The 288,358-nt window shown below is 43.7% G+C and overlaps 2 protein-coding genes across 8 annotated transcripts; one reads left to right on the forward strand and one right to left on the reverse strand.

The window, feature by feature from the left end:
• The first annotated feature begins 305 nt into the window (after window positions 1–305).
• LOC138658152 (uncharacterized) lies at window positions 306–39,127 on the forward strand. The gene is made up of 3 exons (XM_069745687.1): window positions 306–649; window positions 37,374–37,530; window positions 38,078–39,127. The coding sequence occupies exons 2-3, from the start codon at window positions 37,385–37,387 to the stop codon at window positions 39,057–39,059; spliced, it is 1,128 nt and encodes a 375-aa protein (XP_069601788.1). The 5' UTR covers window positions 306–649; window positions 37,374–37,384; the 3' UTR covers window positions 39,060–39,127.
• Window positions 39,128–86,629: 47,502 nt separating this feature from the next.
• On the reverse strand, window positions 86,630–215,045 carry TCF3 (transcription factor 3). Of its 7 annotated transcripts, none has more exons than XM_069740641.1 (20): window positions 214,902–215,045; window positions 191,394–191,490; window positions 166,664–166,736; window positions 142,126–142,199; window positions 141,873–141,969; window positions 140,246–140,310; window positions 134,494–134,623; window positions 133,753–133,802; window positions 127,929–128,028; window positions 125,422–125,561; window positions 124,984–125,104; window positions 117,758–117,816; window positions 108,578–108,656; window positions 106,683–106,756; window positions 106,421–106,591; window positions 104,146–104,263; window positions 103,894–103,975; window positions 103,381–103,619; window positions 97,501–97,638; window positions 86,630–87,115 (listed from the first exon to the last, which is right to left on the reverse strand). In XM_069740641.1, exons 2-19 carry the CDS (start codon window positions 191,466–191,468, stop codon window positions 97,502–97,504), a joined length of 1,884 nt encoding a protein of 627 aa, XP_069596742.1. In that variant the 5' UTR covers window positions 191,469–191,490; window positions 214,902–215,045; the 3' UTR covers window positions 86,630–87,115; window position 97,501. The 7 variants fall into 7 exon arrangements, with proteins under 7 accessions (XP_069596742.1, XP_069596739.1, XP_069596741.1 ...); XM_069740638.1 differs by having other exon boundaries at window positions 103,816–103,975; XM_069740640.1 differs by lacking the exon at window positions 103,381–103,619 and adding an exon at window positions 100,755–100,990 and having other exon boundaries at window positions 214,902–215,040.
• Window positions 215,046–288,358: the final 73,313 nt, after the last annotated feature.

The raw sequence follows: 288,358 nt of genomic DNA on the forward strand, positions 1-288,358 counted from the left end.
TGAACAGTGTCGGAGCCCTGCACAGAAACACATATTACCGCCATGGTACACGGCCACAAGCACGGTGCAGCAGCTGCACACTACGCCCAGCCGCCATCACAAGCCCTCCCTCACCAGTTCTTGGCCAGCTGCACGTAGCGCGGTCCCAGCACCTTGGCGAGCATTCTCGTCGCACTCCTCAATGTGACCCGCGGCTACCGGAAGTAACGGCAAACTCTGCGCGCACTCAGTGCGCAGCGCCGAGGACCCCAGATGAGCTGTCCGACGCGCGCCTGTCTGGGGCCTCTCTCCTGCGTCCTCAGAGATGGTCACGTGGTAGTGCTTCCCTTTCTTGATTCTGCAGTTATGACTTCTTATAATTATATCTAATCCGTATCCTATTTCTTTTTAGATACAGGCAATGAACAGACAGCCTACGGGAGGACCCAACATTGTGGAGAGCAGCTTGCGTCTTCTAGATCGGAGTTGATATTTTGTGATCCCGGTTTCAGCCGCTCAGATCTTATACTTGGAAAATGATAGAATTCGTAACATTATTATTGGATTCCCCAGACTGAACCAATAAAGAACTGCTGGAGGGAAATCCTCTGCCAGAATGAGTATTGGATCCGGTCTGTAGTGTCCATGCCGCGGTGTTGTGAGGGCTGAGGTGATATACCTGTTCTATTGGGATATGGCACGAATGCCGCAGTTATTCTTTGCACTAATTCTCCTTTTTTAATATGTGTGCTTTTTCATTAGGATTAAAGATTTCTGAATTTCTTCAAAAAATTCTCTTGTGGGAGGTTTATTCTCTTTTGGTTTTTCATATTCTTTAATGTGCCTATCAGCCCTTTAGAAAACGGCAAAACTTTCTGTCTGTCTTTCTGTCACAGATATTCATTGGTCGCGGCCTCTGTCATGGAATCCAAGTCGCTGATTGGTCGTGGCAAAACGACCACGACCATTGCCACGACCAATCAGCGACGGGCGCAGTCCAGCGGCAACATGGCCACTCCTTCCTCCCCGCAGTCAGTGCCCGCTCCATACTCCCCTCCAGTCAACGCTCACACAGGGTTAATGGCAGCGCTAATGGACCGCGTTATGCCGCGGTGTAACGCACTCCATTAACGCTGCTATTAACCCTGTGTTACCAACTTTTTTACTATTGATGCGGCCTATGCAGCATCAATAGTAAAAAGATCTAATGTTAAAAATAATAAAAAAAAATAAAAAATCATCATATACTCACCTTCCGGCGCCTTTCCCGCTCCTCACGACGCTGCGGTGACCGGTCCATGCATTGCGATCTGCGAGATGGTGACGTAGCGGTCTCGCGAGACCACTACGTCATCATCTCGCGATACCCCAATGCACTCTTGAGACCGGAGCGCGGTAAACGCTTCCTGGATCCAGGGGCCAACGGGTGGTGAGTATATAACTATTTTTTATTTTAATTCTTTTTTTTTAACAGGGATATGATGCCCACATTGCTATATACTACTTGGGCTGTGCAATATACTACACGGGGTGGGCAATGTACTACGCGAGCTGCGCGATATACTACGCGGGCTGCACGATATACTACACGGGCTGCGCGATATACTACACGGGCTGCGCGATATACTACACGGGCTGCGCGATATACTACACGGGCTGTGCGATATACTACACGGGCTGGGCAATATGCTACGCGGACTGGTCTATATACTACGCGGGCTGGGCAATATACTACACGCGCTGGGCAATATACTACACGGGCTGTGCGATATACTACACGGGCTGTGCGATATACTACACGGGCTGGGCAATATGCTACGCGGACTGGTCTATATACTACGCGGGCTGGGCAATATACTACACGCGCTGGGCAATATACTACACGGGCTGTGCGATATACTACACGGGCTGTGCGATATACTACACGGGCTGTGCGATATACTACGCGGGCTGTGCGATATACTACGCGGGCTGTGCGATATACTACGCGGGCTGGGCAATATGCTACGCGGACTGGTCAATATACTACGCGGGCTGGGCAATATGCTACGCGGACTGGTCAATATACTACGCGGGCTGGGCAATATACTACGCGGGCTGGGCAATATACTACGCGGGCTGCGCAATATACTACGCGGGCTGCGCAATATACTACGCGGGCTGCGCAATATACTACGCGGGCTGCGCAACATACTCCGTGGCTGGGCAATATACTACGCGAGCTGGGCAATGTACTACGCGGGCTGTGCAATATACTACGCGAGCTGGGCAATATACTACACGAGCTGGGCAATATACTACGCGGGCTGTGCAATATATGCAGCATCAATAGTAAAAAGATCTAATGTTAAAAATAATTAAAAAAAATAAAAAATCATTATATACTCACCTTCCGGCGCCTTTCCCGCTCCTCACGACGCTGCGGTGACCGGTCCATGCATTGCGATCTCGCAAGATGGTGACGTAGCGGTCTCGCGAGACCGCTACGTCATCATCTCGCGATACCCCAATGCACTCTTGAGACCGGAGCGCGGTAACCGCTTCCTGGATCCAGGGGCCAACGGGTGGTGAGTATATAACTATTTTTTATTTTAATTCTTTTTTTTTAACAGGGATATGATGCCCACATTGCTATATACTACTTGGGCTGTGCAATATACTACGCGGGGTGGGCAATGTACTACGCGAGCTGCGCGATATACTACACGGGCTGCGCGATATACTACACGGGCTGCGCGATATACTACACGGGCTGGGCAATATGCTACGCGGACTGGTCTATATACTACGCGGGCTGGGCAATATACTACACGCGCTGGGCAATATACTACACGGGCTGTGCGATATACTACACGGGCTGTGCGATATACTACACGGGCTGTGCGATATACTACGCGGGCTGTGCGATATACTACGTGGGCTGTGCGATATACTACGCGGGCTGGGCAATATGCTACGCGGACTGGTCAATATACTACGCGGGCTGGGCAATATACTACGCGGGCTGGGCAATATACTACGCGGGCTGCGCAATATACTACGCGGGCTGCGCAACATACTCCGTGGCTGGGCAATATACTACACGAGCTGGGCAATGTACTACGCGGGCTGTGCAATATACTACGCGAGCTGGGCAATATACAACACGAGCTGGGCAATATACTACGCGGGCTGTGCAATATATGCAGCATCAATAGTAAAAAGATCTAATGTTAAAAATAATTAAAAAAAATAAAAAATCATATACTCACCTTCCGGCGCCTTTCCCGCTCCTCACGACGCTGCGGTGATCGGTCCATGCATTGCGATCTCGCAAGATGGTGACGTAGCGGTCTCGCGAGACCGCTACGTCATCATCTCGCGATACCGCAATGCACTCTTGAGACCGGAGCGCGGTAAACGCTTCCTGGATCCAGGGGCCAACGGGTGGTGAGTATATAACTATTTTTTATTTTAATTCTTTTTTTTAACAGGGATATGATGCCCACATTGCTCTATAATACTTGGGCTGTGCAATATACTACGCGGGGTGGGAAATGTACTACGCGAGCTGCGCGATATACTACGCGGGTTGCGCGATATACTACACGGGCTGGGCAATATGCTACGCGGACTGGTCAATATACGCGGGCTGGGCAATATACTACACGGGCTGTGCGATATACTACACGGGCTGTGCGATATACTACACGGGCTGTGCGATATACTACACGGGCTGTGCGATATACTACACGGGCTGTGCGATATACTACGCGGGCTGGGCAATATGCTACGCGGACTGGTCAATATACTACGCGGCCTGGGCGATATACTATACGGGCTGTGCGATATACTACACGGGCTGTGCGATATACTACGCGGGCTGGGCAATATGCTACGCGGACTGGTCAATATACTACGCGGGCTGGGCAATATACTACGCGGGCTGGGCAATATACTACGCGGGCTGGGCAATATACTATGCGGGATGCGCAATATACTACGCGGGCTGCGCAATATACTACGCGGGCTGCGCAATATACTACGCGGGCTGCGCAACATACTCCTTGGCTGGGCAATATACTACACGAGCTGGGCAATGTACTACGCGGGCTGTGAAATATACTACGCGAGCTGGGCAATATACTACACGAGCTGGGCAATATACTACGCGGGCTGTGCAATATACTACGCGGGCTGTGCGATATACTACGCGGGCTGTGCGATATACTACGCGGGCTGTGCGATATACTACGCGGACTGGGCGATATACTACGCGGGCTGGGCAATATACTACGCGGACTGGGCGATATACTACGCGGGCTGGGCGATATACTACGCGGGCTGGGCGATATACTACACGGGCTGTGCGATATACTACACGGGCTGGGCAATATACTACGCAGACTGGGTGATATACTACGCGGGCTGGGCAATATACTACGCGGGCTGGGCAATATACTCCGTGACTGGACAATATACTACGCAGGCTGGGCAATATACTACGTGACTGGGCAATATACTACGTGGCTGGGCAATATAGTACGTGACTGGGCAATATACCATGTGGCTGGGCAAAATAGTACGTGACTGGGCAATATAGTACGTGACTGGGCAATATAGTACGTGACTGGGCAATATACTACGTGGCTGGGCAATATACTACGTGGCTGGGCAATATACTACGCGGGCTGGGCAACATACTACGCGAGCTGGGCAATATACTACGCGGGCTGGGCAATATACTACGCGAGCTGGGCAATATACTACACGGGCTGTGCGATATACTACACGGGCTGTGCGATATACTACACGGGCTGTGCGATATACTACACGGGCTGTGCGATACACTACACGGGCTGTGCGATATACTACGCGGGCTGGGCAATATGCTACGCGGACTGGTCAATATACTACGCGGCCTGGGCGATATACTATACGGGCTGTGCGATATACTACATGGGCTGTGCGATATACTACGCGGGCTGGGCAATATGCTACGCGGACTGGTCAATATACTACGCGGGCTGGGCAATATACTACGCGGGCTGGGCAATATACTACGCGGGCTGGGCAATATACTATGCGGGATGCGCAATATACTACGCGGGCTGCGCAATATACTACGCGGGCTGCGCAATATACTACGCGGGCTGCGCAACATACTCCTTGGCTGGGCAATATACTACACGAGCTGGGCAATGTACTACGCGGGCTGTGAAATATACTACGCGAGCTGGGCAATATACTACACGAGCTGGGCAATATACTACGCGGGCTGTGCAATATACTACGCGGGCTGTGCGATATACTACGCGGGCTGTGCGATATACTACGCGGACTGGGCGATATACTACGCGGGCTGGGCAATATACTACGCGGACTGGGCGATATACTACGCGGGCTGGGCGATATACTACACGGGCTGTGCGATATACTACACGGGCTGGGCAATATACTACGCGGACTTGGCGATATACTACGCGGGCTGGGCAATATACTACGCGGGCTGGGCAATATACTCCGTGACTGGACAATATACTACGTGGCTGGGCAATATACTACGCAGGCTGGGCAATATACTACGTGACTGGGCAATATACTACGTGGCTGGGCAATATAGTACGTGACTGGGCAATATACCATGTGGCTGGGCAAAATAGTACGTGACTGGGCAATATAGTACGTGACTGGGCAATATAGTACGTGACTGGGCAATATACTACGTGGCTGGGCAATATACTACGTGGCTGGGCAATATACTACGCGGGCTGGGCAACATACTACGCGAGCTGGGCAATATACTACGCGGGCTGGGCAATATACTACGCGAGCTGGGCAATATACTACGCGAGCTGGGCAATGTACTACGCGGGCTGTGCAATATACTACGCGGGCTGGGCGATATACTACACGGGCTGTGCGATATACTACGCGGGCTGTGCGATATACTACGCGGGCTGTGCGATATACTACGCTGACTGGGCAATATACTACGCGGGCTGGGCAATATACTACGCGGGCTGTGCAAAGTACTACGCGGACTGGGCAATATACTACGTGGGCTGGGCAATATACTACGCGGGCTGGGCGATATACTACGCGGGCTGTGCGATATACTACATGGGCTGTGCGATATACTACGCGGACTGGGCAATATACTACGCGGGCTGGGCAATATACTACGCGGGCTGGGCAATATACTCCGTGACTGGGCAATATACTAAGTGGCTGCGCAATATACTACGCAGGCTGGGCAATATACTACGTGGCTGGGCAATATACTATGTGGATGGGCAATATAGTAGGTGACTGGGCAATATAGTACGTGACTGGGCAATATACTATGTGGCTGGGCAATATAGTACGTGACTGGGCAATATACTATGTGGCTGGGCAATATAGTACGTGACTGGGCAATATACTATGTGGCTGGGCAATATACTATGTGGCTGGGCAATATAGTACGTGACTGGGCAATATACCATGTGGATGGGCAATATACTACGTCACTGGGCAATATACTATGTGGCTGGGCAATATACTACGTGGCTGGGCAATATACTACGTGACTGGGCAATATACTACGTGGCTGGGCAATATACTACGTGGCTGGGCAATATACTACGTGGCTGTGCAATATACTACGTGACTGTGCAATATACTATGTGGCTGGGCAATATACTACGTGGCTGGGCAATATACTATGTGGGTTGTGCGATATACTACGTGGGCTGTTGTGAATTCTGTTGTTAAGCTCCCTCCTGTGGTCATGAATGGTACTTCGGCTGGTTCTGTCCATGGACTTTCTCTGGTGGCTGTGGGTGTTTCTGAGTTTCCTTCCACAGGTGACGAGGTTAATTCGTTAGCTGCTGCTCTATTTAACTCCACTTAGATCTTTGCTCCATGCCACCTGTCAATGTTCCAGTATTGGTCTAGTTCACTCCTGGATCGTTCTTGTGACCTGTCTTCCCAGCAGAAGCTAAGTGACTGCTTGTTTTTCTCTGGTTTGCTATTTGTCTGTCCAGCTTGCTATTCTGATTGTTGTCTTGCTTGCTGGAAGCTCTGAGACGCAGAGGGAGCGCCTCCGCACCGTGAGTCGGTGCCCAGGGTCTTTTTGCGCCCTCTGCGTGGTCTTTTTGTAGGTTTTTGTGCTGACCGCAAAGCTACCTTTCCTATCCTCAGTCTGTTCAGTAAGTCGGGCCTCACTTTGCTGAATCTATTTCATCTCTGTGTTTGTATTTTCATCTTTACTCACAGTCATTATATGTGGGGGGCTGCCTTTTCCTTTGGGGAATTTCTCTGAGGCAAGGTAGGCTTTATTTTTCTATCTTCAGGGCTAGCTAGTTCCTTAGGCTGTGCCGAGTTGCATAGGGAGCGTTAGGCGCAATCCACGGCTATTTCTAGTGTGGTTGATAGGATTAGGGATTGCGGTCAGCAGAGTTCCCACGTCCCAGAGCTCGTCCTATATTATCAGTAGCTATCTGGTCATTCCGTGTGCTCTTAACCACCAGGTCCATTATTGTCCTGACCACCAGGTCATAACAGTACAGGTGGCCCAAAGTACTAATGCATCTCAATAGAGGGATAAGAGAAGTTCTGAGACCATTTTTTTTTTCTTTGCAGTGTGTTTTGTCTCTCTTTTCCCCTTTACATCTGGGTGGTTCAGAACACAGGTGTAGACATGGACATTCAAGGTCTGTTCTCTTTGATGGATAATCTCACTATAAGCGTACAAAACATTCAAGATTTTGTGGTTCAGAATCCGATGTCAGAGCCTAGGATTCCTATTCCTGATTTGTTTTTTGGTGATAGATCTAAGTTCTTGAATTTCAAAAATAATTGTAAATTGTTTCTTGCCTTGAAACCTCGCTCCTCAGGTGACCCTGTTCAACAAGTAAAGATCATTATTTCTTTGTTACATGGTGACCCTTAAGACTGGGCATTTTCCCTTGCGCCAGGAGATCCGGCATTGCGTGATGTTGATGCGTTTTTCCTGGCGCTTGGATTGCTTTATGACAAACCTAATTCAGTGGATCAGGCAGAGAAAATCTTGCTGGCTCTGTGTCAGGGTCAGGATGAAGCGGAGATATATTGTCAGAAGTTTAGAAAGTGGTCTGTGCTCACTCAGTGGAATGAATGTGCCCTGGCAGCAATCTTCAGAAAGGGTCTCTCTGAAGCCCTTAAGGATGTCATGGTGGGATTTCCCATGCCTGCTGGTCTGAATGAGTCTATGTCTTTGGCCATTCAGATCAATCGACGCTTGCGTGAGCGTAAAGCTGTGCACCATTTGGCGGTACTATCTGAGCATGGACCTGAGCCTATGCAATGTGATAGGACTTTGACCAGAGCTGAACGGCAAGAACACAGATGTCGGAATGGGCTATGTTTTTACGGTGGTGATTCCACTCATGCTATCTTCGATTGTCCTAGGCGCACTAAGCGGTTCGCTAGGTCTGACACCATTGGTACGGTACAGTCTAAATTTCTATTGTCCGTTACTCTGATTTGCTCTTTGTCATCCTATTCTGTTATGGCATTTGTGGATTCAGGCGCTGCCCTGAATTTGATGGACTTGGAGTATGCTAGGCGCTGTGTTTTTTTCTTGGAGCCCTTGCAGTATCCTATTCCATTGAGAGGAATTGATGCTACGCCTTTGGCCAAGAATAAGCCTCAGTACTGGACCCAATTGACCATGTGCATGGCTCCTGCACATCAGGAGGATATCCGCTTTCTGGTGTTGCATAATCTGCATGATGTGGTCGTTTTGGGGTTGCCATGGCTACAGGTTCATAATCCAGTATTGGACTGGAAATCTATGTCTGTGTCCAGCTGGGGTTGCCAGGGGGTACATGGTGATGTTCCATTTTTGTCTATTTCGTCTTCCACTCCTTCTGAAGTTCCAGAGTTTTTGTCGGATTATCAGGATGTATTTGATGAGCCCAAAGCCAGTGCCCTACCTCCTCATAGGGATTGCGATTGTGCAATTAATTTGATTCCTGGTAGTAAGTTTCCTAAGGGCCAATTGTTCAATTTATCTGTGCCAGAACACGCCGCTATGCGGAGTTATATAAAGGAATCCTTGGAGAAAGGCCATATTCGCCCGTCGTCATCACCGTTAGGAGCAGGGTTCTTTTTTGTGGCCAAGAAGGATGGTTCTTTGAGACCTTGTATTGATTACCGCCTTCTCAATAAAATTACAGTCAAATTTCAGTATCCTTTGCCGTTGCTGTCTGATTTATTTGCTCGTATTAAAGGGGCTAGTTGGTTCACCAAGATAGATCTTCGAGGGGCGTATAATCTTGTGCGTATTAAACAAGGCGATGAATGGAAAACAGCATTTAATATGCCCGAGGGCCATTTTGAGTACCTGGTTATGCCATTCGGGCTTTCCAATGCTCCATCAGTATTTCAGTCCTTTATGCATGACATCTTCCGAGAGTACCTGGATAAATTCCTGATTGTGTATGTGGATGATATTTTGGTCTTTTCGGATGATTGGGAGTCTCATGTGAAGCAGGTCAGAATGGTGTTCCAGGTCCTTCGTGCGAATTCCGTTTGTGAAGGGGTCAAAGTGTCTCTTTGGAGTTCAGAAGGTTTCATTTTTGGGGTTCATTTTTTCCCCTTCTACTATCGAGATGGACCCTGTTAAAGTCCAAGCCATTTACGATTGGACCCAGCCGACATCTGTGAAGAGCCTGCAAAAGTTCCTGGGCTTTGCTAATTTTTATCGGCGCTTCATCGCTAATTTTTCTAGTGTTGCTAAACCGTTGACTGATTTGACCAAGAAGGGTGCTGATGTGGTCAATTGGTCTTCTGCAGCTGTAGAGGCTTTTCAGGAGTTGAAGCGTCGTTTTTCTTCTGCCCCTGTGTTGTGCCAGCCAGATGTTTCGCTCCCGTTTCAGGTTGAGGTTGATGCTTCTGAGATTGGAGCTGGGGCTGTTTTGTTACATAGTTACATAGTTACATAGTTATTAAGGTTGAAGGAAGACTATATGTCCATCTAGTTCAACCCATAGCCTAACCTAACATGTTGATCCAGAGGAAGGCAAAAAAAACCCCATGTGCAAAGAGTAAGCTCCACATTGGGGAAAAAAATTCCTTCCCGACTCCACATACGGCAATCAGACTACTTCCCTGGATCAACGCCCTATCAAGGAATCTAGTGTATATACCCTGTAACATTATACTTTTCCAGAAAGGTATCCAGTCCCCTCTTAAATTTAAGTAATGAATCACTCATTACAACATCATACGGCAGAGAGTTCCATAGTCTCACTGCTCTTACAGTAAAGAATCCGCGTCTGTTATTATGCTTAAACCTTTTTTCCTCCAACCGCAGAGGATGCCCCCTTGTCCCTGTTTCAGGTCTATGATTAAAAAGATCATCAGAAAGGTCTTTGTACTGTCCCCTCATATATTTATACATTAAAATAAGATCACCCCTTAGTCTTCGTTTTTCCAAACTAAATAGCCCCAAGTGTAATAACCTATCTTGGTATTGCAGACCCCCCAGTCCTCTAATAACCTTGGTCGCTCTTCTCTGCACCCGCTCCAGTTCAGCTATGTCTTTCTTAAACACCGGAGACCAGAACTGTGCACAGTATTCTAAGTGTGGTCGAACTAGTGACTTGTATAGAGGTAAAATTATGTTCTCCTCATGAGCATCTATGCCTCTTTTAATGCATCCCATTATTTTATTTGCCTTTGTAGCAGCTGCCTGACACTGGCCACTGAATTTAAGTTTGTCATCCACCCATACACCCAGGTCTTTTTCATTGACGGTTTTGCCCAGAGTTTTAGAATTAAGCACATAATTATACATCTTATTACTTCTACCCAAGTGCATGACCTTACATTTATCCCCATTAAAGCTCATTTGCCATTTATCAGCCCAAGCTTCTAGTTTACATAAATCATCCTGTAATATAAAATTGTCCTCCTCTGTATTGATTACCCTGCAGAGTTTAGTGTCATCTGCAAATATTGAAATTCTACTCTGAATGCCCCCTACAAGGTCATTAATAAATATGTTAAAAAGAAGAGGGCCCAATACTGACCCCTGTGGTACCCCACTGCTAACCGCTACCCAGTCCGAGTGTGCTCCATTAATAACCACCCTTTGTTTCCTATCCCTGAGCCAGCTCTCAACCCACTTGCACATATTTTCCCCTATCCCCATTATTCTCATTTTATGTATCAACCTTTTGTGTGGCACCGTATCAAAAGCTTTTGAAAAGTCCATATACACTACATCCACTGGGTTCCCTTGGTCCAATCTGGAACTTACCTCTTCATAGAAACTGATCAAATTAGTCTGACATGAACGGTCCCTAGTAAACCCGTGCTGATACTGGGTCATGAGGTTATTCCTCTTCAGATACTCCAGTATAGCATCCCTTAGAATGCCCTCCAGTATTTTACCCACAGTAGAGGTTAAGCTTACTGGCCTATAATTTCCGAGTTCAGTTTTTGTCCCCTTTTTGAATATTGGCACCACATTTGCTATACGCCAGTCCTGTGGCACAGACCCTGTTATTATGGAGTCTTTAAAGATTAAAAATAATGGTCTATCAATGACTGTACTTAATTCCTGCAGTACTCGAGGGTGTATCCCATCCGGGCCCGGAGATTTGTCAATTTTAGTGATTTTTAGACGCCGCCGCACTTCCTGCTGGGTTAAGCAGGTGACATTTAATTGGGAATTTTTATCACTAGACATTTTGTCTGCCATGGGATTTTCTTGTGTAAATACTGATGAAAAAAAGTCATTTAGCATATTGGCTTTTTCCTCATCCTCATCCACCATCTCACCCAGACTATTTTTAAGGGGGCCAACACTATCATTTTTTAGTTTCTTACTATTTATGTAGTTAAAGAATATTTTAGGATTATTTTTACTCTCTCTGGCAATGAGTCTCTCTGTCTCAATCTTTGCTGCCTTGATTTGCTTTTTACAGAATTTATTTAATTTTCTGTATTTATTTAATGCCTCCTCACTACCTACTTCCTTTAATTCCCTAAATGCTTTCTTTTTGTCACTTATTGCGCCCCTTACAGCTCTATTTAGCCATATTGGTTTCCTCCTATTTCTAGTATGTTTATTCCCATACGGTATATACTGTGCACAGGTCCTATCCAGGATGCTAATAAACGTCTCCCATTTTCTTTGTGTATTTTTGTGTCTCAGGATATCGTCCCAGTTAATTGCACCAAGATCCTCTCTCATCCGTTGGAAATTTGCCCTCCTGAAGTTTAGTGTCCTTGTAACCCCTCTACTACACATCTTTTTAAAGGATACTTGAAAACTTATTATTTTGTGATCGCTATTTCCCAAGTGACCCCCAACCCTTATATTTGATATGCGGTCTGGCCTGTTGGTTAATATTAGGTCTAGCAGTGCCCCCCTTCTTGTTGGGTCCTGAACCAGTTGTGAAAGGTAATTGTCTCTCATAATTGTCAAAAACTGATTACCTTTGCTGGAACTGCAGGTTTCTATTCCCCAATCTATTTCAGGGTAGTTGAAGTCCCCCATAATAATGACTTCTCCTTGAGTCGCAGCTTCATCTATTTGCTTTACGAGGATATTCTCCATTGCTTCCATTATTTTTGGAGATTTATAACAAACCCCTATCAGTAATTTATTATTTTTTCCCCCTCCCCTTATCTCCACCCACAGGGATTCTACATTTTCATTAAATTCACCTATATTATCGCGCAGGATGGGTTTTAAGGATGATTTTACATATAGACACACCCCTCCCCCTCGCTTATCTGTACGGTCATTTCTGAACAGGCTGTAGCCCTGCAAGTTAACAGCCCAGTCATGGCTCTCATCCAGCCACGTTTCAGATATCCCCACCATGTCATAATTATGCTCCAACAACATTAGTTCTAATTCGTCCATTTTGTTGGCGAGGCTTCTGGCATTAGTATACATGCACTTTATGTTCCTCTCTGTTCTTCTATTTCTTAAATTATTAACTGTTCTGACCCCAACCCCCATGCCACCGCCACCCCCAACTTCCTTATTTGTGCCCAGGTCTCTGTCTGCACTATCTTCCCCTCCTATAAAATGAATACCCTCCCCCCCAATTCCTAGTTTAAACACTCCTCCAACCTTCTAGCCATTCTCTCCCCCAGCACAGCTGCACCCTCCCCATTGAGGTGCAGCCCGTCCCTAGCGTAGAGCCTGTAGCCAACTGAGAAGTCGGCCCAGTTCTGCAGGAACCCAAACCCCTCTTTCCTACACCAATTCTTGAGCCACTTATTAACCTCCCTAATCTCCCGTTGCCTCTCTGGCGTGGCACGTGGTACCGGCAGTATTTCGGAAAATACCACGTTGGAGGTCCTTGCTTTCAGCTTGCAGCCTAATTCCCTGAAATCATCTTTAAGGACCTTCCACCTACCTCTAACTTTGTCATTAGTGCCAATGTGCACCATGACCGCTGGGTCCTCACCAGCCCCTCCCAATAATCTGTCCACCCGATCAGCGATGTGTCGGACTCGAGCGCCAGGTAGGCAGCACACCGTTCGACGATCCCTGTCTTTGTGACAGATTGCCCTATCTGTTCCCCTAATAATTGAGTCCCCCACTACCAGCACCTGTCTGGCCTGCCCTGCTCTCCTATTTCCCTCCTTACTGGAGCAGTCACTCCTCCGGCTTTCAGAGGACATGCCTGGCTGCAGCAGTGCTACCCCTGTACTGGCACCCCCCTCATCTGCCAACTTAGCAAACTTATTGGGGTGTTCCAGATCAGGACTAGCCTCCCTGGCACTCTTCCCTCTACCCCGCTTCCTAACTGTCACCCAGCTTGCTACTTCACTGTCCTGCAGCTCCATCCCACCATCACCCCCCTCATCTGTCCCATTGAGCGTCTGCTCCGTGAGCAGAAGACTCCTCTCCATATTGTCTATGGATCTCAGTGTTGCCAGCTGCACATTTAGAGTCAGAATCTGGGTTTCCAAATGCACAACGTGCTCACATCTCGCACAGCAGTATGCACCCTCGATCGGCTGCTCAAGGACTGCATACATGTGGCAAGATGTGCACTGGATGGCATTAACAATCGTGGAGCACATTTCCTAATGGGGATTGCACCAGACAGAACAGTTCAATTAAAAAAAAAATAAATAAATAAATACAAAGTATTAATAAAAATCAGACAGCAATTCCTCCCCTGGAAACTCCCTGACTCCAAAGTCACTGAATCACAAGTCACACTTACCGCCGTCCACACTTACGCTCAGGACACACTCAGCTCGCTCACACTCGCTCTGCTGAAGATTTATAGATTTTTTTTTTTTTTTTTTTTTTTTGCAAAGAAGTTCTGATGGCTCGGTGATGAAGCCATATGCTTTCTTTTCTAGAAAGTTTTCGCCTGCTGAGCGCAATTATGATGTTGGTAATCGAGAATTGTTGGCCATGAAGTGGGCATTCGAGGAGTGGCGTCATTGGCTTGAAGGAGCCAAGCATCGCGTGGTGGTCTTGACAGATCACAAGAATTTGACTTATCTTGAGTCTGCCAAACGGTTGAATCCGAGACAGGCTCGATGGTCGTTATTTTTCTCCCGTTTTGATTTTGTGGTTTCGTACCTTCCGGGCTCTAAGAATGTGAAGGCTGATGCCCTGTCAAGGAGTTTTGTGCCTGACTCTCCGGGTGTTCCTGAGCCGGCGGGTATTCTCAAAGAGGGGGTAATTTTGTCTGCCATCTCCCCTGATTTGCGGCAGGTGCTGCAAAAATTTCAGGCTGATAGATCTGACCGTTGCCCAGCGGAGAAACTGTTTGTCCCTGATAGATGGACTAGTAGAGTTATCTCTGAGAGTCATTGTTCAGTGTTGGCTGGGCATCCTGGAATCTTTGGTACCAGAGATTTGGTGGCTAGATCCTTTTGGTGGCCGTCTTTGTCACGGGATGTGCGTTCTTTTGTGCAGTCCTGTGGGACTTGTGCTCGGGCTAAGCCCTGCTGTTCTCGTGCCAGTGGGTTGCTTTTGCCCTTGCCGGTCCCGAAGAGGCCCTGGACGCATATTTCTATGGATTTTATTTCGGATCTCCCCGTCTCTCAAAAGATGTCGGTCATTTGGGTGGTTTGTGATCGCTTTTCTAAGATGGTCCATTTGGTACCTTTGTCTAAATTGCCTTCCTCCTCTGATTTGGTGCCATTATTTTTCCAGCATGTGGTTCGTTTACATGGTATCCCGGAGAACATCGTTTCTGACAGAGGTTCCCAGTTTGTTTCGAGGTTTTGGCGATCTTTTTGTGCTAGGATGGGCATTGATTTGTCTTTTTCCTCGGCTTTCCATCCTCAGACAAATGGCCAAACCGAACGAACTAATCAGACTTTGGAAACATATCTGAGATGCTTTGTTTCTGCTGATCAGGATGATTGGGTGTCCTTTTTGCCGTTGGCTGAGTTCGCCCTTAATAATCGGGCGAGCTCGGCTACTTTGGTTTCACCGTTTTTCTGCAATTCTGGTTTCCATCCGCGTTTCTCTTCAGGGCAGGTTGAGTCTTCAGACTGTCCTGGTGTAGATACTGTGGTGGATAGGTTGCAGCAGATTTGGACTCATGTGGTGGGCAATTTGACATTGTCCCAGGAGAAGGCTCAACGTTTCGCTAACCGCCGGCGTTGTGTGGGTCCCCGACTTCGTGTTGGGGATTTGGTTTGGTTGTCGTCTCGTTATGTTCCTATGAAGGTTTCCTCTCCTAAGTTTAAGCCTCGTTTCATTGGTCCGTATAAGATTTCTGAGGTTATCAATCCTGTGTCATTTCGTTTGGCCCTTCCTGCTTCTTTTGCCATCCATAATGTGTTCCATAGGTCGTTATTGCGGAGATAAGTGGCGCCTGTGGTTCCATCCTTTGATCCTCCTGCCCCGGTGTTGGTTGAGGGGGAGTTGGAGTATGTGGTGGAGAAGATTTTGGATTCTCGTATTTCGAGATGGAAACTCCAGTACCTGGTCAAGTGGAAAGGTTATGGTCAGGAAGATAATTCCTGGGTTTTTGCCTCTGATGTTCATGCTGCCGATCTGGTTCGTGCCTTTCATTTGGCTCATCCTGGTCGGCCTGGGGGCTCTGGTGAGGGTTCGGTGACCCCTCCTCAAGGATGGGGTACTGTTGTGAATTCTGTTGTTAAGCTCCCTCCTGTGGTCATGAATGGTACTTCGGCTGGTTCTGTCCATGGACTTTCTCTGGTGGCTGTGGGTGTTTCTGAGTTTCCTTCCACAGGTGACGAGGTTAATTCGTTAGCTGCTGCTCTATTTAACTCCACTTAGATCTTTGCTCCATGCCACCTGTCAATGTTCCAGTATTGGTCTAGTTCACTCCTGGATCGTTCTTGTGACCTGTCTTGCCAGCAGAAGCTAAGTGACTGCTTGTTTTTCTCTGGTTTGCTATTTTTCTGTCCAGCTTGCTATTCTGATTGTTGTCTTGCTTGCTGGAAGCTCTGGGACGCAGAGGGAGCGCCTCCGCACCGTGAGTCGGTGCGGAGGGTCTTTTTGCGCCCTCTGCGTGATCTTTTTGTAGGTTTTTGTGCTGACCGCAAAGCTACCTTTCCTATCCTCAGAGGAGCATACATATTAGTCCATAGATCATGTACAAGAACACATTCAGTAATTCATGCGTGCAAAAAGACCCCTCACATAAATAATCAGAGAGATCACATGAATGTATAGTTCAAAATATAAAACAATCCTTTATTGAAACATACAATTAAAAACTTTTTCCCCCAACCATATAATAGGTCATAAAATCAGAAATACCTCCGATCTACAAAATAGCAGGTCTCATGCTCTCATGTGAACAAACTACCTATAAAAGCCTATTGTTGGTCAACCTAAGTAATAAATGACCTAAACAATGGCACAATAGTTATGATAGCTGTTGAACATCTGTATGGAACAATAATGCATAAAGAGTGCAATACATATATATATAGCGCACTACAATTGCAAACAATTACACAGTGAGAAATGTATATAAGTGAATATCATTTATACATCTATATTGGTACTCAAACTGCGTAATGACAATCCATGCAAGTAACAGGCACTACAAATGTACCAAACAATGCGTCACTATTAAAGCTGCGTAATGCTCATTTTGCACAATGTGCTAATTAAATACCAAAACGCAGGGAGGAACATTGTGCCTACACTAATACTAAGCCGATAATGCAAATTATGTCAGGTGTTGAATTACCGCCGCCACTGCCCAATAGGCATTTGTGCAATAAGGCGCTGTATGTATGCTAAGTATTAAGCCGCTACTCTGATGCGATATGTTTGCATCTAAATTAATAATGTGGTGACAAAAACTACCACTGTGTCACCCCATGGTGATAAATCAATTGTACCACACAGAGAAAGCTGGAAGTATATTTACCATATGTCACGGAGCACGGGATCTGCCAGCCCGACGCGCGTTTCGATAGAATATCTTCTTCTAAGGGCGTGTGTGTAGGTAGGAAGTGGGATGTATTTAACCTAGTGCCGACCAATCAGATGTTAAACGGATGCTCATAGGGGTTGGAACAAATCTGACGGCATTATCCCCACGTGGGGTTGTAACCTAGATACCAGGACGCTTTACTCGCCGAACTCCGGGGACACAGTATATCAGTGCACAGGAGTGAATCTATGTAAAAACGTGAAGCAGTGGATAATTCTAATCATAAAATGTTTATAATATACTACTGTTGTGAAAACTTAGAGTCTATACTGACCCACTAAGCTTCACAAATATATAAATAATTAAAGCTGGTATAGGCGGCGCATGCGCACTCGAGATCCTCACGCCGCAGGGATCCACCCACCGACGGCAGCGAACATCCCAGCGCCCTGACCCAGCATATCCAGGTGAGAGTACCGAGACGTCCCGGGCCGCCAGGGGGAGGGTCCGGCGGGGACCACAAAGCGCATGCGCACTACCAGTATCTAAATGGTGTGCTATGTGAATATACAATTCTACATAATGTTATTAAAAAAATCACAAAATTACAATAAATAAATACAGTGAAAAAATATATAACATTATATTAATAATAAAGTCGCTGAGGTTACAAGGTTTCTGTGTCCTGGCAGATACTCTATCAGCAGATCTTACAATTCCGCCACTGCAAATATATTTCTTCTTGACAAATTCACGTGGCAGTCCGGCAAGTCATGTAATGCAATGCCGATTCCAGTTCATTATATGATGTATAAACGCAGCCATAAATGATCGGTCCAAGGCAAATGATATAGCTGAAGTACACTGATGATGACAAACAACAAGACATTAATTAAAAAACGATTTAAAAACAACCCAATTACCCATAAAACTATGTCAGATAAAGAGAAAGGAAAGAAAAAATGAAAAAATGAAAGCGGGCAGACAAGACAAAGCCGCAAGTTCATAGGAAAGCACTAAATCCCAAACTTTCATTTAGACCCTGAGGGGTCATAGTACCCAACCTATATATCCAGCGGCTCTCAGTTTGTGCCAATACTCTGCCCAACTCACCACCTCGAACACCCATGGAGATCATATCAATACCCTTCACCACCAAACCTCTTGAACTAGAGTTATGGCATTTCTTGAAGTGGCGAGGTAACGTTTTTAAACTGATCTCATCATCACTGGTTTTAGCTCTTTCAATATCTCTACAATGTTCGCGAATGCGGATCTTGAGTTCACGAGTAGTGAGACCAATGTAGATCTTCCCACATGGGCACGTGGCGTGATAAATCACACCTTTGGATGAACAATTGATGTTTTTCCTGATATCAAACTGTTTTGAACCGTCGAAATTGGTGAAAATTTTTGTTTTAATTGTGTTGGCACAAGCCTTGCAGAAGCCACATGGATAGAATCCAGCATTCAGGCCTAACTCTGATTTTTTGTGGGTATTCAGTCCACAAGGGTTATAAAAACTATGCACCAGAGTATCAGATAAGTTCCTAGATCTTCTAGCTGTTACCAAAGGCTTAGTGGGCAAGATCTTTCTCAATATTGGGTCAGTCAATAGCACTTGCCAATGTTTGTCCACGATTTCTCTAAACTGGCCCCATTTGTTATGGTATGTGGTGATCAGCCTAGCATGTCCTTGGTCATTGTCTCTTATTTTATTTGATGCCCCATATAAAAGCTCTTGCCTGGAGCTGCCGACTGCCCTGTTGTAACCTCTTTTTATGCTCCTCTTGCTATAACCCCTATCTTGAAACCGTTCAGCCAATATTTTGGCCTGAACTTGAAAGTCACTTGGATCAGAGCAAATCCTTTTGGCTCGAACAAACTGGCCAATTGGAATGCCCCTTATCGTGGAAAGGGGGTGAGACGAAGTGGCATGCAAGAAGGAGTTAGTCGCCGTCGGTTTTCTGTAGAGGTTAGTTTGAAGCTGACCACTAGGATCTACGCTGATGGAAAGGTCAAGAAATTCAACCACTCTACCAGCATGGAATGTGAGCTTGATGTTCAATTTATTATCATTAAGTTGAGCCATAAAAGTAGTCAGATCATTCATTGAACCCTCCCATATAAACCAGATGTCATCGATAAACCTCATCCAGCCTGAAACCAGGCTGGACAAAGGTATCGGTGAACATACAAAGATCTCTCGCTCCCACGCTCCAAGGAAAAGATTGGCGTACGAGGGGGCACAACTGGCCCCCATCGCCGTACCTTGGAGCTGGAGGTACGTAACATTTTTAAATATAAAGATGTTGTGTGTAAGGGCATAGCTCAACAACAGCATCAATAGCTCTACTACATCACGATCCAAGTTGCTAAAGGTTAAAAATAACCTAGTAGCTTGAAGCCCGTCTTCATGTCGAATAGATGTATATAAGGCTTCGACATCGGCGGTCACCATTACCGCCGAGTCGCTAAGATGAATGTTCTCAATACGACGCAGGGCAGCATTTGTGTCTTGGATGTACGAAGGTAATGTGCTAACTAAGGGCTTAAGATAGTAATCGATTACCCTCGTAACAATTTCACATAAGCCTCCACAGCCGGAAATAATGGGTCTCCCGGGTGGGTCCATAGGATCTTTGTGGATCTTCGGGATCAAATACAAAGTTGGTAGTCTCGGGTGCATGTCTTTAATAATGTCCACAAATTTTTTTGGAATAATGCCCTGAATAAAGGCATCATCCAAAATTTTAATCAATTCATTATGGAACGAAGAAGTTTGGGATTTAGTGCTTTCCTATGAACTTGCGGCTTTGTCTTGTCTGCCCGCTTTCATTTTTTCATTTTTTCTTTCCTTTCTCTTTATCTGACATAGTTTTATGGGTAATTGGGTTGTTTTTAAATAGTTTTTTAATTAATGTCTTGTTGTTTGTCATCATCAGTGTACTTCAGCTATATCATTTGCCTTGGACCGATCATTTATGGCTGCGTTTATACATCATATAATGAACTGGAATCGGCATTGCATTACATGACTTGCCGGACTGCCACGTGAATTTGTCAAGAAGAAATATATTTGCAGTGGCGGAATTGTAAGATCTGCTGATAGAGTATCTGCCAGGACACAGAAACCTTGTAACCTCAGCGACTTTATTATTAATATAATGTTATATATTTTTTCACTGTATTTATTTATTGTAATTTTGTGATTTTTTTAATAACATTATGTAGAATTGTATATTCACATAGCACACCATTTAGATACTGGTAGTGCGCATGCGCTTTGTGGTCCCCGCCGGACCCTCCCCCTGGCGGCCCGGGACGTCTCGGTACTCTCACCTGGATATGCTGGGTCAGGGCGCTGGGATGTTCGCTGCCGTCGGTGGGTGGATCCCTGCGGCGTGAGGATCTCGAGTGCGCATGCGCCGCCTATACCAGCTTTAATTATTTATATATTTGTGAAGCTTAGTGGGTCAGTATAGACTCTAAGTTTTCACAACAGTAGTATATTATAAACATTTTATGATTAGAATTATCCACTGCTTCACGTTTTTACATAGATTCACTCCTGTGCACTGATATACTGTGTCCCCGGAGTTCGGCGAGTAAAGCGTCCTGGTATCTAGGTTACAACCCCACGTGGGGATAATGCCGTCAGATTTGTTCCAACCCCTATGAGCATCCGTTTAACATCTGATTGGTCGGCACTAGGTTAAATACATCCCACTTCCTACCTACACACACGCCCTTAGAAGAAGATATTCTATCGAAACGCGCGTCGGGCTGGCAGATCCCGTGCTCCGTGACATATGGTAAATATACTTCCAGCTTTCTCTGTGTGGTACAATTGATTTATCACCATGGGGTGACACAGTGGTAGTTTTTGTCACCACATTATTAATTTAGATGCAAACATATCGCATCAGAGTAGCGGCTTAATACTTAGCATACATACAGCGCCTTATTGCACAAATGCCTATTGGGCAGTGGCGGCGGTAATTCAACACCTGACATAATTTGCATTATCGGCTTAGTATTAGTGTAGGCACAATGTTCCTCCCTGCGTTTTGGTATTTAATTAGCACATTGTGCAAAATGAGCATTACGCAGCTTTAATAGTGACGCATTGTTTGGTACATTTGTAGTGCCTGTTACTTGCATGGATTGTCATTACGCAGTTTGAGTACCAATATAGATGTATAAATGATATTCACTTATATACATTTCTCACTGTGTAATTGTTTGCAATTGTAGTGCGCTATATATATATGTATTGCACTCTTTATGCATTATTGTTCCATACAGATGTTCAACAGCTATCATAACTATTGTGCCATTGTTTAGGTCATTTATTACTTAGGTTGACCAACAATAGGCTTTTATAGGTAGTTTGTTCACATGAGAGCATGAGACCTGCTATTTTGTAGATCGGAGGTATTTCTGATTTTATGACCTATTATATGGTTGGGGGAAAAAGTTTTTAATTGTATGTTTCAATAAAGGATTGTTTTATATTTTGAACTATACATTCATGTGATCTCTCTGATTATTTATGTGAGGGGTCTTTTTGCACGCCTTTCCTATCCTCAGTCTGTTCAGTAAGTCAGGCCTCACTTTGCTAAATCTATTTCATCTCTGTGTTTGTATTTTCATCTTTACTCACAGTCATTATATGTGGGGGGCTGCCTTTTCCTTTGGGGAATTTCTCTGAGGCAAGGTAGGCTTTATTTTTCTATCTTCAGGGCTAGCTAGTTCCTTAGGCTGTTGTTGTGAATTCTGTGGCTGAATTCAATTCTGTGGTCACAAGTGGTATTGCAGTCTCTGGATTTCCTCCCTCAGGTGTTTTGGTGAGCTCGTTGGCTGCCTTGCTATTTAGCTCCACCTGAGTCTGTCTTCCTTGCTCCTTGTCAATGTTCCAGTGTTGGATCTGAGCTACTGCATCTTTCCTTGGGCCTGCTGCTCTGCTAGATAAGTGCTTCTAGTTTGTTTTCTGTTTTTTCTGTCCAGCTTGCTATTAACTTTTGCTGGAAGCTCTGAGAAGCAAAGGGGTGCACCGCCGTGCTGTTAGTTCGGCACGGTGGGTCTTTTTGCCCCTTTGCGTGGTTTTCGTTTTAGGGTTTTTTGTAGACTGCATAGTTCTCTTTGCTATCCTCGCTCTGTCTAGAATATCGGGCCTCACTTTGCTGAATCTATTTCATTCCTACGTTTGTCTTTTCATCTTGCTAACAGTCATTATATGTGGGGGGCTGCCTATTCCTTTGGGGGATTTCTCTGAGGTAAGTCAGGCTTGTATTTCTATCTTCAGGCTAGTCAGCTCCTCAGGCAGTGCCGAGTTGCATAGGTAGTGATAGGCGCAATCCACTGCTGCTTATAGTTGTGTGAGGATAGATCAGGTACTGCAGTCTACAGAGATTCCACGTCTCAGAGCTCGTCCTATTGTTTTTGGTTATTGCCAGATCTCTGTATGTGCGCTGATTACTGCACGCTGTGTTGCCTGATTGCCAGCCATAACAGTACAAGGAGCCACACCAATGATTCCCAATAGAGGGAAAAAAGAAATCCTGACAGCATTTTTTTTTCTTAGCTCTGTCTTCAGTCTTTTTTTTCCCCTAGACATTAGAGTGCTTCAGGACACAGCTGTGGACATGGATATTCAGGCTCTGTGCTCCTCAATGGATAATCTCGTTATAAATGTACAAAAGATTCAAGATACTATTGATCAGAAATCGATGCTAGAACCAAGAATTCCGATTCCTGATTTGTTTTTTGGTGACAGAACTAAATTCCTGAGCTTCAGAAATAATTGTAAGCTATTTTTGGCCTTGAAACCTCATTCTTCTGGTAATCCTATTCAACAGGTTTTGATTATTATTTCTTTTTTGCGCGGCGACCCACAGGACTGGGCGTTTTCTCTTGCACCAGGAGATTCTGCATTGAGTAATGTTGATGCGTTTTTCCTGGCGCTCGGATTGCTGTACGATGAGCCTAATTCAGTGGATCAGGCTGAGAAAAATCTGCTGGCTTTATGCCAGGGTCAGGATGATGTAGAAGTATATTGTCAGAAATTTAGGAAGTGGTCAGTACTCACTCTGTGGAATGAATCTGCACTAGCGGCTTTGTTCAGAAAGGGTCTCTCTGAAGCTCTTAAGGATGTAATGGTGGGATTTCCTATGCCTGCTGGTTTGAATGAGTCTATGTCCTTGGCCATTCAGATCGGTCGTCGCTTGCGCGAGCGTAAATCTGTGCACCATCTGGCGGTATTGTCTGAGAGTAAACCTGAGCCTATGCAGTGCGACAGGACTATGACTAAAGTAGAACGGCAAGAACACAGACGTCTGAACAGACTGTGTTTCTATTGTGGTGATTCTACTCATGCTATTTCTAATTGTCCTAAACGCACTAGGCGGTTCGATAGCTCTGCCGTTATTGGTACTGTACAGTCCAAATTCCTTTTGTCCATTACCTTAATGTGCTCTTTGTCGTCGTATTCTGTCATGGCGTTTGTGGATTCAGGCGCTGCCCTGAATCTGATGGATTTGGATTATGCTAGGCGTTGTGGATTTTTCTTGGAGCCTTTGCGGTGTCCTATTCCGTTGAGAGGAATTGATGCTACACCTTTGGCCAAGAATAAGCCTCAGTACTGGGCCCACCTGACCATGTGCATGGCTCCTGCACATCAGGAAGTTATTCGCTTTCTGGTACTGCATAATTTGCATGATGTGGTCGTGTTGGGGTTGCCATGGCTACAAACCCATAATCCAGTATTGGATTGGAACTCTATGTCGGTAACCAGCTGGGGTTGTCAGGGAGTACATGGTGATGTTCCATTTTTGTCGATTTCGTCATCCATTCCTTCTGACATCCCAGAGTTCTTGTCGGACTTTCAGGATGTATTTGAAGAGTCCGAGTCTGATGCCCTACCTCCGCATAGGAATTGTGATTGTGCTATCGATTTGATTCCTGGTAGTAAATTCCCTAAGGGTCGTTTATTTAATTTGTCCGTACCTGAACACACCGCTATGCGCAGTTATGTGAAGGAGTCCCTGGAGAAGGGACATATTCGCCCATCGTCGTCACCATTGGGAGCAGGGTTCTTTTTTGTAGCCAAGAAGGATGGTTCGCTAAGACCGTGTATTGATTACCGCCTTCTTAATAAGATCACTGTTAAGTTTCAGTATCCCTTGCCATTGATTTCTGACTTGTTTGCTCGGATTAAGGGGGCTAGTTGGTTTACTAAGATTGATCTTCGTGGTGCGTATAATCTGGTGAGAATCAGGCAGGGAGATGAATGGAAAACGGCATTTAATACGCCCGAGGGTCATTTTGAGTATCTGGTGATGCCGTTCGGACTTGCCAATGCTCCATCTGTTTTTCAGTCTTTTATGCATGACATTTTCCATGAGTATCTGGATAAATTCTTGATTGTTTACTTGGATGACATTTTTATCTTCTCAGATGATTGGGAGTCTCATGTGAAGCAAGTCAGAATGGTTTTCCAGGTACTGCGTGCTAATTCCTTGTTCGTGAAGGGATCAAAGTGTCTCTTCGGTGTGCAGAAAGTTTCATTTTTGGGGTTCATCTTTTCCCCTTCTACTATCGAGATGGATCCGGTTAAGGTTCAGGCCATCCAGGATTGGACTCAGCCGACATCTCTAAAAAGTCTGCAGAAATTCCTGGGCTTTGCTAATTTTTATCGTCGCTTCATCTGTAATTTTTCTAGCATTGCCAGACCATTGACCGATTTGACCAAGAAGGGTGCTGATTTGGTTAATTGGTCTTCTGCTGCCGTGGAAGCTTTTCAGGAGTTGAAGCGTCGTTTTTGCTGTGCCCCTGTGTTGTGTCAACCTGATGTTTCTCTTCCGTTCCAGGTCGAGGTTGATGCTTCTGAGATTGGTGCAGGGGCGGTTTTGTCACAGAGAGGTTCTGGTTGCTCAGTGTTCAAACCATGTGCTTTCTTTTCCAGGAAATTTTCTGCTGCTGAGCGTAATTATGATGTGGGCAACCGAGAGTTGCTGGCCATGAAGTGGGCATTCGAGGAGTGGCGTCATTGGCTTGAGGGTGCTAAGCATCGCGTGGTGGTTTTGACTGATCATAAGAACCTTACTTATCTTGAGTCTGCCAAGCGCTTGAATCCTAGACAGTCCCGTTGGTCGTTATTTTTTGCTCGTTTTGATTTTGTGATTTCATACCTTCCGGGCTCTAAAAATGTGAAGGCGGATGCTCTGTCTAGGAGTTTTGTGCCCGACTCTCCGGGGTTATCTGAGCCGGCGAGTATCCTCAAGGAAGGAGTCATTGTGTCTGCCATCTCCCCTGATTTGCGGAGAGTGTTGCAGAAATTTCAGGCTAATAAACCTGATCGTTGTCCGGCCGAGAAACTGTTCGTCCCTGATAGGTGGACTAGTAAAGTTATCTCTGAACTTCATTGTTCGGTGCTGGCCGGTCATCCAGGAATCTTTGGTACCAGGGAGTTGGTTGCTAGATCCTTCTGGTGGCCATCTCTGTCGCGGGATGTGCGTGCTTTTGTGCAGTCCTGTGGAATTTGTGCTAGGGCTAAGCCCTGCTGTTCACGTGCCAGTGGGTTGCTTTTGCCCTTGCCGGTCCCGAAGAGGCCTTGGACACATATTTCGATGGATTTCATTTCTGACCTTCCCGTTTCTCAAAAAATGTCGGTCATTTGGGTGGTCTGTGATCGCTTTTCTAAAATGGTCCATCTGGTGCCCTTGGTTAAATTGCCTTCCTCCTCTGATTTGGTGCCTTTGTTCTTCCAGCATGTGGTTCGTTTACATGGCATTCCTGAGAATATTGTTTCTGACAGAGGTTCCCAGTTTGTCTCGAGGTTCTGGCGAGCCTTTTGTGGTAGGATGGGCATTGACCTATCTTTCTCCTCGGCCTTCCATCCTCAGACTAATGGCCAGACCGAACGAACCAATCAGACCTTGGAAACATATCTGAGATGTTTTGTTTCCGCTGACCAGGATGATTGGGTGTCATTTTTGCCGTTGGCTGAGTTCGCCCTTAATAATCGGGCCAGCTCGGCTACCTTGGTCTCTCCATTTTTCTGCAATTCTGGGTTCCATCCTCGTTTCTCTTCAGGACAGGTTGAGTCTTCGGACTGTCCTGGTGTGGATTCTGTGGTGGACAGGTTGCAGCAGATCTGGACTCAGGTAGTGGACAATTTGACCTTGTCCCAGGAGAAGGCTCAGCTTTTCGCTAATCGCAGACGCCGTGTGGGACCCCGACTTCGTGTTGGGGATCTGGTTTGGTTATCTTCTCGTCATATTCCTATGAAGGTTTCCTCTCCTAAATTTAAACCTCGTTTTATTGGTCCGTATAGGATTTCTGAGATTCTCAATCCGGTGTCTTTTCGTCTGATCCTCCCAGACTCCTTTTCCATACATAATGTATTCCATAGGTCGTTGTTGAGGAGATACGTGGCACCTATGGTTCCATCTGTGGAGCCTCCTGCCCCTGTTTTGGTGGAGGGGGAATTGGAGTATATTGTGGAGAAGATTTTGGATTCTCGTGTCTCTAGACGGAAACTCCAGTATCTGGTCAAATGGAAGGGTTATGCTCAGGAAGATAATTCCTGGGTTTTTGCCTCTGATGTCCATGCCCCAGATCTTGTTCGTGCCTTTCATGTGGCTCATCCTGGTCGGCCTGGGGGTTCTGGTGAGGGTTCGGTGACCCCTCCTCAAGGGGGGGGTACTGTTGTGAATTCTGTGGCTGAATTCACTTCTGTGGTCACAAGTGGTATTGCAGTCTCTGGGTTTCCTCCCTCAGGTGTTTTGGTGAGCTCGTTGGCTGCCTTGCTATTTAGCTCCACCTGAGTCTGTCTTCCTTGCTCCTTGTCAATGTTCCAGTGTTGGATCTGAGCTACTGCATCTTTCCTTGGGCCTGCTGCTCTGCTAGATAAGTGCTTCTAGTTTGTTTTCTGTTTTTTCTGTCCAGCTTGCTATTAACTTTTGCTGGAAGCTCTGAGAAGCAAAGGGGTGCACCGCCGTGCTGTTAGTTCGGCACGGTGGGTCTTTTTGCCCCTTTGCGTGGTTTTCGTTTTAGGGTTTTTTGTAGACTGCATAGTTCTCTTTGCTATCCTCGCTCTGTCTAGAATATCGGGCCTCACTTTGCTGAATCTATTTCATTCCTACGTTTGTCTTTTCATCTTGCTAACAGTCATTATATGTGGGGGGCTGCCTATTCCTTTGGGGGATTTCTCTGAGGTAAGTCAGGCTTGTATTTCTATCTTCAGGCTAGTCAGCTCCTCAGGCAGTGCCGAGTTGCATAGGTAGTGATAGGCGCAATCCACTGCTGCTTATAGTTGTGTGAGGATAGATCAGGTACTGCAGTCTACAGAGATTCCACGTCTCAGAGCTCGTCCTATTGTTTTTGGTTATTGTCAGATCTCTGTATGTGCGCTGATTACTGCACGCTGTGTTGCCTGATTGCCAGCCATAACAGGCTGTGCCGAGTTGCATAGGGAGCGTTAGGCGCAATCCACGGCTATTTCTAGTGTGGTTGATAGGATTAGGGATTGCGGTCAGCAGAGTTCCCACGTCCCAGAGCTCGTCCTATATTTTCAGTAGCTATCTGGTCATTCCGTGTGCTCTTAACCACCAGGTCCATTATTGTCCTGACCACCAGGTCATAACAGCGGGCTGTGCGATATGCTACACGGGCTGTGCGATATGCTACGCGGGCTGGGCGATATGCTACGCGGACTGGTCAATATACTACGCGGGCTGGGCAATATACTACGCGGGCTGGGCAATATACTACGCGGGCTGGGCAATATACTACGCGGGCTGCGCAATATACTACGCGGGCTGCGCAATATACTACGCGGGCTGCGCAACATACTACGCGGGCTGGGCAATATCCTACGCGGGCTGGGCAATATAATACGCGGGCTGGGCAATATACTACGCGGGCTGTGCAATATACTACGCGGACTGGGCGATATACTACGTGGGCTGGGCGATATACTACACGGGCTGTGCAATATACTACACGGACTGGGCAATATACTACGCGGGCTGGGCAATATACTCCGTGACTGGGCAATATACTACACAGGCTGGGCAATATACTACGTGGCTGGGCAATATACTATGTGGATGGGCAATATAGTAGGTGACTGGGCAATATAGTACGTGACTGGGCAATATACTATGTGGCTGGGCAATATAGTATGTGGCTGGGCAATATAGTACGTGACTGGGCAATATACTACGTGGCTGGGCAAAATAGTACGTGACTGGGCAATATACTATGTGGATGGGCAATATAGTACGTGACTGGGCAATATACCATGTGGCTGGGCAAAATAGTACGTGACTGGGCAATATAGTACGTGACTGGGCAATATAGTATGTGACTGGACAATATACTACGTGGCTGGGCAATATACTACGTGGCTGGGCAATATACTACGTGACTGTGCAATATACTATGTGGCTGGGTAATATACTACATGGCTGGGCAATATACTACGTGGGCTGTGCAATATACTACGTGGCTGTGCAATATACTACGTGGCTGGGCAATATACTACGTGGCTGGGCATTATACTACGTGGCTGGGCAATATACTATGTGGCTGGGCAATATACTACGTGACTGGGCAATATACTGCGTGGCTGGTCAATATACTACGTGGGCTGTGCAATATACTATGTGGCTGTGCAATATACTACGTGGCTGGGCAATATACTATGTTGCTGGGCAATATACTACGTGACTGGGCAATATACTACGTGGCTGGGCAATATACTACGTGGGCTGTGCAATATACTACGTGACTGGGCAATATACTACGTGGCTGGGCAATATCAATATACTACGTGACTGGGCAATGTACTACGTGGCTGGGCAATATGCTACGTGGCTTGGCAATATACCACGTGGGCTGTGCAATATACTACGTAGCTGTGCAATATACTACGTGACTGGGCAATATACTACGTGGCTGGGCAATTTACCACGTGGGCTGTGCAATATACTACGTGGCTGGTCAATATACTACGTGGGCTGTGCAATATACTATGTGGCTGGGCAATATACTACGTGACTGGGCAATATACTACGTGGCTGGGCAATATACTACGTGGGCTGTGCAATATACTACGTGGACATGCATATTCTAGAATACCCGATGCGTTCGAATCGGGCCACCATCTAGTACCTAATAAGTGTATAAGTGCAACTTAGATTGAATTAGCAGAAAAATGTGTATTATCTTTGTATGGAGCCAAGTGAAGTGCAAAAGTGGTTACAAGCAGGGCCGGACTGGTAAATTGGCAATTCTGGCAAATGCCAGAAAGGCCGGTCTGGTCACGGGCCGCCATGTCTGCTACGTTGTTAGCAGAATCCGTGTTCTCAAGACACCCATACTGTTAAGAGTTAAGACGAAGCATAAAGTCTCTGACTCTGTTACTTACCCCAGCAGGCCACAGGTATCATTAGAAATATTGGTTTTGTAGTAAATCTTCCTTTCCTCCATCCAGGGTAATATTAGTAATATATCCCATCTGGTGCTTGGGGATGGGGACAACATGGGCCTGTGTGATTTCAAATGCCAGGCCCAGTCCGTAGTTGGTTGCAACTCAAATAAACATAACAGTTGTGTGAAAGTCTTAGCCTCCTTCCTGATTTCCTATTCTTTTGCATGCTTGTTACACTTAAAAGTTTCAGATCACCAAACAAATGTAAATATTAGATAAAGATAACCCAAATGAACACAAAATGCAATTTTAAAATGAAGGTCTTTATTATTAAGGGCAAAAGAAATCCAAACCTACAGGGCCCCTGTGAAAAAGTGATTGCCCCTCTTATCCCCTTAACGACCGCCGATACCCCTTTCAACGGCAGCCGATACCCCTTTCAACGGCAGCCATTAGCCCCTTAATCCCATATGACGTACTATCCCGTCAAGGTGCCCTGGGACTTAATTCCCAGTGACGGGATAGTACGTCATATGCGATCGGCCGCGCTCACGTGGGTAGCGCGGCCGATCGCGGCTGGGTGTCAGCTGCCTATCGCAGCTGACATCCGGCACTATGTTCCAGGAGCAGTCACGGACCACTCCCGGCACATTAACCTCCGGCACACCGCGATCAAACATGCTTCCCTGCGATGTGATCGCGTTGCTGCGAGGGTCTCCTACCTTCCTCCCTGCAGCAAGGCCCGGACTCAGTGCAGGCGCTTGTTAAGCCTGCAGCCCTGTAAGTCAGATCGCTGATCTGACAGAGTGCTGTGCAAACTGTCAGATCAGCGATCTGTGATGTCCCCCCCGGGACAAAGTAAAAAAAAAAAGTTCCACATGTGTAAAAAAAAATAGAAAAAAAAAATCCTAAATAAAGAAAAAAAAAATTATTCCCATAAATACATTTCTTTATCTAAATAATAAAAAAAAAACAATAATAATAATAATAATAATAATCTTTATTTTTATATAGCGCTAACATATTCCGCAGCGCTTTACAGTTTTGCACACATTATCACCACTGTCCCCGATGGGGCTCACAATCTAGAATCCCTATCAGTATGTCTTTGATAAAAGTACAAATATTTAGTATCGCCGCGTCCGTAACGATCCCACCTATAAAACTGTCCCACTAGTTAACCCCTTCAGTAAACACCGTAAGAAAAAAAAAAAGAGGCATAAAACGCTTTATTATCATACCGCCAAACAAAAAGTGGAATAACACGCGATCAAAAAGACGGATATAAATAACCATGGTACCGCTGAAAACGTCATCTTGTCCCGCAAAAAACGAGCCGCCATACAGCATCATCAGCAAAAAAATAAAAAAGTTATAGTCCTGAGAATAAGGCCGGCTTCACACTAGCGAGTTTTACGGACGTAAGAGAGGTGCAGAAAATACGGATTGCATATGGTACAATGCTTCTCTATGCCCCTGCTCCTATCAGCCGTATTTTACTGATCCGTATTATACGGGCTTCTACGGCCGTAGAAACTCGCAGCATGCTGCGTTTGTCACCGTATTGCGCAAAAAAATCGCCAATGAAAGTCTATGGGGGCGAGAAAAATATGGATTACACACGGACCAACAATGTGACTTGCGTGAAATATGCCAGACATCTCCAGACATCGCCAGGTGCAAGGAATTGAGCCAAGCCCTCAATCATGAATCTCAGACATGCTAATTAGCTCAAAAAGCCACACAGACATCCCGGAAGTCTGGTGCTGTGCTGTGCTTTCACTTTACGGCCGGCAGTCAGTGAGTGCGGGAAGCAGACGGCAAGGGACAGACACCGGAATGTAAGTATGTAGTGTTTGTTTTTTTTTACGCTAGTAACCAGGGTAAACATAGGGTTACTAAGCGCGGCCCTGCGCTTAGTAACCCGATGTTTACCCTGGTTACCCGGGGACCTCGGCATCGTTGGTCGCTGGAGAGCTGTCTGTGTGACAGCTCTCCAGCGACCACACAACGACTTGCCAACGATCACGGCCAGGTCGTATCGCTGGTCGTGATCGTTGGTAAATCGTATAGTGTAACGGTACCCTTATATGCAAAAGTGTTTATGTACATAGGTAATCTTGATCTTGCCCTGCTAAATATTTTCTTGGCCTCATACCCCGTCCAGAGGGGTGTTGACCCTTGTCTTATTTTCACATAATTTAGCACATTAGGCTCATTATTGCACAAGGCATTTTCCTTTCCTATCCCAAATCTTACCTAATGTATGTTTGCAAGAACAGGGTTCTCTCCCCTCTCTACCAGTCTGTTACTGTAAAGTTATTAACCCCTTCCCGACCTTTGACGCCACGTAGGCGTCATGAAAGTCGGTGCCATTCCGACCCATGACGCCTATGCGGCGTCATGGAAAGATCGCGTCCCTGCAGATCGGGTGAAAGGGTTAACTCCCATTTCACCCGATCTGCAGGGACAGGGGGAGTGGTAGTTTAGCCCAGGGGGGGTGGCTTCACCCCCTCGTGGCTACGATCGCTCTGATTGGCTGTTGAAAGTGAAACTGCCAATCAGAGCGATTTGTAATATTTCACCCATTATAACGGGTGAAATATTACAATCCAGCCATGGCCGATGCTGAAATACCATCGGCCATGGCTGGAAATACTAGTGTGCCCCCACCCCACCCCTCCGATCGCCCCCCCAGCCCTCCGATCTGGCCGGTACACTGCTCCGGCTCCCCTCCGTCCAGTGCTCCGCTCCCCCCCGTGCTCTTGTCCGCTCCCCCCGTGCTCCAATCACCCCCCCGTGCTCCAATCACCCCCCCTGCACTCCGATCCACCCCCCCCGGTGCTCCGTTCCACCCCCCCGTGCTCCATTCCAGCCCCCCCGTGCTCCGTTCCACGCCCCCCGTGCTCCGTTCCACCCCTCCCGCACTCCGATTCCCCCCCCGTGCTCCGATCCCCCCCCCCCGTGGTCCTCCCCCCACCCCATCATACTTACCGATCCAGCCGGGGTCCCGTCCGTCTTCTCCCTGGGCGCCGCCATCTTCCAAAATGGCGGGCGCATGCGCAGTGCGCCCGCCGAATCTGCCGGCCGGCAGATTCGTTCCAAAGTGCATTTTGATCACTGAGATATAATCTATCTCAGTGATCAAAATAAAAAAAATAAAGAAATTTTTTTTTTTCCACTAATGTTAGAATAGGGTTAGGGTTAGGGTTAGGGGTAGGGTTAGGGGTAGGGTTAGGGCTAGGGTTAGGGTTAGGGTTAGGGCTAGGGGTAGGGGTAGGGGTAGGGTTAGGGCTAGGGTTAGGGTTAGGGCTAGGGGTAGGGTTAGGGTTAGGGGTAGGGTTAGGGCTAGGGTTAGGGTTTCGGTATGTGCACACGTATTCTGGTCCTCTGCGGATTTTTCCGCTGCGGATTTGATAAATCCGCAGTGCTAAACCGCTGCGGATTTATGGCGGATTTACCGCGGTTTTTCTGCGCATTTCACTGCGGTTTTACAACTGCGATTTTCTATTTGAGCAGTTGTAAAACCGCTGCGGAATCCGCACAAAGAAGTGACATGCTGCGGAATGCAAACCGCTGCGTTTCCGTGCAGTTTTTCCGCAGCATGGGCACAGCGATTTTTGTTTCCCGTAGGTTTACATTGAACTGTAAACTCATGGGAAACTGCTGCGGATCCGCAGCGTTTTCCGCAGCGTGTGCACATACCTTTAGAATTAGGCTATGTGCACACGGTGCGGATTTGGCTGCGGATTCGCAGCAGTGTTCCATCAGGTTTACAGTACCATGTAAACATATGGAAACCAAATCCGCTGTGCCCATGGTGCAGAAAATACCACGCGGAAACGCTGCGTTGTATTTTCCGCAGCATGTCAATTCTTTGTGCGGATTCCGCAGCGTTTTACACCTGTTCCTCAATAGGAATCCGCAGGTGAAATCCGCACAAAAAACACTGGAAATCCGCGGAAAATCCGCAGGTAAAACACAGTGCCTTTTACCCGCGGATTTTTCAAAAATGGTGCGAAAATATCTCACACGAATCCGCAACGTGGGCACATAGCCTTAGGGTTAGGGTTGGAATTAGGGTTGTGGTTATGGTTAGGGGTGTGTTGGGGTTAGGGTTGTGGTTAGGGGTGTGTTGCGGTTAGGGTTGTGTTTAGGGTTATGGCTACAGTTGGGATTAGGGTTAGGGGTGTGTTGGGGTTAGTGTTGGAGGTAGAATTGAGGGGTTACCACTGTTTAGGCACATCAGGGGTCTCCAAACGCAACATGGCGCCACCATTGATTCCAGCCAATCTCGTATTCAAAAAGTCAAATGGTGCTCCCTCACTTCCGAGCCCTGACGTGTGCCCAAACAGTGGTTTACCCCCACATATGGGGTACCAGCATACTCAGGACAAACTGCGCAACAATTACTGGGGTCCAATTTCTCCTGTTACCCTTGTGAATCAAAAAAAATGCTTGCTAAAACATAATTTTTGAGGAAAGAAAAATGATTTTTTTATTTTCACGGCTCTGCGTTGTAAACGTCTGTGAAGCACTTGGGGGTTCAAAGTGCTCACCACATATCTAGATAAGTTCCTTGGGGGGTCTAATTTCTAAAATGGGGTCACTTGTGGGGGTTTCTACTGTTTAGGCACATCAGGGGCTCTGCAAACGCAACGTGACGCCCGCAGAGCATTCCATCAAAGTCTGCATTTCAAAACGTCACAAAGCCCCGGCATGTGCCCAAACAGTGGTTTACCCCCACATATGGGGTATCAGCGTACTCAGGAGAAACTGGACAACAACTTTTGGGGTCCAGTTTCTTCTGTAACCCTTGGGAAAATAAAAAATTCTGGGCTAAATAATTATTTTTGAGGAAAGAAAACGTATTTATTATTTTCACGGCTCTGCATTATAAACTTCTATGAAGCACTTGGGGGTTCAAAGTGCTCACCACACATCTAGATAAGTTCCTTTGGGGGTCTAGTTTCCAAAATGGGGTCACTTGTGGGGGGTTTCTACTGTTAAGCCACATCAGGGGCTCTGCAAACGCAACGTGACGCCCACAGAGCATTCCATCAAAGTCTGCATTTCAAAACGTCACTACTTCACTTCCGAGCCCCGGCATGTGCCCAAACAGTGATTTACCCCCACATATGGGGTATCAGCGTACTCAGGAGAAACTGGACAACAACTTTTGGGGTCAAATTTCTCCTGTTACCCTTGGGAAAATAAAAAATTGCAGGCTAAAAGATCATTTTTGAGAAAATAATTTATTTTTTTTTCATGGCTCTGCGTTATAAACTTCTGTGAAGCACTTGGGGGTTCAAAGTCCTCACCACACATCTAGATTAGTTCCTTTGGGGGTCTAGTTTCCAAAATGGTGTCATTTCTGGGGGATCTCCAATGTTTAGGCACACAGGGGCTCTCCAAACGTGACATGGTGTCCGCTAATGATTGGAGCTAATTTTCCATTTAAAAAGCCAAATGGCGTGCCATCCCTTCCGAGCCCTGCCGTGCGCCCAAACAGTGGTTTACCCCCACATATTGGGTATCTGCGTACTCAGGACAAACAGAACAACAATATTTGGGGTCCAATTTCTCCTATTATCCTTGGCAAAATAGGAAATTCCAGGCTAAAAAATCACTTTTGAGGAAAGAAAAATTATTTTTTATTTTCATGGCTCTGCGTTATAAACTTCTGTGAAGCACCTGGGGGTTTAAAGTGCTCAATATGCATCTAGATAAGTTCCTTGGGGGGTCTAGTTTCCAAAATGGGGTCACTTGTGGGGGAGCTCCAATGTTTAGGCACACAGGGGCTCTCCAAACGCGACATGGTGTCCGCTAACAATTGGAGCTAATTTTCCATTCAAAAAGTCAAATGGCGCGCCTTCCCTTCCGAGCCCTGCCGAGTGCCCAAACAGTGGTTTACCCCCACATATGAGGTATCGACGTACTCGGGAGAAATTGCCCAACAAATTTTATGATCCATTTTACCCTACTGCCCATGTGAAAATGAAAAAATTGAGGCGAAAAGAATTTTTTTGTGAAAAAAAAGTACTTTTTCATTTTTACAGATCAATTTGTGAAGCACCTGAGGGTTTAAAGTGCTCACTAGGCATCTAAATAAGTTCCTTGGGGGGTCTAGTTTCCAAAATCGGGTCACTTGTGGGGGAGCGCCAATGTTTAGGCACACAGGAGCTCTCCAAACGCGACATGGTGTCCGCTAACGATGGAAATAATTTTTCATTCAAAAAGTCAAATGGCGCTCCTTCCCTTCCGAGCCTTACCATGTGCCCAAACAGTGGTTTACCCCCACATGTGAGGTATTGGTGTACTCAGGAGAAATTGCCCAACACATTTTAGGATCCATTTTATCCTGTTGCCCATGTGAAAATGAAAAAATTGAGGCTAAAAGAATTCTTTTGTGAAAAAAAAGTACTTTTTCATTTTTACGGATTAATTTGTGAAGCACCTGGGGGTTCAAAGTGCTCACTATGCATCTAGATAAGTTCCTTGGGGCGTCTAGTTTCCAAAATGGGGTCACTTGTGGGGGAGCTCCAATTTTTAGGCACACGGGGGCTCTCCAAACGTGACATGGTGTCCGCTAAAGAGTGGAGCCAATTTTTGATTCAAAAAGTCAAATGGCGCTCCTTCCCTTCCAAGCCCTGCCGTGCGCCCAAACAGTGGTTTACCCCCACATATGAGGTATCAGCGTACTCAGGACAAATTGGACAACAACTTTCGTGGTTCAGTTTCTCCTTTTACCATTGGGAAAATAAAAAAATTGTTGCTAAAAGATAATTTTTGTGACTAAAAAGTTAAATGTTCATTTTTTCCTTCCATGTTGCTTCTGCTGCTGTGAAGCACCTGAAGGGTTAATAAACTTCTTGAATGTGGTTTTGAGTATCTTGAGGGGTGCAGTTTTTAGAATGGTGTCACTTTTGGGTATTTTCAGCCATATAGACCCCTCAAACTGACTTCAAATGTGAGGTGGTCCCTAAAAAAAATGGTTTTGTAAATTTCGTTGTAAAAATGACAAATCGCTGGTCAAATTTTAACCCTTATAACTTCCTAACAAAAAAAAATTTTGTTTCCAAAATTGTGCTGATGTAAAGTAAACATGTGGGAAATGTTATTTATTAACTATTTTGTGTCACATATCTCTCTGGTTTAACAGAATAAAAATTCAAAATGTGAAAATTGCGAAATTTTCAAAATTTTCGCCAAATTTCCGTTTTTATCACAAATAAACGCAGAATTTATTGACCTAAATTTACCACTAACATGAAGCCCAATATGTCACGAAAAAACAATCTCAGAACCGCTAGGATCCGTTGAAGCGTTCCTGAGTTATTACCTCATAAAGGGACACTGGTCAGAATTGCAAAAAACGGCAAGGTCTTTAAGGTCAAAATAGGCTGGGTCATGAAGGGGTTAACTGTGGCCGATATATAGACCTCTGCATGTAACCCCTTTATCATCTGCAGCACCATGTAAATAATGGTGCTAGAAACAAATTTGAAAAGAAAAAAAAAATCACTGACAACTGGAATAAGCTATGTTCAGAATGATATTGAACAATATTTCTGACCATGTAATTGCAGTGGATGATGTTATGACACGATGGCGCAGCATCCGGGACCAATACCGGTGGGAAAGACAGCAGCGGGCAAGAAGTGGGTCAGCAGCCCCACTGAAGAAGCGCAAATATATCTACTATGATCATCTTTCCTTTTTGGATGTCAGTATGGATCTTAGGCAGTAAGTAAAAACCTCTCAACACATTTTTAATGAAACTAAATCTTAGTCAGTTTTGTGGTTTAGGGTTATAACATTGCGAATTACATGTAAGGATGTGTCAATATAGTGCAAACAATAATGTAAACAAGAATAAATTCCAAAAGGGTCCTGGAAGAGAGAGGACCCTGCCTGCAAAGCATCCCAAGCTACAACAAGGGATGGGTGAGAATGTAGTATGCGAGTTTAGAGATGTTCATGCAGTGTTTTGTTGGATGGGTTGTTCCTGCAGGTTATCTGATTGTTTGAAGAGGTGGGTCTCCATGGTTTTTGTCTAGCTTGAAATGGTATGCCACATTATGATGTGTTGTGATAGTGTTTGGTACATTTGTGGGTATCTACAAGACAAATCTTGTATATTCTTGTGTGAATATGAGATAAGAGGGGAGTAGAGAAGGAGATGTTGTGCTGATCTGAGGTTGTGTGTGTTTTTTTGGGGGGGAATATTGCTCACAGATGTGTAATTAAACAATGGCCACAAAAAAATTACCTTTTATTGTTTTATTAACAGAACACAGTCTAACCTCACAGAGAGGGAAACCGGGTCGGAATCTGAGGCTCTCATAGATCCTGTAAGTGTGGATGAAGAGGTGGCAGGCCCATCTTTGGATTATTCAGCATCCATCCTTGAGGACCCATCAGCATCATCATCACTGCAGGCAGCAGCAAGTGAGGAAGATGCAGCACCACCACCCTCAGCAGCACATGATGCCGAAAGACTTGATGAACATGGCCAGAGCAGCAGCCCTACAGGCCCACTGGTCTCATCCCCACAGGCAGCTGGGCCTTTACGGAGATTCCGCCGAAGGAGAGAGCTGGAAGCCAGAAGAACTGATGTTGATACTGGGGTCCTCAATTATTTGGCCAGGGCAGCCACGGATGATGGAGAGGAGGCCTTTTCCCGTAGCCTTGCCCGTTACCTTAGACCCCTTCCCCGTGAGGTGAGGCTGTGTGTGAGAGGGTGTATGCAAATCCTGATTGATTTAAGCACCCCTCCAAATAACCCCTATAAGGTGTTTGAATATCTTGAGCGAAGGCAGCTTGGCCAAACCAACCTCTTGCGCCTTCAATTCCCTGAACAGGAGCAGAATCAATCAGGATTTGCAGCACCTACTCCACGTATGCCTCCACCTCAACTCCTCCCACCCCAAAATCTACAAAGGCCATCAGACTACCAAATGGCAGGCTACAACCCCCAATCCCAATATGGCCACTTTTCCAGACCCAGTGATGTTGGCTGGTCCCAACCTGGGTTTGGACAACATGGCCATTTTGGGTTGGGGTATGATGCAAGCCAATATGTACGACAGCATGATGCACAGAGACAATTGGCTTATGGTCACCACACAACTGGCCAATATGGACAAGGCCAGTATTCTGGCCCACAAGCCACTGCATCCTCACAGGATGAAGTCCCATCGGCACAACAAAGGCCCCCTGACCAGGACCCAGAGCTGTCAACATCTCCCCCACCAACTTACAGGGATTTGTAATGTTTTTTTTTTTTTGGCTGCATTATGTTTTGTTTTGTGAGCTGCCTACCATGTTCGTTTTGTGTTTGGCCACCATTTCCACTTTGTCGTGGTTCCTTGTTTGAAAGACCTAAAAAAAAAGGTTTACAAAAACCATATGCCAAAAATATGGTTTAAAGATACCAAAAAAAGGCTTGGTATGTTAGTAAAAAGTTATCACAAAAGCCAATTGATGTTTGTGGATTAATCATTTTTGCATCACACACATATTCAGAAAACATAAACATATGGTCATTAAGGAAACAAAACACACACACAGTACTGTTTCAGTGGATGAAAATAGTATATTTCTCAAAGATATCTTTAAAATAATGAAATCACAACTGAGAAACAGCATAATCTTGCCAGGGAGTAGAACCCTGAGGAGAAACAAAAAAATTGGTCAATACATCCCTAACTTTTAGGCCAGAAAGGGGACGGCGCGGAGGAGGGCCATGTGGTGTTGGCCTAATTACACTACGCAACATGTGTAAATCATTACCATCTGAGAAGCAATCATGTATGCAGGTATAGTTGTGCAAAATTACTGATGCTTTGATTACTTCATTTACTGTAGCCTCACTGAGCTGTATGGCAGTCTGTAGGACACGCCATTTGGTCACCAGAATACCAAAGGCGCACTCCACCAGTCTGCGCGCCCTAGAAAGGCACAAATTAAAGATCCTCCGACGGTGGTCCAGGTTGCGCCGGCGATAAGGCCTCATGACGTGTCTGGTGAGTTGGAACGCCTCATCTCCAAAAAAAAAAGGCAGTGCTTCTGCAGTGGAGCCTGGGAGTTGTTGTGGTGGTGGGAGGTCTAACTGGTTGTCACATAGCCGCCGACCCATTATAGATGAATTGAAGACCCTAGAGTCTCCAGTTCGCCCATAGGCCCCAATGTCTACAATTATAAACCTGTAGTTACTGTCAACTACAGCTAACAGAACTGCAGAGAAAAACTGCTTATAGTTGTAGAATTGGGAGCCAGAGTTCGGCGGCTTACGTACCCACCGCTCCAAAGCAGTTTGGGAAGTCACAATTGACCTGGAACCCACGGGCTATATTGAGCCAATCAGCCTGTTTTGGCTCAGGCATCACAAGGTCCTTGAGTCTATCCCATATTTGGCGACACGTTAACCGCACAATGCCAGAAATTGTGGACCGGCCAATCAAAAATTCCAGGTGGAGTCCCGCAAAGGACAATCCAGTGGACAGGAATCTGAAAGTGAAAAAAAAAAAAAAAAAGGTATGTTTCAAAAGTGAACACAAAACATGAATAAGCACAATCATATTTGCATTTGTCTGATACTAGATTAACGCTGGCAAGGGAAAAATGTCCTTAAGGGGCTGAACTATAACAGTTACGTCACTTTGTCACATCTGCTTGGGACATAATGTACACATATTCCGGCAAAAAGCAGATTAAACAAAAAAAAAAAAAAAAAAGATCATCAACATACAGTATTTGAGGATGTAGAATACATACCGTAACGTGAGGAGAAGACGCTCCTCAGCGGAGATGGCTTTGCGCATCCTTGTGTCCTGAAATGTGATTCCTGGGCGTAATATCTCCAACAATCTGTCAAATGTTTGGATTGTCATGCGACAGTAGAGATAAAACTTTTCTGGATGTTCCCGCAGAGCTGTATAGAGCCTATGAAAATGGCCTTTAGTGAGGTGTTTAGTCAAAAGAGGATGCACCCACATTCTTCTGCTCCTCCTTCGCGGATCCACAGTCACAGGGTATGGGTGCCCAAACCGACGAGACAATAGCCAGTTAAACAAAACCCGCTGCGTTGGGGTGAACTGCAGGTGGTCAGACATAGTACAAATGTTACCACAACACTACAACAGATGTCAAACCAAAAAATGACCATATGGGAGTGAGCCACCTGTTGTAGAGGCCTTAAATAGGGTTGATGAGGGTAATTTAAATCAATTTCAGCTTCCAAAACCGTTAAATGTCCATTTTGTCAGGTTGCGTGAAAAATACGCATTACGGTGGGCATACGGATTACATACGCAACATTACATGCGCAAAATACGCGACCACACCTTGCATACGGAGTACTTATGGATCACCGTATTTCTAATTTTGAGGCGTATTACGGCCGTAAAATACGGACCGTATTTTTCAACGCTGAGTGTGAGGCCGGCCTAAAGCGATGCCAAAATAATTATTTTTTCTATAAAAGTTTTTATCGTATAAAAGCGCCAAAACATAAACAAATGATATAAATGAGGTATCGCTGTAATCGTACTGACCCGAAGAATAAAACTACTTTATCAATTTTACCAAACGCGGAACGGTATAAACGCCTCCCCCCAAAGAAATTCATGAATAGCTGGTTTTTGGTCATTCTGCCTCACAAAAATCGGAATAAAAAGCGATCAAAAACTGTCACGCATCACAAAATGTTACCAATAAAATCGTCAACTCGTCCCACAAAAAACAAGACCTCACATGACTCTGTGGAACAAAATATGGAAAAATTATAGGTCTCAAAATGTGGAGACGCAAAAACTTTTTTGCTATAAAAAGCGTCTTTTAGTGTGTGACAGCTGCCAATTATAAAAATCTGCTATAAAAAAACGCTATAAAAGTAAATCAAACCCCCCTTCATCAACTCCTTAGTTAGGGAAAAATAATAAAATTAAAAAAATGTATTTATTTCCATTTTCCCGTTAGGGCTAGGGTTAGGGCTAGGGTTTGGGCTAGGGATAGGGTTTGGGCTAGGGTTAGGGTTGGAGCTAAAGTCAGGGTTAGGGTTGGGGCTAAAGTTAGGGTTAGGGTTGGGGCTAAAGTTAGGGTTAGGGTTGGGGCTAAAGTTAGGGTTAGGGTTGGAGCTAAAGTTAGGGTTTGGATTACATTTACGGTTGGGATTAGGGTTTGCATTAGAGTTAGGGGTGTGTCAGGGTTAGGGGTGTGGTTAGGGTTACTGTTGGGATTCGGGTTAGGGGTGTGTTTGGATTAGGGTTTCAGTTAGAATTGGGGGTTTCCATTGTTTAGGCACATCAGGGGCTCTCCAAACGCAACATGGCGTCCGATCTCAATTCCAGCCAATTCTGCGTTGAAAAAGTAAAACAGTGCTACTTCCCTTCCTACTCTCCCGTGCACCCAAAAAATATTTGGGGGGCTAAAAATCATTTTTGTGGGAAAAAAAAAGATTTTTTATTTTCACGGCTCTGCGTTGTAAACTGTAGTGAAACACTTGGGGGTTCAAAGTTCTTACAACACATCTAGATAAGTTCCTTTGGAGGTCTAGTTTCCAATATGAGGTCATTTGTGGGGGGTTTCTACTGTTTGGGTACATCAGGGGCTCTGCAAATGCAACGTGATGCCTGCAGACCAATCCATCTAAGTCTGCATTCCAAATGGCGCTCCTTCCCTTCTGAGCTCTACCATGCGCCCAAACAGTGGTTCCCCCCCCACATATGGGGTATCAGTGTACTCAGGACATATTGGACAACAACTTTTGGGGTCCAATTTATCCTGTTACCCTTGTGAAAATACAAAACTGGGCTAAAAATCATTTTTGTGAAAAAAAAAAGAATTTTTATTTTCACGGCTCTGCGTTATAAACTGTAGTGAAACACTTGGGGGTTCAAAGCTCTCAAAACACATCTAGATAAGTTCCTTAGGGGGTCTACTTTCCAAAATGGTGTCACTTGTTGGGGTTTTAATGTTTAGGCACATCAGGGGCTCTCCAAACGCGACATGGTGTACCATCTCAATTCCGGTCAATTTTGCATTGAAAAGTCAAACGGCGCTCCTTCCCTTCCGAGCTCTGCCATGCGCCCAAACAGTCGTTCACCCCTACATATCGGGTATCAGCGTACTCAGGACAAATTGGACTAAAACTTTTGGGGTCCAATTTCTTCTCTTACCCTTGGGAAAACAAACAATTGGGGGCAAAAAGATCATTTTTGTGAAAAAATATGATTATTTATTTTTACGGCTCTTCATTATAAACTTCTTTGAAGCATTTGTTGGGTCAAAGTGCTCACCACACATCTAGATAAGTTCCTTAAGGGGTCTACTTTCCAAAATGGTGTCACTTGTGGGGGTTTCAATGTTTAGGCACATCAGGGGCTCTCCAAACGCAACATGGCGTCCCATCTTAATTCCAGTCAACTTTGCATTGAAAAGTCAAATGGTGCTCCTTCCCTTCTGAGCTCTGCCATGCACCCAAACAGTGGTTTACACCCACATATGGGGTATCAGCGTATTCAGGACAAATTGCACAACAACTTTTGGGGTCCAATTTGTTCTCTTACCCTTGGGAAAATAAAAAATTTGGGGCAAAAAGATCATTTTTGTGAAAAAATATGATTTTTTATTTTTACGGCTCTGCATTATAAACTTCTGTGAAGCACTTGGGTGAAAGTGCTCACCACACATCTAGATAAGTTCCTTAGGGAGTCTACTTTCCAAAATGGTGTCACTTGTGGGGGGTTTCAATGTTTAGGCACATCAGGGGCTCTCCAAACGCGACATGGCGTCCCATCTCAATTCCAGTCAATTTTGCATTGAAAAGTCAAATGGTGCTCCTTCCCTTCCGAGCTCTGCCATGCGCCCAAACAGTGGTTTACCCCCACATATGGGATATCAGCGTACTCAGGACAAATTGTACAACAACTTTTGGGGTTCATTTTCTCCTGTTACCCTTGGTAAAATAAAACAAATTGGAGCTGAAGTAAATTTTTTTGTGAAAAAAAGTTAAATGTTCATTTTTATTTAAACATTCCAAAAATTTCTGTAAAACACCTGAAGGGTTAATAAACTTCTTGAATGTGGTTTTGAGCACCTTGAGGGGTGCAGTTTTTAGAATGGTGTCATACTTGGTTATTTTCTATCATATAGACCCCTCAAAATGACTTCAAATGTGATGTGGTCCCTAATAAATATTGGTGTTGTAAAAATGAGAAATTGCTGGTCAAGTTTTAACCCTTATAACTCTCTAACAAAAAAAAAATTTGGTTCCAAAGTTGTGCTGATGTAAAGTAGACATGTGGGAAATGTTACTTATTAATTATTTTGTGTGACATATCTCTGTGATTTAAGGGCATAAAAATTCAAAGTTGGAAAAGTGCAAAATTTTGAAAATTTTCGCCAAATTTCCTTTTTTTCACAAATAAACGCACGTTATATCGAATAAATTTTACCACTATCATGAAGTACAATATATCTTGAGAAAACAATGTCAGAATCGCCAAGATCCGTTGAAGCGTTCCAGAGTTATAACCTCATAAAGGGACAGTGGACAGAATTGTAAAAATTGACCCAGTCATTAACGTGCAAACCACCCTCGGGCCTTAAGGGGTTAAGGATACTTATTTCTCAATGCCACTTTTTAACGGCGTTGAGTAATAAGAGAGTAGATTCCCGCAAGTGTTAGCTGTACATAACAGCTGACACCCTGCAGTATCAGACCCGACTGGTTTTACAACCGATCGGGGCCTTTTAACCCCTTAAATACCACTGTCAATCACGACAGCGGTATTTAAGTTGATACAAGGGGGTCACAAGACCCACTTAGTAACCATCGGAACCCCGCAATGAGAATCACTGGTCCCAATGGTTACCATGGTACTCTGAGGTCATGTGATGACCTCAGGGTAATAAGCTGGGTCTCACAGGCTGAGTCAGTGAGACACTGACTTCTCTCATGCACTGCTGTACATGAGTACAGCAGTGTATGTGACAAGTGATCAAAATCAAAAATTATACATGTCCCACAGTAAAAAAGTGAAAAAAAGTAAATAAAATATGTAAAAAACTAAAACAGCACAAAAATGCACACACAAAACGTAGCGTTTCTGATAAAAGAATAATAAACAAAAAATTACACATAATTGGTATCTTTGCGTCCGTAACAACCTGCTCTATAAAACTGGCATGTTATTTATTCCGTTTGGTGAACGCCGTAAAACAAATATTTAAAAAAACGCTAAAAATGTCGCATTGTCATCATACTGACTCACAAAAAAGTAAAAGAGCGGTCAAAAAGTCATATTTGCAAAATATACAAATTAAAACGCCAAACTGTCCCGCAAAAAGAATGCACTAAACATGGTTCATTGGGCAAAAAAATAAAAAAGTTACAGCTCTCAGAATAGTATGATGCATAAACAAATTCATTGTGCTAAAATATTTTTAGTGTGTAAAAATAGCAAACCATAAAATAATATAGAAATCTGGTATCGCTGTAATCACACCGGCCCAATAAAAAAATTGTTTTATTACTTTTACCACACGGCGATCGGCGCAAAAAAAGAATAAAAACAATAACTGAATTACTGGTTTTTGTTCATTCTCTGACTGAAAAGTTAGAATAAAAAGCGATCAAAAATGTTATGTACCCCAAACTGGTACCAAAAACATCTGCAACTCTTCCCACAAAAAATAAGCCCTCATACAGCTTTGTTTGCCAAAAAATAAAAAAGTTACAGCTCTAAAAATAAACCTACTTTTTATAAAAAAAAGCATTTTAGTTGTGTAATAGCAGCAAAACCTAAAAAAATGACCATATATTCTGGAGTATAAGTCAAGTTTTTGAGCACATTTTTTATGCTGAAAAAGTCTCCCTCTGCTTATAGTCGAGTGAGGGTTCCACAAAATGGTGGGGGTGCGGCAGCGGCGGAACAGCGGTTCACAAGAGGCAGGAGCCGGCTGCTACAGCTAAAACCCATACCTGCTGCTAAAGAGAAATAAATATTCACTGCGCTGGTAGTGAGTATTCATTGCTTTTTAACAGCGTGCACAGTATTCGCACCTGCCACTTTCCTGCAGCAGCCGGGCAGTCACATGTGCCCGCTACTTAAGGGAAATGAATATTCACTTCTCTTCACTCCAATGGACATGGAGGGCAATGAATATTCATTACCTTAAGTAGCGGGCACGCACACGTGATCTCATGGCCGCTGCAGGAAGCCGGTGGCTGCTGCTACTGTGCCCACTATTAAATAGCAATGAATACTAACTGCTCTCCACTCACATAGGCCCAGCGTGGAGAGCAGTGAGTTTTCCGCCAGCTGTCCTCAGCTTGTAAGCAGTGCATGATGTAACTGCCATGCCCCGCTCACAAGCATAAATGAGCTGCTGACATCGGAACAAGATGCTGCGAGTTTGCGCAGGGAAGGTATGTAGAATGTTTTTTTTAATCTTATTCTGATGAGGGCTATGAATACCAGGATAGGGATGAAGAGCCATGCCTACCTGGATAGGGATGAGAAGCCATGCATACCAGGATAGGGATGAGGAGGCCATGCCTACCAGGATAGGGATGAGGAGCCATGCATACAAGAATGGGGATGAAGGAGACATGCCTACCAGGATAGGGATGAGAAGCTATGCATACAAGGATGGGGAAGAGGAGACAATGCATACCAGCATAGGGATGAGGAGCCATGCATATGGGGATGGGGAGACCATGCATACCAGGTGTAGTGCAACGGTAGCACACTTACGCAGTGAGGAGGCAGTGACCCACAAAGTCCAAACACAAAACTCCTTTAATGTGTTTCTTCACAGCATTAAATGTCCCAATTCACGCAAGTGCATATAATCTCAGTGCATAGTATTAGTGTCTATTTCACCGCCCTACACACTAAGCGGCATACTTCCGTTAACAGTCACTGAACACGCTGGCCTTCCCTTTTACCTGTAGCCGTGGGCGATTGCACCACCGTGTCAATGTCTCTTACAGCTGTCCACAGACCTTCTTATCCTCCTGTTTGCAGTCGTTACACACGCCAGTCCTCCTTCGGGCACAGGACGGTTTACCTCCGGTTCACCTCCGGGCACAAGACAGTCCACCTCCGAGATGCTGTGTATGTGGTGGGTGCAAAGCCTATTGGCTCCGCTCTGTCCTGTATCTCTTTACACAGACAAAGCGCTGCAGGGCCTCTGCTCTGCACTCTCACCTACACCAAAACTGAAACTGGCCGACACAGCCAAACCCTTTACTGCAGGGCTTTTAACAAAGAAACCTGTGGCCTTCAGTCACATGGAAAACTCGGGCCTGGAATGAAACAGACTGCACGACTACCATCCTGCAGTCGGTTTCACAACATCCGAGAGCAGGTTTCCCCTACATCTGTCTTGAACACTAGCATGTCCAAGACTAACACTTACTTTTATTATTTCTAGTCTGCATTGCAGCCACCGCTACGCTTATGACTGCTATGCAATCCTATGGCCTTCATACACCTCCGTGCACAACCTGGGGAGATCACACAGTGACCCCTACCTGTGACATCGGTCACTGCTTCACCATCGCAATCACAGCTACACCTGCGACTGCAATGCCCCCTCATGGCCTCACTATGCCTCCGTGTGCATCCTGGGTTAGAACAAACAGCCACCTTTACCTGTGACACCAGTCACTGCCTCACACAGGATAGGTATGAGGAGCCATGCATACCAGGATGGGGATGATGAGGTCATGCCTTCCAGTATGAGAATGAGGGGACAATGTATACCAGGTTTATACTTGAATCAATACGTTTTCCCAGTTTTTTGTGGTACAATTAGTACCTTGGCTTATATTTGGGTCGGCTTATACTCGAGTATATACGGTATATAAATCTGGTTTCACTGTAATCGCACCGACCCGAAGAATAAATCCACCTCATCACTAGTGATGAGCGAATTTGTTCAAAAAATAATTGCCAAACATAAAATTGTCATGAATAGGGCACATTATGATTCAAGCAAACGTTTATAAAATAGGGAAAAATCGGAAGCATTCAGTAAAAAGTGCAGAAAAATCTTTGCATTGCCATTAAAGTATTTTGAGCACTTTGGCTACGATAATTGTGGTGTAGGATGAGTGTGGGGCATGTGTTTAATAAGGGTAGGGGCTTGGCATAGCTCAGAGGAGCGGCATGCTTGTAAACTTTTATTTTTCTAATTTTATGGCCGGCTTCACACTTGCGAGTTTTACAGACGTAAGAGCGCAGAAACTACGTCCGTAAAACTCGCAAAAAATACGGCACAATTACTCTCTATGCCCCTGCTCCTATCTGCCGTATTAAACTGATCAGTATTATACGGCTTTCTACGGCCGTAGAAAATCGCAGCATGCTGCGTTTGTCACCGTATTGCGCAAATAAAACGCCAATGAAAGTCTATGGAAGCCCCAAAAATACGGATTACACACGGACCAGCAGTGTGACTTGCGAGGAATACGCAGCGGTGTTAGAGAGAAAAGCCGGCAATTCAGTGCGGTGTACAGTAAAATCACACTGACAGCTGACATTAGAATAGGTAGAATAAATATGTACACATAGAATAGGTATATATATATATGTAAGTGAGACACATATATGTATATATATTCTTACTTCATACAGCCGCGATATAGCAAAAAGCCGGTAATTCAATTACCTAAGTAAAAAGGGCAGCACACTGCAGCGCCAAAACATGCAAACTTGAAAACACGAAATTTGAACTGCATTACTGCACTAGAAACATGAAAAATGAGAGCTTTTAGCGCATAAAAATGGCCATATTTATGTGTACCTCGTAGCCACTTTACGGCATCTCTCTTATACGAGGTCCTACGCTTGACCTACCTCACCGAGAATAAACGTCTCCATCTGAATGGGTACATGTGAAACCTCTTCTTGGACTCAAATTCTCTCTTTCTGTGGAGGGGTATTGGACCTACTATAATTAAAACACCTGTGGCTAGGAGGCGGGGAGTGCACGATCAGAAGGCTAAAGAATACATTTCAAAAACCTGACCTGCACATCCAAACATAGACTGAGTGTGAACAGGTGCTGAACCCAGAGTCGCCAACTCGTATATAGTTAAGTAAAAAGGGCAGCACACTGCAGCGCCAAAACATGCAAACTTGAAAACACGAAATTTGAACTGCATTACTGCACTAGAAACATGAAAAATGAGAGCTTTTAGCGCATAAAAATGGCCATATTTATGTGTACCTCGTAGCCACTTTACGGCATCTCTCTTATACGAGGTCCTACGCTTGACCTACCTCACCGAGAATAAACGTCTCCATCTGAATGGGTACATGTGAAACCTCTTCTTGGACTCAAATTCTCTCTTTCTGTGGAGGGGTATTGGACCTACTATAATTAAAACACCTGTGGCTAGGAGGCGGGGAGTGCACGGAGTGCCCTCTGCTGGCTGTTCATAGATCGTGGGAACTTACCTAGAAAGCTCCCAGGCTTTCTAGGAAAGTTCCCACGATCTATGAACAGCCAGCAGAGGGCGCCTCACCGCAAATGAAGCTAAATATAGCTCATTGATCTATATTTAGACTCATTCCCCGGGGTTTTGCAGCGAGGAGTAGCATTGCATTAGCAAAGCTCCTTGCTGCAAAATGTTTTAACCCCTTCAGAAGGATTTACATCGTTGGACGTTACAGATCTGCGGAGGGTAAGTATATTGTTGGTTTATTATGTTTTTTCTTTCACAGAACGAGGGTCTTCAGTGACTGGATTGGGCGTAGAATAAAATACTCCAACAACCATTGTTTTTATTTCATTAAAATAATTTTAAATAATGTTTGTGTTTTATTTAACCCTTTACTACAATTGGATTAATAATGGATAGGTGTCATAATTGACGCCTCTCCATTATTAATTAGGCTTAATGTCACCTTACAATAGCAAGGTGGCATTAACCCTTCATTACCCCATATCCCACCGCTACACGGGAATGGGAAGAGAGTGGCCAAGTGCCAGAATAGGCGCATCTTCCAGATGTGCCTTTTCTGGGGTGGCTGGGGGCAGATGTTTGTAGCCAGGGGGGGGCCAATAACCATGGACCCTCTCCAGGCTATTAATATCTGCCCTCAGTCACTGGCTTTACTACTCTGGCGGAGAAAATTGCGCGGGAGCCCACGCCAATTTTTTCCGCCATTTAACCCTTTATTTTAAGAGCTAGAACGGCCAAATTTTGCAGATACACTCTACTGACATTAGTAGTGTGAAATCTGCAAAAAAAATGGAGAGAAGACATGGTTTACTGTATGTAAACCATGTCTCAAATCATGTCGGGTTTTAGGAAGGAGAAAGAAAAAGCCGGTAATTGAATTACCGGCTTTCAAGCTGTATAGCGCTGGAAAAAATATTAATATATATACATATATGTGTCTAATGACATATATATATATATATATATATATATATATATATATATATATATATAGACAGTATATATATATATTTTTTTCTTTTTGGGACACATGGATCATTTCTATAGCGGTATCTTGGTTTTTTAAGCCTGCGAGAAAACCACGCAGTACGGATGCCATTCGGATTACATACGGAGGATGCCATGCGCAAAAAACGCTGACACACCCTGCCTACGGAGGAGCTACGGACCACTATTTTCGGGACATTTCAGCGTATTACGGCCGTAATATACGGACCGTATTTTCATACGCTGAGTGTGAAGCCGGCCTATGTGTGCACATTGCGGCTAGCCAATCAGGGTGCAGGAAACATCCATAATGTCCTGAAACAACAGCTTGTGTCATCGGCTGTTGAAATCACATGTCCCTCTCCATATAAAAAGAAGACATCTTGTTTTAACGCCATTTGTAAAAAAAAAAAAAAAACAGCTGAGAGGCTGCTCCTGACGCTGGGACTGTTTGCTGATAGATTTTAGCTTGTTAGCTAGGCGTTTGTTTCTTAGTCAGATAGTTTAAATATCTACTGTCCTGTGTGGCTGTGAAATTGACTTTCCAGCAGATTTTTTTGTGCCATTACTGAGGTCAACAGATAAAGACAACAGGGCACATTTCATAGAAGTGTGTTGTGCACTGCTTCTATTGTGCTGCATGCATGAGTAGACCTTTCTAAATCTTATTTTTTCACTTGCTAAATGTGATACAGCAAGGCATAAGTCACCTTGTCATTTAGTGATGTGGTGACATTGTTCTGAGTTGTGCTGTTGGCCAGGAAAAAAATATTTTTTTGGCAGTTGCTACCATGATTCAGCAAACCATGTCTCACCTTGTCATTTAGTGGTGGTGAATTTCAACTGTCTGCATAGCTCATGCAGAATACAAAAAAATTATGTTGCTAAACGTGATACAGTCCGCCTTATACTACATTGTAATTTTGTGGCGGTGACATTAAGCTGTCTGCAGAGCTCATTCACATTAAAAAAATATATTTTTTTCTGTTGCTAAACGTGATACAGCCTGCCATATCCCACGTTGTAATTTTGTGGTGGTGAAATTAAGCTCTCTGCAGAACTAATGCACATTAACATTTTTCTTTTTCACTGTTGCTAAATGTGATACAGCCCTCTATATTCCACTTTGTAATTTTGTGGCTGTAAAATTGTTCTGTCTGTAGAGCTGTTGCACAGTAAAAAAAATTGTTTGTGCAGTTGCTAATGTTATTCAGCATACCATATATTACCTTGTCATTTAGTGTCGGTGAAATTAAGCTGTCTGCAGAGCTCATGGACATTAAAAAAGATTAATTCTGTTGCTAAACCTGATATAGCCTGCCATATCCCACTTTAGAATTTTGTGACGGGGAAATTGTTCTCTGTGTGGAGCTCTTGCACAGTAAAAAATTATTTTTGGGGCTGTTGCTAACATGACTCAGCGCGCCATATCTCACCTTGTCATTTAGTGGCTGTGAAATTAAGCTGTCTGCGGAGCTCATGCAAATTAAAAAACAATTCTGTTACTAAACCTGATATAGCCTGCCATATCCCACTTTAGAATTTTGTGGCTGGGAAATTGTTCTGAGTGCAGAGCTGTTGCACAGTAAAATTAAGCTGTCTGCAGAGTTCATGCAGATTGAAAAAAACTATTTTTTTCTGTTACAAACGTGAAGCAGCAGGCTAGATCTGAATTTGAAATTGTTTTCAGCATATATTCGATTGTATACAGGACTCATCCACAGTTAAAAAATACTTTCTTCTGTTAGTAACGTTATACAGCAGGCTAGAAGTCAGTTTGAAAGTTTTGGGTGCTGATATTATTCTCTGTACAGGGGTACACATGATCAATTCAATATTGGTTTTCTTAGGCTGGTTTCACATTTGCGTTTTTTGCAGCTGCGTTTTAGCGCAAAAAAGCATGTGGTTTTTTCCTATATTTAACATTAAAAACGCATGCTTTTTTTGTATGTGTTTTGCCGCGTTTGATGACACATGCGTTGTTTCTATGCTTGCGTTTTGTTGCGGAAATGCAACATGTAGTAATTTCTAGAGGCTTTTTTTGCGGCAAAAAAACGTATTGCTGTCTATGTAAACGCATGCGTTTTTAAGCACATGCGTTTGGTTGCGTTTCTTAACGCATGCGTTTCCATAGAGAAAAACAAGTCTACACACTGATAAGCCACCCCCCACCATCAAGGTGATAAAGGGATCCAAACCCTAACCCTAAACCTAACCCTAGGGATCCAAACCCTAACCCTAGGGATCCAAACCCTAACCCTAACCCTAGGGATCCAAACCCTAACCCTAGGGATCCAAACCCTAACCTTAACCCTAACCCTAGGGATCCAAACCCTATCCCTAGCCCTAGGGATCCAAACCCTAACCCTAGCCATTTCTATTTATAGTAGGTTTTCTAATTGATTTTTATGATTGGCAGCTGTCACACACTAAAGACGCTTTTTATTCTCCAAAATATTTTTTGCGTTACCACATTTTGAGAGCTACAATTTTTCCATATTTTGGTCCACAGAGTCATGTCACACGCCCTCTGTAGTCCCATTGGCGGTGTCTGGATCTTGATTTTTCTCTTGTGAAATTTCTCATCATGCGTACCAAAAACGCAAATGCAGGAAAAACGCATGTAAACGCGTAAAAATGTCGCTTTTTTTAACCGCATGCAAAAACGCATGCGTCTAAAAAACGCAGCGTTTGCATGCGTTTACATGCGTTTTTTTCACCACCTGCATTTGCGTCTTAAACGCGTTTTTAAACGCAAATGTGAAACTAGCCTTACTATCGTTTTATCAAAAGCAGGCTACATTTCATCTTTTCATTCTTTGGTGCAGATATTGTTCTCCATACAGGGGTACAGATGATAAAATATAAATTTGTTCTTTTACTACCGTGCTCCAAAAATTTGGCCACATCTGAGGTTGTCATTCTTTTGTGATCAGATTCTGCGGTATCCAAGACACATCCACAGTAACAAATCTAATTTTTCCTGTTACTACCGTGCTACATAAAGCAGGCCACTTGTTATGTTTTAATTATTTTGGGCTGGAATATATTTATTATGCTTTGCTTATATAGCACTATCTTATTCTGTAGCGCGCTGTATACATTATCAGCACTGTCCCCAATGGGGTTCACAACCTAAATTCCTTATCAGTATTGTCTTTGTAGTGTGGGAGGAAACTAGAGTACCAGGAGTAAATGGAGCGCCCCCAGACACAGGGCCACAGGTTCTCAGTACCGGTCCTTTCTGTCTCAGTTCTAGGGTTGTCACGGTGGCTGGACCCGGTCCGTGACCCTGCTAAGGGGCATCCAGTAAAAGGAGTGATGTAGTTTGTCAAGGGTTCGTGACGCCACCTGTGGTATTCGGTCAGGGTGACCGACGCTGCTGAGGGGTCCGCTGGGGTGATGGAATGGCAGCTAGATGGTATACCTTCCCACAGGCGAAGTGTGTCCCCAGGGCTTCCCAGTAATGTAGGTGGCGATGGTGTGAGGCGCAGGTAATAACGAGGACACAAGGTTGCAGTCTCTTTACCTTTTACTTAAGACTTCGGGATCCTCAATCCAGAGCACAGTTAACAGGGCTGTCTGAGACCAGCCGGTCCGAAGGCACATCCAGAGTTCCCTTTGCAGGTGGAAATCAGTGCCTACCACTAGCGCCTGTGTGTTGTAGTTCTTCCCTGCTGAACATTAGGGATAGCCCCCACAACTTCTGTTCTCGTTCTTTCTCTTTCTCTCTCTCTCTTCGTCCCCCAAGTTATCTGGATAGGATGCACCCGTTTGACGGGAAGGCTCGGAGCTATTCTGGGACCCTAGAGACGCCCCTCTCCACGCTTGCCACCTATGTCTGCTTAGGTGATGTATGGTAGACAGCCAACCTATAATTAACTGTCCTGTGGTATTTGAAGTAAGGCATAGAGTCAGTTACTTCCTCGGTGTTCCGGTCACCGGCTATGCGCCTCAGTAGGAAGTTGCCGTTCTCGAGGCACGACTCCTACTGGATTGGTGGATTATTTAGTCTAGAAAAAAGACGACTGAGGGGCGATCTAATAACCATGTATAAGTATATAAGGGGACAATACAAATATCTCGCTGAGGATCTGTTTATACCAAGGAAGGTGACGGGCACAAGGGGGCATTCTTTGCGTCTGGAGGAGAGAAGGTTTTTCCACCAACATAGAAGAGGATTCTTTACTGTTAGGGCAGTGAGAATCTGGAATTGCTTGCCTGAGGAGGTGGTGATGGCGAACTCAGTCGAGGGGTTCAAGAGAGGCCTGGATGTCTTCCTGGAGCAGAACAATATTGTATCATACAATTAGGTTCTGTAGAAGGACGTAGATCTGGGGATTTATTATGATGGAATATAGGCTGAACTGGATGGACAAATGTCTTTTTTCGGCCTTACTAACTATGTTACTATGTTACTGGCTCTCCTTTGTGCTTGATCTCGTTTCTCACTTTCCACAATATCCTTCTCTTCTTGTCCTTTCTTAGGATATTGCCGCAAGGTAGTGCAGGTGCGGTTCCATTGCTTTCTATTCGTTCTGCTAGGCCCCTGTCAGGAACCCAACCCTGACAGGTCCTCCCTGGAGCTCTCCCAGGCTGCGTTCTGTTCTAACTTCCTATCCAACCCCTAGTTTTACCAGTGTGAGGAGTGGCCTAATACATAGGGCCTTTTGCTCCCCCTAGTGGCCGGAGTGTGAAGTGTAATGTGTGCTGTGATACCTGTTCAGATGAACTCCTTTAGTGCAATCAGACACAACATCACTCCCCTTAGCGGCAGAGCGACATTACTGCAACGACCAGGACTCTGGGGCGCTGCATAAACACATGCAAACACGGGAGAACCCAGGACTCCAGCACTAAAAGTCTGCAGTGCTGAGCACTGAGCCACCATGCTGCACTATTGTTGTATTGTGCTGGTATTCTGCTCCAGCCAAGAGTCAACATTTTACAATATGAATTCTTTCTGCTAATAGCGTGGTCCTTAAACCATGACACATTGCATTGGGCAAGGCTGTGAGCAGTATTTCTTGCTCAGAGATTGATCAGTAACAGGTGGATCAGTGTAAACCTGGTGCTCTAAGAGCTGTACCAAATTCAGGCAACACAAATAAAGGAGACCCAACTTGGAGATCAAATATTTCCACAAATTTTAGGAAGGTTATGCAAAAAAGTGGCATTAATTTATATATATATATTTTTTAATCACTTAGTTAGCGCCAATAATTCCACATCACTTTACAGACATTTACAAACATTAGTTGCACTGTCCCCATTGGGACTCACAATCTAAATTTCCTATCAGTATGTCTTTGGAGTGTGGGAAGAAAAGTGAGTACTGGGAGGAAATCCTCGCAAACACGGGGAGAACATACAAACTCTTTGGTGGCATTGGAACCCAGGATTCCAGCATTGACAACTCAACTTTCCCGGGGTTGGAAACATATCACTGCGATTCACACTGTGCCTCACTTCTGTCTTGAGGAAAACCACTGTCTAGATTGTGTTCAAGCATGTTTTGATACTGCAGCATGGGCGTGTCCTAATTAGTTCTCCAACCCAAGCTGTTTAGTAGTTTAGTTCTCTAACCCCTGTCGTCTATTAATTTAGTTCTCCTTATTCTGGTGTGTATTTGCTTCATTCTCCAACCCTAGCTGTTTAGTAGTTTAAGTTCTCCAACCCCTGTCGTCTAGTAGTTTAGTTCTCCATCTTATAGTGGTTTAGTTCTCCATCTCCAAGTGCTCTGCAAGCCTTGGGGATTCCAAGACTTGTGGAGCAGCCCCTTCCCCAACTGCCCCCACCAGAGTCACCCAGTGCCCAGTCAGCGAGATGTAATGCCCTGTCCATGCTTGCTTGTGCAGGTGTCAGTGTTGAAATGCACCCTGGCAGACATAGAATTTTTCAGAGAACGGGTGATTTGTCTGCGAAATGTTGGTGTAGCGCAGGCACATCTTTCTTAGAGAAGTAATGGTGACTGGTCAACTGGTACTGGGGGACTGCGACAGCCATCAGCTTTCAGAAACCGTCTGTATCCACAAGGCAGAAAGGTAGCATTTCCCTGGCCAACAGATTAGAGATGGTGGAATTCAAGCTCTTAGCTTTGGCATGTGAAGGAGGAAACATTCTTTTACATGACAACAACTGCAGAACCAAGTGTTGGCTGCTGTAGTGTCAGGCCGATTACGGCGATAAGGGCAGGACGGCGTACTGGGACCCGCACCTGTCCCTGCCACTGTAATGGGCCCTGGCTTTCCCTTATCTCAGGGGTACCTATGATGGTTAGGAGGCCTGAGCCGCCAGCGTATCCCTGTCTCCTGTGCAGGCCCTATCAGTGGCCCCCTCTCCCTCCCCAGGGAGGAGGGCTGCACCAGTGTATAAATACAACAATAAACAGGGTATACAGACAAGGTAACAAAAAGTCTCAAACTCACCAAATGCTCACACAGCCACAGAGGAAACACAGAGAAGGGAAGAGAAGGAAAAAACTAGGACGGAAAACAGGTTTAACATGCAACCAGAACAGCAGACACCAATCTCTGTAAATAAACCTCCAAGCTCCTATCACGCTCCTTTAACCTGCAAGCTAGGCAGCAGAACTGATCACTGACAATAGTTGTAGTCAAGGCTGGGTCTATATAGAGAAGGAGATTACAAATCCACTTCAGCTGAGAGACCTAGCTCACAGCAACTCAGCAACAAGGTTAACTTCTGCACTGCTGGCCCAAAGCAGCTAGGTCAGAATACAGAAGAGCTTCTGTTCACTGTGTGTGAACGAAACCCAGAACGCTGCGGTTCTCTGGAACCGCTCTGTCGCGGTAGCCCTGTGACAGTATCCCCCCTTCTATGAGGGACCTTCGGAACCTCAGGACCAGGTTTCTCAGGATGAGCTGTATGAAATGCCCGAACCAACCTAACTGCATGGACATCGGCAGCAGGTACCCACGTCCTCTCCTCAGGGCCATACCCTCTCCAGTGTACCAGATATTGTAGGGACCAACGAACTAAACGAGAATCCATAACCCTGGAAATCTGGAACTCGAGATTTCCATCAACAAGGACCGGAGATGGAGGTGAAGAGGACGGATTGGATGATGCCACAACCTTCTTGAGTAAGGAGCAATGAAAAACATTATGAATCTTAAATGACTGAGGCAAAGCCAGCCGAAAAGCAACTGAATTCACGACGGCCACAATCCTATAAGGGCCAATGAACCTAGGGCCCAATTTCCACAAGGGAACTCTCAGCTTAATATTTTTCGAAGACAACCAAACCCAATCACCCACACACAGGTCCGGAACTTCCACACGTCTCCGATCAGCCGCATTCTTATACCTGGAACCCATCCTCTTTAATTTATCAAGAACCCCTTGCCAAACGGACGTGATGGACGAAGAAAACCTCTCCTCTTCAGGCACCCCTGAGAAATCCTTCCTATTACAAGAACTGAATTGAGGATGAAAACCATATGCCCCGAAAAACGGGGACTTACCAGTGGACTCATGAGTACGATTGTTTATAGCAAACTCTGCCAACGGTAAGTATTTAACCCAGTCCTCCTGATTTTCTGAAATGAAACACCTGAGATAAGTTTCAAGATTTTGATTTACACGTTCTATTTGACCATTAGATTGAGGATGAAAAGCTGAAGAAAATGACAAATGAATCACCAACTGGCTGCAAAAAGCCCTCCAAAACTTAGAAATAAACTGCACCCCATTGTCTGATACAATATCTGAAGGAACACCATGCAATCTCACAACCTCCTTGATAAAGATCTGTGCCAGAGTCTTGGCATTAGGTAACGCGGGAAGAGCAATAAAATGTGACATTTTTCTAAATCTGTCAACTACGACTAAAATAACTGTATTACCCTCAGAAACCGGTAAGTCAGTGATGAAGTCTATTGACAAATGGGTCCAAGGTCTATTGGGAATCTCCAGAGGTTGGAGAGACCCAGACGGGCGAGTACGAGGCGTCTTGGAACGCGCACACACCCTGCAGGCAGCGACATATTCCTGTACATCATGATTTACCCAGACCACCAAAAATGCCGAGTCAGAAGGTCCGAGGTAACCTTACTTCCAGGGTGTCCGGCCAGAACCGAATCATGATGTTCATTGATGACCCTAAGATGAAGATTAACAGGAACGTACAGTTTACCTAAAGGACAGGCTGCTGGGGCGTCCCCCTGCTCCTCTACCACCTCTCTCTCAAGATCTGAATTAATTGCGGCGACAATTACACCCTTCTGCAGTATAGGACCCGGCTCACAGTTATCCCCACCCCCTGGAAAACAACGGGATAACGCATCGGCCTTGACATTCTTGCTTCCCGGCCTTTACGTAATGTAGAAATTGAACCTGGCGAAGAACAGAGACCACCTAGCTTGCCTAGGTGTGAGACGCTTCGCAGATTCTAAATACAAGAAAACAGATTTTTGTGATCTGTGATCACCATGACTGGGTGGAGTGCTCCCTCCAAAAAATGGCACCATTCTTCAAATGCCCATTTAATTGCCAACAGCTTCCTGTTACCAATATCATAATTCCTCTCAGTAGGAGATAATTTTTTAGAGAAAAATGCACATGGACGCCACTTACTCGGAGAAATCCCCTGTGACAATACAGCTCCCACCCCCACCTCAGAGGCATCCACCTCTACCACAAATGGCTGCGTGATGTCAGGCTGTATTAGTATGGATGCAGTGGAAAACACTTCTTCAAAGTCTCAAAAGCCTGGCAGGCTGCACTGGACCAGGCAGAGAAGTCTGTGCCTCTCTTGGTCATATCTGTTAAAGGTTTGGCTACTACTGAAAAGTCTTTAATAAATTTGCAATAGTAGTTTGCAAAACTTAAAAACCTCTGTAAGGCCTTAAGGTCCTCAGGACACTCCCACTCCAGGATCGCCTTGACCTTAGCCGGATCCATACGAAATCCTGTGGAGGATAAGAAATAACCCAAGAACGGAATCTCTTTGACCGCGAACATACATTTCTCAAGTTTGGCAAATAGTTTATTGTCCCTGAGTACCTGAAGGACCTGCCTTACATGAACGTGATGGGACTCGAGTTCAGGGGAAAAAATTAAGATGTCATCGAGATATACCACCACAACCCTACCTATCAGATGACTATATCATTGACAAAGCGTTGGAACACCGCAGGAGCACCACACAACCCAAAAGGCATGACCAGGTTCTCGTAATGTCCCTCTGAAGTATTAAACGCCATTTTCCATTCATCCCCCTCCTTCATCCGAATGAGATTATATGCACCCCTGAGGTCTAATTTGGAGAACCACTTAGCCCCCACAATTTGATTAAAGAGGTCCGGAATAAGAGGGAGCGGGAAAGAATCCCGGACCGTAATTTGATTCAATTCATGGAAGTCTAAGCATGGGTGTAAACCCCTGTCCTTCTTCTTTACAAAGAAGAACCCAGCAGCAATACGTGATGACGAGGTTCTGATATGACCCTTGGCCAGACTCTCCGTGATATAGTCCTTCATGGCCTGTCTCTCTGGGGCAGAGATGTTGTATAGCCTACTCTTAGGCATTTTAGCATCAGGAATGAGACGTATGGCGAAATCATAAGGGCGGTGTGGAGGTAGCTCCTGACTCCCCTCCTCAGAGAATACATCCTCAAAATCTGAGATGAACTCTGGCAGAACCTGAGAACTCAACCCGACCAACCGAGTGCCCAGGCAATGTTCCTGACAAAACTCACTCCACCTAGTAATCTCCTGAGTCTGCCAGTCTAACACCGGGTTGTGTAACGTGAGCCATGGTAAACCGAGTACTACAGGCGATGGCAATCCCCCCAACACATAACAATCTATTGACTCGGAGTGCAACGCCCCTATTTGTAGGCTCACCCCACGGGCGATCTGAGTGAAAGTTCCCTGGCTCAAAGGTGCAGAATCAATAGCAATTATAGGTATGGGTCTGGACAACTCTTGAGTCTTAAGCCCGTGTGCCTGAACAAACCCAGCATCAATTAAATTAAACCCTGCCTCACAGTCCAGAAAGGCAGAGACATTGAGCCTACTATCACCAAGACGAATCTCAGCTGGTAAGAAAAATTGTGGCTTACCTATGGAGGAAACAAGTACACCCGAGTTGCCAACCTCCCCGCAACCCGGGCTCAATAGTTTTCCGACAGTTGTCTTCTAGATGGACACACATTCGCAAAATGACCCTTTCTGCCACTAAAAGAACATGCACCTCCCTTACGCCGTACCACCGCAGCCCCCTTAGAACGAGAAGCGCCAGCCAACTGCATAGGCTCTCCTAGAGACTCTGATTCTGGTGAGTCTAAATCTGAATTACCCTTGAATAGCGGCGATTCATTAAGTCTCTGGCGTAGGTGGCGGTCCACACGGATCGCAAGAGACATAGCTGCTTCCAGTGTGGCTGGTGTCTCCTGTAGGGCGAAAACATTGTTTATCTGATCAGATAGTCCCTGATAAAATTGATTGCGGAGTGCAGGGTCATTCCACTTTGCGTCAGTAGGCCATCTCCGAAACTCAGAGCAGTACTCCTCTACTGACAGGTCTCCCTGTGTAAGATGGCGTATTGTGGACTCAGCGAGGGAGACGTGGTCAGGATCATCATACACTTGACCTAGGGCTCGAAAAAACTCCTCCACAGTCCATAACGGAAAAGCGTCAGTGGGAAGTGAAAATGCCCAGGTCTGGGGATCACCCTGTAAAAGTGATACTATAATTCCAACCCTATGCTCCTCTGAACCTGAAGTGTGAGGACGCAACCTAAAGTATAATTTACAGGCTTCCCTGAATGTAACAAACTTGTCGCGCCCCCCAGAGAACCTGTCCGGTAATGCAATCTTAGGCTCTAGAGAAGCTTGTGGTGGTGTAGCAACCCCTGCAGTGGCCACTGGAGTGCACTGTACAACCTCCGAGCGGAGGTCAGCCACCTCTAGACTGAGCTGCTGTAATTGTCCAGCTAAAGCAGCAATGGAGACCATGTTGGACCAAGAAAATTTTATAGGTCAGTGATACTGTCACGCCGATTACGGTGATAAGGGCAGGACAGTGTACTGGGACCCACACCTGTCCCTGCCACTATAATGGGCCCTGGCTTTCCCTTCTCAGGGGTACCTATGATGGTTAGGAGGCCTGAGCCGCCAGCGTATCCCTGTCTCCTGTGCAGGCCCTATCAGTGGCCCCCACAGCCACAGAGGAAACACAGAGAAGGGATGAGAAGGAAAAAACTAGGAAGGAAAACAGGTTTAACATGCAACCAAAACAGCAGACACCAATCTCTGTAAATAAACCTCCAAGCTCCTATCACGCTCCTTTAACCTCCAAGCCAGGCAGCAGAACTGATCACTGACAATAGCTGTAGTCAAGGCTGGGTCTATATAGAGGAGGAGATTACAAATCCACTTCAGCTGAGAGACCTAGCTCACAGCAACTCAGCAACAAGGTTAACTTCTGCACTGCTGGCACAAAGCAGCTAGGTCAGAATACAGGAGAAGAGCTTCTGTTCACTGTGTGAAAAACTCGTAGTGAGCGTACGGCTTATCCACCTCTGGATAACAATGCATGGACTATGTGTATATACAATACCGCTGTATGATCATTGTTAACTCCACAATAATCCCACAATCCTCGCTGCCACCAACAATCGTGTTTTCAAAAAATAAATAAATACAGGCCCATTGGACGTCATTCTTCTTTGAAGAATCACACCATCAAGGTATTCCATCCTCTCTCCCTCCAAATAGTGATCATATACCATCCCCCAGGATCACCCACCCACTTCTTTGACCACTTTTCTGCCTTGCTGCCACACTTTATATCCTCACAATTGCAAACCCTTGTCCTGGGAGACTTCAACTGCCCCACCTCCCCAACTGAATTCAAGCTTCTATCTCTAGCCACTTCTTGGGGCCTCTCACAACTTTCAACCTCTGAGGCACACAAAGATGGTAACATCCCTGATCTGATCTTTGTCCGGTTCAGTTCAATGTACTACCTAGATAACTCACCTCTTACCCTTTGTCCCCCATGAAATTATGAGTAAAAGCACAAATTTGACACTTTTAGGCACTCCCTAAAAACACATCTGCTTAGGGCAGCCTATCACGTTCCCTAATCAAAGTCCTTTTTACAGTGGGGAAAAAAAGTATTTAGTCAGCCACCAATTGTGCAGGTTCTCCCACTTAAATAGATGAGAGAGGCCTGTAATTGACATCATAGGTAGACCACAACTATGAAAGTCAAAATGATAAAACAAATCCTTAAAATCACCTTGTCTGATTTGGCAAGAATTATTTTGCAAATCATGGTGGAAAATAAGTATTTAGTAACATAACAGTTAGTAAGGCCGAAAAAAGACATTTGTCCATCCAGTTCAGCCTATATTCCATCATAATAAATCCCCAGATCTACGTCCTTCTACAGAACCTAATAATTGTATGATACAATATTGTTCTGCTCCAGGAAGACATCCAGGCCTCTCTTGAACCCCTCGACTGAGTTCGCTATCACCACCTCCTCCTCAGGCAAGCAATTCCAGATTCTCACTGCCCTAACAGTAAAGAATCCTCTTCTATGTTGGTGGAAAAACCTTCTCTCCTCCAGACGCAAAGAATGCCCCCTTGTGCCCGTCACCTTCCTTGGTATAAACAGATCCTCAGCGAGATATTTGTATTGTAACCTTATATACTTATACATGGTTATTAGATCGCCCCTCAGTCGTCTTTTTTCTAGACTAAATAATCCTAATTTCGCTAATCTATCTGGGTATTGTAGTTCTCCCATCCCCTTTATTAATTTTGTTGCCCTCCTTTGTACTCTCTCTAGTTCCATTATATCCTTCCTGAGCACCGGTGCCCAAAACTGGACACAGTACTCCATGTGCGGTCTAACTAGGGATTTGTACAGAGGCAGTATAATGCTCTCATCATGTGTATCCAGCCCTCTTTTAATGCACCCCATGATCCTGTTTGCCTTGGCAGCTGCTGCCTGGCACTGGCTGCTCCAGGTAAGTTTATCTTTAACTAGGATCCCCAAGTCCTTCTCCCTGTCAGATTTACCTAGTGGTTTCCCATTCAGTGTGTAATGGTGATATGGATTCCTTCTTCCCATGTGTATAACCTTACATTTATCATTGTTAAACTTCATCTGCCACCTTTCAGCCCAAGTTTCCAACAAAAGTTCATCTCAATATTTTGATATAGAGCCTTTGTTGGCAATGACAGAGGTCAAACGTTTTTTGTAAGTCTTCACAAGGTTGGCACACACTGTTGGTGGTATGTTGGCCCATTCCTCCATGCAGATCTCCCCTAGAGCAGTGATGTTTTGGGCCTGTCGCTGGGCAACACGGACATTCAACTTCCTCCAAAGGTTTTCTATGGGGTTGAGATCTGGAGACTGGCTAGGCCACTCCAGGACCTTCATATGCTTCTTACGAAGCCACTCCTTCGTTGCCCCGGCAGTGTGCTTGGATCATTATCATGCTGAAAGACCCATCCACATTTCATCTTCAGTGCCCTTGCTGATGGAAGGTTTGCAGTCAAAATCTCACAACACATGGCCCCATTCATTCTTTCTTGTACACGGATCAGTCGTCCTCGTCCCTTTAAAGAGAAACAGCCCCAAAGCATGATGCTGCCACCCCCATGCTTCACAGTAGGTATGGTGTTCTATGGATGCAACTCAGCATTCTGTCTCATCCAAACACGACGAATTTTGTTTCTATCAAACAGTTCTACTTGGTTTCATCAGACCATATGACATTCTCCCAATACTCTTCTGGATAATCCATATGCTCTCTGGCAAACTTCAGACGAGCCCGGACATGTACTGGCTTATTCTGGGGGACACATCTGGCACTGTAGGATCTGAGTCGCTGGCGGTGTAGTGTGCTACTGATGGTAGTCTTTGTTACGGTGGTCCCAGCTCTATGCAGGTCATTCACTAGGTCAACCCGTATGGTTTTGGGATTTTTGCTCACTGTTCTTGTGATCATTTTGAGATATTTTGTGGAGCCCCAGATCGAGGGAGATTATCAGTGGTCTTGTATGTCTTCCATTTTCTTATTATTGCTCTCACAGTTGATTTCATCACACCAAGCTGCTTACATACTGCGGATTCAGTCTTCCCAACCAGGTGCAGGGTTAAAATTTTGTTTCTGGTGTCCTTCGACAGCTATTTGGTCTTCCCCACAGTGGAGTTTGGAGTGTGAGTGTTTGAGGTTGTGGACAGGTGTCTTTTATACTGATAAGTTCAAACAGGTGCCATTACTACAAGTAATAAGTGGAGGACAGAGGAGTCCCTTAAAGAAGAAGTTACAGGTCTGCGACAGCCAGAAATCTTGCATTTTTAGGTGACCAATTAATTATTTTCCACCATAATTTGCCAAATAAATCTTGCCAAATCAGACAAGATGACATTCTGGATTTGTTTTCTCATTTTAAATCATAGTTGTGGTCTACTTATGATGTCAATTACAGGCCTCTCTCATCTTTTTAAAGGGAACCTGTCACCCCGTTTTTTCAGATTGAGATAAAAATACTGTTAAATAGGGCCTGCGGTGTGCGTTACAATAGTGTATGTAGTGTACCCTGATTCCCCACCTATGCTGCGAAATACATTACCAAAGTCGCCGTTTTTGCCTGTCAATCAGGCTGGTCAGGTCAGGTGGGCGTGGTGACATCGCTGTTTCTTCCCCAGCTTTCCGTTGGTGGCATAGTGGTGTGCGCATGTCCAAGTTCCGAATCCACTGGGCGCAGGTGAAGCAAAAGCGCGCGATCTGCGCTATCACCCTTGTCATCGGTGGGGGCGGCCATCTTCCTGAGGCCGCGCGTGCGCAGATGGAGTGCTCTGCTGCACGGGGCTTCAGGAAAATGGCCGCGGGATGCCGCGCGTGCACAGATGGAGATCGCGGCGGCCATTTTCCTGAAGCCGAGATGCAAACTCGGCTTTGGGAAAATGGCCGACGCGATCTCCATCTGCACACGCGCTGCATCCCGCGGCCCCCGTGCAGCATCCGCCGGGCGGCCGGAAATGACGGCATCGCTGACCCCCGTCACATGATCGGAGGTCGGCGATGCTTCTCCATTGTAACCATAGTGGTCCTTGAGACCTCTATGGTTACTGATCGCCGGTAGCTGTGAGCGCCACCCTGTGGTCGGCGCTCACAGCACACCTGATTTTCTGCTACATAGCAGCGAACAGCAGATCGCTGCTATGTAGCAGAGGCGATCGTGCTGTGCCTGCTTCTAGCCTCCCATGGAGGCTATTGAAGCATGGCAAAAGTTAAAAAAAAAAGTTAAAAAAATGTGAAAAAAATAAAAAAAAATAAATGTTTAAATCACCCCCCTTTCGCCCCAATCAAAATAAATCAATAAAAAAAAAAATCAAATCTACACATATTTGGTATCACCGCGTTCAGAATCGCCCGATCTATCAATTAAAAAAAAGCATTAACCTGATCGCTAAACGGCGTAGCGAGAAAAAAAATCGAAACCCCAGAATTACGTTTCTTTGGTCGCAGCGACATTGCATTAAAATGCAATAACGGGCGATCAAAAGAACGTATCTGCACCAAAATGCTATCATTAAAAACATCATCTCGTCATGCAAAAAATAAGCCCTCAACCGACCCCAGATCATGAAAAATGGAGACGCTACGAGTATCGGAAAATGGCGCAATTTTTTTTTTTTTTTAGCAAAGTTTGGATTTTTTTTTCACCATTTAGGTAAAACATAACCTAGTCATATTAGGTGTCTATGAACTCGTACTGACCTGGAGAATCATAATGTCAGGTCAGTTTTTAGTGAACCCAGCAAAAAAGCCAAACAAAAAACAAGTGTGGGACTGCACTTTTTTTGCAATTTCACCGCACTTGGAATTTTATTCCCGTTTTCTAGTACATGACATGCTAAAACCAATGATGTTGTTCAAAAGTACAACTCGTCTCGCAAAAAATAAGCCCTCACATAGCCAAATTGACAGAAAAATAAAAAAGTTATGGCTCTGGGAAGGAGGGGAGTGAAAAACGAACACGGAAAAATGAAAAATCCCAAGGTCATGAAGGGGATAAATAAAGGTTATTATTATTAGTAGCTTGAAGATGGGAAACCATCTTTTATGTGAGCACAACTGCACAAACAAGGGCTGGCTGCTGTGCTGACAGAGGGTGGAGTAGGGTGAACACAACAAGCTGCTGACTTGTGAGGGAGGTGCAGGAGAGATGTTACTATGGATTGAGAAAAATGGGGTGTGCATGGTACCTAAGATCAGTCAAAAACAGCAGGCATGCCCAATTCTGTATCAGCTGACAAGCTCTCACTCACCCCGACTGTCACGGGTAAACAAGTGGAGGTTCTGCGTCCGGAGACCTGTGTGATAACATTTGCCACGGTGAGGGAAGAGTTAGAAGATGCAGTTGATGGAGTGGATGGTGGTTGTCGAGGCCCGCTAATCTGCATTTTAAACTGAAAGACCAACACAATACCACACGGATCAAAGTGCAGAATAATTATACAGAGGCATGGGATAAATAATATATTGCTTTATTAATGTGATGCCTATAATTACACAAGAATCAAAATAAAGAAAAAATTCATTTTAAAAAAAGTCTTTTTAAAAAAAAAAAAAAAAATGAACAAAATACGCGCGGTAACAGGATATATAAAGCTGTGTGTATTTTTACAGCAATAACGCCACCACAATACCAGGATTCTTTTAAAATTAGGCTGTACAAAAATAAGTGAAAAAGAAAACCACAATTTTTACCAATAAAAACATAAAAAAAAACAATAACCATATACAATTATGGCCTATATGGCAAATAAAGTGACCAAGTGCAAAATAATAAATAACCTGGTGCAAAAAATAATTTATGACACTATCTCACACATATGGTGCAATTGCGCAAGTATATCACTGCCAAATAAAAGAGTGTTACCAAACATACAGGGGCCAGTAAATGAGTGGCCCTATATGTCTCACATAAGACAATATGTGAAAAGAACAAAATAGGGGAAGCTGCCGTGGGATCTAATAAGGTGCTAGTTTCTACCAAGAGAATAAAGTGCACAAGTGCTTTAACCCATAGTTGGAGGCAGCGTGGCGTCCATAATGAGTGTAACAAAACCGTGCAGTAGTACAGCCAAAAAATAAAATTATATATACCTGAGGGGGTTAAATCCTGTATGTGCGCTCACCCGACGCGCGTTTCGGAACGTGTATTTTCCTTCGTCAGGGGTGGCTAAGATATGTAATTGGGGGCTTTTTATAGCGTCCTAATCCGAGCGCTGCGGCCTGGGTATATCCGGTGCGTGCGCAGTCAGGAGGTCCGTAAGTTCCGGTCCCCGCGTCACATGACCGGCCGCATGGGGACGGAGTACCCAGCGTAACCACGGTAACATGGACGCGGGGAGCCGGAACCTCGGGACACAGATCACGCACGCGCACAGCCAGGGGCGCATTGTGGGAGAGACAGCCAAACAACTAAATCTGGGCATGGTGTAAAGTCCCAAAAGACAACTTGCGACTGTGGGCTTAAAATGGGTAATGAAAGAAAGTATAAGTGCATCTATAATTTATAATATGCACTCCATCTAAATAATCAAGATTTGCTTTTAAAGGAATATATATATATATATATATATATATATATATATATATATATATATGGGGACCACTAGTATGGATATGGATCATAATAGGAAAATATAATATTAATATTAACAATATTCAAGGGGAAAAAATATATAATAGAAATAATAAGGAAAATATACTGTGTGTATATATATATATATATATATATATATATATATATATATATATATATAAATATATATATAAAAGGGGGAATATGAAAATAAATAAAAATAAGAATAAGAAAGGAAAAAGACAATCAAAAAATTCAAAATAATATAATAATGAAAAAATAAGAAGAGTAAACTACAAAAAAATAAAAAGAAATAAAATAAAATAACTGTGGGAAAATTATATAACGGACAAAGAATAACAGTCTCAAAGGTTAGGCCAATCCTATAGTAGGCCACACATGTAAAGAAATTTTTTTTTTATAATAAATATACATTCTCTCTTTCAAAAAATGATAAATTATTTTTCTCCTTGTGTTTGATTCATAGATATAAGTTGTCTCTTCAAATGTCGTCAATCCAGGGTTCCCTTGCAGCCGACTGACCAGCAATCTGCGACCAGGCCCATACCATATGCTTGTTAAGTAAGCTAGAATTAATAAAATAGAGATTAGGCCTTATTATAGACAATATATAATATATAAAATTACATACAATTAGCCAAATATGAACAATGTAAAAATAAAGAATAGTTAAAATTTAAAAAAAAATAATATTTTTTGTTAAAAAAACAATAAAAAATATATTTTATATATCATTAAAAAAGATTTTTTTTATATATTATTAAAAGATCCTTTAAAAAACTAAAAAATGGTTGTTACAAAAAAGGTACGAAACTCAAGTTTTCATTTAACCCCTTACCGGCATCGGACGTACTATACCGTCCGATGCCGACTCCCCTGCTTTGATGCAGGGCTCCGCGGTGAGCCCGCATCAAAGCCGGGACATGTCAGCTGAAACAGCTGACATGTGCCCGTAATAGGCGCGGGCAGAATCGCGATCTGCCCGCACCTATTAACTAGTTAAATGCCGCTGTCAAACGCAGACAGCGGCATTTAACTACCGCTTCCGGCCGGGCGGCCGGAAATGACGTCATCGCCGACCCCCGTCACATGATCGGGGGTCGGCGATGCTTGTGAATGGTAACCATAGAGGTCCTTGAGACCTCTATGGTTACTGATTGCCCGTCGCTGTGAGCGCCACCCTGTGGTCGGCGCTCACAGCACACGTGCAATTCTGCTACATAGCAGCGATCAGCAGATCGCTGCTATGTAGCAGAGCCGATCGTGCTATGCTTGCTTCTAGCCTCTCATGGAGGCTATTGAAGCATGGCAAAAGTTAAAAAAAAAAGTTTAAAAAAATGTGAAAAAAATAAAAAAAACATAAAAGTTTAAATCACCCCCCTTTCGCCCCAATCAAAATAAATCAATAAAAAAAAATCAAATCTACGCAAATTTGGTATCGCCGCGCTCAGAATCGCCCGATCTATCAATTAAAAAAAAGTATTAACCTGATCGCTAAACAGCGTAGCGGGAAAAAAATTCGAAACGCGAGAATTATGTTTTTTTGGTCGCCGCGACATTGCATTAAAATGCAATAACGGGCGATCAAAAGAACGTATCTGCACCGAAATGCTATCATTAAAAACTTCATCTCGGCACGCAAAAAATAAGCCCTCAACCGACCCCAGATGATGAAAATTGGAGACGCTACGAGTATCGGAAAATGGCGCAACTTTTTCTTTTTTTTTTTTAGCAAAGTTTGGAATTTTTTTTCACCACTTAGATAAAAAATAACCTAGTCATGTTTGGTGTCTATGAACTCGTAATGACCTGGAGAATCATAATGGCAGGTCATTTTTAGCATTTAGTGAACCTAGCAAAAAAGCCAAACAAAAAACCAATGTGGGATTGCACTTTTTTTTTGCAATTTCACCGCACTTGGAATTTTTTTCCCGTTTTCTAGTACACGACATGCTAAAACCAATGATGTCGTTCAAAAGTACAACTCGTCCCGCAAAAAATAAGCCCTCACATGGCCAAATTGACGGAAAAATAAAAAAGTTATGGCTCTGGGAAGGAGGGGAGCGAAAAACGAACACGGAAAAACGAAAAATCCCCTGGTCATGAAGGGGTTAATCCTTTTGGTGACACGGTATTGAGAGTCCAGATCCCCTTAGTTTCTTTCTTGGCCAATGCTATACTCACTTTGCCACCCCTCTCGTTAGCTTTTATCATGTCTATGCCGGTTATCTTAAGCAGCGATGCATCACATCCATGATGTAGTTTAAAATGTTTTGGAATTGTCTTTAACAAAGCTGCGTCATTTACTTCCTCAGCAGCCAAAATGCCTAGAATATGTTCCCTGGCACGAACCTTCAGTTGTCTCGTTGTCATGCCTATGTACACAAGGGAACAAGGACATGTAGCGTGATAAATCACCGCTCTAGATGCACATGTTATGGTCTGCTTAATTTTGTATGTAGTTGTACCGTCATGATTACAGAATGAGTCAGTTCTTTTAACATGAGGGCAAGCCACGCATTGGCCACCTGGTTTACACCCTAGGGCTGCTCTAGTATTCATTAAGAATGAGGGGACCATCGGGACATAAGTATAGTGGCTCTTAACTAGTTGATCTTTCAGATTTCTGGATCTACGATAAGTGATGTTAGGTTTTTCCCCAATGTATTGCGACAGAATAGGGTCAGCCTTCAAAATGGCCCATGACTTGGTCAAATATGACTTCATCAACTCAGTCTGTCCATGGTATTGGGTGATATATCTGGTCACCCGGCTGGTTTTGGGTGGCTTCCTTTCATATAGGGCCTGGTGTCTTGTTATATGTTTGGCCCGATTATAGCCTTTCTTGATTGAGCGTCTGCTATACCCACGTTCTAAAAACCTCTCCTTTAGATCCGATGCTTGTTTCTCAAAATCCACCTCGTTCGTACATATTATTCGTAGGCATAAAAATTGGCCTATAGGAATAGATCTAATCATTGACGGAGGGTGTGACGAGGAGATCTATTCCTATAGGCCAATTTTTACGCCTACGAAGAATATGTACGAACGAGGTGGATTTTGAGAAACAAGCATCGGATCTAAAGGAGAGGTTTTTAGAACGTGGGTATAGCAGACGCTCAATCAAGAAAGGCTATAATCGGGCCAAACATATAACAAGACACCAGGCCCTATATGAAAGGAAGCCACCCAAAACCAGCCGGGTGACCAGATATATCACCAAATACCATGAACAGACTGAGTTGATGAAGTCATATTTGACCAAGTCATGGGCCATTTTGAAGGCTGACCCTATTCTGTCGCAATACATTGGGGAAAAACCTAACATCACTTATCGTAGATCCAGAAATCTGAAAGATCAACTTGTTAAGAGCCACTATACTTATGTCCCGATGGTCCCCTCATTCTTAATGAATACTAGAGCAGCCCTAGGGTGTAAACCATGTGGCCAATGCGTGGCTTGCCCTAATGTTAAAAGAACTGACTCATTCTGTAATCATGACGGTACAACTACACACAAAATTAAGCAGACCATAACATGTGCATCTAGAGCGGTGATTTATCACGCTACATGTCCTTGTTCCCTTGTGAACATAGGCATGACAACGAGACAACTGAAGGTTTGTGCCAGGGAACATATTTTAGGCATTTTGGCTGCTAAGGAAGTAAATGACGCATCTTTGTTAAAGACAATTCCAAAACATTTTAAACTACATCATGGATGTGATGCATCGCTGCTTAAGATAACCGGCATAGACATGATAAAAGCTAACGAGAGGGGTGGCAAAGTGAGTATAGCATTGGCCAAGAAAGAAACTAAGGGGATCTGGACTCTCAATACCGTGTCACCAAAAGGATTAAATGAAAACTTGAGTTTCGTACCTTTTTTGTAACAACCATTTTTTAGTTTTTTAAAGGATCTTTTAATAATATATAAAAAAATCTTTTTTAATGATATATAAAATATATTTTTTATTGTTTTTTAACAAAAATTTTTTTTTTTTAAATTTTAACTATTCTTTATTTTTACATTGTTCATATTTGGCTAATTGTATGTAATTTTATATATTATATATTGTCTATAATAAGGCCTAATCTCTATTTTATTAATTCTAGTTTACTTACCATATGCTTGTTATGGGCCTGGTCGCAGATTGCTGGTCAGTCGGCTGCAAGGGAACCCTGGATTGACGACATTTGAAGAGACAACTTATATCTATGAATCAAACACAAGGAGAAAAATAATTTATCATTTTTTGAAAGAGAGAATGTATATTTATTATAAAAAACTTTTTTCTTTACATGTGTGGCCTACTATAGGATTGGCCTAACCTTTGAGACTGTTATTCTTTGTCCGTTATATAATTTTCCCACAGTTATTTTATTTCATTTATTATTTTTTTTTTTGTAGTTTACTTTTCTTATTTTTTCATTATTATGTTATTTTGAATTTTTTGATTATGTCTTTTTCCTTTCTTATTCTTATTTTTATTTATTTTCATATTCCCCCTTTTTTATTGATATATATATATATATATATTCCTTATTATTTCTATTATATATTTTTTCCCCTTGAATATTGTTAATATTAATATTATATTTTCCTATTATGATCCATATCCATACTAGTGGTCCCTATGACTATATATAGTCAGGAGGTCCGTGAGTTCCGGTCCCCGCGTCACATGACCGGCCGCATGGGGACGGAGTACCCAGCGTAACCACGGTAACATGGACGCGGGGAGCCGGAACCTCGGGACACAGATCACGCACGTGCACAGCCACAGCCAGGGGCGCATTGTGGGAGAGACAGCCAAACAACTAAATCTGGGCATGGTGTAAAGTCCCAAAAGACAACTTGCGACTGTGGGCTTAAAACGGGTAATGAAAGAAAGTATAAGTGCATCTATAATTTATAATATGCACTCCATCTAAATAATCAAGATTTGCTTTTAAAGTAATATATATATATATATATACATATATATATATATACTGTATTTTCTGGCGTATAAGACTACTTTTTAACCCTTGAAAATCTTCTCAAAAGTCGGGTATCGTCTTATACGCCAGGTGTCGTCTTATAGGGCAGGTGCAGAGTAATCTGCGGTTGCCGCATATTGTGGGGGGGAGCGACCCCAATGACGAGGTGAGGGGGCGCCTCACCGGGAAGGTGTAAGTGAAGCAGAGGCAGAGAAGGAGATAATAGGATACAAGGGTGAGCCAGATGAGTGAAAGAGGAGTGTTTTTCTAGGCACAGCACCACACTCTCTCTTTTTTGCATACCCCTGGCATCCCAGACGCTGACAGTTTTCTTCACTTACACCTTCCTGGTGAGCCACTCCCTCACCTCGTCATCGGGACCACTCCCCCACACTATATACTTTGACCGCAGATTGCTCCGCACCCACCCTATAAGACGACACCCAGCATATAAGACAACCCCCGACTTTTGAGAAGATTTTATATTTTAACTGGAAAAGTTGGGGGTCGTCTTATACGCCCAGACGTCTTATACGCCGGAAAATACGGTATATATATATTACTTCAAAAGCAAATCTTGATTATTTAGGTGGAGTGCATATTATAAATTATAGATGCACTTATACTTTCTTTCATTACCCGTTTTAAGCCCAGTCGCAAGTTGTCTTTTGGGACTTTACACCATGCCCAGATTTAGTTGTTTGGCTGTCTCTCCCACAATGCGCCCCTGGCTGTGGCTGTGCGCGATCTGTGTCCCGAGGTTCCGGCTCCCCGCGTCCATGTTACCGTGGTTACGCTGGGTACTCCGTCCCCATGCGGCCGGTCATGTGATGCGGGGACCGGAACTCACGGACCTCCTGACTACGCACGCGCCGGATATACCCGGGCCGCAGCGCTCGGATTAGGACGCTATAAAAAGCCCCCAATTACATATCTTAGCCACCCCTGACGAAGGAAAACACACGTTCCGAAACGCGCGTCGGGTGAGCGCACATACAGGATTTAACCCCCTCAGGTATATATTTTATTTTTTGGCTGTACTACTGCACGGTTTTGTTACACTCATTATGGACGCCACGCTGCCTCCAACTATGGGTTAAAGCACTTGTGCACTTTATTCTCTTGGTAGAAACTAGCATCTTATTAGATCCCACGGCAGCTTCCCCTATTTTGTTCTTTTCACATATTGTCTTATGTGAGACATATAGGGCCACTCATTTACTGGCCCCTGTATGTTTGGTAACACTCTTTTATTTGGCAGTGATATACTTGCGCAATTGCACCGTATGTGTGAGATAGTGTCATAAATTATTTTTTGCACCAGGTTATTATTTATTATTTTGCACTTGGTCACTTTGTTTGCCATATAGGCCATAATTGTATATGGTTATTGTTTTTTGATGTTTTTATTGGTAAAAATTGTGGTTTTCTTTTTCACGTATTTTTGTACAGCCTAATTTTAAAAGAATCCTTGTATTGTGGTGGCGTTATTGCTGTAAAAATACACACAGCTTTATATATCCTGTTACCGCGCGTATTTTGTTCATTTAAAAAAAAAAAAAAAAAGACTTTTTAAAAATGAATTTTTTCTTTATTTTGATTCTTGTGTAATTATAGGCATCCCATTAATAAAGCCATATATTATTTATCCCATGCCTCTGTATAATTCTTCTGCACTTTGATCCGTGTGGTATTGTGTTGGTCTTTCAGCTTCTCCCTCACAGTGGGTTTCACTGTAGCTTTGCACAGCGCACCCTGGTGGTTCTTTATATTTTATACATATTATTGTCTTTTAGACGGAGATGTTTGATTTCTAAATTACGGGTGCACTGTGACATATATACTTAATCTGCATTTTAGCACAGTGAGATTCCCAGATTGACACATGTTGATCGCATATGTGCCAGTTCATGCATGTAGTAGTCAAATTATTGCATTTTTTTTTCACTCTACTCTGTTGTTTTTAACAAAGTTTGCGGATAGCATGATGTTTTTTATTTTTGACATTCTGAAGAAAAGACCCAAGCTAGGCAGCTGCAGACCTGCGAATGCTGCTGTCCACTGACAGAGTTGGGGCTGAGGATGCATTGCTTGTTGTGGTTGCATAACTCTGTGTCTGCGGGAAGCCGCAACCTACCCTCCTCGCCCACCTCCTCTGCTGAACTGCTCAGCTGCATGCCGATGGGTTTACACCAAGTGGGATCTACTACCTCATTGTCATCCTCTCTGTCCTCCCACTCCTCACCCTGAAAGTCACCCTCCTTCTGCCATGACAGCAGAGTACAGTCCGTGGGCACCTCAATATCTGAGTCTCTTCAGGATCACCTCCACCCCCCCATGGGGTTAATGTCTATAGATGAGGGTTTTAATTCTGTTTGAACCCTACTTCATCCGCCCCCCCGGATCAAAGTGAAAAAAATTGGGCATCGGTGCAAATTATTTCCTCGTTTTGACTCTGTGAATCTCTCAAGTACACTTCCGATGGGCATGTCATAGTTTGTGTGAACAGATCTGCAGACTCAGCCATCTGTGGTTCCCTACAGTCAGTTAGATGGTTGGAGAGCTGTGACATGGGGAAAACAAGGGTAATTGGGGTGCCACCTCTGAGGACTGTATTGTGCGTGATGGTAAGGCAGAGGAAGAGGAGGAGAGGCCACTTCATGCATCGCTTGTGATCTTCTGGAGCACATGTTCTTTCTGGCCCTCATCTACAAAGCATACCGCTGTATGCCTGCCAAAGAAAGGGAGTGGAGTAGTCGTCCAGTAACAGATGTTGTAAAAATGCTGTGCAATTGCTCACTGCAGCAAAACTCTCACGTCTCATATCATACCTGTCTCACAAAATAAAATGCCCAGAAAGGCTCCAGGCCGGCGCGGAAGTCCAGGGGGAGGGGGGGGGTCGGATCTATGGGGCTATAAGCAGAAAGGGGGGCCTTTGAGGGGTCCCCCTGAGGCAGTATAGAGCTGGTGCTGCCGCAGAGACAGGGGCGCAGGGAGCCCTGTCTGTGCCATGCCTGCCTGCACTCCCCCCGGCCCCGACAGGAGCCCGCAACTGGGCTGGGGTCCCTGGATGCAGGCGCAGTGTGCTGGCCCATTGCTGGGAGCTGCAGAATGCTGCCTGTACAGGCCCTACCTGAGGAGTCTCAACCTAATGCCCCCAGAGGGGGAATAGGGAGGGTGCTGTTGTCACCTTCAGGGGGCTTTATCCTCGCCTCGACCTCAACCCAGAAACCAAAAAGAATTGGGGAAGGAGGGGGGTCTCGACTTCGAACCAGCACCCAAGGGACTGGGGAAGGAGCGACATGGGGAATAGCCATCTCTACTTCAACCGGGCACCCCATAATAGGGGGCCGAGGAAGGAGCCATGCCGGGAGTCTCACAGGAGACCCACTTTTCTTCATCTGTAATCCGTCGGAAAAAAACGGAGTAAAAAAATCTTAGGTGTGCGTCCTATGCGACACTAAGCAAAAACTGGAGAAGGCTGACGCCGTCCAGGGGTGTATACTGCAGAGGAGGAGCCACGGTTAATCTTTTTCAGATTATGCATAATGTCGCCTCCTAGTGGACAGCAGCACAACACCCATGGTCTTGTGTCCCCCAATGAGGCGACAGAGTAATTAATGAAGACATGTTTATTTTAGAATATAGAAGTTAAAAAAATGTTCATCTAAAGGTTCAGTAATAGGTACTGGAATTAGAAGGCTAAAAAATACACATCCACCCGAAGAAGCAGGGCAAAACGAGTGCATCGGGGCTGGGGGCTGAAGCTTCGGCATTTCCTCACACAGCAGCTGATCGAAGGTATACAAATTACCTAACATTCCATTTTCTTTGACCTTCTTTGCCAAGACTTATCCTGGTTGCAGGCCTACATGTGCAAAATAAAAAGTGCCAAAGTATTTTTTAGCCTCTAACAAGGAAGTCCTCTGACACAAACTTAAATATTTGGGATTATTTGAATCTTCTATGTATTGTTGATAAAAGCTCGAGCACATTAAATTTTTGGAGATATATGGCCGTCTACTGGCTACCGTATATACTCAAGTATAAGCCGACCCCCCTAATTTTGCCAGAAAAAACTGGGAAAACTTATTGACCAGAGTATAAGCCTAGGGTGGAAAATGCAGCAGCTACCGCTTAATGCCAAAAATAAAAATAGATACCAATAAAAGTAAAATTAATTGAGACATCAGTAGGTTAAGTGTTTTTGAATATCCATATTGAATCAGGAGCCCCATATAATGCTCCATACAGTTCATGATGGCCCCATAAGATGCTCTATATAAAAATATGCCACATATAATGCTCCATACAGTTCATTATTGCCCCATAGATGCTCCATATAAAGCTGTGCCCCATATACAATGCTCTGCACCGTTCATTATTGCCCCATAGCTGTGCCATATAGTGCCCTGCACCGTTCATTATTGCCCCATAGCTGTGCCATATAGTGCTCTGCACCGTTCATTCTTGCCCCATAGCTGTGCCATATAGTGCTCTGCACCGTTCATTATTGCCCCATAGCTGTGCCATATAGTGCTCTGCACCGTTCATTTTTGTCCGATAGCTGTGCCATATAGTGCTCTGCACCGTTCATTTTTGTCCCATAGCTATGCCATATAGTGCTCTGCACCGTTCATTATTGCCCCATAGCTGTGCCATATAGTGCTCTGCACCGTTCACTATTGCCCCATAGTGCTCTGCACCGTTCATTATTGCCCCATAGCTGTGCCATATAGTGCTCTGCACCGTTCATTATTGCCGTATTGATGTACCATAGAAAGCTGTGCCATTGCTGCTGCATTAAAAAAAAAAAAAATGCCATACTCACCTCTCTTGCTTGCAGCTCCCAGCGTCTCGTCCCGGCGTCTCTCCGCACTGACTGATCAGGCAGAGGGCGGCGCGCACACTATATGCGTCATCGCACCCTCTGACCTGAACAGTCAGAGCGGAGCGAAGAGACGCTGGGAAGATGGAGCGACGCCCGGTGTGTGGATCGGGGATAGGTAAATATGACATACTTACCTGCACCCGGCGTCCCCTCCTTCCCCCGGACAGCTGGGCTCCGGGTGCCGCAGCCTCTTCCTCTATCAGCGGTCACCATTACCGCTGTTTAGAGAAATGAATATGTGGCTCCACCCCTATCGGAGTGGAGTCCATATTCATTTTTCTTATGAGCGGTCCCACGTGACCGCTGAACAGGGGAAGAGCTGCAGCACCCGAAGACCGTGGGACGGCAGGGGGAGCGCCAGGATCGCCGGGACTAGGTAAGTATGCCTCAGGGCCCTCTCCCCCTCACCCGCCGACCGTGACTCGAGTATAAGCCGAGAGGGGCTCGGCTTATGCTCAAGTATATACGGTAATTATAATTATATCTGTTGATACAAAATGATTGCTTTGCAATATGCAAATTGGCTCTTCAGAGAGAAAGAGGACTTAAACTCTATAGCGACACCTGTTGGAAGTAGCGATCCTACAAGTCACAATCAACCCTTTAACAAGTCTTGCAATATGACTTAGAATAAAAGCCAAATCAGTATCAATTCGCAGACACGGTGCTTCGGGCTGTTGGCCCTCGTCAGTGCGAAGCATGAGAACTGATTTGGCTAGGTGAGAGGCTCTGGACTGGGGTCTAAGGGGTAACTTAAAAATGGTCTTGAATTGCTCAAATGTCAAAACATACCTCTGCCATTTTATTTAACTCCTCTGGCAGTTAAATTGGGTATCTGGCAATCATGTGACAACATTCATATTCAGAAATTATATAAAACAGCCACCCAAACATGCGTACATTTAGGCTATGTGCACACGTTCAGGATTTCTCGCAGAAAATTCCTGAGAAAAACCGGACATTTTCTGCAAGAAATCCGCAAAAAACCGCATGTGTTTTTGACGCGTTTTTTTCTGGACACTTCCCAATGCATTTTGTAGTGGGAAATCCGCAAAAACCCAGCAAAATTAATGAACATGCTGCGTTTTTTACCGCGATGCGTTTTTTTCGCGGAAAAAAACGCATCATGTGCACAAAACATGCGGAATTCATTCTAAATGATGGGATGCTTATTGTATGCGTTTTTTTGCGGTTTTATAGCGTTTTTATCGGGAAAAACCGCGAAAAAAACGCAACGTGTGCACACAGCCTTACATGGACAAAAAAAAAAACTGATAAACTCAATGGTCACTGAAATAACTTGAAATTGAAAAAAGTAATCTCAATTTTAAATTTACTGAATATCAAGTAATGAAAAGCAGACACTGCTTTTGAATTGCAGTTCAACAGGAAAAACAAACTAATGAAAATGGTCTTTTGCTGCACAACCTTTTGAGGAAATACCTGCAAACAAGTAATTTCTGTAACTCTCAGGGTATGTGCACACGTCAGGATTTCTTGCAGAAATTTTCCTGACAAAAACCAGACATTTCTGCCAGAAATCCGCATGCGTTTTTTTCGCGTTCGTGCGTTTTTTCCCAAATGCATAGAATAGCGGGAAAAACTCAAGAAATCCGCAAAATTAATGAACATGCTGCTTTTTTTTTTAACGCGATGCGTTTTTTTCGAGGAAAAAAACGCATCCTGTGCACAAAACATGCAAAATGCATTCAAAATGAAAGGATGCATAATGTATGCGTTTTAATGAGTTTTTATAGCGTTTTACCGCGAAAAAAAAGCGACAAAACCTGAACGTGTGCACATAGCCTTAATGAGACTTCTGAACCTGTCCACAGGTATCTTGAAATAGAATAGGGGTAGCCAACAGCAGAAAGTATCTATGAAATCGCATCTGGGAAGGTTATAATCAAAATATCACAAGGAAAATATATATAATAATCATTCCCAGTAGAACATATTCTGCCCAAGTATCGGATCAAGACGGTTATCAAAAAACATATACTGAAAAAGGGGGGAGGAAATAAATCCAAAAAAGATAACCTTTTGTCTTTATAATAACATTGCTTTATTTAAAGTGCAAGGCAAGAAGACAGTGATGACAACAGAGTCATCCAATAGTACATAAAAACAACTGGTACATACGGGACACTAGGAGCTCTGCCTGCTGACCCATGATAAGAAAATTACAATAATTGGCATATAGGGTCAGGGTTATAAGACTAATAGGGGGCATAGCCCATGTCACAATAGACCAATGTGCAAAAGCGCTGTCATACAAAAAATGCGATATTTAACATGTCATTTAACATAGCGTAATAATAGCAGGCTACACAGCAATGGAAAAAGTAGTTAATACATCACCCCAAAGTTGGTACTTAGCAGGTACAGCGTCCCAGTGTCTGCCCCAACGCGCGTTTCGGAACACCTTCATCAGGGGGCGCATAAAGAACTGTCAGAAATGTGCTGTATAAAAAGGCCAGAAACCGGAAGTAAACCTAAGCCGTAACCCGGATGTAGACGCGCGTCTCCTAGCAGCCGCCGGCACAACAGAGGAGGACAGCGTCATCCAGGCTATGCAGATCGATGCACGTGGGGCCCCACGAGATCCACCCACAATAAGCACCGGGTCGCCGTCCACCAAAGGAAGAGCCTGGCAGGCGCATGCGCTATAGCACACTCGAGAATGAGAGCGCCATAAGAGGTATGGGCAGGGGCAGGAAGCGGAACATAGCGATCTATGCTGGCAGCTAGAGCGCATACAGTCAAAGACCGATAACATCATGTGAGGAATATATATATCTTAATTAATATACATAAAAGGGATATGAAAGCGTACTATATGTAAAAACAGCCATAAAACTCACATCAGTGCGCGCACCAATAGTGCTACAGTGTGTCAAAAGCATGCAATTGTCTCATTAGAAATGAACATATATCAATAAATAAATAACAGTAATAACAATATAATATGTCCATATACTAGCTTAATGCAGAAATTCACATCCCCGGATGTCTTCCACAGGTATCTTGGCCCACTCTGTGGGCAAATTGTTCCAGCTGTCTCAGATCTGAAGGCTGCATTCTCCAGGCTTCATGTTCCAGCTCCTTTCACAGATGACCAAAAAGATTTAGATCAGGGCTTATAGATGGTAATTTCAGAATTGTCTGATGATTTTCTCTCAGCCATTCTTGGATGTTTTTAGCTGTGTGTTTTGAGTCATTATCCTGTTGAAGGACACATGACCTGTGCCCTCAGACCATGATTTTTGAAACTGCTGCAAATTTTGGTCCAGAATAACTTAAGTTTGCAGAATTCATTGTACCTTGCAGATTTCAGACACCCTGCGCTAGGTGCAGTAGAACATCCCCAATGTTCACAATCACAGTATGTATAAAGTTCTTTTCTAAAGGTACCGTCACACATAACGATATCGTTAACGATATCGTTGCTTTTTGTGACGGAGCAACGATATCGTTAAGGAAATCGTTATGCGTGACAGCGACCAACGATCAGGCCCCTGCTGGGAGATCGTTGGTCGCTGGGGAAAGTCCAGAACTTTATTTCATCGCTGGATCTCCCGCAGACATCGCTGAATCGGCGTGCGTGACGCCGATCCAGCGATGTCTTCACTGGTAACCAGGGTAAACATCGGGTTACTAAGCGCAGGGCCGCGCTTAGTAACCCGATGTTTACCCTGGTTACCAGTGTAAACGTAAAAAAACAAACACTACATACTTACCTTCCATGTCTGTCCCCGGCGCTTTGCTTCCCTGCACTGGCTGTGAGCGCCGGCCAGCTGGAAAGCACAGCGGTGACGTCACCGCTCTGCTTTCCGGCTGCCCGGAGCTGACAGTGCAGAGGAAAGCAGAGCGCCGGAGGACAGACACGGAAGGTAAGTATGTAGTGTTTTTTTTTTTTTACGTTTACGCTGGTAACCAGGGTAAACATCAGGTTACTAAGCGCGGCCCTGCGCTTAGTAACCCGATGTTTACCCTGGTTACCAGGGGACTTCGGATCGTTGGTCGCTGGAGAGCTGTCTGTGTGACAGCTCTCCAGCGACCAAACAGCGACGCTGCAGCGATCGACATCGTTGTCGGTATCGCTGCAGCGTCGCTTAGTGTGACGGTACCCTTAGTATGATTCATTTTTGCATCTGTAAACAGAGCGGATGTGACCAAAGCTCCAATTTTGTCTCATCTGTCAAAAGGACATAGGACATGCTCTACATGTTCTCAGAAACTTTGTGGCTTGTCAATGTGCATGTTGGCAAATTCCAGACTCACTTTTTTATGATTTGCTTTTAACAGTGGATTTTCTCCCGTCTTCACTAGAGTTGAGCGAACCTGATCGGGTTCCCTCTTATTCGGCAAGCTATAGCGAATAAGCTGCAGAGGGAATCCGGTTTCCTAGAGAGCCCAACCAATAGACTCTCCATGCATGTGATGTGGTGCAATCCACAAAGCCAGGTTCCCTCTGCAGCTTACTCGACAATCGCTATAGCTTGAGAGAACCCGAACAAATTCGCTCAACTTTAGTCTTGACCTCCACTTTGGCCAAGCCCACGACGGATGGTGGGATCTGACACTTATGTACCTGGACCATGGAGTTCACCTCTAATCTCTTTGGAAGTTGTTCTGGGCTCTGGTTACAATTTGTATTCTCTGTCTCATCCAATTTATCATCACTTTTCCCCTTGCGGGCAGGGAAGCTAGCTACAGTTCCATAGACATCAAACTTAAGAATAATATGTGCAACTGTAGCAACAGAATAATAAAGCTATTTGGAAATGGTTTTATAATCTTTTCATTTAACATGTTTGTTTAAAACTTTCTTTCTAATCACCTAAGACAACCATCTCCTTAGCTTTCTTTTGTCCATGTTCAGTGTGGTAAACACTGATACCAAAAAGCACAGCGATTACTTTTCGCCCTTTACAATAGGCAGACTAACTGATTACATGTTTGGAGACATCTATGTTGCCAATTAGGGTATACACCTTACTATATTTTACTTCTTTCATAGCAATGCTGAGCTCAGACAGATGCTATATTCAATGCAGATGGTGCGTACATTGGCGGGCGGCTCATGTACCCAAAATTCACATTGAAAATCGCTCTTGTTCACTAGTTAATAGATTCGTCGGTCTTCAAAAAGATTGAACAGATGATCATACCGAAAGAAACAAAAAAACAAACAAAAAGCAAACACCAAAACCTTCTTTTTCAAAATGTTACTTTTATTACAAACTTTTTCATGTATTCTTTTTTATTTTTTTTTTATTTTTTATCATTCATCAGTATACCACATCTGAAAGACTGGGATTCAAGAAGTTATACAGTTATAAAAAGCTTACATATATTGCTACAACACTGGTATATTTACAGGACAGTTTACCAAATCCATAAAAAAAAAAAAAAAAAAGTAAAAAAAAAATCCAGCCAGCTGATTTGACACTTGTAAAAAAAAAAAAAAAAAAAAATTCTGAGGCACTCAAGAAACAATTTCATGTTTGAATTACGTCTTGAATGAAACATTCTCAAAATACATTACTTTCTGGCTTTATCTGGGTTTAATAAGGCGATGACATTTCTAGCCTTTGTTATTATCGATATGTGGGAAATAAATATCACATTCTGGGTTCTTAACTAGAGATACTCCGTGACAGAGAGAAGATTCAATTGTTCATTCAAAGCAAAAACAGTAACAACGAGATGATTGAGGGGGATGTTGAGAAGGAAAAAAAAAAATTAAACCAGTCACTAATGACCCAAAATACATTTTTAAGACATTTAGTTAATAAGCAATTTACTAACAATACTCGGACTACAATAAACCAGCCACATGCAATAGCTGATCTAGGCTCTGCATGTTAGCCCACAAGAATCTATGGAAAAGAAGAAGCCAATAAATAAGAAAATGGTGAAAACAACCACAGTATTAAGCCATGTGTCTGCCCTGGACACCACAATGACTGGGGAAATCCAATTATTTTAACAAGTGTTCTGGACTCTTGATGTACAAAGCATAGATTGCATGGCAGGACTATGACTGGCTTTGCAATATAAATGATGGTTGTCACAAACTAATCAAATTCCTCAGCCCATCTACATGGAATGCTGATGCCCAGCAAAGTATTCTAGAAAGAACTCTCTCCAGATACAGGTAATGAATAAGACTATTGGAGATGTTCTTAAAATATTAAGTCAAGACCAATTTCTATTTTTTTTTTTTTTTAAACCTTGTCCAGCCATGCAAACTATATCTATAACAAGCAGCTTTCCATCCCTTAATGGTACATTGCAAACATTTGTAGAATTGTTACGTAATTATTTTCTACAAGTAGGATTACAAGTAGTAATTACACAGTGGTGTCACATTGGCCGTGATTTAATAAGTGTTCAATGCATTAACGGTGAAAGCAATGGTTTTTTTTTTTTTTTGCACTTTTAAAACGGGAATGTATTTAATGTTATTTTTATTCATTAGAAGTTCGTCAGTAGAAGAGAATAGGGGAGATTTATGAGAACTGCAATGAACAACCAATCACGATACAGAGCTTAAAGAGAACCTGACACATGCAGCCTGATCCACATGCAGCATGCATCACTGGCTACATCATCTCAGTCAGGTACGTTTGACGCAGCGTTTCAGAGTCAAACATACCTGGCGGAGATCATACAGCCAGTACCTTATACATGCTGCCTGATACACATCAGCTGTCAGGTTCTTTAAAAAATGGAAGCTGTGCTGTGATTTTTGACATGGGAGAAGACAACTTTTTTTTCCCCCATTAGCCTGTCCCAAAGTGTCTCTCTTTTTGTAGTCATTTTTAAAAATCATTTCTAGGCTTGGCCATAACAGAGGTACCCACCACTTTCTCATATTGTGTATAGATAGTGTGGTAAGCCATTTTTTAACGATGGGAAGTACACATTTTGTCCCACATACCAGGTGCCTACCCCTATGCACAGCTTGCTTTGGAAGACATCCCCTTTGACCTTGCCCTCTGATGGACCAGGGAAGACACAGATGGGTGGACAGGTCCGTCAGTGGGAGGTATGACTCCGCAGACTTCCTAAGTACACTGTGCGTAAGGTAGTTGGCCCTGAATGGTCCAGTATGCAGAAAATTAGTGATCCAGACAAGAGGGACGGTGACAGTAGGTGCAAAAACAGAGCACACTTGACTTTGTGGTCTGAAATGTTTACTTTGGAATGGAGGGTTATGCTATAATCAGAAACGTTTTAATAGATTTTATCAAGCAAGATGCATACTGGGCCATGTTTGAGAGAATACTAAGCAGCTGTTATACACCCCTGCAATTTTCCGAGGTGATAACGGTGCCTACAGACTACACGACATATCAGAATATGAGACTTGGGAAATACTAGCCTAGTCTACCTTCTTACTCTAGTCTCAAGATTGGAGTTTCATATGGTTAATCAGATTAAAGCAAAAAAACAAAAACCATAATAATCCAAAAATATGGTTACAATTCAAAGTGGATACAAAATATACAATTTTTGATGATCCATCCCTTTTAAATTCAAAGTGGTTAGAAATTAGGTGATTGAGGTGAAAGACTTAAAGGGGTTGTCTGGTAAAAACAAGTTACCATGGGTGATAACTTGTTGATTGGTGGGGGTCTGACCTCAAAGATCCGCAATGATCAGTAGAATGGGGAACATTGTTAGAATGGAAAGGTAGCGCACATGCTCAACCGCCACTTCATTCATTCCCCCATGGGGCTGCAGAACATTGCACTTGAGTTTTTTCTGAAGCGCCATAAAAAACAAATTGAGCAGACGTTGGGAAAAGGGGATAAAATGTCCTTGTCAGATAAAAAAAAGAAAAGTTCCCTGATCTGTCAATTGGCATGGGTCCTGGAGGTGTGGCAACCCCAGATTAGCAAATTATCACCCAGCCTGTGAATAGGCGATAAGGAGGTTGTCCAGTGGAAACAGGATAAGTGTTAAATGACATTTGTTAGCAGGTGTGCTAATTCAGCTACAAAACCAAGACAAACTTAAAAAAAACAAAAAAAAAACAGAACGACAAAGATAAAACCAAGTGGACTGGAAACATTCGGTAGATCCTGCATGTCAGAGAAAATGCTTGGAAAGTGAAAGCTGTATGAAAAATTTTCATTCAATCCAGAGAGGTGCATCTTGAAGATCTAATCTAATAATTAGGGAAGCATGTGAATTACACAAGGTCAACATGGAAGTTGTTGGTGTTGTGGATTAGACCACCGTTACAAGTTTCTCTTGAAATTAAGCCAATAGAATTTAGAGAATGTCACCTCACACATTTTTGATTTCTCGGACTTAAAATTTTCAGAACCCAAAGTCTTAAAAACCTGGGAGCAAGCAAAAAAAAAAAAAAAAAAAAAAAATTACTAAGTTACCTGTACTTTTCAAGTCCTACCCTGAGCTGCACAAGATGCCTGCTTTTCACAGGAATCTTACCTTTTGATTTATCAAACATATGATATTTATTTGTACAGAGAAACTTTTATTCGTAGCACCACAGGTGTTACCAATTTCAGCTCCTAAAATTATTATTACAGCTAGCAAAATTTTGTGAATAGGGAGACTTAAATCCGATGGAAAAATAGACCCTAGGAAAGGTAGACAGCACAGTGGTTGAGGTATTATAAGGGAGTCAAGATAAGGATAGACCACTGTAGCTCTTATCTAGATTTTTTTGTAAAAAAAAAATTTTGTTCGAATTTTATTAAAAAAAAATCCATTTCTAAAAACAAACCTGAAAAAATATTTTCTATTTGTTCTAACTTAAAAAAAAAAGAAAAAAAAGAAACAAATAACTCACATGCCTATCTTATTTTTTTTGTTGTTTTTTTTTTTTATTTTATTTTTTTATTCCAACAAAACTTCTCTTGTTTTTTTTTTCTAAGAAGTGTAGGCACAAGGTCGGGAAAATACTCATTACTCCCAGCAGAGCGGGGCGGATAACTTCTGGGAAAACTTTCTACAACTTTCACCGCTTAAATAAGTTCTCTTTCTCAGTTAAGGCAAATTCCTGATGACTTCTCTGCTTTCTTTGAGCACAAGTTCAAAGTTGAGACGTCAATCCAAGTCAGTTTATTTTTTTCATTATCTCTTTCCACTGTAAAACTCAGTCATTAGAGTCCATTTCTCAGGAAAATATAGTCAAGGCCACAAAGAATTCCATGTCTCGAAGTTTGTTTTTTATCTCAAAACAAAAATTGTAAAACCTTTTTAAAAATTAGAATTATATTTATATATATATAAAAATAACCCAACGTATGATGTAAAAAATCCAGCAAACATGATGAAACTGTTGAGAGAAAAAAAAAATTAAAATAAACAGCATAAATAATTGTTATTCATCTTCATATATCTTATCTTTATAAAGACGTGAGAATAATCATTGTGGTGACATAGATAAGCAAAGTTGACCTAACCTGGAGAAATTGGGTTTGGGAACTACATAAGAGTAACAGAAGACAAAGTGTGTAAAAATAAAAAAGTTATTTAAGCTTGATTGCATGCAGAAAGTCATAAGAAGTAACCGTAGTTTTAATTTTTACTTCGTAATTCAATAGTACACATGAAAATAAGCAACTTTGCAATACATATCAGAGAAATCTGCTTCTTTCTCTGCCAGAATTGATCAGACATTATCAGAATTCTCAATTCCGAGGTAAAATCTGTATTCAGTGAAGACACTTTCCCATTACTGAGACAGGAGATGATGGCGGCTACTGATGAGATTGTATGCAGACAGGAGGAGCTAGAGACAGAGCTCCATCCTTCTCCTATGTACGTAGAATATTTTCAGTAGCTGCCATCTTTTATATCAATAAAAATTAAAGTTGCGCTTTAAATGCACCTCTTATGACCCCGATTTATCAAAGCCTTTACGGCAGAATTATGGCATAAAAAGCTGCAAACTTTTGGCACAAGGTGGAGTTTCACTCTGTTTCTCCCAGCTGCGCCTAAGTGTACAGATAAAAACAAAGCAATATTACAGGGATCAAAAAAGAAGAAAAACGTACCATGCAACGAACTATTAAAAATATGGCTTTATTCAAGGAAATGCCAATGATTATATAATCATAAAGAATAAAAACAGAAAAAACCACATCCGCGTAGCAACAGGATTACAAAGCTGTACAAGCAACAGAGCCCCCAAAATATCAGGATAAAAATAAATAGACTGTACACCACACAAAATTTACATGAGAAAATTAGAAAAAGGCAGGAATAAAATTTTTTTTTTATAAAATATATTTTAAAAATTGTAAAATATATCAAAAAGGAAATTTTTTTTATATATGTGCAAAAACTTAATTATAATATAATATAATATGTGCAAAATACAGAAAAATGGTGAAAATCTAAAAAATAAAAAATTAATTACTTGGCTGCAAAATCTCATATACTGTGATGTATGTATAAAGATTGTTGCACAAAAAAATAAAAAACAAAAATGTGAAACAAAGAAACGGGGGTAGATAGAAACGGGGGTAATAGAACCCACTAATAGATCCCCCAAAACTATACTAAGGTGCATAAATAAGTAAAGTGCTATAGTGCCACCACACCACCCAAATCAACTTAGATCTATTCCTGCTGATTCCACCATACAAGCACCCTAATGGCGCCTCTACGGATATGCACAATATAAGGTGCAGCTGTACAATCGCAATTATAAGTTCCTCAACCTGGGGGGGCTCTCTCCTGTGCCAGCGCGTGCCCGACGCGCGTTTCGGTCTTTAACCTTCGTTTAACGTTTAACGAAGGTTAAAGACCGAAACGCGTGTCGGGCACGCGCTGGCACAGGAGAGAGCCCCCCCAGGTAGAGGAACTTATAATTGCGATTGTACAGCTGCACCTTATATTGTGCATATCCGTAGAGGCGCCATTAGGGTGCTTGTATGGTGGAATCAGCAGGAATAGATCTAAGTTGATTTGGGTGGTGTGGTGGCACTATAGCACTTTACTTATTTATGCACCTTAGTATAGTTTTGGGGGATCTATTAGTGGGTTCTATTACCCCCGTTTCTATCTACCCCCGTTTCTTTGTTTCACATTTTTGTTTTTTTATTTTTTTGTGCAACAATTTTTATACATACATCACAGTATATGAGATTTTGCAGCCAAGTAATTAATTTATCTTTTATTTTTTATATTTTCACCATTTTGCTGTATTTTGCACATAATATTATATTATAATTAAATTTTTGCACATATATAAAAAAAATTTCCTTTTTGATATATTTTACAATTTTTAAAATATATTTTATAAAAATTTTTTTTTTATTCCTGCCTTTTTCTAATTTTCTCATGTAAATTTTGTGTGGTGTACAGTCTATTTATTTTTATCCTGATATTTTGGGGGCTCTGTTGCTTGTACAGCTTTGTAATCCTGTTGCTACGCGGATGTGGTTTTTTCTGTTTTTATTCCTTATGATTATATAATCATTGGCATTTCCTTGAATAAAGTCATATTTTTAATAGTTCGTTGCATGGTACGTTTTTCTTCTTTTTTGATCCCTGTAATATTGCTTTGTTTTTACCTTTTTGAGCAGTGGTTTCCATTGCAATTGGGCACAGTGCACCCTGGTGGTTGATTTTATATATTCTTATATATATCACTTTTTTAGGGGTGATATCATATTGGTGAATTTGATACATACCAAGTGTGGGTATACTGTGTTATTTATCTAAGTGTACAGAGCAGAGGTATGGCAGGGTCGAGATGCCAAAGATAATTCATAATGAGCTGTAGCACGCCTTACTCTAGAAATCTTAGTCTGTGACAGGAGTAAGATCAGTAATGAGGCACACGTCATTCATCAGTGAAACAGGAGCGACAGTGGCCCCTCAACAAAACCAGCCAGAAAATTCAAAAATCCTTGGTGTTTATGAATTGCGGCTTATATCTCCAGCACACTGTATATTTGAAATTGCAATATAGTCAACGTGTCGAAATGGAACAATTTTGCCCGGCCCATTTTTGGGGTTGTGTGTGAAAGAAATTATGTCCAATTTGCCATTTTTTCCTCTTTTTGTGTTCCAATTCACTCAAAGGAAATAAATATGTGTATAACATAACATGCGTAATTGCAATAATTTTCTGGGAGAAATATTTCATTTTCATATATAGTTACATAAGGATTTGGGAAAGCAAAGTATCTACAAAACAGAGATTTTTGTGTACTCACCGTAAAATCCTTTTCTCCGAGCCAATCAATGGGGGACACAGGACCATGGGTGTTATGCTGCTACCAGGACACTAAGTAATACAGAAAGAATGGCTCCTCCCCTGCAGTGTACACCCTCCTGCTGGCTCCAAGTGAACCAGTTCGGTAACAAAGCAGTAGGAGCTTAACATTTAACCAGGATGAACTATGTCAAAACCAAGCCAACACAGAAAACCAAAGCCGTTAGGCTAACAGCGTGGGTGCTGTGTCCCCCAATGATTGGCTCGGAGAAAAGGATTTTACGGTGAGTACACAAAAATCCCTGTTTTTCCTACACCTCATTTGGGGACAGGACCATGGGACATCCTAAAGCAGTCCCTGGGTGGGGAACAATCATCTGTAATTGCTCCTTGTACCCACAAGTTACAGATGCGACACAGCCGCCTGCAAAAATAGTCTGCCGACGTTCGCATCTTCCGAGGCCTGAGAATGAATATGGTAATGTATGCAGACTGGACCAGGTCACAGCTCTGCAAACTTGTGCCGCCGAAACTTGGTGCCGGATGGCCCAAGACGCACCCAATGACCGAGTGGAATGAGCCTTAATCCCTGCTGGGACAGGATGACCTCTTACTCGGTAGGACTCCTGAATAGCTGAACGAATCCATTTGGCTATTGTCGCCTTGGAAGCGGAAAACCCCAGCCTTGGCCTTTCTGGGAGAACAAACAGGGCATCTGACCTGCGGAAGGACGCCGCCAGCAAGATGTACCTCTTGAGAGCTCTCACTAAATCCAGTGTGTGGGGGGGAACCTTCTCGAAGCGATGTACTGGTGCCAGACAGAGTGACGGTAAGACAATCTCCTGATTGAGATGGAAGGATGACACAACCTTTGGCAATAAGGACGGGGATGTTCTCAAAACCAGCTTATCCTGATGAAAAATCATGAACGGAACTTGACAAGACAAAGCGGCCAGCACTGAGACTCGTATAATGGACTTGACCGCAACCAGGAAGGCAACCTGCACATGAAAGGAAGGACAGGGAAACCTCCTATAAAGGTTCGAAAGGAGCTTCTTGCAAGACTCTGAGGACCAGATTAAGGTCCCATGGTTCCAACAGCATCTTATAGGGCGGCACCTTTTGGGAGACTCCCTGAATGAACGTCTTCACTTGCAATATGTTGGCAATCATGCTTTGGAAAAGAACGGACAGGGCTGAAATCTGCCCCTTGAGAGAACTAAGGGCGAAACCCAAGTCCAAACCAGTTTGTAAAAATTCGAGGATGGAAGGAATGGAAAAGTCAAGAGGAGAACATCCCCGATCGTTGCACCAGGAAAAGAAGGTTTTCCAAGTGCGATGAAAAATACACAGACATATGCTTTCTAGCGCTGATCATGGTAGAGATGACTTCCAGAGAGAAACCTGCCTGGGTTAGAACCCAGGACTCAACGGCCATGCCGTCAAACACAGGGAAACGGAGTTATGGTGGTAAATGGGGCCCTGTGATAGCAGGTATATGCGATCCGGTAATCTCCAGGGAATGTCGGCGACTAGTTGAACTAGTTCCGCGTACCACGCCTGGCGCGGCCAATCTGTTGCAATCAGGATTACTGGTACTCCCTCTGCTCTGATCTTCTTGATGACTCTCGGCAGTAAGGAGAGCAGGGGAAATATGTACGGAAGCCGAAAATGATGCCACGGGAGTACGACTGCATCTGCCCCGATGGCTGTTGGATCGTGGGACCGAGCTATGAAGTCAGGAACTTTGGAATTTAGCCGTGAGGCCATCAGATCCACGTCCGGAGTTCCCCAACGACAGCAGATCTGGTGGAAGATCTCCAGATGGAGAGACCACTCCCCAGAGTCGAGGCTTTGATGACTGAGGAAATCTGCTTCCCAACTGTCCACTACCGGGACGTGAACTGCAGAAATCATTGAGCGGTTTTCCTTGGCCCAACGGAGAATGTAGCCTACCTCGCTCATGGCTGCCATGCTGTGGGTTCCCCCCTGTCGGTTGATGTATGCCGCTGCAGTGGCATTGTCGGACTGAATCCTGATGGGACGACCCGCCAGGAAGGGATGGGACTGGAAAAGGGCTAACCAAGTGACCAGCGGCCCTGAGCAGTGATGTAGAAACACCGCTCCTCAGCCTAGAAGACTGGCATCTGTTGTCACAACTAGCCAATGTACTGGAAGAAAAGACTTCCCTTGATTCAGGGAGGACTTCAATGTCCACCACCTGAGAGACGGTGACTCGCTGGGGAAGAAAGAACTGACGGTCGAGGGAGGACTGGTTCCTGGCCCAAACAGCCAGGAGGGCATGCTGTAAGGGACGGAGGTGTAATTGGGCAAATGGAACCGCCTCCATAGCTGCTACCATCCTGCCGAGGACTCTCATACTGAAGCGCAGAGAGAGAGTGTGAGGTTGAGAGAGCTTCTTTTTCGGGGGAAAAAGCACCAACCCCTGGGACGAGTCCAGCATATTTCCTAGAAAAGAAATTCGCTGAGCCGGTACTGGGGAAGATTTTTTGAAGTTTATCTTCCAACTCAGGCGAGAAAGAGAATCCATTGTGATCTTAATGGCCTCCTTGCAGGCGCGGAAAAAGGGGCCTTTGATGAGGATATCGTCTAGGTACGGTAGCACCACCACGCCTCAGGTGTGCAGGATGGCCACGGCAGACACCATGACCTTGGTGAATACCCTGGGAGCGGTGGCGAGGCCGAAGGGAAAAGCAACGAATTGGAAGAGTTCCTGAACTGCGAAGCGAAGGAACCTCTGGTGAGGGGAAAATTGGAATGTGGAGGTACGCGTCCTGGATGTCTATAGACGCCAGGAACTCGCCTTTTTCCATGGAGGTGATGACAGAACGAAGCGATTCCATTCGGAACAGTCGTACCCTGACGAACTTGTTCAGCAATTTAAGGTCCAGTATGGGCCGTACCATACCGTCCTTCTTTGGAACAATGAAAAGGTTTGAAAAAAAAAAATCTTGAAACCTTTCGCTCTGAGGGACGGGATAACCCCCATTCTTTTAGAGAGCTTATGGCTTGGAAGAACTCTGATGCCTTTGCCCTGGGAGGAGAAGACAGAAAAAAAACGATTTGTTGGGAGAGAGGAGAATTCTGTCTTGTATCCGGAGGACACTAGGTCACGGACCCATTCGTCGTGAACGACAGAGCTACGCGTCGCTGAAGGAAAGCAGGCAGCCGCCTACTTTGAGGGTGTCCCCCGGATACTACAGGGAGTCTGGGGACCTCTATCCCTACATTGTGCCCGGCCGGGTCCGGAAGATGTGGATGTAAAAGGACCAATTTGAGTTGGAACAAGGGAAAAAAAAAAAAAAAAAACACGGGACCAAGCCTGCTGTTGCCGGTTCTGAAAGGGCCGAAAAGGTCTCTGTTGTGGGAGAAATTTACTGTCCCCTCCAGTGGCGTCAGAAATTAATTGATCGAGTTTTTCGCCAAAAAGGCGACTGCTCTGATATGATAAAGAAGTCAATGACTTTTTGGAAGCAGAATCCGCATGCCAGTCCCTGAGCCAAAAGGGCCTCCGAATGGTGATGGCGTTTGCTGCTGCTTGAGAAGCGCAGTCAGCGGCATCCAGAGATGCGGTCACTAGAAAATCCCCAGCTGTGGTTATTTTGAGTAGCAAGGTCTGCTACCTCGGGGGAAGATTGGTATCCAGAACAGCTGAAGACAAGACCTCAGCCCAATGGGTCATAGCCTTAGCCACCCACGTAGCGGCAAAAGATGGAAAGAGTGCGGCTGCTGAGGCTTCAAAGGCTGAACGAGCCATATTGTCGATCTGACGATCGGTGGGGTTTTTAATCGAGGCGCCCTGAAGAGGATAAAATAGATTTAGTAGCTAGGAGCGATACTGGAGGATCTACTGGAGGAGACTGTGACCAATCTTTTCTTAGATCAGGAGCAAAGGGATATTTTGACTCCATGGGCTTTTGCCCTGTGAAGCGTTTATCTGGACGGATCCTATGAGATTCAACGATTTCCTTAAATTCGGGATGATTGGCGAACACTTTGAGCCCGCTTGGTCCTCTTAAAGGACACGGCATGATCAGTTTTAGATAAAGGTTCCTCATCTAGCTGCAGGGCCTTGTTTACTGACTCAATGAGAGAGTCTAGAGTCTTCTGATCGTTTGAAATTCCTGATCTAGGAACGTGTCAGAATCGTCCTCTGAGACAGGTTCTTTACTAGCACATGGGGAGGGGGGAGCGAGAAATGGAACTCAGAACCAGATACCCGGTAATGATCTGGGGACAAGGCAGGGGTCCTTTTCCTGGAAGAGCGAGAGCTCCTTGGTAAGGTATGACCCCTAGTGTACAAGGGATTCTGATCATCGGAAGCGTTGTCTGTAAGAGTGCCCTGGTTAGAGGAAGGGTCTCGGAACGAGTCTAACGCTTTGGCCAGGGATGCCATAGACCGGGTAAGGGAGGTAGCCCTACTAGGCTCACTGGGTTCTGTATCAGTAACAGGTGGTTCCTGAACAGTCACCAGTTCACAAGCTGAGCATAACGCAGTATTGTGACCCGGGGTAGAGATACCTTACAAGAGGTACAAGCAGCAAAAAAACACACTGGGTTTTCCCAGACTTTTTGTTAGGCTTTGATTGAGACATAGTGTAGCCTTGAGGGGAGTGCTTACTAGCAGGGGAAGGGTTAAGCCATGTTTCTGCAGCTTACCCAGGTCCTGTGTCTTGATTCCCTGGGGGAGGTCAGCAATGTCCACAGAAATCGCTTCCTGAAGCTGTGATTTAAAACGCTGGAGCAGTGCTGCAGCATCAGCCTGTGTTCAAAAGATGGCTGCAGAGAGTGGGCGGCGGAAACTGCAGGAGTCAACGTTCCAGCCTGGAGAGGTAAAAGCCGGGGGCTAAATTTTAAGCTTGCAGCCTGTAGCACCGCTACCGCTGTTTGTGCGACGTGACCCATGGACCCGGGCTTTAAGGTATCTGCGGACCTCCCTTATCCCAGGGACCAGGACACCCCAGCGCCTCGGCCCTGCAGGTATACTCACGGTAGATGCGGTGGGCCCGTGCTCAATCCACTGTCACCAAAGTCAGGGAGGGGGTGGAGAGCTTCTGCCGTCTTCCATCATCCGCTATAACAGTGGTGATGCAGTGGGGGGCTGCACTGACGTCATAAACATCATGTCCGGCTATGCACCTGGCTCCAGCACGCAAAGGCACTGTCGCCCGCAAAGTGAGCTCAGGGCTGACATCCAAGGGTACAGGGGGGGGACGCTCCACGTTCTTGCCTGTTGATGGTTCGGGGGAGATCGGACTCTTTCTAGGTTCCGTCGCCCCCATTCGCTCGTTAAGGGAAAAATAGAATAAAAACGGTGGGGTCTGAAAGCAGACCCAAGTGCCTCCTACAGACACTGAGCAAGAACTGGTTCACTTGGAGCCAGCAGGAGGGTGTATACTGCAGGGGAGGAGCTATTCTTTCTGTATTACTTCGTGTCCTCCTAGTGGCAGCAGCATAACACCCATGGTCCTGTGTCCCCCAATGAGGGGTAGGAGAAAGTACTTTTATCTATGGAAATGTTTACATAAAAGGGAATTCTAAACTAGTGGCAAAGCCATATACAGCTCTGGCAAAAATTAAGAGACCGCTGCAAAATGTTCAGTTTCTCCAATTTTTCTCTTTATGGGTATATTTTTGAGTAAAATGTAAATTGTTCTTTTACTCTACTACTGACAACATGTCTCCGAAGCTCCAAGCAATAAATTTTGTATTTATTTTCTGAAAATGAGAAATGGTCAAAAAAAAACAAAAAAATGCATTGCTTGCAGAACTCAAATAATGCAAAAAAAAAAAAACCAAGTTCATAATCATTTAGAAACAACAATACTAATGTTTTAACTCCGGAAGAGTTCAGAAATCATTATTTTTTGGAATAATTATGATTTTTAATCACAGCTTTCATGCGTCTTGGCATGCTATCCACCAGTCTTTCACACTGCTTTTGGGTGACCTTATGCCACTCCTGGTACAAAATTGTAAGCAGTTATTTGTTTGATGTCTTGAGACTATCCATCTTCATCTTGATTATATTCCAGAAGTTTTTAATAGGGTTCAGGTCTGGAGTGTGGGCTGGCCATGACAGAGATTTGATGTGGTGGTCCTTCATCCACACCTTGATTGACCTAGCAGTGTGGCATCGCGCATTGTCCTGCTGGAAAAAACAGTCCTCAGAGTTGTGGAACATTGCCTGAGCAGAAGGAATCAACTGTTTTTTCCAGGACAACCTTGTATGCGGGCTTGATTCATACGTCCTTCGCAAAAAACAACCTGCCCAATTCCAGCCTTTCTGAAGCATCCCCAGATCTTCACCGATCCTCCACCAAATTTCACAGTGGTGCAAGACACTGTGGCTTGTACGCCTCTCCATGTCTCCGTCTAACTATTAGACCAGGTGCTGGGCAAAGTCCTTTATGGTCCAATCCTTATGGTCTTTGGCAAACTTCAGCCTGGCTCTCCTTTGATTCTCATTGATGAAAGGCTTTTTTTCTAGCTTTACAAGACTTGGGTCCTGCCTCTAGGAGCCTGTTATGAACTATTCTTGCAGTGCACTTCACCCCAGCTCCCATTTGCCATTCCTTTTGTAGGTCACTTGATGTCATCCTGCGGTTGCTGAGTGACAGTCAAATAGGATGACGGTCATCCTGGTCAGTGGAGAGTCGTTTTCACCCTCTGATGATCTGTAGCTTTGTTGTCCCCAATGTCTGGTGCTTGACCTTGTTGTAATGGACTGCAGTCTTAGAAATTTTAAGGATGGAGGCAACATGACGCTCATTGTGTACCTCTGCTAGTAAAGCCAGAATTGAGCCCTTTTCCTCACTCAAGACTTTTCTTTTCAACTCCTTTGGCATTGTTAAAAGTTTTTTTTTTCATTCCTATTACTTTTGGGATATTACTAGCCCTTGTTTTGCCATCCAGCTTGTCGTATTGCAAGAGGATTGTGAACACCACAGCAGTGTTTTTTATACTTCCCTTCGTTAAATAAGATTTGGTTCAGGTGATCACCTAATCAGAAGCACATTAAGTAGAATGAGGTGTACTCTGGTTGAAATTCAACTGACACTGGAATGGAAAGGCTGTCAGACATGTAGAGAAGCGGATTTTTATAAAACTGTGCAGTGGTCTCTTCATTTTTGCCAGAACTGTAGAGCATACAGTTTACTTCCAGTCATCAGTGCTCAAAGCACATACTCTGGAAAAGCATCCTTTAGAAAATAGAAAACATAAAAAGATGAACTACAAAATTGACAAGAGGCTTGGAAGTCTTCGGTACTGGAAGAAAAGATAACCTGAGTCTTTATTCACATATTCGTGTAATCTCAGTATTTTACAGTCAATTTCAGGAGTGGGACCAAGAGAACAAAACTATAAATGGAAAAATTAACTTTATATATCATAATAAGTGCCAGGGATAGAAATTAATGACAGGGTATTGTCTTTGGATAGGGTATTGAATGAAAACAGGGGTTACTCACTTTACATATGGCCCACTGGGTTATGAGAGTCCCCAAGACCAGGCAGTCCTCCAGGCAGCCCCATCTGTGGATCCACACCTGACACCTTTTCTTCCTCGCGCCTTTTCAGACAAGCAGCCTTCGGGTTTAGATTTCGCTCTATGAAGAAAAGCAATTGTTAAATGTAGTGGATTGATGTGCTAATATTTTAAGTATGGATTAGATGGTCAGCATCTTAATAGAGTTGCAATTCTTTTTACATTCAAATGGTTTTCATTCAATAAGGTATATATTAAAAAAGCAAATATACAGTTTAAAATGTGATTTATAAATGTTAACGCACTGCAGAAACATGCACTTCCAGCTATACTCAAGTTACCATGAAGTGGTTAAACTAATAAAGACAAGCATTCAGCAACAGTTACGTTTTGACTCCCCGAAAAAAAAAATAATAGAAAATGGAGTAAAAGTTGTAATAGCAAGGAAGATAATAGTTATTACAGCTTATACAAGACAATTATGTAATACTAACACCTTAAGGCGGTGGGCAGATATAGCTACTAGATATTTATACAGAAGGAAGCAAAAGATTTGAGGGAATCTGTTGGAAGGATCAACCCTCCTAATCCATCTACATGGGCAAGTGGGTCAAAGGAAGGTTAATAAAATGATACCTTGATCATCTAAAAGCCAATTTTATTCCATAGTAATCAAAGTTTTTCTTAATATGTAAATTAGCCATTAAGCTCTATGGCCGGACACTGATCTGCATGAGAATCTGCCTCCTGAGCTTATTTTAAATGAAAAGGGTAGTTACCAGAGTGATATGTAATGGCTGCTCTTCTGATCTCACTGCAGAGCTGTGTGTGTTTAGAACTAACAGTAGACAAGCAGTTCTCCTCTCATAGTGCTGTCACCTCTACTGCAGAGCTGTGCCAGATCACATTCAGCTTTTATTTGGGGGAGAAGGGAGTACAGCTGAGTTGACAGCGCTGGGAGAGCTGCAGCTGTATTTATAATTAAACAAAGCTCAGCTATGCTGTACGGTGTTACTCAATCAGGCAAAGCACTGACCTGCATGTCTATGTAGATGGCTTATGAGGCGAGATAGTTCTAGCAGATTCCCTTCACGCAAAGTGTTACGATAAGATATAGGACAGATATTAGAAGGTGAATATAAAAAAAAAAAAAAAAAAAAAAAAGAAGAGAACTTAAGGTGGAATATTTTTCTGGGATATTTGTTCTCTTTTGCTGTATTGAATACTTTGTTTATATCAACACACATTAAAATTATTCCCACAGTAGCTAATCTACAATTGCACCATCAATAATTATATCTAACTAACTGAAAGTAGGAGCAAAGCCAGAGGAGAATTTAATTATCCCTGTTCACCAAAACTCCACATGTGGTTTGATCTCTAAATAGATTACAGACTTCCTTAGAACACAGCACAAGCAAAAAAAAAAAAAAAAAATACACCGCGCTGTTCCTCGTATGGTTTGTACAGGATAATACGTATACAAACCTCATTCTTTAAAACTGGCTCATAGTAAGTGTCTTTGCTGCCCGTGCCATTGAAAGTTCAGCTTTCAATTTACCAAAGCAGCTATGGTACACTTTTTTTCAGAGGGAAATAGCGTTGAGCACAAACGTGTCCAACAAACTTAAAGGGGAATTCCAATCTTCAAGATCCATCCCAATATGTAGTAGTATAGTTTTTCTGATTCACCATCTTTTTCCTCATATGCAGGCATTGCAGGACTTTAGGTATCCATGGTTACGACCACTGATCGTGACAAGTTAGCTAGTTGCTAGTGGTTGTAACCATAGAAAATATGCAATGCTTGCACATGAGTAAAGAGTAGTGATGAGCGAACATACTCGTTTGAGATTTCCTGAGCACGCTCGGGTGATCGAGTATTTGTTAGTGTTCGAAGATTAAGTTTTCATCGCCTCAGCTGAATGATTTACAGCTACTAGCCAGGCTGAGTACATGTGGGGGTTGCCTGGTTGCTAGTAAAGAGACAGTGAATCAGAAAAACTATACTACATTTCGAATTGGAAGTATTTGCAAATAACATTACACCTAATATATACTGGGATAGGATCTTGGAGATGTGAATACCCTTTTGATTCAATTCAAAGAATTGCAATGGTGTAAGCAAGAGCCTGTTCAAAATAACACAAGAATGCATGTAATTTTGGAGCAATGCTACACTGGACAATAGGTCGACCTAACTGGTTGTGTTTAAACAGTGAAATAAGTCCTGGCATAGAGTTTTTTTTTTTTTTTTTTTTTAAAGTGTCTTATGACCGTGACATTTCATTACATAAACATTGGTGCTTGGCTGTGTCCAAAGATACCTTTGAGCAACTGTATGCACAGCTAACTGATCTCAAGCACGAGTGGTCCACCTTGTATTTAGGCTTGATACCTTTAATACGTGGTCCAATTCAAAGGCTATGTGCACACGGTGCAAATTTGCCTGCGGATTCGCAGCGGATTGGCCACTGCGGATTTGCAGCAGTTTTCCATCAGGTTACAGTACCATGTAAACCTATGAAAAACCTAATCCGCTGTGCCTATGGTGCGGGAAATATTGAGCGGAAACGCTGCGTTGTATTTTCCGCAGCATGTCAATTCTTTGTGTGGATTACGCAGCGTTTTACACCTGTTCCTCAATAGGAATCCGCAGGTGTAAAACCGCAGATGAAATCCGTACAAAAAACACACAGGAAATCCGCAGGTAAAACGCAGTGCGTTTTGCCTGCGGATTTTACAAAAATGGTGCGAAAAAATCCGCACATGAATCCGCAACGTGAGCACATAGCCCTAAATGGATTGAATTAACTGCAAACACCAAAATTTAGCAGTGCCTTGCCTACTGGGTCTCACTATTCTGCTTAACGAGAGGGAGTAGATGACGAACAGTATTATAGACACTGTAACGGCATCCGATTGGATGATTATTATGACAGCCACACAAGAACTTCCAATCTCCAATAAAAAGGATGAAAAAAGGAAATGAAAACACAGAAATGGTACAGTAAATGGAGAGAGCGTGTGCGCGTGTGCGAGAGAAGTCAAACAAATTAAAACACCACTGGAATCTATGGCACAAATGGCAAAAAAGATATGCAAGCATCCAAGATGGCGAGTAAATTTTTAAAGAGAAAGGGATTGTAACGAGAAGAAAATAAATGTAATAAGTGTTGATGCAGGAAGAATGGAAGTTTAATTTAACATGGATGCTAGGGTGGAAGTCGAGGATACCTCGCACTTGCTGCTCCAGGCCCATTATGACCTGCACGGCCTGCTGTAGGATGATGAGCTTGGTCTGGGCTTTGTCGGCTTTTAAATGCATCTGCACCATTCGGCCCAATTCCTTGAACGCCTCATTGATGTCTCGGACGCGCACTCTCTCTCGCGCGTTGTTTGACATTCTCCTCTCCCGATCTCGCACGTCCTTCTCCTCCACAGAGCTGCCCTCTTCCTTACTGCTTCCACCGCTGCTGGACCCCAGGAAAGTGAATGGTTAAATCGGGGGGAGGGTTTAACTCTGGGCCCCAATAAACCTTTCGTTACCGGAGGGTGCCAAACTGTATAATATTTATTCTACAAGGCATTGCCATTAACAAGCTGTCTACACACAGGCAAGGAAAGTAAAAAACAAAAACACAGGACCAACAAAAATGTTTTATGCTGTATTAACACATGCAGTAATCTCAAGGACAAAATTACTGCCAATTATGGAATTTGTAAGGATGTTAAAAAAACAAAACAAAAACAAATTTGGTTATATACAAAAATTAGCCTAGGCATACTGGTTTAGGATATGGACACGCTTTGGTTCAGAGCGCTCAGCCAAACAAAAATGGGGGAACAATAGCATGATGAAATCCTAAACCAATCTTGTAATTAATTACTTAATAGTACAATAGTTGGTCATTCACAATCGCTTACATTACTGGTTCAGATTTCACACCAACATTTATGACACATTCAGTGTAAGAGTGAAGCAATTCATTGCAGTCAGAACCTATGCCCAATGTGAGAAACAAAAGTAACTTTGCCTGTACATTGTCAGATGAATAATGGCTTTGCCAAAATATGACAAATTCAGGTTTCATATAGATTTTAGTTTATCCTAGGACTGGCATAGTCAATACAGTGAAGACTGAAAACTGTAGTTCAATGGTCCTATATTTTGCATTAATTTGGAGGTATTGAAAAACATTGCATGGATGTGGAAGGCCAAAACCACACGAACCTGAATGAGGTTGGCGCATTGTTAACATGCGCATTATTTTGACAAAAACCACTGGTTACCTTTAAAGCTAGGTAGCCAGATCAATGCATCAATTCAGATGTATATGCCATCAAGCGTATCAGGAGAGATGGACGATATCCTGAGCCAATTATTCAAGTAGCAAAACATTAATAAGTAGAAATTAAGACTATTTTCTGCAGTACTCAGAGGTTTCCCCTTTAGAATACTTTGTATTTCAAAGATTATTAAAAGCAAGAGGTTGACTTTACAGCAACCATAGTCCTCAGGAGAGATCACTGCGTGCGTTAAATTACAGCTTTGTATTAACACTTTGTATAAACTAATTCAACACCGTTTACCTTTAATACAATACACCATGTTTGTACAGTTCTCAGCCTTCTACCGTATAGCGCCACTATCTTTAGGCTACATATGCAACACAAGAATACACATTTCACATGGGTTACCTTCCTGTTTACCGACTTTGGCACTTCAGTTAGGATACCCCGTGTATATAGGGTGGATGTGCAATAATAAGAATCTATACACACGCACATCAGAATGTCTTCAGAAGCCCCAGTGAGCCACAGAATTTTAACAGAGCTGGTGCAGCAAGTAACAAGGGGCAGTAACTGGACTGCAGCTTTAAGGGAATCCTCTTATTATTTCAGAGGAGCATTAAGTACGAAGCCAGTGGGACAAGGAGTGTGTGTAGGTGGTGGGGAGAAGGGGGTTTGAGAACTGTCTGAAGATAGGAAGTGGTAGGTTTCGGAAAAGGAAAATGGTAGGAAAAAAAAAAAAAAAAAGATGAAGTATAGAAAACAACAATGATGTCTATGCGGTTTAGAACTGATACAAAGAGCTAAGACAAGACTAAAATTTACACTACTTTTTAATGAATTGTTGGAATAGCAGATGTATAGCATCCAAAATCCTCAACAAGAGGATTAAAAAAAAAAGTTTGGCAAGAAAAGAAGTTTTGCAGAAAAAAAAAAAGAAAAAAAAAAAGAAAAACGCACAGCCAATAATGCGCACGCTCACATACACACGTTAAAACACATGCAACTTGTGTAATGTACATAATAATCAACTCTCTTAAATAAGAAAAGTAATGAGAAACAAAACTGGGAGCAATCTGAGGCGTCTTACTAATTTTTTTTTATTAAATAAGAGCTTTCCTGATGGATTCTTGTAGGCGTTTGTGCATTTTAATAATTCCCATGTCACTGCACAAAATGACAATCTACTTGTACCCAGACATACATCACACTTCTAGGAGAGATGGCCCATCTACAATAGCCATACACTCCATGCTAGCTCCCCTCCATCTCTTATATAGGGGAAAGTGATACAGCCGTTGTGTTTCATGCAAAATTGCTGCTCTTTTACAACCCTGTCCCTAAAAATCTAAAAGAAACCAAAAGGGGAAAAAAAAAAAAAAAGCGAGGTCACATTAGCAAGCAGAGAGTGGGGCAGGAGGAGAATATACATGTACTGTTCAGAGATAACAGACTAAAGCAAAGAAGAAATTACATGTATATCTCTGGGGTGGAAGATAAAGGAGGGAGGACGTTAAAGGGAAAACAGACAGATCTGTGCCCCACCACTCTTCCATCAAGTCCCACTCACCTCGCACTTGTTGCTCCAAACTGAGGATGACAGACACAGCCTGGTGCAGAATCAGGAGTTTAGTCTGTGGCTTCTCACTGTTAAGGTGCAGCTGGCACATCCGCCCCAGCTCTTTAAACGCCTCGTTAATATCCCGCACACGAAGACGTTCTCTGGCATTATTGGCCACTCGCCTTTCCTTTTCTCGCTCAGCTTTTTGCTCAGGGGGAAGGTTATCATCCTCATCGTCTTCATCTTGACTAAAGGGAGGTATTCAGTATAATTAGATATGTAATAAAGAGTGGGGCTAAACAGGAAAATAGTCCAACAACAAACTAAGTTTAATACTAGCAAGTGAGCACGATCAAAAAGCAGAGCTGCACAGAGATACCAACTATCACTGGCACAGGTCTGATGCTCACTACCATGTTAAACCCTGTCAGAAATCATCGAGACCTGTTTATAGAACAGCGTGTCCGACTTCTTTGAGATTTCGATTCTTTCTTCTCATCATCTGACAGGTCAGCAACTGACCTATTTTCTTCATCCTCTTTATTTTCCCTTTTTATGTCTGGTGCGCTAGATGACACAACTGTCCTGCTCAGGCCTGCGAGTCCTGGAAAAGAAAGTGGACTTCCTTTAGCAGAAGACTTACAAAGGATTTTAGTAGCAGCTTTTTGAAGAGGTGATGGTCAAGACACTGAAGGCATGGAATAACATTATGAGAATGAAAAGGATATTGCATCTTTTCTCCTAGAATACATTTTTTTCTTCTTCAACTCTTACCAGTGAAGGAGTCTGTTTGCCGGGTCAAGTCTGACAGAGATCCAGCCTGTGTTGAAAGAGCTACAGGGTTGTGAAGCAAATTTGGAGCATTTGGAAGGCCATCCTCTGTTTGTGGCGTCTAGTGGAAGAAACAGGGAAATGGTTATGATGTCAACGGCTACGTATATACTATATATATTATATCTAACTATAGAATATATCTATACACATATGTATACATACAGTGCCTTGAAAAAATTGTTATACCCAGTGTTTGTTTCCACATTGCACCAGCAATTTAAATGCATTTTGTTGGGATGTTATGTGATACACCAAGACAAAGTAGCAAGCATTCAGCCCCCATAAGTTATTACTTTGTAGGACCACTTTTTTCTCCAACTACTGCTGCAAATCTTTTGCTGTATGTCTCTACCAGATTTTCACATCCAGAGGCTGAAATTTTTGACCATTCTTCTTTACATACTAGCTCGAGCTCAGGGAGATTGGATGGAGAGCATCTGTGAACAGCAATTTTCAAGTCTTGCCACAGATTCTCAATGGGATTTAGGTCTGGACTGCAACACATGAATATGCTTTGATCTACAACATTCCATTAAATCTCTGGCAGTATGTTTAGGGCCGTTATCCTATTGGAAGGCGAACCTACGCTCCGGTCTCAAGTCTTTTGCAGCCACTGAAAGGTTTTCTTCCAGGACTGCCCTATATTTCGCTTCATCCACCAACTCTGACTAGCTTCCCTGTCCCTGCTGAAGAAAAGCATCCCCACAGCAAGAAGATGCCACCACCATGTTTAATGGTGGGGATGACATTTCAAGGTGTTAGTTTTCCATCACAAACAGCACTTTGTATGTAACCCAAAAGTTCTACTTTGTCTCATCTGACATAATATAAATAAATAATTTCCGTTACACTTCACAATACTTGCTACTTTGTGTTGATATATCACATAAAATCCTAAGAAAATACATTTAAGTTTGTGGGTCCAATGTTAAAAAAATGTGGAAAATTCCCTATCGGTATGTCTTTGGAATGTGGGAGGAAACCGGAGTGCCCGGAGGAAACCCACGCAAACACAGGGAGAACATACAAACTCCTTGCAGATGGGTGTCCAAGGTGGGATTAGAACCCAGGACTCCAGCGCTGCAGTGCTATCCACTGAGCCACCGTGCTGCCCCGAGATTTCGCGAGCACGCTCGGGTGTCCTCTGAGTATTTAGTGCTCGGAGATTTAGTTTTCTTTGCCGCAACTGGATGATTTACAGCTACTAGCCTGCTTGATTACATGTGGGGATTCCCTAGCAACCCCCACATGTACTTAGCCTGGCTAATAGCTGTAAATCATTCATCTGAGGCGATGAAAACCAAATCTCCGAGCACTAAAAATTACTCGGGAGGTCACCCTAGCGTGCTCGGGAAATCTCGAGTAACGAGTATATTTGCTCATCACTAATACCGATGCTATTGCAATGCACTACATGAAGTAAGCAACATAGAAGTTTAGTATAGTTCTTCAGATTCGCTAATTGGAGGTACTTCCAAATATTATTATACCTACTACATATTGGGACAGGATCCTGAAGATTGGAATAGTCCTTTAAGGCAATACAGTAAATGTATCATTAAATGTATCATTTAAAAATGAGTCATCTATGAGGGAGTTGGGGGTCAGACTCAGGGAAATTGAGAAGCCGGAGGTTTGGCTTAGGCTACTTTCACACTAGCGTCGTACTCGGCCCATCGCAGTGTGTCGGGCCGACGTACCGAAGCTAGCAGTGAATGCGCCGCACAACGGGGGCAGCGGATGCATTTTTCCAGCGCATCCGCTGCCCCATTGTGAGGTGCGGGCAGGTGGGGGCGGAGTTCCGGCCGCGGCGGACCGTCGGCAGCAAAAAACGTTACATGTAACGTTTTTTGCAGCCGACGGTCCGCCACAACACGGCGCAACCGTCGCATGAGGTTGCGACGTGTGGCAAAGCATTGCAATGCAGGGTGCGTTTTTTCTACAAAACGACAGATAGCGACGTGCAGTGCACGACGCTAGTGTGAAAGTAGCCTTACTGACTCCAAAGCCAATACTTTTTCATGGCACTGTATTTAATGGTTAATTGCCACAAGGCTTTATACATATTGACATTTTGCACAGGTTAAAATCTCAGCATTTTTGGTCTTACACGTTATTCCTTGTGACAGGCAGGGTTCGAGTTGTTACTGCATACAGGTATTATATAGCCAACAAAAAATACACAGTTTCTATAAGTAATGTGAATTATTCTGACCATAGAATGTCTATTGGCCAAGGAGAGAATGGCAGCAGGAAAGTTAGCTCCTAGTACTCCTGCAGCTGTTCCCAAGAGTGAATGCATATCTTCATGTACGCCAGTCTGCCCCACAGCATGACTCCTTAACACGTGTATGGCTTCATCAAGCCGATCTTCCATTTTGTTCTGCTGTAGGTGGGGGCGAAAGGGTTAAAGTCAGTTTTCAATTCTTAGATTACTCAACTGCATTTTCTAAGATTGCAACAATGCAGCTACTCACTAATGTGTGTAGAGTTCCCTCATAACTTGGCGACATTGCTCCTGGGCCGGTAGCCCTAGGCCACTGTCCTGTTCCTAATGGCAGAGTAAACACAGATATGATAACATGAAAAAAGTAGACAAATTAAAATCAGATAATGTAACGTTAACACGGCGACTAGACCATGCCACATATAGTTAGCATGTAGGCAGTAGGCTCCCTAAAAGGACACAGCATTACAAATTTAAGTATACCCATCGAGCAATGTTAATGAAAACGATGGATTTATAAACAATTGCTTTTACGTGTAGCTTTAATTTACACTCTTGCATTATGTCATTAACTACTTATTAGTAAGGTGTAGTGATGAGCGAGTGTACTCGTTGCTCGGGTGATCTCCGAGTATTTGTTAGTGTTCGGAGATTAAGTTTTCATCGCAGCAGCTGAATGATTTACAGCTACTAGACAGCTTGATTACATGTTACGATTCCCTAGCAATCAGGCAACCCCCACATGTACTCAGCCTGGCTAGTAGCTGTAAATCATTCCGCTGAGGCGATGAAAACTTAATCTCTGAACACTAACATACTCGGGAGGACACCCGAGCAATGAGTACACTCACTCATCACTAGTAAGGTGTTATACAGAGCACGCTTGTGTCCTAATCAAGTATTTTCAGCGCGCAAGGAAAATATGCTTGAGTCCCACGGCTGCATGTGTCGCAGATGTTCGACAGCCACAACACATGCAGGGATTACCTATGTAGAGTAATATTCAATCACCGCACACTCTTGATAGATGCTTGTGAAAACTTTAATATACAGATGTAGATGCAGCGATAACACAATTCATGAATAAGGAATAATGCAGGGATAAGGCAGGGATATAGAAAATGGTGAGGCGACAAGAACATTAAAGGGAATCTGTCACCTACTTTTTCATATACAAGATGCGGCCGAAGCCATTATTGGCTTATCTACAGCAATCTGTAATGCAGTAGATAAGCCCCTGATTTAACCTGAAAGAAAAACAAGTTATATTATACTCACCCAGGGACGGTCCGGTCCGATGGGTGTCGTTGTCCGGCACCACACATCTTCATGCGAGGAAGTTCTCTTCCTTGCTTCCTGTCACGGCTCCTGTGCAGGCATATTTTATCTGTCCTGTTGAGGGCAGAGCAAAGTACTGCAGTGCACAGGTGCCAGGAAAGGTCCAAGAAGCTCAGCACCTGAGCACTTGACGTTGCCCTCAACAGCCCTGATAAAGTACGCCTGCGCAGGAGCAGCGACAGGAAGCAAGGAAGAGGATGTCATCGCATGAAGATGGGAGGCGCCGGATCCGGACCGCGATGCCCATCGGAACAGACCGCCCCAGGGTGAGTATAATATAACTTGTGTTTTTTTTTTTAGGTTACATCGGGGGCTGATCTACAGCATTATAGAAGGCTATAGATAAGCCCCAGATGGTGGTGGCCGCAGCTTATATACGAAAAATGAGGTGAAAGATTCCCTTTAACGTTTCGACCCTCATAGGGTCTTATTCATATAGCCGCAGTTTGCAAAATTCACTGAATGATGTAAAGGATATCTTGATTGCAAAAGGACACCTGGGTCCTAGGTAGGTCTGGCTGGATTGTAGGCTGCAATGTGATTACCTATGTGTCAGGCAATCCCTGCATGTGTTGCGGCTGCCAAACAGACACGAGACATGCAGCCGTGGGACTCGAGAATATTTTCCCGAACATGCCGAAAATACTGGATTAGGACACGAGCGTTCCCGGATAACACCTTATCCGACCACGCTCGCTCATCACTAGTAATTATCAAACACTTCTGTACACATCTAATATGTGTCAAATCAATTTTTGTTGGTGTCATGTTTGTTTACTAGGTATCGAATATACACTGTTTACATACCAGTCAATCCCTGAGGTGATCCCACAGGGGTGGACGGGCTCGAGGAAAAGTTTGCACTGGAATGATCTGGAGAATAAATCTTTAAAAAGAAACAAAAAAAAAAAACATTTTTTAATTAATATGCTCATACAGTACTCATACACCATATTATTGTGGGAATACATCCATACATTTAAGCCTATACAGAAATGAAGAGCACGATGGAGTTTCGATGACCAATATAATGCAGTATGTAGTAGGAGTCAACACCGTTTAACACTGACTGCTGGGATCTCCACTATTCCTGAGAACTGGGCTCTACAGTGCCAGACAGAATGGAGAGGTGGCTGTCCCAAAGCTCCATTCATTGTCTATCAGACTGCTGAGAGCTTCAATAATGGATAAAACCGCAAGGAGCTTGTAAAACTATTTTGCAATTTACTTGTTAACCCCTTCTTGACCTTGGGATTTTCCGTTTTTTTCCGTGTTCGTTTTTTGCTCCCCTTCTCCCCAGAGCCATAACTTTTTTATTTTTCCATCAATATGGCCATGTGAGGGCTAAGTTTTTGCGGGACGAGTTTTACTTTTGAACGGCATCTCTGGTTTTACCATGTCGTGTACTAGAAAACAGGAAATAAATTCCAAGTGCGGTGAAATTGCAAAGAAAGTGCAATGCCACACTTGTTTTTTGTTTGGCTTTTTTGCTAGGTTCACTAAATGCTAAAACTGACCTGCCATTATGATTCTCCAGGTCATTACGAGTTCATAGACACCAAACATGTCTAAGTTAGTATTTATCTAAGTGGTGAAAAAAAATCCAAACTTTGCTAAAAAAAATAAATAAAAATAAAATAAATTGCGCCATTTTCCGATACCGGTAGTGTCTCCATGTTTCGTGAGCTGGGGTCGGGTGAGGGCTTATTTTTTGCGTGCCGAGCTGACGTTTTTAGTGATACCATTTTGGTGCAGATACGTTCTTTTGATTGCCCGTTATTGCATTTTAATGCAATGTCACGGTGACCAAAAAAAACCGTAATTCGGAAGTTTCAAATTTTTTTCTCACTACGCAGTTTAGCGGTCAGGTTAATCCTTTTTTTATTGATAGATTGGGCGATTCTGAACTCGGCGATATCAAATAGGTGTAGATTTGATTTTTTTGTTTTACTTTGAATGGGGCGAAAGGGGGGTGATTTAGAGGTTTATATCTTTTTCATATTTTTTTAATTTTTTTTTTTTTTTTTTTTTTACTTTTGCCATGCTTCAATAGCCTCCATGGGAGGCTAGAAGCTGGCACAACTCGATCAGCTCTGCTAGATAGGAGCGATCATCAAATCACCCCTATGTAGCTGAATTACAGGCTAGCTTTGAGCGCCGACTACAGGGTGGCGCTCACAGCAAGCCGGCATCAGCAACCATAGAGGTCTCAAGGAGACCTCTGGTTACTACGCTGACGCATCGCTGACACCCGATCATGTGACGGGGGTCGGCGATGCGCTAATTTCCGGCCCGATGGCCGGAAGCGGTAGTTAAATGCCGCCGCCAGCGGTTGACAGCGGCATTTAACTAGTTAACAGCGACGGGTGGATCGCGATTCCACCCGTCGCTATTGCGGGCACATGTCAGTTGTTCAAAACAGCCGACATGTCACGGCTTTGATGTGGGCTCACTGCTGGAGCCCGCATCAAAGCAGGAGATCTGACCTCAGACGTACTATCCCGTCTGAGGTCAGAAAGAGGCTAAATAATAGTGATGAGCGAATATACTCGTTACTTGAGATTTCTGGCGCATGCTCGAGTGACCTCCGAGTATTTTTTAGTGCTCGGAGTTTTAGTTTTTATTGCCGCAGCTGAATGTTTTACATCTGTTAGCCAGCATATGTGGGGGTTGCCTGGTTGCTGGGGAATCCCCACATGTAATCAAGCACGCTAAGAAATGTAAATCATTCAGCTGAGGAAAACTAAATTTCCGAGCACTAAAAATACTTGGAGATCACCCGAGTGTGCTCGGGAAAGCTCGAGTGACGAGTATATTCGCTCATCACTATTAAATAAAAAAAAAATAAAAAAAAATTGTGTTCTCAAGTATGTAGGGAGTTTTAATACTACAGTGTACAGCTAATTGCCAAAGTTAACAGCCACCTTGAAATTACTGGTCCCCTAGACAATGGTGGCGTGGTTGCAAGTGGTTTGCTGTACAGCTTTTAAGTGCAGCTCTGAAGATAGCAGGATTGCTGGATCCAGCCAGTATAAATATGAAGTAACCATGCCACTGGAGTACACCGCCATCGGCATCTGGAAGGTGGGATGCAGAGGAGTGGTGCACTCCTGAAGACAGAGGACTTGCGCATCCCTGTAAAGGTTGGATTATAGTATAAGACTTTGGGTTCTTTAGTTAGTAATTAGGAAACCTTGAAGCATTTTTTCCCCAAATGTACAAATATATATATATATGGGCGGTACAGATATCCTTCCAATATTTTTTTTTTTTTTAGACCAAGGCCACTAACCGTTAAGGTTTCACCATCATCAACCATGGGGGATTCTTTACTTTACCGAGCAGTGAGACTATGGAACGCTTTGCCACGTTATTGTGATTGTTTATTTTTTTCAACAAGCTCCCCCTCTCTGAAACGCCTGTTCCATCTGCAATAAGCTGCATGCCATTCACTTCAGCTTTACCTCTCGTACCCCATCCTTCCTGGGCCTCACTGAAACATGGTTAACACCCTCCGAACACAGCCTCACCCGCTGTGCGCTGTGTTATGGTGGCCTTCATTTTACCCACACTCACCCAGGCAATAGACATGGTGGAGGAGTGGGTCTTTAGCAATTGCACCTTCAACCCAATCCCACCTTTACCTTCCCTCATCCTCTCTTCCTTTAAAGTGCATTTTGCCCGTATCTACTCTCCCTTGAGCCTCCAAATGACCGGAATATATCGACCCCAGGGGTCTGACGACTGTTTTATTGACCACATCTCCACTTGCCTTCTCCACTTTATCTCTGCTGATATTCCCACCATCATCGTGGGCTACTCAAAGATCCCCAATGACACCCACCAGCCTGCAGCCTTTAAGCTCCTGTCCCTTGCTTCATCCTTTGGTCTTACTCAGTGGTCCTCCGCATCCACCCACACAGACTAACAAACAGAGGGTACGGAAAGTATTCAGACCCCTTTAACATTTTTGACTTTCATTGCTGACATTTGGTAAATTCAAAAAGTTAATTTTTTTCTCAATATACACTCTGCACCCCATCTTGACTGAAAAAAACAAAAAACAAAAAGCAAAAAGAGAAATGTAGCAATTTTTGCAAATTTATTAAAAAAGAAAAACTGATATATCACATGGTCATAAGTATTTAGACCCTTTGCTCAGTATTGAGTAGAAGCACCCTTTTGAGCTAGTACAGCCATGGGTCTGCTTGGGAATCATGCAACAAATTTTTCACACCTGGATTTGGGGATACTCTGCCATTCTTCCTTGTAGATACTCCAGTTCCGTCAGGTTGGATAGTGAACATTGGTGGACAGCCATTTTCAGGTCACTCCAGAGATGCTCAATTGGGTTTAGGTCAGGGCTCTGGCTGGGCCAGTCAAGAATGGTCACAGCTGTTCTGGAGCCACTCCTTTGTTATTTTAGCTGTGTGCTTAGGGTCATTGTCTTGTTGGACGATGAACCTTCGGCCAAGTCTGAGGTCCAGAGGACTCTGGAAGAGGTTTTCATCCAGGATATCACTGTACTTGGCCACATTCATGCTTCCTTCAATGACAACCAGTCGTCCTGACCCTGCAGCTGAAAATCATACCCATAGCATGATGCTGCCACCACGTTTCACCATTGGGATTGTATTGGGCAGGTGATGAGCAGAGCCTGGTTTTCTCCACATATACCGCCTAGAATTATCACCAAAAAGATCTATCTTTGTCTCATCCGACCAGAGAACCTTATTTCTCAGTCTGCGAGTCCTTCATGTGCTTTTTTAGCAAACTATGGGGGCTTTCATATGTCTTAGGCTGCCGTCACACTGGCAGTATTTGGTCAGTATTTTACATCAGAATTTGTAAGCCAAAACCAGCAGTGGGTGATAAATGCAGAAGTGGTGCATATGTTTCTATTATACTTTTCCTCTATTTGTTCCACTCCTGGTTTTGGCTTACAAATACTGATGTAAAATACTGACCAAATACTGCTAGTGTGACGGCAGCCTTACACTGAGGAGAGGCTTCCGTCTTGCCACTCTGCCATAAAGGCCCGACTGGTGGAGGGCTGCAGTGATAGTTGACCCCCTGACGAAGGCAGACGCCGAAACACGCGTCTGGGTTCGGCACATCCCAGGGACGTTCATCCCATTCAGCAGGTAATACCAGGTGGCTTCTTTTTGACCTCTACTCCGATTTATTGTTTTTTTTTTGGGGGGGGGGGGGGCGGGCATTTTTTTTTTGTTTGATTGCTTGCCCGCTGGGTGCTTTATAGCTCACTGGTCACTATGACTATTATACTATATACCGGCCGGATTTAGTGCCAATAGTTTGCACCAATATTTATTATCAGCATCTCTATTCGGTCTCCTTTTTGCCACCAACTAATTAAGTTTGAACATGCACTTTATAATATTTATTTGGTAAATCTGCTTGCTATATATTTTATGGCTTATTGACACAGGTATGCACATATATGTTGTCCTTACACTGTGGTTATATATTTCATTTATTTTTAGTGCTGCCATTTATATGTCGCTGGTGTTGTGCTTTTTATGGTATTTTTTCCCACCGTTACACTATATTACGGTATATATATTTTTTAATAAATATTGTAATTTATACTGCATTTTGGACTTTGTTTCGTTTTTTTCTTCGTTTTTTCACCATTGGGATTGTACTGGGCAGGTGATGAGCAGTGCCTGGTTTTCTCCACATATGCCGCTTAGAATTATCACCAAAAAGATCTATCTTCGTCTCATCCGACCAGAGAACCTTATTTCTCAGTCTGAGTCCTTCATGTGCTTTTTTTTAGCAAACTATGGGGGCTTTCATATGTCTTAGGCTGCCGTCACACTAGCAGTATTTGGTCAGTATTTTACATCAGTATCTGTAAGCCAAAACCAGCAGTGGGTGATGCATATGTTTCTGTTATACTTTTCCTCACTCCTGGTTTTGGCTTACAAATACTGATGTAAAATACTGACCAAATACTGCTAGTGTGACGGCAACTTTACACTGAGGAGAGGCTTCTGTGGGGCCACTCTGCCATAAAGGCCCGACTGGTGGAGGGCTGCAGTGATAGTTGACTTTGTGGAACTTTCTCCCATCTCCCTACTGTATCTCTGGAGCGCAGACAATGATCTTGGTGTTCTTCTTTACATCTCTCACCAAGGTTCTTCTACCACAATTGCTCAAGTTTGGCTGGAAGGCCAGGTCTAGGAAGACTTCTGGTGGTCTTAAACTTCTTCCATTTAAAGATTATGGAAGCCACTGTGCTCTTAGGAACCTTAAGTACTGCAGAAATTATTTTATAACCTTGGCCAGATCTGTGCCTTGCCACAATTCTGTCTATGAGCTCCTTGACCAGTTCATTTGACCTCATGATTCTCATTTGGTCTGACATGCACTGTGAGGTCTTAAGGCCCCTTCACATTAAGCGACGCTGCAGCGATACCGACAACGATCCGGATCGCTGCAGCGTCGCTGTTTGGTCGCTGGAGAGCTGTCACACAGACCGCTCTCCAGCGACCAACGATGCCGGTAACCAGGGTAAACATCGGGTAACTAAGCGCAGGGCCGCGCTTAGTAACCCGATGTTTACCCTGGTTACCATGCTAAAAGTAAAAAAAAACAAAAACACTACATACTTACCTACAGCCGTCTGTCCTCCAGCGCTGCGCTCTGCTTCTCTGCTCTCCTCCTGTACTGTCTGGGAGCCGGAAAGCAGAGCGGTGACGTCACCGCTCTGCTTTCCGGCTCACAGACAGTACAGGAGGAGAGCAGAGCACAGCGCTGGAGGACAGACAGCGGTAGGTAAGTATGTAGTGTTTGTTTTTTTTTACTTTTAGCATGGTAACCAGGGTAAACATCGGGTTACTAAGCGCGGCCCTGCGCTTAGTTACCCGATGTTTACCCTGGTTACCAGTGAAGACATCGCTGGATCGGTGTCACACACGCCGATCCAGCGATGTCAGCAGGAGTCCAGCGACGAAATAAAGTTCTGGACTTTGTTCAGCGACCAACGATCTCCCAGCAGGGGCCTGATCGTTGGTCGCTGTCACACATAACGATTTCATTAACGATATCGTTGCTACGTCACAAATAGCAACGATATCGTTAACGATATCGTTATGTGTGAAGGTACATTTATATAGACAGGTGTGTGCCTTTCCAAATCAAGTCCTCTCAGTTTAAACAAACACAGCTGGACTCCAATGTAGGAGTAGTACCATCTGAATGGTCAGCATGTGATTTAAATATGAGTGTCTGAGCAAAGGGTCTGAATACTTATGACCAAGTGATTTCAGTTTTTCTTTTAATAAATATGCAAAAATGTCTACATTTCTGTTTTCTTCAGTCAAGATGGGGTGCAGAGTGTACATTAATTTGAAAAAAAATTTTTTTTTTGAATTTACCAAATGGCTGCAATGAAACAAAGTGAAAAGACCTCATCGTTACCCACCTCTACATCTAATGTCACCTCTCCCCATCATCTGACCATTATCTACTCACTTTCTCATCCCTGTCCTCATCACTTGACTCCCATGTTCAGAAACTAGCACACCCCAACAGAAACCTAACACGCCTAGACTTTCACATGCTCTCCGAATCTATTCTACCTCTGTCCTCCATATCTTCACTCCACAAGACAGACAGTGCCACCATTTTCTACAACACCACACTGGCATCAGCTTTACACCCAGTCACCCCTCTTGTGTATGGCAAAGTGTGATGAATCAATAGACAAACCTGTCACAATAAAGTCACTAAAGCTTCGGCAAGTGTCCAGGTTTGCGGAGCGGTGTTGGAAGAAAACACGAGAAATCTTCTAGAAAATTTCACCGCATTCAAAACAGCAACTTTCACATTCAAATGAGCCCTCACACCTGTTACTTCACAACCCTTGTATCTACTTTATTCCACAACCCCAAACAGTAATTCAACACTTAACTCCCTCCTCTGCCCTTCACTGCCCACTCCAACCACCCTCGTCTCTGCAGAAAACTTCATTGCAGATTTAAAAAATAAGGTGACCCAAACAAAGCAAGTCTTTACTGCCCATCTGTTATAATGCCTACGTATAACAGACCCCTCTGCCTCCCCCATAACTTTCCACCCTACCATCACTGAAGAGCTCATTCATCTCCTCTCCAAATCACACCTCATCACTTGTGCACTTGACTCCATCCCAACTCTCCCAACACCATCACCAGGCCTATCCCAGCCCCAACCCATCTTTTCAACTTCTAGCTAACCTCTGGTACCTTCCTTTCTGCTTTCAAACATGCTACTATCACACCTATCCTAAAGAAGCCATCCCTCGACGCGAGCTCCACATCCATGCTGAACTTTCTTCCTCTCATTTAACTCACTCAAACTACAATACAGCTTCAGTCCCCACCATTCCACTGAAACTGCCCTGAACAAGATTACCACTTACTGCCAAAGCTAACAGACAATTCTTTACACTCCTCCTTCTAGACCTTTCCTCTGCCTTCAACACAATTGACCACCACCACCTACTACTACTACAAATCCTCTCTTCCCTTGGCGTCAAAGGCCTCACCCTCTTGTACCTCTCACACGTCTGCAACCAGATATTTAGCATCGCCCACATTACGTCATCCCACCCTCTCTCTCATGGCTCTGTTGTGGGACCCATACTCTTCTCAATCTATAGCTTTGGCCTGGTACAACAAAGTCCCTTTGCTTCCAGTACCATCTATACGCTGATGATACTCAGAGCTACCTCTCTGGCTCAGACATTACCTCTCTGCTGTCCACCAGCCATATCATCCTCCTCCTTATCACGCTCCTAAAGCTCAATGTGGACAAAGCTGAAGTCATCATCTTTTTTCCATCCTACCCAACTCCCCTACCTCATCTATCACAATAAATGATATCACGCTTTTTAATGTAACGCAAGTCCGCTGCCTCGGAGTAACCTTGAGTCAGCCACCTCCAACTCAAAATATTTCCAGAATCTGTCCTTTCCTCAACCCTGAATTAACTAAAATGTTAGTACATGCCCTCATCTCCCGCCTCGACTACTACAATATACTCCTCTGTGCCTGCTACCCTCGCACCTTTACAGTTCATCCTTAACTCTGCTACACAACTAATCCATCTCTCGCCTCACTATTCCTCAGGTTCTCCCCTCTGCAAATACCTTCATTGGCTCCCAATTCCCCCATGTATACTGTTCAAACTAATGACAATGACCTACAAAGCAGTCCATTATCTGTCTCTTCCATATATCGCCAAAGTATTCTCCAGTTACCATCCAACATGTAATTTCTGGTCCTCTCGAGACCTTATATCATCCCCACTTATATGTTCACCACCCAATCACCTTCAAAATAACTCCCGAGCATCCCCTATATTCTGGAATTCTGTGCCCCAACACATCAGATTATCGTCCAGTTTCAGAACTTTCAAAATGAACTTGAAAACGCATCTCTTCAAGCAAGCCTACACCAACCCCTGCCAACTCACCACCCCTAGAGCTGTCTTAACCTTACCCTACTATCTTCCTCTCCGTTATCTGGTAGACCAAGTCCGCAAGGTCAGTGCCTTCTCCCCTCTGTACTAGTCTGTCACTGTTAGATTGGTCACTGAAATTTATATTTGTATTTTGTATGTAACCATAGAATCAATGGTCCTCTAAGAGTAAACAATTCTAAATAATAAGTTCAAGAAGGGCTTGATACCTTTTTCAAACAGCAAGATATTACTAGCTATGGGTACTACACTTCTGGAGGTGAGACACTAATCCATGGATTTATTTATATTTGGTGTCAAATGAATATTCCCCTAATACAGGGTCATAGGCAAATGCCTGAAAGGGCTATTGCCTTGCTCTGGATCAACACAGTAGATGAAGTGATGGCATTTTTTTTCTTTTAACAACTACATAAGTTATATCTTGGCAATGAAAAAAATTCAAGTGGCCAAATGACCGTTAAAGAATGTGTATATTACACCATTGGTTAGACTTACAGAAGCTAATGCTTTTCCTAATGCATCCCCTGAGCTCCCAGTAGCAGTGCCTCTGTTACCTAAAGGGAAAAATTGAAACAAATAAAATACAATGTATTTTATAGAACAAAAGTACACTAAGTCATGGAAACATAGAAAAACTAAAATTAATGGTTCACATTTATTTTTTAATTCTGTGCACATCTGCATTTCTTAAATCAATCATAGGAATATAGCAAAATAAAGCTTTATCTCATTTCTGTTAGTTGCTGTAGAAATATGGAACATGCCGGTAGGGTGTGTATGGAGCTGAACCAGATCCATACTCCGAGGGTGCCGGCAGTGTAGATAGCTCAGAATACTGCTTAATCCCTAAAATGGTTATTTTGGCAGGTCCTTTTGGGTGTCCAGTGGCCCCCATGGGATGCATTCATGGGGTGCTGATGGGTTGTCATGGCAGGAGGAGGAATTCTGAAGGTCTCCATGGATACATTCTTTGTGATCCTACAAGGTCTAGCGATAATAGTGCATGACTATCAAAATATAAAATGATTTAACTCATGCAGGAAAAAGTGATAAAATCAAAACGCCTGCATTTTTTCAGTCGCGAAACCTAGCCAAAAAACTACAATAAAAAGCCATTTTATAGGAAGGTCATATGTATATCAGGAAAGACATGTCAATGAACTAGAGTGGTGCAGGGAGAAGCGTGCTGGGGCCACACTGAACTAGTCCGGTTTCTCCCAATTGTCCCTCGACAGCTATTTGAAAGATTTTTCTGAAGTGCTGTAGATCAGGGGTGTCAAACTGCATTCCTCGAGGGCTGCAAACAGGTCATGTTTTCAGGATTTCCTTGTACTGCACAGGTGATAATTTAATCACCTACACAAATAATGAGTTGGTGATTAAATTATCACCTGTGCAGTACAAGGAAATCCTGAAAACATGACCTGTTTGCAGCCCTCGAGGAATGCAGTTTGACACCCCTGCTGTAGCGTAAAACATACGTGGCTGAAATCGCACAGCCAGGCTGTGATTAATGGGGCCAGTTGGGGCAGCGAGAATCTTTGACATGTTATCTTTCATGCTTCTTGTTTTTATAAACAATTTGCAATTTTACTAAAGATGAGCAAATTGATAAGAACTAAATTCCGTGAAGTGTAATACGAATTTTGGAGGCCAAATTTGGCTGAAATAGTTTGTGGGTGCAATTTGAAGAGGCCTTAGGTGCCAGAGCAAAAGAAAACCGCTAAAGTGACTGAAATTACACCCCTAAAAAAATAGTTTCGTTTATGGGTGTAGTGACAACTTTGACCTGACAGCTGTTTTCCAGAAATAATGCAGTAGACGTTGAGTAGTGAAAATGGCAAAAATGGCATTTTAGTCGGCGATACAACGCAAACAGCTTGTGCTTCTGGAGACAGACCTTGTAAACTGCGCTACAGCAATGCCATACACATGGACGTCAACTATACCTGGGCACACCGAAAGGATAAGAAATAAAAGGGAGGCCAATAAGGCTGTGGTAGCCCACATTTTACTGGATTGGCTTATGACTTTTCCAAAGCCTTCAAGCTACTAGCAATATGGAAGTCTACTATTTCTCGGTTGATAGATGACTGTCTTGAGTGAGGGTTTGTTTCCTTTTGGGAAGAGTGGACATTGTTAGTGGTACCACAGTGGCCCAGTGGTTAGCACTGTTACTTTGCACTGGGCTCCTAGGGTCAAATGCCACCAAAGGACAACATCTGCAAGGAGTTTGTATGTTCTCCCCATGTTGGCGTAGGTTTCTTCTGGGTTCTCCGGTTTCCTCCCACATTCCAAAGACATACTAATAGAGGATTCAGATTGTGAGCCCCAATGGGGACAACGATAATGTCGGTGAAGCGCAATGAAACATGATGAAGCTATATCAGCAAAGAATAATAAATAATAGTACCATTTGGGGAAAAATAAAAATTTTTGATCACTTTTTTTCTTACTGTTAGTTGGTAAACAGTGCATTTTCCCTGGTCTTGATTGTGGGGTGTGCTGGAGTCCGATGCACGCCAATTCATAAATCTGGAGTGTCTGATGAGTGGTGTGCACCTTGGCGCTCTATGCCAGAAATCTTACTCCAGTCAGGTACTAGAGTGAGATTTCTGGCATAATGAACACCATAGTGTGTCATGAATCAAACAAATTGCAGCGTCCTGCCCCCGTCCCAGCTCCACCTACTTTAACGCATCTAGTGAGTATTTATTTTTGCATCAACTAATTTGAGTAAAACTGAAGATTTTTTTTAAATGTTGTTACCGGGCAGCACAATGATTCAGTGGTTAACACTGTTGCTTTGCAGGCAGCACTGGGGTCCTACATTTAAGGCTATGTGCACACATTCAGGATTTGCCTTTTTTTCGTGTTTTTTCGACCGTCTTCTGCAGAAAAAAAGGCTAAAAAAAGCTTACATTAAGCATCCCATCATTTTAATGCATTCCGCAATTTTTGTGCACATGCTGTGTTTTTTTCTTCTGTGAAAAAAACGCATTGCGGTAAAAAACGCAGCATGTTCATTAATTTTGTGGATTTTTTGCATTTTTGCTGCTATATTATTGCATTGGGAAGCGCCGGAAAAAAATCCTCAAAAAAACAAAACAAAAAAACAAAAAAAAACACAAAACAAATAAACAGCACAAAAAACGCCGGAAAAACAAAAACAACCTGAGGATTTCCTGCAGAAAAAGTCCGGTTTTGTTCAGAAAAATTCTGTTGACATTCCTGAATGTGTGCACATAGCCTAAATCCCAAGGACATAATCTGCAAGGCGTTTGTATGTTCTCCCCATGTTTGTGTGGGTTTCCTCTGGGTTCTCCAGTTCCCTTTCACATTTTAAAACATCCTAATAGGGAGGTTAGATTGTGAGCCACAATAGGGACAGTGATGATAATGTGTGAAGTGCTGCGGAATATGATGGAGCCATATAAATACGCAAAATAAATAAACTCGAGTGAAAACATCAAAAATTGAAAAACGCTGGCGCAACTCTGAGTTGCACCTACATTTTGCAACTTTTCAAATCTTTTAACCCCTTTCTGACCTCGGACGGGATAGTACATCCTAGGTCAGATCCCCTGCTTAGATTCGGGCTCCGGCGGTGAGCCCGCATCAAAGCCGGGACATGTCAGCTGTATTGAACAGCCGACATGTGCCCGCAACAGCGAGGGGTGCAACCGCGATTCACCCGCCGCTATTAACTAGTTAAATGCCTCTGTCAAACGCTGACAGCGGCATTTAAATAGCGCTTCCGGCCATCGGGCAGGAAATGAGCGCATCGGGGGTCAGCGATGAGTCGGCATAACAACCAGAGGTCTATTAAAGACGCCCATGGTTGCTGTTGGATTGCGGTGACCGCCACCCTGTGGTTGGCGCTCGTAACAATGCAGCAATTCTACTACATAGGAGCGATCTGAGCATCGCTCCTATGTAGCAGAGGTGATTGAGTTGTGCCAGCTTCTAGCCTCCCATGGAGGCTACTGAAGCATGGAAAGAAAATGTTTTAAAAAATATGAAAAAAATAAAAGATTAAAATCAACCCCCTTTCGTCCCATTCAAAAAAAAACACAACGAAAAAACAAATATACACATACTAGATGGTGGCCCGATTCTAACGCATCGGGTATTCTAGAATATGCATGTCCACGTAGTATATTGCCCAGCCACGGATTATATTGCCCAGCCACGGAGTATATTGCCCAGCCACGGAGTATATTGCCCAGCCACGGAGTATATTGCCCAGCCACATAGTATATTGCCCAGCCACATAGTATATTGCCCAGCCACATAGTATATTGCCCAGCCACATAGTATATTGCCCAGCCACATAGTATATTGCCCAGCCACATAGTATATTGCCCAGCCACATAGTATATTGCCCAGCCACATAGTATATTGCCCAGCCACATAGTATATTGCCCAGCCACATAGTATATTGCCCAGCCACATAGTATATTGCCCAGCCACATAGAATATTGCCCAGCCACATAGAATATTGCCCAGCCACATAGAATATTGCCCAGCACAGAGCCACGTAGTATAGAGACTTAAAAAATAACAAAAACATATACTCACCTTCCGAAGGCCCGTTGAAGTCCTGCTATACTCACCATCCGCCGCCTTTCACGCTCCTCGCGACGCTCCCGGGACCGCTCCATTGCAAGCGGCAGCTTCCGGTCCCAGGGCTGGTGTGAGCAGGACCTATGATGACGTCGCGGTCACATGACCGTGATGTCACGGCAGGTCCTTGTCGCACACCAGCCCTGTCCCGGAAGCTGCCGCTTGCAATGGAGCGGTCCCGGGAGCGTGGCGAGAAGCGGGAAAGGCGGCGGAGGGAGAGTATAGCAGGTTTTTTGCTTTTTTTATTATTTTTAACAAGACATTTTTACTATTGATGCTGCATGCATCAATAGTAAATAGTTGGGGACACACAGGGTTAATAGCAGCGGTAACGGAGTGCGTTACACCGCGGGCCGTTACCGCTGTCATTAACCCTGTGTGAGCGGTGAGTGGAGGGGATTATGGAGCGTGCGCCGGGCAGTGAGTGCAGGGGAGTAGGGGAGGGACTAATCGGACTGTGGCCGTCGCTGATTGGTCGCGGTAGCCATGACAGGCAGCTGCCGAGACCAATCAGCGAATTAATAACTGTGACAGAAGGACTGACAGACAGAAGTGACCCTTAGACAATTATATAGTAGATATGGTATCGCCGTGTTCAGTATCACCATATCAAAAAAAATAAGGATTTACCTGATCGCTAAATGGCGTAGTGAGAAAAAAATCTAAACGCCAGAATAACGTTTTTTTGGTTGCCGCGACATTGCATTAAAACGCAATAACGGGTGATCAAAAAAAATGTATCTGCACCAAAAAGGTATCATTAAAAAAGTCAGCTCGGCACGCAAAAAATAAGCTCTCACCCGACCCCAGATCACGAAAAATGGACACGCTACGGGTATCAGAAAATGGCGCAATTTTTTTTTTTAGCAAAGTTTGGAATTTTTTTTTCACCATTTAGATAAAAGAGAACCTAAACATGTTTGGTGTCCATGAACTCGTAATGACCCTAGCAAAAAAGCCAAACAAAAAACAAGTGTGGGATTGCACTTTTTTGCAATTTCACCGCACTTAAGATTTTTTTTCCCGTTTTATAGTACACGGCATGCTAAAACCAATGATGTTCAAAAGTACAACGTGTCCCACAAAAAATAAGCCATCAAATGGCCATATTGATGGAAAAATAAAAAAAGTTATGGCTCTGGGAACGAGGGGAGTGAAATACGAAAACGAAAATACCCCTGGTCATGAAGGGTTAAGCCAGTATTCTAGCGTGAATGCTAGACTCACAATTTCAATTCGTTATCACTAGGCCTTTAGCACAAAAACAAGGGGAGAACAAACTCCATGCAGGGGTTGGTCTTGGTTGTAGTTGAACCCAAGAGCTCAGAGTTACAAAGCAAATATGCTACTCACAGAGTAGCCATTCCGCCCACAACAGTGGAGAGACATTAACCCCTTCATGACGCGGCCATTTTTTCGCTTCTTTCTCCCCTTTTTCCCAGAGCCACAACTTTTTTATTTTTCCATCAATATGGCCATGTGAGGGCTTGTTTTTTGCGGGACAAGTTGTATTCTTGAACTACACCACTGGTTTTACCATATGGTGTAGTCAAAATCGAGAAAAAAATTCCAATCGGGGTGAAATTGCCAAAAAATGCAATTCCACAACCGTTTTTTGGATTTTTTTTTTACCATGTTCAACACATTCTAAAACTGACTTGCTACTATGATTCTCCAGGTCATTACAAGTTCATAGATACCAAACATGTCTAGATTCTTTTTTATTTAAAATAGTGAAAAAAACCCAAAGTCTGTTTAAAAAAAAATTGCGTAATTTTCCTAGACTCGTAACATCTCCATTTTTTCAGGATTTGGAGCCAAATGAGGGCTTATTTTTTGCGTGCCAATTTTTTTTCATGCAATGTTGTGGCGACCGAAAAACATAATACTGGGGGTTTTGACTTTTTGCTACGCCGTTTACTGATCAGATTATTTTTATAGCTTGATAGATTGGGTGATTCTAAACGCGGCGATACCAAATATGTGTATATATATATTTTTTTTCCATGGTTTTATTTTGAACGTGGCGAAAGGGGGGTGATTTGAACGTTTATAAATATTTTTTTTTAACTTTCTGCATGCTTCAATAGTCTCCATGGGAGAGTAGACGCTGCAGTTGTCCGATCACCTCTGCTACGCACAGGCGATGATCAGATCGCCTGTGTGTAGCAGAAATGGTCACTTGCTATGAGCGCCGACCACTGCGCGCTGCTCATAGCAATCCGGCTATGACAACCAATGAGGTCTGCTGGAGACCTCTGGTTGGCATGCCAACCCATTAGTGACCCGCGATCACATGACAGGGCCACCGATGGGCGGGATTTCTGGCGCGAGTTAAATGCCGCTGTCATACTGACAGCAGAATTTAACAGGTTAACAGCCATGGGTGGATCGCGATGCCACCTGCGGCTGTTGTGGGCATATGTCAGCTGTTCAAAACAGCTGACATGTGCCGAGAAAGATATGGGCTCAGCGCTGTAGCCCACATCAAATGGGGAGACATGACATGTGCCGTACATGTACGGCGCATGTCGTGAAGGGGTTAAGGTAAAAAGTGATAATATTCTGCTTAATTCTCTTCAATTACCATAGGTCTCCATTTGGTAAAGATAAAAAAGGGGTTTATTATTACTAGGACAACCCCTTCGTAATCTGAATGATTGCCCTGCCCCCCCTCTTTAAAATAAAAACAGTTATACCATCCTCCCATGACGGCGCCGTTCCACTGGTATTGGCACTTGGGTTACCAGGGCTCTCATGTGGTTGTTATAACATGTGATCCCAGCGCCCAATCAATGAGCACTGTTGTCACTGTCTCCACCTTCATATTGATCATCAACAGGTAGCCAGGGCATCCTCTTGATGTTCGATTTGTCCGAAGGTGGAGACACTGACGACAGAGCCGATTAGGTGCAGGGCTCACATGTTGTAATCACATGACAGCCCCGGGAACACGAGTGCCGATACCACTGAAACGGCGCTGGCATAGAAGGAGAGTATATGTGTGTTTATTTTATTCAGCGCCAAACATTCAGATCGAGAAAGTGTTGTAGTGGACAACTCCTTTAAATAACGTATTAACAACAACAACATACCTATGATATTATCCCCACTACTGATGGGAGATGTGTGACTTGAAACTCCATACTGTGCTGAAGCAGAAGGAAAACTTGAGGAAACTGCAGGATTCACCTCACTGGAATGCATCTGGAAACCCTGAGAAACGAAGCAAAATCTGTAAAACTGAACGTATTCAAAAGGGGTCAACTTCATCTAAAACTTCATTTTGCTTTCAAAAGGATAATGGTTATTGTGCATGGCATTATATCCAACTATATAATATGCGGCACCTAGGATTACAGGTTATGGAAGTCATACACCAGTAACATGCATTATGTTAATCTCCAGCTGCAGACACATTACAGAAGCAGGAGAGAGAAGAATTACACTGAAGCTATAACCATTTTCTACGAATATACTCATTTCTTTTACATGTGGTGTAACTTATTTTATGTAACTTTACAATTAAGTACCATTCGCTCATGGGGGTGCAGGCCACTAAAGCCTGAGGGCTGGGAAAGAGAAGGTTGAGAGCCACCTAGAATGGCACTGTAACTGCCCTGTCCAATGCCACCAGAGGGAGTCCAGATATCCGATGAATTGTGAAGCCCATCTGTTAACACAAAGTAAGATCAGGGTTAGATTGTATTTATTCATTAACCCTTAAAAGCTATAAATACAGAATTCCATTGCCAATACTGAAAACCTAAACACTGCATCGTTACTAAACCATGGCCCAGTGTAGAGTTTAATGGGACTAAAACAAATGTGGGAGAAAAATTAAAATCGTATACTACAACTTCATCTCCATATTAATTGAGTAAAAGCCTTACATTTACAAACCCACAAGCAAATTTATTTTCCCTAAATACTCATTAAACCCACAAAGGGAGCTGAACGTTTTGATTGTCTGATTACTTACGAATTACACTACACCAGGGGAACAAGCAATGATCGTCGACACAGAAAGTGTGACTGCGATGCCTATTTTAGCTGGATGCGAATCCGAAGATGCACATTCAGATGAAGAGTTCCTCCGACTCCCTGCACTGCAATACATGCTGCCACGTCCCCGGAAGAAGCAACAGGCGAAACGTACGTCGGGGTGAGGAGGACGCCTAATCCATATAGACTTCTCCTTTTAATGTCTAATTGTGCTCAGGTAAAGGGCCTTACATCTTACTATTGTTCAGTGTATGGAACAAATGATCCTTAGGTTGGTTCCTATTCAATAGATCGTTGTCTAATTAAACTTTTTTTTTTTTTTTTACATTTTTTGCATGTTTATGCTTGTTTGCACAACACCCCGGTCCTATACTACTACATACCTTATAGAATATGGGATATATGGTTATTTAACCTTGTACATTTCTTATACAACTCTTTCTGGAAATAATGACATCTATAGATCCCCTATTGGACACTTTGCTGTTTATGTTTTAGTGTCTCATTTGTATTTTAATGGTTTGTAACAAGGATTAATTATTATTACTACTATATACGGTTCTCTACTTTCGGCTACTTACCTATATACAGTAAGTCCGAATTTGGTTGTACAATACATGCTGCCTGCCAAGGGCCTGCAGCTTACATCGGCGTGCCAGTCACAAGCGGCACATGGAAGGGACGTCATTTGCTGCTCATGACTGGCACGCTTAAGTCAGCTATGAGATATAAGAGAGGAAACTGCATGTTGTGGGAGCGGAGGAAGGTAAAAAAGTTTTTTTTTCTTTTTAATCTGTTGGAAAAGAGCGGCAGCATGGACATTACACCATGAAGGGTCCCAGGATGGGAGGCATTATACCAAGATGGAGGATATTATACAAGGAAAGGGCCCAATATGTGGGCCATTACAAGATGGAGGTCATAACAGGATGAGGCCCAGGATGGGGGTCATTATGTTAGAAAGGAGTCCATGATGGGGGACATTATACCAGGATGTGGGACATTGCTGCAGGAAAAGGCCAGGATGAGGGACATTGTTACAGGAAGGGGCCAGGACAGGGGACATGACAGTAAGGGGGTCATGATGGGTGACATTATATCAGGACAGAGCACATTATTACAAATAGAGGCTAGAACAGGAGACATAATAAAAGGAAGGGGCCAGGATGGGACATTCTTACATGGAGAGAATATCTAGAACGCTACAAAGGCATCTGAACAATATGGAGGTGGGGGCACAGGTCCAAATTTTGCACCAGCACACCGCACTATGGATGTAGTGCAGTGCATTATGGACATTTATATACTCCCAGGCAGTTTATTGGGTCTTCCTGGCAAATCCTTATAAGCTTACTGACATGAAAAATATGGAGGCCATTGTAAGGCCAAATCAATAGAATAGCGGTATTATTTATCATGTTTAAAAAAAAACAACAACAAAAAAAACACGGTCATATGAACCCCAAAATAAACACTAGCAGGCAACCTGCAAAAAGCAAACCCTCAATGCTCCATTGCTGCAAAGACAAAAAAAGCAGAATTACATTACCCATAAAGAGTTATTAAATGTTAATCAATAAGTGTGACATTAAAAATTACAACAAATACTGGGGGATACTGCTGTGCTTACTAAAATTTAACAGCAGAAAAGGTGTAACTTTTACTTAACTATATAATAATAATAATAATTTTATTTATATAGCGCCAACATATTCCGCAGCGCTTTACAAATTATAGAGGGGACTTGTACAGACAATAGACATTACAGCATAACAGAAATCACAGTTCAAAATAGATACCAAGAGGAACGAGGGCCCTGCTCGCAAGCTTACAAACTATGAGGAAAAGGGGAGACACGAGAGGTGCAGAGGTCCTGCAGAGGTGAAGTCACAACCGTCGTTCATATGATGCCGCCAAATCACTGCTCTTAGTGGTGACAATGCCAGGGTAGACATTTTAAAGCATCTCGGAAGGTCTTTTTAAAAGGATGAACTTCACACAACAGAAACATGACTGGGAGCATATCTGCACTTACCTGCCATGTAGAATGTACCAGGGTAAACAGAGTTTGGGGCCTTTGAAGTGTAATTTCCACGGTCTCCACTGTATTCATCGCCTGAATTAGCAGGGTATACCTGAATGCAAAGCAGAATTATCAGGAAGGACGAAAACTGTTTACTAAGTGTTACATGTCTACACCTAATGTGCCTAGGCCCATCATCCAAACACTAATAGTTACCAAATCCATTCAATGTAGGATGACTAGGTTCACATAAGTGATTAGAAATAATACTGTTGTGATAGACATATGCCACACAGTTGATATGATAACTCCTCATGACTATTAAACACTTCATATTGTAGCCCAGATGCTGAGCTCCGCGCTCATTTGTGGTGTACAACCTACAGTAAACGCTTCACTTTGGCCTCTAGGTGAACAGTGATGTGGAGAGGTGCAGTGCATGGGTCATTATTCCTTTCTATGGGAATCCTGGAAAACGCCAAGCGAGAGAGCATTGCATATCAAGAAGACCCTTCCACCCACCCTTTATACAATGTGATTTTCTGGATTTTATTTTTGATATTCTATCTCTCAAGGTTAAAATTAACCTACCCTTAAAATTATAGACTGTTCGTGCCTTTGTCAGTGGGCGAACTTACAAAATCAGCAAAGGATCAAATACTTATTTCCTTCACTGTATAAATAACACTAATTACTTTTCCATCATAGAAGTCTGAAAATGAACGTATGGGAAATCTAAGCTGAATAAAAATCATAATGCCATCATAATTCCATTATTGTGTGTGTCGCTTGGTTAGCGCACACTCCTAGTGCCATCTGCTGTATCATGGCACTAGGCCAACAATTAGGGCAGCTGGGAGCAGAGGATGTGCTTCCACAATGAAAAAAGGGCAATATAAAAGCCAGGAAGGAGAAATTATGCGAAGAACTGGTGTACAGAAAGATCGCAAATGCAGAATAAAGGCGTGATCAGCACAATCTGTATGAAAAACACAGTTCAGTGGTCAAAAAGCAGAAAGAAAAAAAAAAGCTGTTCACCAAAACAGTATACATCAGCTAGTGATATATGGAGAAGCCATCTACTGGCATTGTGGAATTCAACTCCCCCTCCCTGGAGGGATTTCCAGCTCCTGTCCCAGACTATGGGATCAAGTTTCACTGGATCCAGCTTAACCCCATGTTGTCTTGTATATTGTTTACACCTCCGGCCAGAATACTAGCAGGCATTCCGCAAAGAGATCCATCCTATGGCAGATCAAATCAATCCAGTGCTAAATAGGCAGCAGCTATCACACACTGGTGAGGTGCTTCTGCATATTCATTCAGCCAGCTGATGATTTCAAACAAAAAACAGAAAAAAAAACAAAAAAACACAAGTACAAAAAAAAAAAAAAAATCTAACCAACTAATAAAATCGCGCACAAAACGCTACGAAAATGTATCTAGAAATAAATGCAATGCGAAACGGGGGTTTATTTCCGTCTTGTACCATGGTAAAAGTATGGAATACCTAGGGGAAGTGAAAGAGTTAAGCGTTCCTCAGGAAGCTGTAAATCACACAACCCCCCTCCTCAGCCCCTGTTACTGGTGGAATGGGAGGGGGCTCTCTCCCCTCCAGGAGAGTGAAGTCATTTCCTCTGCTGTGTCTGGCTGGGAAAGTGGGGTGGGTGAATCAATAGCAGAGAGCCAAGACTGGGATCTTGACACAAACATGATTGACTGTGTGATTTCACATGTATGGGACTTAAAGCAGAGAGGGCCATATACCACATGGGGAGATGTAAGGCAAACCTGCTGCCACTAGGTATTCTGCTCCCCAGGTTAGAGTTTTCACAGCTAGGCCATGTGTTTACATGTTTTACAGAGCAGCTGGAAAAGGGGGATGAAAGACCATTGGAACTTGGATTTTATTTTTTTTTTTACAAGAAACTTTAACTACCGTATTTTCTCTCCGGGTGATTTTCAGGTTTTTTTTTTTTTGGTGTACATTTTCTTCTCACCCCCTCTTCCAAGAGCCACCATTTTTTATTCTTCCACTGACATACCCATAAGGCGGCTTGTTTAATGTGGGTTGAGTTGCAGTTTTCAACCATATGTTTTACCATGTAATGTACTGAGAAATAGGAAAAGAAAGTTCCAGGTGTAGTAGAAAGGATTGGAAAAAAATAAACAAACAAAATGCAATTTCATTAGCAATTTTTATGGTCTTGTTTTTACAGCATGCACTGTAAAAATTGAAAACAACACGGCAAACGTGATTTTCCAGGTCAGTACTATTATGGCAATAGCGAAGTTGTAAAGATTTCTTGGGCAGAAATTTGTTAAATAAAAACTTTGTGTTGCCATTTTCGGAGGCTGTAACGTTTCCATGTTTCATTGGACCTGCGTGAGGGCTTAAGGTCTTGTGGGGCAAGATAGCATGTACTGGTAGCGAGGTCTTGATCGCTTGCATTTTTGGTAGCGTTGCACAGAAACAGGAAACAAACTAAATTCTGGGATTTTTGCTCCAAGGCTTTTAATGTACAGGTTTATTTTGCTTTGAAGTGTTGATAGATCATCCTTTCATAAACGTGGCGATAACCAAATACGTTTTCTCATTTAGCCATTTTAAGCCCCTGGTGTTACAAGCAATTTGGGCTCTTATGAACTAACATTTTCTTTGTGACATTCCAAATGCTTATTTTTTCAGGATCAGTTGCATTTGCCAGAGGAATTATTTTAGGGTGCATATCGTTATTGGGAGGAATACTAACAGAAATTCTGCCACTATTCCATTTTACACCATTTACCAGGCTGGACAAAGTGTTAATATAAATATGACAAAACCAAATTTATATGGCTTTATTATATTTTACAATTTCTTTGGTGAGACAGGATTTTACTTTTCATATTCTGAGCACTAATATTTACACATTTTCACCAGCAGGGAAAAAAAATAATATATATATATATATCACTGCAATTTACTGTTAACTATAATAGACATGATATCTATTATGTGGGTTAATACAGGCACAGAAATAGCAAGCCTGTGTGCTTTATGTTTTCCTACTTTTGCACAAAAAACACTTGTTACCATGGTCTAATATTCATAACTTTATTTTTCTGTAAATGGAGGTGAGGGTTCGACTTTTGAGGAACAATCCCTAGTTCTTACTGGTACCTTTTTGGTTACAGTACATATGTTTTCATCTAAGGAAACAACATTTTTGTTACGGACATAAAAAGATAAAAAAATTTTGAAATAGCTTTTTTCTAATATCGTTTTCATGGAACTCACCATGCAGTAAAGTTGACATTAACTTTACTCCTATAGTGATGTCCAGCTTATATTCTACACAAAACTCTTTACTTATCCCACAAAGTGACTTGAGCATGAAATCCATTGGTCACATTGATACCATGTACTACCTATATAGTACAGTGCATTATGTAACCTACCGGTATTTGACGGGACAGGCAGAATTCAATAGGCTGAGGTATACGACAGACACAGAGGCAATTGTTTAGCCTATAGCTACAGCAACCCACGATCATGCTGCAGATGGGTGCCGACTGACTGACTGAGGGAGCGATCTGCCTCTGGCAAACTTACATTTTGCTGTCACTATTGACACTGGTATCTGTGGGGTTATAATGCTGATATCACAGCAAGGTCCAGTTAGAAGACATGCAGGAGCTCAATAGTGTACATCAGCTGGCTTTTGTTAGATGACACAGGCAAAATTTTTTTTCCTAATACTGGATCTAGAAAACCCTTTAAATACCGTTATGTTCATCTTGAAACCTCTATGCAAGAATATAGTCGTTCAAAAACACTAATGTCTCCTAGCTTGTAACCCCCAAAACACTAATGTCTCCTAGCTTGTAACCCCCAAAACACTAATGTCTCCTAACTTGTAACCCAAACAACATTAATTGAATCCTCCATAAATGAAGCCGGCATGAGTGCAGGTTTTGAACAAAACCCAAGTATAGATATTGATGCTGGCAAGAAAGGAAGTTGGTTGACCATAGTACCCACTTATTTCTCTTATTATGGCCAAACATATTAGATGAATGTCTGACAGCTTGTCACATTTTAGAAGAATCAAATACCGTGTGCACAGAGACAGCCAAAAGGTCCCCATACATATTAGATCGTAATCAGCTGAAAGTAATCTGTATGGGGGTCTCCTGACTCTCCAGCAACAGTCAGGGGAGAGAAGAATCTGGCCTTTGGGATTTCAGCAGCTGATCATTTTTTGTTAGGGAGATAAGTAGTTGTAGTACAATTTTGGCTCTCAGAGAATACAGCAATGCTTAATAAAGCCAAGTGTTCCAGTGTATGGTAAAATCAGAAAAACCAGCTGAGACGACCGATATCTAATGTGTATGGGGGGTGGGCGTAGGGTAGAACAGTCCTACAATGGTGTATGTTGGACTTTATTAAATTTTTCTTACCCCAAGATATGTCGAGATCAGAGGTCCACACCTACTCTAAAAATTAAGCTGACTATATACATGTAAGTTTAATTTTCAACTGTAGGAACAAGTCTCAACTTGCTCACCAATCCCTTAGCTACTGTGGTTGAGTATACAGTATATACATCCAATGTTCATAGGTTTGTTGATTGAGATGGTGATTTGGAAGTGGTAACCTCCAACTAAAGACCGATGCCTTCAAGCAACTATAACTCCGCAGAGAAATAAGCCATTAAAGGGAACCCATGATGAAAAATGGTAATTACGGCACTCCTGTGGATGGTACCCAAGTAGGATCGTATCCCATGTAAATCTTGTAGACATCTCGGCACTCGGGTAAGGGTTGTAAGCAGATAATTTTATTTTGTGCAAGCAATACAAAAGTCAAGAAACGTTTGAGTCCTACAATGACTTTCATCAGTCAGACAGATTGCAGTGTGCACAGGGTTATAGGCAGAAATGAACGCTGAGGATATGCAGCACATGATATCAAGTGTTATTAAACATAATACTTTGAGATTTTCTTTCACAATAACAGGTTAGTGATGCACATTGCTTCACTAACACCACACTGGCATTAGTTTAACAGCCAAAAACGAGGCGACAGGTTCCCTTTTACAATGTCTTTGTGTGCAAGCCATTGCTTAGACACCTCTTTCGACAAAGTCGTATTGCCAACTTGGATATTTATGTCATATCAACAGGAAATGTCATACATTTCCAATAAAAATGGGATCCAGTCCTATAATGAGGGTCCAAACATCTTGGGGGAGCCAATGCACTGAGGCAGAGAATGGAGGTTGCCAGGCTAAAGCATGGTCACTTCTATTGATTCTCCCATACAAGTCAACCATAGAACAATGCATTTATCAGTGGTGTTCTTCTCTGTACACTGCTTACATCTGCCAGATTAGATATTAGCTGATCTGTGGGGGTGCTGTCAAACACCAGCAGTGGCACAAGGATGAGCTTTAAAGGTATACTTTCTCTGAAACGTTGAAGCATTATCAGACTAAGTGCAGCCGTATAGCTTCCACTCAGAAATGCTGTGACGTATTGAAGAAAACATACTTTAAAAAGCTGGCAGAACACTATGCGACTCGGATTACTCCACAGGTAAGATCCTTGATGGCTTCTTCCTGACTTGGTCTCCCGAAGTGACAGGTCTCACCACAACTGGCCAGCCTTTTAAAGTATGTATTGCATGGCTGCAATAACGGCCCAAGGTTCAGGCAGCCTGAATCATCTCATAGGTACTCTCTATGCCCTGACAACTCCTTTGGGAGCTTATATTTACTGCCACTTGTTCTACTTCTACATCATAATTACAATACAGATTTAAAATGGATTAAATTGAACAAACAGCACTTACAGATGAAGGAAGTCCTGGGGGCACCTTTCGAACTTTTTTAGGTTGCACATCTGCATGAAAATAAAGTTATATAGTAACTAACCTATGAACGGAAAAGCATTTCCAAAAAAATTCTGGAAACCAAGTGAAAATTAATAGAATAAGGGTATGTTTTCACGTTCTGTAAAGGCAGCGCTTTGGACGCAGCAGATACCCCACTCTGCCCAAAGCCCTGCCCCCTTTTGTACGCGCGGTGATTCCGCCTGTGTTCATTGCACAAATGCGGAATCTCACCGAATCCTATACATAGGACTGTGCTATTTATCTTGCGGAGACTGACCGTCTCTGCAAGATAAATAGACATGCTGCAGTCTATAAAGACGCGCCGCATGTGCGTATACGCAGGTCTGCCACCTGCATCATTGAACGCATAGTGGAGAAGGGATTTCATAAAATCCCCTCCACTATGCTGTAACATCTGGCCGCTGCGGATTAGACGCTGCGGCTGTACGCAGCGTCCTATTCGGAGCAAATACTGAGCGTGGAAACATACCCTAAAAGTTAGATGGTTAATCTGCAGATTCTGCTGCCTTCCAGAATGGTCACAGCACAGAGGGGATAACACCGCCCCATACCCACACAGTGGAACAAATCAGCACAGATTTTAGGCCATCTATAAACATTACTACAGACAGTGCACATCTAACAGAATTGGCCAGTTACCAGGATATTACAGTTGAAAAATAAAATAAAAATATATACCAAGGTTGGCATCTCCTGGCCGCCGCCGTGAGCCGCTTGAGTATGAATAATAATGAGCAGCTCCCTTTCCTCCACTGGGCGAAAGTGCATTGGGGCTATTTATACCCAAATCACCAGGCAAAAATCCAGGCTTAAATAGAAGGGGAAACATAAAAACAAATTAAAATCATTTAAGAAAATTAATTTAAAGGGGTTGTCCAAGAGTTTTAGACCCTTAGAACAGGTCAAATATCTGCTGCTGGTGGCAGCTGGAAGTGCTCAATTGCGGCGCTAGACAGCACAACTCCCCAATTACATATTGGCCACAGCCAGGTCCGCCCACTATTCTAATCAATAAGGGATGGATGTGCAATACCGGATGTGGCCACTATACAGCTGGAATAAACCACTTATGGCTGCCACTGGTAGCTGGGACAGGTGACCGATCAGACATTGAAGACCTATCCTAAGTATAGCCATCAATATAAAATTCCTGGACAACTGCTTTAAATATCTATAAAAGTCACATACATAATTTTTACTAAAACCAAGTTGCATGATTAAAGGGAACCTGTCACCCCCAAAATCGTGGGTGAGGTAAGTCCACCGGCATCAGGGGCTTATCTACAGCATTCTGGAATGCTGTAGATAAGCCCCCCGATGTAACCTGGAAGATGAGAAAAAGACGTTAGATTATAATCACCCAGGGGCGGTCCCACTGTTGGTCCGGGTCCGGCGCCTCCCATCTTCATCAGATGACGTCCTCTTCTGGTCTTCACGCTGCGGCTCCAGCGCAGGCGTACTTTGTCTGCCCTATTGAGGGCAGAGCAAAGTACTGCAGTGCGCAGGCGCCGGGCCTCTCTGACCATTTCCGGCGCCTGCGCACTGCAGTACTTTGCTCTGCCCTCAACAGGGCAGACAAAGTACGCCTGTGCAGGAGCAGGAGCATGAAGACCAGAAGAGGACGTCATCTGACGAAGATGGGAGGCCCCGGACCAACAGCGGGACCGCCCCTGGGCGAGTATAATCTAATGTCTCTTTCTCATCTTTTAGGATACATCGGGGGCATATCTACAGCATTCCAGAATGCTGTAGATAAGCCCCTGATGCCGGTGGGCTTACCTCACATGCGATTTTGGGGGTGACAGGTTCCCTTTAAAGGGAACTTGTGCTGGCAGAAATTAATGGAAAATTTGGCGACAGTAGTCCAGGATTGGTGTGAAAGTCTGCAGTCACTTTATGTGACTGCAGACTTGTTAGTCTTCATAGCGTGCACTGTGCAGATTCACCTGTGCCGGGAGCATGAGATAGGCTAACCCCTGGCCTCATTCTGACTAGATGTGCGAGGACCCGCTCAGTACGAGTAAATTGAGAGAGGCCGGCACTTTTAGCCAGGAAGTGGCTGAAGTATGCATATAGTGTATTTGTGGACACATGACTGCCCGGTCCCGGCACCAGAGAATCTTAACAAAACATGATAAATAATGCTATTCTATTTATTTTTTTGAAAATGGCATCCAACTTGGAATTATTTTCCAGTTGTTCTGTACATTACATGGCAAAGTGAATGATAGAATACAAAACTACACCTCGTCCCACAAAAAGCAAGCCCTCATACAAAAACGATGGAATAATAAAGCTATAGCTCTTGGAATGGAGGCTTTAACAATAGTTTTGTAAAATCCCTCAAACAAGGCTGGAATTGGCAATGGTGATCTTTATTTTGAAGTAAAAAGATGGTTTCTTTAGTAGGAACCCTAAAAAGGCAAAGAATTACCGTATTTTTCGCTTTGTAAGACGCTCCGGATTATAAGACGCACCCCAAATTTTGAGGAGAAAAATAGGAAAAAAACTTTTTAATAAATTGGTGGGGCGTCTTATAATCCATGCGTCTTATTACTCACCAGGGGTTGTGGCTGCAACGGATCAGGGTCCCAGGGTCGGTGCTGGAGGCAGGAGTGGAGCATTGCTGCAGGCTGGGATGAGGGGGTCTGCAGGGGGGCTCCTGTGCTGCAGGGTGGGATGAGGGGGTCTGCAGGGGGGCTGCTGTGCTGCAGGGGGGCTCCTGTGCTGCAGGGCTGTCTCCGGGGCTGCAGGGCTGTCTCCGGGGCTGCAGGGCTGTCTCCGGGGCTGCAGGGGGCTCTGGTGACATTTTGTGAAAGACCAGAGCCCCCCGGCAGTTCGTCCATGCGTTCCTGTATGACTGACTCCGGGAAAATGGCCGCCGGAATCTCGGGAGATGAGATCTCAGCGCTGAAATCTCATCTCCCGAGATTCCGGTGGCCTTTTCCCGAAGTCAGTCATACTGGAGCTAACTCCGGGAAAATGGCCGCCGGAATCTCGGGAGATGAGATCTCAGCGCTGAAATCTCATCTCCCGAGATTCCGGCGGCCATTTTCCCGAAGTCAGTCATACAGGAACGCATGGACAAACTACCGGGGGGCTCTGGTCTTTCACAAAATGTCGCCAGAGCCCCCCGCAGCACCAGAGTTTCCAGGATCTCCTGGGACAGCAGAGGGCAGCAGCGGACAACCGCGGCAGCGGTGGCGAGCAGCAGCGGACACCCCCTCATCCCAGCCTGTAACGGTAAGCGGTATATCCGCTTTGTAAGACGCACCCCCATTTCCCCCCCAAATTTGGGGGAAATAAAGTGCGTCTTACAAAGCGGAAAATACGGTATTTTGGCCTCCACAAATTTGCAGAACAGCAGCTACTAGGTTGTCGTACGGTATGTATAGCATTTGCTTTTTCTTGGAAGCCTATATAAGCTGCTTTCACATGCATGTTTAATCTGTTTTTTTTATGGATTAAACAAATGACCGTTTATGGGTCTGTTCAGAACTTAATATCTGAGACATGTCTGATTTTGATACTAGCCCAATATCAAAATCACTTGCTCAAGTCGAAGTGTCAGTGAAAAACTTGAAAAGCACACTGATGGCATCCTAAGACTGACGAAGGGTAAACTGGATTTTTCCATTATTTTTTTTTTTTAATTTATGCCTTTATTATAAAATGAGTGATTATCTAGATACTGAAAAACTGAAGTTTAATCTTGGCGCGCCTGTGCTCGATGAGCTGCGACTCATCCCAACACTTTGGTGATATCATCCCACAGGGATGTGACTGACAAGCCTGCGTGTGCTGGTAGAGCAGAAGAGGGACAACTTGCTCTCCTCCTCCCTGCATTCCCTGTGGGCTTGCTACCAGCGAAATGTAAAGATGAGAGACAGCGTTCCCAAACTAGTCCATGTATAGGAGCACTAGGACAACCCCTTCTTAAAGTAAATGTCCAGCCCTAATAAAACAAAGCTTATACTCGCCTCCCGTGCCGGCTCCGATCCAGCGATGTCAGCACTAGCTCTCCCTGGGGCTCTAGTGCGGTGTTGCGTCAGGTGATGCCCGCCACCCAATCAGCGCTGTCGTCACTGTCCCCACCTTCGGACAAACTGAACATGAAGAGGAAGTCCAAGAGATCAGCTGCATCCATGGCTTCCTCTTCATGTTCAGTTTGTCCGAAGGCGGGGACAGTGACGACAGGGCACCAGGGACACATGTCACAACATCGCATCACAGCCCTGGGGAGAGTGAGTGCCGACATCGCGGGAATGAAGCCGGCACTGGATGTAGGTATAGGCTTTATTATTTTATCGGGGGCCGAACATTTAGTTTAAGAAGAGGTTGTCCTAGGGCAGTACGGTGGCTCGGTGGTTAGCACTGAAGCCTTGCAGCGCTGGAGTCCTGGGTTCTAATCCCACCTTTGCCAACATCTGCAAAGAGTTTGTATGTTCTCCCCGTGTTTGCGTGGGTTTCCTCCGGGTACTCCGGTTTCCTCCCACATTCCAAAGACATACTGATAGGGAATTTAGATTGTGAGCCCCATCGGGGACAGTGATAATGTGTGCAAAACTGTAAAGCGCTGCGGAATATGTTAGCGCTATATAAAAATAAAGATTATTATTAACTTCAATAGTAATTAGGAGGCTGAAGTAGCTTTTAGCACATTGTGGGGGGGTAATTCTGAAATATTTTATACAGATATTTTGAGTATTCTTTTCCAGATGCAGCAATACTGAATATACCTATTTTTATTTCATTCATTTTTAAATGGAAATAAAGAGGGTGACTTAATTGTTGTTAAATTTTTAACATTAAAAAAAAAAAAGTTGGTTTTTAAAAAGTCACCATAAGGGACTTGAACTTTACAATTGCAGTATATAGTGAAAAACATGGTCTTCTGTTGCTTCGCCTTAACAAGAGTGACAAGATAGAGTTGGGGGGTCTTCGAAATACTCCCCCTGCAATTGCAACCCATTAACCAATGGACACCCCACCATGCTTGCTTCATTTAAATGCCAGTGACAGGCAGCCGAATTTAGGTGATTAAATAGCAAGATCCAATCACTGACATTCGACGCAGGAGCTTGCTGTATAGCACAGCCAGCACCTACCCTATTTGGGATGGGAAGGGGTTAAAATAAATTGCCACCAGATGTCAAAGAAACTTCCCCCAGAAGTGCTAAAAAACAGACAAAAAAGAAATAACACACAGAAGCACATAGATTATTATTTCTTAGTGTGGTAGTAGTGTGACGGTAGACAGAGCACACATACTGCAGGGGCTGATTATTGGGGGGTGCAAAAAGCCTGACCAATTTCATATTGTCAATTGTAAGGATAGGCCACCAATGTACTGACCCCAGAAATACCCTTTAGACAATGAGAATCTAAAATTAGTACTCAGATTTTACATTTATATATTCTGCATGGTAAAAGCTTGACCAAAAGGTAGAACATAAAAAACCCTAATTTAGCAGAATCCTCCAATTTCTGCAAATCTCAAAATTCCCCATATTTCCAACTCCACTGCCACCTAAAAAGGTGGCCCCACACAAAGTTTTATTTTAGATAAACAATGAGGTTTTTATGCCATTTAAATCAAGTTTTAAACAGTAATTTTTTGTTGATTCATGCAATTTTTGCTATTAGTCTAATGGTGCAGACGGTATTATTTACCTATATGGTTTCTTGAAGTAGAAAGTATTTCAATTTTAAAGGTTGTTTAAAGCACCACTAACAGGTGCTTTTTTTTTCAGAGCAGGTGCTTTTTAAGTATAAGCCCCCTGCGCCGGTGATATACTCACCCTCTGGCATATTCCCGTTATCAGCATTGCTCCGGTCCCGCGGCGACAGCCGGAAGTCAGAAGTTCTGCTCACAAGCTTTCAATACAAGGCTATGAGGGCCAGAACAAGGCCAGAACAAGGCTCTCAGACTTGTATTGAAAAGTGACCTCTGACGCGCTTCAGCATACACTGGAGCGCGCCAGCAGCTCACTTTTCACAGGAGATGGACCAGAGAGGCAGGGAAACCGATTAAGGGGGCGAAGCCGAGCATATCTCGGGGCAGGGGGCTTACATTTAAAGCATCACTCCGGCATTGAGTGCAATTAAAAAAAAAAAATGCTGGAGTGGTGTCACACTACACTGATGACTCGAATTCTATGAAGCGGATTTACACAATAGAATGTTTCACTTTGTCAACTACAGGCACCTCCACCATTATGTTCACAAGGTAGTCAAAAGAAAAGAAAGAAAAAGATGGTGTTTGCTATGATTCTCTCAAATCTATGGAGGGGGGGTGGACGCCAGCAGGTCCATCCTGTATGAATTCACACCAAGGTGGAAAACTGAACAGCACGTTTTTTTAATTTTATTTCTTGCTGTATTTTTTCTGCTACACGTACACAAACAAAAGCATGTACATAATCAATACCTGGTTCATTCCAGGCATTCCGGGATCTCTGCCAAATGTAGTGTACGATGGTCGTTCATTTTTTCCTGAAAAACATAGCACATAATACATTCATTCTAAAAGTATGAAAATATAAGGTCATCTCACAATGACTAAAATGGCTTAGACTGTAGACAAACAAGAAACAAAAACAATAAATTGCATTTTTGAACTTGTGTAACCAGTTGCAGTTTTCTTCAAACTGTAAGAAAGATAAAAATAGGCAAAAAAAAAATAAAATAGAAAATTGTTTAGAGATTTATAACGTACAGGCGATGAATGAGCACTACGCTTATTGTGAAATGCTTTTTATTCATGCTTAAAAATAATCGTTTTTGACAGCACATCGTCCTGTGTAAACAGGTTATCGTACTGGTGATTCTTCGGTGTGCATGGAAATGTGGCCAGCCTGACTATCGAATTGCTTACATATATCGACGGTCATTTAACATCTGGGGGAAATGCAGCTTAAGTTGTAGGGGATATTTTCTTCTTTCATCCTAAGAAATGCACCTTTTCCCAGCCTCTTGGTTGTCAAAGGGCAATGTGCTTCTCATGGTCGACAGTCCGGACCAATGTAAAGACTGCATTGCTGGATCGGTTCTCAAATGCTGCTAGCAAAGGGATGGAAGCTGGCTGGGTAAAGCAATCAAGCCAACTTTAGAGCAGCACTTGCAGGCTGCATAGAAAAGAGCTTGCAAGTGTGCACCCTTGCTTAGGAAACTGTCCACCTCTGAACACCTGCAGAGGCGGTCGGCGATCTAGGCAACAAACAGTACAAAATAGACTTAAAAATCTTCCCACTCTTGTGAACTGAAATTTTTTTAATAGGGAACTTGCAAGCACTTTATTATTTTCCTAGTTTCAGAAATTGAGTTAAATTCTTCAAGTGTCCCATCAGAACAACCTTGTCACGATTACTGGTCTTCTTTATGATACAAGGTCATAAAAAAAGTAAATATTGACAGACCACAATGACAGAGGAGACGTATTCCAAGCCGGTCTTAGGCCTCTTTCACACTTACGTCTTTTTGAAGACGCTGCAATGCGTCGTTCTGTGTCCAAAAACGCATCCTGCAAAGTTGCCCGCAGGATGCGTTTTTTGCACATAGACTTGTATTACCGACAATTGGCGGACCGTCGTCACAAAAAAAAATGTTCAATGCAACGGGTCCGCCATTTTCGACCGTGCATGCGTGGCCAAAACTCCGCCCCCTCCTCCCCAGACTGCAGAATGGGCAGCGGATGCGTCCATCCGCTGCCCACGTCGTGCAGAGAATTCACAACGTCCGTCGGTACGTCAGCCCGATGCATTGCGACAGGCCCGTACCGACGGAAATGTGAAAGAGGCCTTATCCATATTTTAATGGGTGGTAAGAATCCAAATTCATGAGGTCTACACTATTGTATGTAAATGCAGCTCACTGTTCTGTGTGAGCTATAGGAGTCACCTAAAGGGAGACATTTGTATCCTTGTTATTGGGCCCCTTTCGCTCAGCCTACACCACTGCTACACAGCACTGTTACTATGTACTTCATGTTTAGGCCAACAATGGGACACTTCTGTATTTTGAAAATAAGAATAGTTGTTCGCAGTCAACAAACTTACCAGCAAGTCCTGAGGACAGGAAGGTGGTAGATGATAAACTGCCTTCATGTGATGGTAGATCCCTGTGTTCCCCATAATGACTGGCGTCGCCATAGCCCTGAGAGTACAAAACCAGCAATCAGCACAGATATCCAATTTAACTATCGGCACATGTATTTTATTGCATAGACTATGAAGCCAAGAGCATTTTATTAGTTTATACGCATCACCACCATTTATGCATGTCATGTGCAATCCAAAGATGTCTACTTACTCTGCTCTGGTCAAATGAGGATCCATTATGGTCATTTGTTGCCCAAGACCCAGAGCCAGTTCTTTCTTCTATACCTGAAAGGAAAAGACTGCAATTAAAGTACTCCTCAATGGGACACAGAAACACAAGTTTACAGTTTTTAAACTATAGCTTAGCTGGCTCCAATTTAGAGCATCTCAAGCTGGAAGAAAAGACAATATAAACGCTTGATGTGCTGTTAACCTGCAGCTAAAACCATTATTGGCCTGTCCTTAAAAAAAATAAAAAATATATACATATATCATGAGTAGCAAAAACTCAACAGCATTTTTTTTTTCTTTAAACAGCTTTCTATACAGTCATCGTCCAACCAAAAAGTCTCCTTCGCCCTGAAGCCCGTTTTCACCTTCCTGACCAGACCAATTTTTTCATTTCTGACCACTGTCACTTCATGTGGTAAAAAAATACATTTAGAATTGAGAGTCCTCAGTGGTTCATACCTTTTAATGGCTACCTGAAAAGATGGTAACAAACTGCAAGCTTTCAAAACTACTCGGGTCTCTTCATCAGGCACAGACTAAAAGATTCTGAAGAATCACATATTTATGCACAACATAGCACAGATTCTTCAGAATTTCTCTTAGTCTTTGCCTGATGAAGAGACCTGTGTAGTCTTGAAAGCTTGCAATTTGTTACCATCTTTTCAGTTAACCATTAAAAAGGTATCAACCACTGAGGACTCTCAATTCTAAATATATTTTTTTATCAACTGGCTAACACGGTATAAAGATATACGGTATATCTTTCATGTGGTAATAACTCTACAACGCTTATATGGATCCACTAATTCTGAGATTCTTATAAGGATCCCACGGATTCGGAGATTTTTTTTTTCTGAACATATAATACGGTACTTTATCATAGTGATAAATTTTGTTCAACACGACTTGCTTTTATTTGTGAAAATATTAGAAATATTCAAACTTTACATCTTTATGCCCCTAAATCAGAGTTTTGTAATATAAAACAGTTAAACAACATTTACCCCACTTCTAACTTTCTAACAAAAAAAATTTCAAAAATTGTTTGATGTAAAGTAGAAGGGTTAAAAGTTGACAGGCAATTTCTAATTTATCCAACATATTTTTTTTTCAAGGTATCACATTACATTTGAATCAACTTTGAGGAGTCTATATGACAGAAAATACCCCAAAGTGACAATTGTAAAAGCTACACCCCTGAAAGGTCTCAGAACCACATTCAAGAAGGAACCGAAGCAATGCTAAAGTAATAATCATTTCACTTTTTTTCAAAAATTTTACTATACCCAGTTTTTTTTTTTTTTTAAATGGTAACAGGTGAAAATGGACCCCAACAATTGCTGTGCAATTTCTCAAGAGTACGCCCCTGATGTGCCTAAACAGTGGAAACCCCCCACAAGTGACACCATTTTAGAAACTACACATCTCAAGGAATTTATCTAGATGCATAGTTATAGTAATGATAATAATGCTTTTGGTTTTACTAGTGTATGAATTTATAATGTGGTGTTATGCATAAGTTGTGCCAAGTACATCAGATTATAAAAGTGTGTTAGGTCAACAGAGTGAAAACAAATTTTATGAATTTGTGGATGTGTGGTACTCTTTGAAGCAATCTTTAATGGTAAGGCCAGCTTTCACAATGGTAAAGTGTGTCTTTTCAGGTTCCCCTCTTGGAGCATACGCAGCACCTTTTTTTGTGATCTTCCCTTAATTGCTGTTTGGGGAACCTTTGCTGGAAAATGTTGACCCCGGACAATACAGACACCAACCGTTTCAGAAGTACTGGGACTCTCACTTTCCTGAGTGACATTAGGACCTTGATGACTACCTCCTGAAACTGAAGAAAGGTTCCCGTAATGCCTGCAGATTGCAACAGCACAAATGCATTGCACAGTGTCATCTGCACAAACTGCATGGCCAATTTTCTGTACCATACTTTAGCCTTTTCGATTGGCAATGTATGGTTTCAGGACCTGATCTGAGAGATATACCCCCCCCCAATGTACTTATTGTAATCAAAATATACAATGTGGCTTTGGGACTTGTGTGTGGTACCTCGGGCACTGACAAGGGGGCTGTTGTCATGGAGTATGGTGGTCAACATAAGGACATCCCTCTTGTCCTTATACTTAGCAACAATATATATTGGTGGTCACATTGGGCAGCTGCTGAATAAGGGCAAAAGCAGAGCCCAATTAGCGGCTTAGGGAGGCCTCTGATTTTTTTTGCATGGTGCAGCATGCAACTATGACAGAGAGGGTCTTGAAGAGTGGCATGCTGGTGTAAAACTTGTCTATCCAGGGGAGACAACCTCATCTAGCAGTTGATGCAGCAAAGTCAATCTGAGTGACCTTCCCTTCGTAGACCCTAAGGGTATGTGCACACGTTGTGGATTTTGCTGCGGATTGGGCGCTGCGGATTCGCAGCAGTTTTCCATGAGTTTACAATACCATGTAAACCTAGGGAACACAAAATACGCAGTGCACATGCATGTCAATTCTTTGTGCAGATTCCGCAGCTGTTTACACCTGCTCCATAATAGGAATCCGCAGCTGTAAAGGTGCAGGTGGAATCCGCACAAAATCAGCAAAAAAAATGCAGTAAATCTGCGGTAATTCCGCAAAGCGGTTTACCTGCGGATTTACCAAAATCAGTCCGGAAAAATCCACAGAGTAATCAGCAGCGTGTGCACATACCCTAAATCTGTGGTCGTACGCGGAGATACTCTCCCTTATCTTGTACTGTTTAGTTCGGTACATGGCTCTCTTACTGGGCAGGTATTCTTGAAATTTGACCCTTCCTTTGAAAATAACCAGAGATGGATCTATGATGTCTCTGTATATTGCATTCATTTTCCATGGTATGCACTGACTTTCCCCAACTCTCCCTGGCTCCTGAATGTCTCTGTATATTGCATTGATTTTCCATGGTATGCACCGACTTTCCCCAGCTCTCCCTGGCTCCTGAATGTCTCTGTATATTGCATTGATTTCCATGGTATGCACTGACTTTCCCCAGCTCTCCCTGGCTCCTGAATGTCTCTGTATATTGCATTGATTTTTCTATGCTTCCCCTGGATCTGAGTGTCTTGGTGCAGCACATTTAATCCTTTTTAGTACGCTTTCTTACCTATCAGATTGTTTCCATGACCTGTTTTCATGTCTCTCATTGTGTTATCCTGGCATCTCTGAGTGGTCAGTCCAACCCCTCCCTCTCTTTATGACCTCTGCCTAAAGGTACCGTCACACTAGACGATATCGCTAGCGATCCGTGACGTTGCAGCGTCCTGGCTAGCGATATCGTCCAGTGTGACAGGCAGCAGCGATCAGGCCCCTGCTGTGATATCGCTGGTCGGGGAAGAAAGGCCAGAACTTTATTTCGTCGCTGGCTCTCCCGCTGACATCGCTGAATCGGTGTGTGTGACACCGATTCAGCGATGTCTTCGCTGGTAACCAGGGTAAACATCGGGTTACTAAGCGCAGGGCCGCGCTTAGTAACCCGATGTTTACCCTGGTTACCATCGTTAAAGTAAAAAAACAAACACTACATACTTACCTACCGCTGTCTGTCCTCGGCGCTCTGCTTCTCTGCTCTGGCTGTGAGCGCCGGGCAGCCGGAAAGCAGAGCGGTGACGTCATCGCTGTGCTTTCCGGCCGCTGTGCTCACAGCCAGAGCTGAGAAGTGGAGCGCCGAGGACAGACAGCGGTAGGTAAGTATGTAGTGGTTGTTTTTTTACTTTAACGATGGTAACCAGGGTAAACATCGGGTTACTAAGCGCGGCCCTGCACTTAGTAACCCGATGTTTACCCTGGTTACCGGCATCGTTGGTCGCTGGAGAGCTGTCTCTGTGACAGCTCTCCAGCGACCAAACAGCGACGCTGCAGCGATCCGGATCGTTGTCGGTATCGCTGCAGCGTCGCTTAGTGTGACGGTACCTTTAGGGTATGTGCCCACGCTGCGGATTTTGCTGCAGATTTTTCCACAGCGGATTTGGAAAATCCGCAGTGCAAAACCACTGCGGTTTTCACTGCGGATTTTATTGCAGTTTCTTCTGCGGATTCCACTGCGGATTTTCAACTGCAGTTTCCTATTGGTGCAGTTGTAAAACCACTGCGGAATCCGCACAAAGAATGGACATGCTGCGTAAAATAATCCGCAGCATTTTCCGCAGCATGTGCACAGCGTTTTTTTTTTCCCATAGGTTTACATGGTACTGTAAACTTAGGGAAAACTGCTGCGGATCCGCAGCGTCAAATCCGCTGCGGATCCGCAGCGTGTACACAAGCCCTAACTATGCATCTGCAGCCACCTCCTCATTCACACCCGATTGCCCTTAACTGGGAATATATTCACATGCAGGAGTCTGCTACAGACGCAGTCTGCTGCATTCATCTTTTAACTTACATCTTTTTAATTATGAATTTGAATTAGACTGAATTGGACTGGAATTGACTGGAAGGTAACAGAATACCAACCACTACAATGTTTCGGTTTCTTTTCTCTTTCACCCCCATACTAACTTTCCTTCTTACGATCTCCTGCAATCACTCCACCTAGTAAGGAACTAGTCATTTCTTCCTCCATCCTCCCCAGACATCTCACCTTCTCCTCAGAACTGTTCCTCCACATACAATCCTGTTTCTCCAGACACACACGGCCGCATCATGTCCTATCCTGCTCCCACCTTCTAATGCTCTGTCTGCTACTCCTCATTGCTGGTGATGTATCCCCAAATCCCGGCCCTCCCCAACTCATCAGCACACTCATTTCGAACCCCCTGCCGCGATCCTCCGCACGTTTTCCCAACCATGACAGCCTCATACCCATTCATCCAGCCCCCACTTCCCCGGTCCACTTACCTGGAGCACTATGGAACGCACGCTCCGTCTGCAACAAACTGCCATTTATCCATGACCTCTTCATAACCAACAAACTCTCCTTCCTCAGCCTCACTGAAACCTGACTCACCCGTTCTGACTCTGCCTCTCCAGCTGCGCTCTCCTATGGCGGATTCCACCTCTCTCACACCCCTCGCCCCAGCAACAAACGTGGTGGAGGAGTTGGCTTGCTCCTGTCCGACACCTGCTCCTTCACTCCAATCCCGCTACCACCCTCCGCTACTCTTCCCTCGTTTGAGGTGCACTCTCTCCGCATCTATTCCCCTTCCAACCTCCAGCTGGCTGTCATCTACCGCCCCCCAGAACTAGCCATCTCCACCTTTCTCGACCACTTCACCACCTGGCTACTTAATTTCCTCTCTGTTGAAATCCCCACTATCATCATGGGTGATTTCAATATCCCCATTGACACTTCCACCTCAGCTGCCTCTAAACTTTTATCACTGACTACCTCCTTTGGTCTCACTCAATGGTCCTCTGAGGCCACTCACAAAGATGGCCACATGCTGGACCTCATCTTCACTCGCCTCTGCTCCCTTACTAATCTCATTAACACACCCCTCCCCCTGTCTGACCACAACCTACTGACATTCTCTTCCCTCTCCTCTCCTAATGTGCAACCCCCACTCCACAAACTCCCTTGCAGAAATCTCAAACATCTCAACTTACAATCACTCTCGGAGTCCCTTCTCCCTCTCAGACATAGCTTCCCTTCATGACACAGATGCTGCTGCCACCTTTTATAACACGACAATAACCGCAACACTCAATTCGGCCTCCCCGCTCATGCATAGCAAAACTCGTACACTCAACAGGCAGCCCTGGCTGACCAGCCTGACCAAAGAATTGAGACGGGCTTCCAGGATCGGAGATGGAAGCAATCCCGCTCTGCCGACCACTTCACTGCATACAAGCAGTCCCTCGCCAGCTTCAAGTCTGCGCTCACTGGCGCAAAACAAGCTTACTTCTCATCTCTCATAAGCTGCCTGTCTCACAACCCTAAACAGCTTTTCAACACTTTCAATTCTGTACTCCATCCCCCAGCACCTCCACCCTCCCCCTTCATTTCTGCTGAAGACTTCGCCTCTTTCTTTAAACAGAAGATCAATATGATCAGAGAATGCTTTGGCCCACAGCGCCCACTGCCCCTCTTAGCTGCTCAACCCTCCTCCTCCAAAACTAGCTTCTCCACCATGACAGAAGATCAGCTCTCCACCCTCGTGTCAAGATCACACCTCACCACCTGCACGCTCAACCCGCTCCTGTCTCACTTCATCCCTAACCTTTCCACGGTCTTCATCCCAACCCTAACGCACCTCTTCAACCTCTCACTCACAACAGGTGTCTTCCCCTCATCCTTCAAGCATGCCAAGATCACACCCATCCTCAAAAAGCCTTCCCTCGACCCTTCCTCTGTGTCTAGCTATCGCCCGATATCTCTTCTCCCTTATGCCTCCAAATTGCTGGAGCAACACGTCCATCTTGAACTGTCCTCCCACCTCTCCTCCTGCTCCCTCTTTGATAAGTTACAATCTGGCCTCCGTTCCCATCACTCAACTGAAACTGCCAAAACTAAAGTCACCAATGACCTACTAACTGCCAGGAGCAAGCGACACTACTCTGTCCTCCTCCTGGACCTGTCTTCTGCCTTTGACACTGTGGACCACTCCTTTCTGCTACAAATCCTCTCATCTCTTGGCATCACAGTCTTGGCCCTTTCCTGGATCTCGTCATATCTGACAGACCGAACATTTAGTGTCTCCCTCCCCCACACCACCTCCTCACTTCGCCCCTTGTCAGTCAGTGTTCCTCAAGGCTCTGTTCTAGGACCCCTACTCTTCTCCATCTACACTTTCGGCCTGGGACAGCTCATAGAATCCCACGGTATGCAGTACCATCTCTACGCAGATGAAACGCAGATCTACCTATCCGGACCTGACCTCACCTCCTTACTTACCAAAATCCCGCACTGTCTGCTATTTCAGCCTTCTGTTCTGCTCGCTTTCTACAACTGAAAATGGACAAAACAGAATTCATCTTTCCCCAATCTCACTCTACCCCTCCACCAGACCTATCCATCAATGTCAATGGCTGCTCACTATCCCCAGTCCCACACGCGCGATGCCTCGGGGTGATCCTCAACTCTCCTTTCTCTTTCAAGCCACATATCCAAGCCCTTGCCTCCTCCTGCCGTCTCAAACGCAAAAATATTTCCCGCATCTGTGCTTTCCTTGACCGCGACACCGCAAAAACGCTAGTGCATGCCCTTATCTCCCGCCTCGACTACTGCAACCTCCTACTCTCTGGACTCCCCTCTACACTCTGGCACCACTCCAATCCATCCTACACTCTGCTGCCCGACTAATCTACCTGTCTCCCCGCTATTCCCCAGCCTCTCCCCTATGTCAAGCCCTTCACTGGCTTCCTATCGCCCAGAGACTCCAGATCAAAACCCTCACAATGACATACAAAGCCATCCACAATCTGTCTCCTCCATACATCTTTGACATGGTCTCCCGGTATCTACCTACACGCAACCTCCGATCCTCTCAAGACCTCCTTCTCTACTCCCCTCTCATCTCTTCTTCCCACAACCGCATCCAAGACTTCTCCCGTGCTTCCGCCATACTCGAACTCTCTACCCCAAAACATCTGATGCTTGCCTACCATAGAAACCTTCAAAAAGAACCTGAAGACTCACCTCTTCCGACAAGCCTACAGCCTGCAGTGATCCTGTCACTTTGGGGGTTGTATGCCTCAGCAAATTTTTTGGCTGAATTTACTATAGACGATCAAAGTTAGGATTATCTCCGGGAGGACACTAGAATGCTAAAATATTTGGATCGCTTCAAATCGTGTCCTTGCATTGGCCATACTGTATACCGGTGTGCTGTAAAGTATACCAGTATTGCCGAAGCTCTGTTTTTTTTTTACTATGCCCCAAAAAGTCAATTTCTGCTGCATTTCCAGGGGTCCATCTGGCATATAAGGACATGGAATTTTGGGTGAAAAATTGATGGGCATGCAAATTTGCCTGGGCCACTAAGATTTACTATTTCCTTGCTGAAAAAGAACTGGAAAAAGCCAATTTCAGTCAGACCAGTAATGTCAAATTGGATTCCTGACCTGCCCATGAAATGCGGAATAACGGGCTAATAATTTTCGGTGGGTGGAATCCATATGGGATCGATTGCTGAGGGGGTTGCCTGGGTCCTAGCGCGCTTTGCAGGGGGTCCCTTCTCACTAGATGAGGAGGAAGAAGAGAAAGAGGATTATGGGATCTTCCTCGCTGTCTGAATCCATGTCGGAGGCAAGGAAAGCGTAGGCCTCCACTGGTGAATAGCATCTTCTTTACTAATGGGCCATTTTTATTTTATTCTTCAAAACACTGGGGATGTGTGTGCAAGTGGTGCTTTTAAACATGTATTGTGTGGGGCTTGTGTAAAGGACACAAATTTATATTAAACTATTTAATATAAATTTAATAATTTATTTTAATAAAAAAAAGGAGAAAGAAAGATGATAAATGAGAAGAAAAATCAGTAGATGTGTGATATAAATAGAGATAGATAGATAGATATACACACATACAGCGATGTCCACACTAAATGGCCTACCTATAAATTTACTTGGTACTAACCACTTAATTTTGCAAAAGAAAAACGAATGTCACCAACACTGCGATGTACAATCCCCCTAATGCACTAGCTAAGATATCACCAGGCGATAACTTTATATATTTTTTGCAAGAGAAAAACGACCTCCTTACCTGAAAAGCTATTCTGTACTGACTCCCACCCCCCACAGAAAAATCAGACGTAAGGCTAGGGCTCACATTAGAGTTTGAGTCCGCAGCGTGGTGCTGCAGACTTCTTTCCATAAGCTCCGCCTACTTCCACATGCATCCAGCGTACCTATCTTTAACATTGGGTACGCAGGGACAGGTGTTGTATGCGGATGTGTCTGCGTGCGTCGTCTTCACGTGCCCGTCGAACACAAGAAAATGCAACATGTTGCGTTTGGAAGGCACATCAAAACGATGCACTTGGACGCATCCGCATACAACACATGTCCCTGAGTACCCAATATTAAAAGATTAGGTACGCTGGATGCATGCGGAAGTAGGCGGAGCTAAGGAAAGAAGTCCGCAGCACCACGCTGCAGACTCAAACGCTAATGTGAACCTGGCCTAACACTGCAAAGTCCACTACTGTAATACGCCATCTCCCTACCTAGAAAGCTACTCTGTACAAACCCCCACCCACCCCCCCCATAAAAAAATATTGGACGTCACACTGCAACGTCAGCTACTCTAGCTAAAAACAAGAGTCCTTTGTGCAGACTCCAACAGTTCTACTAATCAGAATGCTGCGGCCACAGGAAGAGCACAAATGCTCAGTGCAGGATGCAGCGCACATGAAAAAGCGCAAAAAATACTATGGGGGTATTTGGATGGGGGGGTGGCGGCTGGAACAGATTGCGGGCGGAAGTGCTGCTGTGATCACAGATCACAACACAGCACTGGATCGCAGGAGGATCGCACTGGTCACCAATAGTTTTCTCACACAGAGGGGGTATACAACTGCTCTGCAAGCCAACTCTGTGGTAAAGATGGCTTGCAGAGCGGTGATCGCCATTTTAGATTTACCCCTTTGGCGCTGATTGGTCTGTAACGATTGTTTAGCCAATCCGCGCCAAAGGGGTTAATCCGGAGAAGTGACATAGATCACCCCATCCAGTGTGACCCCGGGGCGATGTGCAGGGATGGCGTGCTGACAAATACAGCAGTTCTCTTGACTGTCACCACGCAATGAAGTGCGGTGACTGGGAATAGTAGCGTCATGTATATATCCTGCGTTTTGCAGGAACAAAGCTCCCACAGCGCTGTATATATGCGGTGCATGCTGTGAAGGGGTTAAATTAATACTAATCCAAGAGTTTATATATAATCAAGAAAGAAAAATTGTCAAGATTTTAAGCACAAAAAAAAAAGTGCTTAGTGAACTCCGTCTGAAGATCCTGCAGTTTTCTGCCTACGTTGGCCTAAGTGATGGACAGGTCTATCGTGTGTATATAGACACCTGGCAATCACCTACAGCAGAGGACTAGTCTCATCTGTTCTAACTACCGCACGTTTTTTCTCTGGTGTTTCAGAGCTAAAGTGGTGCAGCCAGCCTCTGAATTATGTTGCCCATGGTTTGTACAGCATGAATTGAGTGACAGGTTTCCTTTAAGAAGGGTGCCTTAAGCGTTACAGCCAGATTGGTCATAAGATATGGAGGTGGTGCGAGGGGGTGTGGTGTGGAGGTCAGAGTGCTAACTTTAAAGGGAAGCAGACATTTACATACTTCTTTTGGAGAAAGCTAGTCTTATATCGCAGTCTTTACAATGGCTACTACAGTGTTCACAATAAGCAAAAGTTCTCAGATTTCCTGTGCCCTGTAGCTTAGCTTTGCTGTACATACAGGCAAAAAGAAGAAAAACATCCCACTGTCATTAGAGAGTGGCCAACAGCTAACCACCGGTCTGCTATAAAGCTACAAGCTTAGATAAGGTAGCATAACACCATACAATATATACATGGTTAAGGGTGCAGTCACAGCATTAGCCAGTGTAAAAAGGTTGCCCATCAAGTGACAAGCAAAACACTGGCTCATCAGGTAAAATGCTGTTGTGGCTTGCCCATACATGATCAATGTCTGGGCAGTCGGCATTCTACTCTGCAGTGACACCACTGTACTCCTCAGAATGCAGGGACAGTTTGTTACCGTCTCTGCCTTCTCAAGTGCTGTGTACATAGTAATAGGGAGTGCCAATTGCGCTTTCTCCTCCGGAATACACACTCTTGAAAGACTGCCTATTCATTTCTTTCTTAGAATCTCTTTTCTCAGTGTTTTCATTCCACTTCAGGTTTTCCACTGAGGAAGCAAACACGTGAAACGCACCTCAGAAGTGCGGGTGTCCAGATGACCGACTTAGGCAACTACATTCCTCATGGCATTATAATCAAAATGACAACCTTGATATGATATATTCGTGCAGTTACATTTCCACCATTTTGGTGCATGTTATTCAGTATAAGAAATGTGGTAGAATTATGCACTTGCACTAAAATAGATATCGGAATACACATTTTTCTTTTATCTACTTGTAGCCACTTATTTCTACATATGAATTACAATCGCAATTTGTACTGTTGATTAGATATGGAGTCAACCATTATCTACATACTTACACACCCAACCTCTATCCCACCCACCTGTTGCGCTGATTAATTCCCTATTTTCAGGTACACAATACATGAATTATTTTTTCTTTTACGTTATTTAATAAACTACTTTGTTTCCTCTTTCTAGTGTGGCATTCGTCCTTATAAGTTAAATCAGGGGTCCCCAACCTGTGGCTCGCGATCCCATGAACTGTGGCTCGCGGCTGTCTGCCAACTTGGTGCATTAGCTCCAGATTTAGTAAACTGGTATGAAGAGCACATCTCAAAATGGTGAGCTTTGTGAGAAGGCCTGCAGAGAAGAGCAGATCTGGGTACACATCTACTGGTCTTGGGGGTTTAGAGATAATTAAGGTATGGTTTGCTGGAGACAGGATGATACTACCGGTCAGAGGAGGTGCTTGAAGCTGGATGTGACTGTGTTGGGAGTGCGTGATGGGAGAATGCTGGGTGTGGTGGGAACCCCTGGAGCTTGGTATACTGCTTCGGGGTAATTGGTGTGGAAAAGCTTTGTTTATCATTACACCTGTAATGGGGGCTTTGGTTGCCACTACTGTGAGGGAGGCAGTAGCTAGATGTGGCTCGCGAGGTCAGAAAGGTTGGGGACCACCGAGTTAAATTGTTCTCCTTTAGCACACACTATTGTTTGTTGTAAATTGGTAATCAGGTTTTGAAAAAGACCTTGTGGGGGGAAAAAAAGGAAATTAAAAAAAAAAAAAAACCGGTCCAAGCTAGTCATTGTACAATCACGAGGCTGAAAAAAAATAAAGATACAACACATTTCAAGGAAAAAAAAAAAGCTGGAAAAACGTTTGCAAAACTCTTTAAAACTGCTGGAGGAAATTAAACTTCTCAAAAAGAACCCATTACACTCACTAGAAAACTTGTCCTTGCCCATTTAAAAAAATAAAAAAATATAGAATTCATCAGTCTGCACATAGCCTAGGGCTCTGTATACAAGACAAGGGTCTGGAGAAGTGGCTGTACATCCATCATTTCCTGATGTATGGGGACCTTTAGAGTCTCACAATCACGTTTACTCTTTTTAGGTTGTATTTGTATACATGATGTGCATATACACACATATAATACAGCAAGCTTACAACATGGGCATCCCAACAAATCTTATAAAAGGATGTCCATCTCTAGACTGGGTGAATGTGGTGCGAAATATTATATACATGTATTTCCCTTAAACCATACTTGGGCAAAGTGCGGCCCGCCGCCCACATTCGGCCTTCCGACTATTCCAGTCAGGCTCGTGGACAGAGACAGCCGAGGGGCTGAAACCAGTGGCACACGGGCCGCACCGTGCCCTCCCTACCACCGGCTGTCACTGCGGTTTTCATCTGCGGTGAATGCACTGGTGGAGCATGTGAAACAGCTGACGGGATGACAATTTCATCAGGTCAGGTGTGAATTGCGGAGAATCAGTGCATTGGAGAGAGGAGCAGAGCGCCGGGGGAACGGGAGCGAGGTTAGCATGTGGTGTTTTTCTTTTTTCTCTTTTCCATGTGTATAGGATGTTTGGCTGGACATGGGGAAGCTATGGGGGGTCTCCTGCTGGACACAGGGAGGCTATGTGGGGCTCAAAACAGTATTTAAGGGGACACGGTCACCCCCTCTAGCCGTTATAAACTAAAAGAGCCACCTTGTGCAGCAGTAAAGCTGCATTCTACCAAGGTGGCTCTTAGTTTTGTTGCTGTTATTCCCAAAATAAAGGTATTTACAATTTTGCCCAAATACCTTTCTTTAGACCTGGAGGCAGGTCTGAACCCCCCTCTGAAGCGCCCAACTGCCGTCAGTCATATCTTCTGGGGCGCTGGTCGCCGCCCCCTCAGCGCTGTTTTTCTCTGAAATCCGGCGCCTGCACTGTTCTCTTCTGGCTGGGGCAGGCGCATTGAACATTGGCCGTCTGACCTCACCTGCTGGGTTGCAGACTGCCCCTGTGAGGGCAGTGCGGCCACCCAGCTACTGAATCCCAGCCCCACAGTGTGTTATGCATTATGCACAGTGTGGGGCTGGGATTCAGTAGCTGGGTGGCCGCACTGCCCGCAAGGTGGCTTTTAGTTTATAACGGCTGGAGGGGGTGACAGTGTCCCTTTAAGGGGATGCCAACATACTTAATTGGGCTCAATATTAAAGCAATACAAATACAAAATAATTAAAATATTAATATTGAGCAGAATTTATTTCAGATTAATGGTTTGGCCCTCTACAACAGTCAGTTTCTCATGTGGCCCTCAGGAAAAAAACCCGTGCCCACACCAGTCTAATACCATGCGGTCGCAATCTGTAGGGGTGGCCAACATGCCTTTAAGAGAGCATGCACAGAATGGCCAATGTGGTGCAAGAAATATTATAAATGGTTTACATTACGAAACATATTACGTATTAGTGTCACTTATGAAAACATCTTAGATGTTGGCTAAGTCTATAGAGGTGGACAATATCCCTTTAAGAATGAAATGATTGACAGGTTGCAAGTTTTCTGCATAGATTATGCAATAATAAAAAATGCTGCCATGGTCTGCCCACTGGTCTCGGTGCTTCTGCTGCAGAAATGTAACCCTCCCTTTCCTTTTATCTCCATCTCTTCCCCTGGTAAAGCCTGACATGTAGCACCTTACAGCAGCCAGATTCTTCACATCAGATGATTTGCCGGCATTTTCTGTCCTTTGTTGAGGAAAAAATAAAATTTTGTTAAATACGTATTCCAAATTATCAGCTCGCTTATACCGAACTGTACATATAACCAGCAAAATACTGAGGCTACATAATGCCCTTCAACTATCGGCCTTTTGTGCCAGCAACCCTCCCCCATTCCCCTTCTCACCCTCAAGAATTGGTTGTTTAATTGCTACCCAATTTACATAATTATGCATATTAATCTCTTCGGCTCATGCATATTCATAAAGCATCCTCGCTAAATCTTGTTTTTTAATCAATGGAAAAAAAAAAATAAAGCAAACAGGGAGGTTGGGGGTTGGAAGCGAAATGTGCATAGCAAATATGGGAGCAGGAGCGCGGCTCTGCTCAGCTTAATGAGCAGCCGTATATGCACCAAGCTAACAGAATATCCAGTAATAAAGGGACATTATCCCAATACTGCTGGACAGACAGCAGAAACTGAGGCTAATCTACCTAACAAACGGGAATTGCTTTTTTTCTTAACAGGAGGACAGTTAAAGGAAAAAAAAAAAAAAACAACACATCTAAAAATGATAAGTGACAGTCTCTTTGGGCAGATTTCAAACATCATTTATCTGTGGCTTTTTCACAACATTTTTTTTGTAAAACATGAAAAAAATCTACATACATGGCATTCGAGCGATGTTTGGATAAACAGTGTAATGAACTGCAGCATGCTCGAGATGTGGCATTTCTAGAAACATTTTTAAAAAGTAGTGTTTTTTTTTTTTTAAGAATAATATTCACTTAAAATAGCAATTTAATGTTTATACATAGTTAAACAAAAAAAACATTGTTTCCATAATCCCTCTCCCCTCAAAAACATCAAATAAAACCTGTCTGTAGCATCATAGGCTCACTGATGTCTGCAGTAGGACACCATGCCAAGCCTAGCCCTAAACACACGTGCCAGCCCCCAAAAAACGGGACTTGCAGTGAATAAAAGGCATCTTTATGGGAGCAGTTTTCAGTAGACCACTTTCTCTGCATGTCCTATAATAAACACTATGAGCAAAGTCTTATTCTGCTTCTTTGTAAGGCTACGTTCACATTTGCGGTGCGTCGGGGGCAACCGCGGCGACGCATGCGTCATGCGCCCCTATATTTAACATGGGGGCGCATGGACATGCGTTGTCTTGCGTTTTGTGACGCATGCGTCTTTTGGCGCAAGCGTCAGGGCGGAGAGGATGCAGCAAGTTGCATTTTTTTTTGCATCCAAAATCGGCCAAAAATGGACGCATGCGTCACAAAACAATGCGTTTTTGCATGCGTTTTGCATGCGTTGTGTCGCCGACGCAACACACAACAACGCAAATGTGAACGTAGCCTAAATCTGTCACTCCTGGACGACTGATCTATTACTATGGGAATACAGGTAATAGAAAGGTTAAACCAGTCTGTATGCCTCACAGCTGCGGTGTAGATATTGAGAAATTAAATTATAATGTTATTTGCTAATGATTTCTTCCAGGCTCCTGGGCGTGTGGTGCCTGGAAGAAATCCCTGCCTCCTGTCTTCACTACCATGCAGTAGCAGAGTCTTGCCGATACCTGTGCAGAAGATCAAAGCAGACACTGCCCATAGGAAGGCTGACCGTATCCGCGTAACTGCAAGCGTGCATAGCGGATGTACGGGATTATAGCGCCGAACAGCTGATGGGAGGGAGGCACCATTACAACAAGGTCAGGAGGCAGGGATTTCTTCCAGGCACCCCACGCCCCGAAACCTGGAAGAAATCATTAACATTATAAATTAATTTCTCAAGATCTGCACCGCAGCTATGAGGCATACAGACTGGTTTAACCATTCTATTACCTGTATGCCCATAATAGCTCCCTTTAAAAAGGTGAAAAAAAAAAAAAGAACCATGCTCAGAAATCTGTTAGAAATACATAAAACTTGGCTTGGCATTTTCTACAACCGCTATTTTTCAGTCAACTGAGCTTGTGAGATTATAAAGATTTTTATTGATATATTTATGGTGTAAATATGATGCTTTGATCATAAATAGTATAGTGACAGGTGAGCAAGTGGCAGAACAATTTTGAAATGGTTCTGGCATGGTTCTATAGTTTTTAAAACATAAAACAAGGCCCTTTGGACAGTTTACAATAAATTTTTTATTTTATTAGCAATATTTCCGTGGAAGTGAGGTAGTTGAAGTCCTGCCCCTGGATGAAGCTGTAATGGTGAAACAGTCACAAAGGCGGTAAAAGCACTCGGTCTTTAGAAATAAAAAATAAGAGATGTTGCCATATGTCGCCAACTAGCTCATTCCATGCCTAGAAGACTTGGTGCTGTCTTTAACAAGTACAAAATTCTAGATGTAGTTTTTGATCTGAGATGTACCGTATATACTCGCGTATAAGCCGACCCCCCTAATTTTGCCACAAAAAACTGGGAAAACTTAATGACTCGAGTATAAGCCTAGGGTGGAAAATGCAGCAGCTACTGGTAAATGTCAAAAATAAAAATAGATACCAATAAAAGTAAAATTAATTGAGACATCAGTAGGTTAAGGCTATGTGCACACGATACGGATCCGCAGCAAAATCCGCAGCGTTTCCGCAGCAGTTTCCCATGCATTTACAGTTCAATGTAAACCTATGGGAAACAAAAACGCTGTGCACATGCTGCGGAAAAAGCCGCGCGGAAACACAGCGGTTTACATTCCGCAGCATGTCACTGTCTGCGTTTTCCGCAGCGGATTTACAACTGCCCTTATGGAAAACCACAGTTGTAAATCCACAGTGAAAAACGGAGAAAAACCGCGGTAAATACACAGCGGTTTTCCACTGCTGATTTATCAAATCTGCTGGAATCCGCTGCGGAAAAATCTGAAGTGGACCCAGAATACGTGTGCACATACCCTAAGTGTTTTTGAATATCCATATTGAATCAGGAGCCCCATATAATGCTCCATACAGTTTATGATGGGCTCCATATTAAAATATGCCCCATATAATGCTGCACAAATGTTGATTATGACCCTATAAGATGCTCCCTGCCCTGTAAAATGCTCCACAAATGTAGATTATGGCCCCATAAGATGCTCCATACAGATATTTGCCCCATATAATGCTGCACATGGCCCCATACAGATATTTGCCCCATATAATGCTGCACATGGCCCCATAAGATGCTCCATACACATTTGCCCCATATAATGCTGCACATGGCCCCATAAGATGCTCCATACACATTTGCCCCCATATAATGCTGCACATGGCCACATAAGATGCTCCATACCGATTTTTGCCCCGTATAATGCTCCACAAATGTTGATTATGACCCCATAAGATGCTCCATACAGATATTTGCCCCCATATAATGCTGCACATGGCCCCATACAGATGCCCCATACAGATATTTGCCCCCATATAATGCTGCACATGACCAGATAAGATGCCCCATACAGATATTTGCCTCATATGCTGTTGCTGCGATTAAAAAAATAAAAAAATAACATACTCACCTCTCAGGCCCCCGGCACTTGCTATACTCACCTTTCTCGTTCCACCACTTGACCACCGCTGTGTCTTCCCATCCTCTGCGCCGACGTTCAGGAAGAGGGCGGCGCGCACTAATCACGTCACCGCGCCCTCTGACCTGAGCGTCACTGCGGAAGACACAGCGGCGCCGACGGTGGAACGAGGAGCAGGTGAGTATCGTGCACTGCCCCCGTGATACTTACCTGTTCCTGGCGCCGTCGCTGCACATCTGTTCCCCGGCGCCGCATTTTCTTCCTGTAGCGAGCGGTCACCGTTACCGCTCATTACAGTAATGAATATGCGGCTCCACCTCTATGGGAGGTGGAGCTGCATATTCATTACTGTAATGAGCAGTACCATGCGACCGCTTACTACAGGAAGAAGCTGCAGCGCTGGAAGAAGCAGGGACGTGCAGGGACCGCGCCAGGAGCAGGTGAGTATAATTACACTGCCCCCGCCCCCCCTCACCTGCCGACCAGTGGGTATGACTCGAGTATAAGCCGAGAGGGGGACTTTCAGCCCAAAAAAGTGGGCTGAAAATCTCGGCTTATACTCGAATATATACGGTATTCATTTTTCCATAAACAAATTTGAATAGAACTGAAGAGTTTGTAATGAAAATTACATTTTTTAACCTAAGGCTGATAATGTTCTATAAACCACAAGTGTTATCAAAATTTTCGAAGCTGTTCTTGTATTCGGTGAGATTTTGATAATCGTATTTTTCAAAGGGGGTGTACTTATTTATGCTGAGCACATTAAATATATGATGCAGTAAATAGAGAAACACAGCCTCCTATGAAGCCCATAAGCTGCTCGGCTACAAAGCAGGCCCCCGGCAGAGATGGAAAGCCATTGTTACCCTTGATCACACGAGTGGGGGGCCAAGGCCTGCAAGTAATTGCACAACCATGTGGACTGCATGACAAATGCCGCTGAGTGACAGGGGCTTGATGCATTAGTGTAACAACCAACGTGTGCTGGGTATAGTGCAGGTGTAGCTCCTTCCACCATACCGCTGCACCCAGTTTGTGCTGTGCAAGTATGGCGGATGTTGAAGAGGGAATTACGGTAAATCCGCTAACATTGTGCATCTAATGCACGTGAATTAGCTACGGTATATTATATACCGTATTCTACTTCCATAATCTGGAAAAAAAAAAAAAAGTACACAAATTTTTGCTCCCAATATGAAAAAAAAAAAAAAAAACACATTTGCAAGAATATAAAGCTTGTTCACTATTCTCATTCACAAAAAATATTCTTTTAAGCAGCTATCCCCACACCAGTCTGAAACCTGATAGCGGGGCTTGGCGATATTGCACACATGAATATCTCTATTCTTTTTCCACATTAAAAGCGAATTTCATTTGATTTTTCAGATTTTGGGATGTGTTCCTATGGGACTGTTGCCACGGAGGACTTCCCTTAAGGAACCGCTAAGCCATGCATTGCAAAGGATTATTCTCTGTACTTTGTGCATCTCATCCATAGTGCTATTACTGAAAGACACAATGGATTTTCAGTCTAAAAATCCAGAAGAAAATCAGCGCTTTTTCAAAATGGTATTGTGCGCTCCATTAGCTAAACAAGCTAGAAGCATATGCAGAAAAAAAAGAAGTCCTATGGGAACGCAATCCAAGGGGTCCTTTACACCTGTGTTTGTTTTGGGGGGTGGGGAAGGGGAGTTGTGTTGCAATCTGGTAATGTAGGAAAAAAAATAGCCAAAAATGTGAAAAAAAAAAGTCACAAAAAGCCTGTGCAGCTTATAATGTATTTAATAATTTCCTTTAGCCCACAGTCATCTATTTGCAGCATATTTTTCACAGAAAAAAAAATGCTTTTTGCAAAAACATTTGGTAACTTGTGAAAACCACTTCAACAGTACATTCAATAAATACAATTTTTCTTTTTTCAATCTTTTTTTTTTTTTTTTAAAGCAGGTCCGTTATGACAAACGCCAGAAAAAGCTATTGCAAAATGCTCGAAAGAATCTAATTTCTATGGAAAAAAAAAAAAGTTGCCGTTTACATATTCAGGCATTTTTGCAAGTGTTAAAAATGCTTCAGGCTTTTAAAACCGCAAAGCACGTGAATGGAGTGATGTCCATTCTTCAATCATTTTTCGCTAGGAAGACGCCCTATACTTTAGAATATGAGACAACAGAAAGACTTTAAGAAAAAAAAAAAAAAAAAACATGTGATGGAGAGATGCAAATGCCCTTGAGCATTTTGTAGAGTTTTCTCCAGAAAAAAAAAAAAACAAAACAAAAAACACCACGTTTTTAATTAACTGCAAAATAGACGAATAGAAAAAAGGTCAGAAAATCAAAGATTAGAAAATCTGCAGTCACAGCTAACTGTAAAAATATCGCTTCAGCCTTTAAAACCCCTTTCAGGGTATGTGCACACATTCAGGTTTTTTCGCGATAAAAACACATTACAAACTGCAGACATATGCATCCTATCATTTAGAATGCATTCTGCAATTTTTGTGCACATGATGCGTTTTTGTTCCCCCCGCAAAAAAAAAACGCATTGCGGTAAAAAAAAAGCAGCATGTTTATTAATTTTGCGGATTTTTCAAGTTTTTCCCGCTATTCTATGCATTGGGAAAAAACGCGTCAAAAACGCGGGAAAAAAACGCATGCGGATTTCTGGCAGAAATGTCCGGTTTTTGTCAGGAAATTTCTGCTAGAAAATCCTAACGTGTGCACATACCCTAGATGATGCTCATCTCAAAGTAATTACAAAAAAAAAAAAAGTATACATATTTGCTTTTTTTTTTTTTTTGAAAAGGGGGTAGAGGTTGGAAATCACCGTTACAGTAAAATACTTTGCCATACAAAATGGACATACTGATGACAATATAGATTTTTTTGTTTTTGTTTTTTTACAACATTTTCTGGATGAAATGCGGATTTTTTTTTTTTTTTAAATTTTTTTATATGCTTTGGTACACTAAACTAAATGAGTAACCAAGGTTTTATCTTACAATCAGAAGTACACAATCTGCTTCTTTCTCTGCCTGTGGCTCACTATTGGGTCATGATTTAAAGGGAGCCTGTCCACATGTTTTTACTAACCCTTCTGAGAGTAGCAGGATGTGGGAGCAGAGACCCAGATACCAGTGATGCATCACTTATTTACTGAGCTGTTTGCTGTAGTGTTTTTTTTTTTTTTTTTAAATCAAAAGTTTTACTTGCTGCAGATCTACAATACCAGTTGTCTGAATACTGTCTGTAACCCTTCCCACATCATTGATATGCAGCTTTCTGCCTACGCACAGCAGGCTCTAGAATTCAGGGATGTCAAACGCAAAACACAGAGGGACAAAATTAAAAGCTTGGACACAGTCATGAACAACGATCATGATAATAATAATAATCTTTATTTTTATATAGCGCTAACATATTCCGCAGCGCTTTACAGTTTGCACACATTATCATCACTGTCCCCGATGGGGCTCACAATCTAGATTCCCTATCAGTATGTCTTTGGAATGTGGGAGGAAACCGGAGAACATGGAGGAAACCCACGCAAACTCTTTGCAGATGGTGTCCTGGGTGGGATTAGAACCCAGGACCCCAGCGCTGCAAGGCTGCTGTGCTATCCACTGCGCCACCGTGCCGCCCTGATCAGACCATGTTCCTGCACAGTCAGACATGGCCATTACACGGTACACAGCAGGGACACATTTATAAGATTATCTCACCACAGGGACATTTTATTTAAACACATGCAATTGTGGAACTTATTATTCCAAGATCTATTGATTAAAATTAAACTTTCGTTCGCAGGAAAACCCCTTTAAAGACCTTGCAGAAAAATAGTAAACAAAAAAGAAAACATGTCCATGGTTTGATTCGGCTATATCAGTCGATGTTTGGAGGTTTTCAGCGTTCGGAGCACACTGCTGATCAACAGTCTGGACTTAAACGGGAATGTTTCAGCGCAGATCACACTCTTTAGGCTGTGTGCACACGTTCAGGATTTTTCCAAGTTTTTTTTTTTTACTTTAAAAAACGTGATAAAACCGTGAAAAACACTCTTATATTAAGCATTCTATTAGAATGCAATCTGCATTTTTTATGCACATGCTGCGTTTTTTTTCCGCAGCGGAATTGGATTCCGGAAAAAAACGCTGTATGTTCATTCTTTGTGCGGAATCGTGGGGATTCCGCACACATAGGAATGCATTGATCCGCTTACTTCCCGCATGTGGCTATGCCCACCATGCGGGAAGTAAGCGGATCATGTGCGGTTGGTACCCAGGGTGGAGGAGAGGAGACTCTCCTCCAGGCCCTGGGAACCATATAATTGTTTGAAAAAAAAAAAAAAAAAGTGAATTAAAATAAATCGCGATATTCTCACCTTCCGGCGTCCCTCGCAGCCTTCCCGCTCCTCGCGAAGCTCCTGTTCCCAGGGATGCTTTGCGGCAATGACCTGTGATGATGTAGCGGTCTCACGAGATGCTACGTCATCTGGGGTCATTGCCGCTAGGCATTATTGGGAACGGGAGTTGCCGGGAGCATCGCGAGGAGCGGGAAGGCTGTGGGGGATGCCGGAAGGTGAGAATATCACGATTTGTTTTTTTTTTTTTTCTTAATTATTTTTAACATTAGATCTTTTTACTATTGATGCTGCATAGGCAGCATCTATAGTAAAAAGTTGGTCACACTTCTCAAACACTATGCATGACAAGTGTGACCAACCTGTCAATCAGTTTTCCAAACGATGCTACAGATCGCTTGGAAAACACAAGCATTCTGCAAGCTAATTATGCTTGTAAAACGCTAGTGTTTAGCGGGAAAATGCATGCCAATTCCGCGTGTTTTTCCCGCGGCAGGGAGTTCCGGAATTGCCGCGGAAATTTCCGTGGCAATTCTGGACGTGTGCACATAGTCTTACAGTGCCATCATTGTACACAACAAATGTACTATACAGATGGCGGTGTGTATTTCACCTTTTGCAAGGATGATAAGGCCCGCCATTATTGAAACCATTTATGCGGTAGAAATATATCACAGAAATGCATCGGAAAATGCTTTTATAGCATATAGCCACATGATATGACCTAACTGTCTGAAATGCCTGGGGCCAGAGACAAAACTTACAGCAAAGTGGAGCACAAGGATCTCTTAACCTGCCATTAGCCATCACTTTTAAGCCAAAAAATTTATTAAGTGCTGGCCGTGCATTTGCACATTTTCCCCCATCTACTTCTCTATAGGAGTTACAGAAACAGCAGTGCCGGTGGGATCCCAGTGCTTCACATCATTGTGGATCCAGAGGTAGGACGGCATCAGACATTTACAGCGAACCACGTGGACAAGCCATAGAGGTATACATTCAGAGTAATCCTTTAATTTATTCTTTGCAGACAAAACTTAAGTAAAATGTTTAAAATATTTTGAAGAGTAGCAAATGCTTTATTTTGAAAAGAGGAAAAAAAAAAAATCACAATATTTAACCTGTGCAAGGCGAATCTTGGAAATAAAAGTGGCGATGGGTAAGAGGGACAGATGGCCGGACAGAATGGTAAAGTAGTAGTTCTGCCATGGTTCGTGCTGCTCATACCGATCTATTAGGATAGTATGAGAGAAAAGGCTGTAAGAATATAATGGGATTCCATAGTCATGCCCCCTTATTGGATACAGGAGACTAGACGTACATGCAATGCTCTCTCCTTTTGCATAGACAAGAACAGGCCACAACGCAGTCTGTGGACAGCCCACGCTGACACGTCGGTAGAAACTGATATACAACATTTTTAGAAAAATCATTACTGTACACATTTGCAATAAATCAGAGGTACACGTTAAATAATTCAAACTTTCAAACATAAGAAATTATATTTGAAAGAAAAACCAGGTGAGCAACGCCTTTGTCACCACCTTTATAACCTCCAAGTTGTGTGGTCAGTTGTTTTTTTTGTTTTGGGGGGGGGGGGGGGGCAGTTGTAGGGGTAAAACTGATTTTTAATAGATAAAAGATAGTTATTCATTTACCATATTTAAGCACCTAGTATTTATAAAAGTTGTCATGTAGTTACAGCGGTTCTCCACTCTTAGGGTGTGTGCACGCAATCAGTAAACACTCCGGGTTCGACACCGAGTCCTTGCGCAGCTGTTACAGCATAGTGGATGGAATTTCAATAAATCCATGTCCACTATGCATCCAGAACGCCTGTGGATCATCTGCGGAGATGGACATGCGACGCGTCTCTCCAGACCACAGCATGTCTATTTCTCTCGCGACGACGCGAGCCTCTGCAAGATAAATTTCACCCATAGAACGTCTTGGATGCGGTGAATCCGCACGGTTCAGTAATCACATACCTGTGTTGAATAGCTGGCAGCGCTTTGGATGCAGTGAACATACCCAACGTCCAAAGCCCTGCTAATTCTGGATCGAGGGCACATAGCCTTAAGGTAGGTGCACACAAGGACTTTTAAACTCAGACAAACTTAACAAGTTTAAGCAGAAGACGCTTCAGAAAACTTTGGCTTTTTTTCCCCCCCTCCGTCTTCTGTGTCATTTCCCAAGTGTTTCCCTGATTGTTTTGACCGCCTGCACTTTTGGGAGTATTTTCCCATGATTTTTGTGACTTTTTTATTGTTTTCCACTAGGTTTTACACTTCATTGAATAATAAAGAAACGGATACTGATTTTTCAAGCAAAAAGGCGGCAAAATTCTCCAGTCAAGCTTTTCCATTGACTTGTACTGTCAAGTACAGAGCATCTTCTGAGCGAGAAAACGCTTACAGAAAGGTCAGGTCACTTTTAAACACTGGGCATTTTTAGAGACTTGAAGCAATTAAAGGTCTAGCACAAGTCGTTTTTACATAGAAATGCACATGTATAATCTTTTGAGCACTTTGATATCTTTTCCACGTGGAAACTGCCTGAAAAACTTGTTTTGTGCACATATACCCCAACAGCAGTATCTTTTATAGGAATCCTTTGGAGTCTAAAGACAGACCCAACCACCTGATGTAGATGGCGCCAGCCGCTGAGCTCAGTGACTGGCTGCAGCAGTAATGTGAGCAATCAACGTGATGTCAGCGTGGCAGCCAAAAATTTATTTTACATTAAAGATTTCATTTTGAGTCCACTTTTCGAAAAGTGGAAGACTAATGCAGGCTATTCCAATACAAACACGGAAAAGCACAGTTGGCAAAGTGATTATAAAGAGTCATGTCATTACCTGATCCACCAAACTGCGTACTGGCCAGTGTTGTAGGTCTGCTCTTACCATTGGCCACAGGCAATGGGAACATCTGGAAAACAAGGAGATGGTAATTAAAAAGCAGCAATGAAAATAAACAATGTGATGTGACTAAGCATAACTATCATGTAATTATACCCAACTATCATTTAAGCATAGTCCTAACACTCTGAAAATAAAAAAACGCAAACCTGTAGAAATAGACGAAAATTGAGCTGGTTTAATACAGTAATACATTACTTCTGCCCATGGTTGCTGGCAGCTCCACACATTCAGATGTGCTTTTAATACCATTTCTCCTGGATGCCCAGCATGAGAGTAGGGCTACGTACACATTGCATTAGTAGCGTTCGTTTAATCAATAGGCATGGATCAACGGACGCCATTATGGTTTATGGAGGCCACAGTATTGAAGCAGAATCTGGTCGACAGGCAGTTATGGCATTTTAGAGTTACAGCATGAAAAGTTCATCAATCTAAAAAAGGATGCCTGCAAGACACCATACAGTGGGCATCAGCCCTCAACCTGTCTGCCATGCTAGAGCTCATGGTCGGTGGTACTGTATGCCAGCCTGGAAAGGAAACTCCGTGGGATAATGGAATCCTATGAACATCTTTAGCATGGAGCTTTCCTGGAGAACAAACTACATGTAGGACAAAAATATAACCTGACGAAAGGCCGCGTTATATGCTGCCCATCAGTTCCCTGAACACCCAGGCCAACCAAGCTAACCAGGCTTTAGGACTAGCCCACATAGGATGCCTGACCACCAGTAAAGGCCCCGTCACACTTAGCGACGCTAAAGCGATCCCGACAACGATACGACCTGTCAGGGATCGTTGCTGCGTCGCTATGTGGTCGCTGGTGAGATGTCAAACTGTGAGATCTCCCCAACGACGCAGCAGCGATGCGGCGACCTGTACAACGATGTCACATGGCAGCTATTTCATGACGATTAACAGACCTCAATGAGGGACGTCCTGTCATGAGGTCGTTGGTAAGGTGTCAAACACAGCGATGTGTGCTACCCAGCGGGACCTCAACGATCAAAAAAAGGTCCAGGCCATTCTGATACGACCAGCGATCTCACAGCAGGGGCCTGGTCGCTGCTACGTGTCACACATAGCGAGATCGCTACTGAGATCGTGTTGCGTCACAAAACTTGTGACTCAGCAGCGATCTCGCTATGTGTGACGGGGGCTTTAGTAGAGATCAAATTTGTACATTCTTGATCAGGACAGCAGATAACATTATGTGGACATCAGGGCTCACTCACGGGATAAGTGTTTAAAAAAAGGTTTCCCCACTCCTTGAAGGGACTTTCAATCAGAGCAGAATAAGATATGAACAAGGACCCCGATTGCAGCACTATGTCAACTGCTGTCATTTTGATTAAACAACTGCAGCAAATGAAAGTGATTTTGAGTTCATTGCCAAGAAGCCCATCTATCCCAGCCCACAGCATAGCTTTAAGGCTACACTGTGCATAGGCAGAAAGCTGCCAACCAATAGGTAGACAGAACTCATGTATATGGAGGACCACATAGCAGGAGATCATCCATGAGAGAACTAGCAGAGCTGTAGATGATAAAACATTGTTATATGAAAATTACAGCAACTCAGTAAATGAATCAAAGAGGAGTAGAACCCCAACCCTATGGTATGCTGCGCTCAAATGGGGCACCATAAACCTGGTGACAGAGTGCCTTTAAGAGGCTGTGAGGGCACCTAAAGAAAGGCTATCAATATTAGGTGCCTAGGCAATCAATTTACTGTTCTTCTAGGACAAAAGTGAACTAAATGACAAAGTATGACCAGGATACATTATTAGTGTGGCCAGAGAGATAAGCCACTAACCTCCTCCCCCCACCACACACTCATTCCTCGGAGAGGTCTATAAAAGGTAAACAACTAATATGAAGGGATCATGTCCGTTTTATGTCCGGTAGACTACACATGCACGCCTTTGTTATTAATGGGGAGATGCGGGAAAGCCAATGCCCAACACCTCTGCTGGGGCCTAATCCTCATGACCGTAAAAGGATCAGGCTTCTTGAAATCTGCCTTACCTCCAAAACCCCGATGGTAGGTGTTAAGGTACCTTCACACATAACGATATTGTTAACGATATCGTTGCTATTTGTGACATAGCAACGATATCGTTAATGAAATCGTTATGTGTGACAGCGACCAACGATCAGGCCCCTGCTGGGAGATCGTTGGTCGCTGAATAAAGTCCAGAACTTTATTTTGTCGCTGGACTCCCTGGAGACATCGCTGGATCGGCGTGTGTGACACCGATCCAGCGATGTCTTCACTGGTAACCAGGGTAAACATCGGGTAACTAAGCGCAGGGCCGCGCTTAGTAACCCGATGTTTACCCTGGTTACCATGCTAAAAGTAAAAAAAAAACAAACAGTACATACTTACCTACAGCTGTCTGTCCTCCAGCGCTGTGCTCTGCACTCCTCCTGTACTGTAGGGGAAAATCACAACTCTTCATATCATTGGCCAGTTGTGCAGAATCACTCGGTTCATCCGACACTCAGCTACTGTGTATGGCCACAGTATAAGAGAAGGAAAAAGCCAACCATATGTAGGAGCCAATTCTCAGCAGATCATTGACGAACTGGCTAAATATGGTGAAATCTACAAGGAACCGGATAACAGCAGTGATTTTGTTGGAGTGCTTGCCATCTCTGCACCCTCTCATTCTGGACTTCTGCTCTGTATATTGCACTCATTTCCCACAGTTCCCTCCTCGGGTCTGCTTCTGACCAGATTAACTTGATTTTCAAATTTCATCCTGCATTTTCTCCATTCATGCCATCAATCCTATAATGTCTGGTCTCTGCATGCCAGGTATTCTTACAACGGGCACTGACAATGCGCCCGCTTGCTGGTTTGTTACTTCTGATCAGAGCCGGCGACAGTGCACAGTGATCAGAATCTACTGAGCATACGTCAGAATTGACAACCAACGCAAGTTTGGTAGAGCCCTCAGGGTACGTCCCCACGTTCAGGATTTAATATTGTTTTCAAGCTGCATATTATTTATGCAGCACTAAAAACGCAGCGGCCAGATGTTACAGCACAGTGGATGGGATTTCTAGAATGCACATGTCCACTGTGCATCTATGTGCTCCTGCGGATCACCCGCAGACATGGACATGCGGAATGTCTTTCTGATCCACAGCATGTCAATTTCTCTTGCGGAGACGCTAGTCTTTGCAACAGAAATTTCCACAATAGAATGTACTGGATGTGGTATATCCGCATGGTTCAGTGATCACATGCGAATTTACCTGTGCGAATAGAACACAGCGAAAATATGCTGCATCCAAAACGCTGCTACTTCCAGGTCGTGGGCACATAGCCCTGGTACGGAACCATGCAGGCTCCATGTTTCGGCATATACCGTATTCTCCTGCTTCCACTATGAAATCAGAAGCATAGGGAGGGGGTTACAATGAAGAGCTCATGCACCACTAGATCTGTATATAAAGGGGTTCAAATACAGACATTAAACTTTTGATGCTTTTTTTTAATGCAAATTTTAAGCAGCGTTTTACAGTACCAGCAAAAGTTATGAGATTTCAGAAATCTCATGAACACATTCGTTTTATTTCCTGACAATTGGAAAACTATTGAATTTTTGAGAACTGCAGTATGTCACTTCCAGCGTTTTTTCACCCATAGAAAGCAATGGGTAAGTGCAAAAACAAACAAACAAACAAAAAAAAGCCCTGCAGATATCAGGTTTTGCAGCATTTTTAGTGAAAACAGCAGTATTTTAAATTAAATTGGTGAGGTGTGCAAATTAAACATTGGCTGACCTAGGTGTGAAATTGAACAATACCCTATTAACTCAAGGGTAAAAGTGTGAAAGTAAACAGTGTCTTACAAAGTCAATGCTCTGACAATTACTTAGAGATGGGCGGACACCTGGATGTTCAGGTCTGGCGGGTTCAGCCGAGCACTTACAAAAAAGTTATGGTTCAGGTAACAAAACATTACCCAGACCCGAACCCCATTCACTTGAATGGGGGGGACCGAACATCCAGTGTTTGCCACGTTGCAATGTGCATGACAACGCAGCAAACCCATACCGCCGGTCAGACAGCCATGATTCCCGCGCCGTCAAAAGACAGCGTGAGAATGCAGCTGTGCTCAGCGGTATAACGTTTACCTCCGGTCACTGGTGTCAGCAGATGGAACTACTGCTCCCATCAGCTGCCGCAAATAACAGTGAGAGCAGGAGCAGCGGTGATTTTACCGTCGATCAGAAGCGGTGTTTGTCGCGCTGTCATGCACATGACAGTGCGACAAACACCCGGCGATCGGGGGCCGAACCCGAACAGTAACACGGACTTCCTGGTGAAGAATGTGCCTGAATAGTAGGTGTTCGTTACGGAAGCCTAGCTTTACTATTCGGATTCTCATGTGAACCATATTGCTCAGAATAGTCACTTTTTTCAGCCAGAACAATCTTTTTCCACTAAATAATTTGATCAAATTGCCTTTTTTCCCTAAAATAGTTTTATGGTTTCACATATATGCCTTGCTTTGGTGACCCAACACCTTGCACTGTTCATGCTTCTGTGGTGGAAGCAAGGCTAAACTTTATGATCCGAAAAACGCAGGAAATGCAGAAAAAAAAATGCTGCAAAAACGCAACGTGTGAACATGGCCTTATGTGGCTTTTGTACACAGAATCTACACCGTGAGATCACCCAAAACACTGCCATATACCAAGGTTCACACACAGTCCAGCATACACTTGGAAAAATCCCTGGAATATGCGCTTCCCATATCGGTATAGGGCCGATTTGCAAAATGGAATAGCATAGATTGTCCTGTTCTAATGAAGTAGCCATTTGTTTTAGGTTTTCGTTTTACAATATTGGATGTCAACTAATGTAATGGGATGTAGGATGTTCTACTATAGTATAGTATTTCATGTGTGTACATGTGCACACACACACACACAAAAAAAAAAAAAAGTACAACACAATCGTGTTTCTGATTAAAGAAATAGGCAGCATATTTGACCTTTTTCCCCTGATGTGAGAAACGTTCATTTTAAATAAACAGGTGTAAGAAATATTGCAATGACTGCACCGATGCTGGTGGATCATCTATATCTGTGTATGGCGGCCTCCTGCTCCTAGACTCTAGGACCTAGAGGATGATAGGGCAGCTTGGATTGAAATGGCAGATTCTTTTGCTTCTGCCGGCCATAACATCCTGGCCACGCTGTCCGACAGCGGCTTTCTCCAATCTCTCCACTGAAAACACAAAGGGTAAGCCTTCATGTACACAAGGGAGTTGTAGAGTTTCCAAGCACTTTAAAAAGCATTGGCCGGGGCTGCTCACTTCTGCAACGGAGGTGACTGGCACTCATGATGATGTGCGACAGTACGGTTACGTAATAACGCAAGCATCTTGGCAACTATGTTCATATGCAGCGTCACCCCTTTAATGCTATGGATACACTAGCTCTTGGCATAGGAATGCACTGGGTAGCGGAAAAATCTCTCCGGGAAGCAATACATTCTGGGAAATTTTAGCAATTTGAAATATCCTATGGAATGAAAAAAAATTGCTAACAGGAACTTAATGCTACATGGAAGAGAAAGGAAACGGTCTTACAAAAATATTGGAAACGTTAGCCCATAAGAGTATGAAGACATTAATTCCTGCTCTGCCATTTGTATATTATGTGAAGACAATACATCAAAACAGATCGGACCATACGATGACAAGCCATTCTTAAAGTTACTGGACACAAAAACTGGCTCAATGGACAACAGTCTAGGGCAGAGGTGAACAACCTTTTTAGGTCTGACTGCCAAATGTTGGAATTGTACCACTCCTAAGGGCCTCAAAAATGTAAAGGAGTGTTCTGAAATGAGGTCTTTAACAGAATATGGCATATATAACACGGTCGGTAAGTTAGGGTTTCATTCAGGAAATTTCTCTTATTTAGCACCCTCTAATAACCCCAGAGTTAACTGGCCACAGAGGAGTCGGAGAGTGTTGGGGCAGCACAAAATGGCATTGCGACATGTGACGCCCGGGCTGCAGGTTGTGCACCCCTGGTCTAGCGAGTCTATGTGAATGGAGTTTTAAGTCATCATCAAGGAGGTCCTGTAGTTTTTCCCACATCCTGGTTGTCACCTATTTAAAGCTCCTTGTAACAGCCTGTCATTTATAGAGAAGTGAACTTCTCGCTTGCTTGTAAGGCAATTACAAATTAGATGGAATTCCTAGTGTTAATGAGCATGAGGTTCAACCAGATAACTGAAAAGGAAATGGAAGATCCTCCATGTATTTTTCAGGCTCTGTTCACACACATTTAGGGCTCTCCACTGAGCATTACGTTTGGGTTTCCTTAGGGATCTCTGAAAAACAAGAAACCCCTTAGGAGCCATTCACTATTATGAGGCTGACTGACTTGTGTCGGACACGCTCTGGCCTCTCCACAAATACATGACCTGCCATTTTTGTGCACAATTAAACCACTGTTGACACTGGGGACAGCGATTACATTGGCCTCAAAACATTTCCTTTACAAAAATGTGAAAATCCCCCCACCATTACGACGGTACTATTATTCAGCAAATAAGCCACCTCCTCCCTAATCCTAGACTTGTGTTTTACTATGCAAAGTCTCCATTAATCCCTTCACACACCCTGCCACACACGTACATCGCAATCAGGGTGTGCATGAGCTGTGCCCACTCCACACTGGGCAGATGCTGGCTGACATACATAGCGGGCATCTGCCCATAACAGTAGCGACCAGCGCTAAACATTATCGCTGCTATTAAAACGAGACCGCAATTTATACTACACACAGTCATACCATGGTATTGCAGTGTATGGTATAAGAGAAAAAAAAAGGATGTTAAAAAAAAAAGTGGGAACAAAAACGTGATCAATGTCTTAAGCATCCCTAAATGGTATCAATAAAAACTACGGGTTACAGAGAATTGCAACTTTTTTTATACCACAAATATCAGAATTTAATTTCATTATTAAAAGAAAAACTGTACAGGTTTGGCACCATCATCAATTGTACGGACCTGTAAAATTCTGCTGACAGGTCATTTTTACTGCACAATGAGAGTCATAAAAACAAAGCTTAAACAATTATGGCAGAATTGCTGTTCTTTCAATTTCACCCCACTTGGAATTATTTTTCCAGTTTGTCAGTACATAATCTAATAAAATGAATGGTATTTATGAACTACAACTTTTTTTTCTGGACAAGTCCTCATAATGCTCTACAGTAGCTTCAGAATGAAAGGGAGCGAAAAATGAAAGTGCAAACAAATAAAATTGGCTAGTCCTAAAATGGGTTACCTTCTAGAAAATACTTAAATTACTTTGAAACACTGGCATTAAAAATGGAACACTATCGTCATGTTGCAGAAGAACAGTAGTCAGCTGCAAACGTGATGCGATTGTATAATACATTTCTGTGGCGCAGCTCACGATACAGTTTGCTATTCCTCTGATGGATCTATTAGGGTATGTTTAAGTCCCACAGTGCAGCTGCCGAAGACCATGCCCAAAAGTGGGGGGAGGGCAACATATGGCAGCACCATTAAATTAAGTTCACAGAAGTGGTTGAAGGAAAAAAAAATGCATCTGATTTTCATCCAGATCAAACGGACAATACTTCATCTATGTTATCATCTTTATACAATCTATATGACAATAAACACCACCTAATAATATCCGCCACATATGACCATGAAGGAAAAATAACCAACACACCAGAGAGACTACCTTCACAAAAGGCCAGTAAAATTCAAAACTTTATTAGTAAACAGAGAAATATATAAAAAAGTATTGGCGAGTAAACACCTAAAGCACAGGGGTCAGATGAAGCATTTTGGTGCGAAACGCGCGTCGGGTGTGGTGGGTCCCCAGGAGCGCTCCATTTGGTAACTATATCTTTATATTGTTGTACTTACACTTTACTATATTGTTACTTTTTGCATATTTGCACATGGTTACTAGCACAATGGCACATGCATTGTTGTATTAGGTTTGCATTATGTTATATCACTACTAATGGAGCCTTGTTTTGGGTTGCCCACCGTTTTTCCTGTGCTTTAGGTGTTTACTCGCCAATACCTTTTTTATATATTTCTCTGTTTACTAATAAAGTTATTTGAATTTTACTGGCCTTTTGTGAAGGTAGTCTCTTTGGTGTGTTAATCTATATGACAACACATATCAGCAGTTTCTAAAATTAAAACTATTTTGGATGCTAAAGAATTGCAGAGTATCTGTAAAAATCAGATGTTATATGATCCATTTGGGATGCAATTTTTTTGTGCACCCATAGATATAGGCTATGTGCACACGTAGGAAAAGAGGTGCCGAATTTTCTGCACAAAATCCACATCTCCTGGCAGAATCCACAGCTGCGGATTTTCTGCGGTTTTTATGCGGATTTTGTGCAGTTTTTATGCGGATTTTGTGCGGATTCTCTGCGGTTTTTGCCACTGCGGATTTCTATAATGGAAGGGTGCAGAAACGCTGCAGTTCCGCACAAAAGTAGTGACATGCACTTCTTTGAAATCTGCAGCAATTCCGCACTGATTTTTCCACACCATCTGCACAGCTATTTTTTTTTAATACCAGTGAATAACATTGTACTGTACATTACAGTGCGGATCTGCAGCGTTTCTGCGCAGAAAAATCTGCTGCGGATCTGCAGAAAATCCGCATTGTGTGCACATAGCCTTAAGACGAGTAATTCATGCAGTGTTTTTCCCCCACACACCGGATGCACTGCAAAATTACAAAACCTGTAGCATAAACTTAGGCTAAGTTCACATTTGCATATATATGTGCAACAAATCATCTGCATAAGCAAACGCATGCCAAAACGCACACAAACGCAGGTTTACGCAGCGTTTATCCGCATCAGCTCATGCTGCGCGTGCATGCATTTGCGTTTATGCGCATGTGTCTGATATTTCCAGGAGAGCGTGTCTCAATCAGTTCCTGGACATGCGCAGTCCGGAATACGCAAGGACATGCGTATGCATGCGTTCCCATAGACCGAAGTGTGTTTCTTTTTTTTTTTAACGCCCTCATCCGCATGCCTGCGCATATTTGACGGATTTTTGACGCCTCCAAAAATGCAAGATGTGTTCGTCGCGCCAAGCCGCACATCGTGAAAAGATGCATGCGTACGCAAAAGAGTGCGAACGCATGCAAACGCATATCCATGCGTGCACCCTGTTAAATATATGTACAGAAGCGGATGAGACACAGATATGAAACCAGCCAAATTTAAAAGCAGCCTCACTAGTCCATTCCTACTGGATAAAGGTCATCCACCTGGCTACTGTACTATGGCAAGTGGGTATACGCTGCACAAGAACATATCCTCAGGCTTTATTCACATACCTGTACTACTGCTATTCAGTATAGGGCCAGCCTAACCGGTTGTCGGAGATTGTCAGATGTTGCCAAATTATTTCTAAAACATTATACACACACATCCCTAGGTTCAGTGACGGAATGCCATGATTGGAACGTTACATAGGACCATAGAGGACCCCCATTTGAGCTCTCTGCACACAACTTTGCCATATGGAAGAGGCGGACATTTGTTCCTGCTTTTTGTACCCACACCTCACTGTTTTTAAAACAAACAAACCAAAAAACAGTCATATTGCACCAAACTGTCCTGTGTGAACCTTGCCTCTTGTACTGTTGTGAATGCTCTGCAATACCTATTGGCAAATGAGTAGCCCAACTAACAGAAATGCAGATGGCATGGCACGCAAATGTTTATCCATCAGGCCAAGTACCCACAATAAGTTTTTGATGAAGAGCACTTTCATTGGGCAAAAAAAAAAAACCCGTGGAATTCTGCAGTTCCAGCAAAGTGGACAGGATTTATAGAAATCTCATGCCCATTGTTTTTTTTACTGACCTGTGGTGCATTTTTAAATCTGCAAAATGTTAATTTCTCTTGCAGTAAATAGGTTTTATTTACGGATTTTCAACCATTGATTTAAATTAGATGAAGAAAATGTGCAGGTAAAAAAAAAAAAAAAAAAAATGCACATGCATCTCCACAGCGGAAACACTAAAAACACATGTAATCCGCATCCGACTATCAAAGTTGTATCAAAGCCAAGTAAGGCTATGTGCACACGTTGTGGATTAGCCTTAGGAATTTCTGCTGCAGATTCTTCCCGCTCTTGCCAGAAAACGCAGGTGCGGTTTCGTCGCGTTTTTTTGATGAGTTTTTGATGCGCTTTTTTTCATGCGGATCTGTATGCGTTTTTGAAAGCTAAATAAAGATCTATTATTGACAAAAAAAAAAAAAAAAAGATTTGTGATGTCATTTCTTGTCCAACCTCCTCTTTTACATTTGTCCAACCCACACTCCATTACACAGATAGACAGATAGAATGAGGCCGGCGTCACACTAGTTTTACGGACGTATGAGAGGCGCAAAAAACAATGCATTGCACACGGACCAATGATTCTCTATGGGGCAGCTCCTATCTGCCGTATATTACGCAGCCGCATTTTACAAGCGTAGAAAATCGCAGCATGCTGCGTTTGTCAGCGTATTGCGCAAAGATTCCGCCAATGAAAGTCTTGCCAACGGATTACATACAGAACACTGTTTTGGGAACATTTCTGCGTATTTTCCTACGCCAAGAGTGACGCCGGCCTGAGATAGATAGATGATAAATAGATAGAAGGAATGAGATGGATAGATGTAGATAGATATATGGATAGTTAGGCTACTTTCACACATCAGTTTGTTTCCGTCAGGCAGGATCTGGCGAATTTTTGAAAAAACGGATCCGTTGCAAATAGTGAAAAACTGATGCAACTGATCATTATTTTTTTTTAAATGAGAGCGAACGGAAAATGTGCATGATTTGAATGGAAACATGCATGAAAAAACGGATTCGGATCCATCATTTCACATCTCAGTTTCATACATTTTTTGCCACATCAGTCGCTGTGCGTTTTTCGCCGGACAGAAAAACTGTTCCTCTGTATGCGTTTTCTGTCCGGCGGCAACAGCTTTTTTGACGGATCCGGCAAAAAACGAATGAAACATGTGGCCATCAGGCACAATACGGCGTTAATACAACTGAGAAAAAAAATGGATCCAGCAGGGGAAAAAAAAAAACATCTTTTTATTTCAAAATTCACCAGATTGTGCCTGACTGCAAAAACCTGATGTGTGAAATTAGCCAGATAGATATATAGATAGAAACATCTATGTATCTATAGATATATTCAGATAGGCTGATGCTGATTAATTAACATAAAGGAAAAAAAATGGCATGGGCTCCCGCGCAATTTTCTGCACCAGAGGGGGAAAGCAGACGGCCTGGGGCCAATATTTGTAGCCTGGGAATGGGGCAATACCCATGGCCCCTTTCCAGGCTATGAATATCAGCCCTCAGCTGTCTGCGTAGCCTTTACTGGCTATTAAAATAGGGGGACCCAAAAAAAAAAAAACGACGTGGGGGTCCCCCTATAAATTTATAGCCAGAAAGGCTACACAGACAGCTGCGGGCTGATATTCATAGCCTAAAGAGGGGCCATGGATATTGCCCCCTTACCCCCCCCCCCCCCCCGGCTACAAATACCAGTTTGGCAGCCTCCCCAGAAATGGCGCATCTGTAAGATGCGCCAATTCTGGCACTTTGCCCCTCTCTTCCCACTCCCGAGTAGTGGTGGGATATGGGGTAATAAGGGGTTAATGTCACCTTGCTATTCTAAGGTGACATTAAGCCGGGTTAATAATGGAGAGGCGTCAATAAGACGCCTCTCCATTATTAATCCTAGAGTAGTGAAAGAGTTAAAAACAAAATAAAGACAGCCAGAAACAAGTATTTTATTATTCCTAATTTAACCATACTTACCATACTTTAGTGCCTGCAAAAAACGTAAAATAAACCGTATACTCCCTGTCCGACGCAGTCCAATTAATAACGAGTGTCCCTCGACGATCTCCCCTATAGAACAGTGACATCGGGTGATGTCACTGCTTTATAGGACCGTCAGTGACACATTGACAGGAGACAATGGCTCCTGCAGTGCATCATTGAGAGGTTACTGTAGTTCACTGGTCTCACTTTATGCCACTGCTGCGTGGGAACTTTCTCACACAGCAGTGCCAAAAGTGAGACTAGGGACTATTTTTTACAGTGGCGGAGGAATACAGTGCGGAAGGATACCTCCCTCCTGTCATTGTATTCCTGGAGCCCCTAGAGAGCAGTCGCATCAGCTGATGCTGCCGTTCTCCACGGGAGATCGTCGTGGGACACTTGTGGATTTCTGAGGGTCAGGGAGTATATTGTTTGTTTGTTATTTTAATATTTTTTACAGGTGACACTGGCTTCGGGGAACAAAGTGACAAGTGATGGGGAGTAGGCTCTGTCGTAGGTTCAGTCATAGGTTGCAGGTTCAGTCATAGGTTGCAGGTTCAGTCATAGGTTGCAGGTTCAGTCATAGGTTGCAGGTTCAGTCATATCTTATATGTTGTATGTTCTGTTATATGTTCGTGTTTTTTATTTTTTTTTATATTCAACACGTTAGCTGGATGATGGGACTACTACTGTCCCATCATTGGCTAATGTGTCAATCACTGTCACTGTAGCAGGCATAGCCTGATGGGACATGTAGTCCCATCGGACGATGCCTGCACGCGCACACACCCCCAAGGACCCCCCACAGCCCGGTACAGACCCCCACAGCCCAGCACAGACCCCCCACAAACACCCGCATACAGACACGCACATCTTCCCCGCACACAGTCACCGCCCACAAACTCTTCCCCCCTCCCGATCTGCAGCGTTTCTCACAGCAAAACTGCAGATCTTTTTTTAGGTCTGCGGTTTTGCTGCGGATGTGCCGACTCAATGCAAGTCAACGGGTGCAGAAACGCTGCAGATGCGCAAAAATAAATGACATGCTCCTTCTTTTAACCCGCAGTGTTTACAGTGCAGAGATTTCCGCACCATTAGCACAGCATTTTTTTTCCCATTCATTTACATTGTACTGTAAATCACTTGCGGATCTGCAGCGTTTCTGCACGGTAAAAAACGCTGCGGATCCGCATGAAATCCGCAACGTGTCCACATAGCCTTACAGGAAGTACCCAAAACCAAGGAGCTTTATTTAAATGGGAACCAGTCACCAGTTTTGTCTTGTGTCAACTAAAACGAAGACCTTAATCAGCAGCTGTGCTGCAGTCCATCAATTGTTATATAACCCCCTGTATACCACCAAAAAATACTCAGTATGTTAACCCTGTCGATCTGGTCTGATGGGCATGGTTTCTGCGGTCTCCATCCCTCCTCCCAGCTAATGATAGTCATCCTCCTGCTGTAATTGACATGACTAAATCATATCAACGCATGCACATTTATGCTTTAGTCTCTGCTCGCAACAGGGCAGAACATAGTGCGCAGGCGCGAGATTTCGTAGGGTTATGTGGATGAAGCAGAAAGTCTCATCCACAACAATTACAGCAGGAGGACAGCTAGCAGCCAGGAGGAGGGATAGAGATGGCAGAAACCACACCGACGGGATTAACATCAAATGTTTTTTTGGGACGTTATATAACCATTGATGGACTGCAGCACAGGCGCTGATTAAGGTCAAAGCTTTAGTTGACAGGACAAAACTGGTGACAGGTTCCATTTAAAGCATGGTACCCCAAAAAGACATAAAATGCAGCATAAAACAAGTAATTAAACGCACTCAAAACATAATAAAAATTAAATAATATAATTGTTGCAGAAAAGCTGCATCATCAAGAGTGTACCAAACACTCAATCCAGGACCTCAGCCTTAAGGTACCGTCACATTAAGCGACGCTGCAGCGATATAGGCAACGATGCCGATCGCTGCAGCGTCGCTGTTTCGTCGTTGTGTGGTCGCTGGAGAGCTGTCACACAGACAGCTCTCCAGCGACCAACGATGCCGAAGTCCCCGGGTAACCAGGGTAAACATCGGGAAACCGGCTTTACGGCCGGCCGGCGCTGACACAGTGCAGGGAAGCTGAGGCCGGGGGACAGACACCGGAATGTAAGTATGTATTGTTTGTTTTTTTTTATCTTTTACGATGGTAACCAGGGTAAATATCGGGTTACTAAGCGCGGCCCTGCGCTTAGTAACCCGATGTTTACCCTGGTTACCAGTGAACACATCGCTGGATCGGCGTCACACACGCCGATTGAGCGATGTCAGTGGGTGATCCAGCGACGAATTAAAGTTCTGGCCTTCTAGCTCCGACCAGCGATGTCACAGCAGGATCCTGATCGCTGCTGCGTGTCAAACAACGATATCGCTATCCAGGACGCTGCAACGTCACGGATCGCTATCATTATTAAGTTGTTCAGTGTGAAGGTACCTTAAGGGAAGAAGTGGCACACAGTGTTCCTGCTGCATGGTGAAGAATCACTGTACAGAAAGCCTTAAATCGAGTGCATACATGGCATTGTAAAAGAAATAACTTAACACCTTTGTACTTAACGTAATGAAATTGCCATTTAAAAAAAAAAACTTAAGGCCCCTTCACATTAAGCGACGCTGCAGCGTTACCGACAACGATCCGGATCGCTGCAGCGTCGCTGTTTGGTCGCTGGAGAGCTGTCAGACAGCTCTCCAGCGACCAACGATGCCGGTAACCAGGGTAAACATCGGGTAACTAAGCGCAGGGCCGCGCTTAGTAACCCGATGTTTACCCTGGTTACCATCCTAAAAGTAAAAAAAACAAACACTACATACTTACCTACCGCTGTCTGTCCTCGGCCCTCTGCTTCTCTTGTCTGGCTGTGAGCACAGCGGCCGGAAAGCAGAGCGGTGACGTCACCGCTCTGCTTTCCGGCTGACCGACGCTCACAGCCAGACCAGAGAAGCAGAGCGCCGAGGACAGACAGCGGTAGGCAAGTATGTAGTGTTTGTTTTTTTCACTTTTAGGATGGTAACCAGGGTAAACATCGGGTTACTAAGCGCGGCCCTGCGCTTAGTTACCTGATGTTTACCCTGGTTACCAGTGAAGACATCGCTGGATCGGTGTCACACACGCCGATCCAGCGATGTCCACGGGAGTCCAGCGACGAAATAAAGTTCTGGACTTTGTTCAGCGACCAACGATCTCCCAGCAGGGGCCTGATCGTTGGTCGCTGTCACACATAACGATGTCCTTAACGATATCGTTGCTACGTCACAAAAAGCAACGATATCGTTAACAATATCGTTATGTGTGAAGGTACCTTTAAGGAGCTGCATCATCCGAAAATCATCTATTGTTTAAATAAGGTCTTTGTCAATGTAAACAGAATTTACATGTAATGTAGACGCCCCATGGCTTGTTTTATGTGGGCCACAATGTAGTTTTGAATGTTACAACATAATGTACTGAAAAGCATTACATTGTTTTTAAGTGGAATGAAATGGTGAAAAAAAATATATATGCAATTTTGTCATTGTTTTTTGTTATTAGGACATTCATTATGCTAATGCAGGTTAGTGAGGTTGTGGTAAGTAAATGCAAGTTTCGTTTCATTTATTTATTTTAATGTAAAAAAAATAAAGCAAACAAATTATTTGAATTTTGCAATAAACTAAATCTTTTGCCTTGTCTTGCCATTGACCCCCAGAATCTGCAACATTTTTATATTTCCATTAATGGAGCTCTGAGGGATTTTTTTTTGCATGTTTACCAATTTGGCGTACATTCACCATTTTCATGGGGTGTTTCGATTTTCTCTTTATGGTGTTTACAATATGTGCCAATTCACTTAATTTTTGTTACGTTGAACTTTTTTGAATGCAGCGATTCTATTTTCCCCTTTACATTTATCAAAAAGTATGGTAAGTTGATCTGATATTAGTTATCCTTCAAAGGAAAAATAAACTCCAAGCAAATGTGGTGCTAAGCACCTACGGATTTTTCGAATGCATCCACTTCCAGTGAAAAAATTTTAATAAAAATTCATTTATTTTCTCAAAATAAAAACATAAAATATTTGTAAAATATTTTTAAAATACAGTACTGTATTTTAAAAATATTTTGCAAATATATTTTAATTTTTGTCCCGTTTGTCCCATTTGTGCATTTTGCTCCGCGAATGCTGAACCTGCGCTTCCTTCATTGACTACGGCATCTGTGAGGAGCCGTGTAGTGGTCGGTCAAGTGCAGCTCAGGAGGTGGTCTTCATATAAAGGATTATTATCTACCACAGTCAAAAAGGAAGTGTGTAATCTCTGGTTTACCAACATCAGTAACTCATTTTGCTCTTATTTCAATGTCATACAAAGACTAAAAGACAAATTAAGTGAATTAAGAGTCAGCAGCAGCAAAGCCCCTGCAAAAATGGTCAAAAAGACAAGATCGCAAAGCATTGCCAGTACACCGGCACCTATAAAATGCAGCGTACGTACAGGCTATGTGCACACGTTCAGGATTTCTCGCAGAAATTTCCTGAGAAAAACACTGACATTTTCTGCAAGAAATCCGCAAGAAAACCGCATGCGTTTTTGCCGTGGTTTTTTCCGTACACTTCCCAATGCATTTTGTAGTGGAAAATCCGCAAAATTTATGAACATGCTGCGGTTTTTACCGTGATGTGTTTTTTTCGCGGAAAAAAAACGCATCGTGTGCACAAAACATGCGGAATTCATTCTAAATGATGAGATGCTTGTTGTATGCGTTTTTTTTGCGGTTTTATAGCGTTTTTATCGGGAAAAAACCACAATGTGTGCACACAGCCTTAGTATATATTCACTGCTTTATTATTTGGCATGTAATACATATCTCAATCAGTAAAACGACGCGCCTTGGCCAACCCACAGCCTTAATGAACTGTACAGTATTGCTGAAAAAGGAGGGGGTGGGGGGGGCGAGAGACTCTCCCCCCCCCCCCCCCCTTTTCTTTTTAATGAAGCGGTTAAAAAGTTACAAAAGACAACTTATGCACAGCAAGTTATCTTGACATTGCAGTGTATATGTTAATTCTTTTGTACAGTCTAGCACTTTTTTCGGGCGGGTTCCAGATGGAATCTGACTGAAAGAGACACTGTGTACATACCCTAGAAGTGAGTGCCAGGCATTTTTCTTATTGTTTACCAAGGATTTCCCTTGTCACTAGTGCGGCCACACTTAGAATACTGTGCACGGGTTTTGGTCTCCAGTGTATAAGGAGGACATAGCTGAACTAGAGCGGGTGCAGGGAAGAGCAACTGAGGCTATGGGTGATCTGCAATACCAAGACTGGTTATCACATCTGGGGTTATTCGGTTTTGGAGAAAAAGGATTGGGGGTGGGGGGGGGGGATCTTATTCCAATGTATAAATACAGTATATGAGAGGACAGTACAGAGATCTTTCTGATGATCTTTTTACACCCACGACTGCGATAGTGACAAGGGGGCATTCTCTACGTCTAGAGGAAAGAAAGTTTAATCAAAATCACAGATGCGGATTCTTTACTGTAAGAGCAGTGAGACTGATGTTCTAATGGGTGATTCACTACAAAACGTTTAATTAGGGCTTGGATGCCTTTCTACAATTTTACAGTTTATGGGCGATAGATTGTGTCATGAGGAATTGAGTCAGGGAACTAGTCTGATTTCTGTATGTGGCGACGGCAAGGAATTTTTCCCTTAATATGGAACAATTGGCATTTACCTTCCCCCTTGGATCAAGGTTAGGTTATAGCTTAAACTTAACTGGACAGATGTCTTATTTTAACGTGAAAAGCTATGAAACTCACAAATCTAATATTTCCAAAGTTCAATTATGCAAAGAAACACCAGTTCTGGAAGGCCCACTTCTGCCCAGCATTGCAATACTCATCAGACAACCAGCCCTTGTAAATACACCCATTTACTGGCACATGATTAGCACTAGAAAATAGCGGACACTGAATTACAAAGCTTTGGGCATTTCTTGAAAACAGGGAGGGTTATTTAGCTACAATCCTTGTTGTCCATCCAAACACATTACAAGAAACACATTACAAGAAGCACATTCCAGACTTTGATTTCGCCAATTTGTGGAATTTAAGCCAAATAATTATCAGGCGCAATTCGTGATAAAGCACAACGCTGCAAAAATCACACCATTAGTCCACATTCACAAATTCAGTATTTTACATCAGCATCTGTAAGCCACAACCAGGAGAGGAACAAAATCGGAGGAAAAGTAGAATAACCCCTTTACCCCCAAGGGTGGTTTGCACGTTATGGACCGGGCCAATTTTTACAATTCTGACCACTGTCCCTTTATGAGGTTATAACTCTGGAACGCTTCAACGGATTCGGATGATTCTGACACTGTTTTCTCGTGACATATTGTACTTCATGATAGTGGTAAAACTTCTTTGATAAGACTTGTGTTTATTTGTGAAAAAAATGGAAATTTGGCGAAAATTTTGAAATTTTCCAACTTTTGAATTTTTATGCCCTTAAATCACAGAGATGTCACACAAAATACTTAAAGGGCCACTGTCACCCCCCTCCAGCCGTTATAAACTAAAAGAGCCACCTTGTGCAGCAGTAATGCTGCATTCTAACAAGGTGGCTCTTTAGTTTTAGGTTCATGTATACCCCAAATAAAGCGTTTTTATGCTTAGCCACAATTCCTGTCTCTAGCCAGGGAGGCGGGTCCTCACTCCCCAGCTCTAACCGCTCCTCTGCCGTCACTCCAATCTTAATGCGCTTTCGGCGGCGCCCCCTCAGCGCTGTGTACGTTTCGAAACTGGCGCCTGCACAGTGTACTGCTGTGCATAATGCATAACACACTGTGGGGCGGGGATTCCAAAGGTGGCTGGCCGCAATGCCCGCGCAGGTGCAGTCTGCAAGCCTGGCTGGGACGTCAGACGGCCAGAGCTTACTGCGTCTGCGCAGCACAGCAGTACACTGCGCAGGCGCCGGTTTTGAAACGTACACAGCGCTGAGGGGGCGGCGCCGAAAGCGCATTAAGATTGGAGTGACGGCAGAGGAGCGGTTAGAGCTGGGGAGTGAGGACCCGCCTCCCTGGCTAGAGACAGGAATTGTGGCCAAGCATAAAAACGCTTTATTTGGGGTATACTTGAACCTAAAACTAAAGAGCCACCTTGTTAGAATGCAGCATTACTGCTGCACAAGGTGGCTCTTTTAGTTTATAACGGCTGGAGGGGGGTGACAGTGGCCCTTTAATAAGTAACATTTCCCATATGTCTACTTACATCAGCACAATTTTGGACAAATTTTTTTTTGTTAGGGAGTTATAAGGGTTAAAAATTTTTTTTTTTTAGGGACCAAATCTCTTTTCAAGTCATTTTGAGGGGTCTATACGATAGAAAATACCCAAGTGTGACACCATTCTAAAAACTGCACCCCTCACGGTGCTTAAAGCCACATTCAAGAAGTTTATTAACCCTTCAGGTATTTCATGGGAATTTTTGGAATGTTTAAATAAAAATGAACATTTAACTTTTTCACACAAAATTTACTTCAGCTCCAATTTGATTTTTTTTTTACCAAGGGTAACAGGAGAAATTGGACCCCAAAAGTTGTTGTACAATTTGTCCTGAGTACGCTGATACCCCATACGTGGAAGTAAACCACTGTTTGGGCGCATGGCAGAGCTCGGAAGGGAAGAAGCGCAGTGTGACTTTCAATGCAAAATTGACTGGAAATGAGATGGGACGCCATGTTGCGTTTGGAGAGCCCCTAATGTGCCTAAACATTGAAACCCCCCACAAGTGACACCATTTTGGAAAGTAGACCCCCTAAGGAACTTATCTAGATGTGTTGTGAGAGCTTTGAACACCCAAATGTTTCATTACAGTTTATAACGCAGAGCCGTGAAAATAAAAAAATCATTTTTTCCCACAAAAATTATTTTTTAGCCCCCAGTTTTGTATTTTCCCAAGGGTAACAGGAGAAATTGGACCCCAAAAGTTGAGGTCCAATTTGTCCTGTGTACACTGATACCCCATATGTGGGGGGAACCACTGTTTGGGTGCATGGCAGAGCTCGGAAGGGAAGGAGCATCATTTGGAATGCAGACTTAGATGGAATGGTCTGCAGGCGTCACACTGCGTTTGCAGAGCCCCTAATGTACCTAAACAGTAGAAAACCCCCCCCCCCCACAAGCGACCCCATATTGGAAACTAGACCCCCCTAAGGAACTTATCTAGATGTATCGTGAGAACTTTGAACCCCCAAGTATTTCACTACAGTTTATAATGCAGAGCCGTGAAAATAAAAAATAATTTTTACCCACAAAAAGGTTTTTTTAGCCCCCCAAATTTTTATTTTCCCAAGGGTAACGAGAAATTGGACCCCAAAAGTTGTTGTCCAATTTGTCCTGAGTACGCCGATACCCCATATGTTGGGGTAAACCCCTGTTTGGGCACACAGCCGAGCTCGGAAGGGAAGGAGCACCGTTTTACTTTTTCAACGCAGAATTGGCTGGAATGGAGATCGGACGCCATGTCGCGTTTGGAGAGCCCCTGATGTGCCTAAACAGTGGAAACCCCCAATTCTAACTGAAACCCTAACCCTAGCCCTAACGGGAAAATGGAAATAAATACATTTTTTAAATTTTATTATTTTTCCCTAACTAGGGGGGTTTGATTTACTTTTATAGCGGGTTTATCGGATTTTTATGACTGGCAGCCGTCACAGACTAAAAGACACTTTATTGCAAAAAATAGTTTTTGCGTCTCCACATTTTGAGAGCTATAATTTTTCCATATTTTGGTCCACAGAGTCTTGTGAGGTCTTGTTTTTTTGCAGGACGAGTTGACGTTTTAATTGGTAACATTTTCGGGCACGTGACATTTTTTGATCGCTTTATATTCTGATTTTTGTGAGTCAGAGTGACCAAAAACCAGCTATTCATGAATTACTTTTTTTTTTTTTTGGGGTGGGGTGGGGGGGGGGGGTGTTTATACCATTCCACGTTTGGTAAAATTGATAAAGCAGTTTTATTGTTCGGGTCAGTACAGAATACAGCGATACCTCATTTATATAATTTTTTTATGTTTTGGCGCTTTTATACCATAAAAACTATTTTATAGAAAAAAATTATTTTTGCATCGCTTTATTCTGAGGACTATAACTTATTTTTTCACTCATGATGCTGTATGGCGGCTCGTTTTTTGCGGGACACGTTTTCAGCAGTACCATGGTTATTTATATCCGTCTTTGATCGCGTTTTAGGGTGGTTTCACACTTGCGTTTTTGTCTGCAGCGTTTTTTTTTCTTTCAAAAAAACGCATGCGTTTCTTCCCCCTATATTTAACATTGAAAACGCATGCGTTTTTGTTTGTACGCGTTTGGTCGCGTTTTGCAACGCATGCGTTTTTTTACTGCATGCGTTCATTTTCAGAAATGCAACTTGTAGTATTTTTGAGAGGCGTTTTTTGGACAAAAAAAAACGCATGCGTTTTCATGTGTTTTTTGGGGGGGCAAAAAATACATTGGAGTCAATGGGGACGCATGCGTTTTTTTGTGCATGCGTTTTTTGCGTTAAAAACGCATGCAATTTTATATTAAAAAAAAAAAACAGAAAACACACTGATATGCCACCCCCCAACATAAAGGTGATAAAGGGATCCTAACCCTAACCCGAAAGGATCCTAACCCTACCCCTAACCCTAAGGGATCCTAACCCTAACCCTACCCCTAATCCCTTTAGGGTTAGGGGTAGGGTTAGGGTTAGGATCATGATCCCTACCCCTAACCCTAACTATTTCTGTTTATAGTGGGTTTTTTTACTTTATTTTGATAATTGGCAGCTGTCACACATTTCTCAGCATGCGTTTAAAAAACGCAAACGCATGAAAAAACGCATGTAAACGCGACAAAACGCTGCGTTTTTCTCACATGCAAAAACGCATACGTAAAAAAACCCCAGCGTTTGCACGCGTTTACATGCGTTTTTTCACCATGCGTTTTTTGCGTTTACCGCAAAAACGCACCCAAAAAACGCAAATGTGAAACCAGCCTTATTCCACTTTTTGTTCGGCAGTATGATAATAAAGAGTTTTTAGCCCCTCTGTTTTTTTTTTTTTACTGCGTTCACTGAAGGGGTTAACTAGCGGGACAGTTTTATAGGTGGGGTCGTTACGGACGCGGCGATACTAAATATGTGTACTTTATTTTATTTTTTTACTATTATTTAGAGATATATATATATATAGATATATATAGATATATATATATATATATATATATATATATATATATATATATATATATATATATTATTTTACTTTACAACATTGCCCCAGGGGGGCATCATGTTATAGGTCAGATCACTGATCTGACACTTTGCAGGGCACGGTGTCAGATCAGCGATTTGACATGCAGGGCTGCAGGCTTACCAGCGCTTGCTCTGAGCGCTGGTAAACCACCTCCCTGCAAGACCCGGATGCAGCCCTGCAGCCATTTTGGATCCAGGGCCTGCAGGGAGAAGAAGGTAGGAGACCCTAGGAGAAAACGCGATCACATCGCGTTGCTCCGAGGGTCTCAGGGAAGCATGTAGGGAGCCCCCTCCCAGCGCGATGCTTCCCTATGCCCTGGGAACACTGCGACCATGTTTGATCGCAGTGTGCCGGCGGTTAATGTGCCAGGGGCGGTCCGTGACTGCTCCTGTGACATAGTGCCGGATGTCAGCTGCGATAGTTAGCCGACACCGGGCCGCGCTCACCCCTCGTGAGCGTGGCCGATCCACTTCTGTATTTATCACCCACTCCTGGTTTTGGCTTTTCCTATTCACTTCAATGCTAATCACAAACAGTACATGGATGTAAGGCAATTTTTCACAGACTCAAATGTGTTCAATGCGTGCTTTTACTACCATGTATTTTGTATGCATTTTTATCATGCTTTGTGTATACTTGGGTATGGAGTCTCAGATGGCCGTTATATGCACCGAAATCGCATTTAGTTCAGTAAAACTAATTCATAATTGCAAGGAGCAGCATTAAGAATGCATGCAGCGCTCGCAATGCGCTGACGTACAGTTATGCTCCATAAAACAGATTTTAACCATAGCAAAGAAGTGATTTTGAACAAATGAGTGGAATAGTACTCCACCTCATCTATATAGCCATACTACACCATAGGGTCCTATTGTATTAATAAAAAAAAAGCAAAAAAAACACTGCAACCCTTATACCAAACCTCACGTGGTGAATCTCTTCCTTTGGTCTCTAATGGTTATAAACCTATAAGCTAAGACGTGATGCTTGAACATCTTGCATTGCTCACTTTAAAAAGCCTCATGCAGAGTTTTATATGAGCGCATAAAATCGTGGAGAATGAGGAATTTTAATTTGCAGACGTTAAGAGCAGCTTAAAGGTGCCATGATCAACCAGACCAGAACAACTAAATGCTGGCCATGAAAACCAGAACACTGAAAGGGATTGCCAGCAAAGGATGATTAGTTAAAAACAGCGCTTGGTCCACCATGGTGGGGCCAATCATTTATATACACCTTCCGACCTGCTTGTTTTCCATCCATTTCTGCCCTTCTCTGGCTCTCTGAAGCAAAAGCTGTCAAAGAAGGGGTGAGGAGCTGTATGTAATTGATTGGATCCACCATGATGCACCAAGCATCTGTACTTGGCTTGAACAATCATTCTGTGCCGACAGAGTCCCTTTAATACCAATGCTGCATAAAGAGGTTCATTCACATCTCTTGAGGCTGCAGAATATTAGATTGCCATAAGTAATACCAGATCAGACAAAAGGGAGAAGGTGAAGAAAATTGCAGTAACCAGAACTCAATTGTTTCTGCTGAAAAAAGCACCCAATATTAGCCTTATGTGAAAATGACCATAGTAGTCAATTATGACATCAATGACAAGCCGGCTACTTATGCATATAAATAGGCTCTGCTCACATCGGTGGTATAAGTTCCATTTTAGGAACAGAGACATATCCATTTTTCACACGAGTTCTACTACAAAATGGAAGCAAACTGAAGCAGAAAGGCCTAATAAATAGTGATGAGTGAATGTCCTCGGAAAAGGTGCTATCCGAGGATGCTCAGGGTGCAACAGTGTCTTTGGCATGCTCGAAAAATATTTTCGAGTCCCCCCGCCTACATATTTTGCGGCTGTTCAACAACCGCAACACATGCGGCGATTGCCAAACAAACTGGAAATATCTTCATGTGTTGCGGCTGTCGAACAGCCATGAGATATGCAGGTGCGGGTACTTGAAAATATATGCTGCACTTTTTGTTCCATTATAATAAAGAAAAAAAAAATTGGACACGACTGAAATAAGCTGGACCATATTAAAGTCAATGGGGCCTTTCTGCTTCTGTTTGCATCTAACATATAAGTCATCGTTTTATTTTTTTTTCCACATGTATTCCATTTCTCTCTATAGTTAAGTTCGGACAGAAAAATGGAACTGAAAAGGAAGGTGTGAAGAAAATACAAATACAAGAGGTATAAAACTACACGCAAGCTAAATTCATATTACTCTAGATCAAGAAATAAGTGGACGGGTACAGCAACTACAAAATGGATGTATGTTTCACAGAAGAAAAAAAACTAAAACCAAAGAAACACTGTTTCCATTTGCATACAAATCCAAATGTTTTATTACTATCCCCTGTACTAAAAAGAGAGATTGAGAACAAGAGAACACATCATGGTTTTATATTTAACTGCTTACCATGCTAAAATCCAGAAGGTCACTTAATTCCTTGTCTGTGCCCACTGCCATTCTCTGCTGTGAATTCATACTCATCCAGTTTTAAAAATAGGGTACCCTAATATAGAAATGGAAAAACAACATTACTAATCTTATAGCAAGAAAAATTAAGCAGATGCAAGTGTTCAGACACAGGCGAAGCAGTAAGAGAGTGTGAAGATCTCAGACCCATGGGGAAGAAGGGGCAACCTGCTCCAGATCGGCAGGACATTTGGGCATTTTCAATTCCAGTTTAGGTGGAGACTCGTTCACACAGCTTTCTGAGCAGATCATGAAATTGGTCTAACTGGCCAGGTACACCAATATTTTAGTAGACAGATGAAATTGGGAAGAGGCCCTAACCTACCTCACTTTTCCTAAGGCCTCTTTTCCACTTGCGAGATACACGTCCGTGTATCGCATGTGAAATCCAAGCTCTGGCGCCGGCACCAGAGCTTGGTTTTCACATGCGAGACACGGACGTGTATCTCGCAAGTGGAAAACAGCCCTGAAAAGGATAATTTTGGCTGCAGTATAAACAATGAAAGGATTGTGATTGGTAGATAGATTTTTAAGCTTTTCAGATCAGCCTACTAGTAGATTCCAACTGAATTAGTCACACATAAAATTAGACATGACTGGACAGGAATTGGTCTTATCTGTACATGCAAAAGGCACTCTTCTCCAGGCCCATAATCGTGACACCAGTTTATAGGAGCATTCGTTCCCGATTATATGCCCAGCTAATCAAGCCAGAAAATAATCAACGAATGAGCAAAACATTTGAGTCATCACTATCAGCAGCAGATTGTATTCTCCACGTTCAGAACGACTGAGTCACTGGTCGTTCTCAGTAGTTTAGGTCGGCCTATCTAACTATACGAACCAGAAAATGACCGCTAGTCGGCTTGTAAGTGGCAGACTGGCAGTTGTTTAACAGCTGGGGCAGGTCCTTAGGCTAGCAATATACACTAGGTAGCCCTGAGGCTATGTTCACACTTTGCGGATTTTGCTGCGGATCCGCAGCAGTTTCCCATAAGTTTACAGTACAATGTAAACCTATGGGAAACAAAAAACGCTGTGCACATGCTGCGGAAAAAAACACGCGGAAACGCAGCGGATTACATTCCGCAGCATGTCACTTCTTTTCTGCGGATTTTCACCTGCTCCAATAGGAAACTGCAGATGAAAATCCGCAGAAGAAACCACAGTAAAAACCGCGATAAATCCGCAGTAAAAACCGCGACGGGTTTTCACTGCGGATTTTGGAATTCTGCTGCGGAAAAATCTGCAGCAAAATCCGCAAAGTGTGAACATAGCCTGAATCTCTGGCAACAGCTTCTCTGCGCTGAGAACAAAAGCTCAGGCATGATGTCATCTAGTTTAAAGCCAGGCACATTTATTAAGGCTGTGTGCACACGTTGCGGATTTTGATGCATTTCCGCAGCGGTTTTGGACGTGCGGAATTGCATAAAATCCGCAGTGTAGTACAGTAACTGATAGCAATTCTCAAATGACTGTGCACATGCTGCGGAAAATCCGCACAGATTCACTGCGTTTTTTTTCCGCAGCATGTCAATTCTTTGTGTGGAAACACAGCGTTTCTGCACCTATTGAGTATACACCGAGTAAGGCTACTTTCACACTAGCGTCGGAATCTCCCCGTCGCAATGCGTCGGGCAGAGATTCCGACGCTAGCGTTTGACGCACTGCACAACGGGTGCAGCGGATGCATTTCTCTGGCACATCCGCTGCCCCATTGTGAGGTGCGGGGAGGTGGGGGCGGAGTTCCGGCCGTGCATGCGCGGTCGGAAAAAGCGGTCCGTCAGGAGCAAAAAACGTTACATGTAACGTTATTTTGCTCCCGGCGGTCCACCACAACCGTCGCACGACGGTTGCGATGTGTGGCAAAGCGTCGCAATGCGTCGCTAATGTTAATCTATGGGGCAAAAACGCATCCTGCAAACAACTTTGCAGGATGCGTTTTTTGCCATAAACGACGCATTGCGACGTCTGGCAAAAAACGCCAGTGTGAAAGTAGCCTAAGGCAAATCCGCACATCAAAAACGCATGACAATCCACAACAAATCTGCAAGAAATCCGCATTAAATCCGCCTGCATTTTCTGCCAAGAGATGCAGATTCTGTGTGGAAAATTCCACAGGCCAATCCGCAATGTGTGCACATATCCTAAAAGGACAAATTGTTGGCTTTTTTTTTCTTTAAACTTCTTTTGCATTTTAGAGTTTAAGATGGCACAAGATCATTTTTCATGGATTATGCCATTAATAAAACTAAATGGTCCACTTAGACCATTAAGTGACCACAGATGAGCTATGTGCATTTAAACAGACCAACAAAACAGTGAAGGGGACAGAACGATTTCCAATATCCCTCTGTCCCAATACAGCATCACATCTCCTGTTTACACTGGCTCATACGCACGCAAAAAAAAATCATTTTCGGAGATCACTGCACCCGACAGAATAAGCATTTGGCTATTTCATCAGGTGGTTACAGGCCTGTTTAGACAAACTTCTAATTGGAAACAAGTTTCCTACAAACATCCATTCATTAATCATTATTGCCTATATAGGCCAAAAGTTTGCATGGGGCATTTTTATGAACAACTTTGATTTAAAAAATAATAAATGAATGAACATTCACTATTTGCAGTTTTGCCTAAAATTTGGTATTTGTATGCCAGGTCTCTGAAAAGCAGACGCAGCCTAACAGAAGGTGGAGCAGTAGACGAAGTCTGCTATAGCTATGCTATAATTTACCCAACAAAAGTGGCATAAATGATAGCACAGATATACTCCAGTTCACTGCTGGAGTCCATTGTCTGATTGTGTCATACGGTCAGCTGACAAATGGGTCAAGTTCATTAAGAGGAAGATTCATCACAGCAATTTTTTTGCACTAAATCAGTATACCGTAAGTGCTTCTCATAAAATTAGAATATTAAAAAGTTAATTTATTTCAGTTGTTCAATACAAAAAGTGAAACTCATACTATATAGAGTAATTACTAACAGTGATCTATTTCAAGTGTTTATTTCTGTCAATGTTGAGGATTATGGCTTACAGTCAATGAAACCCAAAAGTCATTATCTCAGAAAATTAGAATACCGTATATACTCTAGTATAAGCCGAGATTTTCAGCCCAAATTTTTGGGCTGAAAGTGCCCCTCTCGGCTTATACTCGAGTCACGGTCGGCAGCAGGGTCGGCGGGTGAGGGGGAGAGAGGATTGTCGCATACTCACCTAGTCCCGGCGCTCCCCCTGCCTGTCACACTGTCTCCGGGTGCCGCAGATCTTCCCCTGTACAGCGGTCACGTGGGACCGCTCATTAACCCCTCTGTGACCTTAGACGTACTATCCCGTCGATGTGCCCTGGGCTTATCTGACCCTGGACGGGATAGTACGTCATAGCCGATCGGCCGCGCTCACGGGGGGAGCGCGGCCAGGTGTCAGCTGCTTATCGCAGCTGACATCCGGCACTATGTGCCAGGAGCGGTCACGGACCGCCCCCGGCACATTAACCCCTGGCACACCGCGATCAAACATGATCGCGATGTGCCGGCGGTGCAGGGAAGCATCGCGCAGGGAGGGGGCTCCCTGCGGGCTTCCCTGAGCCCCCCGCAGCAACGCGATGTGATCGCGTTGCTGCGAGGGTCTCACCTCCCTCCCTGCTCCCTCCAGCCCCGGATCCAAGATGGCCGCGGATCCGGGTCCTGCAGGGAGGGAGGTGGCTTCACAGAGCCTGCTCAGAGCGGGCACTGTGAAGGCTGCAGCGCTGCAAGTCAGATCAGTGATCTGACAGAGTGCTGTGCAAACTGTCAGATCACTGATCTGTGATGTCCCCCCCTGGGACAAAGTAAAAAAAGTAAAAAAAATTTTTTCCAAATGTGTAAAAAAAAATAAAAAAAAATATTTCAAAATAATGAAAAAAAGAAAAATATTATTCCCATAAATACATTTCTTCATCTAAATAAAAAAAAAAAAAACAATAAAAGTACACATATTTAGTATCGCCGCGTCCGTAACGACCCAACCTATAAAACTTTCCCACTAGTTAACCCCTTCAGTAAACACCGTAAGAAAAAAAAAAAAAAAAAAACGAGGCAAAAAACAACGCTTTATTATCATACCGCCGAACAAAAAGTGGAATAACACACGATCAAAAGGACAGATATAAATAACCATGGTACCGCTGAAAGCGTCATATTGTCCCGCAAAAAACGAGCCGCCATACAGCATCATCAGCAAAAAAAAAAAAAAGTTATAGTCCTGAGAATAAAGCGATGCAAAAATAATTATGTTTTCTGTAAAATAGTTTTTATCGTATAAAAGCGCCAAACCATAAAAAAATGATATAAATGAGGTATCGCTGTAATCGTACTGACCCGAAGAATAAAACTAATTTATCAATTTTACCAAACGCGGAACGGTATAAACGCCTCCCCCAATAGAAATTCATGAATAGCTGGTTTTTGGTCATTCTTCCTCACAAAAATCGGAATAAAAAGCGATCAAAAAATGTCACGTGCCCGAAAATGTTTTCAATAAAAACGTCAACTCGTCCCGCAAAAAACAAGACCTCACATGACTCTGTGGACCAAAATATGGAAAAATTATAGCTCTCAAAATGTGGTATTGCACAAAATATTTTTTGCAATAAAAAGCGTCTTTCAGTGTGTGACGGCTGCCAATCATAAAAATCCGCTAAAAAACTCGCTATAAAAGTAAATCAAACCCCCCTTCATCACCCCCTTAGTTAGGGAAAAATAAAAGAAAAAGTATTTATTTCCATTTTCCCATTAGGGCTAGGGTTAGGGCTAGGGTTAGGGTTAGGGTTGGGGCTAAAGTTAGGGTTAGGGTTTAGATTACATTTACAGTTGGGAATAGGGTTGGGATTAGGGTTAGGGGTGTGTCAGGGTTAGAGGTGTGGTTAGGGTTACCGTTGGAATTAGGGTTAGGGGTGTGTTTAGATTAAGGTTTCAGTTATAATTGGGGGGTTTCCACTGTTTCGGCACATCAGGGGCTCTCCAAACACGACATGGCGTCCGATCTCAATTCCAGCCAATTCTGAGTTGAAAAAGTAAAACAGTGCTCCTTCCCTTCCGAGCTCTCCCGTGTGCCCAAACAGGGGTTTACCCTCACATATGGGGTATCAGCGTACTCAGGACAAATTGGACAACAACTTTTGTGGACCAATTTCTCCTGTTACCCTTGGGAAAATACAAAACTGGGGGCTAAAAATAATTTTTGTGGGAAAACAAAAAGATTTTTTATTTTCACGGCTCTGCGTTATAAACTGTAGTGAAATACTTGGGGGTTCAAAGTTCTCACAACACATCTAGATAAGTTCATTGAGGGGTCTAGTTTCCAATATGGGGTCACTTGTGGGGGGTTTCTACTGTTTAGGTACATTAGGGGCTCTGCAAACGCAATGTGACGCCTGCAGACCAATCCATCTAAGTCTGCATTCCAAATGATGCTCCTTCCCTTCCGAGCCCTCCCATGCGCCCAAACGGTGGTTCCCCCCACATATCAGGTATCAGCGTACTCAGGACAAATTGGACAACAACATTTAGGGTCCAATTTCTCCTGTTACCCTAGGGAAAATACAAAACTGGGGGCTAAAAAATAATTTTTGTGGGAAAAAAATTGTTTTATTTTTATGGCTCTGCATTATAAACTTCTGTGAAGCCCTTGGTGGGTCAAAGTGCTCACCACACATCCAGATAAGTTCCTTAGGGGGTCTACTTTCCAAAATGGTGTCACTTGTGGGGGGTTTCAATGTTTAGGCACATCAGTGGCTCTCCAAACGCAACATGGCGTCCCATCTCAATTCCTGTCAATTTTGCATTGAAAAGTCAAACGGCGCTCCTTCCCTTCCGAGCTCTCCCATGCGCCCAAACAGTGGTTTACTGCAACATATGGGGTATCAGCGTACTCAGGACAAATTGGACAACAACTTTTGGGGTCCATTTTCTCCTGTTACCCTTGGTAAAATAAAACAAATTGGAGCTGAAGTAAATTTTTTGTGTAAAAAAGTTAAATGTTCATTTTTATTTAAACATTCCAAAAATTCCTATTAAACACCTGAAGGGTTAATAAACTTCTTGAATGTGGTTTTGAGCACCTTGAGGGGTGCAGTTTTTAGAATGGTGTCACACTTGGGCATTTTCTATCATATAGACCCCTCAAAATGACTTCAAATGAGACGTGGTCCCTAAAAAAAAATGGTGTTGTAAAAATGAGAAATTGCTGGTCAACTTTTAACCCTTATAACTCCCTAACAAAAAAAAAAATTTGGTTCCAAAATTATGCTGATGTAAAGGAGACATGTGGAAAATGTTACTTATTAAGTATTTTGTGTGACATATCTCTGTGATTTAATTGCATAAAAATTCAAAGTTTGAAAATTGTGAAATTTTCAAAATTTTCGCCAAATTTCCGTTTTTTTCACAAATAAACGCAGGTACTATCAAAGAAATTTTACCACTATCATGAAGTACAATATGTCACGAGAAAACAATGTCAGAATCACCAGGATCCGTTGAAGCGTTTCGGAGTTATAACCTCATAAAGGGACAGTGGTCAGAATTGTAAAAATTGGCCTGGTCATTGACGTGCAAACCACCCTTGGGGGTAAAGGGGTTAAACTTATGAATATGGACTCCACTCCCATAGGGGTGGAGCCGCATATTCATTCCTCTGAGCGGTGCCAGTGACCGCTGACAGGAAGAGCTGCCGCACCCGAAGACAGTGTGACAGGCAGGGGGAGCGTCAGGAGCGCCGGGACTAGGTGAGTATTTTATTTTCACCTGTCCGCGTTCCACCCGCCGGGCGCCGCTCCGTCTTCCCGTCCACTTGCTCTGACTGTTCAGGTCAGAGGGCGCGATGACGTACTAGTGCGCGCCGCCCTCTGCATGAACAGTCAGTGCGGAGAGACGCTGAGGAGCTGCAAGCAAGAGCGGTGAGTATGTGTTTTTTTTTTTATTGCAGCAGCAGCGTTATATATGGCACAGCTTTATAAGGAGCATCTAAGGGGCAATAATGAACGGTGCAGAGCATATATGGCACAGCTTTATATGGAGCATCTATGGGGCAATAATGAACGGTGCAGAGCATATATGGCACAGCTTTATGTGGAGCATCTATGGGGCAATAATGAACGGTGCAGAGCATTCTATATGGCACAGCTTTATATGGAGCATCTATGAGGCAATAATGAACGGTGCAGAGCATTCTATATGGCACAGCTTTATATGGAGCATCTATGAGGCAATAATGAACGGTGCAGAGCATTCTATATGGTACAGCTTTATATGGAGCATCTATGGGGCAATAATGAACGGTGCAGAGCATTCTATATGGCACAGCTTTATATGGAGCATCTATGGGGCAATAATGAACGCTGCAGAGCATTCTATATGGCACAGCTTTATATGGAGCATCTATGGGGCAATAATGAACGGTGCAGAGCATATATGGCACAGCTTTATATGGAGCATCTATGGGGCAATAATGAACGGTGCAGAGCATTCTATATGGCACAGCTTTATATGGAGCATCTATGGGGCAATAATGAACGCTGCAGAGCATTCTATATGGCACAGCTTTATATGGAGCATCTATGGGGCAATAATGAACGGTGCAGAGCATATATGGCACAGCTTTATATGGAGCATCTATGGGGCAATAATGAACGGTGCAGAGCATTCTATATGGCACAGCTTTATATGGAGCATCTATGGGGCAATAATGAACGGTGCAGAGCATATATGGCACAGCTTTATGTGGAGCATCTATGGGGCAATAATGAACGGTGCAGAGCATATATGGCACAGCTTTATATGGAGCATCTATGGGGCAATAATGAACGATGCAGAGCATTCTATATGGCACAGCTTTATATGGAGCATCTATGGGGCAATAATGAACGGTGCAGAGCATTCTATATGGCACAGCTTTATATGGAGCATCTATGGGGCAATAATGAACGATGCAGAGCATTCTATATGGCACAGCTTTATATGGAGCATCTATGGGGCAATAATGAACGGTGCAGAGCATTCTATATGGCACAGCTTTATATGGAGCATCTATGGGGCAATAATGAACGGTGCAGAGCATTATATATGGGGCACAGCTTTATAAGGAGCATCTATGGGGCAACAATGAACGGTGCAGAGCATATATGGCACAGCTTTAAATGGAGCATCTATGCGGCCATAATGAACGGTGCAGAGCATTATATATGGGGCACAGCTTTATATGGAGCATCTATGGGGCAACAATGGTATGGAGCATTATATATGGCACAGCTTTATATGGAGCCTCCTTTGGGGCAATAATGAACGGTATGGAGCATCTATTTTTATTTTTGAAATTCACCGGTAGCTGCTGCATTTTCCACCCTAGGCTTATACTTGAGTCAATAAGTTTTCCCAGTTTTTTGTGGGGTCGGCTTATACTCAAGTATATACGGTAATTAACAAAAACACCTGCAAAAGCTTCCTAAGCATTTAAAAATGTCCTATAGTCTACTTCAGTAGGCTCTACAATCATAAGGGAGACTGCTGACTTGATAGATGTCCAGAAGGCAGTCACTGACACACTCCACAAGGAGGGTAAGGCTTTTTTCACACTTCCGTCTTCCAAATCTGCACAGAATCCGTCAAGACGTTGAAATAACAGATCCTGTGCAGATTGTGGAAAACGTGTGCACTGGGCCCGTCTTTCTGACAGACCCGTCGAGGCTATGTGAACCTGTTGTGTATGCGTCTTCGCAGCAGTTTTCCACTGCGAAAACACATACACAACATAAACCAGGTTAAAAAACAAACAAACAAAAAAAAAAACACCGCAGGATTCTCACCTACTGGCGTTCCCGCGCAGCGATGCTCCTGGCATCTAGCGTTCCTAGTAATACATTGCGGAATCTCGTGAGAAGTTGCGGTCTCGCGAGACTGCGACTTCTCACGAGATTTCGAAATGTGTTACTAGGAAGTAACGCTAGCTGCCGGGAGCATCGGTGACGCTGCACGGGAACGCCGGTAGGTGAGAATATTGTGATTTTTAAAAAAAAAAATTTAAATTATTTTTAACATTCTATCTTGTTACTATTGATGCTGCATACGCAGCATCAATAGTAAAAAGAGAAAGACGGGAAATTCTTCCAAGCATGCTCTCTTTGAAAAGGCGGGACCCGTCGCTGGATTCCTGCTTTTCACAGGCAGCCGCACAGGATGCATCGCTGACCGATTTTCCGACGTGCAGAAAAAACGTTCTTCTGAACGTTTTCTCTGCCCGAAGGACTTTTTTTTATGCAGGATCTAGTGAAAGACGGATGAAACGGATGGCCACCCATCACAAATACAAGTCTATGAGAAAATGCAGGATATTGCAAATTTTTTTTGCTGGATCTTGCATTCTAAAAAACGACAGATTGTGACGGAAGCTGAAAGACGGAAGTGTGAAAAAGGCCTAAGGCTACTTTCACATTAGCGTCGGTACGGGGCTGTCGCACTGCGTCGGCCCGACGTACCGACGCATACTGTGCAAGCGCCGCACAACGGGGGCAGCGGATGCATTTTTTCAGAGCATCCGCTGCCCCATTGTGAGTTGCGGGGAGGTGGAGGCGGAGTTCCAGCCGTGCATGCACGGTCAGAAATGGCGGACACAACGCAGCAAAAAACATTACATGTAACATTTTTTGCTGCCGACGGTCCGCCACAACACGGCGCAACCATCGCACGATGGTTGTGACGTGTGGCAAAGCATCGTAATGCGTCGCTAATGTTAGTCAATGGAGGAAAAAACGCATCCTGCAAGCAATTTTGCAGGATGCGTTTTTTTTCCTAAACGACGCATTGCGACGTGCAGTGCACGATGCTAGTGTGAAAGTAGCCTAAGCCTCAAAAGGTTATTGCTAAAGAAGTTGGCTGTTTACAAAGTTCTGCATCCAAGCATATCAATAGAATTGAGTGGAAGAAAAAGTGTGGTAGAAAAAGGTGCACAAGCAACCGGGATAACCATAGCCTTGAAAGGATTGTTAAGAAAAGGCCATTCAAAAATTTGGGGGAAGATTCACAAGGAGTGAACTGCTGCTAGAGTCATTGCTTCAAGAGCCACCACACAGACGTATCCAGGACATGCGCTAAAAGTGTTTCATTCCTTGTGTCAAGCCACTCATGACCAATGAACAATGCCTAGAAACTTCTTACATGAGCCAAGGAGAAAAAGAACTGGACTGTTGTTCAGTGGTCCAAGGTGTTGTTTTCAGATGAAAGTAAATGTTGTATTTCAGTTGGAAATGAAGGTACCAGAGTCTGGAGGAAGAGTGGCGAGACACACAATCCAAGCTGCTTGAGGTCTAGTGTGAAGTTTCCACAATCAGTGATGGTTTGGGGAGCCATGTCATCTGCTGGTGTAGGTCCACTGTGTTTTACCAAGACCAAAGTAAGCACAGCCATCTAGCAGGAAGTTTTAGAGCACTTCATGCTTCCCTCTGCAGACGCGCTTTTTGGAGAAGGAAATTTCATTCTCCAGCAGAACTTGGCACATGTCCACACTGCCAAAAGTACCAATACCTAGTTTAAAAACAGCAGTATCACTGTGCTTGATTGGCCAGCAAACTCACCTGACCTTAACCCCAAAGAAAATCTATGGGGTATTGTCAAGACGAAGATGATACACCAGACCCAACAATACAGACGAGCTGAAGGCTGCTATTAAAGCAACCTGGGCTTCCATAACACCTCAGCAGTGCCACAGGATGATCGCCGCCATACCAAGCCGCATTGATCCAGTAATTGATGCAAAACGAGCCCCAACCAAGTATTGAGTGCATTTACTGAACATACATTTCAGTAGGCCAACATTTCGGATTTTAAAATTAATTTTTGAAGCTGGTGAAGTATTCTAATTTACTGAGATAATTACTTTTGGGAAATAATTTTTTTTTTTTTTTATATATATATTCTAATTTTATGAGAAACACTTGTATGATAGTGTGGTTGTGTATATTCTGATAAAAACAACTCAGCCCAAGGAATATACTCAGCCCTGAGCTATATAGTGAAGCTGTGTTAGGCTACTTTCACTCTAGCGTCGGCCCGCCGCAGTGCGTCGGCCCGCCGCAGTGCGTCGGCCCGACGTACTGACGCATCCTGTGACAACGCAGCACAATGGGGGCAGCGGACGCATTATTACAACGCATCCGCTGCCCCATTGTGAGTTGCGGGGAGGAGGGGGCGGAGTTCCGGCTGTGCATGTGCGGTCGGAAATGGCGGACACGACGCACAAAAAAAAACGTTGCAAGCAACTTTTTCTGTTCCGACGGTCCGCCACAACACGACGCAACCATCGCAGGACGGTTGCAACGTGTGGCAAGGCGTCGCTAATGTTAGTCTATGGGGAAAAAACGCATCCTGCAGCCAACTTTGCAGGATGCATTTTTTCACCAAAATGACGCATTGCGACGTGCGTCGTACGACGCTAGTGTGAAAGTAGCCTTAGACATTGTTACACTGGGCTCAATCGGAAAGGGAGTCCACAATTTAGGCTGTGTGCACGCATTGCTGATTTTTTGCATCTTTTTTCGCCATAAATCCGCAAAAAAAAAAAAAAAAAACAGCATACATTATGCATCCCATCATTTAGAATGAATTCCGCAATTTTTGTGCACATGATGCGTTTTTTTCCGTGAAAAAAAACGCATCACGGTAAAAAACGCAGCATGTTCATTAATTTTGCGGATTTTTGGCGGATTTCCTACTATATAATGCATTGGAAGTGTCCGGAAAAATCCGCAAAAAAAAAAGCACCAAAAACGTGGTAAAAACGCGCAAAAAACGCATGCAGAATTCTTGCAGAAAATTTCAGGTTTTTCTCAGGAAATTTCTGCAAGAAATCCTGAACGTGTACACATAGCCTTAAGGGAATTGATCGATTGCGCTAGATCCAACTACATTATCACCATGTTTTTTCTGAACCCCATTTCTCGTGTCATACCTTAGCAATTGCTCTTCAATTGTAGTATCAAATTTTATTCAAGCTTGTTCTATGGAAATTGGCATAGACTTTTCCAGGGGGGACACAGATTTCCCCAGACTAATTCTATTGCCCATCTCGTAAGTACGCCCCCAAGTAATCGAAATGGTTTGTTAAAGCAACATCACTGTCAGCCCTTTGTAAATCTTGTGTGATATTTAGCCTCCCTGGTGATGTGCAATAAAGACAGGTGTACGCACCCCAGCTTAGGTACGTTCACATTTGCGTTGTTGGGCGCAGAGTCGGCGACGCATGCGTCATGCGCCCCTATCTTTAACATGGGGGGGCGCATGGACATGCGCTGGAATGCGTTGTACTGCATTTTACGACGCATGCGTCATATAGACGCACAAGACAGGGCGCAGAGGACGCTACCTGTAACATTTTCCCTGCGCCGAAATTCCTGATCTGTAGGATCTTATGACAACGCATGCGTTGCAAAACGCTGCATTGTGTACATGCGTTGTTGGTTGCGTCGCATCGCGTCGCCGACGCTGCGCCCGACAACGCAAATGTGAACGTAGCCTTAGCTAGCACACTGCGCAAGCCCTGAGAGGAAGAATATCACGGACATGCAGAAGATTCGCAAAGAGCAGACCTTGGTGTCACTAGCAGGTGAGGGTCCATAGATGTTAGTGATGAGAATCAACATCCCACTGGACGACCCCTCACTAATCTGCGGATTAGAGCTTGAGTTTACAGTTCAATTCAGTTCTACAGAGCAATTGCTAAGGCATAAAAAGAAGATTGCTAGAATTTAGAAATGAGTGCAGTAAAGATATAGAGGTAAATTAGGAGGCCAAGATAGCTGACAGGTGCCCTTTACTTTATACAGAACACAGGCCTGAATACTCCTAACTGCATCCAAAGCTGTGCAGTTATCAATGCATATACAAGTCCCATTAAACATTCTAGTTTGCAATATTAAAAAGTAACCATTTTAATTTTTATTTCATAATGCAATAGTACACATGAAAATAAGCAACTTTGAAATACATAGAGAAATCTTCTTTCTCTGCCAGAATTGATCAGACATTATCAGAATTCTCAATTCTGAGGTAAAAGTTGTATTCAGTGAAGACACTTTCCCATTACTGAGACAGGAGATGATGGCGGCTACTGATGAGATTGTATGCAGACAGGAGGAGCTACAGACAGAGCTCCATCCTCCTCCTCCTCCTATGTACTTAGAATCTTATCAGCGGCCATCTCCTGCCAGATTCACTGGTAAGTTTCAGGATTTATTTCACTCAGGGTATGTGCACACGTTCAGGTTTTCATGGGTTTTTTTGGCGATAAAAACGCTATAAAAACTCAATGCATGCATTATGCATCCTATCATTTAGAATGCATTCTGCAATTTTTGTGCACATGATGCGTTTTTTTCCGCGAAAAAAACGCATCGCGGTAAAAAAAAAAGCAGTATGTTCATTAGTTTTGCGGGTTTTTTGCGTTTTTCCTGCTATTTTATGCATTTGGAAAAAAACGCAAAAAAAAGGCATGAAAAACGCTTAAGGCTAGGTTCACACTGCGTTGTGTGAACCCGTTTAACGGACTACGTTGCACCGCGGCATAACGCGGTGTAACGTAGTCCGTTAACGCCGCCATTGCTTGTAATGGCGAACGCATCGCTAGCGATGTGCCGTCATTTGAGTGACGGACCTTGAACGCTGCTTGCAGCGTTCGCGGTCCGTTCCTCGCTAGCGCAGATCAGGGATCTGCGCTAGCAGGATCGGCAAACGCGATCCCTTTTGGGACATTGCGTTAGCGCATTCCGTAGCGCTATGCACTAATCTGACTGCCCTAACGCAATGTGAACCTAGCCTAAAAATGCATGCGGATTTCTGGCAGAAATGTCCGTTTTTTGTCAGGAAAATTTCTGTCAGAAATCCTGACGTGTGCACATACCCCTATACAGCACCAATTCCACTTTACAGACACCAATCTAAATTCCCTAGCAGTACGAGTTTGGACTGTGGAAGGAAAAAACTGAACCAACATGCTGTATTATCGGGTTCACATTACGTTTAAGAAGTCCGTTAGATGGACTGCGTTACACCGCGGCATAACGCGGTGTAACGCAGTCCGTTAACGCTGCCATTAAGTACTATTTCGGGTGCATCGCTAGCGCACGCCCAAAATGGGTGTGCGCTAGCGATGTGCCATCACTGAGTGACAGACCCTGGGACGCGGGCTGCAGTGTTCCCGGGTCAGTCACCGCTAGCGCAGATAGAGCGTCGCCACTTGCGTTAATGCAGTCGGTTTAACGCATGTGTTGAACGGGCTGCTTTAACGCAATGTGAACCTAGCCCTAGTAGTAGGAACCGTAAACAGGCACCTTAGGTAGCAATGAGTGCGTTCATCACCCGACAGCTATCTTTCCCAACCATAGACAAAACAGTGTGAGGATATACGGTAACTAATATAACTGTTCTGTCACAAAAAAATAGCATTATGTATGTTATAGGCATCACATCTCTTTACAAAAACTCACATACACAACATTGTTAAGCCAAGGATGCAAAAAGCAGTCTTTAAAACTTAGAAAATTATCAAATTGTAGTTTACGGCACTACTAAATTGGAAGCGGGTGCCTAACTAAGGTAGCAATCCGTAATAGCAAATTGATAGAAAACTTAGCTATGAGAAGTATGCAGAATTGATTAATTTTCTTCACAATCCTAAAGTTCCAGAATAATGTATGATGTTTGTCCTGTAACTGGACCTTCATCAGAATGGGGCAGATTGTGCAGCGCATAAAGATAAGCTGCTGCTAGGCATCTTCCATCCCTTTGTGATAGCGCTCCATTCTGATGAAGGTCCAGGTACAGGACAGAAATATCATACATTATTCTGGATCTTTTGGATTGTGAAGAAAATTCATCATTTCTGAATGTAGCGTTTTACATCATTTTCTATTTTATAAAGTTACCGTATATATTTCTTATTGTCTACAAAGTCATCTTTGCCTGGTAAATAAAGGGAAAGTGGTGCTCCATTTGAAACAGCCGACTAGTAGGGGTGCCGGGGGGTCTACCCACATTCGTCCAATATAAATTCTCAGAAAACCTCTTCAAGTCCAATTCACAATTAAAAAAAAAACGCAAACAAAAACTTTGTATGCTCACATTTGGGGTTTATTTACACTGGCATATAACTTGGACGAGTGCTATAGGATGTTTTAGCGGATATCACTGGGCTATTGTCATATGATCGAGCAATGCTGATCCGCCACTGTTTTCCCATGCTAAGTCGGCATGAGAAAGCAATTGCAAAACGTTGAGCGTGTACCCGATAATCGGATCACGCGCACCCATACAAGTCTATGGGTGAGTATAAAGCATCGGACTGCACACGGATGTCATTCTAGTGAAGTCCGAATACCACGGAGACAGGGACAATGAAGATGGAGAAACTAAGTTCTCCATCTCCTCCGCACCTGTGATCCTTTTCTCTCATGCACGAGAATCAGATCACAGTAAGATGACACTCGGATCAAACTCTGACAGCTTGATCCTACAGTCATTAGCATAATCGGCCCGATTCTCTTGCATATAAAAAACGACGGCAGTGTGAGAGCGAGCCCTAAAATTGAGGATTTCCAGTCTCGCTTGCAAAAAAAAAGTTACATAACAAAACTCTTATTTCAGTTAGGAATTATCAATTTCATAACAATGGAAGGCATGTATCTACAAGACATTTTGTTTCTCTTATCGAGAGCAATAAAACTGCCAGGCATGGAAGCTATGCCCCATGGTGCCCCTTTATACTCGGTCATATTACTAACATACGGCTGTGCATCTTCTGTTTGGAAGAAGCATGGAAACAGAATTAAAGGGGGGGGGGGGGGGAGGGGGGAGAGGTCTCTGACCTCATGGTATGTGTGGCCAATTCACTGTTCCCCCTCTTGCTTATGATCTCAGCGGATAGGCATGGGACACCCATGTTCAATATTATACATGGGGCTCTAGTGGCAGGACTGCTCTAATCAGAGATTCAGCCAAATAAATTTAATTATCTCTCCAGGCCTTCTAATAATAATCAATCTTTATTTATATAGCACCAACATACTCCGCAGTGCTTTACAGTTTCAAACACAACAGTCATTAGTAACAAAGTTAACAATACAATAATTAAAGCAAAATAAAGGTACCTTCACACATAACGATATTGTTAACGATATCGTTGCTATTTGTGACGTAGCAATGATATCGTTAATGAAATCGTTATGTGTGCCAGCGACCAACGATCAGGCCCCTGCTGGGAGATCGTTGGTCGCTGAACAAAGTCCAGAACTTTATTTCGTCGCTGGACTCCCTGGAGACATCGCTGGATCGGCGTGTGTGACACCGATCCAGCGATGTCTTCACTGGTAACCAGGGTAAACATCGGGTAACTAAGCGCAGGGCCGCGCTTAGTAACCCGATGTTTACCCTGGTTACCATGCTAAAAGTAAAAAAAAACAAACACTAGATACTTACCTACCGCTGTCTGTCCTCCAGCGCTGTGCTCTGCACTCCTCCTGTACTGGCTGTGAGCCGGAAAGCAGAGCGGTGACGTCACCGCTCTGCTTTCCGGCTCACAGACAGTACAGGAGGAGAGCAGAGAAGCAGAGCGCAGCGCTGGAGGACAGACGGCTGTAGGTAAGTATGTAGTGTTTGTTTTTTTTTACTTTTAGCATGGTAACCAGGGTAAACATCGGGTTACTAAGCGCGGCCCTGCGCTTAGTTACCCGATGTTTACCCTGGTTACCGGCATCGTTGGTCGCTGGAGAGCGGTCTGTGTGACAGCTCTCCAGCGACCAAACAGCGACGCTGCAGCGATCCGGATCGTTGTCGGTATCGCTGCAGCGTCGCTTAATGTGAAGGGGCCTTAAGACGACCCTGCTCGTGAGAGCTTACAATCTACAATGAGGTGTGTATTTACAATGATGGTCGAGCCATCTTCAGGGGATGGGGGGGGGGGGGGAGATAGATGGAAGTAGTGAATGGGCCACACACACACACCTAAAATGACTTTGATCAGTGAACGTGATAGGCCGCACTGAACAAATGTGTTTTGTGGGAGCACCTAATACTATGCAAATTGTGGATGGTCCTAATATCTTGGGGTAGAGCAGTGTTCCCCAAGAGCCATCAACAGGTCATGTTTTCAGGATTTCCTTAGTATTGCACAGGAGATGGAATTAATGCCTGTGCAGGAGAGGCAATTATCACCTGTGCAATACTAAGGAAATCCTGAAACCATGACCAGTTGATGGCTCTTGAGGACGGGAGTTGGGGAACACTGGGGTAGAGCATTCTAGAGGATTGGCGCACTACACGAGAAGTCATGGAGTCAGGAGTGGGAAGTACAAATTAGTGCAGAGGTTAGTTGAAAGTCGTTTGCAGAGCGCAACGGTCAGTTAGGCCGATAGACTGAAATGAGGGAGGAGATGTAAGGGGGTGCCGCACTGTGGAGAGCTTTGTGGGTGAGAAAAAGTACTTTGAATTGGATCCTATAATGAATGGGTAGCCAGTGTAACAACTGGCGAAGAGCGGACATGTCTGAATACCGATGAGCTAGATGGACGATCCTGGCTCCTGCATTAAGGATGGACTGGAGAGGGGAAAAATCGAGTAGGCGGGAGGCCAATTAATAGAGCGTTGCAGTAGTCCAGGCGAGGGAGGATCAAGGCGACCGTGAGGGTTTTAGTTGTTTCCATGGTGAGAAAAGGGCAGATTCTATAGATGTTCTTTAGGTGTAAGCGGCACGAGCGGGCAATAGATAGTATATGGGAGGTGAAGGAAAGATCGGAGTCAAACATAACACCCAGACAGCACGCCTGCCGCCGGGATGTTATTATGGTGCCACCTACGGAGAGGGAAATGTCAGATTTAGGGAGGTTAGTAGATGGCGGGAGCAGAAGATGTTCAGTTTTGGAGAGGTTGAGTTTCAGATAGAGAGCGGACATGATGATGGAGACTGCAGACAGAAAGTCAATGGCATTCTGTAGTACAGCGGGGGTAAGGTCAGGGGATGACGTGTACAGTTGTGTGACATCAGCATAAAGATGGTACTGAAAGCCAAATCTGCTGATGGTCTGTCCAATAGGGGCTTGTAGAGGGAGAAGAGAAGGGGGCCAAGGACTGAGCCCTGAGGTACCCCAACAGTGAGAGGAAGAGGAGAGGAAGTGGAGCCAGAGAACAAAACACTGAAGGAGCATTCAGAAAGATAGGAAAAGAACCAGGAGAGAGTAGTGTCCTTAATGCCTAGTGACTGGAACCTAGAGAGTAGGAGAGGGTGGTCAACAGTGTCTAAAGCTGCAGAAAGGTCGAGAAGAATGAGTAGAGAGTGGTCACCGTTACATTTTGCTGTCAGAAGGTCATTGGTCACTTTGATGAGTGCAGTTTCTGTCGAATGTAGGGGGCGGAAACCTGACTGTGAAGGGTCTAGGAGGGAGTGGAGAGGTAAACAGATAAGGCAGGAGTAGATCAGGCGCTTCAAGGTGCACACGTTGCGGATTGGGGTGCAGAATTTTCCGCACAAAATCTGCATCTCCTGGCAGAAACCGCAGGTGCGGATTTGCCGCTGAATTGATGCGGATTTCCTGCGGTTTTTCCCCCTGCGGATTTCTATAATGGAAGGGGTCAGAAACGCTGCAGTTCCGCACAAAAGAAGTAGCATGCTACTTCTTTTGATCCGATTTTAATGCGGATTTTTCCGCACAGCTTTTTTTTTCCAATTGATTTACATTGTACTGTAAATCACTGTGCGGAACTGCAGCGTTTCTGCGCGGAAAAATCCACTGCGGATCCCCACTAAATCCGCATTGTGTGCACACAGCCCAAGAGTTTAGAGATTAAGGGGAGATTGGAGACCGGTCTGTAGTTATTTGTGCAGGATGGGTCGAGGACGGGTTTCTTTAATAATGGAGTAATGATAGAGTGTTTGAAGGAGGAGTGGAAAATGCCAGAGGAGAGGGAGAGATTAAAGATTGTAGTTAGGTGAGTTGTGACGACTGTCTACAATAAGCTCATTAGGCCCAAATCATTACGACACTGTTCACGCTGGTCTTGACGAAGAGATGTGCTGGAGTCAGATGCGTCCGATTCATAGAGGCGTATGCATATTCACGAATCAGGAGCGCAGGACGGATGGCATGCATCTCTCACAAATCCTACTCCTGTATTTTCTGGACAAAGATATGTGGCGCAGTGAAGACCGCTGCTTATCATGAATTTTGGACAAGCGGCGGTTGCCACAACCCAGTCTCAGCTCTGCCCACGTTGTACGAGCTGAGCGAAAATAGCGCGGGGGGCACCAAAAGTTGCATGATTTTAGTGCAGCCTTCAGTTGCGACAAAATTATGCAACTTTTAAAAGCTTTTTATGCCACAATACTGCAGCAAACCAGAGAACTCTATATTTTGTTTTCATTTTTTAACCCATCTGGTGCATTTTTGTCTTACATTTTAAACTGACAACCCCTTTACATGATATGATTGTTCTATTGCCATACAATTTACATGGATGTTAGCATATATACTGGCATGGACTAAGTAATGTGTTGTCATTTAAGGTCACCCATAAACGTTAAACTGTCAGTCGACCCCAACAACGTGTTTGGGGGGTGCCAGCAAAGAGATGGTGGTGAGAGATGTTGATCGGACAGGTCCAATTTCAGATTGCATTCTTCCACTGGAGATAAGCTGCTGGCAGATATATCAGTCGTCTGCTTCTTCATGGCCCAAGATCACTCTTGTGTATGGGAGAAACAACTGTTGGCCAAATCATCGTTTGGCCATCTGATCTGTATAGCCAGTTTTATATTTCCCCAATTGAACATACTGGCTCGCTAGACAAATGAGCATTGTAACATAGTTAGTAAGGCCGAAAAAAGACATTTGTCCATCCAGTTCAGCCTATATTCCATCATAATAAATCCCCAGATCTACGTACTTCTACAGAACCTAATAATTGTATGATACAATATTGTTCTGCTCCAGGAAGACATCCAGGCCTCTCTTGAACCCCTCGACTCAGTTCGCCATCACCACCTCCTCAGGCAAGCAACTTGTATTCCATTATCTTTAGATTATAAGTGCTCACTAGCTGTTTCTGGTCTCTTACCCAATTCATCAGTGCTCATTTTTATCATCTGTTATTTCTATCAATTCCTCTGATGTAAAATTGCTACACCTATGTCATGTTCACATTTGTTCTAGTGAAACATCAAGGATCAGCCAATATATAGTCCAATGTTCGCCTTTTGAAGCTTCCTTGTAAACCAAGATGTGAACAGACTAAATGCTACACAAATAAAGGATAATATTGGTAACATATCCTAATAAACTTCAGGCACTATTTGGTAAACTTAAGTGTTCTTGTATGTTCCATTATTAGTGGGAATGAAAAGTGAGGAACCCTGAACAATCCCATAACTACTAAGTGAGTCCACAATGTTTACATAGGGTTTCATGTTTTTGCTTGGTAGAGAAGGAAAGCTCTTCAGACTACGCTTTTTTTGCTGTCAAAAAAAAATTGAAACCCAATGAAACAAACTAGTCATATCAGAAACCAAGCACAACCTAAAACTTTAAGTTTGATTAGCAACAAACATTTCTAGACATGATGAACACATTGTCATACAGGTAGACTTAAAATGTCATATCTGACAAACTCATGTAATGTTTCTTCAATGTTGCACTGCCAATGGCAAGGGTCTATGAGACCCAATTCAGATGAAATTCTGGACCTGAGATCAGGAAACCACCACAATTTTACTGAAGTGAATTGATAAGAAGTTTTCCTGTTTTTGTTTTTCAAATTCGTTCAGGAGTAGGAAACAATCACAAACCCCTTGGTCACCACCATACCAGAAGTGACGACATAGTCCGTTATCTGACCACTGGCCTCCGTTCTTGACTGCAGCAGTCAGGTGACTGAGGTATGGGACGTCATCACTACCAACAGATACTGGATACTTGGAAATTATTGCTTTGGATTCAAGGGGCAAGTAATGCTTATTTTAGATAATTCTCTTCTCCGGGGAAATTTTAAGACATTTCAAAAAAACTCCACACACTTTAAGAATACGTTCCCACGCAGAGAAAATGCAGTGGATTTTCTGCTGCATTTCACAGCGCCAGCAAAACACATCCGCAATGTAAAGTTACAAAAGTTGATCGAGTCAAGTTATTCTGCAGATGCCAATATCACCCTTTGCAATACAAAAAAAAAATAATATGTCCAGCTCCTCAACACCTTTTTGGCAGTGATAATAGTAAACACCACTCTAGATATCTTAGGAACATACCCTTAAAAGCTGATGGCCAAACTATCTTGTTCGTCCTACCATTACCCCAAAAGCAGGCATGCTAATTTCCCTACGTGTTCTCAATGGGGAGGTAGCTGCCGTCAAGCACAGTGGCGATAGCTTATCTCCCCAAGAAACAAAATCATCAAGAATTGAAACTCAACATAGCCAACCAAGAACCAAGGCTGACCATTTATATTAGATCCCAGACAGTTAAACTCTTGTTCGGTCAACAGGTTGCCAGATACCTCTGATAGACTTGTATCTTCCCTAGGAACAAAAGGATCTCGTTTGTTGAAAGTCAACTTCCCAAATCTCTCCTCACAATGTTTGTCAAGGGAAAGTTGGAGCCTATCCACATACACATTAGCTGGTCACCTGTATATGTCATTTGGGAAAAAAAATAAATAAAACATTAATAAGATCAAATTGTACAAAAATATAGTCCCGAGGTCAGGTTCACATGAGCATTTCTTACGGCCCATACAGACTGCAATGCCCGGACGTGGGTCTCCCAACCCAAACATACACCTGCAAACACCCAAGCCTGTCAGTCAGAATCATGCCAATATGGGCTTAAAATACGCTAATGTGAACCCAACCTCAGGACTACGTTTTGGTTCTGAGCACGTTACAGTGTTAGACTGACCCGCTAATGTGTATGCTCATGTGAATCAAGCCTTTAAAAAAAAAAAAAAAAACACACACGCTCCAAGCTAGGTATTTTCTGTCTTGATACATGTGTCGCACAGCTGTGGCTTCCAAGCCAGGACCCCCAGAAACCTCTAATTTCCCCCAAGCCAAAAAAATTCTAAAGTTTCACGAGTGTTGTTTTCTTTTAAAGATCTGAAAACTGTAAAAAGCTGTCTGATAAGTACAGTATACAACCCACAAGTTTTCCGGCCTCATCCTTAAGGTTTCACCTTATGAACGCATTGATTAGCCGAGCCTTGTGTGTGATCTGCAGCGTACGAAGACAAAGCCCCCGTCGGGGAGACTAAACACGAAGCCCCCAGCTAGATATGGATACAATGTAACGGATCAATAGTTACATGGACTGGAAACCCACTCAATATTTTGTATGCAGAAGTTTCTTTTTTTTCTGTCAAGATGAGTGCTAGAGTCCCTGTTCTACCCAGTTAACACATAGCAGATGTTTCTGTAGCTCACAGAAAGACACCCCCTCCTCTATACAACCACCACCACCTCCCTCTCATCCCTCCCCTCCTTCAACAAACTGAGCCTGCCAAACTCACTCAGGAAGAACCAATTCCTTATGGACAAAAGGTTCTCATCCACCATTACACCCCTGCCATGCGTCTCAGGGAGGCTAGACCCACAGCGCAAAGCGTGAAGTTTGGGCACCCCCAAGTAACATGGAAACTACTGGAACCAGATGGACAGTGGGATGGCAGGGAGGGAAAACGACAAAACCACCACAACAGCCGGGGTCACGTCTGGAGCTGGAAGACTGGGGTCCACCATCACTACAAAGGACGCGGAGGGGAAGTGGCCATCCCCAGATCTGGGACCCCCACACAAGGCCTGAGGGGGACACAATGGAGGCTCACACAGCACATTTACCTCGACAGTCAGTCACCTCCAGGACGGGCTCATGGAGCAGGCGAGGAAGAATGCAGCCCCCACAAGAGGCAGGATAGACGGATTCCACAGAAAAACAAAAGGGGCAGCGATGGAGTTGCGAAGACTTCGGGGGTCCCGCAAGTGCCTGCCCCTTCCAGACTGGATTTGCAGGGGGCGGGGGATACAGATGTCTGGAGACGGCAACTGTAACTACTTCTAGTGCTACAATGTAACGAGAGAGTAAGAAAGAGGGGGAGGGGAGAGGCAGCGGCAGTCCACACCTCCCCCCGTGGAACGCTCCCCTCCCCCACGCCACTCCGTCTGCTCCCAACCTCCCGCTCGGGCCACATATAATCCCTGTGTATTGTGCACACCGCTATTGTGGGGACAGCCAGGCCACGCGTGCTTCTGACCCCACTCCCGTGTTCCGCCTTCACAACAACCCCTATCGGAAACACAAGGCCCCCTTTATTTAGCACTCCCTCCTCGGACCCCGTTTCCTATTATGCACAAGGTGACACCCCAAAACAAGCGGTACTCACACTTCGCCGTCCGTGCACTGCCCCCAGCCCGAGGCGACAGAGGGCGGGAGAGATGGACTATTTCTCCTCTCGCCTCATGCGAAGGGATACGAAGAATAGCACGACGAACTTGTATATGTTTTACCGTCACCGTGAGAGTGCTCCGCCGCCCCCTTCGCAAGTAACCAATAGGAAGCGGAGAAAGGGATGATTGACATCCGACAGGTCAAATCGTGGGGGGAGGATTACTTCTCCCTACGTGCCTCTGTCCTGCGCATGCTCAAAGCCTAAGGCCGCAGTTTAGTGGCTGACGTTCGCTGTCTGTACTCGTACGCGGTCATTGTGCTTCTAGTGTGCGCTGGGGGCCGGTGGCTCCTTACTCGGGGCCCTTATCACGTAGTAACTGCTAAGTCACGGCAGTGAGGGGTTTTCCTGGGCGCCTGCGTGTTAGGGTGAAGCGCTAAACGTAGTAATTAGCTTTCCTCAGAGAACGGATTTAAGATGGCTGCCCAGGTCTCAAGGGACCTCGAGCTGCGCTCCCTCCTCCCACACAGTTGCGCTTACATCCTGTTGTACCTAAAGGGAGTCTGTCAGCCCAAACTGCCAGTGTAAGCTGCTCCTAGTCGTGCAGGGCATGACGCCCTACAAATGGTGCCTTTCTGCTCTGACTTCTTGCATCTGCACCTTATTTTCCTGTGTAGTTTTTGTTTTTCGCCTGTTTTCTATTTGCGAAGTATTTTAAGTTGCCCCCTTATTAGCGTCTGTTTTATGTGTTCGCGTTTTTATATTCACCATTGTGCACAAGGTTTGTGACTAATCTTTTTTTGAAAGTTTCAAATTTAAGCAAAATTGTCCTCCAGTCCCCTCCGCCGTACCCCGGAGTGATTGTATAGACCTGATATTTCCAAGCTCATTTTGTCATATGTAACCCGGCCACCTGCCTATTTGGTGTTCATAAAGACAATAGAGCTTTTTTTAAAAAATTTTTGCACAGAACTCATGACCCACATATGCCATTTTGAAGAATTTTGCTCAAAAAATGACCTTGAGTCCCTCAAGAAAAAAATGAAGTGGCTTACAAGATTTTAGGGTGTATAAAAACAAATAAAATCCTGCAATCCTAACATATTTTATTACCCCTTTATGAATCACTAGTGAGGCCACATCTAGAATGCAGGATCCAGTTTTGGGCTCATTTAGAAAGGATATTCAGAAGTTAGAATCAGTTCAAAGAGGGGCAACTAGATTCTTACAGGGGATGGAAGGGCCTCTCTTATGGGGAGAGGTTGGAAAAAGTTGGGCTTGTGTAGCTTAGAAAAAAGATGCCTCGGAGGAGATCTCATTTACATGTATAATCAGTACAAATCACTGGCACATGACTTACTCCTTCCAAGAACCATACTGAGGACGACGTGATTCCCACAGCTAAATAGTATGGTTTCTTTACAATTAGAGCAGTAAGACTGTGGAATGCCCGACCACAAAAGGTAGTAATGGCAGACACTAAGGGTATGCTTCCACGGGCTGAAAGCGGCAGAGCTTTGGAAGCAGCACATGTCTGCTGCATCACAAGCGCTGCTGGCTTTTGAACACAGGTGATTCTGCATGTGTTCGTGAGATAAATTGACATGCTGCGGTCTGGAAAGACGCGCCGTGCCGCATGTCCCTTGACGCAGGGAAGCCGGAGGCATCCCTGCACGCATAGTGGAGATGTGATTTCTTCAAATCCCATCTACTATTCTGTATCATCTGGCCGCTGCGGATGAATGCAGCGTCAAACCCGCAGCATTTACTGAACATGGAAACATTCCCTAACATCTTTTAAAAAAGGGCTGGACGATTTCCTAAATACACATAACATTGTGGGTTATAGTTAATGTAGTGACAAAATTAACAATTGGTGGAGAAAAGTTGAACTTGATGGACCTAAGTCTTTTTACAATCTATGTAACTGTAACAACTAACAAGAACCCGAAAATGATGAGTCGGGGCGTAAAGTATTGTAATTGCTTTCTCGGTTGTGCACAAACTAGTTCAATCAAATATGGCAATTAGGTAGCTTGGTGCACACCTGAGCCCTGATTCAGCAAAACTGAATGAATTTTGGTGTCCCAAAAAAGGGGGCGGTAACCCAGACATGGATGGTTGCATTAAAAGGGGGTTGGAGTCCCAAAAGGGGCGGTATCCCAAGAGAGCATAGTTGCCTAAAAGGGGGTGGAGTCCCAAAAGGGGGTAGTGACCCTAAAGGGGGCAGACTCCTAAAAGGGGGCGGTAACCCAAATAGGGGTGGTGGCAAAAAAAAAAAGCGGCGGTGTATGCATCATTGGGCTGTCGCCAGGGGCAATTGTGCTATGCAGGTCCATGCTATACTGTGAATTGCTCAGCCAATGTTTTATCACGACAGTACTCCTTTTTGTTGGATTGAGAATGTTTGATGGGACTGATAGACGCGGGGAGTGGAGTGTCTTGGATGAAGACCCCTCCTGAATGCACTGTGTCGCCTGTGATAGGGACAAGAGTGAATGACACAGGTGGGGACATTAAAGGACGTTTGACAGCCTGCCTCTACATTGACTGTGATGTGTCATTGCCAGTAGCAACCGATAGGGCTGAGTATAATGGTGTGCTGACAGAAGCACTGACGCAGTGGAACGATAGTGCTCCACAAGGTGAAGTCAGGATGATGGTGGTAGCCATGCCAGAACGTATGACCAGACAGAAATGTGGGTCTGACCAACTCTGGGACTTGGCAGAGGTGAGCAAAGGTGTGACCATTGAAGATGGGTCAGACTCGGACTAGACAGTCGGCTCGACTGTAAGTAGGACTTATGACCATACCAACCGGGGAAGCCAGCCATGGAAAGAAAGGTCATGTGAAAGGGTACACTTGGAAAGTGGGTTGACTAAAAAGGGTCTGGTGACACAGATGGATAGTGACTCGGGGCTGAAGCCCAGGGCAGACTGTTGTGAATTCAGCTTTTTGGCTCCCTCCGGTGGTTGTAGAGGGTAATGCAGTTGTGCCTGGACTGCAGGAGTGGACAGGTGTATCTACTAATTGCAAAACTGACTGGGGTATATAGCTTTGCAGGATCCTTTAGTCAGTGCCAGTTGTCCATTGTTCTGAAAGGATTCACTTCACTGCTGGTCTCTCCAGTTTGCTGTGCTTTTCTACAAAGATAAGTCCTGGTTTGGTTTTCGCTGTCCACCTGCAGTGGACTTTATAGTTCTGTGCATTTTCATGTTTTTGTTTTGTCCTGCTTAGTCTGTGAAGGATTTTTTGCAGCCTAGATATTTTTCTGGAGATGCAGATATACCCCCCATGTCTTTAGTCAGATGTGGTGATCCGTATTTTCTGCGGTGGATATTTTTCTAGTGTTTTTATACTGACCGCATAGTACTCTGTTCTATTCTTTCTTTTTAGCTAGTATGGCCTCCTATGCTAAAATCTGATTTCATATCTGCGTATGTTATTTCCCTCTCCTCTCACAGTCAATATTTGTAGGGGACTATCTATCCTTTGGGGATTTTCTCTGAGGCAAGATAGGCTTCCTGTTTCTGTCTTTAGGGGTAGTTAGATCTTAGGCTGTGCCGAGGGGTCTAGGGAGTGTTAGGTACCCCCCACGGCTACTTCTAGTTGCGCTGCTAGGTTCAGGGTTTGCGGTCAGTACAGGGACCACCTTCTCCAGAGTCCGTCTCATGCTGCTCCTAGGCCACCAGATCATAACAGTACAACTGGCCAACAATGAGTTAATTGCATCTCAGAAGAAGGGCGGAAAGCTTTTGAGCCATTTTTTTTTCCTTAGCCTGATTGGTATTTTCCTCCCTCTTTACCTCTGGGTGGCTACGGAGTCTAGTAGTAACATGAATGTTCAGGAGTTAGTTTCTCGGGTGGATCAGCTTGCTGCTAGGGTACAGGGTATTTCAGATTTCATTGTTCAAACTCCTGCCTTAGAACCAAAGATTCCCACTCCTGATTTATTCTTTGGTGACAGATCCAAATTTTTGAGTTTCAAAAATAACTGTAAACTGTTTTTTGCATTAAGACCCCGGTCTTCTGGTGATCCAATTCAGCAGGTTAAAATCATCATATCTCTGCTGCGTGGTGACCCACAGGATTGGGCATTTTCCCTGGAAACTGGCAATCCTGCTTTGCTTAATGTTGATTCGTTCTTTCAGGCATTGGGGTTGTTGTATGATGAGCCTAATTCTGTGGATCAGGCTGAAAAAATCTTGTTAGCTCTGTGTCAAGGTCAAGAAGCGGCAGAATTGTATTGCCAGAAATTTAGAAAATGGTCTGTACTGACTAAATGGAATGAGGATGCTTTGGCGACAATTTTCAGAAAGGGTCTTTCTGAATCCGTTAAAGATGTTATGGTGGGGTTCCCCACGCCTGCTGGTCTGAGTGATTCTATGTCTCTGGCCATTCAGATTGATCGGCGCTTGCGCGAGCGCAGAGTTGTGCACACTGTGGCGTTGCCCTCTGAGCGGAGCCCTGAGCCTATGCAGTGTGATAGGATTTTGTCTAGAGCTGAACGTCAAACATTCAGGCGTCAGAATAGGTTGTGTTTTTACTGCGGCGATTCTGCTCATGTTATTTCTGATTGCCCTAAGCGTACTAAGAGAATCGCTAGTTCTGTTGCCATCAGTACTATACAACCTAAATTTCTGTTATCCGTGACCTTGATCTGCTCATTATCATCATTTTCTGTCATGGCATTTGTGGATTCAGGCGCCGCTCTGAACTTAATGGACTTAGAATTTGCCAGACGTTGTGGTTTTCCCTTGCAGCCTTTGCAGAACCCTATTCCTTTGAGGGGCATTGATGCTACACCGTTGGCTAAAAATAAACCTCAGTTTTGGACACAGCTGACCATGCGCATGGCACCAGCCCATCAGGAAGATTGTCGTTTTCTGGTGTTGCATAATTTGCATGATATTGTGCTGGGTTTTCCATGGTTGCAGCTACATAATCAGGTGTTAGATTGGAAATCCATGTCTGAGACTAGTTGGGGTTGTCAGGGGGTTCATGATCAGGTTCCTTTGATGTCAATTTCCTCTTCCCCCTCTTCTGAAGTTCCTGAGTTTTTGTCTGACTTCCAGGATGTATTCGATGAGCCCAAATCCAGTTCCCTTCCACCGCATAGGGACTGTGATTGTGCTATTGACTTGATTCCAGGTTGTAAGTTCCCTAAGGGCCGACTTTTCAACCTGTCTGTGCCTGAACATACCGCCATGCGGAGCTATATTAAGGAGTCTTTGGAGAAAGGGCATATTCGGCCATCTTCTTCACCGTTGGGAGCGGGGGTTCTTTTTTGTTGCCAAGAAGGATGGCTCCTTGAGACCCTGTATTGATTATCGCCTCTTGAATAAGATCACTGTTAAATTTCAATACCCCTTGCCTTTGCTTGCTGATTTGTTTGCTAGGATTAAGGGGTCTAGCTGGTTTACTAAGATTGACCTTCGAGGGGCATATAATCTTATTCGTATCAAGCAGGGTGACGAATGGAAAACTGCATTTAATACGCCCGAAGGCCATTTTGAATACCTTGTGATGCCATTCGGACTCTCTAATGCCCCATCTGTGTTCCAATACTTCATGCATGATATCTTTCGGAGTTATCTTGATAAATTCATGGTTGTATATTTGGATGATATTTAGATTTTTTCCAATGATTGGGAGTCTCATGTGAAACAGGTCAGGATGGTATTTCAGATCCTCCGTAATAATGCTTTATTTGTGAAGGGGTCAAAGTGTCTCTTTGGCGTGCAGAAGGTTTCTTTTTTGGGTTTCATTTTTTCTCCCTCATCTATAGAAATGGATCCGGTTAAGGTTCAGGCCATTCATGATTGGATTCAGCCCACATCTGTGAAGAGCCTACAGAAATTCTTGGGCTTTGCTAATTTTTACCGTCGTTTCATTGCCAACTTCTCCATTGTGGTTAAACCTCTAACCGATTTGACCAAGAAAGGCGCTGATGTGACGAATTGGTCCTCCGCGGCTGTTTCTGCCTTTCAGGAGCTTAATCGCCGATTTACTTCTGCTCCTGTGTTGCGTCAGCCGGATGTTTCTCTTCCATTTCAGGTTGAGGTTGACGCGTCTGAGATTGGGGCAGGGGCCGTTTTGTCTCAGAGGAATTCTGATGGTTCCTTGATGAAACCGTGTGCCTTCTTTTCTCAGAAGTTTTCGCCTGTGGAACGCAATTATGATGTCGGCAATCGGGAGTTGTTGGCTATGAAGTGGGCATTTGAGGAGTGGCGACATTGGCTTGAGGGGGCCAAGCACCGTATTGTGGTCCTGACCGATCATAAGAATCTGATTTACCTCGAGTCTGCCAAATGACTGAATCCTAGACAGGCTCGATGGTCCCTGTTTTTCTCCCGTTTTGATTTTGTGGTCTCGTACATTCCTGGTACTAAGAATGTTAAGGCGGATGCCCTCTCTAGGAGTTTTTTTCCTGATTCCCCTGGGGTTCTTGAGCCCGTCGGCATTTTGAAGGAAGGGGTGATTCTTTCTGCCATCTCCCCTGATTTGCGATGGGTTCTTCAGGAATTTCAGGCTGATAAGCCTGACCGCTGTCCTGTGGGGAAACTGTTTGTTCCTGATAGATGGACTAGTAAAGTGATTTCTGAGGTTCATTGTTCTGTGTTGGCTGGCCATCCTGGGATTTTTGGTACCAGAGATTTGGTTAGTAGGTCCTTTTGGAGGCCTTCTTTGTCATGGGATGTGCGTTCTTTTGTGCAGTCCTGTGGGATTTGTGCGTGGGCTAAGCCTTGCTGTTCCCGCACTAGTGGGTTGCTTTTGCCATTGCCGGTGCCTGAGAGACCTTGGACGCATATTTCTATGGATTTTATTTCCGATCTTCCTGTTTCCCAAAGAATGTCGGTTATCTGGGTTGTCTGTGACCGATTTTCTAAGATGGTTCATTTGGTACCTTTGCCTAAATTGCCTTCTTCTTCTGATTTGGTTCCATTGTTTTTTCAGCATGTGGTGCGTTTGCATGGTATTCTGGAGAATATTGTGTCCGACAGAGGTTCCCAGTTTGTTTCCAGGTTTTGGCGGGCCTTTTGTGCCAAGCTGGGCATTGATTTGTCTTTTTCCTCTACATTTCATCCTCAGACAAATGGCCAGACTGAGCGAACTAATCAGACCTTGGAGACCTATTTGAGATGCTTTGTGTCTGCTGATCAGGATGATTGGGTGGCTTTTTTGCCATTGGCCGAGTTTGCCCTTAATAATCGGGCTAGTTCGGCTACTTTGGTTTTGCCTTTTTTTTGTAATTTTGGTTTTCATCCTCGTTTTTCTTCTGGGCAGGTTGAGCCTTTTGACCTTCCTGGTGTGGATTCTGTGGTCGACAGGTTGCAGCACATTTGGGCTTATGTGGTGGACAATTTGGTGCTGTCTCAGGAGGAGGCCTAGCGTTTTGCTAACCGTCCTCGGTGTGTTGGTTCCCGGCTTCGGGTTGGTGATCTGGTTTGGTTATCTTCCCGTCATGTTCCTATGAAGGTTTCTTCCCCTAAGTTTAAGCCTCAATTTTTTGGTCCTTATAGGATTTCTGAGATTATTAATCCGGTGTCCTTTCGCCTGGCGCTTCCGGCCTTTTTTGCTATTCATAATGTCTTCCATAGATCTTTGTTGCGGAAATATGTGGAGCCCGTTGTTCCCTCTGTTGATCCTCCGGCCCCTGTATTGGTCAATGGGGTGTTGGAATATGTTGTTGAGAAGATATTGGATTCCCGTTTTTCGAGGCGGAAGCTTCAGTACCTTGTCAAGTGGAAGGGTTATGGCCAGGAGGATAATTCTGGGGTTTCTGCCTCTGATGTCCATGCCGTTGATTTGGTTCGTGCCTTTCATCGGGCTCATCCTGATCGGCCTGGGGGCTCTGGTGAGGGTTCAAGGGGGGGGTACTGTTGTGAATTCAGCTTTTTGGCTCCCTCCGGTGGTTGTAGAGGGTAATGGAGATGTGCCTGGACTGCAGGAGTGGACAGGTGTATCTACTAATTGCAAAACTGACTGGGGTATATAGCTTTGCAGGATCCTTTAGTCAGTGCCAGTTCTCCATTGTTCTGGAAGGATTCACTTCCCTGCTGGTCTCTCCAGTTTGCTGTGCTTTTCTAGAAACATAAGTCCTGATTTGGTTTTCGCTGTCCACCTGCAGTGGACTTTATAGTTCTGTGCATTTTCATGTTTTTGTTTTGTCCTGCTTAGTCAGTGAAGGATTTTTTGCAGCCTAGATATTTTTCTGGGGATGTAGATATACCCCCATGTCTTTAATCAGATGTGGTGATCCGTATTTTCTGCGGTGGATATTTTTCTAGTGTTTTTATACTGACCGCATAGTACTCTGTTCTATTCTTTCTTTTTAGCTAGTATGGCCTCCTATGCTAAAATCTGATTTCATATCTGCGTATGTTATTTCCCTCTCCTCTCACAGTCAATATTTGTAGGGGGCTATCTATCCTTTGGGGATTTTCTCTGAGGCAAGATAGGTTTCCTGTTTCTGTCTTTAGGGGTAGTTAGATCTTAGGCTGTGCAGAGGGATCTAGGGAGTGTTAGGTCCCCACCACGGCTACTTCTATTTGCGCTGCTTGGTTCAGGGTTTGCGGTCAGTACAGGGACCACCTTCTCCAGAGTCCGTCTCATGCTGCTCCTAGGCCACCAGATCATAACAGCCGACATACTGACCGCTGGGGCGGGGAAGGCCTAACAAAGGTTTGATGCTGAATGATGCCCAAAACCAATTGAGACGTTCCTCTCGACTTGCAGGGCAAGGTGACATGGGTACCCAGTGTCGGGACCCATGGTTTATGTCACGTGTTCTACCCCGTAAGTTTGAACAGAGGGAGAGGTTATGTGATGCGGTGTTGTGAATTCTGCTCTTGGGCTCCCTCCTGTGGTTGTTGATGGTAATGCAGTTGTTCCTGAGCAGCAGTCTTGGACAGGTGTTTCTGCTAATTGCAATTCTGACTGGGGTATTTAGCTCTGCAGGACTCATTAGTCCTTGCCAGTAGTCAATGTTCCTTTGGAAGTGTTGGTCCTCTGCCTGGCCTCTCCTGCTTGCTGCCAATTCAGCAAAGATAAGTGTTTACTTCTTTTTTTAGACACACTGCTGTGTGTTTATTTTCTGTGCTGATCTTGTTTCTATTTTGTTCCTGCTAGACTGTGTCTGATGTTTTTCTCAGTCTAGTTGGATTCGCTGGAGTCGCAGATATACTCTCCACATCTTTAGGTGGTGGAGTTTTTGTATTTTTCTGCTGTGGATATTTTGTAGTGTTTTATGCTGACCGCATAGTATCCTGTACTATCCTTTCCTATCTAGGTAGAAGTGGCCTCCTTTGCTTATCCCTGTTTTCTGTCTGCGTGTGTCTTTTCCTCTCCTGCTCACAGTCATTATTTGTGGGGGGCTACCTATCCTTTGGGGGTCTACTCTGAGGCAAGAGAGTTTTCCTATTTCCATCTTTAGGGATATTTAGTTCTTCGGCTGTGTCGAGGTGTCTAGGTCTGGTTAGGCACACCCCACGGCTACTTCTAGTTGCAGTGATAGGATCAGGGTTTGCGGTCAGTAAAGTTACCACTGCTCCAGCGAAGGTCATTTCATGCTGCTCCAAGGCCACCTGATCATAACAGTGCGGTAACCCATGTTGCAGCCAGGGGGCGCTGTGTGTGTGTTTCAGGATGCGCTTGGAGGCATAATTATGGTGATGAGACAAAGTCTGGCAGGATTGGAAATGGCCGGTACGTATCGCAGAGGTGCTCTGCGCTGTAAGCCCAAAATTATATGGTTATGCTGGGACTTATAGTTCCACAATAGTTTGTTGTGTTTACTTATTAGGGCAGGCTTATAGGGTTAGCTGATGAGCTGGGTGGGACTGGTTAACCACACACTCCCATCTAGGGGAGTGGTTACAACTATATAATGTGACTGAGATCTGGTCACGTGGTCAGAGTGTATGGATCTGTTTGGTCCATGTGCAAGGTCCTGGACGGTCGGTGTTGGAGTCTCCTGTGAGTGGAGATGTCCTGGAAGCACCTAGAGAGACAGTGGACCTAAATGTTCAGGGTGTTGGATTGTCCTGGGATGGACTGGAGTCCTGCAAGCACATGCAGCTTTCCCCTGTGAACCAGTACTGGCAGGAGTCAGTGTGTGGAGCCGGAGCTCCTGTAAGGTAACTCCAGGTAACAAGGGGTTACAGCCTGACACGGATCTGCCATTGGAACAGACTGTCGATGGTAAATGTGTTCCGTTGGTCTATGAAATAGACTGTATGTCAGGTGGTTTATGATGTTTAACAAACCGGATTAGACTGTTTAAATGGAGAAATTGTGCCTGAGTGCTTAAATCCCGTGCCAAGCGAGTGTTCCCCAAACCACTCAGGTAGTGTTTCACCACATTATATATATATATATATATATATATATAGATATAGATAGATATATAGATAGATATAAAGAAACACAGCAGCACATGTATATGAATCTAGGCCATGTGAAAACACAGACAAATATTCGATATGAATCATACTACTCAAAAATATTTTTTCATAAAAAACTTTTTCAAAAAATTTTTTTTCATAAAACTTACAGTTATAGATAAAATGAAGATTCTTAGCGCATAAATTGGCCAATTCATGTGTGCCCATCAACCGCGGCAAGGTGATCTCCCTCTGATGGGTCCTACTCTACTGTACATGCCACTCTTGGGCCACCAGCCTACAACTTAGGACAAACATGTCACTCTGGGCAAGTAGAGATGATTACCGCCACCTGCAAGGTCATTGACCTTGCAGGTGGCGGTAATCATCTCTACTTGCTCATAAATTGTAGGTTTAGCCCAGAGTGACATGTTTGTCCTAAGTTGTAGGCTGGTGGCCCAAGAGTGGCATGTACAGTAGAGTAGGACCCATCAGAGGGAGATCACCTTGCCGCGGTTGATGGGCACACATGAATTGGCCAATTTATGCGCTAAGAATCTTCATTTTATCTATAACTGTAAGTTTTATGAAAAAATTTTTTATGAAAAAATATTTTTGAGTAGTATGATTCATATCGAATATTTGTCTGTGTTTTCACATGGCCTAGATTCATATACATGTGCTGCTGTGTTTCTTTATATCTATATGATACAGCTTGCAGCTTGCAGCTTGCATGTGTTCACATTGGGAGTGCTGGTTGGTTTTTTTTTTCTTTGTTTAGTGTATGGATGTGGCTGCATCCATCCTGATCTTGCACTCCTCCCATTGACCTTGCAGGTGGCGGTAATCATCTCTACTTGCCCATAAATTGTAGGTTTAGCCCAGAGTGACATGTTTGTCCTAAGTTGTAGGCTGGTGGCCCAAGAGTGGCATGTACAGTAGAGTAGGACCCATCAGAGGGAGATCACCTTGCCGCGGTTGATGGGCACACATGAATTGGCCAATTTATGCGCTAAGAATCTTCATTTTATCTATAACTGTAAGTTTTATGAAAAAAAATTTTTGAAAATTTTTTTTATGAAAAAATATTTTTGAGTAGTATGATTCATATCGAATATTTGTCTGTGTTTTCACATGGCCTAGATTCATATACATGTGCTGCTGTGTTTCTTTATATCTATATGATACAGCTTGCAGCTTGCATGTGTTCACATTGGGAGTGCTGGTTGTTTTTTTTTTCTTTGTTTAGTGTATGGATGTGGCTGTATCCATCCTGATCTTGCACTCCTCCCATTGACCTTGCAGGTGGCGGTAATCATCTCTACTTGCCCATAAATTGTAGGTTTAGCCCAGAGTGACATGTTTGTCCTAAGTTGTAGGCTGGTGGCCCAAGAGTGGCATGTACAGTAGAGTAGGACCCATCAGAGGGAGATCACCTTGCCGCGGTTGATGGGCACACATGAATTGGCCAATTTATGCGCTAAGAATCTTCATTTTATCTATAACTAAGTTTTATGAAAAAAAAATTTTGAAAAATTTTTTTATGAAAATATATTTTTGAGTAGTATGATTCATATCGAATCTTTGTCTGTGTTTTCACATGGCCTAGATTCATATACATGTGCTGCTGTGTTTCTTTATATCTATATGATACAGCTTGCAGCTTGCATGTGTTCACATTGGGAGTGCTGGTTGTTTTTTTTTTTTCTTTTTTTATATATATATATATATATATATATATATATATATATATATACTACCAATTAAGTAAAATCAGGTGATGTGCATCTCTGTAATGAGGAGGGGTATTGTCTAATGACATCAAAACCCTATATAATGTGGGCTTAAAGGGACTCTGTCACCTGAATTTGGCGGGACTGGTTTTGGGTCATATGGGCGGAGTTTTCGGGTGTTTGATTCACCCTTTCCTTACCCGCTGCCTGCATGCTGGCTGCAATATTGGATTGAAGTTCATTCTCTGTCCTCCATAGTACATGCCTGCGCAAAGCAATCTTGCCTTGTGCAGGCGTGTACTATGGAGGACAGAGAATGAACTTCAATCCAATATTGCAGCCAGCATGCAGCCAGCGGGTAAGGAAAGGGTGAATCAAACACCCGAAAACTCCGCCCATATGACCCAAAACCAGTCCCGCCAAATTCAGGTGACAGGTTCCCTTTAATTATTAGGCAACTTCCTTTCCTTTGGCAAAATGGGTCAGAAGAGAGATTTGACAGGCTCTGAAAAGTCCAAAATTGTGAGATGTCTTGCAGAGGGATGCAGCAGTCTTGAAATTGCCAGACTTTTAACCCCTTAATCCCATCCCGTCAAGGTGACCTGGGACTTAATTCCCAGTGACAGGATAGTACGTCCAGCGCGATCAGCTACACTCACGGGGGGAGCGCGGCCAGGTGTCAGCTGACTATCGCAGCTGACATCCGGCACATGATCAAAGTGTTCCGGCGGTATAGGGAAGCATCGCGCAGGGAGGGGGCTCCCTGCGGGCTTCCCTGAGACCCTCGGAGCAACGCAATGTGATCGCGTTGCTCCGAGGGTCTCCTACCTTCCTCTCCCTGCAGGCCCTGGATCCAAAATGGCCGCGGGGCTGCATCCGGGTCCTGCAGGGAGGTGACTTCACAGCACCTGCTCAGAGCAGGCGCCGGGAAGCCTCCCTACTGTGCATGTCAGATCGCTGATCGGACGCAGTGCACAGCAAAGTGTCAGATCAGCGATCTGTCACTTTACTGTGATGTCCCCCCCCTGGGGCAAAGTAAAAAAAAAAATTTACATGTGCAAAAAAAAAAAATCCTAAATAAATAATAATAATAAAAAAATTGTTCCAATAAATACATTCCTTTATCTAAATAAAAAAAAAACAAAACAATAAAAGTACACATATTTAGTATCGCCACGTCCGTAAAGACCCGACCTATAAAACTGTCCTACTAGTTAACCCCTTCGGTGAGCACCATACAAAAAAAAAAAACGAGGCCAAAAACAACGCTTTATTATCATACCGCCGAACAAAAAGTGGAATACCACACGATCAAAAAGACGGATATAAATAACCATTGTACCGATGAAAACGTCATCTTGTCCCACAAAAAACGAGCAGCCATACAGCATCATCAGCGAAGAAATAAAAAAGTTATAGTCCTCAGAACAAAGCGATGCAAAAATAATAATTTTTTCTATAAAATAGTTTTTATCGTATAAAAGCGCCAAAACATGAAAAAATGATATAAATGAGGTACCGCTGTAATCGTACTGACCCAAAGAATAAAACTGGTTTATCCATTTTACCAAACGTGGAACAGTATAAAGGCCCCCTCAAAAGAAATTCATGAATAGCTGGTTTTTGGTCATTCTGCCTCACAAAAATCGGAATAAAAAGCGATCAAAAAATGTCACGTGCCCGTAAATGTTACCAATAAAAACGTCAACTCGTCCCGCAAAATACAAGATTTCAAATGACTCTGTGGACCAAAATATGGAAAAATTATAGCTCTCAAAATGTGGTAACGCCCAAAAATATTTTTTGCAATAAAAAGCGTGTTTTAGTGTGTGACGGCTGCCAATCTTAAAAATACGCTAAAAAACTCGCTATAAAAGTAAATCAAACCACCCTTCATCACCCCCTTAGTTAGGGAAAATAAAAAAAAATTAAGAAAATGTATTTATTTCCATTTTCCCATTAGGGCTAGGGTTAGGGCTAGGGTTGGGGGTTAGGGCTAGGGTTTGGATTACGTTTACGGTTGGGATTAGGGGTGTGTCAGGGTTAGGGGTGTGGTTTGGGTTATGGTTGGGATTAGGGTTAGGGGTATGTTGGAGTTGGGGTTAGGGGTGTGGTTAGGGGTGTGTTTGGGTTAGGGTTTCAGTTAGAATTGGGGGTTTCCACTGTTTAGGCACATCAGGGCTCTCCAAACGCGACATGGCGTCCGATCTCAATTCCAGCCAATTCTGCGTTGAAAAAGTAAAACAGTGCTCCTTCCCTTCCGAGCTCTCCCGTGCGCCCAAACAGGGGTTTATCCCAACATATGGGGTATCAGCGTACTCAGGACAAATTGGACAACAACTTTTGGGGTCCAATTTCTCTTGTTAACCTTGGGAAAATAAAAATTTGGCAGGCTAAAAAAAACATTTTTGTAGGAAAAAAATGATTTTTTATTTTCACGGCTCTGCGTTATAAACTGTAGTGAAATACTTGGGGGTTCAAAGTTCTCACAACACATCTAGATAAGATGGGGCATCAAGGTTCCAATATGGGGTCACATGGGGTTTCTGCTGTTTAGGTACATCAGGGGCTCTGCAAATGCAACGTGACGCCTGCAGACCAAGCCATCTAAATCTGCATTCCAAATGGTGCTCCTTCCCTTCCGAGCTCTGCCATGCGCCCAAACGGTGGTTCTCCCCCCCCCCCCCCCACATATGGGGTATTAGCGTACTCAGGACAAATTGGACAACAAATTTTGGGGTCCAATTTCTCCTGTTACCCTTGGGAAAATACAAAACTGGGGGCTAAAAAATAATTTTTGTGGAAAAAAAAAAGAATTTTTATTTTCACGGCTCTGCGTTATAAACTGTAGTGAAACACTTGGGGGTTCAAAGCTCCCACATCACATCTAGATAAGATCCTTAGGGGGTCTACTTTCCAAAATGGTGTCACTTGTGGTTGGTTTCAATGTTTAGGCAGATCAGGGGTTCTTCAAATGCAACATGGCGTCCCATCTTAATTTCAGCCAATTTTGCATTGAAAAGTCAAACGGCGCTCCTTCCCTTCCGAGCTCTGCCATGCACCCAAACAGTGGTTTACCCCCACATATGGGGTATCATCGTACTCAGGACAAATTGCACAACAACTTTTGGGGTACAATTTCTTCTAGTATCCTTGGGAAAATTAAAAATTGGGGGCGAAAAGTTCATTTTTGTGAAAAAATATTTTTTAATTTTTACGGCTCTACATTACAAACTTCAGTGAAGCATTTTTTAGGTCAAAGTGCTCACCACACCTCTAGATAAGTTCCTTAGGGGGTCTACTTTTCAAAATGGTGTCACTTGTGGGGGGTTTCAATTTTTAGGCACATTAGTGGCTCTCCAAAAGCAACATGGCGTCCCATCTCAATTCCAACCAATTTTGCATTGAAAAGTCAAATGGTGCTCCTTCCTTTCCGAGCTCTGCCATGTGCCCAAACAGTGGTTTACCCCCACATATGGGGTATCAGCGTACTCAGGACAAATTGCACAACAACTTTTGGGGTACAATTTCTTCTAGTACCCTTGGGAAAATAAAAAATTGGGGGCGAAAAAATTCATTTTTGTGAAAAAATATTATTTTTTATTTTTACGCCTCTACATTATAAACTTCTGTGAAGCATTTTTTTGGGTCAAAGTGCTCACCACACATCTAGATTAGTTCATTAGGGGGTCTACTTTCCAAAATGGTGTCACTTGTGGGGGGTTTCAATTTTTAGGCACATTAGTAGCTCTCCAAAAGCAACATGGCGTCCCATCTCAATTCCAGCCAATTTTGCATTGAAAAGTCAAATGGCACTCCTTCCCTTCCAAGCTCTGCCATTCGCCCAAACAGTGGTTTACCCCCACATATGGGGTATCGGGGTACTCAGGACAACTTGTACAACAACTTTTGTGGTCCATTTTCTCCTGTTACCCTTCGTAAAATAAAACAAATTGGAGGTGAAGTAATTTTTTTGTGAAAAAAGTTAAATGTTCATTTTTTTTTAAACATTCCAAAACTTCCTGTGAAACACCTGAAGGGTTAATAAACTTCTTGAATGTGGTTTTGAGCACCTTGAGGGGTGCAGTTTTTAGAATGGTGTCACACTTGGGTATTTTCTATCATATAGACCCCTCAAAATGACTTCAAATATGATGTGGTCCCTAAAAAAAAAATGGTGTTGTAAAAATGAGATATTGCTTGTCAACTTTTAACCCTTATAACTCCCTAACAAAAAAAAATGTTGTTTCCAAAATTGTGCTGATGTAAATAGACATGTGGGAAATGTTACTTATTGAGTATTTTGTGTGATATATCTCTGTGATTTAAGGGCATAAAAATTCAAAGTTGTAAAATTGTGAAATTTTCAAAATTTTCACCAAATTTCCATTTTTTTCAGAAATAAATGCAATTAATATCAAAGAAATTTTACCACTATCATGAAGTACAATATGTCACGAGAAAACAGTGTCAGATTCTAGAGTTATAACCTCATAAAGGGACAGTGGTCAGAATTGTAAAAATTGGCACGGTCATTACCGTGCAAACCACCCTTGGGGCTTAAGGGGTTAACCAAAACCACTGTACTAGAACTGATATTACAACCACACAGTGATCATATAATGGTGGTATCAGTTCTACACCAGTTCTCTGCAGAGCATATACAGTATGTGTGTATACTGTATAGGCTCTCACCAATGTTGTTCTCGCTGATTGCTGTCATTCATTTTCTTTTTCATTTGGCCCAGACCACCATGACCGCTTCTCTCATTCATAAATTGTCCTTGAAAAAATGTACGCATCCTTATAATAATGACCCCCCAGTCTCTGTTTGCAATAATTCTCCTATTTGCTTTAAATAATGCCTCAAATTTCCCTTCTCAATATAATGCCTCCCATTTGGCCTCCTAATAATAATCTACTCAAAGAATAAAAATAACTTAATCCTAAAGTATTGCTAAATATGGGACCCCCGCTCCGAACTATATGTTTTTCCATACGACTCCCCCACCACTTATAAGAAAGTTTAGAAATACAGTATTTAATTATATACCACTGTTGCTGATATATCAGGACTAAAATGTACACTATGTTGTCACCATAGCTTGCTATATACAGTTTGACAGCTTCCTATACAGTATGATGGCATCTCAGCTCCATAGATACAGCATGATTGCCCCTCAACTCCCTATACACAGAATGATGTTCCAACAGCTCCCTACATACAGTATGATGGCCCCATAGCTCCCCTATACACAGTATGATAGCTGTTGTGAATTCTGTTGTTGAACTCCCTCCTGTGGTCGTGAATGGTACTTCTGCGAGTTCTGTCCATGGACTCCCTCTGGTGGCTGTGAGTGAAGCTGTTGCTTCTGAGGTTCCTTACACAGGTGACGTGGTTTATCCTTTGGTTGGCTGCTCTATTTAACTTCACTCAGATCGCTACTCCATGCCAGCTGTCAATGTTCCTGTGCTGGTTCAGTTCGCTCTTGGATCTTTCTGGAGACCTGTCTCTTCCTGCAAGAAGCTAAGTCCCCGTTTGTTATTTTCTGTTCATGGTTTTCTAGTCCAGCTTGCTTTCATGATTTTGTCTTGCTAGCTGGAAGCTCTGGGATGCAGGGTGGCGCCTCCGCACCATGAGTCGGTGCGGGGGTCTTTTTGCACACTCTGCGTGGTCTTTTGTAGTTTTTGTGCTGACCGCAAAGATACCTTTCCTATCCTCTGTCTATTTAGTTAGTCTGGCCTCCCTTTGCTAAAACCTGTTTCATTTCTGTGTTTGTGACTTTCATCTTAACTCACAGTTAATATTTGTGGGGGGCTGCCTTTTCCTTTGGGGAAATTTCTCTGAGGCAAGGTAGGCTTTATTTTCTATCTCTAGGGCTAGCTAGTTCTTAGGCTGTGCCGAGGCGTCTAGGCCTGTTAGGTACGCTCCACGGCTATTTCTAGTGTGTGTGATAGGATTAGGGATTGCGGTCAGCAAAGTTCCCACTTCCCAGGGCTTGTCCTGTGAGTTTAACTATCAGGTCATTCTGGGTGCTCCTAACCACCAGGTCATAACAGTACAGCTGGCCCAAAGTATTAATGCATTTCAATAGAGGGATAAGAGAAGCTCTGAGACCATTTTTTTTTCTTTGCACTGTGTTTTGTCTTTCTTTTCCCCTAGACCTTTGGGTGGTTCAGGACACAGGTGTAGAGATGGACATTCAAGGTCTGTCTTCTTTTGTGGATCATCTTACTGCAAGGGTACAAAACATTCAAGATTTTGTGGTTCAGAATCCGATGTTAGAGCCTAGAATTCCTATTCCTGATTTATTTTCTGGGAATAGATCTAAGTTTCTGAATTTCAAAAATAAGTTTAAACTGTTACTAGCTTTGAAACCCCGCTCCTCTGGTGACCCCGTTCAACAAGTAAAAATCATTATTTTGTTGTTGCGTGGTGACCCTCAAGACTGGGCATTTTCCCTTGCGCCAGGAGATCCTGCATTGCGTGATGTTGATGCATTTTTTCTGGCGCTTGGATTGCTTTATGATGAACCAAATTCAGTGGATCAGGCAGAGAAAATCTTGCTGGCTTTGTGTCAGGGTCAGGATGAAGCGGAGGTGTACCGTCAGAAGTTTAGAAAGTGGTCTGTGCTTACTCAGTGGAATGAGTGTGCCCTGGCGGCAATTTTCAGAAAGGGTCTTTCTGAAGCCCTTAAGGATGTCATGGTGGGATTTCCCACGCCTTCTGGTCTGAATGAGTCTATGTCCTTGGCCATTCAGATCGATCGGCGCTTGCGTGAGCGCAAAGCTGTGCACCATCTGGCGGTATTCTCTGAGCATAGGCCTGAGCCTATGCAGTGTGATAGGACTTTGACCAGAGCTGAACGGCAAGAACACAGACGTCGGAATGGGCTGTGTTTTTACTGTGGTGAATCCACTCATGCTATCTCCGATTGTCCTAAGCGCACTAAGCGGTTCGCTAGGTCGGCCACCATTGGTACTGTACAGTCTAAATTTCTTTTGTCCGTTACTCTGATTTGCTCTCTGTCGTCCTATTCTGTTATGGCATTTGTGGATTCAGGCGCTGCCCTGAACTTGATGGACTTGGAGTTTGCCAGGCGCTGTGGTTTTCTCTTGGAGCCCTTGCAGTATCCTATTCCATTGAGAGGAATTGATGCTATGCCTTTGGCCAAGAATAAGCCTCAGTACTGGACTCATTTGACCATGTGTATGGCTCCTACACATCAGGAGGATATTCACTTTTTGGTGTTGCATAATCTGCATGATGTGGTCGTTTTGGGGTTACCATGGCTACAGGTCCACAACCCAGTATTGGATTGGAAATCAATGTCTGTGTCCAGCTGGGGTTGTCAAGGGGTACATGATGATGTTCCATTGCTGTCAATTTCGTCTTCCACTCCTTCTGAAGTCCCTGAGTTTTTGTCGGATTACCGGGATGTATTTGATGAGCCCAAATCCGGTGCCCTACCTCCTCATAGGGATTGCGATTGTGCTATTGATTTGATTCCTGGTAGTAAGTTTCCTAAGGGTCGACTGTTCAATTTATCGATGCCAGAACACGCCGCTATGCGGAGTTATATAAAGGAGTCCTTGGATAAGGGTCATATTCGCCCGTCGTTGTCACCATTGGGAGCAGGGTTCTTTATTGTGGCCAAGAAGGATGGCTCTTTGAGACCTTGTATTGATTACCGCCTTCTTAATAAGATCACAGTCAAATTTCAGTATCCTTTGCCGCTGCTGTCTGATTTGTTTGCTCGGATTAAGGGAGCTAGTTGGTTCACCAAGATAGATCTTCGAGGGGCGTATAATCTTGTGCGAATTAACCAGGGTGATGAATGGAAAACAGCATTTAATACGCCCGAGGGCCATTTTGAGTACCTGGTTATGCCATTCGGGCTTTCTAATGCTCCATCTGTGTTTCAGTCCTTTATGCATGACATCTTTCGAGAGTACCTGGATAGATTCATGATTGTATATTTGGATGACTTTTGGTCTTTTCGGGTGATTAAGAGTCTCATGTGAAGCAGGTCAGAATGGTGTTCCAGGTCCTTCGTGCGAATTCCTTGTTTGTGAAGGGGTCAAAGTGTCTCTTTGGAGTTCAGAAGGTTTCATTTTTGGGTTTCATTTTTTCCCCTTCTACTATCGAGATGGGCCCTGTTAAAGTTCAGGCCATTTATGATTGGACTCAGCCGACATCTGTGAAGAGCCTGCAGAAGTTCCTGGGCTTTGCTAATTTTTACCGTCGCTTCATCGCTAATTTTTCTAGTATTGCTAAACCGTTGACTGACTTGACCAAGAAAGGTGCTGATGTGGTCAATTGGTCCTCTACGGCTGTAGAGACTTTTCAGGAGTTGAAGCGTTGTTTTTCTTCTGCCCCTGTGTTGTGCCAGCCAGATGTTTCGCTCCCGTTTCAGGTCGAGGTTGATGCTTCTGAGATTGGAGCAGGGGCTGTTTTGTCGCAAAGAAGTTCTGATGGCTCGGTGATGAAACCATGTGCCTTCTTTTCTAGAAAATTCTCGCCTGCTGAGCGCAATTATGATGTTGGCAATCGAGAGTTGTTGGCCATGAAGTGGGCATTCGAGGAGTGGCGACATTGGCTTGAAGGAGCTAAACATCGCGTGGTGGTCTTGACGGATCACAAGAATTTGATTTATCTCGAGTCTGCCAAACGGTTGAATCCTAGACAGGCTCGATGGTCGCTCTTTTTCTCCCGTTTTGATTTTGTGGTTTCATACCTTCCGGGATCTAAGAATGTGAAGGCTGATGCCCTGTCAAGGAGTTTTGTGCCTGACTCTCCGGGTGTTCCATAGCCGGCGGGTATTCTTAAAGAGGGGGTAATTTTGTCTGCCATCTCCCCTGATTTGCGGCGCGTGCTGCAGAAGTTTCAGGCTGATAGACCTGACCGTTGTCCAGCGGAGAGACTGTTTGTTCCTGATAGATGCACTAGTAGAGTTATCTCTGAGGTTCATTGTTCGGTGTTGGCTGGTCATCCTGGAATCTTTGGTACCAGAGATTTGGTGGCTAGATCCTTTTGGTGGCCTTCTTTGTCACGGGATGTGCGTTCTTTTGTGCAGTCCTGTGGGACTTGTGCTCGGGCTAAGCCCTGCTGTTCTCATGCTAGTGGGTTGCTTTTGCCCTTGCCGGTCCCGAAGAGGCCCTGGACGCATATTTCCATGGATTTTATTTCTGATCTCCCTGTTTCTCAAAGGATGTCGGTCATTTGGGTGGTTTGTGATCGCTTCTCTAAGATGGTCCATTTGGTACCCTTGTCTAAATTGCCTTCCTCCTCTGATTTGGTGCCATTGTTTTTCCAGCATGTGGTTCGTTTGCATGGCATTCCAGAGAACATCGTCTCGGACAGAGGTTCCCAGTTTGTTTCGAGGTTTTGGCGGTCCTTTTGTGCTAAGATGCGCATTGATTTGTCTTTTTCTTTGGCTTTCCATCCTCAGACTAATGGCCAAACCGAACGAACTAATCAGACTTTGGAAACATATCTGAGATTCTTTGTTTCTGCTGATCAGGATGATTGGGTGTCCTTCTTGCCTTTGGCTGAGTTCGCCCTTAATAATCGGGCCAGCTCAGGCTACTTTAGTTTCTCCTTTTTTCTGTAATTCTGGTTTCCATTGTCGTTTCTCTTCAGGGCAGGTTGAGCCTTCGGACTGTCCTGGTGTGGATACGGTGGTGGACAGGTTGCAGCAGATTTGGACTCATGTGGTGGACAATTTGACATTGTCCCAGGAGAAGGCTCAACGTTTCGCTAACCGCCGGCGCTGTGTTGGTCCCCGACTTCGTGTTGGGGATTTGGTTTGGTTGTCATCTCGTCATGTTCCTATGAAGGTTTCCTCTCCTAAGTTTAAGCCTCGTTTCATTGGGCCATATAAGATTTCTGAAGTTCTTAATCCTGTGTCATTTCATTTAGACCTTCCAGCTTCTTTTGCCATCCATAATGTGTTCCATAGGTCGTTGTTGCGGAAATACGTGGCGCCTATGGTTCCCTCCGTTGATCCTCCTGCTCCGGTGTTGGTCGAGGGGGAGTTGGAGTATGTGGTGGAGAAGATTTTGGATTCTCGTGTTTCGAGACGGAAACTCCAGTACCTGGTCAAGTGGAAGGGTTATGGTCAGGAAGATAATTCCTGGGTTTTTGCCTCTGATGTTCATGCTGCTGATCTACTTCGTGCCTTTCATTTGGCTCATCCTGATCGGCCTGGGGGCTCTGGTGAGGGTTCGGTGACCCCTCCTCAAGGGGGGGTACTGTTGTGAATTCTGTTGTTGAACTCCCTCCTGTGGTCGTAAATGGTACTTCGGCGAGTTCTGTCCATGGACTCCCTCTGGTGGCTGTGAGTGAAGCTGTTGCTTCTGAGGTTCCTTACACAGGTGACGTGGTTTATCCTTTGGTTGGCTGCTCTATTTAACTCCACTCAGATCGTTACTCCATGCCAGCTGTCAATGTTCCTGTGCTGGTTCAGTTCGCTCTTGGATCTTTCTGGAGACCTGTCTCTTCCTGCAAGAAGCTAAGTCCCCGTTTGTTATTTTCTGTTCATGGTTTTCTAGTCCAGCTTGCTTTCATGATTTTGTCTTGCTAGCTGGAAGCTCTGGGATGCAGGGTGGCGCCTCCGCACCGTGAATCGGTGCGGGGGTCTTTTTGCACACTCTGCGTGGTCTTTTGTAGTTTTTGTGCTGACCGCAAAGATACCTTTCCTATCCTCTGTCTATTTAGTTAGTCTGGCCTCCCTTTGCTAAAACCTGTTTCATTTCTGTGTTTGTGACTTTCATCTTAACTCACAGTTAATATTTGTGGGGGGCTGCCTTTTCCTTTGGGGAAATTTCTCTGAGGCAAGGTAGGCTTTATTTTCTATCTCTGGGGCTAGCTAGTTCTTAGGCTGTGCCGATGCGTCTAGGCCTGTTAGGTACGCTCCACGGCTATTTCTAGTGTGTGTGATAGGATTAGGGATTGCGGTCAGCAAAGTTCCCACTTCCCAGAGCTTGTCCTGTGAGTTTAACCATCAGGTCATTCTGGGTGCTCCTAACCACCAGGTCATAACTGATAGCCATCACAACCTTCATACACAGTGTGATGCCCCACAACTTCCTATACACAGTATGATAGTGTGACGCCAAGTTGTGAGTTAGGTTAGTCAAGGAGTCCAAGGTCAGAAGCCAGGAGGGTGCGTCATAAACAGAAGAAAGAGACAAAGGCGTAGTCATGTAATGTTCCGAGTTCAGAATACCAGCAGGATAGCGAATTAGAGCAGAAGGGGTTAAACAGACGAATGGTCAGAATAGGTCCAAGGTCAGGCAACAAAAGATCTGTAAACAGAACACAAGGCACAGAGAGATAAACCACACAGCTGAATGTACGTCTTGCAGAGGTCTAGGAGAAACAGCTCAGTTAAGTAGCCTGGCAATCACCTGGGATAATGAACACCTGGAGACAGCCAGCGCCTCTCAGCCTCAGATAGGACAGCCAAAAGGTCAATCAACACACTAACAGATCAGGACACCCCTGCACCAGACTGGATGACTGAGCTGTCAATAAAAGTACTGACAGCTTCAGCATGCACCTGTACCAGATTGGGTGGCTTATTTGTCAGTAACTGCATCCCAGATGCACTGAGGGGTGGAACTGTGACAGATAGCCATCACAGTTCATTAAAACACAGTATGATATACCACAACTCCCTATTGTCACGGCCACTCCTTCTGCGGCCGTGCCTGCTGCCAGGATCACCGCCGTTCCTCCCGCTCATACTTACCCACTGCAACGCGCTCCTACTGCAGGCGCGCGTCCTCTCCTTCATTCTTCTCCGCTCCCTGGTTCTCGTTGGGTGCGCATGCGCACCACCCACTCCAGCACTTCCTCTTTCTGATTTACAGTTGCTTTGTATCTCCTCTCTGTGATCCTGGAGGACTGTGACCAGGAAGTCCTTCAGCACCCCATTGGAGACACGGGGCAGAATGGAGATACGGGGTATGATTGGAGACACAGGGCAGGATTGGAGACATGGAGCAGGGTTGGAGACAGATCGTGCAGGATCATTGGGCAGGATGGATACGATGGGGAGATCATATGGGGCAGAATGGATACTCATGAGGGCAGGATGGGAGAACATATGGCTGAAGCCAGGAATGAAACACACGGGGGCTAGGATGGGGAATATTATTACCATAGGGGCTAATTAAGGGATATTATTACTGCAGTGATGTATTTATTTTATTTTTTGAGTATAGTGTTTTAAATGGGGGGGCGGTCCTGTTACTGTTTAGAGTAATACTGTGTCGCCTTTTTTTCTACATGTGGTGTAATGTAAAAGTTGGGAAAAATAAAGTAATGTGTTCTGCAAGTGGAGCTCAAGATACAGTTATATGAAAAAGTTTGGGCACCCCCTATTAATCTTAAGCTTAATGTTTTATAAAAATTGTTTTTTTTGCAACAGCTATTTCAGTTTCATATATCTAATAACTGTTGGACACAGTAATGTTTCTGCTTTGAAATGAGGTTTATTGTACTAACAGAAAATGTGCAATCTGCATTCATACAAAATTTGACAGGTGCATAAGTATGGGCACCCTTATCATTTTCTTGTTTTAAATACTCCTACCTACTTTTTACTGACTTACTAAAGCACTTTTTTTTAGTTTTCTAACCTCATTAACATAGTAACATAGTAACATAGTTAGAAAGGCCGAAAAAAGACATTTGTCCATCCAGTTCAGCCTATATTCCATCATAATAAATCCCCAGATCTACATTCTTCTACAGAACCTAATAATTGTATGATACAATATTGTTCTGCTCCAGGAAGACATCCAGGCCTCTCTTGAACCCCTCAACTGAGTTCGCCATCACCACCTCCTCAGGCAAGCAATTCCAGATTCTCACTGCCCTAACAGTAAAGAATCCTCTTCTATGTTGGTGGAAAAACCTTCTCTCCTCCAGACGCAAAGAATGCCCCCTTGTGCCTGTCACATTCCTTGGTATAAACAGATCCTCAGCGAGATATTTGTATTGTCCCCTTATATATTTATACATGGTTATTAGATCGCCCCTCAGTCGTCTTTTTTCTCGCAAACGCCAGAAGCCTGACAAACAAGATGGAAGAACTAGAAGCAGAAATATCTACAGGTAACTTTGACATAGTGGGAATAACCGAGACATGGTTAGATGAAATCTATGACTGGGCAGTTAACTTACAGGGTTACAGTCTGTTTAGAAAGGATCGTAAAAATCGGAGAGGAGGAGGGGTTTGTCTCTATGTAAAGTCTTGTCTAAAGTCCACTTTAAGGGAGGATATTAGCGAAGGAAATGAGGATGTCGAGTCCATATGGGTCGAAATTCATGGAGGGAAAAATGGTAACAAAATTCTCATTGGGGTCTGTTACAAACCCCCAAATATAACAGAAACCATGGAAAGTCTACTTCTAAAGCAGATAGATGAAGCTGCAACCCATAATGAGGTCCTGGTTATGGGGGACTTTAACTACCCGGATATTAACTGGGAAACAGAAACCTGTGAAACCCATAAAGGCAACAGGTTTCTGCTAATAACCAAGAAAAATTATCTTTCACAATTGGTGCAGAATCCAACCAGAGGAGCAGCACTTTTAGACCTAATACTATCTAATAGACCTGACAGAATAACAAATCTGCAGGTGGTCGGGCATCTCGGAAATAGCGACCACAATATTGTACAGTTTCACCTGTCTTTCACTAGGGGGACTTGTCAGGGAGTCACAAAAACACTGAACTTTAGGAAGGCAAAGTTTGACCAGCTTAGAGATGCCCTTAATCTGGTAGACTGGGACAATATCCTCAGAAATAAGAATACAGATAATAAATGGGAAATGTTTAAGAACATCCTAAATAGGCAGTGTAAGCGGTTTATACCTTGTGGGAATAAAAGGACTAGAAATAGGAAAAACCCAATGTGGCTAAACAAAGAAGTAAGACAGGCAATTAACAGTAAAAAGAAAGCATTTGCACTACTAAAGCAGGATGGCACCATTGAAGCTCTAAAAAACTATAGGGAGAAACATACTTTATCTAAAAAACTAATTAAAGTTGCCAAAAAGGAAACAGAGAAGCACATTGCTAAGGAGAGTAAAACTAATCCCAAACTGTTCTTCAACTATATCAATAGTAAAAGAATAAAAACTGAAAATGTAGGCCCCTTAAAAAATAGTGAGGAAAGAATGGTTGTAGATGACGAGGAAAAAGCTAACATATTAAACACCTTCTTCTCCACGGTATTCACGGTGGAAAATGAAATGCTAGGTGAAATCCCAAGAAACAATGAAAACCCTATATTAAGGGCCACCAATCTAACCCAAGAAGAGGTGCGAAACCGGCTAAATAAGATTAAAATAGATAAATCTCCGGGTCCGGATGGCATACACCCACGAGTACTAAGAGAACTAAGTAATGTAATAGATAAACCATTAGTTCTTATTTTTAGGGACTCTATAGCGACAGGGTCTGTTCCACAGGATTGGCGCATAGCAAATGTGGTGCCAATATTCAAAAAGGGCTCTAAAAGTGAACCTGGAAATTATAGGCCAGTAAGTCTAACCTCTATTGTTGGTAAAATATTTGAAGGGTTTCTGAGGGATGTTATTCTGGATTATCTCAATGAGAATAACTGTTTAACTCCATATCAGCATGGGTTTATGAGAAATCGCTCCTGTCAAACCAATCTAATCAGTTTTTATGAAGAGGTAAGCTATAGGCTGGACCACGGTGAGTCATTGGACGTGGTATATCTCGATTTTTCCAAAGCGTTTGATACCGTGCCGCACAAGAGGTTGGTACACAAAATGAGAATGCTTGGTCTGGGGGAAATTGTGTGTAAATGGGTTAGTAACTGGCTTAGTGATAGAAAGCAGAGGGTGGTTAAAAATGGTATAGTCTCTAACTGGGTCGCTGTGACCAGTGGGGTACCGCAGGGGTCAATATTGGGACCTGTTCTCTTCAACATATTCATTAATGATCTGGTAGAAGGTTTACACAGTAAAATATCGATATTTGCAGATGATACAAAACTATGTAAAGCAGTTAATACAAGAGAAGATAGTATTCTGCTACAGATGGATCTGGATAAGTTGGAAACTTGGGCTGAAAGGTGGCAGATGAGGTTTAACAATGATAAATGTAAGGTTATACACATGGGAAGAAGGAATCAATGTCACCATTACACACTGAATGGGAAACCACTGGGTAAATCTGACAGGGAGAAGGACTTGGGGATCCTAGTTAATGATAAACTTACCTGGAGCAGCCAGTGCCAGGCAGCAGCTGCCAAGGCAAACAGGATCATGGGGTGCATTAAAAGAGGTCTGGATACACATGATGAGAGCATTATACTGCCTCTGTACAAATCCCTAGTTAGACCGCACATGGAGTACTGTGTCCAGTTTTGGGCACCGGTGCTCAGGAAGGATATAATGGAACTAGAGAGAGTACAAAGGAGGGCAACAAAATTAATAAAGGGGATGGGAGAACTACAATACCCAGATAGATTAGCGAAATTAGGATTATTTAGTCTAGAAAAAAGACGACTGAGGGGCGATCTAATAACCATGTATAAGTATATAAGGGGACAATACAAATATCTCGCTGAGGATCTGTTTATACCAAGGAAGGTGACGGGCACAAGGGGGCATTCTTTGCGTCTGGAGGAGAGAAGGTTTTTCCACCAACATAGAAGAGGATTCTTTACTGTTAGGGCAGTGAGAATCTGGAATTGCTTGCCTGAGGAGGTGGTGATGGCGAACTCAGTCGAGGGGTTCAAGAGAGGCCTGGATGTCTTCCTGGAGCAGAACAATATTGTATCATACAATTAGGTTCTGTAGAAGGACGTAGATCTGGGGATTTATTATGATGGAATATAGGCTGAACTGGATGGACAAATGTCTTTTTTCGGCCTTACTAACTATGTTACTATGTTACTATGTAAATAATCCTAATTTCGCTAATCTATCTGGGTATTGTAGTTCTCCCATCCCCTTTATTAATTTTGTTGCCCTCCTTTGTACTCTCTCTAGTTCCATTATATCCTTCCTGAGCACCGGTGCCCAAAACTGGACACAGTACTCCATGTGCGGTCTAACTAGGGATTTGTACAGAGGCAGTATAATGCTCTCATCATGTGTATCCAGACCTCTTTTAATGCACCCCATGATCCTGTTTGCCTTGGCAGCTGCTGCCTGGCACTGGCTGCTCCAGGTAAGTTTATCATTAACTAGGATCCCCAAGTCCTTCTCCCTGTCAGATTTACCCAGTGGTTTCATTGAGCTTTGAACTTCATAGCCAGATGTATGCAATCATGAGAAAAGCTACTTAAAGTGGCCACTTGCAAGGTGTTCTCCTGGCATCATGGGCTCCTCAAAACAACTGTCTAATGATCTGAAAGCAAAGATTATTCAACATGGTTGTTCAGGGGAAGGATACAAAAAGCTGTCTCAGAGATTTAACCTTTCAATTTCCACTGTGAGGAACGTAGTAAGGAAATGGAAGAACACAGGTACAGTTCTTGTTAAGGCCAGAAGTGGCAGGCGAAGAAAAACATCAGAAAGGCAGAGAAGAATGGTGAGATCAGTCAAGGACAATCCTCAGACCACCTCCAGAGAGCTGCAGCATCAACTTGCTGCAGATGGTATCACTGTGCATCGGTCAACTATACAACGCACTTTGCACAAGGAGAAGCTGTATGGGAGAGTAATGCGAAAGAAGATATTTCTGCAAGCGTTATGCATGGCGGCCAGAAAACACAGCATTCCAAGAAAAACAATTGCTGCCAACAGTAAAATTTGCTGGAGGTTCCATCATGCTTTGGGGCTGTGTGGCCAATGCCGGCACCGGGAATCTTGTTAAAGTTGAGGGACGCATGGATTCCTCTCAGTATCAGCAGATTCTTGACAATAATGTTCGTGAATCAGTGACAAAGTTGAAGTTACGCAGGGGATGGATCTTTTAGCAAGACAATGATCCAAAACACCGCTCCAAATCTACTCAGGCATTCATGCAGAGGGACAATTACACTGTTCTGGAATGGCCATCCCAGTCCCCAGACCTGAATATCATTGAACATCTGTGGGATCATTTGAAGAGGGCTGTCCATGCTCAGCGACCATCAAACTTAACTGAACTGGAATTGTTTTGTAAAGAGGAATGGTCAAAAATACCTTCATCCAGGAACTCATTAAAAGCTACAGGAAGCGACTAGAGGCTGTTATTTTTGCAAAAGGAGGATCTACTAAATATTAATGTCACTACTCTGGTGGGGTGCCCATACTTATGCACCTGTCAAATTTTGTTTGAATGCAGATTGCACATTTTCTGTTAGTACAATAAACCTCATTTCAAGGCAGAAACATTACTGTGTCCAACAGTTATTAGATATATGAAACTGAAATAGCTGTTGCAAAAAAACAAAACAATTTTTATAAAACATTAAGCATAAGATTAATAGGGGTGCCCAAACTTTTTCATAAAACTGTAACTGTTATTTCCTGCAGAGATGAGCCCTGGCTGGAAGAAGTGATGGCGGTCTGTGCTGGATGAAAGATTAAAAACAAAGATGAAGGACTTCACCTAGAGACGTCACTGGTGAATCAGTGTGTTACCTATACACTGACACTATACACTGTATACTATATACAGAGGTCCTGTGTATAATGTCACCAGTGAACACTGTATTACCTATACATTATATACAGAGCTCCTGTGTATAATGTCACCAGTGATCACTGTATTGCCTGTACACAGACAGTGCACACTAAGTACAGATCTCCTGTGTATAATGGCACTTATGGTGATAGTATTGTTTTTTTTTAATTACTGATCACTTTGGTCACTTTGTGGTGGTAATATGTGGTCTGGTCATAGTGCGGTGGTATTTGTTCCTTGTATGTGATATTATTCGGTCACTGGTGGTAATATGTGGGCTGGTCATGGTGTGGTATTTGTTCCTTGTATGTGATGTTATTCGATCACTGTGGTGGTAATATGTGGTCTTGACATGGTGTAGCGGTATTTGTTCCTTGTATGTGATAATATTGGTCATTTTAAAAATTGAAAAATAAATAAAAATATACCTAAATTGTATTGCATATTATAACAAATATTTAATAGGTTACAGTAGAGTAGGGCCCGGCCAAAAGTGTCTACCGTGTTATGGTGGCGCCTTAAAAAATCTTTTGTCCCAAACAAAAGCTGCCAGCTATATGTGTGATCTGGTGATGGGAACTGTTAATGTGTGATAGGTGAGAAGTGGAGTTTCACTCAGCAACTATTTTTCTGGAATAATCTGGTTCAGGTATATGATGACCCCATTCCATGACCCCGTCGCATGACCCCGTCACATGACCGGGGGCACACAGAGTCTGAACTGCCCGTGGCCCTGGCTACCCTTAATCCACCCCTGCCGGAGGTAAACTTTATACCTCCAATCAAAACTGAGTGCTCACGCTCCCCACTGATCAGAAGCAGTGTTTGCCGCACTGTCATGCACATGACATTATGGCAAACGCTGGATATTTGGCTCCCCCATTTAAGTGAATGGGATCTGGCTACTGTTCTGGTCCTTGAAACTGAACTTTTTGTAACTGTTCGGACGAACCCGCCGGACCCGAACATCCAGGTGTCCGCCCATCTCTAATTATATCTTTCTGTGGTGAACTCACTTTCAGATTACTAAGACTTTGTTTATGTTAAAGAAATTGAAAGGGGTGGATAAAGTTCTCGAAAATCTCAGAATGATATACACATCTTATCAGGGCAGTTGGAGTACCCGCAATTCACAATCGGGCAAATTTGAATGTCAAAATATTAGGTTATCTCAGGGGTTGACATATCATTGGTGCAAAGTGTGCAGCTGCACAGAGGCGCAAGAGGTAAGGGGGCCAACTTTAACCTTCAAATAAGAAAGCAGGTCCTGTCACCTACACAAAGAGGGTCCCATATACTGTTCTTGCATAGGGCTTCTTTCTTGTCTGTGTTCGCCACTGGATTATCTCTAATGCTAACATTTTTGTCTTAAACTACTTTTACTGCATGTTAGGCCTCCTTTACCCGTATGTTTTCATAGCATATAAAAGAAATGGACCTTATTTTTTCACTGTGCGGGATCCTATTTTCAGCCATTTTTGCATTAATTTTTACCATCAGTTTGACATCTGTTTTTCTCTCATTCAAAAAAAACAACTCCTACCCAATAAACAGGAATAAACAGACATCACACAGATAAAACATGGATAGCGTCTGTGTGTTACATAGTAACATAGTAACATAGAAGGAAGACTTTAAGTCCATCTAGTTCAACCCATAGCCTAAGCTAACATGCCCTAACATGTTGATCCAGAGGAAGGCAAAAAAAAACCCATGTGGCAAAGAGTAAGCTCCACATTGGGGAAAAAAATTCCTTCCCGACTCCACATACGGCAATCAGATTAGTTCCCTGGATCAACGCCCTATCAAGGAATCTAGTTTAGTATATATAGTACTAGCTATTGAACCTGTTCTACGCCCGGGTGGCGAGCATTTATATTGGTATATGGTCTCCATCCTGTCATGTGTTGCTCCATCCTGCATCCCCATCCTGTCATGAGCTGCTCCATCCTGCGCCCCCATCCTGTCATGTGCTGCACCCATCCTGCGCCCCCATTCTGTCATGTGCTGCTCCCATCCTGCGCCCCCATTCTGACATGTGCTGCTCCTATCCTGCTCCCCCATTCTGACATGTGCTGCACCCATCCTGCGCCTCCATTCTGACATGTGCTGCACCCATCCTGCGCCTCCATTCTGACATGTGCTGCACCCATCCTGTGCCCCCATCCTGTCATGTGCTGCTCCCATCCTGCGCCCCGTTCTGTCATGTGCTGCTGCCATCCTGCACCCCTGTTCTGTCATGTGCTGCCCTATTCTGTCATGTGCTGCTCCCATCCTGCGCCCCTGTCCTGTCATGTGCTCCCATCCTGCGCCACAGTTCTGTAATTTGCTGCTCCCATCCATATGCCCCGTACACTGCTCCATAAAGGTTTATGGCCCCCATAAGATGCTCCATAGTATATGCCCCATACACTGCTCCATAAAGGTTGATGGCCCCCATAAGATGCTCCATAGTATATGCCCCGTACACTGCTCCATAAAGGTTTATGGCCCCCATAAGATGCTCCATAGTATTATATGCCCAGTATGCTGCTGCGATATATATAAAAAAAAATATACTCACCTATCGTCGCTGGGCGCCGAGTGCTGGGGGGCCTGAGCAGGCGGGGACACCGGCGCGCTGTGGGGGTCAGGTGCCGGAGTCGCCGCTAGCTCAGGCCCCCGACACTTGCTATATTCACCTGTCTGTCCCGTTCCAGCACTGCGTGCCGCTTCTTCCGGGTCCTCTGGCTGTGACTGTTCAGTCAGAGGGCGGCGCGCATTAAGCGCGTCATCGCGCCCTCTGAACTGTGAATGTCACAGGCAGAGGACCCGGGAGACGGAGCCGCACGCAGCGCTGGAACGGGTGGACAGGTGAATATAGCTTATACTCACCCTCTTGGCGCGTCCCTGCCTCTCCGTTGGAGATCGCGGTGTGCGTTCAGTGTTTACGCATACCGCGATCTCCTGGGAGCCTCACTCTGTGGGGTGCAGACTGCGCCGGCGCTTGCGCAGTCTATAAAGGCTTCGGACAGAGTGACGCTCCCAGCGTTATATTATAGATATATAACCTGTTAGCCTTTTTGTTTCAAGGGCCTATTGACTTGCTTTGGCAAAGCTGATCCACGACTTGGATAAAAAATGGACAAAAAAATCGCAGATGTGACCAGATTACAATTGGTGCGTGCGCTCTTCATAAAAAAACAGGTTTCATAAGTGAAAAACGGACATCCCAATGAGGCCTTCAGACCACTGTCTAAATGTGAACTAGGTGGAAGTTTGTTCACTCATGTCCAAAATTTAGTAAGTTCTTGTTATTACAGTATAACCCTTCAGCGCGTCCCTCAGTCTTTTCCTGTGTTTTCCAAATCTCTGAGAAAGCGTGTGCTTTTCGCTGAACTTTATCAACAAGATGACAGCATGCCTAGAGATAAGCTCCCTCATGACCATTGTGTATATACGCAATGAAGTTGTTGCCGCAATAACCACATTAATAAGTATATCCAACATTGCTACATGGGGGAGGTTCACTAAAGGATTAAACAGTACTTTCTTTTTAGGATAATTTCACCCCTTCCCCCTTTCCAGTAACACTGGGAGATAGCTGAGCACCTGCCCTACTGTGTCTGAGAGTTAAGTGACACTAGCTCTGAATCACAGAAACATTTGGAGAAGTGGAGGGGTTATTGTAAAAAGGGGGATGGTATTTAACCCCTAATGATTACCTAATTTACTACTGTCAACAGTGGCTGAAGTGCAAAGAATCCCGTGTGATTGTAATGTGCATTTTTTTTATTGTTACTTCTAATAGTTTTAAATGTTACATAGTATATGATTATATCTCATCTATGATATTATATACTTCTATAAAAGCGTAAATACGGCACAAATATTGAGTCTCAAATACATACCAAGGTAAAGAGAAAAAAGGTTAAGAGAACGCTATCATTTTTGTGTTTAATTTCTAAGTAATTCAATGGCACGTGGAGACAGTTTCCAACATTCCCAGGCCTTTATCAAATTGTAATCATTTCTGGCCTGCAGCACTCATCAGTTTATGGCAGTTTTAATCACATTAGGATCCTACCTACCCATGTAAATGTAGGCTATCAACCTAGGAGAGCATTCACATTAAGTTAGCAAGCAAAGAAGATCGACTTGTCGTAGCTGCTAGGAATACATAAATTGGCCAATTTATGCGCTAAGTATCTTTATTTTTACTATTTTCTAGAACAGTAATAATTTTCCAATTTCATATATTACATGTTTGCATGCTATAGTGTTACAGAGTGCAGCTTTATTTGTTAGTTAGTATGCCCCTATTCACATCTGTTTTTGTTTGGAAGTGATGTCTTTGATAATTGTACACATAGGCTCTCTGACTGAACACTTCACCCATCAGTTTATGGCGGTTTTAATCACAGCAGGATCCTACCTACCAATATACAGTGGGGGAAAAAAGTATTTAGTCAGCCACCAATTGCGCAAGTTCTCTTACTTAAAAAGATGAGACAGGCCTGTAATTGACATCATAGGTAGACCTCAACTATGACAGTCAAAATGAGAAACAGAGCCAGAAAATCACCTTGTCTGATTTGGCAAGATTTATTTTAGTATTTGGTCATTAACAAAAGTTTATCTCAATATTTTGTTATATATCAGTCTTCCCAGCCTGGTGCAGGGCTACAATTTTGTTTCTGGTGTCCTTCGACAGCATTTTGTCCTCACCATAGTGGAGTTTGGAGTGTGACTGTTTGAGGTTATGGACAGGTGTCTTATATACTGATAAGTTCCAACAGGTGCCTTACTGTTGTGAATTCTGTTATCGAACTCCCTCCTGTGGTCATGAATGGTACTTCGGCGAGTTCTGTCCATGGACTCCCTCTGGTGGCTGTGAGTGGAGCTGCTGGTTCTGAGGTTCCTTCCACAGGTGACTTAGTTTATTCTTTGGCTGGCTGCTCTATTTAACTCCACTCAGATCGTTACTCCTTGCCATCTGTCAATGTTCTTGTACTGGTTCAGTTCGCTCTTGGATCTTTCTGGTGACCTGTCTACTCCAGCAGAAGCTAGGTCCCTGCTAGTTAATTATTTGTTCATTGTTTTATTGTCCAGCTTGCTATCATGATTTTGCCTTGCTAGCTGGAAGCTCTGGGATGCAGAGTGGCACCTCTGCACCGTGAGTCGGTGCGGGGGTCTTTTTGCACACTCTGCGTGGTCTTTTTGTAGTTTTTGTGCTGACCGCAAAGATACCTTTCCTATCCTCAGTCTGTTTAGTAAGTCTGGCCTCCTTTGCTGAAACCTGTTTCATTTCTGTGTTTGTGAGTTTCATCTTAACTCACAGTCAATATATGTGGGGGGCTGCCTTTTCCTTTGGGGAATTTCTCTGAGGCAAGGTAGGCTTTATTTTCTATCTCTAGGGCTAGTTAGCTCTTAGGCTGTGAAGAGGCGTCTAGGCAGAGTTAGGTACGCTCCACGGCTATTTCTAGTGTGTGTGATAGGATTAGGGGTTGCGGTCAGCAGAGCTCCCACTTCCCAGAGCTTGTCCTCTGTTAGTTTAACCATTAGGTCGTTCCGGGTGCTCCTAACCACCAGGTCCATAACACCTTACTACAGGTAATGAGTAGAGGACAGAGGAGCCTCTTAAAGAAGAAGTTACAGGTCTATGAGAGCCAGAAATATTGCATGTTTTTAGGTGACCAAATAGTTATTTTCCACAATAATTTGCAAAATAAATCTTGCCAAATCAGACAAGGTGATTTTCTGGATTTGTGTTCTCATTTTGACTCTCATAGTTGTGGTCTACCTGTGATGTCAATTACAGGCCTCTCTCATCTTTTAAGTGGGAGAACTTGCACAATTGGTGGCTGACTAAATACTTTTTTTCCCCACTGTAGGTGATACTGTGACTATACCATTCTTCCAACTTAGGGGTCACTGCTCCAAGTGCTACTATCACCACTGGAATCACTATTGTCTTCACCTTCCACATCTTTTCCAGTTTTCCTTTGAGGTCCTAGTATTTCTCCAGCTTCTCATATTCCTTCTTTCTGATGTCATTGTCACTTGGCACTGCCACATCTATTATCATTGCTGCCTGCTGATCCTTGTCTACTATCGCAATGTCTGGTTGGTTAGTCAACACCTGCTTATCCATCTGGATCTTGAAGTCCTACAGGATTTTAGCCCTTTCATTATCCACCACTTTTTCTTGGGTCTCCCACTTGGACATAGTGGGACTTAGCCCATATACTGTGCAGATGTTCCTGTATACAATTCACACTACTTGGTTGTGGCGTTCGGTATACGCTGTTCCTGTTTGCATTTTGCATTCTGCCACTATGTGTTGGACTGTTTCTGAGGTTTGTTTGCATAGTCTGCACTTTGGGTCTTGTCTTTTGTGGTGGATTCCAGCTTCTATGGATCTAGTACTTAGTGCTTGCACTTGTGCTGCTATAATTAGTGCCTCTTTGCTGTCTCGGAGTCCAGCTTTCTCCAGCCATTGGTAGGATTTCTCCATGTCAGTCACCTCCATTATCTGTTGATGGTACATCCCATGCAGCATCTTGTCTTGCCATTGTGCTTCATGTTCCTGTTCTTCCTTCCAGATCTGTTGTTGTTGCTGCCTTAGGCTTTTTCTCAGCATCTCATTTTTCTAATGTATTCCTGGATACTCCTTGTTTCATCTGTGATGGTGGCTTGGATGCTTATCAAGCCTCGCCCACCCTCCTTTCTGATGGTATACAATCTTTGGGTGTTAGACTTAGGGTGGAGATCTCCATGCATTGTGAAAACGAGCCGCCATACAGCGTCATCAACGAAAATATAAAAAAGTTATAGTCCTCAGAATAAAGCGATGCAAAAATAATTATTTTTTAAATAAAATAGTTTTTATCGTATCAAAGCACCAAAACATAAAAAAATATAAATGAGGTATCGCTGTAATCGTACTGACCTGAAGAATAAAACTGCTTTATCAATTTTACCAAACGTGGAACGGTATAAACGCCCCCCCAAAAGAAATTAATGAATAGCTGGTTTTTGGTCATTCTGCCTCATAAAAATCGGAATAAAGAGCGATCAAAAAATGTCACATGCCCAAAAATGTTACCAATAAAAACGTCAACTTGTCCCGCAAAAAACAAGACCTCACATGACTCTGTGGAACAAAATATGGAAAAATTATAGCTCTCAAAATGTGGAGACGCAAAAAAAATAAAAATCCGATAAAAAACCCGCTATAAATCAAACCCCCTTTATGACCCCCTTAGTTAGGGAAAAATAATAAAATTTAAAAAATGTATTTATTTCCATTTTCCCATTAGGGTTAGGCCGGGATCACACATACACACTCCGGAGCGAAGCATGTATTGCTGTGTGGCTGCACGCTCCGCTCCGGAGTGCCGGCGCCAGAGCTGGGTTTTCACCTGCGAGACTCGGCCATATCTTGCGTATGTGTGATCCCGGCCTAACCCTAATGACAAACGCAACATGGCGTCCAATCTCAATTCCAGCCAATTCTGCATTGAAAAAGTAAAACAGTGCTCCTTCCCTTCTGAGCTCTCCCGTGCGCCCAAACAGGGGTTTACCTCAACATATGAGGTATCAGCATACTCAGGAAACATTGGACAACAACTTTTGTGGTCCGATTTCTCCTGTTACCCTCGGGAAAATAAAAAATTGTGGGCGAAAATATCATTTTTGTGAAATAATATGATTTTTTTATTTTTACGGCTCTGCATTATAAACTTCTGTGAAGCACTTGGTGGGTCAAAGTGCCTACCACACATCTAGATAAGTTCCTTAGGGGGTCTACTTTGCAAAATAGTGTCACTTGTGGGGGGTTTCAATGTTTAGGCACATCAGGGGCTCTCCAAACCCGACATAGCATCCCATCTCAATTCCTGTCAATTTTGCATTGAAAAGTCAAGTGGCGCTCTTTCCCTTCTGAGCTCTGCCATGCACCCAAACAGTGGTTTACCCCCACATATGGGGTATCATCGTACTCAGGACAAATTGGACAACAGCTTTTGGGGTCCAATTTCTCCTTTTACTTTTGGTAAAATAAAACAAATTGAAGCTGAAGTAAATTTTTTGTGAAAAAAAATTTAATGTTCATTTTGTTTTTAAACATTCCAAAAATTCCAGTGAAACACATGAAGGGTTAATAGCCTTCTTTAATGTGGTTTTGAGCAACTTGATGGGGTGCAGTTTTTAAAATGGTGTCACACTTGGGTATTTTCTATTATATAGATCCCTCAAAGTGACTTCAAATGTGATGTAGTCCCTAAAAAAATGGTGTTGTAAAAATGAGAAATTGCTGGTCAACTTTTAACCCTTTAACTCCCTAACAAAAAAAATTTTGCTTCCAAAATTTTGCTGATGTAAAGTAGACATGTGGGAAATGTTACTTATTAAGTATTTTGTCTAAGGGGTATCGTTTCTCCTTATGGAGAGTGACATACCATCTCTGGCTTGTCAAGGTAAGGAGGCTTATTCGCCGTGCAATGCTCCTCTGGGAAATATAATATGCAAATTGCCTCTTCTGAGAAAAAGAGGACTTAAACTCTATAGCGCCACCTGTTGGAAGTAGTGATCCTACAAGTCACAATCAACCCTTTAACGAGTCATGCAATATGACTTAGGATAAAAGCCAAATCAATATCTCAATTCGCAAACACGGTGTTTCGGGCTGTTGGCCCTCGTCAGTGCGAATCATGAGAACTGATTTGGCTTGGTGAGAGGCTCTGGACTGGGGTCTAAGGGGTAAGGTTTCTCCTTATGGAGAGTGACATACCATCTCTGGCTTGTCAAGGTAAGGAGGCTTATTCGCCGTGCAATGCTCCTCTGGGAAATATAATATGCAAATTGCCTCTTCTGAGAAAAAGATACCCCTTAGACCCCAGTCCAGAGCCTCTCACTTAGCCAAATCAGTTCTCATGCTTCGCACTGACGAGGGCCAACAGCCCGAAACACCGTGTCTGCGAATTGAGATATTGATTTGGCTTTTATCCTAAGTCATATTGCACGACTCGTTAAAGGGTTGATTGTGACTTGTAGGATCGCTACTTCCAACAGGTGGCGCTATAGAGTTTAAGTCCTCTTTTTCTCAGAAGAGGCAATTTGCATAAGTATTTTGTGTGACATATCTCTGTGATTTAAGGGCATAAAAATTCAAAGTTGTAAAATTGTGAAATTTTCAAAATTTTCACCAAATTTCCGTTTTTTTTCCACAAATAAACGCGGGTAATATCAAAGAAATTTTTACCACTATCATAAAGTACAGTATGTCACGAGAAAACATTGTCAAAATCACTGGGATCCGTTGAAGCGTTCCAGAGTTATTACCTCATAAAGGGACAGTGGTCAGAATTGTAAAAATTGGCCCGGTCATTAACGTGCAAACCACCCTTGGAGGTAAAGGGGTTAATTTCCTGTTGAGATTGTAGAGAGCCAAGCATTCACAGATCCATGTGTGTGGCTTGGAGTTTTGATTGGCTTTCCTGGCCAATCCTCAGACTGTGCAGAGTTTGTCTCTATGTTCAGTCTTGAGCTACTGCTCTATCTACTAGGAGCTGGTGCTTGGAGCCTCTGGTGTCGGTCCCAATGCCTTTCTGAGCTGGATTCATATACTGGTTCATATGGTTCTGTAGCTTGGTGGCTATGATGCCTGACTGGCGTTTCCATGTTGTTGTAAGGCAGGTTATTGGGTGGTAGTTGGATGGAACTGTTCCTTTCTGAGGATCCTTCATGATCAGCACTGTTCTTCCTTGTGTTAGCCAATCTGGGTGATGGCCTGCTGCTAGCAGTTGGTTCATCTGCTTTGTCATGTGTTCATGTACCACTATTAATTTCTTTAGCTAGTAGGTGTGAATCATGTCTGGGCCAGGTGCTGCCCAGCTGTTCATGTTCTTGGCATGCTGCTGGATGTCTGCTTCTGTAATGGTGACTGGTTCTTGCTCTAGGTGGTTGCTGTGTTTCATTCTCAGATCTTGTAGCCACATTGCAATGGTGTTGTGTGTTTTTTTCCTTCTCCCATATGTTCCTCCAGTATTGTTCAGTCTCTGCTATTGGAGTTGCTGCCTTTGTGCTGTTACTCTGTAGTTGAGAGCAGTGGCGTAACTACAAAGTTATGGGCCCTGGTGCGAACTTTCAAATGGGGCCCCCACCCATGCAAAAATATATAGGTGAATTAGAAATGGCGACACGCACGAATGAACACGATCTGTTAGCATACATGCACCATTACAGAATTAGTTGTAGGCTATGTTCACAAGAGTGAAGTTCACGGTCTGTATACAGACCACAACCTCCAGCCTCGTGGAGGGTATCCTGATCCAAACTCACACCCTCGTCCTGGACTTCCTCTTCACGTTCAGTTTGTCCGAAGATGGAGACAGTGACACCAGCGCTGATTGGTGCCAGGAATCACAACAGCACATCACAGCCCCGAGGGGGTCATCACAGCCACTATGGGAACGGCGCCGGCACAGGAGGTGAGTATAGGCTTTATTAATTTATTGGTGCCGAACATTCAGTTTAAGACAAGGCTGTTCTAGTGGGAGACAATCCCTTTAAACAGTGGACTCTTTATTGGCCCATGTGGCAACATTTCAGTTTCATATCAGAGAATTGTTCAGTTATTGATCCGAAACGTTGCCACATGGGCCAATAAAGAGTCAGACACTTTTATAACAATCAATCAGAGTGCTGTGCGTGTGTGTATAAATATATATATATATATATATATATATGACAGACAGAGAGACAGACACACACATACATTATATAGGTGAAACTGCGACTGCGGTATGTATGTTATATAGGTTATACCACTGTGTGTAATATACTGTGACCACTGTATATAGCTCATATTGGCCAGCCACAGTGTGTATGTTATATACACACATACACACATATACACACATACACTGCGGCTGGCCTTTATGGGCTATACACAGCGGTCGCAGTATATTACACTCAGTGGTATAACCTATATAACGTACATACCGCAGTCGCAGTTTCACCTATACAATGTATATAGACTGCTGTACATACATTATATAGGTGATACTGTGATTGCAGTGTATAGTCGCAGTGTATATATATGCAGCAGTATCACCTATATCACGTATATACACATTAGTCATAGTGTCACCTATATAATGAATATAGACTTCTGTATATACATTATATAGGTGATACGGTGATTATATAATACAGCAGTGTCACCTATATATTGTACATACAGCAGTCTATACACAGTCTACAGGTCAAACTGCAAATGTTGCGTATACGTAACAAGATTTCATCCTGGTACTCACCTGAGATGGAGGAGGATGAGGAGGGTCCTCTGTCCAGCTAGCGTCGGAGGTGCTGAGGACTTGGAGCGGATGCCAGCCTGGGATCGGTGAGGAGAGCGCTGTTCAGAGTGAGGCTCAGGCGTCTGTGTGGCCTTTTCACACTTCTGCACAGGCCCTGGTGTGCGCACACTCTCCTGTGTGCCCGCACTGACCAGGACTGCAGATGCACGCCCAAGCACGAACGAGGGTCGCACTCACAAAGGGCATATTGGGGCACACAGCGGGGGGCAGAGATCATTTTGGGGCACACAACGGGGGGGGCAGAGATCATATTGGGGCACACAGCATGGGCAGAGATCATATTGGGGCACACAGCGGGGGGCAGAGATCATATTGGGGCACACAGCGGGGGGGCAGAGATCATATTGGGGCACACAGTGTGGGGGCAAAGAGATTATATTGGCGCACACAGCGGGGGCAGAGATCATATTGGGGCACACAGCGTGGGGGCACAGAGATCATATTGTGACACACAGCGGGGGGGTAGAGATCATATTGGGGCACACAGCGTGGGGGCAGAGAACATATTGGGGCACACAGCGTGGGGGCAGAGATCATATTGGGGCACACAGCGTGGAGGACAGAGAGATCATATTAAGGCATACAGCATGGGGGCAGAGATCATATTTGAGGGCAGAGAGATCATATTGGGGCACACAGTGGGGGGGCAGAGATCATATTGGGGCACACAGCGTGGGGGGGCAGAGATCATATTGGGGCACACAGCGTGGGGGGCAGAGATCATATTGGGGCACAGAGATCATATTGGGGCACACAGCGGGGGGCAGAGATCATATTGGGGCACACAGCGTGGGGGCACAGAGATCATATTGGGGCACACAGCGGGGGGCAGAGATCATATTGGGGCACACAGCGTGGGGGGACAGAGATCATATTGGGGCACACAGCGTGGGGGCAAAGATCATATTGGGGCACGGAGCGTGGGGGCACAGATCATATTGGGGCACACAGCGTGGGGGCAGAGATCATATTGGGGCACACAGCGGGGGGCAGAGATCATATTGGGGGGCAGAGAGATCATATTGGGGCACACAGCGGGGGGGAAGAGATCATATTGGGGCCAACAATGAGGGGTAGCACAGAGCTGAGGGGCACAGATCACCTGCAGAGAGGCACAAAGCTGCCAGCACAGCGATAGCTCTGGAGTCTCTGTGTCGGGCAGCAGCTCCTATTTCGGGACAGGAGAGCATTGGACGGTAACTCCGCCCACCCGGTAACCCCGCCCACCCCAATGACATCATTCCTGTGCAGGACAGGCAACGTTCTGTAATGATCGCTGCTTACCCTGCACTCGGGGGTTAACGGGTCGGCAGCCGGTACGATACAGCAGGCTGCCATCGGAGCATTGCGGACCTGCCTGCGGGCCGCATGAAAAGCTGCCCCCTGATTTAAAGGGCCGGCAGACAATTTTGTAGCTCAGTGCTTAGGGGCCCGCCCAGTCTTTGTATGGAGCCCTATATGGTGCCCATAATACTGTTTGAAGTACTATGTGGTGCCCATAATATTGTATAGAGGACTATACTGTCCGGTTTCTGAGCTATTGTACAATGTACAATAGATATCACTCATGTAATGTAAGAAGTGAAATCTTTGGCAATGTACTACACCTATATTTCTCTGCCGTATCTGTGCATCATAAATCGTGGTATGTGTTAAAGGAGCCCACTGAATACTCTTTCGCTGGGGCCCAGGAAAACCTGGATCCGACCCTGTATACACTGCACAGTACCACTTCTACTGTCCTGTATGTACACTGCACAGTACCTCTCCTCCTGTCCTGTATATGCACACTGCAAAGTACCACTTCTCCTGTTCTGTATATACAGTCATGGCCAAAAGTATTAACACCCCTGCAATTCTGTCAGATAATACTCAGGTTCTTCCTGAAAATGATTGCAATCACAAATTCTTTGGTATTAGTATCTTCATTTAATTTGTCTTAACCCCTTAATCCCATATGACGTACTATCCCGTCGAGGTGGGGTGGGCTTTAATTCCCACCGACGGGATAGTACGTCATAGGCGATCGGCCGCTCTCACGGGGGGAGCGCGGCCGATCGCGGCCGGGTGTCAGCTGCCTATCGCAGCTGACATCCGGCACTATGTGCCAGGAGCGGTCACGGACCGCCCCCGGCACATTAACCCCCGGCACACCGCGATCAAACATGATCGCGATGTGCCGGCGGTATAGGGAAGCATCGCGCAGGGAGGGGGCTCCCTGCGGGCTTCCCTGAGCCCCCCGCAGCAACGCGATGTGATAGCGTTGCGAGGGTCTCCTACCTCCTTCCTCCTTGCTGGACCCGGATCCAAGATGGCCGCGGCATCCGGGTCCTGCAGGGAGGGAGGTGGCTTCACAGAGCCTGCTCAGAGCAGGCACTGTGAAGCCTACAGTGCTGCATGTCAGATCAGTGATCTGACAGAGTGCTGTGCAAACTGTCAGATCACCGATCTGTGATGTCCCCCCCTGGGACAAAGTAAAAAAGTAAAAAAAAAAATTTCCAAATGTGTAAAAAAAAAAAAAAAAATTCCTAAATAATGAAAAAAAATATATATATTATTCCCATAAATACATTTCTTTATCTAAATAATAAAAAAAACAATAAAAGTACACATATTTAGTATCACCGCGTCCGTAAAGACCCGACCTATAAAACTGGCCCACTAGTTAACCCCTTCAGTAAACACCATAAGAAAAAAAAAGAAAACGAGGCAAAAAAAACAACACTTTATTATCATACCGCCGAACAAAAAGTGGAATAACACGCGATCAAAAAGACAGATATAAATAACCATGGTACCGCTGAAAACGTCATCTTGTCCCGCAAAAAATGAGCCGCCATACTGCATCATCAGCGAAAAAATAAAAAAGTTATAGTCCTGAGAATAAAGCGATGCAAAAATAATTATTTTTTCTATAAAATAGTTTTTATCGTATAAAAGCGCCAAAACATAAATGATTTAAATGAGGTATCGCTGTAATCGTACTGACCCGAAGAATAAAACTGCTTTATCAATTTTACCAAACGCGGAACGGTATAAACGCCTCCCCCAAAAGAAATTCATGAATAGCTGGTTTTTGGTCATTCTGCCTCACAAAAATCGGAATGAAAAGCGATCTAAAAATGTCACATGCCCGAAAATGTTACCAATAAAAACGTCAACTCGTCCCACAAAAAACAAGACCTCACATGACTCTGTGGACCAAAATATGGAAAAATTATAGCTCTCAAAATGTGGTAACGCAAAAAATATTTTTTGCAATAAAAAGCGTCTTTCAGTGTGTGACGGCTGCCAATCATAAAAATCCGCTAAAAAACCCGCTATAAAAGTAAATCAAACCCCCCTTCATCACCCCCTTAGGGAAAAATTAAAAAAATGTATTTATTTCCATTTTCCCGTTAGGGTTAGGGCAAGGGCTAGGGTTAGGGCTAGGGTTAGGGTTGGGGCCACAGTTAGGGTTGGGGCTAAAGTTAGGGTTAGGGTTTAGATTACATTTACAGTTGGGAATAGGGTTGGGATTAGGGTTAGGGGTGTGTCAGGGTTAGAGGTGTGGTTAGGGTTACTGTTGGGATTAGGGTTAGGGGTGTGTTTGGATTAGGGTTTCAGTTATAAATGAGGGGTTTCCACTGTTTAGGCACATAAGGGGCTCTCCAAACGCGACATGGCGTCCGATCTCAATTCCAGCCAATTCTGCGTTGAAAAAGTAAAACAGTGCTCCTTCCCTTCCGAGCTCTCCCGTGTGCCCAAACAGGGGTTTACCCCAACATATGGGGTATCGGCGTACTCAGGACAAATAGGACAACAACTTTTGGGGTCCCATTTCTCCTGTTACCCTTGGGAAAATACAAAACAGGGGGCTAAAAAATATTTTTTGTGGGAAAAAAAGATTTTTTATTTTCAAGGCTCTGCGTTATAAACTGTAGTGAAACACTTGGGGGTTCAAAGTTCTCACAACACATCTAGATGAGTTCCCTGGGAGTCTAGTTTCCAATATGGGGTCACTTGTGGGGGGTTTCTACTGTTTAGGTACATTAGGGGTTCTGCAAACGCAATGTGACACCTGCAGACGATTCCATCTAAGTCTGCATTCCAAATGGCGCTCCTTCCCTTCCGAGCCCTCCCATGCGGCCAAACAGTGGTTCCCCCCCACATATGGGGTATCAGCGCACTCAGGACAAATTGGACAACAACTTTTGGGGTCGAATTTCTCCTCTTACCCTCGGGAAAATACAAAACTGGGGGCTAAAAAATAATTTTGGGGGGAATTTTTTATTTTTTTATTTTCACGGCTCTGCGTTACAAACTGTAGTGAAACACTTGGGGGATTAAAGCTCTCACAACACATCTAGATGAGTTCCTTAGGGGGTCTTCTTTCCAAAATGGTGTCACTTGTGGGGGGTTTCTACTGTTTAGGTACATTAGGGGCTCTGCAAACGCAATGTGACACCTGCAGACCATTCCATCTAAGCCTGCATTCCAAATGGCGCTCCTTCCCTTCCGAGCCCTCCCATGCGGCCAAACAGTGGTTCCCCCCCACATATGGGGTATCAGCGCACTCAGGACAAATTGGACAACAACTTTTGGGGTCGAATTTCTCTTTTTATCCTCGGGAAAATACAAAACTGGGGGCTAAAAAATAATTTTTGTGGGAAAAAATTTTTGTTTTATTTTTACGGCTCTGCATTATAAACTTCTGTGAAGCCCTTGGTGGGTCAAAGTGCTCAAAACATCTAATTAAATTCCTTAGGGGGTCTACTTTCCAAAATGGTGTCACTTGTGGGGGGTTTCAATGTTTAGGCACATCAGTGGCTCTCCAAACGCAACATGGTGTCCCATCTCAATTCCTGTCAATTTTCCATTGAAAAGTCAAACGGCGCTCCTTCCCTTCCGAGCTCTCCCATTCGCCCAAACAGTGGTTTACCCCCACATATGGGGTATCAGCGTACTCAGGACAAATTGTACAACAACTTTTGGGGTCCAATTTCTTCTCTTACCCTTGGGAAAATAAAAAATTGGGGGCGAAAAATAATTTTTGTGAAAAAATATGATTTTTTATTTTTACGGTTCTGCATTATAAACTTCTGTGAAACACTTGGTGTGTCAAAGTGCTCACCACATCTCTAGATAAGTTCCTTAGGGGGTCTACTTTCCAAAATGGTGTCACTTGTGGGGGGTTTCAATGTTTAGGCACATCAGTGGCTCTCCAAACGCAACATGGTGTCCCATCTCAATTCCTGTCAATTTTCCATTGAAAAGTCAAACGGCGCTCCTTCCCTTCCGAGCTCTCCCATTCGCCCAAACAGTGGTTTACCCCCACATATGGGGTATCAGCGTACTCAGGACAAATTGTACAACAACTTTTGGGGTCCAATTTCTTCTCTTACCCTTGGGAAAATAAAAAATTGGGGGCGAAAAGATAATTTTTGTGAAAAAATATGATTTTTTATTTTTACGGTTCTGCATTATAAACTTCTGTGAAACACTTGGTGGGTCAAAGTGCTCACCACACCTCTAGATATGTTCCTTAGGGAGTCTACTTTCCAAAATGGTGTCACTTGTGGGGGGTTTCAATGTTTAGGCACAAACAAAGCTCTCCCATTCGCCCAAACAGTGGTTTACCCCCACATATGGGGTATCGGTGTACTCAGGACAAATTGTACAACAGCTTTTGGGGTCCATTTTCTCCTGTTACCCTTGGTAAAATAAAACAAATTGGAGCTGTGAAATGTTTTTTTGTGAAAAAAAGTTAAATGTTCATTTTTATTTAAACATTCCAAAAATTCCTGTGAAGCACAAGAAGGGTTAATAAACTTCTTGAATATGGTTTTGAGCACCTTGAGGGGTGCAGTTTTTAGAATGGTGTCACACTTGGGTATTTTCTATCATATAGACCCCTCAAAATGACTTCAAATGAGATGTGGTCCCTAAAAAAAAATGGTGTTGTAAAAATGAGAAATTGCTGGTCAACTTTTTACCCTTATAACTTCCTAACAAAAAAAAATTTTGGTTCCAAAATTGTGCTGATGTAAAGTAAACATGTGGGAAATGTTACTTATTAAGTATTTTGTGTGACATATCTCTGTGATTTAATTGCATAAAAATTCAAAGTTGGAAAATTGCGAAATTTTCATAATTTTCGCCAAATTTCCGTTTTTTTCACAAACAAACGCAGGTACTATCAAATAATTTTTACCACTATCATGAAGTACAATATGTCCCGAGAAAACAATGTCAGAATCACTGGGATCTGTTGAAGCGTTCCAGAGTTATAACCTCATAAAAGGACAGTGGTCAGAATTGTAAAAATTGGCCCGGTCATTAACATGCAAACCACCCTCGGGGATTAAGGGGTTAAATGAAAAAAAACACAAAAGAGAATGAAGCAAAAAGCAAAACATTGATCATTTCACACAAAACTCCAAAAATGGGCCAGACAAAAGTAATGGCACCCTCAGCCTAATACTTGGTTGCACAACCTTTAGCCAAAATAACTGCGACCAACCGCTTCCGGTAACCATCAATGAGTTTCTTACAATGCTCTGCTGGAATTTCAGACCATTCTTCTTTGGCAAACTGCTCCAGGTCCCTGATTTTTGAAGGGTGCCTTCTCCAAACTGCCATTTTTAGATCTCTCCACAGGTGTTCTATGGGATTCAGGTCTGGACTCATTGCTGGCCACCTTAGAAGTCTCCAGTGCTTTCTCTCAAACCATTTTCTAGTGCTTTTTGAAGTGTGTTTTGGGTCATTGTCCTGCTGGAAGACCCATGACCTCTGAGGGAGAGCCAGCTTTCTCACACTGGGCCCGACATTATGCTGCAAAATTTGTTGGTAGTCTTCAGACTTCATAATGCCATGCACACGGTCAAGCAGTCCAGTGCCAGAGGCAGAAAAGAAACCCCAAAACATCAGGGAACCTCCGCCATGTTTGACTGTAGGGACCGTGTTCTTTTCTTTGAATGCCTCTTTTTTTCTCCCGTAAACTCTATGTTGATGCCTTTGCCCAAAAAGCTCTACTCTTGTCTCATCTGACCAGAGAACATTCTTCCAAAAGTTTTAGGCTTTTTCAGGTTAGTTTTGGCAAACTTCAGCCAGGCTTTTTTATGTCTCGGGGTAAGAAGTGGGGTCTTCCTGGGTCTCCTACCATACAGTCCCTTTTCATTCAGATGCCGATGGATAGTACGGGTTGACACTGTTCTACTCTCGGACTGCAGGGCAGCTTAAACTTGTTTGGATGTTAGTCTAGGTTCTCTATGCAACATCCGCACAATCTTGCGTTCATATCTGTTGTCAATTTTTCTTTTCCATCCACATCTAGGGAGGTTAGCCACAGTGCCATGGGCTTTAAACTTCTTGATGACACTGCGCACGGTAGACACAGGAACATTCAGATCTTTGGAGATGAACTTGTAGCCTTGAGATTGCTCATGCTTCCTCACAATTTGGTTTCTCAAGTCCTCAGACAGTTCTTTGGTCTTCTTTCTTTTCTCCATGCTCAATATGGTACACATAAGGACACAGGACAGAGGTTGAGTCAACTTTAATCCATGTCAACCGGCTGCAAGTGTGATTTAGTTATTGCCAACACCTGTTAGGTGCCACAGGTAAGTTACAGGTGCTGTTAATTACACAAATTAGAGAAGCATCACATGATTTTTCGAATGGTGACAATACTTTTGTCCACCCCCTTTTTATGTTTGGTGTGGAATTATATCCAATTTGGCTTTAGGACAATTCTTTTTGTGTTTTTTTCATTTAAGACAAATTAAATGAAGATAATAATACCAAAGAATTTGTGATTGCAATCATTTTCAGGAAGAAACTGAGTAGTATCTGACAGAATTGCAGGGGTGTCAATACTTTTGGCCATGACTGTATACTGCACTGTATCACTCCTCCTGTCCTGTACATACACTGCACAGTACCACTTCTCCTGTATATATACACTGCATAACACCACTTCTCCTGTCCTGTATATATGCACTGCACTGTACCACCCCTCCTGTCCTATTGTCAAAGATGCGACATTGGACTTTGGGATGTCAATATTGGTTTAGTATTTTCAATATTACTATGGTCAAATAAAATATTGGAAAACTTGTTTAAATGGATTATCTGGAGAGGGGATAACTTTCCAGTTGCTGGAGATCCGACTGCTGGGACCCCTATGATCCTTAAAATCGAAGCATGTAAATGCAGCTGTGGTCGATCATATGCACTGTGGCGCCATTCACATGTGGCTCTTCAAATAAATCCTTTTAGGAGAGTGAGGGGAACAACAAAGTAAAACAGAATTCACTGATCGGGGGTGGGGAGTGTTATAGTTTGTGGGCTGGTGAGGTTTGTGTGGCAGGGCTGTTTTTTTTGTCCCAGTGTGGCCCTGATGCAGAGCCTGCTTCAGCTCCTGGAATGGCATCTCTGTCTCAGAAGTCCATTTAATCATTGTTGATTTGGTGCCTTTAAGCAGGTCTGTCAACGGTTTGACAATATGGCGAAACTTGGAATAAATCGCCGGTAATATCCCACAATGCCAAGAAAAACCCTCACTTGTTTTTTTTTAAATCGCCTCAACCTTGTTTATTTGTTTCTTGATGTCACCCCTACCGATGACATAGCCTAAGTACTTGCCCTCTTCCTTCCCTATTGCATATTTTTTTCGGATTTATGGTGAACCCTGCATTTCTCAAAACATCCAGAACTGCCTGTTCCTTTGGCAGATGACTAGCCCAGTCAGGGTAGAAGACCACAATGTCATCAAGGTACGCTGCGGCATACTTCTTATGTGGGGTAGGATCCGATTCTCAGCCCTCTGGAAGGTTGCTGGGGCCCCCTGCAGTCCCAAGGGCATTCTGGGGTATTGAAAACACCCATAAGTTGTCAAGAAAGCCGTCTTCTCCTTGGTACTCTGGGACATGGGGATCTGCCAATAGCCCTTCGTCAGGTCGAGGGTTGTAATGTACCTGGCAGGTCCAAGTATCTCAATAAGTTCATCCACGCGGGGCATTGGATATGTATCAAAACTGGAGACCTCATTTGGCTTGTGGTAGTTGTTACAAAACTGCCACTCACCGTTGGGCTTTGGTAGTTTAAAACAATACATATCAAACCAGTAACATGTCATAAAATCCATGTCAAGTTGTATTTTCCATTCTGTTCAATATGACATTATTGTTAAAACAATAAGCTTATCCAAATTCTACCTATTCTGTAATCCCTCCCCTTAATCCCCCCTCCCACTTCTCTGAGTGCATCCATCAAAATCTAGAGTTTATGGAATCAGGGTATGTTCATCAATACATTTAAGGAGAGACCATCTGGTGTCCTTCAACTGGGCTCTCAGTTTGTCTTTGATAGCTAGTGATAATGTGGGAAGAAGAAAAGACCAAGTCGTGAGAAACTTCCCCGTTAGTCTCTCTCTGTCGGTTAATGTTTCCAACCAATCCATTTTGAATAGGCACATTATTTTTGTCTGTATAAGTGATTGGGATGGTATATTAGGGTTCAACCAATGGTGTAGTATGCTCTTCCTAACTGCAGAAGCCCTTTTTTCCAAAATTGCTTTTATATGCTTGGGCAGAGATTGCTGAGATTCCCCCGGCATATTGAAGATTGCCCATTGCGGTGTAAGTGGGAATGTGATATGAAAGGTAGTCTGTAGTTCTATATGTATCCAATGCCACAGATATTGTATTCTTGGACAACCCCACAGGCGATGGGTATGTCTGTGTTGTGTGTTTCACATTTTGAGCATGTATACAATGTTGTAGGTGTCATCTTGGTCTGCATTGACGGAGTTATGTATGCCCTATGAGGAATCAGTAAAGCCATGTCCGTGTAATTACTATAGGGAATACATTTCTACTGTGACATCGTCCAAAAAGTCCCCAACTTCAAACTCTCGGATAACTCTCACCCATCTAGAAGGCCCGGGGTCTCTCTCCTCCCAAGACCAACGCTGACATAGTATGGAGTATATTTTGCTCGTTGAAGAATTCTGCAACCTCGGGGTTTTAAGAAATACCTCTATGTTATTCATCTGAGCTGTGTTGCCTAGAAATTGCTGAAAGGGAGACGGATCACCTGTCCCTCAACAAATATTTCTCCCTCTCCTCCATGTCAAAATAGTTTGCCACAAAACCGAGTGCTCTCTAATATCATCAGGGAGCCATCGTTACCAAGATGGATCAGAGCGGTTAGTGACACTCAAGGCTCAACTGTTGCTCCAATTGTATTTTGGCAAAATGGGAGACCCCACGAATCCAATCCACAATGTACCTAAAGTTAGCTGCCAGATTGTATCTTCCAATATCCAGAAAACTAATTCCTCCCACTCTTCTGGGCAATTGTAGCGTGAGCAATCCTATATGCGTTCTTCCCTTCTCACCCCATATGAACCTTCTAAACTCTGCATTTAATTGTTTAATATCTGTTTGTGACAATAGCAGTGGAAGAGCTTGGAATAAGTATAGCAACTTTGGAAAGATGACCATATTAATCAGAGAGCATCTACCTGCAAAATGTCTCCATGAGTTTAAAAGACTAATTATCAATGCGATATGTGGTCTAAAATTAGCTTTATATAATTTTGAAGGGTCTGCCAGGAGTTGAATGCCCAAATACTTAATGGATTCCTCACTCCAATGGAATGGGAACGCTGCATCTTTTATCCTGCCCGATCGGAACAGCGCTAGAACCTCCGACTGACTATAGTTCACCTTGAAGCCAGAATTTCCTCCAAATGAGTCTAGGATCCTCATTATGGCTGGTATGGCTTGAGCCGGGTTGGCAATAAACAACAATATGTCATCAGCAAAGGCTAGTAATTTAACTGATTTGTTTCCCACTGTAATTCCTTGGAAAGCAGGTAAATTTTGAAGAGTTTTGAGGAGGGGGTCCAGTGCTAAGTTGAATAATAATGGGGATAGTGGGCAACCCTGTCTCGTACCCCATTGTATTTCAAAGGGTTTGGAAAATGTATTGTTTATGTAGACTCATGATGTGGGTTTTTTAGCTTGACAGCCTTGCAGAACCATGCACCAAAATTGCGAGTTTCTAGCAATTTATGCAAGTAAAGCCAAGATACTCGGTCAAAGGCTTTGTCTGCATCAAGGCTGACCACAATGCTTTTCTTGTGTCCATGCATTCTGCTAGAGGTGTCCACAGAAGATGCTGGATGTGAAACGTGTGTTGGGGTAAGGAGGGACTCTGAAGTCTTCATTTGGCAGCTATTATCTGTATTATATCACTTCAAGTAATATGCATTGTTTACTTTTTACATGATCTTGTCCTTAGTTAGCCTGTATCTAGCCGGATGACATGTATATGATGTTTGCCCACTAATATTCTTTGATCAAAACACTGGCAGTCATCCTCTGTAACCAAAATGCCTCTGGTTATATGTATATGCTTTTATGTTCAGTTTCCTTTTGTTTAGCCAGATAACATGGACATGATGTTCACCCACTTTTTTTTAATCAAAATACTGGATTTGATATATGTCTACCTCTGATATGGGCCTTTAATTGTGTACATTAAAGATAATAGTGTCCTGCCTGGTTAGGGCGCTCTTGTAATTTAATTTTAGTATATTTTTTATATTTGTATCCCCTTTTTTTAAGAAAAAAAAAAACAATTAAATAAAGCATTGGAATTTTACTTACCCTCTGGATCTGTTCGTTCGGCAATTTGTTATGTAAGTCCGGATATTGTGATTACTTTTATTACTTATATAGGAGTTAATTTGTGCCACTATCACAGCCTTGGAGACTGCCCAAAATAAGGAAGCATTTTGGCTCTGCTCCCGATTGTCATTCTTATAAGTTTCCCAAGAGGTTTGCAGGAATGCTCTGAAATCATCTGAGTTATATAAATATGCGGGAACTTCTCTCTTCATTGGGCTCACTAAGCGGCATCTAAAAGTCACAGGGGCATGATCTGATATTTGGATATTCAAAATATCTGATTGGAACACCAATGGCAGCATAGATGTGCCCAGCAACCAGCAGTCCAGCCTAGCAAGGGAGTCATGTACGTGAGAGTAATATGAATAATCCCTCTCTATGGGGTGTTGCAGTCTCCATATATCATTCATTCCCAGATGATCCAATAGTGACTATATGTAACCACTCTGTGATGACTGGTGTGAGGTGTGGGGGTTGGATCTATCCAAAAGCACATCATGGGCCTCATTGAAGTCCCCCCTACTATTAAATTGGACGTTTCCCAGCCGGTTATGGTTGGCATTATTTGCGCCTGAAATTGAGGATCAAAAACATTAGGTGCATACACATTGACCAAACAGTAAGTAACTTCTTCTATGTTAGCTTTAAGCAACAGAAATCTTCCTTGAGGATCTGCCACAACATCTAGAATCTCATGGTTAATACCTTTGTTAAAGGGTATAGCTACTCCCCTTTGTTTTTTTACATAAGAGGCTTCCGCGCACACCGTATATTTTTTGCTAAGGAAAGAAGCATGGTTATTCTTTACCCAATGCGTTTCCTGCAAGAAGATAATATGGAAGTTTGCACATTGTAAATAATTCAGGACTTTCTTCCTTTTTATAGGGGAGTTAAGCCCATTTACGGTCCAAGAACACCAATAAAGAGATTGGGTTATGGATACCGCTACCATTAACCTATCCCTGAGTGCGGAAACAGCCATGAAATTATCAATATTTGTATTCCAGCTCCCCACTCATCTCAGCAAGTAAGTGTTGGAGCTGCTGAAACCTGTAAGCTGTATAGGAGCAGGAAGAGACCCTCCTCCTCCTTGTCAGCAATAATTCTTCCCACAAACTATCATAACTTGACAAAAATAAAAACAGCCATAACATAACAGTAATGTAAAACATGTGTGAAAATAGCGACTGCCATTAAAATCAGTGACATCACAGAAAGGAGTAAGTATGGTGACCTTGCGTGTTCAAGTGTCACCCAGATCTCTAGGTGATGATTGGATCTCGGAACGTAGATAATTTAAGGCCTTTGTTGGATCATCAAAAGCCCAGTTCTTTCTGGATATCGTCAAACGTAGGCCAGCCGGGTATTGTAGTTCGAACCGAATGTTGTTATCCACCAGGATTTTGCATGCTGGGCTGAAGGCTATACGTTTCGCCGCTAGGCCCGCGGAGTAGTCCTGAAAAAGAAGGAGCTCGTTGTTATTATAGAATAACTTCCGCATTTTCCTGAAGGCTGATAGTATTCGTAGCTCGCCTGGAGAGTCCAGGACCCTAATGATGACTGGTCGCGGTCTTTCTCGCCATTCCTTGGTGGACCCACACGGTGGGCTTTTTCAATCCTGATTTCCCCCGCAGCTGGGTTTTAATTCAACGCTTTCGGAAGCCATTCTGATGCGATGTTAATGAGACCAGATGATGTGACCGACTCGGGGAGGCCCACCAGCCTTAAATTATTCCGGCAATATCTATTTTCTAAGTCATCAACCTTGTCCAATAGAAAATAAGTTTCTTTTTCTTTGGCCTCTAGTCTTCCTGTGATGCCCTTTAGAGCGTCCTCCAGATCAGAAACTCTTTGCTCTGCCTCTACAAGACGTGACCCCTGTGTATTGACTTACAATGTTTTCACCTCCAGCAAGGCCTGGAAAGCCGCCAGCTGGTTATCAATCTCTGGCATTAGACGGTCCATTATAGCTTGGGCTATGGACCTTGGGTCATCTCTGCTGTTCTCACTTGCCAGCTTTGTGGGAGAATTTGCGGTTTGGGTACGTGTTAGAGCTCTGCCTCCCTTGCTATTTTTTTTCACAAATTTATCCATGGTGTATAGAGTCACTAATGTATTCCTGTATATAGAAGGCAGTGACGTCACTGGTGACTTAACCCCTTAGTGACGGAGCCAAATTTTTTAAATCTGACCAGTGTCACTTTATGTGGTAATAAAACTCTGTTACGCTTCAACAAATCCCAGTGATTTTTAGATTGTTTTTTCGTGACACATTATACTTTATGATAATGGTAAATTTAGGTCGATATAATTTGTGTTTATTTATAAAAAATATCAGAAATTTGAGAAAAAAGATAAAAATGTTGCAATTTTCAAATTTTTAATGATTATCCCTTTAATCCAGAGAGTCATGCCATAGCAAAACATTAATAAATAATATTTCACACATGCTTGCTTTACATCAGCACCATTTGTAAAATGTTGTTTTACAGTTATATGAAAAAGTTTGGGCACCCCTATTAATCTTAATCTTAAGCTTAATGTTTTATAAAAAAAATGTTTTTTTTGCAACAGCTATTTCAGTTTCATATATCTAATAGCTGTTGGACACAGTAATGTTTCTGCCTTGAAATGAGGTTTATTGTACTAACAGAAAATTTGCAATCTGCATTCAAACAAAATTTGACAGGTGCATAAGTATGGGCACCCTTATCATTTTTCTTGTTTTAAATACTCCTACCTACTTTTTACTGACTTACTAAAGCACTTTTTTTGGTTTTCTAACCTCATTGAGCTTTGAACTTCATAGCCAGGTGTATCCAATCATGAGAAAAGCTACTTAAAGTGGCCACTTGCAAGTTGTTCTCCTGTTTGAATCTCCTCTGAAGAGTGGCATCATGGGCTCCTCAAAACAACTGTCTAATGATCTGAAAACAAAGATTATTTAACATAGTTGTTCAGGGGAAGGATACAAAAAGCTGACTCAGAGATTTAACCTGTCAATTTCCACTGTGAGGAACATAGTAAGGAAATGGAAGAACACAGGTACAGTTCTTGTTAAGGCCAGAAGGGGCAGGCCAAGAAAAACATCAGAAAGGCAGAGAAGAAGAATGGTGAGATCAATCAAGGACAATCCTCAGACCACCTCCAGAGAGCTGCAGCATCAACTTGCTGCAGATGGTGTCACTGTGCTTTGGTCAACTATACAACACACTTTGCACAAGGAGAAGCTGTATGGGAGAGTGATGCGAAAGAAGCAAGCACGCCACAAATGGCTGAGGTATGCAAAAGCACATTTGGAGAAGCCAATTTCTTTTTGGAAGAACATCCTGTGGACTGATGAAACCAAGATTGAGTTGTTTGCTCATACAAAAAGGCGTTATGCATGGCGGCCCAAAAACCAGCATTCCAAGAAAAACACTTGCTACCCACAGTAAAATTTGGTGGAGGTTCCATCATGCTTTGGGGCTGTGTGGCCAATGCTGGCATCGGGAATCTTGTTAAAGTTCAGGGACGCATAGATTCCTCTCAGTATCAGCAAATTCTTGACAATAATGTTCATGAATCAGTGACAAAGTTGAAGTTACGCAGGGGATGGATCTTTCAGCAAGACAATGATCCAAAACACCGCTCCAAATCTACTCAGGCATTCATGCAGAGGAACAATTACACTGTTCTGGAATGGCCGGCCCAGTCCCCAGACCTGAATATCATTGAACATCTGTGGGATCATTTGAAGAGGGCTGTCCATGCTCGGCGACGATCAAACTTAACTGAACTGGAATTGTTTTGTAAAAAGGAATGGTCAAAAATACCTTCATCCAGGATCCAGGAACTCATTAAAAGCTACAGGAAGCAACTAGAGGCTGTTATTTTTGCAAAAGGAGGATCTACTAAATATTAATGTCACTTTTCTGGTGGGGTGCCCATACTTATGCACCTGTCAAATTTTGTTTGAATGCAGATTGCACATTTTCTGTTAGTACAATAAACCTCATTTTAAGGCAGAAACATTACTGTGTCCAACAGTTATTAGACATATGAAACTGAAATAGCTGTTGCAAAAAAACAATTTTTATAAAACATTAAGCTTAAGAATAATAGGGGTGCCCAAACTTTTTCATATAACTGTATTTTGTTAGCGGTTTAGGTTTAAAAATGTAGCAGTAACTTTTCATTTTTTCAAGGAAATTTACGAAATTTATTTTTTTAAGGACCTATACATGTTTGAAGTGCCTTTAGGGGTCTTATATATTGGGAAACCCCAAAAAGTTATACCATTTTAAAAACCGCACCCCCTGACATATTGAAAACTGTAGTCAGGTAGTTTACTAACCCTTCAGGTGATTTTCAGGAATTAATGCAAAGTGGCATGACAGAAATGAAAATGTGTATTTTTACCACCTAAATGCCGCTAACTGCTGAACAGGTTACAACAGCCGTCAGACTCTAAGGGCGCTATTTGGCCATGAATTGCCATGACAAACATCAGGACAATACAATCATGATCTGAGAGCATCGATTGGGATAAAGAGGAAGCCCCCACGCTCTTTTAAACATTTATATGATATAGTCATTATTGACAGCAGCATCTAAGGGGTTAAACAAATATGGACAGTGACAACACTGACCGCGGCTGATGCAGCAAGTTGTCAGTTATAATGGACAGCCGACAGCTGCTGGATCGTCACCTGTATGAGGATGCTATTCTGTTATATCTCAGGTCAGTTAATAAAAGATGCTGGTAGTTGTGAGCTACATAGAGGAGTATTTGCTGATTCAGTAGAATGACTGGTTGGAACAGCACTAGGACAGAGTGTGTTTGTATGTTTACCACCTTGGCTTCTGCTGCAGTGATGGTAGGCTTAACCTTTTAGTGACCGAGCCAATTTTTACAATTCTGACCACTGTCACCTTCTGAGGTTATAACTCTGGAACGCTTTAACGGATCCCGCTGATTCTGAGACTGTTTTTTCGTGGCATATTGTACTTCATGTTAATGGTGACATTTCTTCGATATCACTTGCAATTATTTATGAAAAAACAGAAATATGGCGAAAATTTTTTAAATTTCGCAGTTTTCAAAATTTGTATTTTTATGCCCTTAAATCAGAGATATGTCATGAAAAATAGTTAATAAATAACATTTCCCACATGTCTACTTTACATCAGCACAATTTTGGAAACAAAATTTTTTTTGCTAGGGAGTTATAAGGGTTAAAATTTGACCAGCAATTTCTCATTTTTACAACACCATTTTTTTTTAGGGACCACATCACATTGGAAGTCATTTTGAGGGGTCTATGTGATAGAAAATAACCAAGTGTGACACCATTCTAAAAATTTCACCCCTCAAGGTGCTCAAAACCACATTCAAGAAGTTTATTAACCACTTATGTGCTTCACAGGAACTGAAACAATGTGGAAGGAAAAAATGAACATTTAACTTTTTTTTGCAAACATTTTACTTCAGAACCATTTTTTTTATTTTCACAAGTTTAAAAACAGAAATTTAACCATAAATTTTGTTGTGCAATTTCTCCTGAATACGCCGATACCCCATATGTGGGGGTAAATCACTGTTTGGGCGCACCGCAGAGCTTGGAAGTGAAGGAGCGCTATTTGACTTTTTCAATGCAGAATTGGCTGGAATTGAGGTTGGATGCCATGTCACGTTTAGAGAGCCCCTGATGTGCCTAAACAGTGGAAACCCCCACAATTGACACCATTTTGGAAACTAGACACCTTATGGAATTTATCTAGATGTGTGGTGAGCACTTTGAACCCCCAAGTGCTTCACAGAAGTTTATAACGTAGAGCCATGAAAATAAAAAATCGCATTTGTTTACACAAAAATTATCTTTTCACCCACAAATTCTTATTTTCACAAGGGTAACAGCAGAAATCAGACCACAAAAGTTGTTGTGCAATTTCTCCTGAGTACGTCAATACCCCATATGTGGGGGTAAACCACTGTTTGGGCGCACCACAGAGCTTGGAAGAGAAGGCGTGCCGTTTTACTTTTTCAATGTACAATTGGCTGGAATTGAGATCGGACACCATGTCGCGTTTGGAGAACCCCTTATGTGCCTAAACAGTGGAAACGCCCAACAAGTGACACCATTTTGGAAACTAGACCCCTTATGGAACTTATCTAGATGTGTGGTGAGCACTTTGAATGCCCAAGTGCTTCACAGAAGTTTATAATGCAGAGTCGTGAAAATAAAAAAAAATTTTTTTCCACAAAAAAAGATTTTTTAGCCCCAAAGTTTTTATTTTCACAAGGGTAACAAGAAAAATTGGACCCCAAAAGTTGTTGTCCAATTTGTCGTGAGTATGCTGGTACCCCATATGTGGGGGTAAAGCACTGTTTGGGCGCACGGCAGAGCTCAGAAGAGAAGGAGCGCCGTTTTGGAATGCAGACTTTGATAGAATGGTCTGCGGGTGTTATGTTGCATTTGCAGAGCCCCTGATGTGTTGTGAATTCTGTTGTCGGGCTCCCTCCTGTGGTCATGAATGGTACTTCGGCTGGTTCTGTCCATGGACTTCCTCTGGTGGGTGTTTCTGAGTTTCCTTTTACAGGTGGCCCAAAGTACTAATGCATCTCAATAGAGGGATAAGAGAAGTTCTGAGACCATTTTTTTTTTCTTTGCAGTGTGTTTTGTCTCAATTTTCCCCTTTACCTCTGGGTGGTTCAGGACACTGATGTAAACATGGACATTCAAAGTCTGTCCTCTTGGATGGATAATCTCACTACAAGGATACAAAACATTCAAGATTTTGTGGTTCAGAATCCGATGTCAGAGCCTAAGATTCCTATTCCTGATTTGTTTTTTGGTGATAATTCGTTAGCTGCTGCTCTATTTAACTCCACTTAGATCTTTGCTCCACGCCACCTGTCAATGTTTCAGTATTGGTCTAGTTTACTCCTGGATCGTTCTTGTGACCCGTCTTCCCATCAGAAGCTAAGTTCCAGCTTGTATTTCTTTGGTTTGCTATTTTTCTGTCCTGCTTGCTATTTAATTTGTTGTCTTGCTTGCTGGAAGCTCTGGGACGCAGAGGGAGCGCCTCCGCACCGTGAGTCGGTGCGGAGGGTCTTTTTGCGCCCTCTGCGTGGTCTTTTTGTAGGTTTTTGTGCTGACCGCAAAGTAACCTTTCCTATCCTCGGTCTGTTCAGTAAGTCGGGCCTCACTTTGCTTAACCTATTTCATCTCTGTGTTTGTATTTTCATCTTTACTCACAGTCATTATTTGTGGGGGGCTGCCTTTTCCTTTGGGGAATTTCTCTGAGGCAAGGTAGGCTTTATTTTCCTATCTTCAGGTCTAGCTAGTTTCTTAGGCTGTGCCGAGTTGCATAGGGAGCGTTAGGCGCAATCCACGGCTATTTCTAGTGTGGTTGATAGGTTTAGGGATTGCGGTCAGCAGAGTTCCCACGTCCCAGAGCTCGTCCTTTATTATCAGTAACTATCAGGTCATTCCGTGTGCTCTTAACCACCAGGTCCATTATTGTCCTGACCACCAGGTCATAACAGTAATGGACCTGGTGGTTAAGAACACACGGAATGACATGATAGTTACTGATAATAAAGGACGAGCTCTTGGACGTGGGAACTCTGCTGACCGCAATCCCTAAACCTATCAACCACAGTAGAAATAGCCGTGGATTGCGCCTAACGCTCATCTATGCAACTCGGCACAGCCTAAGAAACTAGCTAGCCCTGAAGATAGGAAAATAAAGCCTACCTTGCCTCAGAGAAATTCCCCAAAGGAAAAGGCAGCCCCCCACAAATAATGACTGTGAGTAAAGATGAAAATACAAACACAGAGATGAAATAGGTTAAGCAAAGTGAGGCCCGACTTACTGAACAGACCGAGGATAGGAAAGGTTACTTTGCGGTCAGCACAAAAACCTACAAAAAGACCACGCAGAGGGCGCAAAAAGACCCTCCGCACCGACTCACAGTGCGGAGGCGCTCCCTCTGCGTCCCAGAGCTTCCAGCAAGCAAGACAACAAATTAAATAGCAAGCTGGACAGAAAAATAGCAAACCAAAGAAATACAAGCTGGAACTTAGCTTCTGATGGGAAGACGGGTCACAAGAACGATCCAGGAGTAAACTAGACCAATACTGAAATATTGACAGGTGGGGTGGAGAAAAGATCTAAGTGGAGTTAAATAGAGCAGCAGCTAACGAATTATCACCAAAAAACAAATCAGGAATAGGAATCTTAGGCTCTGACATCGGATTCTGAACCACAAAATCTTGAATGTTTTGTATCCTTGTAGTGAGATTATCCATCCAAGAGGACAGACCTTGAATGTCCATGTTTACATCAGTGTCCTGAACCACCCAGAGGTAAAGGGGAAAATTGAGACAAAACACACTGCAAAGAAAAAAAAATGGTCTCAGAACTTCTCTTATACCTCTATTGAGATGCATTAGTACTTTGGGCCACCTGTAAAAAGAAACTCAGAAACACCCACCAGAGGAAGTCCATGGACAGAACCAGCCGAATGGTATATTCATGACCACAGGAGGGAGCCTGTTGTGATAGGCAATTCAGTATCAGAATGGACATAGCGGTCAGAGCACATACAGTGATCTGACAATAACCCAAAATAATAGAACAAGATCTGAGACGTGGAAACTCTGCAGACCGCAATCCCTAATCCTCTCCAAACAACACTAGAGGCAGCCGTGGATTGCGCCTAACTCTGCCTATGCAACTCGGCACAGCCTGAGAAACTAACTAGCCTGAAGATAGAAAATAAGCCTACCTTGCCTCAGAGAAATACCCCAAAGGAAAAGGCAGCCCCCCACATATAATGACTGTGAGTTTAAGATGAAAAGACAAACGTAGGGATGAAACAGATTCAGCAAAGTGAGGCCCAACTTTCTGAACAGAGCGAGGATAGGAAAGATAACTTTGCGGTCTACACAAAACCCTAAAGAAAACCACGCAAAGGGGGCAAAAAGACCCTCCGTACCGAACTAACGGCACGGAGGTACACCCTCTGCGTCCCAGAGCTTCCAGCAAAACAATTAGACAAGCTGGACAGAAAAAATAGCAAACAAATAGCAAAGAAGAACTTAGCTATGCAGAGCAGCAGGCCACAGGAATGATCCAGGGAAAAACAAGTCCAACACTGGAACATTGACAGGAAGCATGGATCAAAGCATTAGGTGGAGTTAAGTAGAGAAGCACCTAACGACCTCACCAGATCACCTGAGGGAGGAAACTCAGAAGCCGCAGTACCACTTTCCTCCACAAACGGAAGCTCCCAGAGAGAATCAGCCGAAGTACCACTTGTGACCACAGGAGGGAGCTCTGCCACAGAATTCACAACAGTACCCCCCCTTGAGGAGGGGTCACCGAACCCTCACCAGAGCCCCCAGGCCGACCAGGATGAGCCACATGAAAGGTACGAACAAGATCGGGAGCATGGACATCAGAGGCAAAAACCCAGGAATTATCTTCCTGAGCATACCCCTTCCATTTAACCAGATACTGGAGTTTCCGTCTTGAAACACGAGAATCCAGAATCTTCTCTACAATATACTCCAATTCCCCCTCCACCAAAACTGGGGCAGGAGGGTCAACAGATGGGACCATAGGTGCCACGTATCTCCGCAACAATGACCTATGGAATACGTTATGTATGGAAAAAGAATCTGGGAGGGTCAGACGAAAAGACACAGGATTAAGAACCTCAGAAATCCTATACGGACCAATGAAACGAGGTTTAAACTTAGGAGAGGAAACCTTCATAGGAATATGACGAGAAGATAACCAAACCAGATCCCCAACACGAAGTCGGGGACCCACACGGCGTCTGCGATTAGCGAAACGTTGAGCCTTCTCCTGGGACAAGGTCAAATTGTCCACTACATGAGTCCAAATCTGCTGCAACCTGTCCACCACAGTATCCACACCAGGACAGTCCGAAGACTCAACCTGTCCTGAAGAGAAACGAGGATGGAACCCAGAATTGCAGAAAAATGGCGAAACCAAGGTAGCCGAGCTGGCCCGATTATTAAGGGCGAACTCAGCCAAAGGCAAAAAGGACACCCAGTCATCCTGATCGGCAGAAACAAAGCATCTCAGATAGGTTTCCAAGGTCTGATTGGTTCGTTCGGTCTGGCCATTAGTCTGAGGATGGAAAGCCGAGGAAAAAGACAAGTCAATGCCCATCCTACCACAAAAGGCTCGCCAAAACCTCGAAACAAACTGGGAACCTCTGTCAGAAACGATATTCTCTGGAATGCCATGCAAACGAACCACATGCTGGAAGAACAATGGCACCAAATCAGAGGAGGAAGGCAATTTAGACAAGGGTACCAGATGGACCATCTTAGAAAAGCGATCACAGACCACTCAAATGACTGACATCTTTTGAGAAACGGGAAGATCTGAAATAAAATCCATAGAGATATGTGTCCAAGGCCTCTTCGGGACCGGCAAGGGCAAAAGCAACCCACTGGCACGAGAACAGCAGGGCTTAGCCCGAGCACAAATCCCACAGGACTGCACAAAAGTATGCACATCCCGTGACAGAGATGGCCACCAAAAGGATCTAGCCACTAACTCTCTGGTACCAAAGATTCCAGGATGACCAGCCAACACCGAACAATGAAGCTCAGAGATAACTTTATTCGTCCAACTATCAGGGACAAACAGTTTCTCCGCTGGACAACGATCAGGTTTATTAGCCTGAAATTTTTGCAGCACCCGCCGCAAATCAGGGGAGATGGCAGACACAATTACTCCTTCCTTGAGGATACCCGCCGGCTCAGATAAACCCGGAGAGTCGGGCACAAAACTCCTAGACAGAGCATCTGCCTTCACATTTTTAGAGCCCGGAAGGTACGAAATCACAAAGTCAAAACGGGCAAAAAACAGCGACCAACGAGCCTGTCTAGGATTCAAAAGCTTAGCAGACTCAAGATAAGTCAAGTTCTTATGATCAGTCAATACCACCACGCGATGCTTAGCTCCTTCAAGCCAATGACGCCACTCCTCGAATGCCCACTTCATGGCCAGCAACTCTCTGTTGCCCACATCATAATTTCGCTCAGCAGGCGAAAACTTCCTGGAAAAAAATGCGCATGGTTTCATCACTGAGCAATCAGAACCTCTCTGCGACAAAACAGCCCCTGCTCCAATCTCAGAAGCATCAACCTCGACCTGGAACGGAAGAGAAACATCTGGTTGACACAACACAGGGGCAGAAGAAAAACGACGCTTCAACTCTTGAAAAGCTTCCACAGCAGCAGAAGACCAATTGACCAAATCAGCACCCTTCTTGGTCAAATCGGTCAATGGTTTGGCAGTACTAGAAAAATTGCAGATGAAGCGACGATAAAAATTAGCAAAGCCCAGGAACTTTTGCAGACTTTTCAGAGATGTCGGCTGAGTCCAATCATGGATGGCCTGGACCTTAACAGGATCCATCTCGATAGTAGAAGGGGAAAAGATGAACCCCAAAAATGAAACCTTCTGCACACCAAAGAGACACTTTGATCCCTTCACAAACAAAGAATTAGCACGCAGGACCTGAAAAACCGTTCTGACCTGCTTCACATGAGACTCCCAATCATCCGAGAAGATCAAAATGTCATCCAAGTACACAATCAGGAATTTATCCAGGTACTCTCGGAAGATGTCATACATAAAGGACTGAAACACTGATGGAGCATTGGCAAGTCCGAATGGCATCACTAGATACTCAAAATGACCCTCGGGCGTATTAAATGCAGTTTTCCATTCATCGCCTCGCCTGATTCGCACCAGATTATACGCACCACGAAGATCTATCTTGGTGAACCAACTAGCCCCCTTAATCCGAGCAAACAAATCAGATAACAATGGCAAGGGGTACTGAAATTTAACAGTGATCTTATTAAGAAGGCGGTAATCTATACAAGGTCTCAGCGAACCATCCTTCTTGGCTACAAAAAAGAACCCTGCTCCTAATGGCGACGGTGACGGGCGAATATGCCCCTTCTCCAGGGATTCCTTCACATAACTGCGCATAGCGGTGTGCTCAGGCACGGACAAATTAAACAGTCGACCTTTTGGGATTTTAGTACCAGGAATCAAATTGATAGCACAATCACAATCCCTATGCGGAGGTAGGGTATCGGACTTGGGCTCATCAAATACATCCCGGTAATCAGACAAGAACTCTGGAACCTCAGAAGGGGTGGATGACGAAATTGACAGAAATGGAACATCACCATGTACCCCCTGACAACCCCAGCTGGACACCGACATGGATTTCCAATCCAATACTGGATTATGGGCTTGTAGCCATGGCAACCCCAACACGACCACATCATGCAGATTATGCAACACCAGAAAGCGAATAACCTCCTGATGTGCAGGAGCCATGCACATGGTCAGCTGGGTCCAATATTGAGGCTTATTCTTGGCCAAAGGCGTAGCATCAATTCCTCTCAATGGAATAGGACACTGCAAGGGCTCCAAGAAAAACCCACAACGCTTAGCATATTCCAAGTCCATCAAATTCAGGGCAGCGCCTGAATCCACAAATGCCATGACAGAATACGATGACAAAGAGCAGATCAAGGTAACGGACAGAAGGAAATTTGACTGTACAGTACCAATGGTGGCAGACCTAGCGAACCGCTTAGTGCGCTTAGGACAATCAGAGATAGCATGAGTGGAATCACTACAGTAGAAACACAGCCCATTCTGACGTCTGTGTTCTTGCCGTTCAACTCTGGTCATAGTCCTATCGCACTGCATAGGCTCAGGTTTAATCTCAGGTAATACCGCCAAATGGTGCACAGATTTATGCTCACGCAAGCGTCGACCGATCTGAATGGTCAAAGACATAGACTCATTCAAACCAGCAGGCATAGGAAATCCCACCATGACATCCTTAAGGGCTTCAGAGAGACCCTTTCTGAATATAGCTGCCAGCGCAGATTCATTCCATTGAGTGAGCACGGACCACTTTCTAAATTTCTGGCAATATACCTCTATCTCATCCTGAGCCTGACAAAGAGCCAGCAAATTTTTTTCTGCCTGATCCATTGAATTAGGCTCATCGTACAGCAATCCCAGCGCCAGGAAAAACGCATCGATATTACTTAATGCAGGATCTCCTGACGCAAGAGAAAATGCCCAGTCCTGAGGGTCGCCACGGAAAAAAGAAATGACGATCCTAACCTGTTGAACTGGGTCACCAGAAGAGCGAGGTTTCAAAGCCAGAAATAATTTACAATTATTTTTGAAACTCAGAAATTTAGTTCTATCTCCAAAAAACAAATCTGGAATAGGAATTCTCGGTTCTAACAAAGAATTCTGAACCACAAAATCTTGAATACTTTGAACTCTTGCCGTGAGCTGATCCATACATGAAGACAGACCTTTAATGTCCATTGCTACACCTGTGTCCTGAACCACCCAAATGTCTAGGGGAAAAAAAAAGGCAAAGCACAGTGCAAAGAAAAAAAAATGGTCTCAGAACTTCTTTTTTCCCTCTATTGGGAATCATTAGCACTTTTGGCTTCCTGTACTGTTGTGATAGGCAATTCAGTATCACAATGGACGTAGCGGTCAGAGCACATACAGTGATCTGACAATAACCCAAAATAATAGAACGATCTCTGAGACGTGGGAACTCTGCAGACCGCAATCCCTAATCCTCTCCAAACTACACTAGAGGCAGCCGTGGATTGCGCCTAACTCTGCCTATGCAACTCGGCACAGCCTGAGAAACTAACTAGCCTGAAGATAGAAAATAAGCCTACCTTGCCTCAGAGAAATACCCCAAAGGAAAAGGCAGCGCCCCACATATAATGACTGTGAGTTTAAGATGAAAAGACAAACGTAGGGATGAAACAGATTCAGCAAAGTGAGGCCCGACTTTCTTAACAGAGCGAGGATAGGAAAGATAACTTTGCGGTCTACACAAAACCCTAAAGAAAACCACGCAAAGGGGGCAAAAAGACCCTCCGTACCGAACTAACGGCACGGAGGTACACCCTCTGCGTCCAAGAGCTTCCTGCAAAGCAATTAGACAAGCTGGACAGAAAAAATAGCAAACAAATAGCAAAGAAGAACTTAGCTATGCAGAGCAGCAGGCCACAGGAATGATCCAGGGAAAAACAAGTCCAACACTGGAACATTGACAGGAAGCATGGATCAAAGCATTAGGTGGAGTTAAGTAGAGAAGCACCTAACGACCTCACCAGATCACCTGAGGGAGGAAACTCAGAAGCCGCAGTACCACTTTCCTCCACAAACGGAAGCTCCCAGAGAGAATCAGCCGAAGTACCACTTGTGACCACAGGAGGGAGCTCTGCCACAGAATTCACAACAGGAGCCCGACAACAGAATTCACAACACTGATGTACCTAAACAGTAAAAAAAAAAACACAAGTGACCCCATTTTGGAAACTAGACCCCCCAAGGAACTTATCTAGATGTGTGGTGAGAACTTTGAATGCCCAAGTGCTTCACAGAAGTTTATAATGCAGAGTCGTGAAGATAAAAAAAAAAAAATTCCACAAAAAAGATTTTTCAGCCCCCAAGTTTTTATTTTCACAAGGGTAACAGGAGAAATTGGACCCCAAAAGTTGTTGTCCAATTTATCCCGAGTATGCTGATGCCCCATATGTGGGGGTAAACCACTGTTTGGGTGCACAGCAGAGCTCAGAAGGGAGGGAGCACCATTTGACTTTTTGAGCGCAAAATTGGCTGTCGTGTTTGGAGACCCCCTGATGTACCTAAACAGTGGAAAAACCCCAATTCTAACTCCAACCCTAACCCCAACACACCCCTAACCCTAATCCCAACCCGATCCATATTCCTAATCACAACCCTAACGATAATCACAACCCTAACCCCAAAACAACCCTAATCTTAACCCTAACCGACCTACTAACTGCCAGGAGCAAGCGACACTACTCTGTCCTCCTTCTCCTGGACTTGTCTTCTGCCTTTGACACTGTAGACCACTCCCTTTTGCTACAAATCCTCTCATCCCTTGGCATCACAGACTTGGCCCTTTCCTGGATCTCGTCATATCTGACAGACCGAACATTCAGTGTCTCCCTCCCCCACACCACCTCCTCACTTCGCCCCTTGTCAGTCGGTGTTCCTCAAGGCTCTGTTCTAGGACCCCTACTCTTCTCCATCTACACTTTTGGCCTGGGACAGCTCATAGAATCCCACGGTATGCAGTACCATCTCTACGCTGACGACACGCAGATCTACCTCTCCGGACCTGACCTCTCCTCCTTGCTTACCAAAATCCCGCACTGTCTGTCTGCCATTTCAGCCTTCTTTTCTGCTCGCTTTCTACAACTGAACATGGACAAAACAGAATTCATCATCTTTCCCCCATCTCACTCTACCCCTCCACCAGACCTATCCATCAATGTCAATGGCTGCTCACTATCCCCAGTCCCACACGCCCGGTGCCTCGGGGTGATCCTCGACTCTGCCCTCTCTTTCAAGCCACATATCCAAGCCCTTGCCTCCTCCTGTCGTCTCAAACTCAAAAATATTTCCCGGATCCGTGCTTTCCTTGACCGCAACACTGCAAAAACGCTAGTGCATGCCCTTATCATCTCCCGCCTCGACTACTGCAACCTCCTACTCTCTGGACTCCCCTCTAGCACTCTGGCACCACTCCAATCCATCCTACACTCTGCTGCCCGACTAATCCACCTGTCCCCCCGCTATTCCCCAGCCTCTCCCCTGTGTCAAGCCCTTCACTGGCTTCCTATCGCCCAGAGACTCCAGTTCAAAACCCTCACACTGACATACAAAGCCATCCACAACCTGTCTCCTCCATACATCTGTGACATGGTCTCCCGGTACCTACCTACACGCGACCTCCGATCCTCCCAAGACCTCCTTCTCTACTCCCCTCTCATCTCTTCTTCCCATAACCGCATCCAAGACTTCTCCCGTGCTTCCCCCATACTCTGGAACTCTCTACCCCAACACATCAGACTTGCGCCTACCATAGAAACCTTCAAAAAGAACCTGAAGACTCATCTCTTCCGACAAGCCTACAGCCTGCAGTGATCCTCAACCTACTGAACAGCCGTACAGCCAGCTCTTCCCTCTCCTAGTGTATCCTCACCCACCCCCTGCAGACTGTGAGCCCTCGCGGGCAGGGTCCTCCCTCCTTATGTACTCGTGTGCCTTGTTATCTGCTCATGTTTAATGTATTTGTCTATATTTGCCCCGTATTCACATGTAAAGCGCCATGGAATAAATGGCGCTATAAAAATGTATAATAATAAAAAAATAATAATAACCATAACCCTAATCATAACCCTAAATCCAACACACCCCTAATCCTAATCTCAACCCTAACCTCAAACCTAACCCTAATCCCAATACACCCCTAACCCTTATCCCAACCCTAACCTTAACCCTAATCCCAAGCCTAACCCTAATCCCAAACGTAACCCTAATGCCAACACTAAACCTAATCCAAACTCTAACCCTAACTTTAGCCGCAACCCTAGTGCTAACTTTAGCCCCAACCCTAGCCCTAACTTTAGCCCCATCTCTAACCCTAGCCCTCACCCTAACTTTAGCCCCAACCCTAACCCTAGCCCTAACCCTAACTTTAGCCCTAACCCTAAATTTAGCCCTAACCCTAAATTTAGCCCCATCCCTAACCCTAGCCCTGACTTTAGCCCCAACCCTAACCCTAGCCCTAAGGCTACTTTCACACTTGCGTCGTGTGGCATCCGTCGCAATCCATTGTTTTGGACAAAAAAAGGATCCTGCAAATGTGCCCGCAGGATGCCTTTTTTGCCCATAGACTTGTATTGCCAACGGATGGCCACACGTCGCACTGGATCCATTGTGTTTTGGCGGACCGTCGTCACAAAAAAAAGTTCAATGTAACCTTTTTTTGTACGCCGCGTGTGCCATTTCCGATCGCGCATGCGTGACCGTAACTTTGCCCCCTCCTCCCTAGGACATAGACTTGGCAGCGGATGCGTTGAAAAACTGCATCCGCTGCCCACGTTGTGCACAACTTTCACAACGTGCGTCGGTACGTCGTGCCGACGCATTGCGATGGCCCCGTACCGACGCAAGTGTGAAAGAAGCCTAACCCTAACCCTAAATTTAGCCCCAAACCTAACCCTAAATTTAGCCCCAACCCTAACCCTAATTTTAGCCCCAACTCCTCTAGCTGCCGGCCGGCAGATCATGGCGGGCGCACTGCGCATGCGCCCGCCATTTTCTTTCCCGATGAAGAAGCCGGTGTTCAGGAGGGGACGCAGGAGGATCCAGGGACAACGGTAAGTATAACAGGGTCCCCAAATCCCCCTATTTATCTGTCCTCTGATGTGCGATCACATCAGAGGACAGAGAATGACAGATCGCTTTTTTTGCGACCGCCGGTAAACAGTTAATTACCGGCGATCGCAAAACAGGGGTCGGTAAAAACCGACCCCGATCATGTTCTTTGGGGTCTTGGCTACCCCTGGCAGCCGAGACTCCAAAGATCTTCCGGGTGCCAGCCGGCGGACGCACTGCGCATGCGCCCGCCATTTGTTTGCCAGAAAAAGATGGCGGCGCCCATCGGGAGCCACAAGGAGCACCGGGGGAGACAGGTGAGTATCGGGGACCCCATTTCTCTGTCCTCTGATGTGCGATCACATCGGAGGACAGAGAAATTAAATGGGAAATCGCGTTTTGTTTTTTTTGCGACCGCCGGTAAACGGTTAATTACCGGCGATCGCAACCCAGGGTCGGTAAAAAAACCCCGAATCATGTTCTGTGGGGTCTTGGCTACCCCTGGCAACCGAGACCCCAGAGAAAATCCGACTCTGGGGGGCGCTATTCACTTTTTCCACCCTTAACTGCCGCCGTTAAAAGGCGTATCGGGGGTCGTTAAGGGGTTAAAGAAATAGAGACCTCAAAGAAGTGGATGTATTACACGTTTCACAGTCACTCCTCCAGTGCATGGCAGAGAAGTTATGCAGATGATTCAGGGTATGTGCACACGTTGCAGATTTGCCTGTGGAAATTTCTGCGCAGATTCTTCCTCTCTTGGCAGAAAACACAGTTGAAAATCTGCGTAGATTTGATGCATTTTTTATGCGGATTTTCATGCGGATTTATATGCATTTTTGTAAGCTAAATAAAGATATATTATTTAACAAAAAAAAATTGTGATGTAATTCCTTGTCCAACCTCTTCATTTGCATACTCCATTGTAGACCATAATATCATCACATACCATGTTGAAATATAATGTTTACACACACAAAACAAAAATAGATAAATAGATAGATGATAGATAGATAATACTGTAGATAGATAGATACTGTGGATAGATGATAGATAATAGATAGATAGATAATACCAAGCCCAATGTTTAGTAATGAACATGATAAAATGTTACATAAAGAGGTAAATAAAGACACACACACACACACACACACACAGAATCTGCATTAGGGTTTGTTTCCACGTAGCGTATTCTGAGCGCATTGGACGCAGCGGACACCCGCCCTGTCCAAATCGCTGCATGCTTTTTTACATGCGGTGATTCCGTATGTGTTCATTGAACCATATGGAATCACCACATCCTATACATAGACTGTGTAATTTATCTTGCGGAGACTGAGCGTCTCCGCAAGATAAATAGACATGCTGCAGTCTATAAAGACACGCCACATGTCCGTATGCGCAGGTCTGCCAACTGCGTCTTTGTACGCATAGTGGAGATGGTATTTCATAAAATCCCCTCCACTGTGCTGTAACATCTGAATGCTGTGGATTGGATGCTGCGGCTGGACGCAGAGTCCAATCTGCAACGTTTCCTGACCGTGGAAACACCCTAAGGCCAGGGTCACACTTGCAAGAAACTCGGACGAGTCGCTTGCATCATTTCCCAGCACTGCCGCCAGCACTTGGACCAGAGCGTTCAGCTGCATAGAAATGCATGCAGCCGCACACTCATGTTCCGAGTGCCAGTGGCAGTGCCGGGTATTGAGGCACGAGACTCGTGACAGTTTCTTGCAAGTGTGACCCTGGCCTTAAACGCAATATCTGTTTATTTTAAAGAAAATGGAAAAAAAAATTGCTTGGGCTCCAGTGCAATTTTCAAAGCCAGCAGAGGGAAAGCCAGTGACTGGAGGGCCGAAGTTTATAGCCTGGGAAGTGGGTAATACCCATGGAGCTTCCCAGGCTATTAATATCAGCTCACAACTGTATACTTAGCCTTTACTGGCTATTAAAATAGGGTTGCCCCCAAAAATGAAGTGGGGTTCCCCCCTAATGTATAACCAGCAAAGGCTATGCAGATAGCTGGGATCTGATATTAATAGCCTAGGAAGGGGTCATGGATATTGGCCCCCCTGGCTAAAAACATCAGCACTCAGCCGCCCCAGAAAAGGTGCATCTCTAAGATGTGCCAATTCCGGCACTTAGCCTCGCTGTTCCTACTTGCCCTGTAGTGTTGGCAAGTGGGGTAATAGTTGGGGGATTGATGTCACCTTTGTATTGTAAGGTGACATCAAGCCCGGCTTCGTAATGGAGAGGTGTCAATAAGACACCTATCCGTTCAGGGGCTAAGTAAAGACACAGCCAGATCAAAGTATTTTAATGAAATAAAACACAACACATTTTCCCATCTTTATTATACTCCTAATTCCTGCGACGCCCTTGATCACCTGCAAAAAATATAAAATAATAAACCAACACAAATACTACCTGTTCCGATGTAATCCATTTAATAACGAGTGTCCCACCACGATTTCCCCTACAGGGCAGTCACATTGTGAGCTGCTCTATAGGCCTCCTGTGATGCTCTTGCAGTGCATCACTGAAGAGATCACCGCAGTTCGAGCTCTCACTTTACGGCATCCCTGTGTGAGAATTTTCTCACACAGCGTTGCCGGTGACAGCATGAACTCAGGTGACCTCTCTCCAGGCAGTGGAGGGATACACCGTGGAGGATTATCTCTGGTCAGTGCATATGTTAGAGTAGAGTAGGGCCCAGACAAAAGAGTCTACCTAGTCATGGTGGCGGCTTAAAAAAATCTTTTAGCCAAAACAAAAGCTGATGGCTATGTGATATGTGATATGGTGTTAGATGGGAACTGATGTGTGATTGGTGAGGGTGTGGTGCAGATGTGGAGTTTTTCTATGAGTGGGCAGTGGAATGTTGGAGGCAGAGCTGGGGTGGAGCTTGGGCGGAGTCTTTTGGAGCCCTGAAAATGTTGTCAGTATGGGGCTCCAAAAGTCCTGGTGGCAGTCCTACGTAGGCGTTCCCAATTTGATGCTCTCCTCATTTTTTTAAGTGTTTGTCCGCAGATTGCTCCCAAAGACATGGGTGCGGAGTAGAACAATTTGTTTTTACACACACTACTCTCAAAAGCATAGGTGCAGAGTAGAACAATTTGTTTCTATGCACACTACTCCCACAGACGCAGGTGCAGGTGCAGAACAGAACAATTAGTTTTTTGTATATTACTCCTACAGACACTGGTGTAGAGTATAAAAAATGGTTTTATGCATACTACTACAGACACTGGTGCAGGGTAGAACAATTTGTTTTTTGGTACACTACTCCCACAGACACGGGTGCAGAGTGGAACAATTTGTTTTTATGCATACT

This window comes from Ranitomeya imitator, chromosome 1 (genome assembly GCF_032444005.1).
Source record: "Ranitomeya imitator isolate aRanImi1 chromosome 1, aRanImi1.pri, whole genome shotgun sequence".
Lineage (NCBI taxonomy): Eukaryota > Metazoa > Chordata > Amphibia > Anura > Dendrobatidae > Ranitomeya > Ranitomeya imitator.

What these genes read in the sequence shown, in the direction of transcription:
- LOC138658152 (XM_069745687.1), top strand. Translation starts at nt 37,385, where the DNA reads ATGACACGATGGCGCAGCATCCGGGACCAATACCGGTGGGAAAGACAG. An exon ending in GTCAGTATGGATCTTAGGCA is followed by an intron (nt 37,531 to 38,077) that starts GTAAGTAAAAAC and finishes TTTTATTAACAG; the next exon opens with AACACAGTCTAACCTCACAG.
- TCF3 (XM_069740638.1), bottom strand. Translation starts at nt 191,468, where the DNA reads ATGAGTATGAATTCACAGCAGAGAATGGCAGTGGGCACAGACAAGGAA. An exon ending in ACCTTCTGGATTTTAGCATG is followed by an intron (nt 166,737 to 191,393) that starts GTAAGCAGTTAA and finishes CTTGTTTTCCAG; the next exon opens with ATGTTCCCATTGCCTGTGGC. An exon ending in ATCACCTCAGGGATTGACTG is followed by an intron (nt 106,757 to 108,577) that starts GTATGTAAACAG and finishes CTCTGCCATTAG; the next exon opens with GAACAGGACAGTGGCCTAGG.